The 288,358-nt window shown below is 38.0% G+C and overlaps 1 protein-coding gene across 2 annotated transcripts; it reads left to right on the forward strand.

Moving 5' to 3' along the window:
- The first annotated feature begins 95,703 nt into the window (after nt 1-95,703).
- LOC131030607 (zeaxanthin epoxidase, chloroplastic) lies at nt 95,704-234,282 on the forward strand. 2 transcript variants are annotated; one of them, XM_057961491.1, is made up of 16 exons: nt 95,704-96,423; nt 150,512-150,674; nt 150,873-150,947; nt 151,065-151,165; nt 151,296-151,411; nt 180,658-180,869; nt 181,186-181,277; nt 181,439-181,553; nt 181,761-181,864; nt 232,580-232,625; nt 232,789-232,853; nt 232,981-233,082; nt 233,195-233,270; nt 233,633-233,721; nt 233,817-233,904; nt 233,996-234,282. In XM_057961491.1, the coding sequence occupies exons 1-16, from the start codon at nt 95,972-95,974 to the stop codon at nt 234,077-234,079; spliced, it is 1,980 nt and encodes a 659-aa protein (XP_057817474.1). In that variant the 5' UTR covers nt 95,704-95,971; the 3' UTR covers nt 234,080-234,282. The 2 variants fall into 2 exon arrangements, with proteins under 2 accessions (XP_057817474.1, XP_057817481.1); XM_057961498.1 differs by having other exon boundaries at nt 233,216-233,270.
- Nucleotides 234,283-288,358: the final 54,076 nt, after the last annotated feature.

Here is a 288,358-nt window from a genome sequence, read left to right on the forward strand (position 1 = left end):
CTCCTACTGATACCCTTACCGATGACCAAAAGAGAGAGATGTAGGAGAATGGGCAAGTCATGGAAGCCCTAATTAGTAGTTTATCTGACATTGAGTTTATTGATGTTCAGGCTAAGGTAAATCCCAAAGAGGTATGGGACACTCTTGAAAATATCTATGGCGGTGATGAGCATGTTAAACAGGCTAAGGAAGAAAGCCTTAGAGGGAAGTTTGAAGATATGCAGATGGTTGAAGGTGAGACCATTTAACAGTATGGAATAAGGATCAAAACTACTGTTGGAGATATCAAGAGTGCAGGTGGTAAAATAGAAGATGCCACTATTGTAAGCAAAGTCCTGAGATCCCTATTGTCGGTCTATGCAATAAGGGTTGCTGCTATTCAAGAGCTGAGATCAATAGACAAGACTAAGGTATCCTTAGACTCCATCATAGCAAAGTTGACAGCCTATGAGCTAAATAGTTTTGATGGCAGTGTTCAAAAGACTGAATCAGCTTTTAAAGCTTCTGCTATACCATCCAGAAAAGGAAAAGAAGCTAGCACTAGTGGTGAACCAAGACAGAGCAAAGAAATGGATGATGAGGAGATTTTGATGGCATTTGAAGCGCTCCTTGCCAGGAAACTTCCTAAATGAACCAGCAAATACAAAGGTAAGCTACCTTTGAAATGCTTTTCTTGCAACTGGATAGGACATATTGCTGTAAATTGTCCTAATGGCGACAACAAGGACAAACTGGAAAGGTTCAAGAAATTCAAAGGAGGAAACCGAAGAAACTATTTTGTGGCAGTTGATGAAGGTGTAATAGATGAAGAATCAGAGGATGAAGAAAATGAAGATATTGTGTTTTTTGTTGTCAAGGAAGATGTGTCAGACAAGAAGGCTCTTGTCTCCCGGTTTGATAATTCCAATGAGTGGATCATTGACAATGGTTGTTCTCACCATATGACCGGTGACCGGAGCAAGTTTCTATCCTTGGAGGAGTATGATGGTGGTGTGGTTCACTTTGGCAATGATGCACCATGCATGGTCAAAGGCAGAGGGACCATCTCTTTGAATGGAAAGAGTAGTGTTGACAATGTGTATTAGGTTGATGGTCTCAGACACAACCTTCTAAGTGTTACCTAGCTGAATGACAGTGGCCTCACTCTAAAATTCAAGAATGGAATTTGCAAAATCAAAGGAAAGAATGGTGAATTGGTGGCCACCGACATGCAAACCAAAGGTAACCTATTTCATCTGAATGCGAATATAAGTACATGTCTTATGGCAAAATTTGATGATAGCTGGATATGGCATAGGAGACTCTGCCATGTAAACTTTGATAACATTGTGAAAGCTAGTAAGATCAAGGCAGTTAGAGGATTGCTGGTGCTAAGCAAACTAGTTAATACCTTGTGTAGAGAGTGTCAATTGCATAAAATGTCTTCCTCAACCTTTAAAGGTAAATCTTTCACTGCTGACAACTTGCTTTATCTTGTGCATACTGATTTGTGTGGTCCCATGAAAACTAGAAGTGTGCAGGGTGATAGGTACTTCATGATTCTCATTGATGACTGCTCAAGAATGATGTGGGTCACATTCTTGAAAGACAAGTCTGAAGCCTTTGTAAAGTTCAAAGCTTTCAAAGCTTTAGTGGAGAAGAAAAGTGGTAAAAGGATCAAGTGCCTGAGAACTAATCAAGGAGGGAATTCACTTCCGGTGAATTCAATAAGTACTGTAAAGAACATGGCATCAAGAGGCAATTGTCTACCCCCCGGACTCCATAGCAGAATGGCCTAGCAAAAAGGAATAACCAGACTGTGGTTGAAGCAGCTAGAACCATGTTGATTCAAGGAAAGGTAGCTCACACCTTTTGGAGAGAAGCGGTGAGCATTGCAGTCTACACAATGAACCGGGTACTCATTAAGAAAGGTAAGGAGAAAACTCCTTATGAGTATTGGACTGGTAAGACACCTGTGGTTAGCTACTTTAGAGTATTTGGTAGCAAATGTAACATCAAGAGGAGTGAACACCAGAGCAAATTTGATGCGAAATGTGATGAGGGAGTATTCCTTGCTTATTCCACCAAGAGAAAAGCTCTCAAGTGTTTCAACAATAGGACTCAGAGAATTATGGAAAGTATCAATGTAAGAGTTGATGAAACCTCTGAGAAAACTAAGGAAATCGGCAGTGAGCAAGTGGTAAATGAACCGGTTGCAACCTTCTGGGAAGTGGTTGTTAGTCAACCGAGTACCAGTAACAGTGTTCCTACACCAGCAAATGTAGATGCTGATACTGATGGAGATGAGGATGAAGAAGAAAAGCAAGAGGAATCCATCAAGACCATTCCTCAGTATGTCAAGCTAAATCATGATCCTAATCATATCATAGGAGATAAGGATGCAGGAATCCTTACAAGAAGAAAGGTCAGAGAAAACTCATGTATGATCTCTGAACTTGAGCCTAAATCATTTAGAGAGGCACATAAAGATGAAGACTAGATCAAGACAATGGAAGAAGAACTTGACCAGATAGAGAAAAATGGTACATGGTCTTTGGTACCCAGATCGGAGCATAAAAATGTCATTGGTACCAAATGAGTCTTCAGAAATAAGCTGAATGAGGATGGCACAGTGATTAGAAACAAAGCCAGATTGGTATGCAAAGGATATGCTCAAGAAGAAGGAGAAGACTATGGAGAAACCTTTGCTCCTATAGCCAGATTGGAAGGAGTTCGTATGCTTCTTGCATATGCAACTTTTAAAAGCTTCAAAGTATATCAAATGGATGTAAAATTTGCATTCCTAAATGGTGTACTTGAAGAGGAGGTGTATATAGAGCAACCAGATGGGTTTGCCCTATCTGAAGACAGTGATATGGTATGTAGGCTACATAAAGCCTTATATGGGCTAAAGCAGGCACCTAGAGCATGGTATCAACACCTGCATTCCCATCTTATGAAGATTGGATTTGAGAGAATAAGTGAAGATGGCAATATCTACTTGAAGTCTAAAGGAGATCAGATACTGATCTATGAGGTATTTGTTGATGACATTATCTTTGGTGGAGATGACAAGATGAGTCATGAATTTGTAGATGAGATGAAGAAAGAGTTTGAGATGTCACTCATAGGGGAGATTAAGCTCTTCATTGGACTACAAATCCAACAGATGAAGGATGGAATCTTTATCACTCAGTCCAAGTATGTCAAAGAGGTGTTGAAGACCTTTGGCATGGAAGATAGAAAACTGGTTGGTACACCAATGGTGACTGGTTGTAAACTATCCAAAGAGGATGACTCTGCATTGGTTGATGAGAAGGAATACCGATCAATGATTGGTAAGTTGCATTATGTAGTGCATAGCATACTAGATATTGCACATACAATTGGCATTACTGCAAGATTCCAGAAAAGTCCAAGAGAATCCCACTTGGTTGCAGTCAAGCGGATTCTTAGGTATCTGAAAGGAACTATTGATTATGTGTTATGGTATCCATACAATAATGATTTTAACCTGAAAGTGTTCATAGATGCTGATTGAGCTGGTAATGTAGATGATCGGAAGAGCACAACCGATGGTGCATTCTTCCTTGGTGGTAGACTGGTCTCATGCATGAGTAAAAAGTAGAGTTGTATCTCTTAGTCTACAGTGGAAGCGAAGTATGTTGCATCTTTCATGAACTGCACTCAGACAATTTGGATGAAGTGTGTATTGAATGGCTTCAAAGTTCCTGTATCTAAACTGGTAAGTATATTTTGTGACAACACTAGTGCAATTAATATCTCCAAGAATCCAGTTTTACATTCTAGAACCAAGCACTTTGAGCTTAAGTATCATTTCTTGAGGGAAAAGGTTCAGAACAAAGAGATTGCACTAGAGCATGTTTCCAATAGGGAGTAGTTAGCAGACATATTCACCAAGCATCTCCCAAAGACTACATTCATATACTTAAGAAGTGAATTAGGGGTACTACCCCGGTGAACTAAAAGCATATACTCCACATCAGTCAGGTATTGCATAGTCAAATTTATTTTGGATTGATGTGTTGAAGGATGCTACTCCTCAGGGGGAGCACCATAATGGAACAAGGTAGCTTGTGCCTCCACTTTGGCATTGTTGTCAAAGGGGGAGAAGATGTGAAGCAGAGAGATATCTTTGTATATTTCCATCAATTCCAAAGAGGGAGATTATTGGCATTATGTGAACTGGTATGAGGACATAATGACATTGTATGTTGTCATTGATGTCAATATGATGAAGAGGTGTGAACCGGCATATGTGAGAACCGGTATAACATTGTGAACCGGCATTTGTACCAAAGTGGAGCGGTGTGCTTGTTCATGATGAACCGGAATATAGTTATGGGAACCGGCATATGGAAGTATTGTATGACTACCGGTTGGTAGTCTCAACATTAGGGTTTCTAGTTGATGTGCTTCAAGCCTATGTGGCTCAACCGATGATATTGTGTGATGAGTTAGCATTGTAAAGAAGAATAGATTGTGTTGTCATGCAAGCCTATGTGCATGAAGGATTTTGCATGAGGGAGATTGTTCCTATCTACCTCAGGAATGTGTGAAGTCTGTAAAACGGTGATAACATGTGATGGGTTATCAGCCGCCATAAAATCGGTGGAAATGGACGATGGAGAATGTCTTGAGTGTGGATCAAGATCTGCTACATTTAATGCAGTGTACTCAATGGTTAGGATTGAACTGTTTGAATTCCTTGACCTAATAGGTTTAGGGTTTAGGGTTTATGCTACTGACCTATTTGTTTTCCTATAAAGTCGATGTTGTGTCTCTTTCTGAGGTTGTTGGAAAAAGTTGTGTGTTTATCCAAGAGAACGAATACATGATTCTTGCCAGACCAAAAGGAGAGAAGTGATACCTGTAGAGTGTAAGTGCAGAAGGTGAAGAGGAGCCTAAGTGGATCTGCATTGGCATTGAGTGTTGTTACCAGATCATTGTAATACCTGTTGATCTCTAACCACCTCAATAGTTGGAAAATCCCTTAACAAGGTAGCCTTAACCGACTTGTTGAAAATCCTTTAACAGGGTAACTCAGAGCTACTGAGTTTGGAATCCTTTAGCTACTGTGTTCTTGAAATCCTTTAACAAGGTAACCTTTAACAGGGTTTAACCCTTAACCAGGTATTGTAGCCATCCCTTAACCAGGTGATCTCTAACGAGATCAGCTCCTAGTAGAACCTTTTGTACTGTCTCTAACTGGACAAGGCTCCTAACAGAGCGGACTTCTAAAGAGTTCAAAAATAGCTTGTGGGTATTCATCCCCACCATGGTTTTTCCCAGTTGGGTTTCCACATGAAAAATATGCATATCATGTGTGATTCTTTTATCTTGTGATTCTTTGCTATTGTTTGTCAAGCATATGATGGTTCTGTGTTTTATGCCTGTCAATAAAACATGTTGAACTAGCTGTTATTATGATCTAATGATAGATTACTTGTTTATGCATAAGGGTGAAATGGTAGTGTAGTCTTGAGTTGAGTGAAAAGCTAAGTAAGTAACCAGTTAATGCTTGTCTCAGAAATTCTTAGCTTTACCGGTTGCACTTTGTTTCAAACCAGTGTCATTGTCTACCAGCCATTTGAAGTGTCTGTTGTCAAACAGGTTTTGGACTGTATTTTTGTCTGTACTGACTCACCCCCCCTCTCAGTACCGGTTTGGTACTATTCATTCATCATTAAGTTATCAATTGCCATCAATGCCAAAGGGGGATATTGTTGGAAATTTGGAGGAACTGATTATGTGTTGCATTGATGTTTTGTCATTGATGGCAACACTGGTTGTTTTGGTTGTTTATCAATTTTTGGTTGGTTCCCATAGAGTGGTTGGATTATGATATTGATTTGGTATGCTCTGGTATGCTTTGGTTTGTGGAATTGATTTAGATCTATCATTCATGCTATTTAGATGTGTATCACAATTAGTTGGTTTGGGATTTGATGACTCGGATACTATCATTTATTCTAGTAAGCCTTTTGGTCACCGGTAAGGGTTTTACCGATAGAGCTTTGTTGAAGATCTTTTGAGGTGTTAGTGTAGCTTCTAGATGGATTTTGAGATGCTATTGATTATCTTGTTCATGTTCCTATTGATCGATGGTGTTGCATTTAGGACCGGACCTAATGATGTCTTATTCTGCTAGGTTATGGACCGGTTTATGTAATTGATGGGTGATCTTGATGTGTTACTGGATGGATTCATTAATTGGATTATGTTGTTTTGGTCTTAGGCTGATTTGGTTGATCATTGGATTGCGGGTTTATGTTATGAATTTATTGTATTATCTTTTAGGTGGCCAACCTAATTATTTAGGTCTCAAATTGGTATAAATATGATGTAAGATCTCTTTGTAGATCATGGGCATATGGGATTATGGTTATGGGATGGTTATGCAATTATCTGTGTGTGAATAATGTTGTAACCATATGCAGGAGTTTTGGTCGATCATAGGTGATTGAATTGGGTTGATAAGAGAGGTTTACGACCTTCGGTACTGAGATTAACCGAAACTATACTTAGGCATAGGATATGTTATCTTTGTAGTTCACTCTTCTTTCCAGATTGTAGTCTGGATTTATTTTTTAGTCAATGAGGTTCCTTTTGTGATGAGTAGTACACTCTAGGTTGTTGGCCTCCCTATATGTGCAAGCCCCTCATTTTGTAATCACATACTTACTACAAAAGTATTATCTGACTGTGGGTGGGCTTCCCACCATGGTTTTTCCCTTTACCGGGTTTTCCACGTACAAATCTTGGTGTCATGTGTTCTAGATGGATGGTAACTATTCTGTGATTTATGTTTACACTTAATTGCTATATTAGTTATTCTGGTATTTGGTTTATGCATTTCAATATTGGAGTTATGTGTACCGATAATAAGGATTTGAATGTTTAAAGTTTTGTAATATGTTGAAAACTTATTCACCACCCCCCTCTCAGTTGTCCTCTATTTATCTGAGTTGTCTAACATGTTGTTCCTTGAGTTGATTCGTAGTCAAAGTACTGGTAGGAGGTGAGTATTTATTAACCACATGCTCCCAAAACTGTGGCCCCAAACCTTTGATGTAGATCTTCATTTTGTCATTCCAGATTCTGTAGTCATCCTTTGTGAACTTAGAACCCTCCTTCTGCATCATCTTAGATCTTTACCTCAAGCTATTAAGCTTCTGCACAAGAAAGACCTAGTGCTCTGATACCAATTGTTATTATGAGGATCTGGTTACTACTGAGAGGGGGAGTGAATCAGTAGTAAAACAATTCTACAATACTTCAAAAAATTGTATCGATAATGAAACAAACAATCTTCATAAGCAGATCTACCAAACCATTCACTCAAGTGTCCATCATTATGCAAACTATTTAAAGATATCAAAAGCGCACATCAACAATGCAACCACCATATGAACATAGAGATTTTTCACATAGAAACCCAAATGGGAAAAACTACGGTGGGAATTAGCACCCACAAAATATTTGCACTCTTTTAGAATGCACCTGGTTAAAGGCCTAGCTCGGTTAGGAGCTTACAATGTGCCCGGTTAAGAGAAGACCTTGTTAGGAGTCACCCAGTTAAGGGTTTTTACCTTAGCCTTGTTAGGAGCTCTACCTTGTCAGGAGTAACCTTGTTAGAGGATTTTAAACTCAAGTCAATGAGCCATGTGGTGAAGGGATTTAGAAAAAAGACCTGTTAGGATCTACATGGTTAAGGGATTTCAAATTGTTGTAATTGTTAGGGAACAACAGGGAAAATAATCTAATCATAACACTTCCTTGCTTGCTAGTAAAGATCCTTTTCATCTCAACTCTACTACACACATGCAGTCACTTCACTATGGTTTGACTACGCCTTCTCTCAAATCACCAACACACAATCTCTTCTCCAACTAGCCCTAAATACAATTTTTAGTTAGATCGACTACATAACCCTAACTACATTCAAAATACAATAAATTTACATTTGCAGGTCATTGCAAAAAATTTCTAGATAATTTCCACCATTGAATGATCACTGCATATCACCGCACATTGATTTGATAAGCAATCAAACCCTTGTCCCATTCTACTAAGCACTTTGTTATTTCCCAAGAAATCTGATCCTTGTACATGCTCAAACACCATATTATCATTACACATGGATTCTGACACATCATCACTAAGTTATGAACATGATAAGATTCACCGCCAAACCATAAATCATTATCAGCTAAAGATCTAATACCGGTATACATTCTTCTTCACAGAGTTCATGATAGACAATCATAACTTGCTTAATACACCAAATCTATTGATGTGGATTCAATCACAGACTCATGCCAATGTCATAAACATATTTTCCAAACCACAACACCTAACTCTTCACCAATCATCCATATCGGTCACTTGATCATTGCACTATTCTTGCTTACCGGCTTACAGCAACTTAGCAGTTTTGTTGTCTAACACATTCCTCTACCATTTAGGCTATACCGGTAGGCCTAGATGACTTAGATGACTCAACAAACATGGTTGCCATCAATGACAACACAAATAAAGTCATCAAACAACTTACAACTATATCATCATCATCTAGACAACAATCTCCATCAACTTTACCAGTCATCTTCATCTCATCAACATCTCCATGTGCCAACAATATCCCCATCATTATCTTCATCAGTTATACAAACAATGCATCCATAACCGATAAAACCCTCAAAGAGAATCAACTAGCTTATGCAACAAGAGAAACACAACAAAAGAAACAAGAAAACATAGCAAGATTATCGAAACAAATCATATTATTGCCTTAGAAATTTTCGCAACCAATCGGTTATCATCATACAATCATCATAGAACATCTGGCAGTTAACTGGTTACATGCAGGCTTCAAGCTAGATACAATCCAACCAGGACTCTGGGAATCAATGAGATCACTAAATGTCAATCTGAATCCTTCTTCTCAATTGTACTTTCTTTTCCCCTACAAATGATTACATAGTGCCATATATATACCACCAGAACATATCCGGGTCAGCCTCATAAGATTATATTTACCAATGCAGGAAAATGAAATGTGTAACTAGGTCGGCTTTAAGAATTAAGGAAATCCTTCCAGAAAATAACAACTAAGAAGTGTGGTTCAGTAGGAAGGTCTGCCACATGCCAAAGAACATTGTACAAGACCCAAAATAGATCCACATGCCACGAACAGCTCTAGTAATAAAGGAAAGTAAACCGATAAGCACAAGAACTATCTCGGAACCTAGAAAAAATCAATCGGGAGCAATAACTGACCAAAAATGAATCCAAATTGACTGAAAATTTGGAAATAAGTATATGAACCAGTTTGGAAACTGAAAAATAGGATCTGCAAATAAAAGCAAGTAACTACCAGTACCAATTGGTAAGAACACATAAAATTGCACACTGAACTAAACAAGAACTAAACTGAAAGGAAATAGTTTTGGTTGATGCTAGATTGATCAGAGACCGGGGATGGTCCTGCATCAGACACCCTAGGTAGGAAAGATGTTCCATGAGAGGAAAATCATGAACATCTAAAAGGATTCGGGATAAATACCCCATGCTCATTTCTGATCCAAACATCTTCCTTATCTGCCAACCTCTTCTTTAGCTCCTCTAGTGCCTCAAGCGGCTTCTCTAACCCCTGAATTTCTTTGTTTCTCTTCCTTTTCTTCAAATCTCCACATTGTCTCTGTTTACTGCTTTCTTTCTTATGCAATTCTAATTTGTTTATGCCACAAGACTTCATCTGTTTTGTCACCATAAGCTCTTTGTCATCTAGTTCTATCTATCCATCAAGTTTATTTATTAAATCTTTCTACAAACTCATGTCACCTTCCAGTATCACCTCTGCAACCAGTTTCTTAGTACTGCAAATTTTCTCAGGACTTAGATTCTTCACCTCCTTCTCTTTCTCCTTCAAAGAAGTCCATGTGGACTTTTGCCTATCTTTCTCAATAGTGACTAGGTTTCTTCTATAGTTATAAATAGATCCTCTATCAAAATGCCAAGGTCTTCCCAACAAGACATGATAAACACTCATATACAACATCACACAAAAATTCATCCCTAAAAGGCCCAACATTGAAATTCACCAAACACTATTCCCATATTTCTATCTTTTGATCATCTTGTAACCAACTTACCTCATAAGGACAAGGATGCTCAAGCCTCTTCAATCCAATCTTTACAACCATCTCCTCAAATACCAAATTGTCAATACTTCCACTATCCACAATAACCTTATAGCACTTACCACATGATTTGCACATAGTCTGGAAAAGACTCTTTCTCTGAGTAGGTCTGGTATTCTCACTGCTCTGTTCCATCATGACTCTTCTGAACATAAGGGATTCACCTTTCTCCAGTATACAGTCAAGTCTGGTAAATTCACTTTTCGGTTCCTCATTTGCCACACAACTTCTTTCCAATCCCTTATTACATTCATAAAATCTATGTTTGGTTTCTCCACACTTGAAATATTTGCCAGGAAATTCTCTATCGGTACTGATAGTGCCTTTCCTCTGTATTTTATGTTCTGGTTCTTTACTCCACTTAGGTTTTGATTTCTCTCAACATTCTACTTCTTTGTACTCGTCTATCCCTTGAATCTCTCTTTCCCTCTATTGGGTTGTCGTCTTCTCATTTTCTCCTCAACCTTCAAAGCATACTGGTAAGCTTCTTCAACTGTGGAAACCCTCAACATACTCATTTCATCGTGAATGTTAAATGCAAGTCCATTTTTGTACCTGACCACCTTTTCTCTATCCATATCTTTATGTCCAGATCTAATCATCACCTTGTAGAATTTCTCAGTGTACTCTTTCACAGTCATGTTTCTTTGTTTCAGGTTCTGCAACTTCTTGAGCAATTCCAACTCATAGTCTCCTAATATGAACTTGGCCTTTAATCTTGCAACCATGTGTCTCCACCAGGTGATCTTAATTTCACCATTCTCCACTCTTTCTTTCTACAATTCTTTCCACCATAAATCAGCATGTCCTTTCAACTTAGTCTGTCCCAACTGAACTCTCTACGAGTCCTTGACATCCTCAAACTCAAAGTAGTCCTCCAACTCTCCAATCCAATCAATCAGATCCTCTGGGTTCAGCATTCCGAAAAAGGTTTAAAAATTCCACTTTATGAATTTTACTTGCTTGCACCACTGCTCTCAGGAATCTTTCTTCTCTTCAACCTTCGAGTCCTTCAGCTTTTCTGCTTCAAGCTCTTGACCGACTTCTTCATATTCATCCTCAGATTCAGGGTTTCTCCACAAACCAGCCAATGTGTTTCGGATTTTGTTCCTTACTTTGTGCTTGAAGTCTTCCATCATCTGCTCTACCCTCCAGGGGTTTATCCTTCTAGGCTTCATCTCCTCTTCCATTTTGGTGAATTGCCTCAACTCGGCAATCTGACTACCAATTTTAATCACCTCTCCTCGATGATCTATTGAACACATGTGCAACCTGCCTCCAATTGGCAATATGTCCACCCAAAGGAATGCCTCAATGTTCGCAAACAACTCTTCCACTAACCAGTTCATACCCAGCTCTGATACCACTTGATGCAGCCATAACCGATAAAACCCTCAAAGATAATCAACCGGCTTATGCAGTAAGAGAAACACAATGAAAGTAACAAGAAAACATAGCAATATTATCGAAATAGATCATATTATTGCCTTAGAACTTCTAGCAACCAACCAGTTATCATCATACAATCATCATAGAATATCTAGTAGTTAACCGGTTACATGCAGGCTTCAAGCCAAATACAATCCAACCAGGACTCTAGGAATCAACCGGATCACTAAACGTGAATCTCAATCCTTATTCTCAATTCTACTTTATCTACCCCTACAAATGATTACATAGTGCCATATATATACCCACCGGAACATATCCGGGTCCACCTCATAAGACTACATTTACCAATAAAGGAAAATGAAACATGTAACTAGGTTGGCCCTAAGAATTAAATAAATTCTTCCAGAAAATAACAACCAAGAAGTGCAGTTCAGCGGGAAGGTCGGCCACATGCCAAAGAACATCGGACAAGACCCAAAATCGATCCACAGACCAAGAACAGCTCCGATAATGAAGAAAAGTCAACCGGTAAGCATAAGAACTATCCCTGAACCCAAAAATAGTCAACCAAGAGCGATAACTAACCGGAAAAGAATCCAAATGGACTGAAAATCTGGAATTAAGCACATGAACCAGCCTGGAAACCAAAAATAGGATCTACAAAGAAAAGAAAGCAACTACCAATACCAACCGATAAGAACATAGAAAACTGCACACTTAAGTAAACAAGAACTAAACTAAAAGAAAATATTTTTGGTTGATACAAGATTTCTCAAAGACCCGGGATGCTCATGCATCACCATGCTTTGCAACTCATTAATAGCCAACAAAAGTTAAATCAGAGGCATGCCAAATGGGTTGAGCATCTTCAAAGTTTAAATTTTGTTTTGAAACATAAGAGTGGTCAAATGAATAAAGTTTTTGATGCTTTAAGTAGGAATAATTTGTTGCAATGTGAGATACAAACCAATAGTGTGGGTTTTGAAGGTTTAAAGGAATTGTATGTAGAGGATGTCGTTTTAAGGAAGCATATGAAGCTTTCCTTGATCCTATTTGTAGGAATAGAGAACCTTGGATGGACTTCATTATTCAAGAAGGTTTTCTATTCAAGGGGAAAAAGTTATGTATCCCTCGAGGCTTCATGAGGAATAATTTGTTGAAGGAAAAACATAGTAGTAGTCTTGTTGGTCACTTGGATAGGACAAGACTTATATGCAATTGAGCACTCGTTACTATTGGCCAAGGATGCATACAGATGTGAGAATATATGTGGAAAGGTGTAGTATTTGTTGGTCATTTGCTGGAAAGGTGTTGCATTGATGTTTTTTCATTGATGCCAACACTAGCTATTTGGATGCTTTATCGGCACCCTTTTGGTTCTAGTAGGTTGAGTGGTTTCTGGTTGATTTGGATCCGACATGATCCGGTAGGCTTCGATATGATTTGGTGATGGAATTGGCTTTTCCATGATACTCATGCTCATATTCAGTCAGTTGGTTTTGGTCTAGTGATCAGATGCTATCCTATTTACTTAGAAGCTTGGTTTTTGGTTCTGATGAGGGTTTCACCGACAGAGCTTTTTGATGAAGATCTTTGATGAATTGCATAAGTGGTATTGGTATAGCTTCTAGTGGAGTTTCAGGATGCTGATGGTGATCATTTTCAAGACTTGGTGGATGGAGATCATTGATATAGCGTGTGGACCTATACTGGGTCCCGGTTAGTCTAGGTTTATTATCTGGTGGCTGACCTAATTGTTTATGGTCGATGGTTTGTATATATAGATGTAAGATTTCATTGTAGATCATCATGGTTATGTTAGAGGTCATGGTCAAGGAATGTAATGTGCGAATAATGTAATATCATTGGAGATTGAATTGGGTTTATATAAGAGGATTTAGTCCTCCAATATTGAGATTAACTGAAACTATACTCAAGCATAGGAGTTGGTATCTTTTGTAGTTCAACAATTCTTTGGATTGTAGTCTACATTTCTATGTAGTCAATGAGACTCCTTTTGTGATGAGCAATGTGCTCTAGGTTTTTGGCCTTCGTGCAAGTGTAGACTCCTCAATTATAATTCACATACTTACTATAGAAGTATTATTTGACTGTGGGTAGGCTTCCCACTATTGTTTTTCCCTTTACCGGGTTTTCCATGTACAAATTTTGCTGTCATGTGGATGGTACTTATTATGTGATTATCGTTTATGTTTAATTGGTTTAACTGCTATTCCAGTATTAATGTTTTGGGTTTCGGTATTAATGTTTCAATTGCTACTATTTTTGGTAATGTGTGACAATTGATTCACACCCCCCCCCCCTCTCAGTTGTCTTTCAGTTATTTGAACTATCTAACAGTATTTGCCAACATGCAAAAAGGAGAAGCCAGAATGTGGGGCTCTATCAACCACTTCCAATTCCAACTCGGCCTTGGGACTCTATGAGTATGGATTTTGTATTGGGTTTGCCTCGCACTCAAAGGGGTAATGATTCTATATTTTTTTTTGGAGATAGATTTTCAAAAATGGTGCATTTGATACCATGTAAGAAGACTAGTGATGCCACTAACATTGCTAATTTGTTCTTTAAAGAAGATGTAAGGTTACATATAATTCCAAGGAGTATAATTTCTGATAGGGATACTAAGTTTGTGAGTCATTTTTGGAGGACCCTATGGAAGAAATTAGGGATAAATTTGAGTTTTAGTTCCGCTTACCATCCCAAAATGGATGGTCAAACAGAGGTTGTTAATTGAAGTCTTGGTAATATATTGAGATGTATTGTTGGCAAAACATTGGGTACATGGGATTTATCTTTGGCTCAAGCTGAGTTTGCATTTAATGATTTTCCTAATCCTGGTACTGGTTTTAGTCCATTTTATCTCGTTTATGGTATGCATCCAAGGGGGGTGTTTGAATTGAGAGATCTTGGTGGTTTGGAAAGGCGTAGTGCAACAAGTAAAGATTTTTCTAAACTCATACATGATCTCCATGAAGAGGTAAACATGAATATTGAATCTAGCAATCAACAGTATAAACAACATGCTGATAAAAAGTGAAGGGAACTTCATTTTCAAGTTGGAGAACTTGTCTTGGCTCATCTAAGGAATCCTAAAGGTTTCCTGGTGGTGCCTACAACAAAATTTAGATGAAGAAAGCGGGTCCTTGTAATATTCTTAGAAAATTTTCTGCCAATGCATATGAAATAGCTCTACCTATAGATTTGGGCATCTCTCCTATCTTTAATGTGGTATATCTCTATTCATATAGAGGTGATGTACAAGAAGATGACGCGGAGACAAAGATATCAGTTAATCTAGAACAGTAAGGAACCCCTTCCACTCCATCCATGATAGAATGCATTCTTGATACACAATTAATGAAGAAGACCCAGGGCAAGGAATACTTCAAATATTTGGTTAAGTGGTAGCATCGACCAGTAGAGGATTCTTCTTGGCTCATTGAACCAGAGATCATTAAATTGGGTCATAATATTGTTGATCTCATGAGCAGGAGCTCGTGATATTTTCTCTACCTAGGGAGCCTAATGCAGGGGCATTTACTCCTTTCACGGGTTTTTGTTTGATGTTTCATTTTTCTAGTTATGCTTTTAGTTGCTTTCTAGTTTTCCTTTCTACTTCCTATCGCAAGTTTGTGGAAGTTGGCCCTTGTTTTTGTTCCTATCTTAACTATGATAGGAATATGTTTTCACTTCAGAATTCTAAGTTCTCAATACCAAATAATAGTTGCACATCAAGGGCAGTCAATTACAATGGTTTGTGGTGGTAGTTGGTTATCAATGCCATGTTGGTAGCCATTAACCAACCAATCCTAATGCCTCTCTATTTATCAAGCGACAACAGGTGTATTGGGGTTGGATTGGTCGAGTAGGGAATTAGTCTAAAAGGAGAATAACATGACAAGTACAAATCGACTGGGATCCTAATCTGAAGAATTATTGGGCTTCTAAAGGGATCAACCAGATAGTCTGTAGAGAGTTTATTTTTATAGATGTGAGACCGACCGATTTCATTAAGAATTGACAAAACTTATAATGAGTGGGAATGAAATAAGAATCTAATTCTCTATTGTTCTGTTGTGAATATGATGAATGCCTAAATAGGCATGATTGACTCTCTGTCATATTTTTAGCAGACTGATGATGCTATTTCTTCTTTTCTAATACTTGACTTCTTATCTTTAATTCCCTATCAATTGCCTATAAGTTTCTATGTTTCTTATATTGAATTGGTGATTAGCAAGGCATGCCATCATTTGCGGGTAAGTATTTCATTAGTAAAAATATTAATATCATGTTTAAATATATAAAAATTATGCAAATCAATAATATATGTGAGCTCATATTCATTACAGGTATAATTCTCCTTGGCCATTGAATTTGGGGGGATCTAGATTATATGAAGACATAGAAACACGAGACAAAAAAATTGAACTTGCAAGAAATGATCAAAGATTCAATACACATAATCTCTACATATTGTAATTATGGAGAGAAAATATAGATTGGCAATGTGTTCTTTCCAAACATGTAGTAATAAAATATATTGCAAAGTATGTAGTAAAAGCCAAGAAAAGATCAGAAACATACAACCAAATGTTGATGCCCTTGTCAAACATGGAAAATCCTGATGATTTGGCTACATGAGCATATAAAAGACTTCTAATAGAGATAGTTATAGAAAGAGACATTTGAGCTCAAAAAACATGTCACATGTTGCTAGAACTTCCATTAGTAGAGAGTAGTAGAGCATTTGTTAATCTAAATGTTTCATGTGAGGTATTCAAACCTGTAGCTATACATACTAAAGAGAATAATGAAGAACAAATGATATCACTTGTTGATGGATATAAAACAAGGCCTCCTTCTATGTAAATGTCTCATTGATTGATATGGCCATATCATGGATATATAATCCTAAACAAAGAAGAGACAATGAATGGGAACCAAGACAATATCCATCTATTGTCAGAGTTTTCCCTAGGTTGTATCCATTCCTCCACATGACAAATAAATGGATTGAATTTTGTCTGTCAGAGTTATTATTGTACAAACCATTATGTGACATAGAAAGAGATATTGGTCATGATAATTATGTAATATAAAAAATTACACCTTGTATAATTCAATGCAATAGATGGCGCTTTCCTCCACATCATCGAAGGTTGTGCACCGCCATCTTTGTCCTTCTGTCCACTCGGGATCGCTTTGTCAGCTTCAAACTGGCATTTAACCAACTCTGTTGACCTGTCACCTTCGAGACTATAGCACGGTGTAGAGACATCCACGCAGTGCACTAGCATCCCGCAAATATGACATTCTGTAGGTGGTCATTTAAGCATTATGTCTGTGCCTAGAAGGAATCGTAATGCCCTTGCATGTTCCCATCGACATCGATTTTTGTCCAGAGCCTATATCTCTCTGGTTTCAAGGCATTTTTGGGATTCTTGTATGTTTTCTTGTAGGTTGGAGCTCTTGGTGATCTTCTTGAGAAATATTCAAAGATTTTCCACAATTCTATAGTCTAACATTATTGCGGTCTTTCGAACAATTTATGGTGCCATTGCCATGAATCATAGAAGGGGATTTTACTCACCTTTACTCAATTTTTTACACATTTACATTTCTTCATTTTGAATCTATTATCATATCTATATTGTCTTAATCATTTTATCTCTATCATTTTATCTTTCTCATGGCTATTCTCTGGGTTGTCCATGTAATACCCTAAAAAGGGTCACCTAAACCATGGGCCCCTAATCTCAACAACATCACCAAGGTCCTAACCAAAGGCAATTAAATCAATCTTGAGCACATTATTAATTCTTTAATCACCAAATGTCACATGGAAAATCAATAACTCAATATTAATTAAATATTTATTTAATTAATTAAATCATTCCAAGAAAATCATTTTGATCAATTATCCTAGTTAATTTATTAAATATCCTAGCATATTTAATTAATTAATAAATTTGCCATTTAATCATGCAAAAAATGAATTAGTTTATCACAAAAGAGGAATCAATATGCAAAGCAAGAGTTAAATTGAAAATAAACTAAAAGAATTGAATTGAAAGAGAAATCAAAGTTGAGATATTATTTCTTTCTTCTAAATTGAGAACTTGAAATCAGAAAAGCAATTAAAGGAATTTAATCATTCTCTAAAATTGGAACTTAAAGCTTTTGAGAAAAAGAAGTGCAGTTGCATTGAAAAGACTCTTTTATTGAATAAATCAAAGAATTGCATGGAATCGCCTATTTTTATCATAAGTGCATGGAATTAATTAATTCTTCTCTAATGCAAACTCAAACTTCTTTTCTGAATGCATTTCAATTAAACTATAATTGGAATCTATCTCAAGGTTAACTGAATCTGATTTCTCAATTATTTCAATTATCCTAAATTGTTCTTTTTCTTGATCTCTCTTGTGATTCTCTATAAATTCAACCTTCATCTCTCATTCAAAACACCCTGGAGATTTATTATTATACACTTTTTGCTCTGGAGTCATTGAACATATTGTGCTTGCTTTTTGAGATTATTGCATCTTAGTTTAGCTTTTCCATATTTAGTTTACTCCATATTGCTTGAATCTTTCATCCATCTAGTATAATCTTGCATCCATTTAGCTTAATATCATGCTCATATAGATTAAATCCTTCGTCTTGGTGTAGTCTAGTCATTGGTATTGCTTATACAAATCTAAGAGCAATCTTATACTCGCATCTTTTAGAAGGCAATTGGTCGATTTGTTATGGTTCTATTATTCATGATTATATATGTCTAACCATACATGTAATGCCTTAATTGAAGTGTTGTGTCTTGCATCTTACACATACTTATTTCACTTTTTCACACACACGTTTCGGGCACCCACCAGGGACAGAAGACTACTTTTTTTTTGGCCTCCAAGACTAACTTTTTATTTTTATTTTTTTTGGATTTTTTACTTTTTGGATTTTTTGCCGTACAGTTGTAGAAAAATATCATACGACATCTCTCACATTCCAGAATGACAAACTACAGGTATCGTACAACTAGGTAAAAATTGTGGTACGGATCTATATTTTTTGGTTAAAAAAAAAATCAGATTTCATTCTTTAGGTTCTCTATTCAAGTTTGATTATACTGACGCTGACCTTGGCTTGTTATCTGTCTATCTGAGAAATTTTTACAACCTAATCAAATTTTTGCAGAACGCCTGTCAAAGAATATGCTTGTCGCACAAAGACAATATGACTATTGATTCATATTCTTTGCAGGTTGCCTGACGAGAATCGACTAAACATCGTGTATTCTTTAAATTCCTTTTTAGGAACCTAAATTGCTATCTGCTTAAAGAACAAATCTGTATTTTGTGTTTTAAGAAAATTTTGAGAGGTAGGAGAGTATACTCTTGTCTTTATAGACAATAAGAAATCCAGACCCTTGAGGCATTCTTTTTAAGTTTGAGATTTGTATATCTTTAGCGGGCCTGCCCTCCTGAGGAGCTAATAACTCTATAGCCATTACGACCGGTGAGAGGGGAATGACCCAAGTGGGAATAGCTAAATGCCAAGTACTCCAACCCACTATAAAACAAACATAATTTGATGAAAATCAAGTCAATGACAGTGCTCGGGAATAGCTCTCCTTTGAACCTTCGGGTATATTAAACCTTGGTTTTCAAGGCTGTGAGACCTCTCAATTGAGTTTATACCCCGACGCATCGAACCGATCCCTTACTAGTTCCAATTAAAATTAGAAGCTACCCAGTTCACCTCCAAAAGGAGGGATAATCTTTGTGCAAGAGAGATAGTAACTCTCCTAAGACACTTGCCATATCGTGCCCCCATTAGCATTTGGAGTTGGCTAATATGGCATTGAGAATCCATTGTGTGAGACTCAGCGGTTGTATTATAATTAGCTATTGGGTGTGTACCTAAGTCAGCAAGCAAAGGTTTTCTTCTCTCACCAATTTCTATAGGGTTTGCATGTTATGATCAGAGTTCTTATTCATATTACGTGTTTTCTGTGTTTTCATCCCTAAAATTAAAACTGGAATACCAAAACTGGAGAAAACAAGAAAAAACTCAGTGATCAAAACTTTGCCTGTGTCACAAACTAGTATACCTTAGCTGTCAAAAACTCAGTCCACCTCTAAACTGATCATCGTCAGTTAGTGAAAACTCAATCCGCCTCAAAACTGGTCATACTCGGCCATTGAAAACTTAGAATTTAGCCTATGTCTAGTAAATTGTTGTGTGAATCTTTTGATTTATCATCCCGCTTCATATGTATTTTTGTACGAGATTCCATCAATCCTAACAGTCTATTGTTTGAGCTTGCATTTTGTGTTGTACGATACCTAATTATCTGTCATCTTGTTTAGGGAACTGTCGTTTGAGCCTGCATTCTATATCGTACGATAAATTATTGCATTGATCAGTTTGTCATTTCAGACTTACCCATCTGTCATACGGTACTAGGTAGTAACTCGTATGAAATATTATTGTCATCATCCTGAAACCATTACACTGTCGTCTGGTCCTGTAAAACCTGTCATACAAATCTCTGATTTTGTTAGTCTTGAATAACCAAACTTTCCTGAAACAAGTCTACAGTGAACATAAAACTGGTTATCATCATCCTGAACATAAACAAATCAAAATAGTGTACCTTTTCCATTTGTGTGGCATGATTTTGTCGATCATCTTCCAGCTAGTTCAATCAACTACTTATCAAATTTAAGTATCTTAGATAATGTCTTACACGGGATAGATCATTCCTGAAACCAGACTAAGTCTTAGTCACTTCTCTTAAATCAAACTAGGTAACTTAGATAAACATCTTACATAGGATAGATCTTTCCCAAAACCAGACTAAATCTTAGTTGCTTCTCTCAATCGGTACGTTAAACAAACAACTAGCTCCAAATTTGATCTTGACTTATGTATCATAAACAACTTTAGGTCACATAAATCAATAAAAATGCCTATTCAAACCAGAAGTTCTCTTAAGAAGGCTACCAAGGGCAAAGGACAATCCTTTTCATATCAAAATAATCCATTTTATGTAAAGGATCCTCTAACTGATAAACCTTCAACATCAGATTTACCAGTTTATGATCAGTCCTTGTCTCCCACTATATCTAGAACAAAACAAGAAAGACAAGCTGCTAAACATAAAACTTATGACGATATCAGTATCCATGATACCGATACTAATTCCTCATCAAGTGAATCTGAAGCCTCTGAACCTCCAGAAACTGATATACATAAATGTCAAAAGGATAAAGATTTCCAAAAAATGATGAAGGTTATCATGGCTGGAGAAAAAGAAGACTATTTTCTAGAACTAGCAAAACAAGGCACTAAACTTCCTACTAGTTGTGACGTTGAGACCCTCATCACTAAAGAGGAAGAGACACCATTGGCAATGGTAAACAAACAATTACAAGCGTTACGAACTGAGATCACAGAACTAAAAAACAACGATAAATCACCAAAACAATATTCTTTGGACACAATATGCCCATTTCCATTTGATAAAAATGAAATTTGACAAATATGATGGTAACTCAAATATCCAAGACCATATCAGAGAATTGTGTGCTTTATGTATGGAGTTCATGCACGACCAAACATATCTCATGTGCCTTTTCCCGAGAAGTTTAGGGGGGCAAGTTATGGAATGGTTCTCAAGCCTACCTATGGGAATAAAAACTTTTCAAGAATTAATCCAATCATTCCTACAACAATACTCCTATAACATTTGACACCCCGTTACTATGATCGAGCTTTGCAATACTAAACAGAAAACAAGGGAGCCTTTTCTCACTTTTCTCCAACGATGGAGAAAGATGTTCTCTAGATATTCATGGCCAATTCCAGATTCTGAGAAGATGGATATCTTTGTCAACAACTTAATCCCTTAATTGAAATATAATTTCTAGATGCAAGTGCATCCTTCATTCAACAAAATGGTAGATAATGCCCTCAGGATGGAAGATGTGCTTATAAAGAAGGGAGATATCTCACTTTGGAGAGAAACACAACCAGGATCTAATTCCAAAGAAAAGAACAAGTATTGGAAATATGGAAAAGAGAAATAAAAACATTGTTAATGATGGAGTGGTAGACACTGTTAAAGCAAAAACAAAATCCACAATATTTAACTTGGCTAGTGGCACTCAAAGCAGTTGAAACCGCAACAGAAAATCCCCCAAAGAAAGTAAAAGAGTGGTTCAAAGAGAAACCTTGGCTTTCAAAACCTAGACGTGAATTCACTCCTCTAGAAGAATCATACGAATCCACTTTCAAAACTTTATTGGCAAACAATCTGATAACCTTACCAGACAATTCTAGGCCATATGATCCCAAAGTCAAACCAAAATGGTGGAGAGAAAATGAATACTACGACAACCATTGAAACAAAGGTCATAACACAAACAACTACATGAAGCTCAAGCATGAGATTCAAGATCTCATAGATGCTGGTAAAATTGTTGTCAGGAATCACCTGACAAATGTTGATCACAAAGCTTTTAAGGACCCTTTACCTGTTTACGAACAAGGTGATTCCTCAAAGACAAAAGGAGGTGTCAAAGTAAATTACACTTATACTTGCAATGAAAATGTGATCAACATGATTGAGTCTTCCCAACCTAATTATTGCAATGTGATTATAATCAAAGACAAACAACATGAATCACAACATGCAAATTCTATGACCCGTTCTCAAAAGAAAGTCACTCTTCGAGGAGCTAGTTCTTCAACTCCAGCTCAAACAACATCAAACCTACCAACCTCATCAAACAAACAAAAAGATACAAAATTTGATAAATTTAAACAACTAACTTCATCATCATCCTCTAGATATAGCATTGTCGAACAACTGAAAAGAACGAATGCTCAAATCTCTATCTTTGAATTGCTCAAAATCTCTTCTGCTCATAAAGATATCTTGGACAAATCATTGCTCACAACTAATGTTCCAAAAGATTTAGATATTGATCGGTTTCAGGCTATGGTGGGTCATCTGACTTCACCTCACTATCCGACCTTCTCTGAAGAAGATGACAACTCACTAAATCATCCACATAACCAATCATTACACATTGAAGCTATGATCCATAAACATCGAGTTAAACATGTTTTGATAGATGGAGGCGCAGGGTTGAATATTTGTACTTACAGTCTGCTTACACAACTAGGATTTTCTGAAAATGTCATTGATCCAGCCAAGAAAATAATAATTAAATCCTATGATGAAGAAGAAAGGACCTCTAAAGGTCTGGTATTATTACCAATCAGGATGGGACCTGTAGAAAGAGATGTCATTTTCCAAGTACTTGATCTTCCTCTATCATACAATATCTTACTAGGCAAGTCATGGATTCATGAAATGAAGGTAGTTCCATCTACATACCATCAATGCTTAAAAAAAATTATAACGGAGTTGAAGTCAGTATTCATGCTGATACAAATGTCCCCTGTAATGCTTTGACAAAAGATGTTGATACCTTTGTGCCTCATAATAGATCAGCCTCTACAAATGAAAGTCCAGAAGCTCTAATGAAGGACTTAGAAAAGAAATTGAAGATTACAAATGCTGGCATGGATGACTACAAGATAGAACCGGTACTTTCATTAGTCTCTCTCCCTCCATCACCGAAACAGTTGGGCAAACCATCAAAGGCTATGAGAACATAGACTTTAACTCCGAATATCATATCTGATGGTCTTTTTGTATAGTCTTCTACTTCTCTGGTAGATGAAATAGAAGAGGATGTTGTTCTTAAGTGGCTTTTCAAGGAAGATAGTCAAAATGAGGAAGTATGGCATTGTGAGATTTTCCCAACCCAATATGGTTCTGGCTACAAAATGATCCAACGCATGGGAAATTCAGGTACTGGTCCCTTGGGAAAACATCAAGAGGGTATTATTGAACCGATTCAACTACAAATAAAATCTACAAATGATAAGGTTGGACTAGGATACAATCCAAAAAAGACATCAAACCAAAAACATGCTTCTAAGTCTAAGTGGAAGAAAAGGATGTTGCTTTCAATATCACAGGAAGTCGACACTCAACAAACTCAAGTAGAGTGTGGAAAAGAAAAAGAGAAACTATCAATCAAGAGAGAAGAATCAGTCAATACTCAAGTTATGATGGTGTCAGCTACAACAATACAAGGAGTTGAAGTTCCAGAAGATGTGAGAGACGAAGTAGAAAGAATCAGAGAATTGTTTGCACCAGTGAAAGTTCCAATCACATACACTGGTAGGCAACAAGTAGATGATTCAAAAACTGACTCAAATGAGTATGAATGGGGTCAAGACCACCTCTCTGATACATCCATTACAAAAACTCCAGAAGAGTCCAATGATATCACATATGACACTCAAGAGCTGATGCGCTTAAAGCTAGAAAAGGAGATACAGGAAATCAGACTAAAAAGACAAGAAGACTATGAACAAAGGCTGAAAGAAGGAAGAATACCAGAAAATATTTCATCTATTATATACCCCTCTAATAAGACAAATTAAATCAGGTATGGGACTACACAAGAAGAATTGGAAGCTACAGAAGCAGAACTGGTCATTAGTCCAGAGGAAGTTGAATGGAGTAGACGACAGGGACTCATAGAACCATCAAGGTTATGTCAATAGGTATGTCAGATACAAATGATAAATGAGCCAAATCTCGAAGGAACTTGCAGCATTAAAGATGTAGGTGTTGATACCATACATACATTCACTCAATCACTTGAAGAAGACTTGGAAACTTCATCCGATGACTCTGATGACTCTGACAATAGTCCTATTTAGGACAATATTTACTCAGCATCAAACTCTAAATCATCTAATGTAAATGATGAGAATCTGTCTACTGATCTTGTTATTATCAAACCATGATATGAAGTCCAGTCTGGCGTAGAGAATGATGCTATGAGTAGGTCTATTGGATTAGGTCAACTAAATATTAACGTGCACTTTAATAATCATGTTTTGACTCTTCTTGGTCTCGAGACATTTACGCAAGGTAGTCTTCTAGAACTCAACTTTTTGATTTGCAGTGGTGATGACAATACCGTGAAATCACTCAAACCTATCCACACTCTATCCTTGGTACATCCTGAATTAATTGACTGTAGTCTACAAGACCAACCCATGAATGTACCTACTTTTGCCAATGACTACACGCTAGCCTATTACCTCAATGTAGTTGAACCCATGGACTCTTCTACCAGTGAATAGAGTGAGAACGTGACTGAAACAGATATCAAGTATCTTAGTCGCAAAAATCAGAAAAATAAAAATAAAATATCTGATGGTGAAAACCAAATTGTGGCGGTGTTAGAATCTAAAAAAGAGAAAATAAAGGACATACCTAAGGGTGAAAACCTCTCTTAGGCGCCTGAAGGTGAGATACTTGATATACTGCCAAGTCATTTTCAGGAAAGGTCTTCTATATTGATTGAGCCAACTCAACCAGTGAACAATGGGAGTTAAGAGACACCACACATCATTCACTTAGCTCAATCACTATGAGCAGAAGAATTGAAAGATTTCACTCATCTCTTTTCAGAAAAGAAGATCAATTTTGCATGGACGTACTCTAATATGCTAGGCCTGGATCCTGATCTTATCATGCACCATCTTTCTATCACACCAAGAGTTAAACCAGTCAAGCAAAAACTCTGTAAGATACACCCTCACGTGGCACTCCTAGTCAAGGTTGAGATAGAAAAATTGCTAAAAGCTGGATTTATCAGAGCTATAGACTATGCGGAATGGATTTCAAACATAGTACATGTGTCAAAGGCAGACAAATCTATTAGGGTTTGCATAGACTTCAGAGATCTCAACAAAGCTTGTCTGAAGGACAACTTTCCATTGCCAAACATTGATATGATAGTCGATATGACTACTGGGTATGAGATGTACTCACTAATGGATGGATTCTCTGGCTATAATCAAGTCAAAATATCTCTTGGGGATCAAGAAAAGACAGCATTCACCTGTGCATGGGGAACCTTTTGCTGGAATGTCATGTCATTTGGGCTAAAGAACGTAGGAGCAACTTACCAAAGAGTGGTAACTACTATCTTTCATGATATGATTCATAAGAATATGGAAGACTATGTTGATGACACTTTAGTGAAGACTATGAAGAGATCCACACATATTCAAGAGCTAGGCCCTATACTAGATAGAATGGAAAAAATTAAACTCCGGCTAAATCCAAAAAAGTGTGCATTCAGAGTAAAATCAGGGAAAATACTTGGCTACATCATTTCAAAGAAGGGAATCGAGGTTGATCCTAAGAAGGTCCAAGCTATAATGGAAATGTCGCCTCTGAAGAACATCAGTCAAATGAGAAGTTTACAAGGATGTCTCCAATCAATCAGACGCTTTATTTTTCAGCTGGCAGACAAAGCTCAACCTTTCACAAAAGTATTGAGGAAAGGAGTAATATACAACTGGGATCGAGAATGTGAACAACACCTTCAGCAAATCAAAGAATACCCATCCAATCCACCAATATTGTTGCCACCAATTCAGGGTAAACATTGATCTTATACATATCAACTACTGATTCATCATTGGGGGCACTTCTAGCACAACAAGATGAAAATAAAAAAGACAGAGTTATATATTACATCAGTAGAATATTGGTGTCTTATGAAATGAACTATACTATAATAGAAAAAGCATGCTTGGCATTGGTCTTTGCATCACAAAAATTGAGACACTACATGTTAGCACATTCCATCAAGCTAGTAGCTAAGATTTATCCACTCAAATATCTTCTCAACAAAGCAACACTTACAGGAAGATTGGCTAAAGGGGTCATGGTTCTTATAGAGTTTTATATTGAATATGTAGACCACAAAGCCATCAAAGGACAAGTGATTGCAGATCAACTTGTTGATGCTCCAATTAAAGACACTCAACCGTTGCATATAGAATTTCCAGATGAATCAATAATGCACCTTACTCAACAATCATGGAAGATGTTCTTTGATGGATCTTTCACTCAAAATGGTTCTGGTGCTAGAATACTTTTTATTACTCCTCAAAAGTATTCAATCCCAAAGGCTTATAAAATTCTTTTCCCTTGCACAAACAACATTGGTAAATGGGATCAAGCTAGCTATCGAATGGAAGGTTCTGGAATTACACATCTATGGAGATTCTCAGCTAATCATCAATAAAATAAATGATACATATCAGACTCAAGATGAGAAATTGATGCCTTATAAGAGAATGGTGGATGATCTCAAGAAATATTTTATTTTTGTGTTATTTCAGCAGATTCCCAGATCCGCAAACAAAGCAGCAAATGCTATGGCCACCTTAGCATCCATACCAGAGTTACAAGAGTCTAATTTTCACTTTGAATTACTGGTGGAAGAGTTACATTACCCTTCCTATGATTCTCCTAAGTCCCAGATGGTTTGTTCTATTATTGGACATGACTCATCTTGCTACAGCCACATTTACTCTTATCTACGAGATCAAATTATCCCAGAAAATCTTACCCGTAATGAGAAAAGGAACCTAACCCAAAACACTTCATGGTACGTCATCATCGCTAATGATCTATTTAGGCAAGGGTTGGATAGTACTTTTCTTAGGTGTCTAGAAATTGAAGAGTCCCAACGTGCATTATCGGAAGTCCATGAAGGTATTTGTGGATCTTATTCAAATGGTCTTACTTTAGCTCAGAAACTACTAAGGGTTGGATACTACTGGCCAGACATGGAGAAAGATGCTATATTTTTTTCTAAAACTTGTGAGAAGTGTCAGATACATGGGAATCTCATACATGCTCCAGCAAGGGATCTCATACCCTTCATTACACATTGGCCTTTTCAACAATGGGTGTTTAATCTCATTGTCCAAATATATCTTGCATCATCTAACTGACACAAGTTTATCATAACTACCACTGAGTACTTCACTAAGTGGGTAGAAGTGGTTCCGCTCATCAAAGCAATCGATAAACAAGTAGCTCTGTTCATCCTAAACCATATCATTTGTAGGTATGGGATACCTTTGTCCATCGTGGCTGACAATGGAGGATAATTCAAGAATAAAGATCTAGATAAGCTGTGTGAAAAATTCAAAATAAATTAGCACTGGTCATCTATATATTACCCTCAAGGTAATGGACAAGCTGAGGCATCTAACAAAAACCTGTTGACTATCTTACACAGAACAGTAAACAAATCTGGGAAGGATTGGCATCTGCAGCTCAATCCTACATTATGGGCTTATAGAACAAGTATTAGAATACCTATTGGGGCTACACCTTTTTCTTTGGTGTATGGATTCAAAGAAATATTACCTATTGAAGTGGAAATGCCATCTTTAAGAGTTTCTTTGCAAGGTCTTGTTACTGATGAAGACTATAGAACATCTAGATTGCAAGAACTCGAATTGTTGGATGAACGTCCACAAGTGGCATTTGATCATCTGAGAGTGTATCAAAAGAGAATGTCCAAAGGTTATAACAAGAAGGTTTGACAACAACAATTTCAGGTTGGTGACCTTGTTCTAAGATAAAATCCTAAAAAATCAATAGTTTCGAGACAACAAAGGGAAGTTTGAACCCAACTGGTTGGGTCCCTATATCGTTATTGCGGTCTTTGGCTCTAGTCCCTATCAGCTCTCAACATCGAAAGGAGAACAACTCCATGAACTGATTAACACCATCCACTTGAAAAAGTTCTTCACTTAGTATTCTCTTCTCCAGCAACCTGTACAGCTGAAAAAAGTCCTGAAAAAAAATCTAAAAATCATTAAAAGTCTTGGAAAAAAAAAATGAAAAAAAAAAATCTTTGCCAAGCAGGTGAAAACCTGGCAAACAGGTGCCTCTTATACTCAAACGCTCCATCTATCAATGCAACGTTGGCATTCCTGCTTTCATGCATCTTTGATTTCATTTGTACATATATTTTAGTCACTTTTGTGACATCCTTCTTCTTTTAGAACCCTCATGGCTTGAAACTGATCAATGTCCTAGTCGTAGGGTAATCGACTGAGCAATTTATGTGTCCTAAGAAGTATCCTCCAAGTCATCATTCTGTCAATGATACCCGGTCATCCAATCTAAGTCAGTCACCTGTCTCCTAACTACTGAAGAGTTTTATCACTTAGTACACAAGCAAAACAACATTACTAAAAACAATCACTAAACAGTTTGAGATGTGAATGAAAATTTTCTTTGTGTGTTGTCTTTTATATTGGTTTTTGATTATTATCCCTCTGAGTAACTCGAGGAAGTCTATCTTGACTAAGAGGAGCAAGGATTGGGGGCATAATATTTTCTTTGTCTTCTGCTTGTAGGAATGATTCCAATGATCTGGAAACATCTAATCAGCTAGGTATTTGTGATAAGAGCCTTCACATCAAGGTGAAATCACCACACATACCTCGACTTCGCTTATCTGTATGCTACAGGGAGGTTCTTATCATTTCTTTGTCTGTTTTGAGGAAATTTCTTTAAATGTGCAATCCGGGTCCATGCGTAATCTATCCAAGGATATGAATGAAAGAAGGGTCATTGTAGACAAGATAATTAATATTGCTCATGAAAAGGAAGGAACTCTAATCTACCTGCTATTTTTGTAAATGCTCAGTGATGAACATTAAGCATTTCAAATCCAGTGACTAGTTTTAGTTTGTATTCATTCTGCATTTTCTACGTTTAGAGTGATTTTTGCATGATAACAATGATCTATTTATCTTCTGAATGAGAGTTGGAAGCATCATCATTTCTAAGCTAAGTAGTCTCTCTTTTTAATCACTTCTTCGATCGAGTACTTATGTATTAAGATGTTAGCTGCATACATAAGCATCTTATATAGATTTATACATTCATTTACATTCATCTTATTTCATAGAAAAATGAAAAACAATTTGCATTACTCATTACTCATTTTCATTCATTTATTTGCATACATAAAGAAATAAAAACAAACATTCATATTCATTTGCATTACATACATCTATACTGAAAAGATATGCATACATATAGAAAAAAGCATATAGAAGAAAGCATCTCATAAATCAATCTCTGCCTCTCCCTCATCGCCAAGTGGTGGAGGAGGTGGAGCTTGCTGACTAGGGTCCTAACAAGCTTCTCAAGCTCCCTCAGACCATGCCATGTACTGCGAGTAGGGTACATTCTATTGCACTACATGAACTGCTATGCTATAAGCCGCAACGCAATAAGTCACCTAACTAGTCTGGTGTAAGACCTCCTGCTAAATAGCATCTCGCTCTGCCCTCATCTCTGTGACCTAACGATCGCACTTTGCTCTGAGCTCCACCAGCTAATGATTGTGCTCTTCTCTGACCTCAGCTAACTGATGATCTCTCTCTTCTCTAAGGTCTACCATCTGTCGGTCTCACTCTGCCAGTTGTGTTTGTGCCATTGTCAACTGTGACTATAGACCTACCAAACATGCTCTAATTGACTGTGCTGGATCCGTCCCCTGCTCCCTCGCAGGATCTTTGCCTCCATCGCCGCCTCCATCTCCACCTCTGACTCCCCCTACTCATCTCTCCTCAGTCTCACCTTCCTGGGAGCTACTTGCTCCTCCTCTCCTCCAACCTCTGGTACCCTAGCTCCACTCAGTCTGACACCAATAGCCCCTAGGGATCCACCCTCTCCTTTATGTTGTTGCCTACCACCAACTGGTACCCTACTACTGCTAGCACTAGGATCACCACCTGCCTGCCTCGGAGCCTCAGCTCTCTGTCCCTATGCCTGCATAGGGGAATCATCCTCAATCTCCTCTATCAGAGGTGCCTACTCTACTGGATTTGTGAATCTAGGGAATGGATGTTGTTGGAACCAATCTTTGTACTGGGGCAGTACCCACGCATCTGCAATATCCTCTAAATAGTCCCACCTGAGCCGCTGCAACCCAGTCAACTCCTGCATGCCCAGGGCATATGATAACCTAGGTCCCCACCCCCATCTCTCCTCCTCTGCATAACGTGTGTATGCAATAAACTCCTGCAAGATCCCCTGAGGTCTACCATACTACCTCATCACTTGAGTAACCACAAACCGCTCGACCACTCTCACTGATCTACTAATGAGAGGCCGAGTCATAAATAGGTCTCTATGCACAGCTCTCCAGTCATCCCAAGGCTCAAGACCCTTGTAAGGTCTACATATAACAGTTATAAGATCATCTAGCTGTTGTCTCCAATAATCTATCTTGCCCAGATGGGGATGAGTAATGTATCTAGATTATCTGTAAACAATAGGCTGATGTGGATCTCTGGCATCATTCACAATCGGTCTGCAAACTGGGAGGTGCTCCCAGGCCCATACCTATAATATCAAAACCCCTGCAACCATACTCTTCCCCTCCCGGTAAACCACCGCATGCATCTCACGATACATGTGCACCAGAATACAAGAACCCCATCCTAATCTCTAAGGGTGCTCCACAAGCCTCTCTAGCGTCTTGCCCCAGCCACATAAGAAACCATGTTGTCCCTTGTCTCGCATAAGGAAACAACCGATGAATCCTGCTAAGACACAAGCCAATGGAAACTGCTCACTGTACGTGGCCATCATGTCATCCCAACTGATAGACCATGACAGAATGTCTACATCATGAAATACCTGCCTCAGAGCTAGTAGGCCAGGATGTTGTGTTGAATCATAATCCACCTTATCCCCAGTGAATGGAATTTGGAGAATCCTATGTACATCCTTGGGAGTGATAGTCATCTCCACAACTGGAAAATGAAATGTGTTATGCTCAGAAAGAAATCTCTCTACAAGTGCAGTGAGCATCCCATGATTTACAAGGATATCAGGCATGTCAAGAAGATGCGTAAACCTACATAAATCGATATGTGCCCTTTCCATATCAGAAAACTCGTGAACTAATGTCCTAGTCGGTGGATAGACACGTTTGAAAAGAACATGAGGTAGTCGAACCTACAAGAATCAAACAAAAGATCATCAGAAAACATTTCAAATTATGCTATAAGACAAGTAAAACATCACGCAAATCCAAAACAATCAATTGCAAAATCAAATATTCAAGTTTGCACCCTTAAAAATACTCACTATTTTTCAAATGACATAACACAGTAGAGGTAGAAACTCGGACAAGTCAGGACTGGGTATAGGATGACAAAAGACTCTGATACGACACAAAACAAGCCTTCAAACGACAAAATGGTCTCTTTTGAACAAGCTCATACGATACAAGGGTAGGTGTGAAATGACAAAACTAATGGACTTAAACGACAAAAGAATACAAAACAGTTTGTCATACGACACAGGATGTCATCTCGCATGACAAATCAACAAAGCCTGACTTTTACAAAGCTCAAAATTGAAAAAAATCAACAAAAAAATTCAAAATTGATGAAATTTAAGGCTTAAGATCGATCACTTACCGCTGGCTCATAGTTTCGAGGTTGATTATGTCATCTCTGGTGCTCAAATCGATGCTCCTGTGTGGGAATCACCTTTTTTCTATACAGAAGGCTTTTTGAATTTTCAAACTTGGAGAGTTTAAATGAATTGAAAATGACACTTTGACCCCTTATATAGCCAAAACCCTAATTTTTCAACTTGCTCCGATGGACATGAAAATTGTAACCTTAGCTAATTTGCCCATCCTAATTCCATTTTCGGGATCGAAATCAAAATCCAAGATCATTCTTGTACTCAATTTCAATACAATTTGGACCACTTAACGTTGAATCTCAATTTTATTCTACAAATCAACTTTGCGCTCAATTTCTCATTAATCAATGCCAAATTTTCAAAAATTCCTCTGAATCATTTGTGCTCAAGTCATTATCATCACCAACAATTGCCTAAAATCATATACCCTCACTATCTTTCAATTTTGCTCCTGACGGGGCATACTCGTGACCTCATGACCTCACATCTTCAATGTCGAGAAAGTTTTCAAATCTTTATCAAAAGATGAGCAAAAATATTTTCAAATAAAGAAAATCAAATTCTTATTGCTAAGGGGCATCTTAGCGTCATCACTTCATATCAGTTTGAGATCTCTCGATCATCTGAATCAAATCAATCGCTAGGGGCATATCAGTTCCATTGCTTTAAATCAAGCTGATATTGCCTTCATCTGAATCAGTCTCTTAACGTTAATCAGTTTCATCGCTTTTCATCAAGCTGATTATTCATTCAAACTCAATCAAAATTTTAAAGAGTATCTTTGATCACACGCTCAATCTAAGTAGGTGTTCAGTTTCATCGCATCAAATCAAGCTATACAGTTTATCTTCGCTCATCGTGTCTTGATCCATCAAGCTCAAGATCAATTTTATCTTCGCTCACTATGTCTAGTTTAATCAAGTTCTAGATCAGTAAGATCTGCTTCTTGATCAATCAAATTCAAGATCAATATCTTTGCTCTCTATCATTCCTAGTTCAATCAAGTTTGGGATTGGTTTCGCTTTAATCAACTCTGTTCAGCTTCATCGCTTCAAATCAAGATAAACACCTCGCTCTTCATCTGGTTCATGATCAATCAAGTTCAGAACTGGTATCTCCTAGAAATCAACATATTCTTTGAACCAACGCGTTGCTCGCACATTAATTCAAAGAGGGGCAAATGTAATACCCTAAAAAGGGTCACCTAAACTATGGGCCCCTAATCTTGACAACATCAGCAAAGTCCTAACCAAAGGCAATTAAATCAATCTTGAGCACATTATTAATTCTTTAATCAATAAATTTGCCATTTAATCATGCAAAAAAGGAATTAGTTTATCGCAAAAGAGGAATCAATATGCAAAGCAAGAGTTAAATTGAAAATAAAATAAAATAATTGAATTGGAAGAGAAATCAAAGTTGAGATATTATTTCTTTCTTCTAAATTGAGAACTTGAAATCAGAAAAGCAATTAAAGGAGTTTAATCATTCTCTAAAATTGGAACTCAAAGCTTTTGAGAAAAATAAGTTTAGTTGCATTGAAAAGACTCTTTTCTTGAATAAATCAAAGAATTGCATGGAATCGCCTATTTTTATCATAAGTGCATGGAATTAATTAATTCTTATCTCTAATGCAAACTCAAACTTTTTTTCTGAATGCATTTCAATTAAACTATAATTGGAATCTATCTCAAGGTTAACTGAATCTGATTTCTCAATTATTTCAATTATCCTAAATTGTTCTTTTTCTTGATCTCTCTTGTGATTCTCTATAAATTCAACCTTCATCTCTCATTCAAAACACCCTAGAGATTTATTGTTATACTTTTTTCTCTGGAGTCATAAAATATATTCTGCTTGCTTTTTGAAATTATTGCATCTTAGTTTAGCTTTTGCATATTTAGTTTACTCCATATTGCTTTAATCTTTCATCCATCTAGCATAATCTTGCATCCATTTAGCTTAATATCATGCTCATATAGATTAAATCCTTCGTCTTGGTGTAGTCTAGTCACTGGTATTGCTTTTACAAATTTGAGAGCAATCTTATACTCACATATTTTAGAAGGCAATTGGTCGATTTATTATGGTTTTATTATTCATGCTTATATCTATCTAACCATACATGTAATGACTTAATTTAAGTGTTGTGTCTTGCATCTTACACATACTTATTTCACTTTTTCACACACACAGTCCATGGCAGTGGAAACACAAAAACGGGGGTCTAACTGAGGTAGACTCCAAAACACAACCCCCAACATTTTCCTCCTTTCCATGTATGTAGGTTCATGTCCTTAAGGAGCTTATTTAATGGGAGGCTTCATAGCTTGGACCTCTTGTACATTCATCCTTTTACCTTGTGTTTTTCTCTTTCATTTTATTTTTGTTTCCTACACTTTTCACGTCTTTGAGTTATTTTGGTTTTTGCATATCCATACCAATGTTTTGCATCCTTTGTACGGATCTTTGTTTCTATCTGTATAGGACAACAGTGCAATGTGTTGTAGTCTCGGATACGCATTCTTGTCCTATCCACAGAAGTTGGTCGGGGTTGTTTGGGGACCTCATCTGCCTTGCATTAGCTTAGTTCTATCATTTAGCATCCCTTAGATCACCCTTAGTACCAATATAGGTGAGGTACTAGAGGGTTCATTTCTTCTCTTGGGTTTATCATCCTTGTGGTAGCAAATTTCCTCCACTACATTTTGGTGAACTCAAAGTGAAGCCAGTTTTCTTTTTGCTTCATGTTTTTATCATATAGTTTCATTTAAAATCTAAAACATAGTTTGCACCTTTGTTCTATAATTTGCATTAGCCTCTTCATCTTTTTTATTAGCAAGCTTTTATAGAAGACAAAACCCTTTGTGTCCCTATAGTGTGGTCTCAACATCGCAAGGCTTGTCTATGAGCTTTACGACCAAAACTGCCATGGGAGGTGTAGTCAAGAGCATGTCTAGACAAAGTTTCCCTCCTAATCGATGACAGTCCTCCTCTATCCAACATGATGATAAAAAAACCTTTGCCCGAATCAAGTGATCCTTTCCCCTCTTATACTCTCCAGATACATTTCGTGGGAGGCTCGTCGGCTACTAGTTCTCAGGACAACTCCTCGACGAACTCTTTGTCACTTTCTCCTCTTATTGTTTATCACGATTGGCTTTGACCAGATTTAGTCTCTAGAGGAGAACTTAAGAGATTTCAAAGGGTTCCTTAATCAAGAGAATGTCCTCCCTCAAGTTGGCAATGTAGTTAATACTTTAAGAGACATTCTTATCTTGGACAAGAAAGGTTTAGATATGCTGAGGGCATTATCTATCATTCTCAAAAACCATGTACGCTTGGCAGATGCACCTCCACTGGATGACAAGTCTGACATTTGTGGTTCTTAGTTGGGTGTTGACATACCTAGTTTGACAGTACACATGGTTGACCCCAAGCCTACCATTCCTAGCATCAATGCCTCAACCACTCCCTTGGGGTATATGGGTATGTCTAGTAGTTTGACCTCTGCCTCTGCTACAACTCATACATCTACGATCAACACCAGTACTAACTTTACTGGTGGCACTAGTTCTCTTGGTGGTTTTGGTGGAGGTGGTGGTGGTGGTTCTCTTGGAGGTGTCAGTGGAGGTGGTGGCACATCTGGCCCACCTCCACCTCCTTCACCTACTAATCCATTCTTGAACACCATCTTAAAGAACATGGGGTAGTTACAATAACAACTCACAAACTTGGCCTTCACTTTTGGTCAATCATCTATGCCTACATATTATAGGAAGAGCTCCCTTGATATCACTATTCTGAACATTATCCTTCCTCCTATGACTAAATTATTGAAGTTAGATAGGTTCATTGGTGATGGGGATCCTAATGTGCACATTGATTCTTTCATGACCATGTGTAGCGATTACCATAGCTTGGACTATGTGTCTTAAACTATTATCACGGTCCCTTAAGGGAACCACATTAGAGTGCTATAGCTCCTTACCAAATCATTTTATTTGTACCATTGATTAGCTCATGGATCTATTTCTTAGATGGTTTCAAGCTAACATTGGTAGCAGGGTCACTATCGCTGACCTTGTTCACTATAAGCAAAAGCCCAATGAAAATAACATGGATTTTATCTCAAGGTATCAGGCATTCTCTACTAGAATCCCCTTTTCTCTTCCAGATAGCGATTTGTAGAGGATGTTAATTGGCAATCTGCAGTCAGCATTGAGGGAGAAGTTATCTCTTAATTTCTATCAAAAATTTTCCAATATGTGTTTCGCACTTACAAACTACCAGCACACCATGACGCAGTTCAGAGATTCTACTTTGAACTCTTGCGATGGGTCTTTCGTAGGCACATCCATCGAAGGGTCTAGAAAGAACAAGGCTATGGCTAATATTGTGGTTGTCCCACAAGGATTACAATAGAAGAGAGCCTTCACTATTTTGAATGATTCTTATCTAAGCATAATGCAATGATTACTAAAAGATAATCCAATTACCCTTCCCAAGGTTCGATCGCTACCTATAATAGACCCTATCCACACTTGTATGATGGGTCAAATTTTTTTCACTACCACCGTGTGCCTGGTCATGACACTAAATGATATTATCGTCTGAATATTGTACAAGACCACATTAACACTGGCACAATTAAAGTTGATGCACGAAAAACATAAGTCAAATAAGTTTGTTGATAAGACTAACAGGGATTTGCAAATCTACATTGATTTGTTTCCCCCACATTCAACAAATTTCATTTCTGTATCAGATCCTTCCTCAGATGATGGTCCATTTCTGAACATGGTCACCATCACCCCTATTTGTTTGCCTCCTAGATAGAAGGATAAGGTGTTTGACATGTCATTATCATTCACCCCTCTGGATGCCCTATATTTTGCAGTGCTTGCTCCTTTGTACATCCCTGCTAAGTTGAATGATCAAACTGTCACAGGTGTGATGGTTGACCCATCATGCAGAGTCGATGTCATCACATAGGAGACTGTATTCATGAATTAATGGCATAGGCTTGGATATGATGAATGTTGGGAAACCCTAAGAACACATGATGGTTTCTCCATCCCTCCTTTGGGTAGCATCGTGTTGATGGTCCTCGTGGGACCCAAGCCTGTGTCTTTCACATTTATGATCATCCCTAAATCAAACCTATTTTGGGTTAAAATGGGCATTCCTTGGTTGATTTCTATGGACAGGGTTCCTTTAGTGATTCATAAATGTCTCAAGTTTCCCCATGAGGGTTCGGTGCATGTCATCCAGGATACTAGATATTGACCCTTGGTAGCCCATGGGGATTTTTCACTGCATAATTTTGGCCTACTCCATTGGGACCCATGCTTCCCTGTGGTGAATTGATGTATTGTGCATATTATCAGTATAAGATGGGGGAGTTGGATCCTAAGTCAACTCACCCTAGCTATTTGTTGTCTCTTCATGGATCAACCTCTCCTCCATCTATTCCTATCTTGGACCGGGTGGTACCCCATGTCCCTTCATTAACAAGGATGGAGGCTAAGCATGTCACTCCGAATAGACCTCCCCATATGCCCCAAACTGCATATCCTTTGGTGGTGTCTTATTTTCCTGCGACTACACCCATGCCGACAAGGGAAAGACATCTACATTGTCAAAGTTTGTGGTCCACCCTCCCTTTGAACTCTCGATCATGACCAATATCCCTTGGCCCTCTTGATATGAAAGAGGGAGGCATTCTTCTCATGTTAATTTATCACTACATGCTCCTACTTCATAGCATGTGTCAGCACCCTCCATCCCTCCAACTACTCCTTGAGAAAAGTGAGGTAGGGTGCCTATTATTGTGCATGTAGTACCTATCCCAAATGCACCTCTTATTCCATCAGTTGGGTCTTCTCTTGTCCTTGACATGGTTCAAGTGCCCTCTCCTATGGAGCATTTTGTCAATAAGTCATCTTAGGCTTCATTCGGTGGCCCTCATCTTCATTATAATTAGTGTGCGCTTGAGCATAAGCGCAATCGATGGGCCATGGCTCATCAGCGTGAGGCTGCCTTACAATCTACTGGTGCAGCTTCAACACCTAGTTTTGTTGCATCAGATCTTGTTTCGTCTATTGCTCTTGTTTCTACATCATCTTTGGTTTTGCTTCCCACTGCTTTGGGACCTTTTAATGAGCCTCCCACTAAGCAGGAGCAGAGTCTCATTGCTCCTTCATTGGAGCCACCCCTCATCACCTCCTTGTGAGACATACCATCATTGTCTCAGCCCATTGATATGTTGTATATGCAAGTGGTGTCTAGCACAACTTTATTTTCTCCCCCTATTTAGTGGTCGTTTGAGCATCAGAGCTTTCCTAGAGTCCTTCAGCCTATTATGGTTGATAGGAGACCCACTTCTCCTATCCAACCCAAATAAAAGCTTGAATAGGGCCCCATTCCAAAGTTCTAGTGATGGAAATCCTCATAAGTATGTTCCTCATCCTTTTCTCTGCCTATGTCAGTGCCTACTACTTTTCATGTCTCTATGTGTGTGATTGAGAAGGATCTACCTTCTCCTAAGTTTGTTACTGCCCCTCTCTCAGAGGTGGTCAGTCTTGTTGTTATTTCATCTTCTTTGAGTGAGTCACCTACTTCCTCTATGGAGGCTTGCTTGTTCAACTCCTTGGATGACATCCCAACCTTGTCTACGATCTTAACACGATCATTGACCCTTACCTCCTCTGACACTGTGGATGCAAACATTGTTGCTACTTCATCCCTTCCCCTTGCTATCTATGAGGTCGCGTGAGCATAAGTGCTATCGACGGGCCATGGCTAGTAGGCGCAAGGCTGCCTTGCAATTTGTTGGTGCATCTTCAATACCTAATTTTGTTGCATTAGATCTTGTTTCGTCTGTTGCTCGTATTTTTAGCATCATCTTTGGTTTTGCTTCCCATTGCTTTGGGTCCTATTGATGAGCCTCCCCCTAAGCGGGTGTAGGTTTTCATTGCTCCTTCATTGGAGCCACCCCTCATCACCTCCTTTTCGGACGTACCTTCATTGTGTCAGCCCATTGATATGTTCCATAGGCAGGTGGTGTCTAGTACAGCTGATGAAAGAACAAGGATCTGGTCAACTACTGAGAGGGGGGGTGAATTTGTAGATGGAAAAATTGATAATAACTTTCACCAATCTCATAATCAACCTCTCAAAGTTAACTTTAAACTGACAAGTTAAACCACTGAACTATAAATGCAATATCACTTTTAGAATAAACCAGTTAACTATTAGAACAAATTAACAATAAACAACTTGAAACTCACAAACATCCAAATAGTTTACTAACATAAGTGAAACTTCATTTCATATTGTTGTCGGTTATCATGACTTATCAAAGTGGATTAAGTAGTTAAGTAATTCAACCATAGTAAACATAACCACAAAAACATTCACCACTTGACACGATATTTTAATGTGGAAACCCAAATGGGAAAAACCACAGTGAGATGAGACTCACAAGATAACTATCTAAACTCTTCAGAAGTTTGACCTGTTAGGAGCCAAGCCTATTAAAGATTTTACAAAAAGTCTTATTAAGAACATATCTTGTTAGGGACCACCCAATTAAGGGATTGACTATAATGCCCTATTAGAAGCAATACCCTGTGAGGAGTAACCTCAATAGAGGATTTGAAATCCAAACCAATGGACCACCTGGTTAGAGGATTTGAATAACACTAAGATTGTTAGAGCTTACCCAGTTAGGAGATTTAACTGTTGTAATTGTTAGAAAACAACAGGGGTTTGCTGATCTGTTAGAATAGCACTACACTTTCTTGTTCAAATCATTTTCATGCTCATATCTTCCTTTACACAAACTGCAGATACATCATCTGGTTCGGCAACCACACATTCAACTAAAACTTTTCCAACTCTTAAACAAAACAAATCATTGACCTTATAAATAAATCAATAGGTCAGTAACACAACAAAAACCTAATTCTCTTATAGAGATTGCAAACAATTCAGTTGAAGTATGACCATTGGATTGCATAACAATCTTTGCACATCATTTAAGAAAGCCTCAACCGCTCCTTGATCATCGCTTCATCAAACTCGGTAACTCATCACGGATTATGCATTACATGCAATATACTTACTCATTCCCTAGATAAAAATCATTATCTCAACGTGCCAAAAACACTCTGAAACTCTCTTCATACAATATGCATACATGTCATAATCATTACCGCTCATCATCAGATCATAAACCAATATAACCAATTCACCAAACTTAATCAGTTAGGGTTTATCAAATCAAAAGGTAGGTTTTACTGGTTCAACTCGCCAATACTTAGCAATATCGGTTCACTCCACAAACTTACCTATCGGTTACAGTTTCCTTCATTAGCTCTTCCTGCCGGTTATAAAACAACATTATAATAATATCATTACCAGTTAATTCACATCGATGATAACTTAACATATCATTAATGCAATCTTCATGCAAATGCCAACAATCTTCTCCCCCTATTTTGCAGTCATTCTAGCATTAGAGCTTTCCTGGAGTCCTTCAGCCTACTATGGTTGATAGAAGACTCGCTTCTCCTATCCAACCCAAATGCAAGCTTGAGTAGGGCTCCATTCCAAAGTTTCGATGATGGAAATCCTCATAGGTATGTTCCTCATCCTTTTCTCTACCTATGTCAATGCATGTTTCTTTTCATGTCTCTATGTCTGTGATTGGGAAGGCTTCGCCTTCTCCTGAGTTTGTCACTGCCCCTCTCTCGAAGGTGGGCAGTCCTATTGTTATTTCATCTTCTTTGAGTGAGTCACCTACTCCCTCTATGGAGGCTTGCTTTTTCAACTCCTTGGAGGACATCTTGACCTTGTCTACAATCTTCACACGATCATTGACCCTTGTCTCCTCTAAGCCTGTGGATGCAGACATTGTTGTTGCTTTGTCCCTTCCCCTCACTGTCGGTGAGGTGCCTATTGAAGATCTTGTAGTGGTCCCTCTCTGGGCTTGTCCCCCTTCTCCCTATAATCTATATTGGGAGGACAATGATCTCCTACGAGATGACCTTTAGGATATTTATTCTTTACCTCCATCTTTTTTTGTGTGCATTTTATTGTGTTTCCCTATGCTTGCTTTATATGTTTGTTCCCTCCCAAAGGACCTAGGTTACATTGTAGGTACTTGGATATGGGAGGTTGACTATCTTTATTTGTTGTACTCTCCTAGAGGACCCGAGTTACTCTATAGGTGCTCAAATATGGGAGATTTTCTGTCATACATATTCTTCTATTTGTCCCTCTACTTCTTCTATTTGTCGTATCTTTCTTTTTGATATTCGAGAATGATGCAAAGCGTTGGGGGCATTTTGGGCCTTCTTCCATGTTGACCCAAATTTTTATTTTAACTTTGTCTTCATGTGCTCTTCTTCAAATCCAAGAACTTTGGCGCTATGACGATATACCCATCTCACAGTTATATTATAAATGTTTTCTCACTACTATGGGTTTTGATGCCAAACTATCGGATCCCCCTATCCTCTTGCATTCATCATTGATGTTGTGGACATTTATGTGACACTCACTACTCGTGGAATTCCACAAAAACATCTTGCTATGTTGACATGCCACAACTGCTCTTCTCCTTAGAATAACATGTCTTTCATGCATATCATTCTAAGGGGGGGCCACCATATTTGCATTTCTAAATCTTCTGCATTTGTTATTTATCCTCTTGCATTTATTTAACTTGTCAATCACTTTTCCATGTTTTCCTAGGTGGGGGCCAAACCACTTGATCTTTTTCTTTTTCATGCTCACCTAGGTAGGGGCCAAGACACTTGATCTTTCCCTTTATCATATTTGCCTAGATGGGGGCCAAACCATTTGATCCTTTTCTTTTTTATGTTTGCCTTTGTAGGGGACAATCTACTTCTTATCAAATCTATCTTTAATCTTGCCCAATCGCATGAATTTCTAATGTATCACTACCCATGCTAGCAAAATCTTGCCCTATCATATGGTTATCCATACTAGCATAAATCATCACCTTATTGCATTGCTATCTAGCATATCGCTACCCATGCTATCACAATCTCTCCCTATCATATGGCTATCTAGCATAACACACTTATCTATCCATACCGACATATCTCATATCACACCAGTCATTTATCTCATATCTTTTCATGATAAGGGGCTTTCCTCCAAATGAGGTTTGTTTCTATTACACTATCTTATCTATCATCCATCTTAATATATCCTTTATCTTATCATTCGACATGTTAGTCTACTATTTTCAGGGTTAAAATTAATAATAAAATAATTAGACATAAAAGAGTGAATCACAAGCTCTAAATCTAATTCAATTAAATCCTAAATAACAATGAAATAATATCAAATCAATTGAATACAAAAGAAAGCATAAAACTCCCTCAATTGATCCTAAAAGGCTTCCATTGCTCTTCTCCAATTTGTGTGGTAGGTGGCTCTCAAGTGTTGCATTGGGATTTCATGCATAAGATTGACACAAATATTTTGAAGACTGTGATTCTAGATTGAATTGAGAAAATGGTCTTGCATTTATAGATTTTCAGGTGAGATGGGCTGAGAAATTAAACTGAAATGTTGATTGATAGTTCACTGATGTTGATTGATCAATTAAGTGAATTGATTGGTCTATTAGCAAGATAAATTGATTTGTTAACTCATTTGATTGATCAATAAACTAAATAGATTAGGGAGATGACTGAATAGATTAGCCAGTTGACTAGATTGATTGATTAGTCAAAAAAGGTGATTTGGAGTGAAAAGGGGAGATTGGAGAGTTAACTAATTTGATGAACTAGTCATGATTTTCAACATGTGCTATAGGAGATTAAATTAAAATTCATTTTCATTTTTATTTGAATTTGAATTTGGATTTTCGAATTCTGAAATGCAGATTTGGTGAAATGTGAATTTGGGAAAATGAAATTAGATGGAATTAGTTGAAATTCGAATTTGGGGGATTAGAGGAATAAGTTAATTAATTAAATAATTTAAATGAAATTATTTAATCATTAGAAATAGAATTAATTAAATAATAAATATTATTTAATTAGGGGAATTAATCATAATTAATTAAATAATTAATATTTGAGAAGGGGGGTTAATGATGAATAGATAGAAATTGGATAATTAGTAATGAGAAAGTTGATGATTTGAATTAATAAGAAGAATTGATTAGCTTAATTAAATAATTAAAGAATTATTCAATTAATTAGGACAAATAATTAGTGTGTGATTAATGAGACATTTTTAGGTGTCTACATTTGCCCCTCTATGAGACAATGTTGAAATGATGTTGTTTCAAGGAAAACAAAAAACGTATGCCCCAGTATGCCCCGGTGACGCTTTAGGGTGTAAATGTGCCCCCTCGGAAAAAGTGGTTGAATTATTTTGAAATTGAGACCATTTTTTCGATAACATGGTAGTGAGCAATTGTTTCAAGTTTCGCGCAATTTTGAATCCGTTTAATCTGTCTACAACTGTGTTGAAGTTCAGGGGGACCACGACCGTTGGAGTGGTAAAAACCCTAATTTTGAGCTATAAACAATGATTTTAAAATTTCATTTTCTCATTTGCATTCTTTTGAGTTCTTGGAGTTCATATTGATTTTCGAGCATTTCATGCAACTTTGCCAGCATCATGGTCAACTTCAGAGCACGACAATGCTTATCTAATCGAGTCCAATCATACCAGAGACCACCTGGGACTAGAGGCATGGTACGTACTCCAAAACAATTCTCGTTTTTGCCTATTTGTGCTAGATTTTCTAAATTTTGTTCAGAGCATAAAATTTTAAGAAATTTGCATTTGTATATCGATATATGTGCAATTGTCTTTATTTATTCACACTAGTACTTATTGATGCACATTCATTATTTTAATTCGCATTTGTTTCTATCAATTCATATTCATCCATGTTGATGCGCATTTTCTCATAGTAATGCACAATTGATCTTAATGGTTCGCATTTGTTATAAATGATGCTCATTTGTAACAATTAATTTGCATTTGTTGTTGTTGGTTCCCCCAAAAAAAAGAGGTTTACACTGCAACGAGGCAGAGACCAAGCTGATTCTTATAACTATTTGTGAAGAAGCCAACTTCGACTGTTAAAATCCTCAAGAGCTTGGACCAACTGACAAGGATCTGCAAACCCTTCTACACTTTGGGCTCTACAAAACCTAGGAGGATGATCCCTTAATGTATTTGTGACCTTTGCACCATTCTAGCAAATGACATTAAAACAAAGAAGATAAACGCATTTAAAAGGGCTCAATAAAGAGGGAGAACTCTACAAAATTTCTAGTTCTCAGTGATCCTCAACCGTATTTCGAGCATGAGATGTCTTTAGTAAATAGTAATCTACATAAAAATGAAAAGATATTCTGATATTCAACAAATTAACAGCAAGTTGTCGGTGAGTTTTGAGCACAAAACTGGCATAAAAGACAATTACAAACTATGATAAGTGCTTTATCCATTGGGCACCTAAATTTACAAGACATAAAATGAAAATATAACAAAATTTTATCTAATAGCATGAGATCTAAGAAAATATTGCCTTACAATATTTCTCATATGCATATCCCAACCCAAACTGCTTATTTGAACCCCTGCATAAACCCTACCACTTTGCAAATCCACTCAAACACTTAATTGACCCCTTAGATCAAATCATGAACAGAAAATACATAAATCACAATAGTGCAATGAATGAGAAAACCCTTGATTCTACTCACTCAAAACATGATAGAATTACACACTGGAGAAATGAGGTTGAAACATGTTTTTATTTACTTAATCTGCTACTCTTTGTTACAAAACATTTTACATATAACTCCTTCAAGAACCTGCAAGAAAATAGACACAAGACTCTTATCTATTGCTCTGTAAATGACTTTTACAGCTTGCTCATTTCACCTAGACTCACTATACATGACCAAGGATTTGGAACCAAGTTTTGGACCAAATTTCTCAACCCCTGTCTCATGGCCTTGAATTCCCTTTTATAGAAACAAGGGAGAAAACAAGCTTTGGGCCAAAGGAGACACCTATCACAAGCCCATAAGATCGCTTGTGATTCTGTTACAAATTATTCTTTATGATTTCCCAAAAATTGTCCACACTAGCATTGATGATGAGGTAGAACCAAAATTCCTAACTACATTTTTGTAGAAACAAAACATCTTGAGTCATTCCACTATCACCCTTGATGCCTCCAGATGGACTGTGAGATGCATTGTTTTGTCCTACAGAGTATTTCCCTTCCCAGAAGGGAAATTAGATCCTGATAAGAAGTAAAGTTGCCCCTAAACTAGAGGAGGAGCTTCAACCTTCATGCCCAAGAGTAGATAAAATGGAAAGAGGAGCTCACAAAGGAACATAATAAGAAGGGAGGGCATCGCAGCTTCCATGTCATTGCAAAGATGACTAGTTGTTGCCTCCACCCCAACCTTGTTCCGCTCCTGTCCCATTGTGAGACCCTTTCTAAAATCCCCTACCAACCAGTGGCAGAGGAGAAGCATAGGATGTGTTGTGCAGGGATTTTTCAGATGAAAAATGAACTTTAAGCCTCCACTGACTATCCTCCCTATTTTCAAGGCTCCACTAACTATAAGCATACTCACTCAAAAAGGATTTCCATCCAATATCATAGAGCTCATTGTATCTCCCTGCACGATACTGCTCAAAAATCATCCTTGTCATTTTGAAACCTTTTTAGAAGATAATGAGGTTTATGTTCTTGATGAATAATGATGAACAGCAGATACCCTAACTGGTATTGAGAGGGGGGGGGTGAATCAGTACAGGCAAAAAAATTCTCCGTAACTTATCAAGTTAAAACAATACCAACTGATTATCATCATTACTGAACTTAACCATGGCAATATCGGTTACACACAGTAAGACATCAAACAACATAAACTGATAAGTCTAAACACTTCAACTACATTCAATACTTGATAACAACTTCACCCATAAACATATGCATGTGGTATACCAGTAATACCATAACCTAACAATTCTGCATGCATAATCTTTCAACCAAATAATACATACACATCACATGAAAAATGCATAACACATAACACATAGATTTTTCACGTGGAAACCCAAATGGGAAAAACCACGGTGGGGATGAATACCCACAAGCTTGTTTTGAACTCTTTTGAAGATCGCTCTGTTAGGAGCCTAGTCCAGTTAAAGACTTTACAATAAGGTTCTGCTAGGAACTGATCCTGTTAAAGATCACCCGGTTAAGGGATGGCTATATACCTTGTTAAAGGTTGAAACCCTATTAGAGGTTACCTCGCTAAAGGATTTGAAGAACTCAATGATCTTGAGTCACCTGGTTAAAGGTTTTACAATAAGCATGTTAAAGCTACCCGGTAATGGGATTTTCCAACTGTTGAAATGATTAGAAGACAACAGGTAAAACTCATGATCTGATAATAGCACTACATGCCAAGGCAGATCCTTTTTAGTTCCTCTACTCTGCAATCACACTTTGTAGTTCTCCTCTTACTGGTCTCGCAAGTATCTCATCATTTGGATACACACACACAACTTTTGCCAACAATTTTTAAATAACAAATATCATCAAACTTATAGACAACAGTTAGGTCGATAGCATAAACCCTAAACCCTAAGTATCTTAAGTTTACAACACAGGTGGTCCAATCCTAACTGTCCAAACATATTGCATAGAGTATTACGTTTTCAAACAGATCACAAGACAATCTGCATCGTTTATTCTTCACCGCACATGGGAATCAGTAACCCATCACGCTCTCTTCTCATACCGCCAAGAAGAATGATCATTCCTGAGGTAGACTTCAAATGCAGTCAATCTTCTCATGCAAGATCCTCAAGGAAATCCTTCATGCACACAAGGCTGACGTGGCACCTCGATCTCACTCATATCTCTTAGCTAACTCATCATAGAGTATCACCGGTTGCATCGCACAAACTGGATCACCAAACTGATAACCCTAGAGCTAAGACTATCAACCGATAGTCACACTTAGTGAAACTCTGACACCGATTCACTGCATCTCCTCATACCTCTTCATACCGATTCACTTGAACTTATTGACATCAATGACAACATATATTATCATCATATCAACATGTCGGTTCATCAAATGTCAATAATATCCAACAATCTCCCCCTTTGGCATTGATGGCAATACTCAATGTAGCATTGCAACTGTAAACATCATAGACTAATATATCTGCATTATCAGATATCTTCTCCCTATACATCAGATATCTTCTCCCCCATACATCAGATATCTTATCCCCCTTTGACAACAATGCCAAAGTGGAAGCACAAGCTTCCATAATCTACTCTGTTGCTCCCCCTATGGAGTAGCATCCTTCAACAAATCAATCCTGAAAGATTTGACATTGTAGTTCCTAACTGATGCGGAGCATACAACTTTTAGTTGACTTCATGAAGGGGCAGAACCCCTAATTCACCTCTCAAATAGGTAAATGTAGTCTTTGGTAAGGGCTTAGTGAATATATTTGCTAGTTGCTCCTTACTGGAAACATGTTGTAGTACAACCTCCTTATTCTAAACTTTCTCTCTCAAGAAGTGATATTTAAGATCAATGTGCTTAGTTCTAGAATGCAAAACCAGATTCTTGGAAATATTTATTGCACTTGTGTTGTCACAAAATATATTCACCGGTTCAGATATAGGTACTTTGAAACCTTCCAATACATGTTTCATCCAGATTGCTTGAGTGCAGTTCATAAATGCTGCCACATATTGTGCTTCAGCTATAGACTGGGAAATACAACTCTACTTTTTACTTGTCCATGATACTAATCTTCCACTGAGAAAGAACGCTCCACCGGTTGTTCTCTTTCGGTCGTCCCCATTACCTGCCCAATCGGCATCAGTATATACTTTGAGATTATAGTCACCATTATATGGATACCACAATCTATAATCAATTGTTCCTTTCAGATATCTAAGAATCCTCTTGATAGTTACCAAGTGGGATTCTCTTGGACTCTTCTAAAAATGAGCTACTATGCTCACTGCATGGGCAATATCTGGTTTGTTGTGCACCACATAGTGCAACTTACCGATCATTGATCAGTACTCCTTTTCATTCACCAACGCTGAATCATCTTCTTTAGTCAGTTTATAGCCAGTCACCATCGGTGTACCAACCAGTTTGCTTTCCTCCATGCCAAAAGTCTTCAATACCTCTTTGACATACTTGGACTGGGTAATAAAGATACCCTCTTTCATTTGTTGAATCTGTAAACCAATGAAGAACTTTATCTCTCCTATCAGAGACATCTCAAATTATTTCTTCATTTCATCTGCAAATGCATGACTCATTTTATCATCCCCTCCAAAGATTATGTCATCCACAAACACTTCATAGATCAGAATCTGATCACCTTCTGATTTCAAGTAGATGTTGTTATCTTCACTTTTTCTCTGAAATCCAATCTTCACAAGATGAGAGTGTAATCTTTCATACCATGCCCTAGGTGCTTGTTTCAGTCCATGCAAGGTTTTGTGTAATCTACATACCATGTCACTATCTTCTGATAAGGCAAACTCTTTTGGTTGCTCTATATACACTTCCTCTTCTAGGGTTCCATTCAGAAAAGAAGACTTCACATCCATCTGATAAACCTTAAATCCCTTAAATGATGCAAATGCAAGTACCATATGAACACCTTCTAGTCTAGCCATAGGAGCAAAGATTTCTCCATAGTCTTCTCCCTCCTCCTGAGCGTATCCCTTGCATAACAGCCTAGTCTTGTTCCTTACAACTGAGCCTTCTTCATTTAGTTTATTCCTGAAGACCCATTTGGTACCTATGACATTTTTATGTTCTAGTCTAGTTACCAAATACCATGTTGCATTATTTTCTATCTGGTCTAGCTCCTCTTCCATTTCTTTAATCCAATCTTCATCTGTAAGAGCTTCTCTAGAAGTCTTGGGTTCAAATTCAAAAATCATGCAAGAGTTCTCCTTCACTTTTCTTCTTGTGAGTATCCCTGCATCTTTATCTCCTATAATTTTCTTCGGATCATGATGTAGCTTCACATATATAGGAATGACTCTAGCTAGTTCTTCTTCTTCACTTACTTCTTCTTCTTCTTCTCTTACTGCAGCTTCTACCAGTACAAGAACACTGAGATCTTTACAAGTTTCTTTCTTAATTGGTTCGCAGAAGGCTATACCCGGTTCATCTTCCACTTCTTTGTTACATGTTTCCTCAGGTTCCTCAGGGGATTCACCAACCCTGATATTGATACTTTCAACAATTTTCTAAGTTCTATTGTTGTAGCACTTGAGAGCTTTTCTCTTAGTGGAATATCCCAAAAATATTCCTTCATCACATTTTGCATCAAATTTTCTCAAATGCTCACCTCTCTTGATATAACACTTACTACCAAACACTTTAAAGTAACTCACAATGGGAGTTTTCCTAGTCCAATACTCATAAGGGGTTTTATCTTTGCCTTTCTTGATGAGTACCCAATTCATAGTATAGACTGCAGTGCTCACCACTTCTCTCCAAAAAGTGTGAGCAACCTTTCCTTCGATCAACATTGTTCTAGCCGCTTCGACTATAGTCCTGTTATTTATTTTTGCTATGCCATTCTGTTATGGTGTCCTTGGGGTAGACAACTGCCTCTTGATACTGTTATCTTCACAGTACTTTTTGAATTCGTCTGAAGTGAATTCTCCTCCTTGATCAGTTCTTAGGCATTTTATCTTTTTACCACTTTCTTTCTCTACCAATGCTCTAAAAGCTTTGAACTTTCCAAATGCTTCAAATTTGTCTTTCAAGAATGTGACCCACATCATTCTTGAGCAGTCATCAGTAAGAATCATAAAATACCTATCTCCCTGAATACTTCTAGTTTTCATAGGACCACACAAATTGATATGCACAAGATCAAGTAAATTTTCTGCTAAAAAAGACTTGCCTTTAAAATTTTAGGAAGACATCTTCCCAAGTTGACATTCTCTGCACAAAGAATTCTCAGGTTTGTTCAGCAAAGGTAATCCTCTTACCGCCTTGATCTTATCATCTTTAACAATGTTGTCAAATTTCATATGACAGAGTCTCCTATGCCATATCCAACTATCATCAAACTTAGCCATTAGACATCGACTTATCTTTGCATTTAACTGAAATAGGTTACCTCTGGTTTGCTTACCAGTGGCAATAAGTTCACCACTCTTCCCAATTATACTGCAGTTTCCACCTTTGAACTTCAGAGTGATTCTTTTGTCATTCAGCTGAGCAATACTCAATAGGTTATTCTTAAGACCTTCTACCCAGTAGACATCATCTGCACTGCTCTTTCCATTCAGTGAGATGGATCCTTTACCTTTTACCAAGCATGGTGCATCATTGCCAAATCTGACAACACCTCCATCATATTCCTCTAGAGACAAAAAATTTCTCCGGTCACCAATCATGTGGTGAGAACAACCACTATCAATTATCCACTCATTAGAGTTGTCAATGCGAGAGACAAGAACTTTCTTGTCAGACACTTCTTCCTTTACAGCTACAAATACTATATCTTCATTTTCTTCATCCTCTGATTCTTCATCGGTGACACCTTCATCCACAACAATGAGACAATTTCTTTTGTTTCCTCCTTTATACTTTATAAACCTCTCTGGTTTATCCTTATTGTCATTGTTAGGCCAATTAACATCTATATGTCCTATCTTGTTACTAGAAAAAAATTTCAAAGGAAGTTTACCTCTATATTTTCCAGTTCCCTTTGGAAGTCTTTTAGCAAGAAGAGCTTCAAACTCCATCAGAATATCTTCATCGTCCATATCTATGCATTGTCTAGACTCATAACTGGTATTAGTTTCTTTTCCTTTTCTGGATGGTGCAGCAGATGCTCTAAAGGCTAACTCAGTCTTCTGAACAGTGTCATCGTAGCTATTCAACTCATATGCAGTCAACTTTGCAATGATAGAGTCTAAGGATACCTTGGTTTTATCAATAGACCTTAGTTCCTCGATAGCAACAACTCTAATTGCATAGATTGGTAACAATGATCTCAAGACTTTACTAACAAAAGTGGTATCATCAATAGTTCCACCAAAGCTTTTGATATCTCCCACCACAGACTTAATCCTAATGTCATATTGTTGAATGGTCTCACCTTCAACCATCCTCATATCCTCAAATTTACCTCTAAGGCTCTCTTCCTTAGCTTGCTTTACATGCTCATCACCACCATAAATGTTTTCTAGTGCATCCCATACATCCTTAGGTGTGTCCTTGTCTTGTACATCAATAAACTCAATATCTGACAAGTTGTTTTTAAGAGCTTCCATGACTTACCCATTTTCCTGGATCTCTCTCTTCTAATCATCAGTCAGAGTGCCAGTGGGAGTCACATAGGCATTCTCAACATAGTTCCAGTATTGAGCACCCATACTCTTGATGTAAATCTTCATTCTGTCCTTCCATATCTTAAAGTTGTCTCTATTAAACTTAGGACCTTCCCTCTTCATCATTACAGTAGGATCTTTTACCTCAAGCGGTTAAGCTTATATCACTGAGGACCTAGAGATGCTCTGATACCAATTGATGAATAATGATGAACATCAGATACCCAAACTGGTACTGAGAGGGGGGGTGAATTAGTACAGGCAAAAACTTTCTCTGCAACTTATCAAGTTAAAACAATACCAACTGATTGTCATCATTGCTCAACTTAACCATAGCAATACCAATTAAACATAGTAAGACATTAGACAACATAAACTAATAAGTCTGAACACTTCAACTACATTCAATACTTGATAACAACTTCACCCATAAACATATGCATGTGGTATACTAGTAATACCATAACCTAACAATTCTGCATGCATAATCTTTCAACCAAATAATACATACACATCACATGACAAATGCATAACACATAACACATAGATTTTTCACGTGGAAACCCAACTGGGAAAAACCACGGTGGGGATGAATACCCACAAGCTTCTTTTGAACTCTTTTGAAGCTCTCTCTGTTAGGAGCCTAGTCCAATTAAAGACTTTACAATAAGGTTTTGCTAGGAACCGATCCTGTTAAAGATCACCCGGATAAGGGATGGATATATACCCTGTTAAAGGTTGAAACCCTATTAGAGGTTACCTCACTAGAGGATTTGAAGAACTCAATGATCTTGAGTCACCTGGTTAAAGGTTTTGCAATAAGCCTATTGAAGCTACTCGGTAAAGGGATTTTCCAACTATTGAAATGATTAGAAGACAACACGTAAAACTCCTTATCTGATAACAGCACTACATGCCAAGGCAGATCCTTTTCAGTTCCTCTACTCTACAATCACACTTTGCATTTCTCCTCTCACTAGTCTAGCAAGTATCTCATCACTTGAAGACAATAGTTAGGTCGGTAGCATAAACCCTAAACCCTAAGCATCTTAGGTTTATAACACAAGCGGTCCAATCCTAACCATCCAAACATATTGCATAGAGTATTATGATTTCAAACAGATCACAAGACAATCTGCATCATTCATTCTTCACCACACACGGGAATCAGTAACCCATCACGCTCTCTTCTCATACTGCCAAGAAGAATGATCATTCCCGAGGTAGACTTCAAACGCAGTCAATCTTCTCATGCAAGATCCTCAAGGAAATCCTTCACATGCACAAGGCTGACGTGGCACCTCGATCTCACTCATATCTCTAAGCTAACTCATCACAGAGTATCATCGGTTGCATCGCACAAGCTAGATTGCCAAACCGATAACCCTAGAGCTGAGACTGCCAACCGATAGTCACACTTAGTGAAACCCTGACACTGGTTCACTGCATCTCCTCATACCTCTTCATACCCGTTCACTTGAACTTATTGACATCAATGACAACATATATTATCATCATATCAACATGTCAGTTCATCAAATGCCAATAATATCCAGCAGTTCTTTCTACCAACTGAAAACACCACCTCGCTGCATTTATCATAAAAAATAATTCGCTTGGCGGTGCTCATGCATGTGAAAAATTGTTATTTCAATGCTTTCTATTCATCCTGCCAGCTATAGACTTAGGAAATCATGCCTATCAAACCTAGGATATTGTCATCTTCAAGCTAGCAATCCACTGCTTTCTAACAAGGCTCACCTTACGTGAATGATTTTGTTCTGATTTTTTTGTTCCTTGACTGCAAACTTTCAGCTTCAGAATCCCTTTCAGGACACTGAATCACTATCTTTTTAATTATTCTCAGAGATAGTTCCTTGATTTACCTTACTGAGAATCCCTTACAATATGCATCCTCTACTCCTATTGAGGGGCCCTTTATTACTCTATTTCCAACTTAGAAATCATCTTTATCCCTTTATGCCTCTAAAATCTTAACTTCTTGTTGTCATGGCAATAAGATTTGTTGAGACGACTCCCTAGGAACTGCCAGCTCTACTTGCCAATTCACCTCGACCCGTCAAATGACCTTTTGAATAGGTCTTCTAAAAATTAGTTGGCCTCCATGTGTCCCAACTTGTCTTCCTTTATCCCATGTCGACAAGCTTAGTTCTTTCTTCCTTTATTTTCCCGTGCGAGTGATAAGCAAGCAACATTAATTACTTTTTTAAAAATACGTTCTGAATTTACACTGTAGATCTTATCTGGCCTCTCACATCATATGATCACCATCGGTCAATCTGATATTGACCTTCCAATGTGGCAAGTGGGTCCGTCGAAATCCTAACTAAGCATCCTCAAATCACCTTCCAACTCAACTTTGTCAACGGCCCCACTGTTGGTCTTTCTTGGTCTGCCTGGGACACATGACATCATCTCGTGATGTCATGATCCTTAACTTCCCTGCATCTTCCTTCGTGGTCCTGTGAGGGCCATCAGATCTGTTCACTTTTTACATGTAGGCCACAATGATTTCTTAAAATTAGTCGCTAACCTTCAAGCATCTTTTTGCTTGGGTTAAAACATCATCATCCACTTGATGCACGTGCAAATTTATGGAACTTTTAGTTGCCCAATTATTAATCATAGAGATATCGGTTGAAATACTAAGGTTGGAATTAGGAAATTTATCGATGCTTACAAAAATATCAAAGGGGCCCGACCATAGGAAAAAGAACGCAGACTTAGGAAAAATTAAGAGGCTGACTTAGGGGATAACACCTAGGAAAGGAAACATGGTCCATTCGATGATGAAAATGACCCTCACTTTTAAGTGACAAAGGTAATGAAGAAACATAATGAGCTTTGGGTTTTTAATAAAAGATTTTCCCGGATATACATAAACCTCAAACCCTAAACCTTGAGGGCAAGAATCAAAGATCAATAGTAATTCAAATTGGCTTAAACTTTGACAGGGAGACTAAAATTTTGCATACTCATTTTCAGGACTATCAGTGGCTCTGGTTGGGGACAATCATCACTCAGGGATGATATGAGGATCCAAAATCTCAAGTGGAGAAGACCAAAAGGAAAGTTGCCTAGACAGGGCAACTAGACATATTAGGAAACCTACTCTAATATGTGTGAGATTTTGCCAAGATCAAGAGCTCAATGAAAAGTACAATAGAGACAAAATATAGGACAAGAATAAACTGTATTCTCATCAATAGAAAATGATCAATAAAATCAATTACATACAATGTAGATGAGCCTTCTTATATAGGCAAGGCTAGGGATATGTGAGCACACAAACATGACATGTGGCTCAATAAGAAACAAGGGTAGGTAGGAAATAGGTGTGGGTAGGTAGGAGAAATAATATAATAGTCTACATGAGGTGGATCACCCACTGAATGTGGAGTGTAACAACAAGATCAACACCATAAAAGGTGGAATCTCTCCTCCACACACTATCCCAATGCGGCACAAACACCCAAGTGTTTCATACCCAAACTACTATGAAATGCATGTACCTAAGTAAACTTAAGTCAGTGTAATAATATCCAAGATGAATAATTATTTACACCAACACCCCCCCTTAAGTGCAACTTAGGGGAATGCACTTAAGTCTACAATGCAACTAAGCAATGCAAGATGGGTCTCGGCTACTAGGCCATGTTAGGTACCCATGTACAAATGCAAGCAAACCAATGCAATCAAATCTCTCACAAAGTGGGGAAAGAGAGAAAAACCCAATGGGAAAAAACTCTCCCCCAAAAGAGAGATGAAAAACTAGATACAAAGAACTCTCATAGAAGTATGTGAAGGATAAAACCCCATGTGAGGAAAAAGTCCCCCCCATATGAGAGAAGAAGAGAAGCTAGGAAGCCCCCCCTCAATGTGGAATCTGCACCATGATAGAAGCTCGATGTATGAAGAAACTTCTCCACAAATGTCGAACAACATTCCTCCCCTTAGGAAGAAACAAAACAAAAGGTGTATCCATGAAGTCTCCCCAATCATGAAGGGAAGATGTATGAAGAAAACTCATGATGAAAGGAATCTCTGAAAACTGATCAAGTGTCCCCATGTCGATGCTGAAAGATACCCCCTCCAAAGGTAGTAAACTGTGCCACACTACTGAAAAAGGCACTCCAAGATCTAGTGGAGATGGATGTAGAACATGTCCCAAAGACTCACATGTCTCCTCAAAAGATAAAGAGACCTCCTCCAACTGTTGTACATAAGTATCCACAATCATGTCAACCTCAAAAGAATGATCATGTAGAGAATGAACAAGAGGGTCAGAGTGTTCCCTCGCAAAAATCGAAGAAGGATCGTCAAAGATAAGATAAATGTCATCAATGATGTCTCCCAAATCTGCAATGTAGGATTCCACAAACAAACCTGCAATGTCTGTCAAGTAATCATCCCATGAATCTGAAGCTGGAAGACAATGAATATCCTGCTGCACTGAATCACATGAAGGCAAAACTATCGCACTATCTGCATCATCAGGTGCAATAGGGGATGTGATATCAATATGATGAGATGAAATACAAGACTCAAGAATGGGGTCACATGTGAGAATCCCCATGTTCAAGTGTCCAAAGTTCTCCTCAAAAATTGAACCATCACAAGAAGTGTGATCATCATGTGTAGAATCATCAAATGTGAAATCATCATCATCAACAAAATCTGAAAAGGAGTATAACCAAGATGCATGATCAACCACCCCAGTCGCAATGATAGCTCTAGTCTCCAAGTCTCTAATGAAAACTGATCCAGGTGTGAACTCCACAACTCTCTTAGTTGCGCCATGTGTGATTTGATAGATAGAAAGGAGATTGTTTGTCAAGTGGGGTACACACAACACATTATTGAAGGAGTTATCCCCAATGTCAATAGATCCTTTCCCAATCACATCCATGTATGTATGATTTCCCATCAATATTTGCGGCATGGGGCAAGGCTCAATTGTAAAAAACATAGACTGTGAAGATGCCATATGATGAGAAGCCCCTGAATCTAGAAGCCATCTCTCTGAATCATGACTGATAGTAGCACATAGAGCTTTTCCTTTTCTTGTCCCAAAAGAGTGTTTCTTCCCACTTGTAGAATCCATGAATGCTTTCCCTTTTCCTTTTGAATGTGAGGAAGTGGAAGTTGATGAATCATCCTTCTTGTAGACATTAGGCAAATCAATGTTATGCTTTTTGAGGATATGTGTGAGCTCATCAATCTTCTTAGAATGGCAACGACGCTCCTCATGACCAACCTTTTTACAATAGGCACAAGTAGGTCTCTCCCTCTTTGGTGAGTTATCACTCTTGGAAGAGGATGAATCTCCTTGTTGTGGAGAAGATGGTGCTTTGTCCTTAGGCTTTGATTGCCATTTCTTCTTGTTTGAGTTGTCCTTTCCTTGATTTCCTTTGTTCCCTTGATTTGCCACTAATGCTTGAGACTTAGAAGCCTTAAGAATGCCCATGCTTATCAACTTAGTTTGTTCCATCATCAACATTTCATTGAAAGCATCAAATGTAGGCATTGTGTAGCTTGAACCCATTGTCATCCTATGGGTTTGGAAACTAGAAACAAATGCTGCATATTCTTGTGGAAGCTTGCCTATCAAGTTGAATATCAATTGAGTATCCTTCTTATCAATGCCACAATATTTGAGTTGTTCCCTCAACTCATCTGCCTTAGTGACATAATATTGTATAGTATCAAAGTTATTGGGATCTAACATGGCGAGATCACTATCAATTTGATATCCCCTAATCTCATCAACTTGACCATACAAGTCTTGAAACTTTTGCCAAGCATCCTTGATTAGAGTACACTTCTCAATATGAAAAATGAGATCCTTTGATACATACTTTCTTAAGGTACCAATTGCCATGATATTTTTAGTGAGCCAATCCAAGTGACCAACTGGATCAACCTTAGGATCAGCGAGAGCAACAATAGTTCCATCAATGTAATGAGTTAGTCCTTTTTCCATAAGTTTACTCCACACGTCAATTTTCCAAGTAGCATAATTATGAGGAGTTAATAGAGGAAACTTAGAAGAACCCACAACAGTAGAAAGGAAGGAACACAAGAGCACAAAAGCACAAGATACACCCCCCCAAATTCACTCAATCAAGAAACCCCCCAAAATGGTGATTTTGGCACTTTATACTTAGTGGATTCCCCTAAGTTGCACTTAAGGGGGGGTCTTGAACCTAGGACCTTCCATACGCTACTGGAGTGCTCTACCACTGAGCTACTAGCCCCTCTTGGACCAGTTCATCGTCGGTCCAGGTTTGGCTTATTTCCAACACCAACACCCCCCCTTACGCTACACCTCCCGTGTACTTGGGGCTCCTAGCCTGGACCTGGCTTTGATACCATGTGAGATTTTGCCAAGATCAAGAGCTCAATGAAAAGTACAATAGAGACAAAATATAGGACAAGAATAAATTGTATTCTCATCAATACAAAATTATCAATAAAATCAATTACATACAATGTAGATGAGCCTTCTTATAAGGTCTTGTAACAGGTTCCTAATTTTGTAACAACTTGTTATTTTGTGGCCTTTGGAATGGTGGTATTCATAGAAATCATTGGCATTCCACCAAGCAGGCTTGAATGGACCAAGTTCATATGGTTGAGCCTCTAGCAAAGTTATGGCATTATTTTGTATCAACTTCTTGAGAGCTGACTCAATTGGTTTGTCAAGGGGTGTATAGTTCCTTTTAGGTGTACTAATCCTTGGGGGTCTTGGATTGCTTGACTAAACCATATTGGCATTTGCATTGTTGGTTTGATTTTTATTCCTATTGAAAGAATCAAATGGTCCTTGAAGTGATACCAATGGTTGAGCTCTATTGACAACACATGCATCTACAACCCCATCATTTGTGACATTATTGTTGTTAGACCAAAACTTTGGCTTTTCATTGCTTGTATTTATGGCTTGTCCATTACCCTTGTGGCGTGTCAATATTCCTTGTTCTAACAAGCCTTTTTCACACTTTATGCCTTTTTTTTGTGATTTTTTTGAAAGTTCTTAAACATTGCATTTACAATGGATATTTGACTTGGGGAACAAGGTTCTCAGTAAAAATGTCTACTTGGTCAACTTCGGGAATGTGACTGAGTCATCTGTGGTATAGAGCTCTCCATCTTTGCAAGAATGTAGCAAACACTTCACCTACCTTTTGTTTAGTTGTACACAGATCCATTAGTATAACTGTATTGACTATGTTGTGGGAAAAGTTTGTGATGAATGGCTCAACCAACTCACCCCATGAAGCATATTAGGTGGTAGATGTGAAAACCATTCTAATGTTATCCCTCCAAGACTTTTGGGAAATAGGCGCATCAAGTATGTGTGTTCATGGGCCACTTCGATACATGTTGTGAAGAATTCTTTGACATGATCTCGGGGATCACATTTCCCTCTATACTTGTCAAACCTCTATGTCTCAAAATGTGGTGGAAAAGGTGGCATATACAAAGTCCTATCAAAAGGATAAGGACCGAGATCCTCAATAGTATAGCTCTTATCATTCACTATTTGCATGCTAGTCATCTAATTTTGGAGGTTCTCTACTTATTGAGCCAAGATCTTTGTTTGGGCCAAAGGCGCATGACCCTATAAGTATTTCCCATAAAAGGAATAACGTTTCAGTATCCTAGATCTTGTTGAAATGTTGACTGGCCATGTACTTGCATGCTATGAGTTCCACTTGGTGGTGTGAAATATGTGAATTGTGCATTGACATTTGGTTGAGTCAAGCTATTCATTCCTGTTGATCCTTGGTTCACATTTTGACCACTGTATGTAGATCTGATGGCAACTGATACTGTAGGTTGAGATGTACTTCCAGAAATATTGTTTTGAGCCATGGTTGTTGTAGCTTGGGCTGAAGTATTCAACATGCTTGACATTGTTTGAGAGGTAACATTAGTTCTTGAAGATGTAGTTGTTGATTGAGCTAAAGTGGTTGTAGCATGGGTTGTTGATGCTTGTGTTTGTGCTACACTAGGTGCTTGAGTTACATTTTGGATCAATGTCACTACTGGCAGCAAGATTGCCAAAATGTCAACACCTGGAGACAACTTGGCCCTGTTTTGAACTAAAAGTGCGAGATGTCGATCTCTATCATTATAGATGAGTGCATTTAAAACCATGACAAGTGTCGAATCTTGTTGGGCTACCTCCAATTCCTCTTGTGTTATATTATGTTGTATTTAATTTGTGGAAGGCATCCTATTGGTGTTTGTTGGCAACATTGTAGGTCTTCTACCTTGTGGTTGTTGAAATGTAGATAGATCCATAATCCAAGTGGGATTGAAAAAGGGGTCGTTGTTCATATCCATCTTAGCTTTTTTCAATCTTGTTAATGGTATCAATGTATCTTCAAAGTGATCTTGACTCTCTATGACTTACTTTGATTCTCTAAAATACAAATAGTAGACTAAGATGAATGCAAGACTTATGCAAGGACTAGCTATGTATGTATGAACTCTATAGATGATGACACTCTATTAAGGTCTTCGGCGAGGAATTGGGCTATTTGTCATATGTTTTTCAAGAAATTGTTGTAATTCTTCTTGTTCCTTAATTTCTTTTTCCAGTTTTATATCAAGGCAAACAAATTTTTGAATTTCATCATCTATAACAACTTTGACTTCCTCGTATTGGGGAAGATCAATTCTCACTTCCCAAGCAAGATTATCCAAACCATCAATTATTTCTAATTGATCATTGTCTGGGCCAAGATTGGGTTGTTCAAATGGGAAATCACCATCGCCCTTTAAATCCATGCACAACATATACTCTTAAGACTTCTCTTGAGTGATGAACTGAAATGCAGACTATGCAAGGGTTAATGTTGAAACTAAGATTGTAGATGTGGGTTCTAATGCAATCTATTGTGGTATGCATGACCAAAGTGGATCTTAAGATGAACTTAGATGATGATAATGCAATGACTAAACAAATGCAATTTTGACATATTGAAACTATTTCTACGTGAAGTGAGGACTTGTGTAAGGACTTTGTGCAATATGAGGATACTAAAGATACTATGCATGGACTAAATGACTTGGCCCCAAGATCACAAAAGGTATAATATTCTCCATTATTATGAATGTGACAATGTTTGATTTTGATTTTGATTTTGATGTTGATACTTGATTTTGTTGTAGGTGTTTGGTCTTTTTGAAGATTTTGCAAAGGCACGATAGCAGAGCAAGAAAACAATCTTGACATAATCATAGAGAGCACTGTTTAAAGGATCTTTTCAAACCCTTGTGGATGTTGGGATCTTTTTCAAACCCCATTTTATTTTTGATAAATGTTGGCCAAATGAGAACACATCAAGTAGACTCTCCTAAGGTCAAAAGGTCACGAATACTACCACAACTCACCTCTTGATACTCCATTAGCTCAAACAACCCTATCACACCCTAGGGTGCGCCCGATTTTTTTTCTTTTGTCAGAAATTAAACCAAAGAGGATTGATCCTCAATTGGCTCATTATCCTGGGAGATATATGGTGAGTGTCTTGGGGGTGGATTCTTCACCACCCTTGCACTGTGCTAGTATAAGTGTCTGGTTATTGACTCAGCTTGGCCACTAATTTCTAGAGCTTTTAATAAGGTTTCTATTTGGTGCATCAAAGATAAACTCCCTAAGGAGGCTTCCCAACCTTTAGAACAAAGACTTTTCACATCTTAAAGATACAGGGGGAAGGCTATCAATGCAAAACTACCATTGGACATGATTTTCATCACAACCACATTTAATTATAGTGGGTTGGATTATTTGGCTTTAGCCGTTGCCCACTTAGGTCATTCCCCTCTCACCTGGCCTTATGGGCTTCTCGGGAGGGCATGCCTTCTAAGGGCTTTATCTTATTGCAAAAATTGACTAAAAGCATGAAGGGTGAGTTTGGCTTTTTGCTCACCCAGTTAAGGGGAGAGCATATGCCTATCACCTTGAAAACACGGAAAACAAATTGTTCTTTTTATCCCTTCATTATAAAATTTTCTAAACTATTGGAGATGTTGCTCCAACAAAAGCATGAGGTTCATTTTAACCAACAAAGAAATGATGAGATAATGAAAAATAGCTTTGTGTTGTTCTTTTTAAAGAGCACCAAAATAAATGTTAGCTAAACTAAGTCCACCTATCCCTGTAGAAATCCATGAAAATGTTAGCACATTGTGGGCTCACAAGCCTAATTTTTCTCTCCAGTTACAGATTTGGCTTCACTATCTGTTGAGATGAAACATATTGATAGCAGAGAAATGAGAATATATAGAGCAGTGATCTTCTTCAGTCTTCTGACAAATGTGAATTAGGATCAACACAAATGTGAACTAGCTTCTACACAATTGTGAATTTATGTGCAGACAAATACGAATTTTTGTACTCGCAAATGCGAACTGCAGTCTTCACAAATGTGAATTACATAAACAGAGACAAAAGTTATGTTTCAAATGCTTCGTCCATGATGATGTTCACCATGATTTCAATGTCATTGTAAATGTGGTATTTTTGTATGTACTTATGGACAATGTGGTGATATCTAGATAGAGCTTTCTCATCCTCTAGGTTTTGAAGTCTCTTTTCTACTTTCAGGACCCGTTGATAAGCTTTGTGATGTCTTTTGTGTTCTTTTCTCTTCCTGGCACTTAAAATTCTGAAATTTACCCTTCCTGCCATGGGGTTAGACATATTTTATGAATAAAAAAGAAATTTTCCAGAATTGAAAAATATTTATGGGTTAGCTTCGTAAACGATCAAAAAATAGAAACAAGAAGTAAAATCAAAATTTAGAATCATCCCTGCAAATGCGAATTAGTTTAGACAAATGTGAATTGTTGTGTGGACAATTGCAAACTGTCATTTGCACGAATTTGAATTCTTATGAGCAAATGTGAATTTCTGCACCTACAAATGCGTAGCACTATTTCCTGAGTCTGTACAGAACCTGCAAATCACGCAAAAAGACATCAAAAGGTTAGTTTCACACCAGGTTCACCATTTGTTTTCAAGGTTAAAATTAATCATAGAAATAATTAGACATAAAAGAGTGAATCACAAAATCTAAATATAATTCAATTAACTCCTAAATAACAATGAAATAATATCAAATCAATTCAACACAAAAGAAAGCATAAAACTCCCTCAATTGATCTAAAAAGGCTTCCATTGCTCTTCTCCAATTTGTGTGGTAGGTGGCTCTCAGATGTTGCACTGGTATTTCTTGCATAAGATTGACACAAATATTTTGAAGACTGTGATTCTAGATTGAATTTAGAAAATGATCTTGTATTTATAGATTTTTAGGTGAGATGGGGTGAGAAATTGAACTGAAGTGTTGATTGATAGTTCACTGATTTTGATTGATCAGTTAAGTGAATTGATTGATCTGTTAACATGATAGATTGATTTGTTAACTCATTTGATTGATCAGTAGACTAAATAGATTAGGGAGATGACTAAATAGATTATCTAGTTGACTAGATTGATTGCGGAGAAGACTGAATTGATTGATTAGTTAGAAAAGGTGATTTGGAGTGAAAAGGGGAGATTGGAGAGTTAACTAATTAGTTAATTGATTTGATGAACCAGTCATGAATTTCAACATGTGTTGTAGGAGATTAAATTAAAATTCATTTTCATTTTTATTTTTATTTTTATTTGGATTTTTCGAATGTTGAAATGCACATGAGATTTATTGAGATTTATTGAAATGCAGATTTGGTGAAATGTGAATTTGGGAAAATGAAATTAGATGGAATTAGTTAAAATTTGAATTTGAGGAATTGGAGGAATAAGTTAATTAATTAAATAATTTAAATGAAATTATTTAATCATTATAAATAGAATTAATTAAATAATTAAGATTATTTAATTAAGAGAATTAATCATAATTAATTAAATAATTAATATTTGAGAAGGGGGGTTAATTATGAATAGATAGAAACTGGATAATTAGTAATGAGAAAGGTGATGATTTGAATTAATAAGAAGAATTAATTAGCTTAATTAAATAGTTAAATAATTATTTATTTAATTAGGATGAATAATTAGTGTGAGATTAATGAGACATTTCTAGGTGTCTACATCTGCAACTAATGTGTTTGCGATGTATCAGTTAGCAATATCTCTTTCAATCTTTAGTTTCATCTCGTTGGGGGCAACCTCGTCTGATCAACAAAAATTATGCCTCCCTATCATGACTCTTTTCTTTATCTTCCTCTACTTTAGCTTCGCAACTCTCAGGAAATACATGCTTGCTTAAGTGGGGGAAAACATAATATCAAAAATTACACCTTGTACAATTCAACACAACAGATGGCGCTTTCCTCCACATCATCAAAGGTCATGCAACTGCCATCTTTGTCCTTTTGTCCACTTGGGATCACTTTGTCAGCTTCAAATTGTTATTTCACTAACTCTATCGATTTGTCACCTTCGGGACTATAGCGCGGCACAGAGACATCTGCACGATGCGTTAGCATCCCACAAATCTGATAGTCCATAGGTAGTTTTTTGAGAATTATGCCTGTGCTTGGAAGGAATTGTAACGCCCCTGCATGTGCCCACCGACATCAGGTTTTGGTCCAGAGCCTATATCTCTCTGGTTTGAAGGTATTTTTGGGATTCTTGGATGTTTTCTTGCAAGTTGGAGCTCTTGGTGATCTTCTTGAGCAATATTCACAGATTTTCTAGTTTTCTACAGTCCACCATTGTTGTGGTCTTTCAAACAATTCATAGTGCCATCGCCACAAATTGTAGAAGGGGATTTTACTCACCTTTACTCGATTTGTTTACACATTTCCATTTCTTCATTTCAAATCTATTATCATATCTATATTATCTTTCCCGTGGCTATTCTCTAGGTTATCCATGGCAGTAGAAATACCAAAATGGGGGTTTGACTGAGGCAAAATCCAAAACACAATCCCCAACATTTTCTTCCTTTGCATGTGTGCAGGTTTGTGTCTGTGAGGAGCTTATTTAATAGGAGGCTTCATAGCTTGGACCTCTTGTACGTTCATCCTTTAACCTTGTTTTATACTCTTTCATTTTATTTATAGTTCATGCACTTTTCACGTCTTTGAGTTATTTTATTTTTTGCATAGCCGTACAGACGTTTTGCATCCTTCTGTACGATTCTCTATTTCTGTCCGTACAGGACAACAACGTGTCATGCTATAGTCTCAGACACACACACTCATCCTGTCGACATAAGTTGTTCAGGGTTGTCTGGGGACTTCGTTTGTCTTTCATTAGCTTAGTTCTATCATTTAGCATCCCCCAGGTCACCCTTAGTGCCAATATAAGTGAGGTACTGGAGGGTCGATTTGTTTTCTTGGGTTTATCACCCTTGAGGTAGAAAATTTCCTCCACTACAAATCACTCCATAATAGAAAAGTGGAATAATTCAACTACAATCCTTGGCATGTGGAACAAACAACAACTATAGAAAATTTTGAAAATACTGAGGATTGTGAAATTGAATGTGATGAACTTGTTCAAAGAAATACCATAGAGCATGAATGGGAGACTATATCTAGACTACATCATGGTCAAAATATACAAGTTTCTGAAATATATATGTTGGGTAGAAGAGACATTGATAGACATACAAATTGGTCTCATGAATATCAATGTGAAGAGTACACAGTTAGAGAAATTAATTTCATAACCAACATGAGAGATCATGGATGTCTCAAAAATGACAATGTACCACAATCCATCAACTACACAAAACTCAGTTCTAAACAAAGAAAAGCGATCAACATAAGTATGACATACTACCAGACAAATAAAAATTGGAGAGCCACTATTTATGATAATACAAGGAACAACAGGAACATGAAAGTCATATTTGTAGCGTAGAAATTAGGAATCATCATAAGCATGTAGATCAATCAATCAAAACACAAGACATGCTAGCTCAATCAAAAGAACTCTCATTGAAATGAACCTAATTCCAAAGCACATTCAATAGAGGCACCAAAAACAAAGCATTTAAAAGAAAATGTCATGCAAACCATATAACAATTCGGATGCTTCTTCCATGCGGCTCCATTGTTGTTCTTTCCTCTTCAATGGGTTTGTGGATCTCACCTACAAGTGCTCACACAATTGAAAGCAAAAAGCTCAAGAGTACTAGAAGTGAAAGTTCGGTAGTTTGATAGAAATTCGAGATTAAGGATTCGAAGAATCAAGGGGTTTGATTGAAGAAATTCATCCAATTTATAGAGAAATTGGAGAAAAAGATCAAATTAGCATGACATGGATATTAGAGGCAATTGATTTCAAAATGGGAAAATTGAGTGGAAAGAAGAAGGTTATGACACCTTCTATGTCATGAATTATGACATATTGCCAATGCAAAGCTTAGAGGACTAGAACCTTATGACATCTTGCTATGCCAAGAGTATGACGCATGAAGCACAAAAATAGGGAGCACTAAAGACAAGTTAATTAGGTGGAAATTAAAATTAGGAAATTAGAAAATAGGTGGAAATTAGGAATTAGGTAAATTAATTAATAATTTGTCATTTATTAATTAATTCACAAAGAGGAATAATTAGCCAATTAAATAAACATTTAATTGTGACAAGAAGAATTAGGATAAATAAATAATTTATTAATCCTAGAGGAAGAAATGACAAACAAGGTTAAATGATTAAATCACAAAACCTTGGAAGATGAATTAGAAATACAAGGACGACAATTAGGTCTTGACAAAGGATCGTTGATATTGATTCGATCATGATTTTGAATTGATAAATGATTTGATTGATAAATGATTTGATTGAGATTGGTTGACAAAAATCAATGACAAATTGACCAAATTGACATGATTGAAAAGGACAAGGATCGATGACGAATCGATCGCAATATGACAAGATTGACAAGGACAAAGATCGACCCAAAATCATGATTGAAGATTGTTGTCGACAAGACCAAATTCGAGAGCGAGATGAATGAAGAATGTAGAAGAATGACTCAATGTTCACAAATGATAAAAACCAAGTGCGTGACATAGGAGAAATGTTAATGCGACGCAAAAACCTAAAATGAGGCAATGCGCAAATGTTAAAGTATGACTTCGCAAGCGTTGACCATTTTTGGGTGTCTACAATATTTAATTGGTTCCATTAGTCAAGCTCTTCAAAATGTAGCAATCCCATGTTGTTCTCCCCTTCTATTACTTGCACCAACAAGAGTTGTAGCATTCGATATAGGAGCCTATACAGTTCATTCAAAATTGAAAATCCCAATATGAGAATTTGCTTAGTTAGAAGAAACAAGACTTACAAGTTTTCAAGAAGAGATAGCACATATCAAATATATTTTGATTGATGAAATGAACTTCATTGGTTAAAACACGCTGGAAAACATAGATCCTTGACTTCGACAAGCATTCCCACAAAATACACATAGAAGTTTCACAGGTACACCTTTCATTATAACTAATGAAAACAACTATTTTATATAATATCTAATATAATTCATGTCTAAGAAAATTCTGTAATATTACTATATAGTTTTTGAAAATATTTTTTGACAATTATCTTTCAAGAATATCTATGATTTTGGTTGGAGATTTGGGCCAGCTGCCTCTAGTTAATGATAGAAAACATATGACAACAACAAATGGGCAAAGTTACTCTGGGTGGAATTCAAAACCATGATTAGATTAGATCAAATTATTAGACAAGATGGAGAAAACATACAACAACAAATATTTCATCAACTTTTGACAAATCTAAGAGATGCAAACCCAAACATTGATGACTGGAGGTTGCTTATGAAAAGAACCCCTTCTAGCATAGATGCTGCAAGTAATGTTGAGTTTAACAATACTATCCATTTGTTTTCCATAAATGAAAATATTCATAATCATAATAAGAAAAAAAATATATTCATTGAAGTATCATGTTGCATGCAGTGTTGCAACAAAAGTAGCAAGTGCACATCTAGCAAAAGATTGCTCAAATGATGAACTTGATTTAGAGAGATCAATAAGAATTCGAGGGTCATGTTGACTTCAAATCTTTGGATAAAAGCAAGACTTGTAAATGGAGCTCTCAGATATATTTGAAATATTGTCTACAAACTAGGTAGTTCCCCACCTGAACCACCAACATATGTGATGGTTGATTTTGACACACGTTACACACAATTAAGGTTTGCTCAGAAGAATACGTAAAAGAACAAAACATGAGTCCTTAAGATCTTCAGGATCTTATGCCTCAATCACATGCATAAAAAAGGAGGACAAGCATACAACATAAGGTTGATACACCTCACACCAACTAAGGGCACAAACGACACCAGAGATCCCAGTGTTTGCAACATGGGCTTTGATACCAAATGTAATGCCCCGCCAGGAAACCCTGAAGGGATTAATCTAAAACACAAGAATAGAGTGCAAACAATTTTTTTTGAAATTAAACACAACACAATGATACAACGAGTTATCAAAAGCTCAGATACCACAGCAGAAGACTTTAATAACACCTAAAGAGTTTCCCAACATGATTACTTAATTTAACACTTAACTCAACTCACGCTAAATAATCCAATTAAGTTGATTAACTTAATGGCAAGATAATACTTAAACAAGGATACACTCTTTTGGTAAGATAAAAATATAGATAACATGATAAGGTTCATCCATTGAGGTAAAAAGTATGGGTGACATGATTAGGTTCATCCAATAAAATTTAACGAACCATTATGCTCAAACTTTTCATTAAAACATAAGTCATGCATCTAATTTCATAACGTACTTTAATTTCATCATAAACTAATGAGTTCTTTCCATGCATACTTAATTGCACTATCAATAACTAAATATATTCCATTACTCTAATCTACAATCTTTCATGATCCAAATTACTGCATTTAAAAAGCTGACTAGATACATGCATTTAAGATTAATTTCATCTAATCCACTTTATATATTCTAACATAATGCCATCCATACATGCTAAACTAAAAAGGAAACATAAGGACATAAGCATCACATAACACCAAATTGATATCGGAGTTCACCCCTAATGGGCTACATCTCTGGGTCTACTCAACTGCAAGACCCCTCTGATAATTAAATAATAGAGAAGAATACATAAGGTCACATCATTTACAATCCTGTCGTCAAGGCGAACATAAATAAATAATACATACGACCACATCAGTCAAATAAATACATGAATGATCCCTGAATTAGAAAGGATCCAACTGAACATAATAAGAAACAATACTAAAGATCAACTGGAGCATCCGCGGAACTAAGTCTTCACAACCCAAAGTCTAACATGAATATTAGGTTCTCACAAGGGCATAAGCATCAAGATGACTCCACAATAGTTCACCTATCAAGACAACACAATAAAACACTAGTGAACATAAGGGACAAGTGTCATCACATAACCTAATATGGTTACCATGGCAGGTCTTTGTAGGCTCTTGTCCCATCCACCGGGTTACCCAAGCAACCTATTTCGAACCTCCAGCCCATCCAAGCCTCATGTGGACCCCACACATCCTTTCATGAAGACAAGGTTGATGGTTTTCCATTTCAGGCCTTCCCACCACATGTCGAGTTTGTACTAGCACTCAATCCATGCATGAGGTACAATTATCTTACTTAGTGTTTTCAATATCTAAAATCTCTAATATGTTATTAGGTTATCACTTATTTAAACACACTTTCGATGGGTTACCCAGCAACCACTTTGGGCGCGACCCCCAATCGAAAGCCACTTTCCCAAATGACACTAGACTACACTCAAATGAACTCTTAAACCAAGGAATACACAAGGTCAAGCAAGCAGAGTTCAATACGGTAGGAACACCCACTTGGTCAAACAAGACTTCATAAGAGGTGCACTGACTGACGATACTCTAACTAGAGACCTGACCAGCTATGGTCAACCATGAATCCACATTCAATGCCCGCATAAAGGACATGACCAGTTACAACACCATCACAAAATAATAGTCAAGACTCAAGATCAAGGACATAAGCAGGTACCCAAATTAATCATATGATAGGGTCCAACAAACAAAATCAAAGACTTACCATTACTTAAGCAAATGCGAATACATAAAATTAAACTTGCATAGGCATAGATCGGAAAAAAGGACAATTGTCTTGCATATTGTTTACACACAATAAATGATTCCAGTTTTCTAATAGATCTAAATAGATTGCAATTTTGTCTATCTTGCCTAGGTATAGGTCGTTCATGGTTTTCTAACTCACTAAGTTCATTTGCATCATAGCATTAATATAAATAATTCCTCATGAGTTCTCAACCAAAATCACATTAATATAATTATTCTATATGCTGAACACCCAATGATATAAAATCAAATATTCAAATTAATCAACTAACAAATGATATTTATTATTCAAAATAACACATCATTCTGATTCTTTCTTGACACAGTTTATCTAAACCTATTTTCGGTTTGAAGCCAAGATATACTTTCCAGAAAACAGAAATATATATCTAAGGAACCCTAAACCAGACAATCATTTCCCAATGGAATTACAATTCCCTTGCATATATATTGAAAACAAATAAACGCACTAAAGATGTTAATTAGTATATATATCTCCATATATATACCTTAATTCCAAGAATTCATAATTAACAACAATTAGTATATAAAAAAAATATACATTAATTAATAACAACTTAATCATAAATTATTATTTAATGACAAATTAAATAATAATTAAAACTTTATTTAAAAATACTATTATAATATTATTATATTTTTTTTTAACAATAAAAAAAATTACAAAGTCCAAAATGGGGGGGGGTACCCACATGGGCCCCTTGGTAGCCCACGCTTGTTGGGACCCGGAGGCAACAGAGGGGGGAGGGGGGGGGGGGGGGGGGGGGGCGTGAATCAGTTGTCTATTTATTTCCACCCAAATATAACCTAATCAAACTTGATACATAATACTGGTAAACCAAACTTAATGTCGGTTAACAGATTAACAGTTAATATCAATACCAGTGAAACTTAATGCATGAAACTGAAAGAGAAACAACATCCACAACACATAACACAAAGATTTGTACATGGAAACCCTATAAGGGGAAAAACCACGATGGGAAACCTTACCCACAATCAGATGATACTAGTACAGATAGTATGTGTATACAAATAGGGTCTGCACATGTAGAAAGGCCAACCGCCTATAGTTCACTGCTCAATCACAAAATAGGAGTCACACTGACTACAATTGGATGATTGAATCCAATGATAATGTACTACTCAAAGTAGCACCTTCAATGCTGGATTCAGTACCGATTAAGCTCTGATTATATCCTTCTCTATGGTCTACTCATATGATCTTCAATATTCGCACATACCATGTTACAATACCATAACCATATACCTTTTCTTCTTTCAACCTTCTTGCTTCTTTCTTTCATTATCTCACAAATGAGATCTTACATATATACCAAAACCTAAGACCAAATGTGTAGGTCGGCTAATTAAGAATATTACAATAAAATCAATTATAACAAGTAAGTCAAGATGCGATCCATCATGTCGACTCAACAACAATACCAATTGATTAAATCATCTCCATAACATGCCTTGCTGATCTGGAATAGATAACGCATGCTGGTCCATAACCTAGACCAATTTGTCGGTTACAACAAATATGTCAACCCGATTAGACCAATTACCAAATCACCAAAACCAAGTGTCCAAACCATGTCTTTGACATAACCAAGTGATCTCTAGATGATAACAAGTCATCCTCAGTGCCGGTGAACAATATAACCTGTCGGTGAACCAAATACTGATGATTGTGCATAAGTCACTGAACTTGCTGGTGAACATAACCAAAGACCTCCAGAAGGATAAGTGTTGATAAGTGTTGACATCAATGAAAAAACCAATGCAACACATCCATAATACCAACAATCTCCCCCTTTGGCATTGATGGCAACACAAAGATGGAAAAACATCTAAGTGCCAAAACAGAATGCCAAAAAACAAAACACCAACAATCTCCAGAATAGATATGAAAATAAATGCAGAGAGTATGTGTCTCTCCCCCAATGAATAATCTCTCCCTAAAGGATAATGTTTGTTTTTCCATAGATATCTCTCCCCCTTTGACATCAAATGCCAAAGCAATACAAATACGAGATATAACAAGTTCATATAACCAATTACAAATACCAACTGTTATAACCAACTACTCCAACTACCCCCCCTAAGAAGTAGCTCTCCTCCATCAAAGTCAGAAAAAGGTTTCTCTATAAATTTTGTCGGTTTGATGCCAAGGATCAACTGTCTAAGTCTCTACCGGTGAGGATATAAACCCAAGTTTCTCTCTGAGATATTCAAAAGTTTCCTTAGGCAAAGGCTTAGTAAAGATATCTGCAATCTGCTCTTTAGTATTCACATAAACCAATCTCACTTCTTTTGTTTCAACATTCTCTTTCAGAAAATTGTATTTGATAGAAACATGTTTAGTTTTAGAGTGAAATACTGGATTCTTAGATATATCAATTGTTGTTGAATTATCACAATAGATGATTATAGGTTCTTTGCATTTTACCTTTATGTCCTTCAACATTTGCTTAATCCATAATACCTGAGTACAATTAGTTGCTGCTGCAACATATTCTGATTTTGCTGTTGATAATGATGTACAACTCTGTTTCTTGCTCAACCATGAAATAAATCTGCTACCAAGATAGAATGCCCCGTCGGTGGTGTTCTTTCTGTCATCTACATCTACTGCCCAATTTGCATCGGTGTATGCACATAAATCAAAATTTTCATCTTTAGGATACCATAAACCAAGATTTGTTGTGCCTTGTAAATACCGTAAAATCCTTTTCACTGCTGATTCATGATTTTCTCTAGGATTACTCTAAAATATTGAAACAATACACACTGCATTCATTATATCAGGTCTTGTTTGTGTCAAATACAGTAAACCTCCAATCATAGATTTGTATCTTGTCGGATTAACAGGAGTTGAATCATCCTTCAATGATAGTTTATCAGTTGTAGTCATAGGAGTACTTACCGGTTTAGAGTTTTCCATACCAAATTTCTTCAGTAATTCCTTCAAGTAATTTGATTGACATATGAATATACCTTTATCAGTCTTGGAAGTCTGCAATCCTAAAAATAATTTTATCTCCCCAATCATAGACATTTCAAATTCTTCTTGCATCTTATTAGATAAGTCTTTACACAATCCATCTTCTCCTCCAAAAATGATGTCATCAACAAAAAAATCAATAACCAAGATATCTTCATTAGTCACTTTGAAATATAAGTTGTTGTCAACATTACCTTTAGTGTAACCAAGCTTCAAAAGATATTTGTCCAATCTAGCATACCAAGCTCTAGGAGCTTGCTTCAATCCATATAAAGCTTTCCTTAATCTGCAAACCATATCTTTATCATTTGTCAATGAAAATCCATCAGGTTGTTCAATGTAAACTTCTTCTTCAAGATCACCATTCAGAAATACACATTTTACATCCATTTGATATACTTTATAGTTCTTGTGTGCTGCAAATGCAAGAAATAATCTGACTGCCTCAATTCTAGCTATCGGTGCAAAGGTTTCATTGTAATCAATTCCCTCTTTCTGTGAATAGCCTTTACACACTAATCTTGCTTTGTTTCTGATTACCTTACCATCTTCATTAAGTTTATTTCTGAATACCCATTTAGTTCCAATTACATTTTTGTTTTTAGGTCGGGGAACCAATGTCCATGTATTGTTCTTTTCAATTTGTTCCAATCCATCTTCCATAGCTTTAATCCAATATTTATCTTCACATACCTCAATGACAGATGCTAGTTCAATTTGAGAAATTAAACATACCTCTTCATTTTCCAGTCTTCCTCTTGTCATAACTCCTTGATACTTATTCCCAATTATTTGACTTTCAGAGTGATTCAGTCTTACATACCTGGGCGTGTTCACTTGCTGTTGTTCTTCAGTCACTGTGGAATTCTCTGATGAAGCCGGTGCGACTGGATCAATATTCTATACTGGTTCACTCTGTATAGGTTCATTTGTGATTATCTCAACTACCGGTTCAGAATCCATAGACCTTGAATTTCTTCTAAAGTGTTCATCTATCTTCACATTTGCACTCTCAATGATTTTCTGCAATCTTTTATTAAAACATCTATATGCTTTTCTCTTAGATGAATAACCAAGAAATATTCTTTCATCACTTCTAGGATCAAATTTACCAATATACTCATCTCTCCTAATGTAACATTTCCTTCCAAATATTCTGAAGTACTTAAGAGTAGGAATATTTCCAAACCATAATTCATAGGGTCTTACCGGTTTTACCTTTGTTGTGAACTCTGTTAAAAGTGTAAATTGTTGTATTCACTACTTCTCTCCAATACACATGAGGTAGATTTTCTTCTGATATCATGCTTCTAGCTGCATCTAGAATAGTTCTATTCTTCCTTTCCACAACTCCATTTTGCTGAGGTGTCCGGGGTGCTGATAGTTGTCTTCTAATTCCATTCACTTCACAAAATGTATTGAACTCTTTAGATGTAAATTCACCTCCTTGATCTGATCTTAAACATTTGATTTTGTTACCAGTTTCATTCTCTACAAGTGCCTTGAATAATTTGAATTTCCCAAAAGCTTTTGATTTTTCCTTGAGAAAGGTAGCCCAACACATTCTAGAATAATCATCAATGATTAACATAAAGTATATATCACCCTGTAGACTTCTTGTTCTTGCCGGACCACATAAGTCAGTATGAATTAAATCAAGAACATCATTGGTTTTCTCATAAATACTCTTGAAAGTTGTTTTAACTTGCTTTCCCATTTGACATTCCTTACATACCAGATTATGAGGTTTTACAATCTTAGGTAAATCCCTTACTGCCTTAGATGAGCTAATCTTTACAATGCAATCAAAATTCACATGATAGAGTATTTTATGCCATAACCAACTTTCATCAATATGTGCAATCAAGCATGTCTTTTCATTGTTATTCAAATGAAAGATATTACCTCTAGTCTGATTGTCGGTTGCAATCTCCAAACCAGTTCTATTCATGATTTTGCATTTACCATTCTTGAACTGCAACTGAAATCCTTTTTCAACTAATTGACCAACACTCAAAAGATTATGCTTCAAACCTTCAACATAATAAACATTGTCAGTATTGTGCTTACCATAAAAAGATATAGTGCCTTTTCCTTTGATCAAACAAGCTTTGTCATCTCCAAATCTTACTAGACCTCTATTGTATTCCTGAAAAGATAAGAATTTACTTTTATCACCAGTCATATGATGTGAACATCCAGAATCTATAATCTATTCATCCTTTTCTTCAATTTTAGCTGTCAGGGCCTACTCTACCGGTGAAACAATAGGTGTCGGTTGATCTTCTGTTATTGCAACAAAAGCCCATCCATTGTCTACCAGTTCTTCATCAGAATCATCAGTAACTCCTTCATCAACATAGTAACATGATTTGTCTCTATTCTTCTTAAATCTGTATCTCTGATATTCAGGGTTAGGCTTATATGTTCTTTTAGCTTCTCTCAATCTTGCAAGTTTGTTGGGACATCTAGATGCCATATGACCAACTTTATTGTAGTTAAAAAATTTAAAGGGTGTTTTACCTTCATACTTACTTCCAATAGGACCTTTAGGCATTTTCCTTGCAAATAGTGCTTCAAGTTCTTCCAGTTCTTTATTTTCCCTCCTGATGTCTTCAAGTTCTCTTGCATAAAGTACTTTCCAATCAGATTTATCAGCTGATGATGAATATGCTGCAGATGATGATGCTTTGAAGGCTAAATCTGTCTTAATTGTAGCAATAGGACCAAATTCCTCAAGCTCAAATGTTGAAAGTTTTCCAACCAAGGTATCTCTAGATATTGATGTATTAGGCATAGTTCTCAACTCATTAATAGCGGTTACTTTCATTTTGTATGCCGATGGGAATGCTCTTAAAACTTTAGAAACAATTTCATCTTCACTTAAGGAACCTCCACAACATTGTATTCCTAAAACAATTTCATTAACCCTTTCCATAAAAGCAAAAATTCTTTCATCTTCTTCCATTTTCAGATTTTCATACCTGACCCAGAAGCATTCCAGTTTTGCAATTTTGACAGTGGTATCTCCTTCATTCAATGTTTCCAATTTATCCCAAATAGCTTTAGTAGTAGATCGGTTTGATAATCCCACGATTTTCTAACCAGACAAGGCGCTCAAAAGTGCTTCTCTTGCTTTGCAATCATTCTCTTGATCCTTACTAAATGTAGGTGGATTAGGTTGATTCGGTGTAGGACCAACATAGTCATTATGTGTAACATCCCATATGTATTTTCCAATGCAATTCAAAGGTGTCTCCATTCTGATCTTCCAGATACCATAGTTAGTTCCATCAAGTTTCAGACTATCCTTCCTGAAAAAGTTAGTTGTCATAGAATCTCCTCAAGTTGTTAAACTTCTGCAAAAAGAGAACTTAGCTCTAATACCAATTGTTAGGACCCAGAGGCAACTACGAGGGGGGGGGTGAATCAGTTGTCTATTTATTTCCACCCAAATAAAACTTAATCAAACTTGATACATAATATCGATAAACCAAACTTAATGCCAGTTAACAGATTAACATTTAATATCAATACCGGTGAAACTTAATGCATGAAACAAAAAGAGAAACAACATCCACAACACATAACACAAAGATTTGTACGTGGAAACCCTGTAAGGGGAAAAACCACGATGGGAAACCTTACCCACAATCAGATGATACTACAGCAGATAGTATGTGTATACAAATGGGGTCTGCACATGCAGAAAGGCCAACTACCTAGAGCTCACTGCTCAATCACAAAAATAGGAGTCACACTGACTACAATTGGATGATTAAATCCAATGATAATGTACTACTCAAAGTAGCATCTCCAATGCTAGATTCAGTACCAGTTAAGTTCCAATTATCTCCTTCTCTATGGTCTTCTCATATGATCTTCAATATTCGCACATACCATGTTACAATACCATAACCATATACATTTTCTTCCTTCTACCTTCTTGCTTCTTTCTTTCATTATCTCACAAATGAGAGCTTACATATATACCAAAACCTAAGACCAAATGTGTAGGTCGGCTAATTAAGAATATTATAATAAAATCAATTATAACAAGTAAGTCAAGATGTGATGCATCATGTCGGCTCAACAAAATACCAATTGATTAAATCATCTCCATAACGTGTCGTGCTGATCTGGAATAGATAACACATGTCGGTCCATAACCTAGACCAATTTGCCGGTAACAACAAATATGTCAACCCGATTAGACCAATTACCAAATCACCAAAACCAAGTGTCCAAACCATGTCTTCGACATAACCAAGTGATCTCTAGATGATAACAAGTCATCCTCAGTGTTGGTGAACAATATAACCTGCTGGTGAACCAAATACTGGTGACTGTGCATAAGTCACTGATCTTGCCAGTGAACATAACCAAAGACCTCCAGAAGGATAAGTGTTGATAAGTGTTGACATCAATGACAAAACCAATGCAACACATCCATAATACCAACAACGCTACCATTGGTAGCACTTCTACCAAATGGTAGCAGACTGCTACCATTGGTAGCGCTGCTACCACTTGGTAGCAGACCACTACCTTTGGTAGTGCTGCTACGAACTGGTAGCAGCTGCTACCTTTGGTAGCCTGCTACCTCCCCGCGTGGTGAGGGTTTTCCCTGCCACGTGGGGTTAAATTCATTTTTATTTTATCTTTTTAATTTTAATATTATTTTTTTTTTAACTTCTTAAAAAAAATACCAAACCCCCATTAATAAACAAACAGTCTTAGACTCAAGATTTTTCTGAGAACAAATCTTCATTTTCAAATCCTCGGACACATATATAAGCATTTTTTTTTGATAATCTCAACCAAAACCCCCAAATAAAACAAACTCAGAAATTTTCTGAGACAAAACAGAGAATGGATTCAGCCAATTTTAAAACACCATTTCTTTTCCAAAATGAAGAAATGGATTTGCATCCATGAACAAAGGGTTCAAAGTTAAATTAATTTCTCACTTCATAACCAAAATGAAAGAGTTTTCTGAAATAAAAAGGCAAGCACACACACACAGGAAGCTCCTTAAATTCAGAGAAATTTCAACAAAAACAAAAGGAATAACCAAAATGCCAACCTTGAATGCTATCTTGGAGGTGTTGAAGATGAGCTCCACCTGTAAAATACCCCAAACTCCTTCCACCAAAATGCCCCAAATTCTTCCACAAAATTTTCTATAAAAAATAACTCTCCAAAAATAATCCTCCCAAATTTTTCCAAAACCTAGGTTAAATGGAAAATTGTTGACCAAAATTTCTTTTTTCGATTTAAAATATTTTTATTTAAAATTAATTCCCAAAAATCATTCTTTCAAACTATATCAAATATATATTTAAACTTGCTTTTCACATTAAAATTGATTTTCCCAAATAACTGAAATTACCCTTACTATTTCCAAAATGCCAAAGAAATTAAATCATTTCTATTTCGAATAAATTTAAATCTTTCCTTTTAAAAAGCATAACTGAAGATATTTATCATTAAAATTAACCATTTAAACGAACTTGCTACCAACCTGAATTGAGCAATTCTAATTAACGATTAATCGCATAAAAAGGGAACCTATTTAATTTAGGCCCTAAAATACTATACGTAAACACACATTTAATTAAATTAAATACTAAGGATTAAATACTCGATTTCACTACACACAAAACACGCAACCCAAGAAAGCCAAACAGACAAACGACCTACATACCCAACCAAAGGGGATACCGATAGACAACTGGCGACGCTCACTTGAGCACTACTATGGTCAAACGAGGGTCTTGCGAGCACCTAACCCAAATTCTAAGGACCAAAGAGGTACACTCAAACCTACGAATCCAGGCAGAGACGAACCTCGCACCCATGTGGTACTATACCTGAAATCTCCCGCAACTAAGAGTCATACATGCATACATATATATACTTAATGAAAGTGTTAGCCTAAGATTAATAACATGAAATAGGAGAACTAATAAACTTGCATACGAATTGGTGCGAAAACCACATTAACAGGTACGCACAAAAATCAAAACATCTGACTATAACATTATAACATGATAAACTAACCAAAGTCAAACCGAGATTAGAAATTGATTAGGGTAGGGGTACTACAATGAAACAAATTATCATTAATAAATGCCTTTTTTTATCACAATACTAATTTCTAGCTTTGAATATACTATCATATGCTTTCACAATGTCTATGAAAGAAACTTACATCATTTTATTAATAAAATTCATGCAACCTATTTCCTATTTAATTGCATAAATGTTATAAATTTATCTTTTATATTAAGTTTAAAATATCTTCTACTATTCAATATTGATTTAAAAGCTAAAAAGAATTCCAAATATGTACCATTTTCTAAAGATACTTCATGTAACCTTGTATCATTGTTTTTGTTATGATACAAAGAAATGCTACATATATGTTGCTCTTTTCTATTTCCATGCAGGTGAACAAGATGTCACGTAATGCACGTGTATGGGTGTCCAGTTGGTTGACAAAGTACCACTACTGTCTTCCAATCAATGTCATCCTTCATATAGAGGCATTAAGTGTTCACTTCTGGTTGAGACAAAAAATGGTCAATGGAATTGACAAAAATGGACCAAAGAATAGTCAAAGAAAATTTGAAAATTATGCTTTATACTTTAACTTCCTCTATGGTTCCGAGATCAAAATGAACATAGATGTAAAATTTTATAATCTACAAATTGACATTATAAATTTATGTGATTGGTCAATTTCTCAATACCATGAGCTTTGAGATCTTTACCTTGCTAGATATATTTGGAAGGTCACTATTAGGCCAATAGTGACAATAAAAAAACACAACCTATTCGAACAACTTAGTATGAAGTTCATGAGTTTTCTTAAGGAGCAATCGCATATAAGTTACCACACAAGACCACTTGAAGAATGGTTGCTTGCTACTTTTAAATTTAATTATTCAATTAGATTCACAGTGCATTAGGTCATGCCGTCATTCGGATTGTTACATGCACACTATGGGATACCTACAATATATGTTGTGAAATCCAACATACCAATCAAAGTTCAGACCCTTCTTGATGATATTGAAAATGAAGAGATATTACTAGTGCATAAATGGTTAACAAAGTGAAAATTTACTACAAATTGTCAAAAACTATTTACACATTGTATCTTTGACTAAATTCAATGCTTACAATATAGTATAGATGTTGTTTTGACAATTATTACTACTGCATGAATGATTAACAAAGTAATTTTAATTCCTTTTTACAATATCATTTTGATAAATCATTCCAAATTTTTAATTTGCAAACCATTTTACAAATGTTATTGTCATAACTCCAAAAAGTATCTCATTTTGATTATCAATAATTCAAATATAACCAAAATTAAATTAAAACATCATCTATCATTGACTTAATTTGCACCTCATACTTTATCATTGAATATATAAATATTACATATTTCCAAACTTGATATCTCTCGACGTACTTTACTTAAGTTTTTTAAAATATAGGTATGCTAGTAATAATTTAGTATTGATTACAATATCATAATATAATAATAAGACAATATTAATGATAATATAATAATATAATAATTTTTAAGTGGAATAATGAACGAATATGATATCTTTTGACGTACTTTATCTATATTTCTCTAAAAATAGGTATACTAGTAATTAGTATACTAATATTATATAAAATAAATTTTATAGTTTTTCAAATAAAAATAAAATAAATAATACAAATAAATAATCAATTTGATTTTGTTGGACCATCCAGCTTCAACATTGTATTTATATAACATTATGATTAGTATACATGTAATTTAATAAATATATTAAATTAACTCAACTTCATAATACTTCTCTCAATCTAACTATCCAACTTAAAATCAACTAATCAATCAAATAGTTGAAATTATCAGGTTTCGCATTTTCAAAAACTTAACTTTGATTACACTGTAATCAAACTTAAAACCAACTAATCAATCTATTGATTATTTTAAGGATCTCATCGTATCACCTTCTTACCTCCAAACCATTATCATGTCAACTCATCTATCAAAGCAGAAGAAGAAAGAATTTTAACGTCCACGAGGCTAAGAATAGCCTATGGGACAATCTAATCAAGCTGAATCAGTTTTTTAAGGTCTGATCTCTGCTTATTCGGGCTGATGATGAGAGCACCCATCTTCACGATATGCTCCTCGCTGAACAGGTTATACCATGTGCTGGCAGTTAGGAAATTGGCAAACTTCTCCCGGCTGACTTTAAGTGCTTCACACTCCAAGATAAAATGTTTTTCAGTTTCCACACTCCCGCTGATGCAAAACGGGCAAACTCTTTCTACCCAAATCTCTTTTGGCCTTTTCCACGCTCGGTCTCACACCGAAGTTGGTGAGGGTTGGTTCTAAGCTATGCGATTAGAATTTTAGCCTTCCATGATATATTAGCCCCTATATAGACTTTTTGAAGATGATCATAATTGGGGTTGAATTCATTAATATAGTATTGTTTCTTCCTTCCTAACCCAATACTCCAATTTTTCTTATAAAACTTTTCCATAACGAAGACCTTTATCTTCTTGCTGTTTGTGGGGCATGAGTTCAAATAAATATCCCATTTTTTCAACCATTTGATGTTTTGTTTCATCCACGTCTTCTTCCTTTTGCACAAAGTGTCATTGACAACAACCTTAGGCCATCTATCTTCTCCCATTTGCTCGGTTCTTTTTAAATAGCTAATGAGATGCACCATAGCAGCTACCTCAATAGGGGCAACACCCATTTCACTTAACATGATATCATATGGGACCGTGCTTTTAATTTTGAACTTGCTTGTGATCAAACGTTTTTGAATTCTCTCAATTTGCTTCCATTGAGAATCTAAGGTACTGCTGGCCCAAACTTCACAACCATATAGAATAACCGGCAACACCAAAAGCCTAAAAAGTGTTTGGATGGTTTTCCAATCCCAAAGCTCAGCCTCTCTGCATCTATTTTGAAGTGCATAGAGTGCCTTCCAGCCGCCTAAAGTTCTCTTCTTCCTGCAACCTTCCCAACTAAGACTCTTGTTGAAATCAATTCCAAGGTATTTGTAATCTGCAACTTCTTCAAGAATGCTACCTTCAAAGTAAAACTTATGTTGCTCTTGTTTCCTTCTACTTGAGAAAACCATGATTTTCGTCTTGCTGATATTAACTTGCATTCCCACAATATTGCAAAAGCGCTCAAGGGCAAATAAGTGCTCTTGCAAACCAAGGGCGGAATTAGCAAGCAAAATGAGGTCATCAGCATAAAGGAGCAGCCTTATCACAAATTCACCCAATTGAATACCATCACCATTCTGCATGTTTAACCATTCTTCAAGTTTGTCAATGTATAAGCCAAACAAGGTAGGGGAAAGAGGACACCCTTGTTTGACACCAATATCACTCCTAAAACTAGTTGAAATGCCATCAGGAGTTCTGATTTTCACTTTAACCTCCTCATAAAGCCTATGAACAACAGCCCTAAGATGAGCTGGGATACCAAGCTCTTCCATTCTGTGCCACAGTTTGTCACGTGGGACTGTGTCAAAAGCTTTTTTGAAATCAACAAAGCAACAGAAGACATCTTCCTTTTTCTCCTAGGTTTTTTTGATGATGTGTCTCAAAGTAATACCATGATCAATTGTGGAATGTTTAGGTCTGAAACCAGCTTGGCCTTTTGCACATTTATGATTTTCTTTTGCCCATTTGCTGATTCTATTTTCTATCATGCTGCCAAATAACTTAGCAAATAAAGGATTGATCATTATAGTCCTATAGTTGGAGGGGTTATAGGGTGAACTCACAATAATGGTTCCCACTTTTTTGCCACTTTTGACATTGAGATGTACATTTTTAAAATAATCTTCAACTTCCGAAAACTATAACTTTTAAAATATTAAAAATTTGAAGATGATGTAAATTAGTGATTTCTAGCATTTTGTTTGTAGATTCTATATACATTTTTTTCAAATTTTTTTGAAGGATTTTTTAAAACAAATTCCATCTCCCTCGAAAAGTAGTTTTTTACAACAAACTACATTTTTTAAGAGTGAAGTGCCTCCCGAAACGCATAACTTTTTTTCTATAAATGATAAAAACTCAGTTCTTTTGAATTTTGGTTTGTAACATCAATATCCAGGGCTTGCATTTGGTTTTATAGTGATATGTTCAATATTTTTCATTTTATAAAGTTTTGAAGTCCAACTAGTCATAATTCAAACATAGGTTTACATTTGAATACATAACTTGTTCTATATAAATCGAAATTCAATTTATTTTTTTTTGTTAGAAAGAAGACATCAATACCAAGGGCTTAGATATTTTTCAGAATTTTTTTGAATTAGTTTCTTATTTTTCCCAAGGCGTTGAACAGAGAAGTTCATATTCGATGAAAAACCAATTTTCCATAAAATTAAAAAAACAAGAACATAATAAATTCAAAATATAACAAAATTATACTTGTTAGAAAGCTTGCTTCGAGTACTACTATCTAATATTTTTGGGTTATCAAGATTATTTCATTCGTGTATTGATCCAGAGCTCCGAAGTCATTAATTCTTCATAACTCTGAAATTTTTTGGGAGAAACCCCTAGTTTGCGGTTTCAAACGAACACAAGTTCGAGCGAATTGGGTTCGCTCGAACCCAAAATGGTTCGAGCGAACCCCCATTCACTCGAACCAATGAGCTCGATTTTGGCATGCACATTTTTGTAACTGCCATGTTCGAGCGAACCCAACAATTTTTAACTGTCGGCTTTCGTTCGAACTCTGGCCGACGCATTTTTCATTTTTTTTTTCATTTGTGGAATCGTATAAATATCCATAATTTTTTTTCATTTTTTATCACCCAAATGATTAAAATAATTCGCATTTTTGGATGAAAGAAGACATTTGAAAATTATTTTGAAGGCAATAATTTGAAGGTTTTTTGTAAAAGCATGGGAAACAAGAAGAGAAGGCAAAATAAGACTTCAAGGAATTATTCTCTCGAAACGGAAGAAAGATATCGAGAACAAAGAAGACAAAGATATCATGATGCAAGTATGTATTTTTAATTTAATATGTATTACGTATCAATTAATTAGAATTCAATATTTTTTATCTAATATTTTTAATAGGATTAAAAATAATTTTGTTTTAATTGGAAAGCATAATTAATTTGAGATAATACATGTGTATTTGCAAATTTCAAATTCCATCAACTTGCTTGTTGTGTAATTGTATTTTTCTCCTATTTAATTAAGTTCATTTATAATAGATAAGACCTATTAAGTCATAAAATTCATAAGACAGGTATTATGTCATAATTTCTAGGTTCTAAATTATATATATTGAATATTTAATCTACATGTACAAGTAATTTCATGTGATAGGTCCTTTAATATCACATAATATATATCTGTCTTAAGGGTAGTTAAGTATATTAATTGTGAAATGTTTTTTCAAATGTGGTCATATTGATTTTAATAATAAGGCCTATTAGGACTATTACATTGATTATAGGTCTTAAATGTGACATAACTTTATAACCTATTAAACATGTTGAATAATTTAGGTGAACTATTTATATTCAACTTCACGTACATGCAAAAACATTTCAGATTAGGAGGTCTATTATGCAATAATAGGTCTTAAATATAAGCACATGTGACAAATTATAGTGCACTTACATTATGGTCCATAACAAATTAATATGAGGTCACCTAAGTTATCATATGCATGCATCAAAATATTTGTACTTTTAATTTTCAAAATTGGAATTTCTAATTTATCAAAATTTTATTTTATGTGTTAAATTAGTGCTCAAAATTAGAGATTGAACTTTAATCCTAACTTGAGAACAAATTGAACTTTAAACCTAAACATGTAATTTAATTAGAGTTATAAGTTCAATAAGGTTCTGAAAGTAATTAAATTTAATAAACCAAATTGAATCCAGGCTAATTTTAACATGTAAAGCTTTAAGCCAAATTCATCCCTATTCTTAATCCTAATTGAATAATCTCTGATTAATTCAAGAACCTTACACAAACTCTTAAATTATCTGCAGAACGGGCAAACGAACCTGTTGAAGAACACAATATAGTTGATGAACATAGGGAGGAGATTGTCCAAGTTGAACCAATGGAGACCTTTGAAGGAGAGGGGTCAGGCTCCTTACCTCCTACCACTGATATGGATGAGCATATTGTGGATCTAGCTAAACAGGGGAAGAGAAATATTTCTTATAAAAATTTAGATCATTTACTTGAAATGGATGTGGATGAGTTGAAACGTCTCAGTGAAGAACCTAGACATACTAAAAGGAGGTCAATGAATAAAAGTGGAAAAGAAATAATGTCGCATTTCAACAATCTTGATACTACACTAGAAAAAGCTCAATTGTTATCAATTGTACTTACTCATAAAGACTTAATAGATCCAATGAAATTGTTGGGTATAGATACAACAAGTCAAAATAGGAAATCTTCTCAGCTACAAAAATCTATTGTTGATAATGTTAAGAAAGGTTTGGTGAACATTGGTAAAAAATCTCGAAAACTAGATAAGACCATTTCAAGAAGAGTGATGTTGACATCTTTAGTAAATGAAAGATTGCCTCAAAAAAGACAAATCTCTTCACTGTCATCTGAGTTTGGTTTTAGTAGAAGGACAATATCTAAATATGTTAAAAGGAGAAAGATTTTGGATGATACTACCTTAGAAGGGAATTGGGCAATTATGTGTAGAGCTCCTCGTTCTGATAGAATTGAAGATGTTGTTAGGAACTTTGTGACAAGTTTTTGGAATGATAATACTCGCCCTTCATCAAATAGTAGAGATGTTATCAAGCAAAGGATTGGTCCTGATCGTTATGATCTCCATGTAAAACATTGGATAGACACAACAAAACATGAATTGTATGTATTGTTTACTAAAACAAACCCTCATATAAAGATTGGACAAACCATGTTTGAACGGTTAAGGCCATATTATGTGAAGTTAAACAAAGTTTTCGAAACTTGTTGTTGTCGTTATCACATCGAATTTGACTTGTACTATCAGGTGTTTCGAAAGATTAGAGAAGATAATGATGGTTATGAAAATGCTCCTCCTAAATGAACAAGTCAATTCATAGCATCCATCTTATGTGATAAATCAGATGATAATGCAACCGGTCAAATAAATTGCATAAGAGGAATTTGTGGAACATGTGGGGACTTGGCTAAATTGCCTTTGAGAGATGAAGATACTGACATGAGGAAGATGGTAAATTGCAAGAGTTACAAGTACCAAAAATTTGAAACAAAATTTGGAAAGGAATCTACAAGACTAGATTATGTAGAAGAGGAAATACCTATTGGAACATTTATGGAAAATTTTCGTAAGTTGATAAAACCATACATATGCCATGGTTTTTTTGCCAAGTGGCAAGCAGGACAATTTAAAAGATTAAGAGACACTTTCCCACTTGGAACTATTCTATCTGTAGTTGACTTCGCAGAGAATTACTCTTTTGCACATCAAAAAGAGATTCAATCAGAGTATTACTTTTCAAAGCAAATCACTATTTTCGTGCATGTGTGTTATCGACATGCACAGATGAATTTGGATGGTGTTGATAGTACATTTGAAAATCGTGTCATTAAGAAAGAGTACCACTTCTATATCAGTGATGATAAGGAGCATGACACACTTTTTGTACAACATTGCTTTAAGAAGTTTTTTGAATATTTGAAAGATAGAGGCATAACAATAGTTAAACATTTTGTTTGGTCTGATGGATGTGCGACACAATTTAAATCTTCGAGGCCATTTTATGCACTATGTAGATATCATCGAAATGACAAAATACCACATGTTTGGAGTTTTTTTGAGAGTGGTCATGGAAAGGGTGAACATGATGGTGCAGGAGCTTGTATCAAACGTGCTCTAAGAAAGCATCAAATAAAGTACACAGGAGAACGTATAGAAAATGCACATGATGTTGTTGAATGGTGTAAGAAACACTTTGAGCAACCGAATTATCTTGGGGAATCATCATCGAGAACATATAAGCCCATTCCATATAGAGTGTTTTGGGAGATAACTGGTACGTGTTCTCTTTTAGTATTTTATTTAATTTAACAACTTGATCTACATGTACATTCTTGTACACATGTACATTTTGCAGATGTAGATAGAAAATCAATGCATGGATGCAAGAGTGTGGAGAGGACAAGATCTTTGCATTGTGTCATGAGTACAGATAATCGCCCATGGACATTATACACTAGGGATTATTCATGTTTTTGTTCTGAATGCATTTTCGAAAACTATGTTGATTGCAAGAACCAAGAGCTTGGATATGTTAGTGAATGGAAAATGGTGCCACTAGATGTTTCTGACACATACGAGGATTCAAATGAGGATGAAAACTTTGAAGACATTCCTTTGATTTCTGTTGATTACGATCATATTTTAGGATTGATTAAAAAAGGTACATACATGACGTACACATGTAAACATTTCCTTAAAAATGACATATAACTTAGAATTTATTTAACTTGTGTCAAATTGCAGGAGATATTTTTGCAGTCATAGCAGAAGATGGAAATATAGAAGGTGTTAGTTATTATTTATTGCGTTGCACAGAAGAGAGAAAGAAGTTATCAAAATCTGAGATGAGTGATGGAATGTCATTTCCCACAGGTTTGAGTTCTGATTTGAATATGTACATGTACATGTACAAATCGCTTATGTGAAATTTTTTAATTTCTTGAATGTTTCTTATATACATGTACATGCAGGATCAGTTGTAGTGCAAGGGACATATTTCAAACAAGTTAAAATTGTTCAACATGGGATTCATTTCATTGAATACCAAATTGACAACAAGGTATATCAGTATAGTCACTTGGTCATTGCTGTTGGCCTAATTCTTCAAACAATTCCACATCGAGGGCGGTCTCAAAAGTGGAGACTAGATAGTGAAGATCATGACAAAATATTAAGTGTTATTGAAGAGCGTTGTGAACCACTTGATGTGGTATGAACTATATATACATTTAGTAATCCACATGAATTGAATTTTAATGTAAGTTCAAGATAAATTCTAGATCTCAAGTAACTTGTTTTGAAACTAAAGGATAAATATTTTTTAAGTTTATTTATACATTATATCAAATTATGATGTATTTAAATGTGCATGTTTAATTGTATGTAATTGTATTTGTATTTAATTAAAAAATGCATATTATTTAAATTAGAATGTAATATGTACATTTGTAAAATTGATATTTAATATGGAATTAGGACATGCACATGTTGTGAACTATTTAACTACAATATACATACCTAGAAGCTCACATACCTACAATATACATACCTAGATGTAATATACATGTACTGGATGTGAACTATTCAATACATGACCTATTTAATATGGAATTAGGACATGCGCAGGTGGATCCTGATGTGGAGCCTGCGCAGGTGGATCCTGATCAGGAGCCTGCGCAGGTGGATCCTGATCAAGAGCCTGCGAAGGTATATCCTGGGATGCCATCTATCTAGGTACATGTCATAAAGTTAAAATAAATACGTAAGCAGAGAGAGAGAGATCATTTTCATGTGAGAGAGAGAGAGAGATCATTTTCATTTTCAAAAAATACATGTAAAAATTTCAAATATTTCAGTGAGAGAGAGAGAGAACATATATTTCAGATCTAGAGATAACATATATTTCAGAGAGATAGAGAGATCTAACATGTGTATATATTTAAATCTTTGACATACATAAAAAATTCAAGAATAGAGAGATCTAACACGTCATATGTTAGGACACTATATGATCCTAAGGACAACATACGACCCCTTAAGACACTATGTGATGGACTAAGGGGTATGTCGTTCACACTAGGATTTTATAAGGGGTCATATGTGGTTCTAACCACATATGACCCCTTAGGACACTATATGATCCTAAGGGGAATGTCATATGTATAGTAGGATGTTATAAGGGGTCATATGTGACCTACTAAGGGGTCACACATGTGTTAATGCATGTGTGACCCCTTAGGACACTATATGATCCTAAGGGGAATGTCATATGTACAGTAGGATGTTATAAGGGGTCATATGTGACCTACTAAGGGGTCACACATGTGTCAATGCATGCGTGACCCCTTAGGACCACATACGACCCCTTAAGACACTATGTGATGAACTAAGGGGTATGTCGTTCACACTAGGATTTTATAAGGGGTCATATGTGGTTCTAACCACATATGACCCCTTAGGACACTATATGATCCTAAGGGGAATGTCATATGTACAACAGGATGTTATAAGGGGTCATATGTGACCTACTAAGGGGTCACGCATGTGTTAATGCATGCGTGACCCCTTAGGACCACATATGACCCCTTAAGACACTATGTGATGGACTAAGGGGTATGTCGTTCACACTAGGAATCTATAAGGGGTCATATGTGGTTCTAACCACATATGACCCCTTAGGACACTATATGATCCTAAGGGGAATGTCATATGTACAGTAGGATGTTATAAGGGGTCATATGTGACCTACTAAGGGGTCACGCATGTGTTAATGTATGCGTGAGCCCTTAGGACCACATATTCAACCCCTTAGGACACATAGGAAATGTCATATGTACAGTAGGATGTTATAAGGGGTCATGTGTGACCTTCTAAGGGGTCACACACGTGTCAATGCATGCGTGACCCCTTAGGACCACATACGACCCCTTAAGACACTATGTGATGAACTAAGGGGTATGTTGTTCACACTAGGATTTTATAAGGGGTCATATGTGGTTCTAACCACATATGACCGCTTAGGACACTATATGATCCTAAGGGGAATGTCATATGTACAACAGGATGTTATAAGGGGTCATATGTGACCTACTAAGGGGTCACACATGTGTTAATGCATGCGTGACCCCTTAGGACCACATACGACCCCTTAAGACACTATGTGATGGACTAAGGGGTATGTCGTTCACAGTATGATTCTATAAGGGGTCATATGCAGTTCTAAGGGGTCATGCATATGTTATAACACATGCATGACCCCTTAGGACCACATATGACCCCTTATGACACTATGTGATCCTAAGGGGAATGTCATATGTATAGTAGGATGTTATAAGGGGTCATATGTGACCTACTAAGGGGTCATGCATGTGTTAATGCATGCGTGAGCCCTTAGGACCACATATTCAACCCCTTAGGACACAAAGGAAATGTCATATGTACAGTAGGATGTTATAAGGGGTCATATGTGACCTACTAAGGGGTCACGCATGTGTCAATGCATGCGTGACCCCTTAGGACCACATACGACCCCTTAAGACACTATGTGATGAACTAAGGGGTATGTCGTTCACACTAGGATTTTATAAGGGGTCATATGTGGTTCTAACCACATATGACCCCTTAGGACACTATATGATCCTAAGGGGAATGTCATATGTACAATAGGATGTTATAAGGGGTCATATGTGACCTACTAAGGGGTCATGCATGTGTTAATGCATGCGTGACCCCTTAGGACAACATACGACCCCTTAAGACACTATGTGATGAATTAAGGGGTATGTCGTTCACACTAGGATTTTATAAGGTGTCATATGCGGTTCTAAGGGTTCATGCATGTGTTATAACACATGCATGACCCCTCAGGACCACATATGACCCCTTATGACACTATGTGATCCTAAGGGGAATGTCATATGTATAGTAGGATGTTATAAGGGGTCCTATGTGACCTACTAAGGGGTCACGCATGTGTTAATGCATGCGTGACCCCTTAGGACCACATACGACCCCTTAAGACGCTATGTGATGGACTAAGGGGTATGTCGTTCATACTAGGATTTTATAAAGGGTCATATGTGGTTGTAATGGGTCACACATGTGTTAAGACACTATTTGATGGACTAAGGGGTATGTCGTTCACACTACAATTTTATAAGAGGTCATATGCGGTTCTAAGGGGTCACGCATGTGTTATAACACATGTGTGACCCCTTAGAACCGCGTATGACCCCTTAGGACACTAGATGTGATCCTAAAGGGAATGTCATACATGTACACTACTATGTTATATGTGATCTTCTATGACCTCCTAAGGGAACGTATAGTGTCATATGTGGTCTTAAGGGGTCATGTTGTGCGTGTAATAGGATGTGAAAATGGGTCACATTGTAGAGGAAATTTAATTTGTTTAAATTTGTTATCTAAATTTTCTAATGTTTATTTAAATTAATTTTTCTAACGTTTTTCTTTTTTTGCTAATGTTTTTCTAAGTTCTAATTTACTACAGGTTAGTTTTCTATGTTTTTCATAACAATTTTTTAAAATGTCGAAAAAAATATACATCTATACAATTATGTAATTTTAAAAACAAATTGACACATTTCAATCAAAACATTAAATTATCAAACATTTTTCTAAAATAATGAAAAATAATAAATTATCAAACATTTTTCTAAAATGTTGAAAAACAATAACTATATACAATTATTTAATTAAAAAAATAAATTAACAAACAAATTATTTACAAATTTAATAAAAAAAAACATTATTAAACCAAACAAAGGGTTATTTTGTGCACCTGATATAACAAAGGTCGAAAACTGAAATAGGAAAGATGCTAACTGCTGCAGACAAAGTTTGGTGACGTGATGCTGACGACTGGTTCGATCCAACCCCCACCAGACAGAAAAAGTCAAATTTGATAATGACCTTTTAACTGTCATTTTTGATATTTATAAATTTAAAAAAAAAACCCTAACCGAAAAGGGTTCGAGCGAATGGGGGGTTCGAGCGAACAAATTAAAATATTAATATTTTAATGGGTTCGCTCAAACCCAAAAGTTGCGCAATGTTCGAGCGAACCCAAGTCAGAAGGTTGGTTCGCTCGGACTGCCAGGGGTAGTTCGAGCGAACATTCCTATTTCGCTCGAACATGGGCAAATCCGAAATTCCCACTTTCGCCAAATTCCTTCGTTGGCAAAAGTGGGAACCAGCTTTGTGAATTCACCCGTTATTGACATCTCCACTTTTGAAAAGAGGTATAGCAAGACTTGTAGTCCAATCTTTAGGAAACCCATGAGGAATGATGTTATTGAATATTTTTGCAATATGAGGGGCAAGGACTTTCATACCCCACTTGAGAAACTCTGCTTGAAGTTCACCTAAGTCTTTAGCTTTACCAACACCCAATTTCTTAATACCCAATTCAATTTCTTGCATGGTGAAAAGATTAGTAGAAATGTTGACCAAGGGTGGGGGAGCCACCTCCAAATCATGTTCATAAAGTTGCCTAGCATAATCAAACCATTGAGTGGTTGTGATACTATTATCAATTTGTTTCTTTTTTGATTGCAGCTCTTTCCAAAACAGTTTGGGATTATATTTGCTAAGAAAAATTAACTCTTCCCTCCTAGTACACATAAAATCAACTTTCTTTTTCTTTAAAATCTGTTTGTAAGCTTTGATGTGAGTCTCTTTATTATTTGACTTTCTTAAACCTCTTCTAGCCATTTTGCATTCCTCATCAAACCAAGCATTCACCGGGAAACAATTTGTCTCAGATTTTTTGTTTTTTGTTCTTTTGCATTTTGAGAGGGCCACATGGATCAGATTTGTTAACTTATGACTGTTGAGATCATGAAATGTCTTTTTCTCCCATTTAAGAAGTCTCTCCAAAGCAGCCTGGAAGATACAAGCATTTTCTTGCGTCAAAAGAATTTTGCCCTTTGAATGTTGTTGTAGGGAAGGTTGATTTTTTTCCACATAATACCTCTTTTTTGCCCAAACAATACTTAAATAGATCGGTTTGTGATCTGATTTGAGGTCCCATAAATGTTCACCAATCACCATATCTTCGATTTTTTCACATAGGCTATGCGAACAAACAACGTAGTCAACCACACTCACCCCATCGTAAGTGTTGCAAGTGAAATTGCTAGAATTTGTCCATCTAATCAGACCATTACAGATAATTAAGTCAAACATGCCACAGAGAGTAAGCAACTCTTCCCCAAATTGGTTGCAATCTTTGGTGTCTTCTGACACTCTCTCCCATTGATGATTTTCTTCTTCTAGGAGCCAAATAGGATTACAATCATCTTTACAGCTAAAGATGCAACCCTGTTCACTTGCAGTTCTAGCATTGAAATCCCCCACAAGGAGGACCTCACCAAGCTGAGAGAACACATCAATATCTTTTTTTAGGGCAGCAAAGGGGTCTTTGCTGTCAAGACCACATTTCTTGTAAGTTTTGGAGACCTGCGGAGCAAAATAACATGTTGTAATCCTAATAAAATTGTAATTTTCTGAGATCTTAAACCATAAAAATTGTTTATTGGAGTCCTCTTTTTCAAGCTGAATGAGATGCCCTTCTTTTTCTTTCACTAACACCAATATCCCACCATGACCCTTGCCATTGCTAGCTGCTTTGTTCCACACTGTCATTTTTGAATAACCTTCGAACGTGGGAGTTTTACAACCTTCGTGTTCATGAGTCTCAACAAGACAAATAACGTCTCTACCTTCCGCAATAGGCCCTAACCCAGGCCCACGTCTCCAAGGGTAGCCTCTACAGTTCCAACAAACTAGACTCAAAGAGGCCTAGGTAGATCTTGATTGCTATTTGCCTTGGGATGCAAGGTTCGGTGCTAAGTCTTCATCTCTATGTGGCTGAAAGGTTTTTGTTGCAATGTACCCAGCTCCATTTATTGTTGTTGTTTTGCTGCTCTCTTGTTGCTCTGTCCTATTTTGGGGACCAAAATATGCAATTACTGCTTTGCCATTGAACAACCACACTCTTTTTCCTTCATCTCTATCTGCCTTAATCTTTGCCATTTCAGCCCTTCTTTCTTCTAGTTGTCTCATAGTTAGATCTTCATCCAAGAAAAAATGAGTACCCTTTAGAAGTTGCTTCTTACTTAACAAATTTTGCTTGTCGCGAACACTTGGTAAGATAACCTTTATAAGCCTATTTTTCCCATCACATAATTTGCCAACTCTCCAAGATTTAGTGATTTGCCCTTGCCAAAGTAGCATATCTCTTAAGAAGTCTCTTGCAAGGTCAAGAGTGTGTTCATTTTTCCCATAATCCCTCACTCCCTTGATGATTACATTTGTTGCTCTTCTTTGCCTTTCTTTGAGCTCTTTATCTTGTGTTTCGTCTACCCGAATTTTTTTTTCCTTACCCATGTTTGTAGTCTCTTTGTTGATGTTGGCCCAAGTTTTGGTAACTTCTGAGAAACTGCTTTTACCTTCTATGCTTTCTACCTTCTTATTTAGGCGTGTTTGATCCAAAGATTCCTCCATCCCACCATGGAATGCCTTGGCATTAAGCCCCTCACTATGTGCTGCTACTGAAACCTTTAAAATTTGCCATTCATCTTTCACATTTTGCCATCCATCCTTTATGTTTTGCCACTCAGATTTCCCAACAGCAAGCGCATCCTGCAGAAATGATATTTGTTCTTTTAATGCTTTATTGTTGTCTGCTAGGGACTTATAAGCTGCTGTCAACACCTGTATTTTAATCTCTTTTTGTTGTTCTTTAGCCTCCAAAGCCTCCAACATCCTTTTGGCATTTAATAGTTCTTGCACATATAATTCAGATGACCAAGTTAGAGGAGTGGAAATAGGGCTATAAACGTCAGAGTCGCCAGGGTCGCTGCTGCGAAAGGGCATGTAATTCCCTCTACCTAACCAAGGGGATTTCTTGGTGTGACCTTTGCAACTAAGACTCTGATTACTATTCTTATGATATTGTTTTTTTCTCTCCTGTGCATATCTTAACCGAGCACGTCTACGTTTCAAGATACCCCTAAACTATTTGGCATTAACCCAGATCCATTTACCAGTTTTAGTAGTTGAGGCAATTTTCACTTGCCCCAAATGATTTGTTTCAAAAAGTTCTGGAAGTTCAAGAATATTCTCCGAAATTGGAGGAGTTTGTTTTTCCATTGCCAGGAAAGAGACAGAAAAGGCAGCAAAAACAATTCAGAAAAGACAAAGAAGAATCTAACCTGATGGGATGCAGTCCAAATGGGACCCAGAACCAACACAATCTTGTACAAATCCCACAAAATGATCAGAGCCGACAAAAGCCCTTATTTGCGTGCTTGTACCGGTCCCACAAAGCCTCTGTTGCATTCACGTGACCTGCTTATACTTGCTCCCTGCGTATTCCATGGATGAGGTCGAAAAACTCCCTTGTCTATACCCAGAAGTGTAGGATCACAAAAGCTTGAGGTTTGTTGAGCTTCTCTCTTCTGGTAGAGAAATTTTTTACATACATCTAAGTTAAAAAAAAAATTATTATAAAACTACAAGACCAAATACACACCAATATTTTTACATACATCTAAGTAAAAAAAAAAAATTATTATAAAACTACAAGACCAAATACACACCAATATTTTTACATACATCTAAGTTAAAAAAAAAATTTATTATAAAACTACAAGACCAAATACTAAGCACTATGTGATACTTGTTTTATTACTAATGACTATATGACACATGTTTAAAATTGACTTTACCACTACATGACACTTGTTCTTCTGAATGATTTACTCACTGATTTATGACAGGACACTTGTTCTCAATGATTTACTCACCCACTATATGAATTCGCTATACCGACAGATTAATTTATTTCAATGTACTCCCACTAAAAAATAAGTGCGGTTAGATATTTCATTGATTAATCCCATTTTGATTTGACGTGGCATTTTGCTGGTTATGGTGGTGGGTCCCACTTTCCTGATTTATCGCGTATCACGTGGCTCGCAATTAAAATTCTTTTATTCATTGAATGGCTGATACACTTTCAGAAAAAAATGAGAAAAAACAAAAGTAGGAGAGACCCTCAACCAATAACTGCCACATCAAATTGTCATTGTCTTTTCTTATCTGTTAAACCAAGTTTCATTCTAAGCCAGTTAATCCCAAATCTCTTTCACAGTGACCCAGTTTCCTCCACGTACACCATTATATGTGATCTGCCATTTTCTAAGAGGAAAATGAATTTCTTTATTCCTCCATCATAATGCCTTAAATTATACATCGATCATAAATTATAAATTGGGCAATCCTATAAAATTGATTGGTAGCCAAGAGCCGCCTTCCATACAAGCAGCCTGCTCAACTCTTGACCTCGCTTGTTATGAGTTTTTAATGAAGTTTTAGTATTACTGGATAGTTGAATTCTCTTCCTGAAGAAAAAAGTCGACAATGGCAAATTCATTGGTAAGTGGGGTTGGAGTGGGGCATGTGAATATAGGCAATTTTTCAGGTGAAGGGAGGGCGGTCCATTTGCAGAAGAGAATGAGTTTGGTGAGGTGGGCGCCCAGGGGAGGAGCTTTCAAGTCCACCGCCTGTGCAACAGCTTGCTTGGCAAGTGGAGAGGAGAAGAAGAACTTGAGGATTCTCATTGCAGGTGGGGGGATTGGGGGACTGTCTCTGGCTCTTGCTATGAAAAATAAAGGCTTTAATGTTAAAGTATTTGAGAAGGATTTGAGCGCTGTGAGAGGAGAGGGTCAGTACCGAGGTCCAATTCAAATCCAAAGCAATGCATTGGCTGCTCTTGAAGCAATTGATGCTGATGTTGCAGAGGAGATCATGGCCAATGGCTGCATAACTGGTGATCGAATCAATGGCCTTGTCGACGGCCTAACTGGTAACTGGTTAGTTTTTTTAGCTTTTCTGCTTCTGTCCATAACTCTAAATCAGCCATCTTCCTGCTTCTTCTTGATTATTGATGTGGGAGCTTTGGTGTACAAGTGGAATTTCTGTATGAATGAATACTAAAACCTTACATAGTGTGCTAGGATGAGAGCTTCATACTTTTGTTGCTTTCAGCTCTTCAAGTTTACTTGACATAGCTATTTTATACCAAGTTTCAACACAGGGCATACCCAGCTGACAATAGAGTCTGATTTCTTTTGTCTCTAAACTTGTATACCATGTTATATATACAGTTGTCTGGTGCCGTTTTCTCCTATTTTGAAAACATAATTCCTAATAAGTGAAAACACTGGGACATCAATCAAGAACCTTTTTTCAGCCGATTACAATTCACAATCTCATTGTAGGCAGATAGACTACATTAACCTTGTTATCTCCTCAATAGATATTGTCGCTGGCTTCTTAACAATTTCAGAGAAATAAAATTTCATTGAAGGTGGTGCATATTGGAAATTTACTTAAGATGGTGAAAGACAGTTTCAGACCGGGAACATGCACTTTCAGTTCTTACAATTACAAATTTCGCCATGTTTTAAACAACCTTGTCTCTGAGACATTGATTCCAACATTCTTTCTAATACTTTGGGCTTGCATCCTTTGTTTACACTAAAACAGTGCAATAACGATGCTTCATAGAGGATCTGGATCATATCCCCATGTATGCTTCAAACCTCTGTTTGACAGACCTTGCTTTACGTGCATTAGGGTGTACTCCCCGTAGATTTAAACGTTTTAAATTGGGCAATGTGCTATGTAGCTTTCCAATCAAGTAGAGTGTTAATGCAGTATATTACATCCAACTCCTCTCTAAAATGTATCAGCTTCCACTCATTTTGGTTGTACTTATAAGAAAGATATGGAGATAGCGTAAGAAAGCTAAATGTTGGAGAAGTATCGGGTGGATCTTTCAAAAATCTGGTGGTTGTATCTTCTTCCCAATCTTAAGAAGAGATGACAATACGTTGTGATCCATTGAAGAAAACTAATACCTTTAAGTTGTTAATTAGTTTTAAGCCTTCTCTTTCTAAATATTTACCTCATTTCCACCTGCCAAAATTCCTTTCTATTACTTAAGATATGATATAGCAGGAAAAATTAAGTTTGTTTTAGCATTTTGAAACTGCAATAGCCTCAAGTTCTTACTAGTTCTGTTTCTGATCTGTATATCTCATATTGGTTGTGATTCCATCTGATTCAGTCTTGCTAGAGCAGCATGCCAGCTAGAGATCAACAAACACAACAATGCTCAAGACCATAATATTTTTAGGCTTTGCAAGTTTGAAGTTAGTGAGAAGAACATTTTACATTTTGAGATCTTGTTGAATTGTGAGATAAAAGTAGATATTATTGTATGTTCAAAGGCTTTGGAACTCATCATATTCTTTCAGTGGTTAATATGACAAGTGTTGCATGATTGTGTGGTCCTTGCAAGGAAGAAACTAACGTGAGTGCCTGCAAGGTTAAACCTGTCTGGTGCTTTGTATAAGAAAACCCATATCACAAGCATTTTTCACAGCAGCTTGTTATCTTTTTTAAGCATTTTGAATCCCTGAAAGCTTCCTCAAACTGCCCACAGATTTCTAGAGGAATTATCACTCTGTTTTTACACTTTAGAACTATCTCATCGAGACTATACAAATGATTCTCAAAACTCCATTTGTTAGTTGGTCCCCAAGATTCAGTCATTATCAGTCCCAACTGCTCTGTTTCTAACCTAGGGTACTGGCACAATAGGTTTGGGAGCTTTACGCAGTTCAACTGATACTTGATGACATTTTAGTGGAAAGGGAGTGAGAAAGATGTACAAAGACAGAGAGACGACAGAGCCAAGGAGTGTTTCATGTGTAAAAATATAGTCATGTCACTATTTTCAGAGGAGGGGGTTATTTTCCTAAGGAATCCACACGATGAGGCCTCCTGGACTCTTCTTAGCCACAACCACAACCACAGACGAGAAGTTATTCAAAATTTTCCAAAAAACTGTCTTGTCAGTTTGGCATGGTTAGTTATGTAAAAGGCTTTTGGGCTTCAGAAACTACCAAATGGTAGCAATCATCTAGGCTTTTATTTCTTCCAAGTTTTTTGTTACATTTTCTTTCCCTTGCTTCACTCTTCCTAAGATTTACCAAGCCCTACCTTTGCAACTCTTCACTGTAGAAATGTACAATAGGAAGAAGGGGAAGCATGAAACTGTGAGAGCTTACAATCATAGTCTCAAAGAACTCCTGGTAAAATTGGAAAACTAACCAGCCAACATTCTAAAAAAGCAATTTTTCATTGAAGGGCAACTTCCTTAACTAAGGAAAAAACTAAAAAGATGAAAGTAGTGTCACCATCCTTTTATGCCGATTATTATAATTGAGCAATGAACATAGAGAGCAAGGATAGAACATCCTCTTGAGGAAAAAGGAAAACTTAAGAAGATGAGAGTTTAGATGACAATAGCAATAGTGAATCTAAAACTATTCTAGCCCCAAGGAAGGACAAGATGAGAATGATGAAAGAATTGAAGGTTGAAAAAGAAGCCACTAAGGAAAATAAAGAGCTATGGTGCATGGAATGCAAAAATGAGGGTCATATCAAAACATAAGTGTCCTCAGAAGTTATTTTGTGAATATGCCAAGTTCTGGGACATTCCACAAGGAATGTAAAATGCACCCTGGTTTGCTACCCATTTTTTTTTCTTCAAATTTTGGACCCTTTTTACCACAGACAATTTGACAAACAGTTTGGTAATGTCCCTCAACAAGTTTCTAATATTTTTTCACTGTTCTTCCTTTGCACTGAAAAGATATTTGGTTGTTTTGCATGCATGAATTGATTTTGGGTTTGCAAGTTTGTGTGATTTTTGTATTTCAGGGTTTTTAGATTACACCAAACTTGCACAGAACATTCAAATCATTGCAATAATACTAATAATTGACATTACAAGAGTGAGATTGCTACAAGAATAGCACTGAAAAATCACTGAGATTATTAATGAGTTTCTGACCTCATCTCTGTTAATAGCAATTCACATTAAAGTTCAGAGATTTGTAGCAGACTTAGCGGATTGTATAATGCAGTTTTTATTCCACACAGAATAGCAAATAGTTAGCCTCATTTGCTTATTTCCTCTTTCATCTCCAGAATAAAAGATTTTAGCTTACAATATTGGGTAGAGCGTTCAAAGAAAATACTATTGTCATATACTGAAGCTGAATACACCCTTATTTCCCATGTGAGACCTCTGCAAGGTTCCATGCCACTGTTTGGTTTATTCTCACATTTGCTACAGCCTCCATGTTTTGACTTGGAGTCTAATTGACCCCTCTACACAACAACAAATACACAACAAGAGGGCGGTCTCACTAAGGCACAGAGTCTATCCTAGAAAAAAGCCCTTATCACGCCTAGATTATTGCAAATAATCTCCATGCCCTACCATTTATATCATGAACTGCTCCAGAATTCCAGGCCTGGCAAGTATTGATTTTTTTTTGAGGGATTTGATCCTTTAAATGGACAAAGTTGTTATGAAATTAGGCACCCAGCTGAGAACAAAATGTGTTCACGCATGTAATGTCCCCTTCCTAAGTGCAATCGTCTCTAGTAGGGATCAGCCTATCATCAGGGTTCCCATAGGCTTATACATTGGATAGGTAGCCCATTCAGGGAGTCAGGTGACTTTGGGGAGGCTTGTGAGGAGTTTTAGGAGCTTAGAGCCAGTCTCCTATTTTGTAGGAGGAGAATGGTAATTAACCTATTGACCACCTCGAGCTTGTGGCGCGTAGTAGGAGGCCTTATGAGCATTTTTTAGATGATCAGAGACAGTCTCCTATTTTTAAGGAGGATCCCTATATTTTAGGAGACTGGTAGTTGGCCTGCTTAATTCACCCTAGTGTATCAGTTTTCAGTTGGAGAGGGTGGATGATGTGTTCGAAATAAAAATTGAAATATTAAAGTAATGACTTTAATATTTTAATTAAATTAATAAAGTGTTTATTTAAATAAAGTTACTTTATAAAAATTAATAAATTAACTAATAAGAGGGGCCACCATGAAGGGGGTACGGTCCTAGTAGGCATAAAGTTTAAAAAAAAAAAAAAATAACTTAAAGGATTTAATAAAGGCTACATGAAATGGTACGACTAGCCTTAGGAGGGTATTAAAGTTTAATAAATTAAAATCTTGTAACCCTAAAAGAGTTCGATTAGGGTTGAGGCTAATAAAGTAACATTTGGAGTCTTCTTTTTGGCATTCATGAATTCATATTTAGAGCAGCAACTTGGATTTGGAGCTTTGGAGCAAGGGTTTCAGCAAGAAATTAGACTTTGAGAACGAAAACTCTCAGAGGATTGAGAGCCTGCAGGTGTGGAAGATCACCCAAGGTAATTCTCATAGGTTATTATTCTATTTTCAGATTTATTGGTGAAAGAATCGGAGTAAGGGTGGAAGGCAAGTTTGGGGAAGTAATTTCCAGATTTGAGCCAATATCCACCATATATCAGCAAATCATTGGTCTCTATAGCTAGCCGTACCTTCTTGGGAGCATTTGCAGCCAATCCCTAGCTGGGACGTGGGGTTTCAGACCTTTATTGGAGTTGATCAAACTTTATATGAGCTTGATAATATGGATTAGACCCATGGACGATGTTCTTGGGTGAAATATCAACTCATCAAGGCAAGTTTGCTATTCCAGATTTTGTATCAGACCTGTACATGCTGATTAGAGGTATGTAGCCAGCAAATCACTCAATAAAGGCTCATAAAAAAATTATCTATTGTATGTGTTTATTTGCTGTACCATTTCCTTTCAGCATTCTTGATTTTGTATTGCATTTTTTCTTAGTGAAAACCAAGCAAAAAACACAATAAAATCAGAAAAACTACACAAAACACAAAAAAATCAGAAAATTTTCAAACAAAAATTAGACTTGCATTAAAGATCTAGGGCCGGATCATTTCAGTGGTATCAGAGCATATAACTTCCTGCCATCTTGTTGAATAGGGGTTTGGATGTGTGACAAAGAGTTGTGTACTTATACTAGAGAAGAGTATCACATCCAGTGGCAACCACCATAGGTTCCAGAGGGTGAGACAACTGGTATCATTGGAATTCATAGGACAAATTCTAGTGGCAGTGAGGACAGTGAAAGTACTATGGCTGAGAAGGAAAAGGAAAGGGTTAGGTCAATCAGCCCTAACAGCAGGATTGAGAGAAAATTTGACACGATGATGGATATGATGTCTCAGTTGTTTGGACAAATGTCCAAGCATTATCCTTCATAGTGGGACCAGCCTCAACACACCACCTATACTGGTGAGAATAGTAGGACATAGGGTGAAAGTGGATAGAATAGTGACTTCAGAGAATGCACTACCTTGACAGGGTCAATCCTGAGACCTCTACAACTTGTTTTCAAACAACGTGAGGAGTCACCCAATTGGCAAGGCCGAGGGCATGAACCATAGTTCAGCAGAAGAGATCTGACAACATTATATGGAGTACATGACCTTGCCATTAGAGGTCCAAGAGTTATTGACCCTTGATTAGTTCATAAGTCAGAAGAGACTCAGAGCAGGCTTAGTTGGCAGAATAGATCATAGGGCTCCACATGGTCACATGGATTTTTAGCAGGTTGTGGGCAAGTTGACCTTGCCACATTATGATGGGGGAGACCAGTGTATAGCTCGGGCTTGGGTGCAGAAGCTCTACAATTATCTGTCTTTGAGACCCGTGACAAATGAGGAGGTGATTAAGTTTGCTACTTTGCACCTAGATGGCATGGCTCATAAGTGGTGGTACCATGGTTTGGTCACTTTGGGTCATCGCTCGATCACCTCCTACGATGCGTTCACTAATAAACTCATCGATCGTTTTGATCGGAAGGATCTTGAGATGTATTTTAGGGAGCTTTCCTAGCACAAGCAGTATGGATCTTTGGATGTTTACATTGCTGATTTTCAGAGGTTGTCGGTCATGGTATTTGACATTTCAAAGAGGTAATTGATAGTTCTCTTCACTGAGGGGCTTTTATAGCCTCTACGTGGTTGGCTTAAGGCCTTTGATCCACCGACCTTACAGGAAGCTATGAAGAAGGGCAGGAGTATGGAACTTGTTGCCCCTAAGAGCGAGTTCTCCTCCAGGACATTCACAAGTAATAAGGATAAGAAACATTTTCACAAAGGGTCTGACCAGCAAAAGAAACCCTTCCAAAAATCTGATGATGAGACACTAAATGACTTGAGATGCAAGAATTCAAGTGCAAGGAGCCACGGGATCCTAAACACAAGTGTCCTTTAAAAGGGAAAGCAAACAAGATGGTGTACTATTCAGCTGATGAAATTAATTTTGAAAATTCTGATCAACGAATTGAAATAAGTGAAAGTGAAGTAGAAAGTGCTTTCGAGGAGTTAGGGAGGTAATAGGAGGATGATAGACCCATTGCAATTCTCTCTAGCATTCAGTGAGAGGGATCTTCTAGGATTTGGGGAGTTCTTGGTGGCCAGCGTGTAATCACTTTGTGGGTGCTACACAATTTCATCGATGAGGGGTTACTGGCCCCAAAGGGGCTTAAGACTGAAGAATTTGATGGTTTTAAAGTGAAAGTTGCAGATGGTGCAATAGAATGACTCCCAACTTGACTCTCCAGTTAAATGACTGTGTTCCAGGTTGACTACTATGTGGTGAGTATGGGAGAGATGGACATTGTGTTGGGTATGAAGTGGTTTCACATGATTGAGGAGTTTTACCTCGACATGCACACTATGGAGATGAGGTTTGAGATAAATAGTAGGAAATACGTGTTGAGAGGGATGACAGATGGGAGTCTTCGTATGGTTTCTTTGAGGAGGATGGAGAGGTTGATCAGACATGATCAGGTAGAGTGGGCTACAGGGTGTGTTTTGATGCCTACAACAGTGGAGCAACCAAAGTGGGATTATCCTCTGGACATCAAGAGAATCTTAACTAAACATAGTAAAGTGTTTAGTGACATGCCACTTGGTAGACTTCCAGATAGGGGCATAGAGCATATTATTGAGTTGGAGGAGAGTGCCAAATTGGTCATCATTATCTCATACAAGCACCCTAAGCAACTCAAAGACGAAATAGAGAAAACAATTAAGGACTTGCTCGAGATGGGTCACATCCGGCCTAATAAGAGCCCATTTGCATCAGCAGTTGTATTGGTTAAGAAGAAGGATGGGACTCTTTGCATGTGTGTTGACTACCGTGCCTTGAACAAGAAGACAATTAAGAACCAATCCCCCATACCTCGTATTGATGAGCTGATTGATGAGTTACACGAAGCATGTTACTTCTCCAAGATTGATTTAAGATCCAACTATCATCAAATCCGGATGCGAGAGGAGGATGTGGAGAAGACAACTTTCAGATGCCATCGTGGACACTTCGAGTTCTTGGTTATGCCCTTTGGCTTAAATGCACCAGCCACATTCCAGTCTTGCATGAACAGAGTTTTACAACACCAGTTGAGGAGGTTCGTTTTGATCTTCTTCAATGACATTTTGGTATTCAGTCAGAATTGGGTCGAGCATTTGGACACCTAGAGGAGGTGCTAGGCACTTTGAAGAGGGAGTCCTTTTATGCCAAGGAGTCTTAATTGCGCATTTGGGATGACTGAGTTGCTCTACTTGGGGCATTTTATCAGCTCAGAGGGAGTCAAGGTTGATCTGGATAAGATTCAGGCTATCGTTGTGTAATGACTCGTTCTAATTCTACCCTTAAAATTTTCAGTTTATTGGGTCTGACATTTCGTCAAACACTTTGCATGAATGGTTTAGCTGTCTAGTTTCTTATTTGTTGTTTGAGTCTGAGGGTTTCTATTTGATGCCAACCACATGATAATGCATGGAAATGGTGACTGAAACTTGCAAATGATTTTGGACAATAAAACTTAAGTAATTTGCATCATGGAGAAGTATAAATCAGAGCTTAATGTTTACTAAATTATAACTTTTACCCTTTGTTTCAAACTGTAACTTTATGCAAAAGAGAACTCCTCATGCATCAATATAACTTCTGATTCCAACCTTTCATCACAAGCACTAGAATTCTGGGCATACATTTAATCAAACACTTGTCTGGTCATAATTGTCAGGATTGAACATCGATTCCCTCAGAGGCATTACTCCAAACACTTTGCACACAAACATAGTCTATGGATAGTTTACTGTTCTAACTGAGATTATATGCCTTGCTGCTACAGAACTGAAATAAACATATAATCATTCCTTACATACCCGAGACTTGCTTCAAAGCATACCATGGAAGATTTGGCCCATACAAGGAGAGATGGTATCCAAGATGCCTTTGACTTCAGCCTTCAATACCGAACTCTAGAAGAGATAATGAATATTGCCCAGCTGTGTGATAGTTCTGGAAGGCCACGTATATATACTTGGTGATTGTTGTTGTGAGCAAATAAGGAACTTGCGCTGTATACTGAGAGATGTCTTCAAGAAGTCCATGACAACAGTCTACACAAGGCTTTCAAATGCTGTTAAGCGAGTCGCCACTATGGCCGCTGGTTGGGAGCTCAGGATAGGCACAATTTGGAAAGATATCACCTATGAGTGCCTCGAGTTTTCGTCTAGGACGAAGCTCTAGGGTTTGAGCTACAATGATGTCGCTCAGGAGAAACTTTGTCGTAAAGAGAATACCGTGAATAATACCTCCTCCAAACTCCACGATACTTTAAATATTTACCTTTGAGATACTTCATGAAATAATAATAATATTTCCTTTGCATAAGTTGCTCCATTATTAAAAAAATCAATTCCCAACAAAATATTAGCTTTTAGGAATACCACGGTTTCACTTGGCACATAAATATGGAAATTGCCTTCATTAAAACAAAACCTCCCGTCCATAATTATTTCCTAGACATAAGCGACATAGCCACGAATTATAATTTGCATTTTAAAATTTAATCGACCCATGTAAGAGTTGCTCTCAAATAAAGTAATGCATTAGCTTAGGAGCTCATAATAATATCAAGGGGCCCCACCATGTTAATTAAATATGAACAAGTTATAGTTTGAGCATAGGTATAACGTTATATTTAATTAATCAATTAATTCCCTTGAAATTTAGTTTTGCTCTAGCTTTTGGGAATTAAATAAGGCTAGCAATTTAATATTAAGTTGTGCGCTAGACAATGGGGGACGTTACAGTCCTCCCTTCCCGGGATTGTTGGTCCTCTAGCAATCGCGAATTAGGATGCTGTAAAATTTGCTCTCCTTCCCAAGTAGCATCTTCAACCAGTAAATCTCTCCACTGGACAAGATATTCTCAGATCATTCTGTTCCTCAATTTCCTCTCCCTCGTATCAACAATACTGTCAGGTACTAAAACCAAGTGTCCTTCCTCATCGAGGGGTGGTAGCTCAGGAGATGAAGGTGTATGCTGGCCCAATGCTTTCTTGAGGCATGAAACATGGAACACATTGTGTATTTTATTGCCTTCTGGAAGCTCCAATTCATAAACAACCTCTCCAATTCTCCTCAGTATCCTGTAAGGCCCATAAAAACGTGGCTTAAGTTTTTCCGCACCACTCTTCTTCAAGGTGGATTGCCTATATGGCTGTAGGTGCAATACAACTAGGTCCCCAACCTCAAAAGATCTTTCAACACGATGTTTATCTACATACATTTTCTGTTGGTTTTGTGCATGTAGGAGGTTATCCCTTAAAGCCTTGAGGATATCTTGATAGCTCTGCAACGTTTCCTTTTCTCATGGGACTTTACTATCATCGAAGGCCAAATCCTTGAATTATAGTGCATCATATCCATATAATGCTCTGAAGGGAGACATGCCAACAGACGTATGGTAGGTGGTATTGTAGCAGTACTCACCTAAATATAGCCATTTAATTCAGGCACGTTGCTGCCCTGTGACAAAATTCCGTAACCCTCAATCCATTTATTCACTATCTTTGTCTGTCCATCGGTTTGAGGATGGTAGCTTGTACTCAGTGTCAACTCTGTACCTACTAATTGAAACAACTCTTGCCAAAATATACTGAGAAACCTACTGTCTCGATCACTAACAATGGTTTTGGGAAGCCCATGCAACCTGGACACCTCTCTGAAGAATAATTCTGCTACCTGAGATGTTGAGAAGCTAGTAGGGACAACAAAGAATGTGCATATTTTGTGAGTCTATCAACAACTACAAATATGCAGTCTTTGCCCTGAACACAAGGAAACCCTGTCATAAAATCCATTGATATCCCCTCCCACTTCTGTTTGGGAATCGAAAGTGGTTGTAGGAGGCTTGCAGGGAATGTCTTGTTGGTTGAAAATTTTGTACACCTCACCAGCTGTACAAAATTGTGGATTTCAGCCACAGCGTGTGAGTAAATACTCTCCTAATTCTAAGGGAAGGGCCACCCTATATAAACTAATTTAATACGGATGGGACAACAGTTTTCCTTCTTCTTTCAAGAAAAACTATATTCTTTCCTCTTCACAAAAAAGAATAACAATTAAAAGCAAATATTAGTAATAACTTGTACCATAAAATGAAAAAGAGGAAATGAAGTTTCCTGAAAACCCAAAGATTTCCGTCATTTCCTCTGGGACAGGAAAACAATATCAAGCTCAAAGTCTTGAATATCTGCAATCCTATCAACCTTTTGTAATAATAACTTTTCAGAACCAAATGCAATATATAACAGCATAAAGTCTGCAAATAGAATGCACTCTAAAACTAATCTATATGAGAATCTATCACAAACACAAAGTCTTGAGATACTTCTCAACTCCAATTGTAATTCTTAAACTAATTTCACTCCCAATAGCTGCAACACAAAGTCTGCAATTAGATGAAGTGAAGCTCTCTTTAGCATCCTTCTACAATCTTCAAAGTAAGCACAAAGATATACCCCAAAATGATATAAGAACACAAAGGAATAAAGCAAGACTTCAACACAAAGTCTAAAATTCCTCACTTCTTTTATAGTACTCAAAGATGGCAAATTTGCAACTATAAAGCTCAAAGTCTTTATGAGTAGAAAATCCTACAGAGTTTTCTTGCTTTTCAAAAAGATAAAAGATACAATAGACCCCCTCAAGTATTTATAAGAAAGTAGCCTTGAGAAAAAGGTGGAAGGATCCCAACTAACTTGAGAAATTCTCTCAACCACCATGACTTATTCCAACTACTAACTAAGACTTACTCAAAGTTACAAGTCCTATTCTAAATTGACTTGTAATCAACTTGCTTGTAATTACAAAAGTGCAAGTGACAAACTTGCAATTACAAAATTGTTTTTATAAGTAAACTTGTAGAAAGGAAAACTATAATTCTGAAATATAAACTAAGTGTGGAAAACACTTATACGGTAGCATGTTTGGCCATGTATCCCTCAAACTTCTGGGTAATTCCTTGTAGCTCATCAGGATTTGGCTCATGGGTATTCTTAGCAACAATCACTGTTTTAACAATGGTATCACTGCAACTAAGAATCGTAGGATTATGCTTCTCGAGAGTAGCATTTCCTGTAGAAAGATTTGATACTTCACCAAGGCTTGAATTGATGTTACTGAAAATTGTTCATGCTTCCATTCCTGCTGAATCTTCTTTCTCAAATCTGAGAGAACATCTTCTCTTGGCAACAACTCCCCATTCTAATTTACAAATTTACAACAAACTTTCTCACAACGAGAAACAATATCTTGCAGCACTTCCATGCACAATCCCAGAGCATCATCAATTTCTTCAATAAGTGCCTTCAGAACAAGGGATTTATTTTCTAGAAGTTCTCCAAATTCTAGATACATAGTTCTAGTAAGAAGGATGCCATTCTCTTGTAGAACATTCAACTTTTCTTGTGGCATCCTATGCCAGGTTCTCAAGTTACTTTCAACCTTTTCCAGATTCTGTTTGAAAGTTGGAGAAGTCTGGTTCAATTTTTCTTTGATCATTTCCAGCTTGACCATTACCTGGAAAACTTCCTCCAAGACCTTAATACATAGACTAGAAATCTGATCTACCCAAGAATCTAGTGCTTGCACTTTCTGAGCAACTCTTTCAATTTCACGAACCGATTCTTTGGCATTGAAAGAAGTTTATGGATTGGTCCCTTCTTCAGAAGACTTGGTGATTCTCTGAATGACTGAGATAAGCTGCAAATTTTCTTCTTCCAGCTTGTCTTTCTTCGTCAGGAGTTCATCATACCGTTGCACCAATGAAGTCATTGAATGCTGAGCATCATGCATGACGACTGCATGTGTTTGTTTACCCAGCTCCACCCTTGTGACTCAGTAGTCACAAGCTTGCATCTCTTCATGTGGTTTATCTACAATTAGTTCAACAATTTCTGCAATTTTCAGCTTGTTGCTGTCAACTGTCACTCTCGAGACTGTCTTAGCTTTTTTAGCAGCCTTGGGTTTAATTGTTTGAGCTGCTGAAAATCAAAGATATCAGGAGAAATTTCTTGCTTCTTTCTTTTAGGAGTGAAAGAGCTTAGCCATGGAGGTAAAGCCATTGAATTTGCCTCAGAAGTAGTTGGAGGTGAGGAAGAAGCAGTTTTTGTTTGAACTATAGTGGTCACCTTGGGAGAAGTTTTTGTTTGAACAACAACCATGGCCTGTTCAGTCACCGAAGAATGTGATGCTTGCAACATGAATTTGTCAAAACCGGATGTAGAAGTATCAATCTCTGATAATGACAAGCCAGGCAAGGGGACATGGGTAGGATTATCCTCAAAGATATTCAACAAATCCTCCTGTATGATCAAGAGATGGTTCTGCTGCTGAAATTAGAATGACACTCTGTGCATTCACACTCAATGGAACATGATCAATGTGGATGGTGGAAAAAGAATCCACATCTGTGTCAAAAGGAGACATAGGCAAATCCAAAGGGATTTGAGGAGGAACTTCATGAGGTGATTCTGAAGTTGTGGACCTAGGAGCATCAGCCTCTTGCTGTTCTTCTTTTGGATCTTCAGGATCAATGATGTGAATATGAAGCTGTGGTTTCTCTTTCCATTTCATTGTCACTTCTTCGGGAGGAATTACCATCACTCTGCTGACTCTCAATTTGATCCTTGTAGAAGAGGGAGCACCTTCCTTGTTATCGACTCTAATTTCAGACTTCTGTCCGATAGGCCCCGTAGAATCATCTTCTTTTCCAATCTTGATTTTGATGAGTCTAACGCCATTACTTTGGAGCCAAGCATTGGTGTTTGCCAAGATAGGCTGAAATCTATCAAGAATGGAAGTGCATTCCTTCTGTGGCCATTGAATCGATGGAAGTGGTGCTTCATCGACTCTTTTCTCAACATACTTGGAATCGAGTACATTCCCATCATCAACCATTCCTTTAGGAATGCTTGCCAGGTTCAAATCAACAGTCTGCTCAAGTGTGAGCTTGCAATAGTCCATCCTACGAATCTCCTCTTCTGTGTGAAGATCAATCCAGATGTCCTCTATGCGATGCACATGTATGAAGGATCTTTTAATCCTTTCTTTCATGCCCCTGTAATCAAAATCTGCCCTTGCTTTGAACCTCTTGAGTTTGATCTCCTACATCTCAGTCTCCATTGCTCTGGCCTTCATGGATGTCATGGGAGAATATTGACCAATCTACAATGGGTTATTAGAAGATATCCCCATTCCAGCCTTATGTCGAATTGATTGCTGTGCATGAACTGCCATGAGTTGTCTACCCAATTCCATAAGAATGATTTTGTTGGTTGGATATCTTGGAAGCGTGTATGGTTGGCCATTGTAGCATCCAACTCTCAAGTAAGTAAATGTTGGAAATTGAAGGAAAAGACACCCATATTTATTCACTCTTTCCCACGCAGCTTCTGATACTCTTCTGTTCTTCAATGTTCAGTTAAATAGACACATGTAGTGGCCATAGGAAGCATCCTGGACTCTCCTGTAATGCAACTTGCTAGGTCTCAAGGGCAGCTGATTATAGTAATTGTTGTCGGGAATAATCATTATGTTATGTTGTCGTCGGTAATTATGGGTTACGACAGTCAGTTAGTCTTCCCAAAGGGCAGTTGGACGCGACGGTTGGTTGCACCCCTTCGGGTATTATATATTGCATACCTTTCCTTCGTAGTAGCATCATGATAGTCACATTTGGGTGTGATGTTATAAGCACTTGATGTACATGGACTGTTGAATTAATACAGGGACTGGTTCTTTAATATATTCTCATTATGTTCTGTGCATTTACTTTCTGCATTTAATCGTTTACCTGTATGTGGCAAACATCTGGCGCCGTTGCCTAGACATACTCGGGAAAGGAAGGAGTGGATGGCGTACGGACACAATGGGCCTACCCGTTGGAGAGATTAACCCAGAGGCCGATGACGCACAAACGGAGCTCTACGACGGAGGAGACATTGCAACGAGGGAATTTTCAATCTTGCTTCAGGTGGCGATCGAGACCTACGTTCGAAGAGAGGCCACAGAGGTTGAAGTCCCAACAAGCGCCGTGTGTACCGCACTGGAAGTTAGCCCCGCAGGGAATCAGTTGATGAACCACCTCCCTCGGTTGCTTGCATAGGCATCACTGGCACAACGAACCCGCCTGGAGGAGATTGCCCGTGAGGAGCGACGCCAATAGGTCTTCCGACAGCACGAAGAAAACAATCGTCGCTGGGAAGCAGAGCGTGATGGCAAGAGGCGAAGGGGAGATTGAACCCTGAACTTCCAAGAGGAATAAAGAACATTCTACACTTTAATAATGGTGTCGTACTACTGACGTAAATTGTATCTGACGGGATGAATTAATAAAGAAGTGTTCTATTTTTTGCGCTGTTGCTATTTATGAAGATGTACGGGAATTAATGCCCAACTTATTAAATAAGGATAGAAATAAGCAGGCACAAAGTGAGGAGTGGGAGGCTGCACGAAGGGCCTTGATTCTGGAACAACAAGTAGAACGTAGACGGAGGCTGAGACAACTTGCCGAAGGATGACCTGCCGAAGGGTTACCTGAAGGGATCGAAGGAGGTGTCACGAGGGGTGTAGAAGCCGAAGGAGATTTCTACACATTGCCAGAACATCGTAGAGTGAGAAGCCACGAAGAGTTTTTGGAGGAAACTAGGCTACGAAGAAATCTGGTCGAAGAGACCTGGGATCAGTTTAGGAACTTATCCCTTATGCCGCGCACGGAGGACCACCGAAGGGAGCGAATAGAGAACGAGGGTGAGAACGGAGGAGAGGGCAACTGTACGACCGTAGGTGCAGAGGAGGCACAGGCACATGGCAGACATGGCCCCCTCTGGGAACCCATCACACCAAGCATGCAGGTACAAAACACCGTACCTCCATTCACTCAAACAGGAAACACCACCGGCGCCGGAGGGAGTGGCGCGGGTGCACGACAGAAACAGCCACCTCTAGGGACACGACCACCATCAATGGCCAATAGGCAGAAGTTGCCCAAATTCACCGACGATGGGAAGGAGGATCTCGTGAGGAACTGTAGAACTTGCGAAACCATATGGACGGCCAATGGTGTCACGAACTAGGACGAATGGACGATGCAATTTCCAGTGACATTATGGGAGTTGCCATCGATTGGTACTCGGATATTGATAAAACTGCAGTGGCCACATGGGACACGCTGCGGAAAGCCTTCGAGAAGGAGTTCCGCCTACTCCGGGATGATAATGAAATAGTGGCAGAGATATACAGTACGAAACAAGGACAAAAGGAATCAGTTCGTGCCTACGGAAGGCACCTGAAGGAGCTAATTGGGAAGATGGAGAGTCAGCTGACCGACGGACTCAAGAAGAGGTGGTTTGTAGAAGGCCTAAAACCCAGTTTGAAGAAGAAAATGAAGATAGTCCCTCCTTCGTCCTACGATGATGCATACAACAGGGCTATGGACTTAGAAAGTGAATACAAAACTTCCAAGAAAAAGGGAAAGTCCTCCGAGGAAAATGACTCTTTCTCTGATGAGAGTGGTAATGAGGGGTCGAAAAAGAAAGTGACGGCCCTGCAGAGGGACATGGAGCGTATGATGAGGGAATTTAAAGCGATGAAAGGCTCTACTAGCTGGACCGAAGGAGACGTGCGGTGCACAGAGTGCAAGGAGGAAGGACATACGAAGGGTACATGCCCGAAGAAGGCCCAAGTAATGGGACACTCCATCAAGGAGTGCCCATACAATATGAAGACCCGAAATATGTAAGTGCTGTTCATTGAGCAGGCCACAACATCTGCACCAGCGGGTATGGCCCAGCAAACCAACACAACGGCATCATCTGGAGGTTACCGGGACAACAGACGCGGCGGTGGAAGGAATAACAATGACAATAACAATACCCGAAGCCGTGTCCAGTATGACGCCAAGGGCTGACCAATGATCCAATGTAGGGCCTGCAATCAGTGGGGGCACTTCGCCCAGGATTGCACGAAGGAAGCCACCCCTCAGCACCTCTGCCGCTGGTGTGGGCCAAGCGACCATGAGGATGCAAATTGCTGGAAGCCAGGAGTAAACCTTTTGAACATCGAACCCACGAAGGCAGAAGTGTTGGCAATCACAAGGGCACAGGCCAAAAAGGCCACATACCCTGATCCTCGCACGGAGACTGAGAGAGTGCAGGAAGCAAGGGTCGAGATCACAAAGGAAATGGCTGCACAAGGACAAAGTAGCCACAAGGCCACAAGCCCGTCATAGACGAAGGGAGAAGAGAGAATCCTACGGCAAATATTGCAAATAGAGGTACCCGTGAAGATTCAAGAGCTCCTTGAAACCATGTCGTAGTTGAAAACGACTATCTTAAACTCCGTACCCACACAAGCTAAAACGAGGGAGGTCGTAAGCCCCACGGTCGACCCTATGCCGTTAGTAGTCAACAGCGGACGCCAATCGGCGGTGGTAGAAATGGGCATCCTGGGAACTACCTTGACGGACACCATTGTGTACGGAGGGTCAGGAGTACATGTGCTCCCAGAAGAGACATGGAAAAAATGGGGAAAGCCTACGTTGTGGCCCCCCACGTTCAACTTGCTAGGGGCAAATCAACACGGGATTAAACCCCTCGGTACCCTCATGGGCCAGCGGGTGATGATTGGCACACAGCCATTCATGCTAGATTTTGTAGTGATTCCACTGAAGCAGAAAGGGTACAACGCCATTCTCGGACGTGGGTGGCTCATTGCAGCAAAGGCGAAGCATAACTGGAAGCGGAATATGCTCTCCTTGGAAAGCGCAGGGAGGAAGTACGTGATCGATCTACGTACGCAGATTGTAAGCGAGGAGTTGGCATCCTCCTCCGACTCGGAATCTGAGGGAGACCAGTTGGGTGAGGATGGAGACGGATGCCGTATGGAGCCCAGTGATGGAGGGGTGTTAGAATTGGAAGCATGCTCGGGGGATGACGGGGTCTCCATGAATGGCCTCTTCCATTGGTAGATGGAGGATTACGAAATGTTCCAGAGCTATAGGCTCGAAGTGGAGGAACAAGAGCAAGTAACAGAGGAGGTGTACCTGCCGGAATACAGAGAATATTGGAAGGGAGATGCCCGTGTGAGTGACACCACTGCACACCAGTTCCCGAAGGAAGAACCCATCAAGTATCAAGAGGTAAAATTGAAGGAGACAAATCTGGGTGATGTAGATAATCCTAAGATCATTCGTGTTGGCAACAATTGGAACCCTGTGTGGAAGGCCGCAACCTTCAAAATATTTCTTCTTCTTCTTCTTCTTTTGTACGGGGAAGGAGACCGTGGTCCCTGTAGAATTTATGGTTCCAGGTCTTCGGATGGCCATTGAAAATAGACTTGCCATCAACGGGTCCAAATTGAAACCCTACCACGAGAAGTGCACAGGGGACCCGAGAGGTCGGAAGGACACCCGAGAGTCCGAAGGGGGACCCGAGAGGCCGGAAGGGGACTCGAGAGGCCGGGCAGGCGACTCGAGACGCACGGGACCAAAGCGGGAGACTCTCGGGCGAGGCAAACCGAGAAGGATGAAGGGCGATCCCAGAGGCATGGGACCCGAGCCGAAGACTCCCTGGACAATTAGATTAGGAAATTAAATTAAAAAAAAAAAATAAAAAAATCGATGGCCACGTTGGAACCGCCGTGCGGTGGAACCACCGTTGGGGGGTCCCCGTACGATGGAACCACCATTGGGGCCACCGTACGGTGGAACCACCGTGCGGTGGGATACCACCGTAGGCTTGAAGGAGCACGGCGACGGCGGCAGCGGTTTTTAAAAAAAAAAAAAGGGTGAAAGGAAAAATACCACGGCACGGCAGGGATAAATGGTGGTGATGGCATGTGAAAAGAAAAAATGCGCCGACAGCTCCTCACCCTATTCTGCTTTTGTCGAAGTCGATGTAATCTGTTGTGCATTCATTATCAATATAATTGCTTTTTACAAGTGTGAATCCACAGGTTATTTCTTTGGCAAGTAAAATCTCCTTCTGTCACTTGCGTTGGGCAAAGTATAATTATTTCCCCTTTCTCTGTGCAACACCGAACTGTCACTTGCGTTGGGCATACGGAAGGAGGACCGTATGGTGTGTATGGTGGACAGTTGGTCATGTTGTCCGTACGGGGTGGTCCGTATGGTGGAGGGGTGTCCGTACGGTAAGGAGGGTGTTGACCATATGGGAAGGTGGCCGTACGATTGGAGGTGTCAAGGGTCAATTTCAGTGCTGTTGTTGACCGTACGGGGAGGTTGTTGTATGGCTGGGGTACCATCGGGTACATTACAGTGAAAAAAAAAACGACGACCAGATTGAAAAATCATTCGATGGAGTCTGGAGCCAGGACGCTGAAAAATTTAGAGTGGAGAAGAAGGTTTTTGGCATCTTAAAAAAAAAAAAAATGCTGACAAAAACGATGTGTGCCATGGACTTCCGTGTGGTTCTGAAGGTTGTAAATTGGTGTACCCCGGACCTCGCGAGGGGCGTTGCTCCTCGACCCTGCTAGGGGCACTGCCCCCAAACCCCAGTTTATTTTTGAGCTACAATACACTTTTGAGTTGGGCGAAGGGCATCAGAGAAGTCATGGTAAGTGTTGGGGTTGTTCCGTACTGTGAGAAAGAAGCCTGAAGCTAAGCATTGGCGGGGAAGCCATAAGCCGTAGAGGGAGACAGATTTGGAGGTTGCAAACAAACAGAGTTTGAGGGAAGGCATTGCAAGAACGCGAAGTCGTATGACACCAGGGAGTTATTCAGTTCAGTTATCAGCCTTTGGGGAGTGTGATGGAGGATTTGAGGCGTCTCCTAGCCTTTGTGCCAGAAGGTTGTGGCCACTTCCAGGCATGAATGGTACGCTTTGAGGAACTCGGAGTATGTCTCGGCTGGATGTGAGGTTGCCTTGGTGGATGCACAGAGGGCTCGGGAGGAGTTGACCACCAGGTTGGAGGCAGTAGTAGCGGAGACTTAGCTCAGCGTACCCAGGAGTTGGATGCCGAGAGGGCAGCGCGGGTGGCTATCGAGGACAAATTGGCTAGGGAGACAGTATCATTTGAGTAGCAGTTGGTGGAGGCTGAGATTGAAAAGCGTGTTTTGCAGACAAGTTTGGTTTAGGCACCGGAGGACTGTGATGTCAAGGAAAAAAAGAACTCCTTGCAGAAGCAATCATGGTGACATCCGCACTTGAGCATCAGATGGTAGCAGAAAAGGGTTTTCAGGCGAGGACGCAGCAGGTGTATGAGTTCCGGGCTCGACTGGCGTTAGCAGTTCCTGCATCTTCTTCATCGGCGGTGCAACTACCTGCTGCTTCAGAGACGCCCCCTCCGCCCCCTTCTTCTTCTATACCTTGATTCTGTTTAATGTATGAACATCATCTCTATTTTGTATTAAGTCGTCCGGAGATGACTTCTTTTCTTTGGGGGGATGATGTTGTCGGGAATAATTATTATGTTATGTTGTCGTATTATGTTATGTTGTCGTTGGTAATTATGGGTTAGGACAGTCAGTTAGTCTTCCCGAAGGGTAGTTGGACGCGACGGTTGGTCGCACCCCTTCGGGTATTATATATTGCATACCTTTCTTCGTAGTAGCATCATGATAGTCATATCTGGGTGTGATGTTATAAGCACTTGATGTACATGGACTGTTGAATTAATACAAGGACTGGTTCTTTAATATATTCTCATTATGTTCTGTGCATTTACTTTCTGCATTTAATCGTTTACCCGTATGTGGCAAACAGTAATCCCGCACAGGCACGAGCGAGCGATCACCCTTGGTAGAAAGACCAGGGAAGTGTCTGAGTGATCCTGTTATATACACGAAGTATGAGTTCATGTAGAAGGTCAAAGTGGTGGGAACTTTGGCAAGCTGCTCACACAAAGTGTCGCTAATGATTTCACCCCAAAAGATGTGCTGGGATTGTCTGATGAGTACAATGAACTAGTACATCCATGGTTCAAAGATGTTGGAATGCTCTAAACCCATGATTCTGCTCAAAAGGGTGATTGTGTCACCAATTTCTCCTTTGAAATCATACTGAAACAACTTCGCCCATCGGGTAAGACAGGTTCTTGGTTCTTGAATCCACTTGTTGATATGACACTTACATTCCTTCTCCCTCTTCATGTAGTATTATGTTGCACTTTCCTTTGAAATCTCTACATAAACAGGAGCTGTGGGTATTTTGAAAATCTTTTCAATAGTTTCAGCATCAAGATGGATAACTACCTCACCCTCATCATCCCTAATAGTTCTGGTTTCCTGATCAAAGTGAGCGACACAAGAAAGAACAAACTCTAGCTCTAGGGCACCCACTATGAAGGAAGAGGCAAGATGGAGATGGCTATCTAGCAAGCGTTGGATGTTATGATCCATAGGGTTTTTAACCCTCTTGAGAAAGTCTGACATATCCACATGTTCGATCTCTGTATCCTTAATCTCATCCAATGAAGAAGAGACTTGAGAAGGAGAGATATCATTCTGATACTTGTCGTATTTGTACTTAATCTTCTTTTGGGAAGATGATGCTGGCAAATCAATCATTGAACAAGAACTTGTAACGTTGTGATGAAAATCCAGAATTGTTAATGCAACATCACGATCCATTGAAAGAGCCATATGATCTTCTTGAAAGGGGAAAAACTCAACCCTAGACCTAAAACTCTTGGAGATGGAATGATGAATAGACGAGGTTTTAAGGACTGAGTTTTTGACCAATTTCGAATCTTGGGAGACGTATTGCAAGTATGAAAAAGGAAAAAACTTGTGGAAAGACATAACTGCAATCGGGTTTCTAAATCCCGATTGCAAGTAGACTTGAAATGAGAAAAATGAGTGAATATGTGATAAATGGTAAAAATATGGTTTTGACATGAGGGAAAATGAAGCTTATGACCAAGGATAGTAAACATGGATGACTATGAATGGGAATTTGAAGAATATTTTCATCTTGACCACATGTAAAATGGAAAAAACTTTTACTTGTAATTAGGTTTATGAAACCCGATTTTTAATGGGTAAGTTTTAAAACAACTTTACATATTGCAATTTTGGCAAAAGAATGTTAACTCCTTTCAACCAAAGGGGAAGACCAACATCTCACTTATACTTGTAATTGGATTTTAAAAACCCGATTTCAAGTAAAGAAGAAAACTTGAAAGGTGGGAAAAACAATGCAATTTGCAAATTACATTCAAGAAGCTAGGAATTTGGGAAGATCTTATGCAAATCTGAATTCAAGCAAGAACAAGATATATACAAAGCATAAGCAAAATAGAAAAACAAAAAACAAAACTGAAAATCACATACCTTGCTTGAAGAATGTATTAGATCAAAGCAAATAGACTCGAGAGAAACCGAAATGCTCTTATAAATAGGTAAGGAAGCCACCACGTTGTGATTGCAATTAGCAAACAAATCGATTTTGCCTTTAAAGCTCTCCACAAAAAACGGTTTGGAAAGAGAAGTATATTTGACTTCAAACACTCTACAATGGAGGAAAAATGCAAGACATGTTTGTAATGTGGCAACAAGGGTGAACTTCAAGCTCCAAAACGTGGCAAAAACTTCAGCAAAAATGGATTGAAAAACGTCTCCATGAATGCAAGACGTGTTTGCCAAAACCGTTTTCTCTAAAAACGTGGCAACTACCAACGATTACCAGCAGCATAGCAAGAATGTGGGACGGATTCAAGGGAAGAATGCCACAAAAATCGGATTTGCGAGAGCAAGAATGTAGATCGGGTTCTTCCTCTCCAACTTCAAGCAAAACGTGTCTTCCAAAGATGCAATCGGGTTTCTAAAACCCCTTTGCAAGTTTTAAATTGCATCACTTTTTCCTTCACTTAGCAAATTTGGGTTTCTAGGGAACAAAAGCACAAAAATAAAGAGCAAAACGAGTTGTAATAGGGAAATAAAATCCCTATTACAATTTAAAAGCACAAAGTAGGAACTTTTATGAGAACTTACAAGTTTTCATTAAACTTGTATTTTTAATTTAACTTTTAATTTGTCTAAAAAGTTCCTACAAACAACTTAAAAGACAAAAGGGGAAAAGGGAAAATAAAAAACAAGTTACAAGTTACAAGTTTTAAATAAAGTGCACTTGTAATTGCTAGAAAAAACCCCTACAACACTAAACATAAAGGAAAACTCAACATGCAAAGAAAGGAATATTTTCCACTTGCAGTCCAGAGAATAAAACCCGATTTTGAAGGAAAGCATAGAAAACGAATTCGAAACGCGATGAAATTTGAAACGCGGATCGAGGATGAACTGAAGAACAGCCCAATTCAACAAGAAGCGAAAATTGTGCCTCGAGAAGTGTGCCTTAGACTAAAAATTTTCATTTTTGAACAAAATTTTTAAAGGGGGTTGTCCAATTTTGTGAATGCAAAAATACAAACAACATGTCTGTTCTGACTTGTTCTATTGGCAAGTCAAGCATTCTCTAACATGCTACAATACATCATCTTTCAATCCCTTCCAAGTGAACCTCTCACAGATTTGCGATAGGTTTTAAAGAACCCTGGATGTCCTACTAGAGGTGCATCATGTAACGCTCTTAGAATTTTGGTCTTCAATCTCGATCCTAGTACCAGATAAATTCTGCTCTTGTAATAAATGATGCCATCAGCCACAAAGTATTTGTCATATTCTGTTAGCAATTGAGATTTCCAATCAGCTGAAATCTCAGTGAGTGAACATAGTGTTGGTTTCTTGGATAGAGCATCAACAACTATATTTTTCTTCCCCTTAACATACTCCACATCAAAGTCATAAGCCTGAATCTTGCTCACCCACTTTTGCTGCCGCTCATTTAAATCCTTCTACTCCAGAAAGTATTTGAGACTATTGTGATCAGTTCTGACCACAAATTTAGTTCCCACCAGATATTACCTGAACTTAGCTAGTGCGTGCATAATCGCTAGCATCTCCTTATCGTATGTGGAATACAACCTTTTTGTGTCCCTTAGATTCCTACTCTCATACGCAATTGGATGTCGATTTTGCATTAGGACTGCACCTATTCCTTGACCTGATGCATCACATTCCAAGACAAATGGCTGGGTAAAGTCAGGTAGTGCCAACACTGGGCATAAGCTCATAACTTCTTTGAGTTTGTCGAATGTCACCTGTGCCTCATTAGACCAATGAAATGCACCCGTTTTTGTGAGCTCTGTAAGTGGTGATGCCAATTGCGAGAAACCTTTCACAAACCTTCGGTAATAGCAACATAGGCCCAAGAAGCCTCTTAATTCTGAAATATTTTTAGGTGGCGGCCAGTTCTGAATAGCTTGAATCTCTCTTGGTGTACCTTAACACCGTCAGCTCTAATCACATGTCCGAGGTAAAGAATCTCTGTCATCTCGAACTCACATTTAGAAGCCTTTGCATACAATGATTGAGTCTCCATAATACCCAGTACCACATCCAAATGTTGAAGATGGTCATTCCAAGACTTACTATATATCAGAATGTCATCAAAGAAAACCAATATGAATTTACGTAACTAATCCCGAAAGGTATGGTTCATGCAAGACTGAAATGTTGCCGGTGCATTAGTGAGTCCAAATGGCATGACAAGGAACTCAAAGTGTCCATAGTTGCAGCGGAAAGCAGTCTTGTGTATGTCTTCTTCTTGGACTCGAATCTGATGGTGGCCTGAACGAAGGTCAATCTTAGAGAAATACATGGCCCCATGCAATTCATCAAGTAACTCATCGATCCTAGGAATGGAGTGCTTGTTCTTAATGGTCTTCTTATTCAAGGCTCTATAATCTATGCACATGCGCATAGTGCTATCCTTCTTTTTAACTAGAACAACCGATGAAGCAAATGGACAGGAACTAGGTCGGATGTGACCCATGCTCAGTAGCTCTTTGATTGTTTTCTCAATCTCTTCTTTAAAATGGCATGGGTGTTTGTAGGGCGTTGTGATAACTGGCTTGGCGCCCTCTTCAAGCTCTATAACATGCTCAAATCCACGTTCAGGTGGTCTTCCTGGGGGAATTTCCCCAAATACCTTACTATGTTTATCCAACACTATTTGGATATTTGCATGATATTGTGGCTCATTGTTGGGAGTAGTCTTGGAGGATACAAAACACTGAATTGCCCAATCCATATCTCCATGCCTGAATAGAGCCTCCATCCTCCTTGCTGAAACCATTCGAGAACCATCATCAGGCATAGCCTTAAGAACCATCTTCTTACCGTCCACCATAAATTCAAGTTGCATATGGCGAAAGTCCTGTACATAACGCTCAAGTGACTCTAACCATTGGAGTCCCAAGGCAACATCAATATTGCCAAGTCCAAGGACATAAAAATCATCTGTTAAAGTGTAATCTCCCAATTGGATGCTAAGTTGGGGTACCGCCCTGGTACAACTTAATTGGAATCCATCTGTAATAGTCACACTAAACCCTGGAAAATCGTCAACATGTAGCCCACGCTTCACCACTAAACCCTCATCGATGAAATTATGTGTGGCTTCGCTGTCTACTAAAAAAACCATCCGTTGCCTCTTAACAACACTTCTCAACCTAAAAGGGCGAGTACGGGGAACTTCTGACAAAGTGGCAATGGTGCTACGAGGAGTTTCCTTGGTTGCAGTATCTCCCAGTTCCACCTGTGCTGGCTGATCCTCATGATCACTATGATCTTCCACACTAGCCTCTTGCTCCTCATGCTCTTCATCATCGGACATGACCTCGATTAGATGAACTTTGCCTTTTCCCAGGCAACGATGTCCAGGTTCCCATTACATAAGAAACATAGCTTCTTCCTCCTCAACTCATTCCGGGATTCTTGATCTGCCTCTGGTGGAGTTTTTTTTTCTGATTAAAACCCTTTTTGTTTGGTTTCCAAGAACTGAAATTCTTCTTTTGTGGCTGAAAGGACGGGGTAGTCTCAAGGTCAAGAGCTAACCCAATGCCATCATGCAAGGTATTAGGATTGTGTGCCTTGACCAATCCCCTTAATCTGTCGCTTAGTCCTTCCACGAACAACATGGTGACCCTTCTTTCTGACATGTCGGGGACCATGACCGCGATCTTTTGAAACTCATTAATATATGCTTCTACATGCCCAACCTGTTTAAGCTGAGCCAAGTCCCGGTAGTAAACCTCAATATCCTTCCGATCAAAGCGGGCAATCAACTTACTGACAAATTCCTCATAGGAATGTATGATGGCATGATCTTGTGATACTAAACCATGGTGTCACCAATCATATGCTACTCCCTTTAAGTGCATTGTGGCAAATTGTATAGCCTTATCCTCATCCATGGGTTTAAAAAGAGAGAAATGTATCAAGCTTGTGTACCCATGATCTAGCACTAGTTTTCCCACTTCCATCGAAGGTAGGTAACGAGACCTTGTTTAATGCATCCTTATACTCTGTAGGTTGAGTACCTTTCCCAATTTGCTAGGCCCTCGGTCTTGCCTTTCTAATTTGAATCTGGCCTTATCTTTTTGTTGATTCATGAACTGATTCAAGTTAATTAATGTCCTTACTTGCTCCAGAAGTGCCATGTAGTCGTCATAGGCAGCCATTTTTCATCTGTAATATGGGTTTCTTAAACCTCATCCTGAGGAACCTCTTCTACATCATTTCTTCTTGGTAGAAACGTAGGTCTAAGTGGCCTATCAGACCTTGTATTTGCTGTTCAGACAGCATTAGAGGCTGCTCCAGCATGGTTTTCTCGACCCATCTCACTGCCTTCACCATTACGATTTTGTCCCTGCGGTTGCACCCTCAAATTACCAATTTGTTCAACAGCTGCTGCTGAGACTGCATGAAAGTTTGCATCATTTGTTGTTGTTGTTGTGCCAACTGACCCAATACATCTTGTATGTTGGGTCGACCATTTCCACCCTCATTCCGTTGTTCCGCCATAGTCAAGGGGTCATGTTCTTCCACTACTTGGTCTTGCTGCTCTGCTCTACGTCTAGTGTAATATCTGTGTGGGCCAAGTTCCCGTGTGTTCATAGAATCAATTCACTTCAATGTCTTACCCCTGATTTGCACTTTAAATTTTTCCACCTTTCCCTTACAGACAGCAGAAATTTCATCAAACAGTTTGCATACGTTTGAGAAAGAGGTTTAATTTGCAGATCTGTTTATGATTGGTTATGAGTTTGGTTTCTTTGCTGAATACTCGACAGGCTGGCAAGATCATCGGCTCTGATACCTTTGTAATGACTCGTTCTAATTCTACCCTTATAATTTTCAGTTTATTGGGTCTGATATTTCGTCAAACACTTTGCATGAATGGTTTAGTTGTCTAGTTTCTTATTTACTGTTTGAGTCTGAGGGTTTCTATTTGATGCCAACCACATGATAATGCGTGGAAATGGTGACTGAAACTTGCAAATGATTTTGGACAATAAAACTTAAGTAAATTGCATCATGGAGAAGTATAAATCAGAGCTTAATGTTTACTAAATTATAACTGTTACCCTTTGTTTCAAACTGTAACTTTATGCAAAAGAGAACTCATTATGCATCAATATAACTTCTGATTCCAACCTTTCATCACAAGCACTAGAATTCTGGGCATACATTTAATAAAACACTTGTCTGGTCATAATTGTCAGGATTGAACATCGATTCCCTCAGAGGCATTACTCCAAATACTTTGCACACAAACTTAGTCTATGGACAATTTACTGTTCTAACTGAGATTATATGCCTTGCTGCTACAGAACTGAAATAAATATAATCATTCCTTACATACCCGGGACTTGCTTCAAAGCATATCATGGAAGATTTGGCCCATACAAGGAGAGATGGTATCCAAGATGCCTTTGACTTCAGCCTTCAATACCGAACTCTAGAAGAGATAATGAATATTGCCCAGCTGTGTTATAGTTCTGGAAGGCCACATATATATGCTTGGTGATTGTTGTTGTGAGTAAATAAGGAACCTGCACTATATACTAAGAGACGTCTTCAAGAAGTCCACAATGGCAATCTACACAAGGCTTTCAGATGCTGTTAAGGGAGTCGTCACTATGGCCATTGGTTGAGAGCTCAGGATAGGCACAATTTGGAAAGATATCACCTACGAGTGCCCTGGGTTTTCCTCCAGAATGAAGCTCTAGGGTTTGAGCTATAGTGATGTCGCCTAGGAGAAACTTTGCCATAAAGAGAATACCGTGAATAATACCTCCTCCAAACTCCACGATACTTTAAATATTTGCCTTTGAGATACTTCATGAAATAATAATAATATTTCCTTTGCATAAGTCGCTCCATTATTAAAAATTTCGTTTCCCAACAAAATATTAGCTTTTAGGAATACCACGTTTTCACTTGGCACATAAATATGGAAATCGCCTTCATTGAAACAAAACCTCCAGTCCATAATTATTTCCTAGGCATAAGTGACATGGCCACCAATTATAATTCGCATTATAAAATTTAATCGACCCATGTAAGAGTTGCTCTCAAATAAAGTAATGCATTAGCTTAGGAGCTCATAATAATATTAAGGGGCTCCACCATGTTAATTAAACATGAACAAGTTATAATTTGAGCATAGGTATAACATCATATTTAATTAATCAATTAATATCCTTGAAATTTAGTTTCTCTCTAGCCTTCGGGAATTAAATAAGGCTAGCAATTTAATATTAAGTTGTGCGCTAGACAATGGGGGACATTACAGATAGCAAGGCCACCACTACGCCAAAAACTTGGACTGGTGGTGTATGGCACCCAATGGCGTTAAGAGTGGGGTTTCCGTCCCACCAGAGTGCCAGCGCAGGTCAGCCCCCTCGTGGACACGTGGTTGCCCGATCGTGGGTAGGTCCCAGCCCTGGGTACACACCTAGCGGGAATTCGCACCACCGGAGCATTTCGGCTGGGACATCACAGCCCACCATGCTCCGTGGGGCTCGACCTCGAGACCTCGGCTCTGATACCAAGCAAGGCCACCACTACGCCAAAAGCCCAGACTGGTGGTGTATGGCACCCAGTGGTGTTAAGAGTGGGGTTTCCGTCCCACTAGAGTGCCAGCGCAGACCATCCCCCTCGTGGACATGTGGCTGCCCAATCGTGGGTGGGTCCCAGCCCTAGGTACATGCCCAACAGGAATCCGCACCACCGCAACATTTAGGCTGGGACATCACACGTTGATTGGCCTCTACCCAAGAATCTCACCCAACTTAGGGGATTCTTTGGGCTGTGTGGTTTCTACAAGTGCTTCGTCAAGGGATTCTCACAGTGGATGGCACCTCTCATAGACTTGACGAAGAATGGGCCCTTCGTTTGGATGGAGCAGGCACAATAGTGTTCTGATTAGTTTAAACAATTGATGAGCTCGTGTCCAATTCTTGCTTTACTCGATTTCATGAGACCATTTGAGCTACAATGTGATGCCTTAGGAGAGGGGATTGGTGCAGTATTAATGTAGGACAATCACCCTATAGCATTTGAGAGTCGGAAATTGAGGGGGCTAGAGTGGAGTTATAGCATATTCGATAAGTAGATGTTAGCCATTATGCATGCATTGGCTAAATTCAGACAATACTTGGTGGGGAGCAAATTTGCAATTAAAATGGATCATAACAACCTAAAACATTTCCTTAGTTAATGAGACCTCAATGACTGTCAACAGAAGTGGGTAAGCTACAAGCTTATGATTTTGACATTGCTTATATGAAGGGCAAGAAAAACATTGTAGTTGATGCCCTTCCGAGGAGAACCCATTTATGCTTTATTGGGGAGATTACAGATGATTGGCGAGGGACATGTGGGCCGCGAGTATTATTGATGAGATGATATAGGATGATAGATACACAATTGTAAATGAGCTCATCATTTACAAGGGGTGGATCTTCTTAGTCCCAAGATTAGAGATGAAGAGGCGGATATTGAGAGCTTTCTATGATGCACCTATGGCTAGATATCCAAGGTACTTTAAGACATATCGGCAGAGGTTCACTTGGAAGGGTTTCAAATCAGAGGTCCTTAAATATGTGCATGAGTATCTTACCTGCCAGCAGAATAAGTGGGAGCACACTTTTCCAGCAGGTTTATTGCAGCCCCTACCCATTATGACTAGGAAGTGGGAGTGTATGTCGATGGATTTTATGACAAGCTTGCCCAAAGCCCAAGAGAGAGATTGCATCTATGTTGTGGTGGATAGGCTTACGAAATTTTCACACTTTTTTCCGATCATCACTACGTATACAACAGTATAGGTAGCAGATTTGTTCTTCAGGGAGGTATTTAGACTTCATGGGTTGCCGAGGAGCATAGTTAGTGACTGGGATATCAAGTTCATGAGTCATTCTTGGTAGGTTTTTTTAAGACTTAGTGGCATTGAGCTTACCCTGAGCACCAGTTACCACCCCCAGACTGACGGGCAGATAGGGATAGTCAATAAGTGGGTGGAGGGATACCTTCAGAATTATATATCAGGGCACCAAAAGGCATGGCCTAGATGGCTCTATTGTGCGAGTGTTGCTACAATATGACCTACCACATGTCCATCTAGATGTCACCATTCATGATAGTAGAATGCCTAGTGCCAAGGACCTATTGTAGGACAACCATGATGTCATGAGGTCCTTGAAGGAGAACATCTAGATTGCGCAAAATTAGCATATATAGTATGCAGATCAATGCACAGTTGAGTGTTCATTCCAGGTTGGTGATATGGTATACCTTATGTTGCAGCCTTACCAATAGTCCACTCTCAGAAAGAGTGGAGTAGAGAAATTCAAGCCATGATACTAAGTGTTGTGTGTATTGCACCACATCCCCGTCCTTTTGACAAGGGACCCTCGATTTTTGCTTTGCCTGATTGAAAGAAGAAAGAGAGAGAAAGGTCTGAGCTTTTTATCAGAATCCTTGCGTCTTCTTTGGCCAAAAATGTGAAAGTACTCAAATTTATGTTCAAAAGTGGAATGTTACGGATTTTGTCTTTCTTTTAATTCCTCAGACAATATTCAATGCTATTAATGTATGCTCTCTAGTTATTTCTGATTATGAACTGAAACTTCTTTGTTTGCAGGTGGCTGTAGATAATATTTATTGATTTCAATATCTCTCCAGCATTCTTCACGGCACATATATATAGGCATTGCCTTGTAAGATCAAGGCATGCCTTGACCGGACATGTCTTATGACATGTTTGATCAAGACATGTCTTGATCAAGGGTGGTGCCTCTTCATAATGCAAACCGATAACTATTTGTTAATATAAATGCCGATACATAACAAATGATAATTGATGCCAATCGGTTTGTGATTTAATGCGTTTTGATTATCATTGTAACCGATAATGAATCGGTTAGTTTCTAATGCAATTTTAGTTATCATTAATCGATCACTAAACGGTTTATTCTTAATGCTATTTCATGGTAATCGATGGTAAATGCAACCCGATTATGGATCGGTATAAGAGCAAAAATATGTTAATACGATAACTAGTGTAGTTTTAGTGTTGTCATATGATAACTACAATAGATATGCAGAACTGATTACAATCACAGCATATAAATGAAATCACTGCATAGCAAATACGATCATATCTCGATCGATGATAGAAATGCTTATAAAGATGATTATGATGTCTACCATTAACATGTAGATTTATCGATAGGATAGATGATTGAATGAGAGACTTCATTAATCTTTCATTCAATCATTTATCTTACCGAAGCTACATTGTTTCAACAAAAAATAACCCAAAAACCATCGCTTAGGGCAGGAAAAGAAATTATTAGGCTTTCTTGCTTCAGAAGGTAAGATCGTAAGTCTCTTTTGGCTTTCATTTTCCCTACAAAGTCACCAAAGAAACCTCAAAAAGGTCATGGGTATCACATAGAGAAGAGGGGGTGAAGTCATTCTTTTTGCTACCACAACCCTTCTGCAATCACCGGAGAAAATCCCGAACAAGGGGGGTCCAAGTTTTTTATTTAAGGCATAGTATGAAATTCGCGTGGCTTGTAAAGCCCCTATTTTTGCCAATGAAATATCGAAATTGAAGAAGCTAGCTAACGAGCTGATAAATTTGGGATTCATGCCACGATTTTGAGTCGCCATCCCTTCTGTATTCGCTAGTAAATCCCCCTGAAAAATCCTGAGGGCAGGATAATAACAAGGGAGGGGTCAATTATTATAAAGTTTGTATTCTAAAGTATCAAAGCGCAAGATGAAGTCGCATTTTCCTCTCAAATGTCAAGAACAATACCCAAATTCGGCCTAGGAGATCAAACGCGAAGTGAAGAGGGCGAAATTTCGTTGTCCCAAACCCTCTGTAGTCGTCGAGAAATCTCCTTGAGCCAAGGCAAAGGCAAGAAAGATTAAGCATCGACCATTTACTTTTATTTCATTTTTTGCAAATGATCCAAAATCGCCGATAAATTCCCTGATGAATATGCTGAGCCTTCAAGAACAAAGGCAACACATAAAATTTGAGTGCAAAACGATAAAGTTCAACACTTTTTATTTAGTCTTATGTCTTTCCCATAACCGCAATTTCAATTGGAGGATCTAAAACATTGACAAAATGCCGAGAAGAATGCCCCCACACAAAGGCTCATGTTTGCATTTCTCCTCTAAATGCCGAGTTTCTCCCCTTAATGACTAAATCGCTAGTGCTAGGGAGATAACAAAGGAAAAGGGGGGTCATTTAAAATAAATTTGAAATGTCTAAATCGCCCTCTTGCAATTCACTTAAAATTGCCAAAATTTTTCCAATGCCATGAAAATATTGATGAAGAAAAGAAGTTTGGCTTTTTTTCCAAATTTGTGAGTTTTGCAAACAAAGAACAAGGTGTGTGATTTGCATTCCTCCCCAAAGGGCCTATTTTCGCAAACGAAGGTAGAGGGGTGAAAAAAACTGAAGGGGGCATTTTAGGTGAAAATCACTTTATGCTGCCGTGTCTCACATTTCTCCTCTAAAAGCCGAATTTCTCTCTTAATCGCCCAAATGAATGAAAAGATAAAGAAAAGAAGGGTGGGTGCATTTCAAAATGTCAAGCAAAATGAAAGCTTGCACTTTGCCTCTCAAGGCCGAAATTTTCCCTTATTTGGCAAACTGAAGAATTAAAATGCAAGGCAAAACTTTTTCGTATTTTGCCTCTAATCGCCTAAAATACCTTGAAAGGAAAACATTTAGCAAAATTATCAAGGGAACTTTTTCGCATTTTGCCTCTAATTGCCTAAGTTTTCCCTTTAAGTGGCACGATTTTAAATCAAAAGTGAAATAAGGAAAAAGAGGGATTCAAATTGTTTTAAAATAAAACATCTTTCATTTTCAAAGCCCAACGTCACCTTGAAAACATTTAATATTTGTTAAAATTACTTAAGTTTTCAAGGGGATTAATTCAAGTTAAACTCGCTTTTGTAGATCAACGTTGTTGGAAGGAGTCAAAGGAAAAACTTAAAGCTCAGATTGAAGACATTATCGCGATTGAAGCCAGGAAGCGAAGATGGAGTGCAAGATCGAAACGACAATCCTAGATTGTTGCTAATGAAAAACGCGTTGCATAGCTATAGGCAAAGCACGGAGATACGTGCCACCACCAGACAACAAGTTGAAGTCCACCAGCAAGAATGAAGACAAAAGAACATGCAAAATGCCACAAATGTATGCTTACTCAGATATACACAACTAGAATTGATTCCGGAAAATCAGTTTGTAAAATTGAATTGTTTTTATGTAAACAACTACATGTGGGCCCCTTATTAATGCAAAATAAAACAAGGGTACATAGGTCAATTACTCCTCAGCTACTTGATTGACCAAATTGATGTCAAATAGTGGTTGGTAGCTGAGGAGGTGGTTGGGAGGACAACTTAAAGTTAATAGGCATGGGTTAAAGCTAGCAAGCTTCTAGAAGGCAGATTGCAGCCTTTTGATGCAGTCAATCCTAGCCTTTCATTCAAATTGTAAAATCTATAAGAAGGGCATTGCCTCTAATTGTAAAGGGTTAGAAATTTGGAAGGCAGATAATTAGATTATTTTTTAGGAGTTAGAATTAGAAGTAGCTGTAGGTAGAATAGAATTGCTGGTCAGAATTTGTTGTAATGGCAGTTCAAATCAATATATGAACATTGAAGTATGGTGTTGGTTATTTTGGTTTTCTTCTATTTGCATGGTTTCCCTTCAGTTGGTTAGAATTAGAGTTCCGTGGTTTTAATGGTGAAGTGTGGGGGGTATTTGATGATGTTTCTAGTTCATACCATTGGGGGCCTTCTGATTGTAGGTCACCATGTATGGTTACTTAGAACCCAAAACTATGCTTAGTTCAATTGTGGGTATTTGTCTCAGGCTGTGCCAGAATTGGTTGCTTGGATGAATACCTGTACTCTGAAAATACATTTATCCTTTGGAGCTTGCACTATTCTTGTCGAGTTGTGAGGGTGTCTCTGGCGAAACAAGGATTAGTTATTTGAAATCTATCTACCCGTAGCACCAGCTGTTACCATCACTGTACTTAGGATCCATAAACCCTTCTCTTTTGTTATTTATTTCCCAGTCCGAGAATCGTAGCATCATCATATGCAGACCAACTTGTTGTAAACGTAAGCCCCTTGTGTTACCAACAAAACACATCAAATTGTTGAGTTATCCTGCAGTCAAGACTTGACATTCGGAACCTTGAGGTTGTCCCCTTTGATCATCTAAAACAACATTAGGGATTTCATTATTCAAGAGAGAATAGGATACTTAGCATTCTATTCTGTGTTAACCGGAGGGAGTTGGTAATCTGACTTTAGCCACGTCAATAGAATTGGTGCTAGGAGTGTCGTTAGGTTTTTCTTGCAGCAAGCCGAGTCTATGTGCCCTTTTAATGTTATATTTGGGATATGTTAGATCCCTTTTAAACCAAAAAATACCAAAAAATGTGAAAAATCTGAAAAAAAAAGAAAAGAAAAAAGGGATTTCTGAGTCAAGATGTGGGAGAAGCCGCTTCCTAGAGACAGTTCTTGGGCTCACATTTCCCAGATGCATGAGAGATTGAGTGCACAACTGTATCCTAGGAGGTTATCCAAATTTGCATCTATAGGTCACTGCAGAATTCACAACACAGTTGAGCACGATGAGATGAATTGCTTGACATTTCTGTCAAGAGTCGAGCTAGCGCTGCAGGGACATCTTTTTCTGGGATATCCCCAAGTCAGAAGAGCTCATATAGCCGGATATCCCCAATCTTCCATCAAGCACAAATGAGTTTACCAGATTCAAAGGTCTGATTGAGAACTAGTTTGGTCTCAATGAAGAGATAAGCATGGAAGATGTGTTGTCTCCTTGGTGGTGCAAAATTCATCGCACCCCTCATTCAGAATTCACCTGCTCATTCTGTAAAGAGGCAGTAAATCACGTCAAAGCCCAATACAAACTTCCTGGATCATCGGATGAGTGCATCACAAGCAAAGTGTGGAGTGCATACCTCGCCATTGATGAAAATAGAAGAATGCAAAACCACCACAGCGCCACACTTTCTGAGAATGAAAAGGAGTTGTCAAGTGCTGACCAGGATGAACCTGTCAATTAGACTATGGCAGCGGATGATTTTGCTGTCCCTGCACTCGAGGAAGAAAGGGCTAAAGAAAGGGATGAGCAAATGAGCCTTGTAGAGCAGCCTAAAGCCGGAAGATAGTCCATGGAGGCCCCACCAATGGAGGATACAATCCAAGAGCTAGTTGAGGATGCTTTTGAAGACCAAGCCATCGAAGAGTCCTTGCTGTTCAAGGATATGCTGACTGAAACCCACAAGGATGCATGGTTTATGCAACCTGAAGATGCACCGATGGACAAGCTTCCCCACTTTCTTGAGTTCGAATTCGAGATTGCTTTTTAGCGTGTGCAACCTGCTGTAGAATTAGATGCCGATTTGCATACGTCGGAAGCGAGTGGGATGTTGCACCACCAGTTGCGACCTCCTGAAGTTGCTGAAGCTCTCCTATTGCATGACCCCCCGCATGACTCAGAAACTCGCCAGGTTGTTTCTTTCCTTTTTGCTGTTAATCTTGAAAATTTTCAATTTGATTTTGAATATTGTGAGGAAACAACTTGTAAATGGATTAACCATGGACCTAATGAACTTCCCCAACTGTTAATATTGCTCGATGTCCTGGTTAAACCCGAGAGTGGCCCACTGAAAATTATCTTTTCGGAATACAAAGACAAATCAACCAAACTTAGGACTGTCCCTGCTGCCTTGTTACTGCTGCACGTGCTAAGGAATCTTCTTGGATCAGGGACGCATGCATATAGTCCGCATTTTGTATAGTCGGTCTCTCCTTGTATATAGTCACTTTAGGTTTTCTTTTTGTTTTAGAGTAGTTTGCTTTCTGTTTTTAGTTTAGATTTTTTGTTTTCCGCTTTAGAGTAGTTTTCTTTGTTGCTTTAGTGTAGGTTTCTTTTCAGGGGCTGTTAGCCTGTCGTTTTTGTAGGGGGTATGTTTGCTTTGCTCAGCTTTGGTGTATGAAGTCAGGATGTTTTCCGGTCTGCTTGTTGGATGTCGACTTTGGTAGAGCACCTAATCGACGGCTGGTCCCATAGTCAGCTCATTTGGTTTAAAGCTTAGTCATTCCAAAAATTTAGTTGCTTACTGTGTCTTGTCATCAACATTGCGATCACTGCACATTGAACACTTAATATTGCCATTGTTTTGTCAAAGGGAAGCCATTGCAAGTGAAAATTCTAAGGCTTTGCTTCAGCGACCACTGTAACGCTCAATCCCACGTAGGCTTCATTGCTTACAAGCCAAAGTGAAAAGTGAAAAGAGAAAACAAAAAATCAAAAGAAAAGAAAATGAAAATCAAAGAAACATCAAAAAGGTTTGGCTTTGGGAGTCTAGACACCTCTACTGGTATCCAAAAAGGAAAATTTATTGGAAATAGAGCAATCTCTGTGAGCTTACAGGCGATAACCTCGTTGGGGCTATAGATGCTCGTTGGCAACGAGGCAATATCCAGGTTGCTTTTGGAGCTAGAGTCGCCCTACATAACTTGTCATGACTGAACAATGATGTTTCAACTTTCTTTAAGTTGGAATGAACTTCACTGCACACACTTGATTCTCAAGATCGATGACTTGACTCAGTTTGCGACCTCATTTTTACTTTGAATCTGTCTTTTATCATTTTGATTGGTCTGTGGGGTATATGCCAGAGATTTTGGGTTCGATCTGGATAGTCATCCTTGAAATGGTCAAGAACATTTACTAGCCAAGTCGCCATTTATTGTGTGTATTGCACCACATCCCCGTCCTTTTGACAAGGGACCCTCGATTTTTGCTTTGCCTGGTTGAAAGAAGAAAGAGAGAGAAAGGTCTAAGCTTTTTATTAGAATCCTCATGTCTTCTTTGGCCGAAAATAACCCAAAAACCATCGCTTAGGGCAGGAAAGGAAATGATCAGGCTTTCTTGCTTCAGAAGGTTAGATCGTAAATCTCTTTTGGATTTCATTTTCCTTTCAAAGTCGCCAAAGAAACACCGAAAAGGTCGAGGGTATCACATAGAGAAGAGGGGGCGAATTCATTCTTTTTGCTACCACAACCCATCTGCAGTCACCAAAGAAAATCCTGAACAAGGGGGGTCCAAGTTTTTTATTTAAGGCACAGTATGAAATTCGCGTGGCTTGTAAAGCCCCTTTTTTTGCCGATGAAATCCTGAAACTGAAGAAGCTAGCTAACGAGCTGATAAATTGGGGATTCATGCCACGATTTTGAGTGGCCATCCCCTCTGTATTTGCCGGTAAATCCCCTTGAAAAAGCCGAGAAAAGACTCGATAAAAGGGCAGGATAATAACAAGGGAGGGGTCGATTAATATAAAGTTTGTATTCTAAAGTATCAAAACGCAAAATGAAGTCGCATTTTCCTCTCAAATGCTGAGAAGAATACCCGAATTTTTGGCCTAGAAGATCAAACGCGAAGTGAAGAGGATGGAATTTCGTTGTCCCAAACCCTCTGAAGTCGCCGAGAAATCTCACCGAGCCAGGGCAAAGGCAAGAAAGATTAAGCATCGGGCATTTACTTTTATTTCATTTTTCGCAAATGATCCAAAATCGCCGATAAATTCCCCCCTTCAAGAACAAAGCCAACACATAAAATCTGAGTGCAAAATGATAAAGTTCGATACTTTTTATTTAGTCTTATGTCTTTCCCATAACAGCAATTTTAATTGGAGGATCTACAAAACCAACAAAATGCCAAGAAGAATGCCCCCACGCAAAGGCTCATGTTTGCATTTCTCCTCTAAATGTTGAGATTCTCCCCGTAATGACTAAATCACTAGTGCTAGGGAGATAACAAAGGAAAAGGCGGGTCATTTAAAATAAATTTGAAATGTCTAAATCACCCTCTTGCAATTCACTTAAAATTGCTGAAAATTTTCCAATGCCATGAAAATATTGATGAGGAAAAGAAATTTGGCTTTTTTTACAAATTTGTGAGTTTCGCAAACAAAGAACAAGGCGTGCGATTTGCATTCCTCCCCAAAGGGCCGAGTTTTGCAAATGAAGTTAGACGGGCAAAAAAAATTGAAGTGGGCATTTTAGGTGAAAATCACTTTACACGGGTGTCTCACATTTCTCCTCTAAAAGCCAAATTTCTCCCTTAATCGCCCAAATGAATTGAAAGATAAAGAAAAGAAGGGGGGGCGTTTCAAAATGTCAAGCAAAATGAAAGCTTGCACTTTGCCTCTCAAGGCCGAAATTTCCCCTTACTAGGCAAAATGAAGAATTAAAATGCAAGGCAAAATTTTTTCGCATTTTTGCCTCTAATCACCTAAAATACCTTGAAAGGAAAACATTTAGTTAAATTATAAAGGGAACTTTTTCACATTTTGCCTCTAATTGCCTAAGTTTTCCCTTTAAGTGGCGCGATTTTAAATCAAAAGTGAAATAAGGAAAAAGGGGGATTCAAATTGTTTTAAAAGAAAACATCTTTCATTTTCAAAGCCCAGCGTCGCCTTGAAAACATTTAATATTTGTTAAAATTACCTAAATTTTCAAGGTGCTTAATTCAAGTTAAACTCGCTTTTGTAGATCAATGCCGTTGGAAGGAGTCAAAGGAAAAACTTAAAGCTCAGATTGAAGACATGATCGTGATCGAAGTCGGGAAGCGAAGATGGAGCACAAGATCAAAACGACAATCCCAGATCGCTGCCAATGAAAAACGGGTTGTAGAGCTAAAGGCAAAGCACGAAGATACATGCTACCACCGGACAACAAGTTGAAGTCCACCAACAAGAATGAAGACAAAAGAACACAGAATGCCACAAATGTATGCATACTCAGAAATACACAGCTGGAATTGATTTCAGAAAATCCGTTTGTAAAACTGAATTGTTTTAATGTAAACAACTACCCGTGGGCCCCTTATTAATGCAAAATAAAACAAGGGTACACAGGTCATTTGCTCCTCAGCTACTTGATCGACCAATTTGATGTCAAATATTGGTCGGTAGCTGAGGAGGTGGTTGGGAGGACAGCTGAAAGTTAATAGGCATGGTTAAAGCTGCCAAGCTTCTAGAAGGCAGATTGCAGCCTTTGGATGCTGTCAATCCTAGCCTTTCATTCAAATTGTAAAATCTATAAAAAGGGCATTGCCTCTCATTGTAAAGGGTAAGAAATTTGGAAGGCAGATAATTAGATTATTTTTTAGAAGTTAGAATTAGAAGTAGATGTAGGTAGAATAGAGTTGCTGGACAAAAATTGTTGTAATGTCAGTTGAAACTTGAAATCAATATATGAACATTGAAGTATGGTGTTGGTTATTTTGGTTTTCTTTTGTTTGCATGGTTTCCCTTCAGCTGCTTAGAATTAGAGTTTAGTGGTTTTAATGGTGAAGTATGGGGGGTATTTGATGAGGTTTCTGGTTCATACCATTGGGGGCCTGCTGATTGCAGGTCACCATGTATGGTTAGTCTGAACCCAAAATTGTGTTTAGTTCAATTGTGGGTATTTGTCTCAGGCTACGCCAGAATTGGGTGCCTGGATGAATCCCCGTAGTCTAAAAATTCATTTATCCTTTGGAGCTTGCATTGTTCATGTGGAGTTGTGAGGGTGTCTCTAGCGAAACAAGGATTAGTTATTTGAAATTTGTCTACCCGTAGCGCTAGCTATACCATCACCGTGCTTAGGATCCCTAAACCCTTCTCTTTTGTTATTTATTTCCTAGTTCGAGAATTGCAATATTGTCATATGCAGACCAACTTGTTGTAAATGTAAGCCTCTTGTGTTTCTAGCAAAACACATCAAACCATTGAGTTATCTCGTAGTCAAGACCTGACATGCAGAACCTTGAGGTTGTCCCCTTTGATCATCTAAAACAGCAGTAGGGATTTCCTTATTCAAGAGAGAATAGGATACTCAACATTCTATTATGTGTTGATCGGAGGGAATTGGTAATCCGACTTTAGCCACGTCAACACTAAGGACTGTTCAAGATCATTAGTTGCATTGGTGATGTGGCTTACGAGTTAGAGTTATCAGTAGGTAGTCGGGTATGTAATGTCTTCCATGTGTCTTGCCTCATGAAGGCGATTGGACATAATGTAATCTTTTCTACTATGCTACCACCCTTTGATGAGGAAGGGAAATTGATTCTTGTTCCTAAGGCCATTATTGATACCTGAGAGAGAAGATTAAGGAGGGTGGTTATCAAGGAATATTTGGTGAAGTGGAAGGATTGCCAATGGAGGATGCGACATGGGAGAGTGAGCAGATTCTACAGCACTCGGAATTGAGGTTGATTGAGGACAAGCAATCTTGGGGAGGGCAGACTGTAATGTCCCCTTAGTGCAGTTGTCTCTAGCAGGGATTAGCCTATCATTACGGTTCTTGTAGGCTAATACATTGGATAGGGAGCCCATACAAGGACTTTGGGGAGGCTTGTGAGGAGTTTTAGGAACTTAGAGCTAGTTTTCTATTTTTTAGGAGGGGCTCCTAATTTTTTAGGAGATTGGTAGTTAACCTGTTGACCACTTGGAGCTTGTGGAGCGTAGCAATAGGCCTAATGAACATTTTTAGATGATCAGAGACAATATCTTATTTTTTAGGAGGATCCCTAATTTTTAGGATACTGGCAGTTGGCTTGCTTCATTCAGTAATCACCCTAGGACCATTTGCAGCATTAGTTTTCAATTGGAGAGGGTGGATGATGTGTTCGGAATAAAAATTGAAATGTTAAAGTAATAACTTCAATATTTTAATCAAAATAATAAAGTTCTTATTTAAATAAAGTTACTTTATAAAAATTAATAAATTAACTAATAAGAGAGGCCACAATGAAGGGGGTATGGTCCTAGTAGGCATAAAGTAGTTTTAAAAAAATGATTTAATAAAGGCTACATGAAATGGTATGACCAACTTCAGGAGCCTATTAAAATTTAATAAATTAAAATCTTGCAACCCTAAAAGAGTTATCACAAAAGCTTGCACCCTTGCTGAGCTATCCACTCAACAACCTTGTGAAACATGGAAACAACCCCGAAGTGTGGGACCTTATGCAAGGGGGTTGAATCTCTGGAGAAGGCCGACTTCCTTCTCAATCCAAGTGCAGGTGTTGAACCAACTCAACACTCCAAATCTTACTTCTAAACCTATCCTAACATCTTGCAGAGGAAAAGAGAAGAGAGAAATGTTTAAAATGAAAGGAGGTGATGCACCAAGATAAGAGATGTTTCTCTCCCCACCCGAAATAGCACAAAGAATCAACTGAAATACCTAGGAGATACACAAACTTCAGTTGCATGAATGACCTCAACGCACGTATGGAGGTTAGAACTTGCTAAATGTCAAGAGGGGAGAAGGTTTCCCACAAGTTACACCTAGAAACAGGTTAACACAACATATATGTAAAAGAAAGCCACAAACATACACTTATAATGAAGGTAAGAATACATACACAACATTCATAAGTTGAAGTAAGGTAAGAATGATGATTTCAATTCATTATAAGGCCAATGGCCAAACATATAGTTGCATAAATGCAAGATAAATACAAGTCTTTAAGAGAAGTGAAAGAGCATAGAATAGCTCAAGCCAGCAGGGAGAGAACCCTTTACAATGAGGCATAACAACCTTATATAAAAAACTGGTCGCTAAGGAGAGACCACTGGTCAAGGGAGAGAAGCCTTGACCCTTGTGTGTGCAGGGAAATGTCAGTCAGGGAATGCAGGGAAGTGCATGCACCTGACATTGTGTACATGCAAGCAACCTGGCCATACCTTGAAAATGCAATCCCAAGAAGAAAGGTACTTCTAGAAGGTGGATTGACTGACATTCCAAAGTTAGAGCATGCAAGCATGACATAAGTAACCACAAATAAGCATGGTCCTGTACTTCTCTTGATGGAAATCCTACAAAAATCATTAAATGCGCCACTGTAGCTCCACAAAAGGTGTACAAGTCGCAAGAGTTGTTGGAGCATTAAGAGCCTTGAGTGTTGATCACGCCATCTGGAAGTGTTGCAAGCGGAAAGGAAGTTGGGAAGACTTCGGAAACACAGGTTACCGAAGTTGGGAAGACTTAGGCTTGGGATTTTGGGATTCCGGAGTTCCGGGGTTGAGGACTTAGGAACTTGGGAACCTGGGGGTTCCGGAGTTCCGGGGTTGAGGACTTAGGAACTTGGGGGTTCCGGAGTTCCGGGATAGAAGACCTAGGAACTTGGGAACCTGGGGGTTCTAGAGTTCCGGTAAGACAACACTTCATACTTCATGATTCTATTGTTTTCTCTTTGATCAACTGAGGCAGCGCTGGTCCATAGAACATATCTCTGATCAGTTCTCACTAATGGACCAAGGGTGTCATAAAATTACAACAAGTTCCATTAGGGTTGAGGTCAATATAGTAACATATGGAGTCTTCTTTTTGGCAATCTTGAATTCATTTTTACAGAAGCAAATTGGACTTGGAGCTCTGGAGCAAGGGTTTCAGCAGGAAATTAGACTTTGAGAACGAAAACTCTCAAAGGATTGAGAGCCTAAAAGTGTGGAAGATCACCCAAGGGAAGTCTCATAGGTTATTATTCTATTTTCAGATTTATTGGTGAAAGAATCAGAGATTAGTTTGTGTGGAGGGCAAGCTTGGAGAAGGAATTTGCATATCTGAGCCAAATTCCCACCATATATCAACAAATCATTGGTCCCTACAACTAGCTGTACCTTCTTCGGAGCATTTGAAGATGATCCCTAGTTGGGACGTGGGGTTTCAGACCTTTATTGGAGCTGATCAGACCTTATATGGGCCTGATAATGTGGATCAGACCCATGGACAACATTCTTGGGTGAAATATCTAACTCATCAAGGCAAGATTGCTGTTCCAGATTATGTATCAGACCTATACATTCTGATCAGGGGTATGTAACCAGCAAATCACTCAATAAAGGCTCAAAAAAATTTATCTATTGTATGTGTTTATTTGCTGTAACATTTCCTTTCAACATTAATTATTTTGTATTGCATTTCTTCTTAGTCAAAACCAAGCAAAAAACTCAATAAAATAAAAAAAAACTACACAAAACACAAAAATGTCAAAAAATCAGAAAATTTTCAAACAAAAAATCAGACTCACATTAAAGATCCAGGGGTGGATCATTTCAATGCATGTATAAGGATACTCCTTTCAGCTACACAAAAAGATGAATGCCCAGTGATGAAGTTGATTTTCATCTCATTAACTTGTTGACTGCCCACATACCTTCCCACCATAGCATGAAGCCCCTTTGAAACTCTGTTTCAGAACTTGTTGGCCAACCTAACAATTTGACGCTATACATCCTTCAAGTCGATTTTCTTTGAATGATTAATTGGTTGAGAACTACAGCAGGATTGAGAATCCCATTCTTGTCTTTTAGTGGTGCTAAGGTAGTTGACCTCTTAAATTTTTTAGCTATGTTTAGCACTATCATTCATGTGGATTAATCTACTGATTTCCACATTATTTCTTCTCATATCCTTATGCCTCCTTGAAATCCTCACACCTTACAAGACTTAGTGCCTAGTATGCAAACCATTACCCACCTTAATATATCCTTTGACCACCTTGGAATTTGCTAGCCAGTGAAATGGATCCCATGAACCCCTCTTTTAAAGTCTTACACTTACCCTTGCATCAATCAAAGAAATCTACCGAGTAGAAAATCATACTCTGAAATTACAATGCCAAGTTTAAACCCTTTTTGTTGATAAAATTTACTTTCCAAAGTATTTCATTAGGAAAAACCCTGTATTTTCTAGTGAACTTCACAATGCGCCACCGATTGTAATTTGATTACCAAATTTCAACAAGCTTATTTATGAAACAAAAATTTAACTTGGGAATTCTGTAGAATAACTGTGTGATGCTTCAAGTTAGGGGATCAGAAAAGTACTTATGCAAAGTAGGCACCCTATTGCCTATGAGAGTAGAAAGCTTTGTCATGTAGAGAGATTGTATTCCATATATGATAAGTAGATGCTTGCCATTATGCATGCGTTGGCAAGATTCAGGCAATATATTGTAGGTGGAAAATTTGTGGTTAGAATAGAACATAATAGTTTGAAGTACTTCTTGGAGGACTTGAATAAGAGGCAACAAAAGTGCGTTAGGAAAATTTAGGCATATGATTTTGACATCTATATGTGAAAGGGACGAGGAATATTGTAGCAGATGCCCTTTCTAGTAAACGCACTATTTGCTTCTTGGCAAAGATTTTAGCTGATTGGAAGGATCATCTTTTAGTTGATTATTTCAAAAATACTTTTGCATGCGAATTGATGGATGGAAGGATTCAGAATGATAGGTACATGTAATGTCCCCATTTTTCCTGTGATCACTCAGTTGCATAGCTTTGCCTGTTAGCCACCTCCACAGGCAAATTAATTGGTTAGGAGGTGATATTTTCCATCTTTGGGGGCTTATACTTAGTCATTTATTTGACTTGGATGGATAAATACATGTACTTTATAATATTTTATTATAAAGTAATGATAAAGTTACTTTTCCTTAAATTAGAAAAATAAACTAATAAAGTAACTTTATAAAAGCACTTTACATTAAGTTTTTGATTAAGTGAGCACTTGGGCCCACCTTGCATGTCCCCCAAGAGGCATATAACATTTTAAAATATTTTAAAATATCATAAAGTGCAAAGCCAAGGTTGGGCGTGGCTTTTGGAAGAAAAGAAAAAGTTAACTTAAAGGTGTTTTAATAACATTTTATGAATAATACCCCATGGCACATATTCCTAAGCATCAAATTATTAAAAGTGGCCCCACTTTAATGATTAATGGACCCCTCATGTTGTACGTACCCTTGGAGGAATTAAAGATTCCATTAGGATCTCAAAAGATGCTATGAGGGTTCAAATTAGGGCAATTGGGAGACATAAGGACTTGTACGTGGAATTCTTTGGCATCATGTATTGGAGATTTTTTTATTCTTTGCTCTGCAATTTGTTGCCATAGCATGTACAGCAGGTTTGAAGTCAAAATTGGAGACGAAATCCTTCAATTTTAGGGAGGTTGGATGAAACCCCAGCCATTTCTATCAAGTCAGCACTCGGGGAAACCCTCAAATCAGGTCTAGAGGGCCATATTCAGAGGTTATATGTGATTATTCTGCAATTTCAGAACTTAATTCTCAGATCTGAGCACTTGGAGTGGTTTAACAGCAAGAAATAACACATTTATGCCAGCCGTACTGTTTTTAGGGCCAGCCGTACCGTTTCTCCTTGCTTGGAATTCATTAAAAATAAATTGAAGGGTTTACCTTTGGATTTGTTGTACAAATCTCATTGTTAGCAGTAGGAATAATGTAATGTCCCCTTCTCATTGATGACCTTCCAGTGGTCCATTAGCCTATTCCTGAGACCCGTAGGCTAGGTGGAATGAAGAATGAGGGTCCAACATTGATGAGGCAAGAACTTACTATTTTTAGTAAGTCAGGGAATGGCTATTTTGGTGATATTGTCCTACTGAGCTCTCCATGCTCTGTCACTGGGCACAAAGATCATGCTTTTCGGAGCATTAGTTCATGACTTACTATTTTTAGTAAGTGGCAGTATGGCATAATTCTATTTCTGGTAGTGGACAGGGTCCTGATCCTGTAGCAGTTCAGTGGTCTTCCTGGCTCAGTTTTATCCTGGTTTTGACAGTAATCAGTACGGGAGTCATATGTGACACAATTAAATATTATTTCCTTATCCTAAGGTTTAATATTTAATTAATTTAATCAATTACTACTGATTTATTGAATTTGGGATTAATGCCTAATATCTCCTAAGTGCTAGGCGAAATTTATGACTAAGAAGGTGGCGTCAAAATTATTAGGGGAGATATTATTTTATTTTCATCTCTAATGTTTGCCAAGTGAAATATCGTGGTCCTTGCTTTTTGGTGTGAGGATTGACTTGTGGGATGGCGCCACTCTTGGGGTCCACGTGAGATGAAATGAAATGCAAATGGAGAAAGTTGAGTTTGAAGCAATTTGCATTTGGATTTGGTGGTGTGAAGTTATAAATAAGAGCCTTGGGCTCCCATTCTGGTTATCTTGAAAATTTGCAATGTTATGTTGCCGGTTTGGCGACAGAACTTTTGAGGCTTCGGAGTGCGTCTCCCTAGTGCTTCCCGATTTCGTACTTGAAACATAGTACCTAGCTGTGTGATGTAATCTACTATATTCTCAAAGCATGTCTTAGTCATTTTTGGTGTTGGAACGCTTTTGGGAACTTGCTGGTTTGCCTGTGGCTGAAGTGCATTTTCGATCACACCTCTCTGCTGAAGCGACTGACGGTTATGGGTATTGGCTCTTTCATCCTTCCCGGTACTAGCGATATACACTGTAATTTTGTGGCATCTTTAGTTAAGCTTTGAATTTTCTAGACCAAATCGAAAATCCTAAGCTAGGCATGGGTTTCTGAATTGCATTGGGATGCATGCAAAATTAATAAGGGAGTGATGGTATCATATCTTTGGTTGGTTGTCATTGCAGTTAGCCTAGTGTGGGTTTGGGACTGATTTTGGGTGATTTGGATGTGTATTGAGAGAGTTGTGAAGTTTTTAGAGTTTTCTTAGGCTGCTGGTTTTGCAATTCCAGCCTGCAGTTGTGATTTTAGCAGAAATTCATGTTCTTATTGGGATAATCAGCATTACTCTCTTCTCATATCTTCTATTTTTGTAAGGTTCAGTAGTAGTACTACTGCCTAGTTCTATTTTGTAATTCTCATCCCGCTGAAAAGTGGAAGAGGCCGGCTTGCCGCCTATTATCAAGCAAATTGTAATTTCAGTCCTCCCACTGCATAAGTGGTCGAGTGATATCTAAGTGTAATGGTCCTCCCGCTGCATAAGCGGTCGAGTTGAGATTGTTATTTAATTGCAGTCCTCCCGCTGAAATATTGCGGTTGAGTGATTTGTGTTTTTGTGTATCTCACTTGGCTGGTTCACTGCCAAGTTTTCTTGCTTTCCCGCTGGATAAGCGGAAGGGGCTGGCTTGCCACCCAAGCATTGCATTGCTTTCAGTTAATTAAGCTAATGATCCCCTCAACACCATATGCTCTCACCTTCCCACATTGGGCACTTGGTGATCAGAAAGTGGAGGGTTACTTTCCCAGCATGTTTCAGTTTATGATTTCTAACCTTAATGGGTTATCTTCTTGTTGATGGCTATTGTTGGCCTTAAAAATAAAAATAAAAATAACTCGGATATTCCAAATAAAGATTGGAATCATTCTTTCAGGCTTATGAAGCCCTTGGAGAGAGATATGAGCAAATCAGTGTGGAAAATTGTCCATTTTCAGTGAAGTCTCCTGGGGGTTTGAAGGAATCAGCAGCAGTTTGGTCTATTTCTGTTAGATTTGTTTTTGGTAATTATTATTTAGAGGAATAAAACTCATTGGAGCAGTTAGGGCACATTGGTAGATCCTGTAGCAGCATCTGGACTCATTTAAGCTAATAAAGCAGCCCTCCAGGCAAGGAGTTGGACTCCTGGTAGGCCAATTTTGGCATGTCATTGGTGAATTCCATTATTTATTGTCATTTGTTAATTGCTGTTATAAAATCAGAGATCTGAAAATTCATTTCAGAATATTATTCTTTCCTATATTGCATTTGTTTTCTATTCATTATTGGCAAACTCTCAAGCAAAAACCATAACAACTTCAAAACCGCAAAGTACACCAAAAACTTGAAGCGATTCACGTTGGTCAACGATTAATCAGTCAAACCAAACCTATCAGATTGGGCAAAGATTCAGTTGGGATCTTTTAGTACAGGATGGTAGATGAATTCATTTACTACAAGGACAAAATTTATTTGGTGCCTGAATTGAAGTTGAAGGACTAAATTTAGTGGACCATTCATGGCACTTCCCTTGTAGGTTATTCAATTTATTTCCAAACCCACTTGTAGATCATAGAGATTCTCATGGAAGGGTCTCAAGGATGATGTCTTGCGACATGTTCGTGAGTGTATGACTTGTTAGAAAAACAAGTCAGAAAATACTTTCCAAGTGGGTCTATTCCAGCCTTAATCTATTCCTAAGCAAAAGTGGGAAAGTATATCCATGGATTTTATAATTGGTCTTCCTAGAGTGCAGGGCAAAGATTGCATATATGTGGTAATTGACAAGTTGACCAAATATTCGCATTTCTTTGCCATATCATCTAAGTACAAGGCACCTCAGGTTGCAGAGTTTTTCTTTAAAGAGGTGTTCCAATTTTATGGGTTGTCGAAGAACATTGTCAGTGATTGGGATAGCAGGTTTCTCAGTTTCTTTTGGTAGGATCTATTTAGTTCGGTTGACATAGAGGTGACCTCGAGCACCAATTATCACCCGCAAACAGATGGATAGCTGGAGATTGTGAACAACTGGGTGGAAGAGTATTTACACAATTATGTTGTGGGCCAGGAAAAGGCTTGGATTAGGTGATTGCATTTGGGCGAGCATTGCTACAATACCACCTATCATATGTCGATTGGGATGAATCCTTTCCAAGCGTTGCATGGATATAATGCTATGTCCTTTGTAATTAGGCATTTGGGGACAACAAAGCTCCTAAGTCAAAGGATCGGATTCAAGAGAGTCTAAACATCCTTAAGCCACTTGAGGATAATCTTCAGAGTGCACAAAATTAGCAGAATATTGATGTAGATAGGTACAGAGTTGAGAGAAGTTTTGAGGTGGGTGATTTAGTCTTCTTGCACCTACAACCTTATAGATAGCCATCTTTGATGAAGAGTAGTGCTGAGTTCATTGGCCCTTATAGGATTGCATAGAGGGTTGGCGAAATAGCCTATGAGTTGGAGTTGCCTGAAAATATTCACAATGTGTTCCACATTTCTTGCCTTAAAAAGGCACTTGGACAACATATCACTTCATCACCAAAGCTTAAACCAGTGGATGAGGAGGGCAGATTGGTTTTGGTTCCTAATGTTTTTCTGGATGTGAAAGAGAGGAGGTTTAGTAGAGTGATTAAGAAATATCTCATCAAATGGAAGTATTTTCCCTTAGAGGATGCTAAAGTGAAACAAATCTTGCAGTAGAGGACAAGTAATTTTGGAAAGGGAGGACTGTAGTGTCCCCTTTTGTCCCCTTTCAAGGAGTAGTGGGAATGATCCGTCCTATTTAATTCCTATAGGTTAATTTTGGGATATTAGGGGATAAATTAAATTAATAAATTGAAGTTGTCAAATAAAGTAAATTTTATAGATAACTTTAATTAATTTGATAAAGTGACTTAAGTGAAATTAAAAAGAAAATATTAAAAGTCACTTTATCAATGTTCTAAGTGAATTTTAAAAAGAGGATTTGAGAGCTCATTTGGTATGCTTGCTTTTTTTTTCTATTGTGAAGTTTGTTGCTTCTTGTTGGGAAAACCCTAAGAGAAATTGGTTTCAATAGTGAAAGATCTACCCTAGCTAGTTGTAGGTGGAATGATATAGGTTTCATGCTTGGATTGGACAATTTGTGAAGTTTTGCAGGCAAGACAAATTATTAGTCTATTTGCACAAATTTACAAGAAGAATTTTGGAATGCCTTATTTTAAAGATCATAGGAGAAATAAAGAGCAAAAAGTTTGTTGGGCGATTGCATATCGTTAGCTGATGTTTTATGTTTGACGCTATGAAATGAGGATTATGTAGGCATGGGTGTTTGTATTTGGTTGGGCATGAGGAAAGCTATGTGCTGGACGTGGATTTGAGCAGGGATTTGTGAGCAGTTTTAGTCACCAATCACATGAAGGGCTGGGCATGAGTCTTCATCGCAGATCATGGGCTTCTTTGACATTATGTCCCACCACTTTCGATGGAGTTTGGGGTTTCAGCAGGGGTAATTCACTTGGGAGTAGCCTACATCCATTTATAGAGCAGAGATTTGGGAATTCCAGTTTGTAAATGCTGGTCAAACGGTCCCAGCAAAGGGATGTGAGAGCATTTCAGTGTCAGAACTGCCTTTGGAAGCTCATTGGAGCTTGGGTAACCTTTACTATTGCTGGCACAAATGTATAGTGGTCTTTTAGTGGAGTTTGGAGCCTTCATACATTCAGAACGCTTGCTTTTATTGATTATTTGAGTAGAACAGGTGCAAAAATTTGTGTTGAAATTAGAAAAGGGTCTTAACATAGATCTCCCCTTAGTGAATCTTGTATAGTCTGCATATTTGTAATCTTGTGTATGTGTAGTCTATGGTTAGTTTAGCTTAGCTTTATGTATAGTTCAGATTTGAGAGGGCTTCCTCGTTGAATTTGGAGAGAGTTTTAACTCACTTGTCTTGCAAAAGACAAATATAAACATTTAACAACCATGTAATCAAGCCTTTTTAAGAAACTAGTGTTGCTCATATGTCATCATTTGATAGGTCAATGGAAGAGAAAGCACAAAAATCACAATTGATCAAATTGTGATGGATGGCAAAGTCACACAAATTTGGATCGGCCAGATGTTTGAGTAGGGGTTTTGTAGTATAGAGGAGGCTTGTAAATTTGAACAAATTGGGGTCAGTTAGGGATGTGATCAGCAAGCAAGAACACCAGATGTTGGATGACATTATGACCAACACCAATTTTGTGTTGGATCTTCAAGATGTTTAAAGTATGGATACACAAGCACTAATCAAATTGGGCATATTTAATGATGAAAAAGAGAAGTGCATTTTAAATGGATGGAAACACTTAAGTTTGCTATCAAAATTCATAAGCAAGTGTGAAAACCTTGAGATAATAGAAAGATCAAATTTTGATGCCCAAAATGATATCATTCTATTCATTCAGTCCATACCATGCTCCTGCTATGTAAGAACCCGGGTGGCTCTAACTCTCCTAAAATACTATTGCTGATTTGTTTTTGGATTTTCAAGGGTTTTGAACAATTTTTAAATAAAAATAACAAGTGCTCCAAGCAAGAATTGCGCATATAACTGAATTGATACCAAATATGGAACAATTGAATCTATATTATGCATTAAGTAATTGCTGCAAATGAAACTAAAACATAAAACATACCTGTAGGTCCTCAACTTATTTTAAATAAAGAATTTTGGAGTTTGCTAGCCAAAATTGGGAAACTAACCAAAGTGAAGTACAAGTCCAGAATCCAATTTCTCCAGGCCAAAAATGGGATGAATCCACCTGATTATGCTGTGTGCTGGGAATGGTGCAACTAGATTGCAAATTAGAAAGGCGTTTCAGCCTCCCAGTCAAAATGTCCCTTTCTTGGACCCCACATGCCAAGCTTGAATTGTACGGCCAACAACTGGAAACCGTATGGCTGCTTATTGAAATGAAATATGCTGCTAAAAGGGGTGTCTAACCTGATTTGCCCTTTCCTTACTGCAAAATCTGCAATATTTGAAATAAAGAATCTTTCAAAGAATCTTTGCTGAAGCACAATAAGACTCTTGAATGAAGCCTTCACAATTGCAATAATTCAGCTGATCTTCCACAGCCTCACAATCACAGATCCACGAAGAATTTTTGTTCTCCAATGGCTAAACCTCTGAAACCCTTATCAAAGAATTCCACAGAGGAAAATAACAAGCAATGTCAAATAATCAATAATGAGTTTTAATCATAGTTACGAGACTCTGTGAGTCTTGGCAAGACTCGCTGAGTCCCGAGGCGGGTTGCCCTTTCCGAGGCTAGGTGCCTTTGGACTCGGACTCGGCCGAGTCTTGGCAGACTTGCTGAGTCCCAAGGCTTGGACTCTGCCGCCAAGGCAACATAAAAAAAGACAAAAAAAAATTGAATTCTTTGTTTTAAGTGGAATAAACGGTGAATGTGTCCAAGGATGATGCAGATGTTAGGAATTGCATGTAGAAAATATCAATTAAATGCAGATAAATATTAAACAGAGGAATGAAATAAAAGTCGTTTGAGCTTTCGGGGGCGCTGCCTCTCGGCCCCGCCTTGTACCGTGACAAGGAACACACTAGGGGTGCTGCCCCCAAACCCTCGTTAAATAATTTGGGGGGAAATTTCACCAATAAAAGGCGGGGAAATTTAACCTCCGAGTCTGATTAGGCTTCATATAACAACAATGGATGAGGATGTTGATGTCATTGAGGCTAAGGCTAAGCCCGAGCCTAAGACAGGCAGATATCATGGCTGCAGGATGTTCCAGGACCTATCTTAGGCGCACATGTAGGACGGTTGCGAGGTCGAGTGATCAATGATCACTGATATTGGTTCCTCTGAGCCTTAGACTTATAGGCTCTAGCTTTTATGTTGAACTTGATATATGTTTTGAACTTTTGATGACATGGATTTCATATTCCATGAATTTTGTAGACATTTGACACTATCTATATTTCTAATGTGTTATTTAGTTTAGCTTATTTCCTTCAGCGCAAGCCTAAAATTTGCATTTATACTTATGTGATCAATGTAAACTTGTGTATGTGCTTCTATTTGATGAGATTACTGTGTCTTTAATGTTTATTTATTAAAAAATGTATGAAAGAAGTTTAAAATCATTAAAAATATTTGAATTTCTTGGGTTTTTCAATTTGCCGAGTCTCGGCCGAGTCTCGACCGAGTTTGGGCGCCGAGTCCGAGTCTGAGTAAAAGATTAGTTTGCCAAGTCTGAGGCGAGTCCGAGTCTTGTAACTATGGTTTTAATTGCCTTTTTCTCCTTATAATCCCAAAAGCACAAATTCCAATAAAGTACGCCCAAATGCAATTTTAAATACATTAAATGTATTTAAATCACTTTTCAATAGTTTAAATTCATCTTGAACGCACTTTACATTTAAATGATTTAAAATCACTTTTAATATTTAAAGTGACCTTTTAATGTTTTATAAAGTCACTTTATAATATTTAAGTGGGTTATAGTTTTAATAAAGTCACTTTATGACTTTATAATATCCATATAAGTTAATTAAATAACTTAACCACTAAAATATTAATTTCTCCCTCAATATTCAGTCTTTTTACGTGTCGTCAGAAGCTGGGGTCAACACTGAATAACCCCCATGTGTCCAAGTGGCCTGACTAAAAATATCACAACTGCCAGATTGACGTACTATAAATAGTAAGTTGCTCAACTAAGTCCATACATTGATTGCAAAGGCCCTAGAACTGAAACCAAGACTAAACTGAAGAAGTGGAACTGCCACTGAGACTCTCTATCCCGAATGTTAGCATACGAGAGTCCAAATAATAGGCTAATCCCTCAAACTTTGATGCTCACGAAAACAGGGACATTACATGCTATGACGATGACATGAAGGAAAGGATGTATCTGTAGGTTAGAGAAGAATTTGACAATTTATCCAAGTGAGAATTAGGCATAGCCACTAGCATCAACAATGAAAAAATGGACAAAGAGAAATGCTCTCTAGCCTAGGAGAAAGAGATCTTTCAGAAAGGTGATTGTATAGAGCAAAGACATTTTGAATATTAAAGAGGTGAGAAAAAAAATCAATCAAGTTGCCATATGCAAAAGAGCTAATATCTATTTTTGGTCACAGCTGGATATTTAAGATACTTAATTGAGTCTCTCTTTGTAAATAAATAAATGCATGCTCATGCACTTTTAGGAGAGAGTTATAAATAACTAATAAGTACAGTGGCACTAGAAATTTATCATTCAAATTGTAAACTCTTTTGTGGTGAAAATTCCAAGGCTGCGAAAGCATTTTGTTTGCTAGAATTTTGTCTCCCAGATATGGTTTATAAGTTTATTGAATGGTATTTGGTCTTACCTTTCCATTCTCCTCTCTTTTATTTGGAATCTAATCAGTTAAAATTTTCTTTTCCCATGCATGTTCTTGTAGAACTCTGATTTAACTAAAAGGTGCATGCATATGTGTTGTAACAAATACTAAAAAAATGTCAACAAATAATTTGCATGACAGATTAAAATGCTATATCAGTTAGATCTGCTTGCATAATCATTTTTATTTCCCGAACGCTTTCTTTTTACAGCATGCATAGAAAGCTGATACCAATTCTGTATAAATTCTAAATAAGTTTTCATTTTAATCAAATAAAGGGAACTACTCTTATAATAGACGAGCTTTTTCCTTCATTGGCTGTATGTTTTATCTTGTCTAAGTTTGTCATTTATTTGCAGAAGAATGAACTCAAAGAACTTGCTTGCAACTCTGACTTAAAAGAGTTTTTTTGTTAGCAACCTTACTTTTCCATAGCTTTCAGGTACATCAAGTTTGATACATATACACCAGCTATAGAAAGGGGGCTTCCAGTTACACGAGTAATTAGTCGAATGACTTTACAACAAATTTTAGCACGTGCTGTTGGTTCAGAGATCATTGAAAATAGCAGCAATGTGGTGGACTATAAAGATGATGGGAAAAAGGTATATGCATTTTTGGTCTCAGTATTTCTTGTTAATTTTTGACATTTTTTTATATACAGATTTGTTGAGAAAAGTCAACGGGTTTCTGTAGATACCTATGACATGTAAATAGGCCAAATGCTATAATGACTTTATACTTTGAAAATTCAGTTACTCCTTGGTATTTTGGACCATGTTTTTAGATGTAATATGGAACAGGTAGCAGTAATACTTGGGGATGGTCGAGAATATGAGGGTGATCTTTTGGTTGGTGCAGATGGGATATGGTCAAAGGTAATGATTGGAATTTTCTTCTAAATTTATAAATCACATTGAATGCAGGAAATGCACTCTACAAATTTCAGGTGTTTTGCAAAACTAACAATCCCTTTGATAACTTATCTGATCTAGGTACGCAGAAAATTATTTGGTCTGAAAGAAGCGACATACTCAGATTATACATGCTATACTGGCATTGCAGAGTTTGTACCACCTGATATTGAAAATGTGGGGTATGTTCTTTTTTAACTTAATGGTTTTAAATTGAATTTACCAATCGATTAATTTTTTTCACACAACTATATGACACTTGAGAGTGTTTGTCTGAAAAGTAGTCTCTCATTACTTATTGTATCCTTCAAGGTATCGAGTATTTTTGGGTTACAAGCAGTACTTTGTTTCTTCTGACGTTGGAGGTGGAAGGATGCAGTGGTATGCATTCCATAATGAACCTGCTGGGAATGATGATCCTCATAACTGTGAGTTACCTTTTGTCTTACTGACAAACTTTGTATTTGAAGATAATGACTGTTTGGAGGATTATTTATCTGTGTAAGGACATTTCCAAAAAGTTACTTTTGTAGAATTAAAATACAATGTTGATGTAGACCTGAACCTGATGTGAATACTCATAATTTAGCTCAAACCTCACACCCTTCAAATAGTTTCTTCATATTTCATTATTGGTCATATGGAAACTTTTTTTGTCATCTAATTAGCAAATCACAGTTTAATTTCATTGGCTCCCATTAAATTTATGTGGAAGTCAAAGGCAGATGAAATATCCCCTTACTTTTTTTTCAATTATTTCCAGTTACAAACATCACAAAGCACCCGTTAGGGGTAGAAAATATAATCACAACATTGCTGAAAGGTAACCCTTCCACTTTCTGATCACCAAGAACCCAGTGTGGGAAGGTGAGAGCATACGGTGATAAGGGGATCGTTAGCTTCAATAATCCACTAGAAATTACAATGCTCGGTGGCAAGCCAACCCCTTCCGTTTGTCTAGCAAGTAATAGAAATTTTAACAACAATTTGGCGGTGTAACCAACCAATTACAATCCAAAGAGTCTAAAGTAAACAACGATCACTCAACCACTTATTCAGTGGGAGGACTGAAAATGATAATAACAATCTACTCAACCGCTTATTCAGCGAGAGGACAACATTACAATAAAATAAGATAGGCAGCAAAGCTAGCCTGTTCCACTTATTTAGTGGGTCTTGTGATACAATTCAGAATAAGATTGCTGTTAGTTCTACCAATCAGCTTTACATTACATAGCATGAATTTAGGATTAGAGAATATCACTGTCCATCGCTGCAAATGATGTGTTATGCACTTCCAAAGCTACGAAGACTAACTACTCTCAAAGAACACTACACACTTCAATTTTCAGAATCTGATATGCAAGAACAGCAAGCTGGAAAACGCAGACCAGCAACACTAAACCGCCTTAAAATGCTCACAACTCAATCAATACTCCACGGAATGACTCAAAATTGATTGCAAATGAAAGCTAGGAGGTAGGCGATCATGCTAAAACCAACAAAATGCAACATACTCACCCAAACATATTTTGCACTGTAAATGATATTCAAATTTATGTTCAAGTCTGGAGTTATATATATTATTATTTTTCTTAACTGATATTTTATGTTTCTTATGTCACAGGTTGCTGAAGATAACATTAATTATTTCGATGCTTCTTCAGCACTTCATTTGCTTATACTTATAGTCTATGCTTCACCGATCAAGGCATGCCTTGATCGGTCATGTCTTTTAGACATGCCCGATCAAGACATGTCTTGATCGGTGCATAGGCACCGCTTCAGTTAATATAACCACATTAACATGTGTTATGCCGATAACTATCGGTCATGTCATTTCTTCTTTATCATGTGTTATACCGATAACTGTCAGTCATGTCATTTAACATGCTTATGTCGATAACCATTAATAATCGGGGCAATGTGAAGTAATATAGTTATCCGATAAATGATCGGCATAAGTCAATTATAATCAACAAATAAATGATCGGTATTAACATGCGTTTTAGGATGATAACTATTATAGTTATCATATGATAGCGTCAATCGATGCTATCATATGATAGCTATGATAGTTATAATTCTGGTCTAATCACAGCATGAGTAATATTATCGATTATGCATATAAGATGATTATAACAAGTTCATTTTTTTAATCATGAGGTCTATATTTATATTGTAGTTATATCGATAAGGTAGATGATTGAATGAGAGATAAATGATGTCTCTCATTCAATCATTTATCTTACCGAAACTACTAAGTTTCAATACTCCCTCTTAGCTAGGGAAGATAACTAGAGACCTATGAAAATAAGCATCATATTTCTCATAATAAAATGTATTACACGACTACATAATACAAAGGATCATATCACATATGCTCGTGACATGATGCATCTCGTAATGAGTGACACAGTAATATATCACATCATCTCGTGATATAGATATCACATAACACGCGATATCAGTATCACATAACACGTGATACCTTGGATATAAAATACTTAAGAATGTTGAAATTCCGTTATATCCAGGTTATGGCATGTGCACTGACATTACGTCATATAATGTCTACCATAACATATCATGGCACATCCATGAGTCAGAGTGATATCAAGTTAGCATGATATCAACATTACAAGATCATCACCTCATAATATTTAATACAAGTGTTCATAGTCTAAAAGATCGTCACCTTTTAGAATTGTACACAGGGGGTGGAGCCCATAAAGTCATAACACGACAAAAGAAGTTTACACATTAAACATCTCATATATTAGTACAGATTACAAAAACTGATTATAACTCAATCATACCAAGACCTTTTCTGAAGTGTTCAACTTTTACTCTGGCTAGAGGTTTGGTCAGTATGTCTGTTGTTTGGTCTCCTATACTGATATATTGTAACTGAATCACATTTCTATCCACCATATCTCTCACATAGTGATAAGGGATCTCAATTTGTTTGGATCTATCATGAAATACAGGGTTTACGAAGAGTTTTATACAACTCTGATTGTCACAATGAATTATAGTAGGCTTCATTGGTCCTCCGAATAATCCCACAAGTAACTTCCGTAGCCATACAACTTCTCGTGCAGCCATGGAAGTTGCGATATATTCAGCCTTTGTAGAGCTCTGAGCTACTAAAGACTATTTTCTGCTAATCCAAGATATCATGGCTGAACCCAAGTTGAAGCAGCACCTTGAGGTGCTTTTCCTGTCAGTCACACTTCCAACCCAATCTGAATCAGTGAACTTGTGTAGATTCAAATCAATATTCTCATACTTGAGTCCATAGTTGAGAGTGCCTTGAAGGTATCTCATTATATGTTTCACTGCCATAAGATGAATCTCCTTAGGTTCACACATGAATTGACTCAAGGCATTTACTGGATAACAGATATCAGGTCTAGTATTGACTAGATACATTAATGATCCAATCATCTGTCTGTAGAGCGTAGGATCTATCAATGGGGAATCTACTGCTGCCTCCTTCAGTTTGTGAAGATTAGTTTCCATGGGAGAAGTCATCAGTCTGCAGTTCATCATGCCAAATCTCTTCAATATGTCTAAGGCGTATTTCCCTTGATTAAGTACAATATTGTCAGAGTTTTGCCAAACTTCCAATCCAAGGAAGTAATGTAGAAGGCCTAAACCCTTCATATCAAACTCCTTCTCTAGGTCTTTCTTACATTGATCAATAAGGTGACCTTCTCCTGTAATTAAAAGATCATCAACATACAAGATCAATATCAACATATCACCTTTGATTTGTTTGAAGTATAGATTTGGATCTTCGTCATTCTTTGAGAATCCCAATCCCATGAGGTAGTTGTCAATTCTTTCATACTAGGCCCTGGGGGCTTGTTTCAGTCCATATAGTGCTTTCTTTAATTTGCACACATGAGATTCTGCATTGTGGATCTCAAACCCTTCTGGCTGCTCTAAGTAGACTTCCTCCTCAATTTTCCCATTCAGGAAAGCAGTCTTTACATCCATCTGATGGACTTTCCATCCTTTGGCTGCTGCAATGGCTAGTACTGCTCTGACTGAGGTGTATCTAGCAACTGGAGCGAAAGTCTCATCATAGTCTATTCCCTCCTTTTGTGAGAACCCTCTGGCTACAAATCTGGCTTTATGTTTCTCTATGCTACCATTTGCAACATGTTTGATTTTGAATAGCCACTTGGATGAAACAACAGATTTTCTTTTTGGTCTAGGAGCAATTTCCGAAACATCATTGTTTAAGATGGATTGATATTCCTCTAACATGGCATCTTTCCATACTTGATGTTTAAGTGCTTTTGATACATTAGAAGGTTCTGATTTGGAGAGATCATTCATTAAGGCTACATAGCTAGTGAATCTTTGGGGCCTCTTACTTTCTCTAAAGGTCCCTGAAGGAGCTACGAAATTCCTTGCATCTTCCACTATTTTGTGAACCCATAGTGGTCTTTTCTTAGGGTTTTCTTGGTGTGGAATCTGAACTTCATTATCATTCTCTTCTGAATACTCCCTTTGAACCTCAGGAACAGGATCCTTTTCTAGGTCTGAAGATGGAGCATAACTTTCTGACTCAATAGAGTATCTAGTCTTTTTGAAGGCTATGTCTTCTTCAAATATTACATCTCTACCGAGTTCAATATTACTATGTCCAGGTACAAATATCCTATAGGCTTTAGAAGTTTCACTGTACCCAACAAAGATTCCTTTTCTTCCAGAAGGTTCTAGTTTTGTTCTTTTCTCTTTAGGTATATGAATATAAACAGGGCATCCGAATATCCTAGAGTGAGTGATATCAGGTTTTATACCTGTGAAAACTTCTTCAGAGGTTTTATCTTCAATGTGGGAGTGAGGGCATCTATTTTGTATGTATACAACAGTGTTGGAGGCTTCTACCCAAAGATGAGTTTCTAAGTTTTGGTCAAGAAGCATGGCTTTGGCTGCCTCTACAATGGTTCTATTTTTTCTCTCAGCCACCCCATTTTGTTGGGGGTTGTAGGGGACAGTGAACTCCCTCTTAATCCCAACATCTTTACAAAATTCTCTAAAGATGTCTGAGGTGTATTGCCTCCCATTATCAGTCCTTAAGGTTTTTATTTTCCTTTCGGAAGAGTTTTCAGAGAGAGATTTGAATTCCTTAAATCTCTTGAGAATCTCTTCCGATTCTTTACGTTTAAAAAAATAGATCCAGGTCTTCCTGGAGAAGTCATCAATGAATATTACATAGGAAAGGAACCCCCCTAATGATGGTATAGACATTGGCCCACATAGGTCAGAGTGAACTAGCTCTAAAACATTGCTTGTTTTTCTAGAACTATTCTGAAAGGAACTCTTAGTATTTTTGCCTAGGGCACACCCCTTACATGTACCAGAATGGTATTGTTTTAACTTAGGCAAACCAATTACTAATTTTTCCATTGAACATAAAGCACAAAAGTTTAAATGACCTAATCTTCTATGCCAAATTTCATCTGAATCTGTAATCTCATGAAGTAGGGTGTAGTATCCCAGTTTTTTTTTTTTTGATTTTTAAGGCCAACAATAAACACCAACAAGAAATTAACCGCTAAGGTTAGAAATCATAAATTGAAACATGCTGGGAAAGTAACCCTTTCACTTTCTGATCACCAAGTGCCCAATGTGGGAAGGTGAGAGCATACGGTGTTGAGGGGATCATTAGCTTAAGAAACTAAAATACAATGCAATGCTTGGGCGGCAAGCCAGCCCCCTTCCGCTTAACTAGCGGGAAAACAAGGAAACTTGGCGGTGAACCAGCCAAGTGAGATACACAAAATAAAAATCACTCAATTGCAATATTTCAGCGGGAGGACTGCAATTACATAACAACCTCAACTCGACCGCTTATGCAGCGGGAGGACCATTACACATAACTATCACTCGACCACTTATGCAGTGGGAGGATTGAAATTACAAATTTGTTTGATAGTAGGCGGCAAGCTAGCCTCTTCCACTTTTTCAGTGGGATGAGAATTAGGAAGCAGAACTGGTTAGTAGTACTACTGCTTAACCGTACAAAAATAGAGATAAGAGAAGGAGAGTAATGCAGATTATCACAATAGGAACATGAATTTCTGCTAAAACCAATCTGTAGGCTGGAATTACAAATCAACAGCCTATGAAAATGCTAAAAAGCTCATAACTCCCTCAATATACATCCAAATCACTTCAAACCAGTCGCAAACCCACAATATATCAAGTGCAACAACAACTAACCAAAACCATGTTTTCCCTCATTAATTTGGCACACATCCCAATGCAAACAGAAAACCACGCTAAGCCTGAGAATTTCGATTTAGCTTAGAAAATTCAAAACTCAAACAAACATGCTATAAACTCACAAAGTATATCGCCAGTGCTGGGAAGGAAGAAAGAGATGATACCCATAACCGTCAGTCGCTTCAGCAGAGAGGTATGATCAAAAAGGTACTTCAGTCACAGGCAAACCAGCAAGTCTCCAGAATCACTTCAACACCAAAAATGTCTAAGGTAAGCTCTGAGAATGTAGTAGAATACAGCACGCAGCTAGGTACTATGTTTCAAGTACGAAACTGGGAAGCACTAGGGAGACGCACTTCGAAGCCTCAAGTTCTGTCGCCAAACCGACAGCATAACATTACAAATTTTCAAGATGCTTGAAATGGGAGCCCAAGGCTCTTATTTATAACTTCTCACCATCAAAATTCAAATGTAAATTCCTCCAAACTCCACTTCCTTCATTTGCATTTCATTTCACCTTCATGTGGACCCAAGTGTACCGCCAGTTTCAAGAGTTAAACTTCACGCCAAAGGTATGGACCCACGTTAACCACTTTGGCGAATATTAGAGATGCAATATAAAAATAATACTCTAAATAATTTTGACATCCCTTAATACACATGAATTTCGCCAAACTTAGGAGATAATAGACATTAATCCCAAATCCCATAAATTAGTAACAATTAATCAAATTAATTAAATATTAAACCTAATTGTGTCACATATGACTCCCGTACTGATTACTGTCAGAACCAAGATGAAACTGAGCCAGGAAGACCACTGAATTGCTGCAGGATCAGGACCCTGTCCACTGCCAGAAATAGAATTATGCCATATTGCCACTTACTAAAAATAGTAAGTCAAGAACTAATGCCCCAAAAAGCATGATCTTCGCTCCCAGTGACAGAGTATGGAGAGCTCAGTAGGACAGTATCACCAGAATAGCCATTCCCTGAATTACTAAAAATAGTAAGTCCTCGTTTCATCAATGCTGGATCCTCATTCTTCATTCCACCTAGCCTACGGGTCTTAGGAATAGGCTAATGGACCACTGGAAGGTCATCAATGAGAAGGGGACATTACAGTCCGCCCCCCCCCAAATTGCTTGTCCTCAAGCAATTGTAAGGTTGGATGCAGTAAAATCTCCTCATTTTCCCACGTAGCATCCTTTGCTGGTAGATTCTTCCATTTGATCAAGTATTCCCTGATCACTCTTCTCCTCAAAGATCGTTCCCTGATTTCAAGGATAGCTTCAGGAACCAAAACTAACTCTCCCTCCTCATCAAGCGGAGGTAACTCAGCTGAAGCAACAACATTATGTCCCAGAACCTTCTTAAGGCATGACACATGAAATACATTATGGATCCTGCTGCTTGCTGGCAATTCTAACTCATACGCCACTTCTCCAACCCTTTTGTTGACTCTGAAAGGCCCATAGAATCGTGGCTTCAATTTTTCAACCCCACTCTTCTTGAGAGTAGACTGTCTGTAGGGTTGGAGCCTCAAATAAACCATGTTGCCCACCTCAAAGGTGCGCTCACTTCACTGCTGATCAACATACAACTTCTGCTGATTCCGTGCATGCTGGAGATTGTCCCTCAGAATCCTTAGAATATCTTGACTTTGCTGCATCATATCTTTTGCCTTAGGGGTTCTGCTATCACCAAATACCAAGTCCGCGAAGCTAGGAGCTTCATAACCATATAGTGCCATGAATGGTGACATCCGGATGGACATGTGATAGGAGGAATTGTAACAATATTCCCCTAGGTGAAGCCATCTCACCCATGTATTCTGCTGCTCCGAGACATAGTTTCTAAGATAACCTTCCAACCACTTATTCACTATCTCGGTCTGCCCATCAGTTTGAGGGTGATAACTGGTGCTTGGGGTGAGCACAGTACCACACAATCTGAAAATCTCCTGCCAAAAAGCACTTAGGAACTTGTTGTCCCTATTACTCACAATGTTCTTTGGTAACCCATGTAATTTGAACACCTCCCGGAAGAACACTTCAGCAACTTGTGCTGCTGTAAAAGAGCTGGTGATGGCGAAGAAATGAGCAAACTTTGTAAGTTTGTCCACCACCACATAGATACTATCCCTCCCTTGAGCCCAAGGCAACCCCGTGATGAAATCCATGGAAATACTTTCCCATTTTTAACCGGGAATAGGCAACGGTTGTAACAAACTAGTTGGTAGAGTGTGCTCATCTTTGTTCCTCTGACATGTATGACACTCCCTGATGTACTTCAAAACATCACTTTTAAGTCCCTTCCAAGAGAATCTCTCCCGGATCTGCCTGTATGTTTTGAAATAACCTTGGTGACCAACGAGGGGATGTCATGGAAAGTCTTCAAATCTTCTCTTTTAATTTAGATTCAGCCACTATGAAGATTCTTCCCTTGTATAGTATCAATCCCTCAACCAATTTGTACCTTTCATCATAAAAAGTACCTTCTATAAGGCTAGTTGCAAACTGATTTTCGGCATAATCAGCAAGCAACATCTCTCTCCAATCAGCAGTAAGCTCGCATAGTGAGCTTAAATGGGGTCTTCTGGATAAGGCATCTGCCACAACATTGTTTTTACCCTTAACATACTCTATATTGAAATCGTAAGCCTACAACTTACTCACCCACTTCTGCTGTCTCTCATTCAAATCTTTCTGATGCATGAAGTGTTTAAGACAATTGTGATCAATCTTAACAATGAATTTACTCCCCACCAGATACTGCCTGAACTTCGCAAGGGCATGCATTATAGCAAGCATTTCCTTGTCATAAATTGAATACAGCCTCTCAACTTCCTGCTCTCAAAGACTATAGGATGCTTATCCTGCATGAGGACTGCACCAACACCTTCTCCAGATGCATCACACTGTAGCTCAAACGACTTGGTGAAATCAGGGAATGCTAAAACAAGGCAGGAACTCATGATCCTTTGAAACTGCTCAAATACTGTCTGTGCCTTTTCGGACCATTCAAAAGCTCCTTTCTTTGTAAGATCCGTGAGGGGGGCAGCCAATTGAGAATATCCCTTCACAAACCTCCTATAAAATCCACACAATCCCCAAAATCCCCTCAAATGTGTTATGTTCTCGGGAGTAGGCCAATCAATGATGGCTCTAATCTTTTCAGGATCCACCTTCACACCTCCTGCACTGATGATGTGACCAAGGTAGAGCAACTCTTCCATTCCAAACTCACATTTGGACCCTTGGCAAACAGGGATTCGGATTCCAATGTGCTTAACACTTCATCCAACTGCTATAAATGTTCTTTCCAAGATTTGCTGAATATGAGTATGTCATCAAAGAATATCAAAACAAACTTCCTTAGCTGTTCTTGGAAGATTCTGTTCATGCATGATTGAAATGTAGCGGGTGCATCAGTCAAGCCAAAGGGCATGACTAGGAACTCAAAATGCCCAAAGTGGCATCTGAAAGCGGTCTTTTCCACATCTGATGCTCTCATTCTAATCTGATGATACCTTGACCTGAGGTCAATCTTGGAAAAGAACACTGCCCCATGTAGCTTGTCAATGAGCTCATCAATCCTCGGAATAGGATACCGATTCTTGATGGTTTTCTGATTCAGGGCTCTGTAATCCACACACATGCACATGGTCCCATCCTTCTTTCTCACCAAAACAACAGCCGAAGCAAAGGGGCTTTTGCTAGGCCGTACCTATGTCAAGCAATTCCTGAATTGCTTTCTCAATCTCATCCTTCTGTTTCTTAGGATATCGGTAAGGAGTAGTCATGATTGGCTTAGCTCCTTCTTCAAGCTCAATAATGTGTTTGGCACCTCTTTCAGGGGGCCTGCCAGGAGGTGGGTTTTCAAACACCTACCTTTTCTTGGTTATCAAAGCTTGAATGTCTTCAGGATAGTTCCTATTCTCTTTTTGTGGGTCTGAGGGCATGACCATGATCTTACTTCTATCCGTGATCATTGCTTGAATATCTGAGGAATAGCTGCCCTTGTCTACCAATGGATTTGAAGGCATTATCAAACACTTTGCTGCCCACTCCACCTGATTATGGCGGATCAGCCTTTCCATTCTTTTCAAGGATACCACTTTAAGTCCACCATGTGACATTCCTCTCAATACTACCTTCTTCCCTTCAGACATGAATTTTAGCTCCATGATTTGTAAGTTTAGTGTGATCTCACCAAGAGATCTCAGCGATTGAATCCCGAGGACTGCATCATCAGTCCCACCAATGCTCACCACAAAGAGATCATCTTTGATTTCATGATTCCCCAACTTCAGAGACATGTTGGAAATCATTCGGTTATAGGATATAGTGGAGCCATCTGCTACCATGACTTTGAAGCCCTCAACTTCCTCTGCCACTAGTCCCTTTTTTGCAACAATCCTCTCATCAATGAAGTTGTGTTGCACCTGTGTCAATGAGAGCAATGACACGATGCTCTCCAATCACACCCCGAACTCTAAAGGATTCATTTTTGTGAATGCTCGAGAGTTGAGCAACCACTCCTCTATCTTTTGATCCAAATTCAGGCCCTTTAGGAGCCTCTTCATACTCGCTGTCCTCAACTTCAGTTTGCTGTTCTGAAATTTCAGAATCTGATCCATTAGCAAAATAGCACTCCATTTGATGCAAATTCCCCTTTCCATGACACTTATGTCTGGGGGCCCAAGGTTCTCTGCAAGAGTAACAAAGATTCTTCCTCCGGAGCTCTTGACGGAGCTCATCATCCATACGAGGAGGGAATCTCTTGGTCTTATTCGTGAACTTCTTCTTATCCTTTTTGAAAGGGAAAGGCTTGGACTGAATTTCACTCCTTGGGGCAGCCAACTCCATGCCTCGAGATTTTTTAATAGCTTCTGCTAGGGTGGGCGGATCAAAAGCTTTGACCCAACCTCTCAAAGGTTCCTCAAGTCCTTCAGTGAAAAGGACAACCAACCGCTTCTCTGAGATGCTACTCACCATGACTAACAGGTTTTGGAATTCAATCACGTAAGTGTCCAATGAACCTTGCTGCCTGAGTTGTGCAAGTTCTCTAAACTTCACCTCTGGATCCCTGGTGTCGAATCTCTCAATCAGCTTGTTGGTGAAATCTGCATAGGTGGTGATTAAGTTATGACCAAAGGTGACCAACCCAGGGTACCATCATTCATGGGCCACTCCATCCAAATGCAAGGTAGCAAACTTGATGGCATCCTCCTCCATCATAGGCCTCAAGGACAAGTAATTGTCCAACTTCTGTACCCATGCTCTAGTTGTACTCTTAGCGCTTCCATCAAAGTGTGCTAAGGTAACTCTTCCAAGAGCTTGCTGATAATCTCTTGGGGCAGCAGTTTTATAGTCATTCCTCCTTCCTCTCTTCATTTTCTGATTCATAAACTGATCCAGAGTTAGGATATCTCAGATTTCACCAGGAAGCGAAGCATACTCCATGTAGCTGTTTCTTATTTCATCAGTTGTGGGTACCTCTGTTTCAGCTTGTTGTACTTCTCTTGGCAGAAATACAGGTTGTAAAGGCCTTGGAGCTGAACCTCCATTGTTACTCCCGTTTCCATTGCCTACAGGAGTGTTAGAAGTGCTGGCTTCCGGTCCATTGTTGGGTTGATTAGGGACTCCAACAACGTTCTGGTTAAGCTTGGCCAACAGTAGAGACATCATGTCCATCATGGCATTGAATTGTCTCTCTGCCTTCTTATCAGGTGTCTCATTCGGTTTTGTAGTCTTATCTGCCATTGAATCCACTGAATCTGAAGTATCTAGATCCTTCCCTCTGTTTCTCAGTACTTTTGAGAAAGTGTCCTCTTTTGGCACTATTGGAATCTAAAACTGTTGTATCTTCTGCTCTCTGTTGTATTGTTGTCCTCATTTTTGGAACAAAAATGAAGGACCACTACATGAAATTTTTGTAAAAAAGTGAAAATTTTTATTCTATGGCAAGCTTCCCAAGGCAGAATTTTGACTAATCCTTGGACTGGCTTAATCCTCAGTCCATCCTCGAACTACGTTTTGAATTTTGTCAAATTCTGGGTTCGTTTGCTATGTCTTTCCTTCATTTTTGGGTTTTAAAATCCCGACTATAGGTGGAGAATTTTCTTCAAACTGCAAGTTTTAATGATATTCATTGTTTTGGTTGTTGTAGGGGAATTTTTAGCGTATTACATGTGCACTTTTATTAAAAGATGTTACTTGCAATTTGTTTTAAATTTCTCTTTCTTGATTTTGTTATTTTTAATTGTTTTTTGGTCTTGTTTAGTTAAAATAGGGATTTTTTGGCTCAATTACAAGTAAACTTGCAGTTTGGTCTAAAAACCCCTACTTTAGTGGTTTTTACATGTAATAGGGATTTTAAATCCCCATTACATATGTGCAAGCATTTCTAACTTGTTGTAGGGATTTTATTTCCCTTTTACAAGTAATTAAAACTTGCATTTCTCTCCAAAAAACCCGTTTTTATGCATAAAATGCATTTTTGACTCTTTTTAAAACTTGCTATTTGGTTCAAAAAACCCGAATTTGTCTTGTAAGTGAAAAAGTCAAAATTAAAACTTGCTATTTGGTTTAAAAAACCCGATTTTGGCCTAGTGAGTGAAAAAGTGAATTTTAGAACTTGTCATTTGTTCTAAATAACCCGATTTTCATTCCCTTATGCATTTCGAACTTGTTCTTCTCTCCAAAAAACCCGATTTTCAGTTGGAAGCGAATTTGTTGAAGTTTTCAATCGATTTTTGTGGAGATTTTCAAGGAAGGAGAGGCGTTTTGGTTTCTACCCTATTCTTATGCATTTGAAACCATTTGTCACGCCATTTGGGGGTTGTATTGACTGGTTTTTCACACTAAATCAGCAATCACGTTTTTCTTTAATGCCACATTTTGGTTGATCAAACCTCCAACAAGCTGCAATCTCCTAAATCGATTTGACCTCTCTCACCTAGGCGTGGAGTTTGGGAAGAGTTTCGAGCTATTTAATGATGCCATTTAAGATGCATTTGGTGGCCACGTTTTTCTCCACGTGATTCCTTTGGCTGCGTTTTGTAAGGACTTGACACCATTTCTTCTTCTCCTCCTTAGGCGTTTTGTTATAACTCTCTTGGGTGTGCTCTCTCATTGGCATTTTGACCCTCCAAATTTGGAATTGCTGCCACGTTTTTCAGTTTGGGGCATTTTTGCAAAAACCTGATAAGGGTTTGGCATTGCGGATTGCTTCTATTTATTGGCTTTCTTCTTCTTTCCAAAGATTGTTGCATTTTTGGAGAAGCATTTTCAGTTTCAAGGAAGGTATGTTCTCTTTCCTTCTTTTTGTTATTTTTTTGCTTTCTTAGTTTTCTTTCTTAGCTGCATTTTTTGGATATATGTTGTTCTTCCCCCAAAATCGGTTTTTGTGAGAGAAATCTTCCCCTTAGTATGCAATTTTCGAATTGCATTGTTCTTCCCAAAATTCCCTCTTTACTTGTATTCGGGATTTTTAATCTTGATTACAAGTTCACTGGAAATTCTCGTTCTTCCCCTACGGTTAAGGAATTTAACCATTTTTGGTTAAAATTCCAAGTTGAAAAGTGTGAAATACCCCTCCATTTCAAATTCGGGTTTTAAAAACCGGATTACATCTCGAAGAGTTCTTCCCATTTTCATGAAAATGACATTCTCGGATTTTCCCATTTCTATCCATTCATTTTTCCTATATCCGTACTTTCCATTTCCATCCTTTTCCGCAAGTCAAATTCTCATTTTTCGTCCATTTCTCCATTTGCAAATTTACAAGTGTACTTGTATTCGGGTTTTAAAACCCCAATTGCATGTATGTTCTTTCCAACTTGTATACTTGCGAAAATTCCCCCAAGATCCAAAATTGGTCAAAGTCAAGATTTTCCCATATATTTCCCCTTTTCCTCTCACAAAATTGTGAAATTCAAGAAACAAAGTTTTTCCCATTTGGAGAAGGAAGAATGATATTTGTAGCTGACTATGATGTTGCCTTAACTCTTTTAAGTCTTTATCACAGCATTCCAGGTTCACAATCAATGTCAGATTTGCCGTCATCTCCAACTCCAAAGAAGATGAAATACAAATATGACAAATATCAGAACGAGGTTGCACCTTCCCAGGTTTCTTCTCCTTTGGATCGTATCAGAGACACAGAAATAGGGCACGTTGATATGTCAGAATTCGTCAAAAGGGTAGAATCCACAGGATAATAACTTGTAGCGGCTGTTGGACAGTCATATTCACCATGCATCATCTTTTCCGGTGGCTGCCCTAGAGCCTGAATTTGTTCTTGCCTGTGCCCATCATTTTGACAAAGAGTCAAAGGTCATCAGAAATGATGATGGAGAAGCTATAATCTGTCTTGATGCAGATATGATCGAGAAGGTTTTCAAAATATCTCTTGCACCTGTTTATATGGAAATCTCCAAAGAAAGTGCAGTGGAGTATTATGTGAAGAGGGAAAAAGATTGCAAGCGACACATCAATAGGTGGATCCAAGAGCCACGAGCCTCCTTCTCAAGGTGGGCGAAGTTGTACCGCTGCGATTTCAAATGGGAGATTTTAGACACCATAACCCTCCTCAACAAGATGATGGGCCTTGAGCATTCCAATGTCTTTGAGCCATGGATGTACCAGTTTATCATGTTCATACGACAGTCTCATCACATTTCATGGGGAGAAGTCATCAGCGATGCCTTGTGAGAACAACTTGCAGCAGTTCCTACCACCATGACCTTCTTCATGAATTCATATTTGGTATACTTAGCAGCATCACTTAGACACTTTCCGGGTCTTTCTACCAAGGGTGATCGCTCACTTATACCAGTTTGGGAGTATTATGACCAGTTGCTGTTGAGACCTAGCAGACTGCATTTCAGAAGTATCCAAGATGCATTCTTCGGGTATTTCATGTGTCAGTTTGACAGAAATCTTAGGAACAAGAGAGTATCAGATGAGGCATGGGACAAGGTGTGTGAGTATGGATGTTTGTTTCTGCAGTTTCCCACCTTCACCTATATGAGGATCGGATGCTATGATGGTCAGCCATACATGCTTCCCAGATACTCAACTGATAAGATCATTCTTATGGAGTTGGGAAGACAGATCATGGCTGTCCACACTTTTCAGTCTGCTAAGCACAAGGTTGGAATGGGGATCTCTACCTCAAACCCATTGAAAATTGGCCAGTATTCCCTTGTCACATCTGTGAAGGCTAAGGCCGGAGACTGAATTGCAGGAAATCAAGCTCAAAAGGTTTAAACCTAGAGCCGATTTTGATTATAGGGGTATGAAGGAGAAGATCAAGAAATCCTTTGTGCATGTACATCGCATTGAAGACATCTGGGTAGATCTCCGCACGGAAGCCGAAGTTCTGAAGATGGATTACTGCAGACTCATTGTTGAGCAAATTGTTGATTTGAACTTGGCGGATATCCCACAAGGAATGATTGATGACGGGCATATACTTGATCCTGAATACATTTCACAGAGGGTTGAGGAAGCTCCACTTCCTTTGATCCAATGGTCGCACAAAGAGTGCATATCCATCCTTGACAGATTTCAGCCTATCTTGGCCAACACCAACGCATGGCTGAAAAGTAATGCTGTTAGACTTATAAAAATCAAGGTTGGTAAAGAAGATGATTCTACCGGGCCTCTTGGATGTAAGTCTGAGATTCAGGTTGACAACAAGGAGGGTGCATCATCTTCGGGCACAAGGATCAAGTTGCGAGTCAGTCATGCAATAGTGCTTCCTCCTGAGGAGACAACAGTTCGTGGGAAGGAAAATTCACGATTCCATGTTCAGGTAATTGATCTGGATAATCTAGAAGAGGGGTAGCAATCTGATGATGCTCCCAAATCTCCAGTTTCAAACTCGCCTCATGAGATCATTCCACCAGTTTCCATTGAGACGCCTCTTTCTCCTCTTGATTTGCTTGTGGATGAATCTCCTCAGAATGCAATTCCCATTTTAGCATACGAGCCATCTCCTGATCATCAACAAGAGAGTGTTTTGAAAGTTCGTGAGAATATTCCTACTTGCATCCAGTTATCAGAAATTGATACTTCCACTTCTAGTTTTTAAGAATTCATGAGGCAATCTTCATGCCCATTGGTAACTGAGCAAACCGTGGTCGCTGTCCAAACAGATATTCCTCCCAGGATGACCACGGTGATTCAAACAGAAACTGCTTCTCCTTTGCCTACGGCTGCTACTGGAGGGGAGTTGATGACTTTGCCTCCATGGCTTAGTTCTTTTACCCCAAAAAAGAAGAAGCAAGAAATTTCACCTGATGCCTTTGATTACCAGCAACTCAAACAGTCCAGATCCAAAGTTGCTAAGAAGGCCAAGACTATCTCCAAAGTAACTGTTGACAGTAACAAGATGAAGGTAGCTGAAATTGTGGAACCTATTGCAGATAAGCCACTTGAAGAAATGTCAGTTGCCGATTATAAGGTTACAAGGATAGAGTTGGGAAAACAGACACATGAGGTCATTAAAAATGATGCTCAGTTTTCTGTTGCTTCATTGGTGCAAAGGTGTGATGATCTTCTAGCAAAGAAAGACAAGCTAGAAGAGGAAAACCGACAGCTTATGACAGCCATTCATAAAATTACAAAACCTGTTGCTGAAGGGAATAACTCCATAGGTTCTTCTGGTTCCCAAGAATTAATTCATGGAGTGGAAAGGGCTGCTCAGAAGGTACAAGCACTGGATTCCTGGGTTGATCAACTTCATGATCTATGTGCACAGGTAATGAAAGACATTTTTCAAATAATGTCTAAGTTGGAGACCATTGAAGAGAAACTGGATCAGACTTCTAATACTTTCAAAAAGAATCTGGAAAGTGTTGAAGGAAGTTTGACAATCTGGCGTACCATGCCCCAACAACAGCTGAGTGTTCTACAGGAGCATGCCATCATCTCTTCCAGGGTCATGTACTTGGAATTTGAAGAACTCCTGGAAAACAAGACCCTTGTTCTTAAATCCCTCATTAAGGAGATCGGTGATGTAAAAAGATTTCGGGGCGAAGTTTATTGAGATATTGTCTCACATTGTGAAAAAGCCTCTTGTAACGTAGTAAGTCAGGATGGAGAGTTGATTCTAGAAGAAGAAGTTCTTGCTGATTTACAAATGAGGATTTATAATGAATGGAGGAGCGAACAATTCACGGCTGCTTCAATTCAGACATTGATGAAACACCAAACCTTTCTGCATGAAATCCAGTCTATCCTGGATAAAAACAATTCTGCGCTCCTCCGCTGTCATGACACTATTGTGAAGACCATGGTTGTTGCCAAGAACACCCATGAACCAAATCCCGAGGAACTACAAGCGAGCATTCGGAAATTTCAAGGATTTGTGTCTTCACGTGCTTCAACTTAAGTGTTTTTCAACACTTAGTTGAATTTCCCTCCCTTTTGTATGCATTTGTAATTTTGTTTTGACAAGTTACATGTAAAAGTATTTTTTGTAAAAAGCAAGTTACACATTACTTGCACTTTTGTAATTACATGTAAGGCAACTACAAGTTGTGTCCGATTAGGCCTATAGTTGGAATAAGTCTTAGTTAGTTGGAATAACTCTTAGTTAGTTAATGAAGTCTCAGTTAGTTATTGAATGAGTCTTGGTGGTTGAGAGAATCTCTCAAATTAGTTAGGATCCTCCCACCTTTTTCTCAAGGCTCCTCTTCTATAAATACTTGAGGAGTCTATTGTAATTATCATCTTTTGGGAAAGCAAGCAAAAACTCTGCTAAATTTACAACAAGAAGTTTTGAGCTTATGTATGTGAATTGAAGGTTTTGAAGAATAATAAAGAAAGATCACTCAAGTTTTGAGTCTTTAAGCTACATGTTTGAGTTTGAATCTTTTTATTTCTTCTATGCAAAGTATTTCTAAAGGAGCTTAGTCCAATCTGATTTGAAGTCCTTGAGCTGCAAGTAGAGAAGATTAATTAAAATAGGAAAATCTCTAGAAGGAGCAGCAAGTCTTTGAGCTTGTGTCTATTCTTGAGGAAGAATTATTGTTTGATAAGAAATAGCAGCAAGTCTTTGAGTTTGCATTAGTTCTTGTCTTTGTGTTGAAATAATAGATTATTCTAGTCTTTGAGTTGTTATCTTTTATTCGTTGTAAAATTTAGTATAGCAAAGGGTAGATAGGACTTCACATAATCAAGTCTTTGAGCTTGATATTGTTGTCCCGTCCCGAAGGAAGTGACGGAAGTCTTTGCGCTTTCAAGAAACTTCATTTCCTTTCTCTCATTTCACTTGAAAGAGGTTACTGTTGTTCATATTCAATCGCTATCCTTTTCTGTGAAGAGAAAAGGATATTGTCTTTCTTGAAAAAAGAAGAAAGATTGCTGTCCTATCCTATTTTATTTCCAAAGTTGTAGTTAGATAAGTGTAGCCTTCCCTTAATTAGGAGACTTTTTACTCGTGTGCTATGGTTGAAACCACAATTTTGTATCTTTCCCCAAGTGTACAAAATTTTCAACCAACATGTATTATCTAACGTCTCTGTCACTCATAGAGACTTCTGAACCCATTGAAACTCATAAGCTGGCAGGAAAACCAGCTCTGATACCACTGTAGTATCCCAGTAAATTTCTTATGATTTTTAAGGCCAACAATAAACATCAACAAGAAATTAACCCGTTAAGGTTAGAAATCATAAACTGAAACATGCTGGGAAATTAACCCTTCCACTTTCTGATCACCAAGTGCCCAATTTGGGAAGGTGTGAGCATATGGTGTTGAGGGGATCATTAGCTTAAGAAACTGAAATACAATGCAATGCTTGGGCGGCAAGCCAACCCCTTTCGCTTAACCAGCGGGAAAACAAGGAAACTTGGCGGTGAACCAACCAAGTGAGATACACAAAAGAAGAATCACTCAACCGCAATATTTCAGCGGGAGGACTGCAATTACATAACAACCTCAACTCGATCGCTTATGCAGCGGGAAAACCATTATACATAACTATCACTCGACCACTTATGCAGTGGGAGGACGGAAATTACAAATTTGCTTGATAGTAGGCGGCAAGCCAGCCTCTTCCACTTTTTCAGTGGGATGAGAATTACAAAGCAGAACTGGTTAGTAGTACTACTACTTAACCTTACAAAAATAGAGATAAGAGAAGGAGAGTAATGCAGATTATCACAATAAGAACATGAATTTCTGCTAAAACCAATCTGCAGGCTAGAATTACAAATCAACAACCTATGAAAATGCTAAAAAGCTCATAACTCCCTCAATATACATCCAAATCACTTCAAACCAGTCCCAAACCCACAATATATCAAGTGCAACAACAACTAACCAAAACCATGTTACCAAAAACCCCTCATTAATTTGACACGCATCCCAATGCAAACAGAAAACCACGCTAAGCCTGGGAATTCGATTTAGCTTAGAAAATTCAAAACTCAAACAAACATGCTATAAACTCACAAAGTATATCGCCAGTGCTGGGAAGGAAGAAAGAGATGATACCCATAACCGTCAGTCGCTTCAGCAGAGAGGTATGATCGAAAAGGTACTTCAGCCACAGGCAAACCATCAAGTCTCCAGAATCACTTCAACACCAAAAATGTCTAAGGCAAGCTCTGAAAATGTAGTAGAATACAACACGCAACTAGGTACTATGTTTCAAGTACAAAACTGGGAAGCACTAGGGAGACGCACTCCGAAGCCTCAAGTTTTGTTGCCAAACCGGCAGCATAACATTACAAATTTTCAAGATGCCTGAAATGGGAGCCCAAGGCTCTTATTTATAACTTCTCACCATCAAAATTCAAGTGCAAATTCCTCCAAACTCCACTTCCTTGATTTGCATTTCATTTCACCTTCATGTGGACCCAAGTGTAGCGCCATTTTCAAGAGTCAAACTTCACGCCAAAGGTATGGACCCACGTTAACCACTTTGGCGAATATTAGAGATGCAATATAAAAATAATACTCTAAATAATTTCGACATCCCTTAATACACATGAATTTCGCCAAACTTAGGAGATAATAGACATTAATCCCAAATCCCATAAATCAGTAGCAATTAATCAGATTAATTAAATATTAAACCTTAGGATAAGGAAATAATATTGCGTCACATATGACTCCCGTACTGATTACTGTCAGAACCAGGATGAAACTGAGCCAGGAAGACCACTGAATTGCTGCAGGATCAGAACCCTGTCCACTGCCAGAAATAGAATTATGCCATACTGCCACTTACTAAAAATAGTAAGTCAAGAACTAATGCCCCAAAAAGCATGATCTTCGCGCCCAGTGATAGAGCATGGAGAGCTCAGTAGGACAGTATCACTAGAATAGCCATTCCCTGACTTACTAAAAATATTCCTTGACTTACTAAAAATAGTAAGTCCTCGCTTCATCAATGTTGGACCCTCAATCTTCATTCCACCTAGCCTACGGGTCTCAGGAATAGGCTAATGGACCACTGGAAGGTCATCAATGAGAAGGGGACATTACATAGGGCTAGGTTAGATTCAGTACATACCTCGTATAAATAGCCTTTTCTATGTCCTAGGGTTGTAGCCTTCTTGATGGAAGAGTTTTGTGGCCATACTAGAACTTTACCATTCATGAATGTTATTCTGTACCCATCATCTTCAAGTGCAGATATGGAGATTAAGTTCCTCTTGATGCCAGGAATGAATAGGACTCTAGTGAGTTGAAGAGACATGCCTATCTTGAGCTTAATGATGCAGGTACCGACGCCTTTCACTGGATGTGCAGAGTCATCACCAATGGTTACTTCCTCATCGGTTTCTTCTACCATGGAATCTAGTAATTCTCTATACCCAGTGATGTGTCTTGAAGACCCATTGTCAATGATCCAGGTGTTAGATTTATTGGATACTTGACTGGAGAGAGCAGAGTAGAATACATGCTTCTCGGAGTCATATTCTTCCCTTTTTAACTTTTGCAAATGTAGATTGTTGTTTGATTCTATCTGGACACCTTGCTGCATAGTGTCCATATTGATCACACCTAAAGCATTGAATGTGAGAGTTGTCTCTTTTAGATGACTTTTTGTCATGTCGGTTCTTTCTCTTCTTGAAGTGTTTCTTCTTGTTTTTCTCGTTGGAGTTGGTATTTAACAGTGTTCCACAGGCGTTGGGGACGGGGGGACGCGTTTCCGGGACGACAAGGGGATGACGGGGGGGGTGGGGGAGTGGCGGGGCGGTGGTGCTGATATAGTTATACATATACATATAGTACTTGAAAAACTAGTTTTGAAAAGATGTATGACAGTATTACAGTATAAGAATTACATTTCGAATGAGACTATAGGAAATTTGAAATACTAAATTAGTAAATCTAAATACCAAGATTTCTTCAATGTTAATTGTGTTGTTATATGGAGCCTAATCAGACTCGGAGGTTAAATTTTCCCTACTTCTATCGGTGCGGTTTCCCCCTATATTTTTCAACGGGGGCTTGAGGGCATAGCCCCCAAGTTGGGGTCAAGGGGCATCGCCCCTTCCGAGGTCAAGGGGCGGGGTCGAGGGGCAGCTCTCCGCGAGGCCAAAAATACTTTTATTATTTTCTAAAGGCATCATGTGTTATTTTTCTATTGGCCATGTGCAATTAGGGCTACCCCTTAACCGCCAAAAAACTTAAAAAGACACTTTTTAAAAAAATTTTATTTTTAAACATTGCATATACGTGGGGGCGACGAGAGACGTTTGGGCGTCTCCTTGCCCCTCGAGAGACGTTTGCACATCTCTCGAAGGATGGGGAGACGCCCAGATGTTTCCCAAGGAGATGTCTCCACGTCTCCCTAGGAGACGCTAAGACGCGGAGACGTCTTCGGTGGCGATTGGGTGGTGGTGGCGGGACGGCGAGGGACGTCACATCCCCGTCCCCCCGTCCCGGAGACGTCCCCCTCAGGGAGACGTGGCCAAAAAGGGGGGGGACGCGTCCCCGTGGAACACTGGTATTTAAAACATGGAGATCTTCATCTATATTCTTTTGTTTGATCCCCTTGTTATTTAGCCTTGACTCCTCTTGAAGACAATCTGCTCTTAGCCTATCAAATTTTGGATATTTAGCTCTTGCACTGATGCGTTGGACGAATGTCTCCCATGTACTAGGCAACCCATCTAGAGCAATGAGCGTTAGCTCTTTGCTCTGGATCTCATATCCAAGCGTTGCCAGTTCATCCCTTAGGGTTGATATCCGCATAAAGTATGCATTGATTGACTCCCCTTTGTTCATACTTATATGATTTATTTCCCTTTTTAGAGCTAGGGTTTTACTTGCATTATTTATCTCAAATGCACTTTCGAGTGGTTTGAACATATGATAGGCAGTTTCATGTTTTGTTATTATTGGCATGATGTGATTTCTTACTCCATCGACTATGATCTTCATAGCTTTTTCATTTCCCTCGATCTATGTTGATTTGTCAGGTTCATCCTCTGGTTCTTTAGATTCAACTTTTTTTAAATGATTCAACCTTGTTTATTTTTAGAATCATTAAAATTCTGAACTTCCATGCTGAGAAATTTTCGCCTCCTTCAAGTCTGTCCTCAAATTTGATAGCATTAGCCATGGGAAATATGATGTTTATATCTTCGGTTTGAACTTCTCAAATTTGAATGCCTCAGGTTCGATCAGCGTGGCTCTGATACCATGTAAATGATATTCAAATTTATGTTCAAGTCTGGAGTTATATATATTATTATTTTTCTTTACTGATATTTTTTGTTTCTTATGTCACAGGTTGCTAAAGATAACATTAATTATTTCGATGCTTCTTCAGCACTTCATTTGCATATACTTATAGTCTATGCTTCACCGATCAAGACATGCCTTGATCGGTCATGTCTTTTAGACATGCCCAATCAAGACATGTCTTGATCGGTGCATAGGCACTGCTTCAGTTAATATAACCACATTAACATGTGTTATACCGATAACTATTGGTCACGTCATTTAACATGCTTATGCTGATAACCATTAATAATCGGGGCAACGTGAAGTAATATAGTTATCCGATAAATGATCGGGATAAGTCAATTATAATCAACAAATAAATGATCAGTATTAACATGCGTTTTAAGATGATAACTATTATAGTTATCATATGATAGCTATGATGGTTATAATTCTGGTCTGATCACAACATGAGTAATATTATCGATTATGCATATAAGATGATTATAACAAGTTCATTTATTTAATCATGAGGTCTATATTTATATTGTAGTTATATCGATAAGGTAGATGATTGAATGAGAGATAAATAAAGTCTCTCATTCAATCATTTATCTTACCGAGGCTACTAAGTTTCAACATGCACGCATCCCAAGACAACTCCAACATGGTACAGCTAGGGCAGAAAGTTCAATTTGCAATATAAAAATCAAGACTTCGAATTAAGTGCTGAAAACTGACATGAAGAATCGCCTAGGGCTTATGGAAAGGATGAGCAAATACCCAGAGCCAACAGGGATCCATGCAAAGACTTATGAATTAAACACACCTACAGCCACACTGAAAACCAGCAACCTACAACTCACACACTTCACACCAAAAATCAGAAAACATCAAACATAAACTCCTCAATGAACTCCATCTATTCTCTTGAGTGAAGAATAGTCTCACAGTCTTAACTAGTCGCTATCTTTCAAGCGAGAAGCTAAACATTCAACTAGGAGGTAAGCATTCCTCGAAGCATTCAATTAAAATTCCAGCAGCACTTTGTTGCAATATTCATGGATACCAAAAACTAGAGCCCAACACTCTTATTTATAGACTCCGTGTCTCCAAATTCAATTCCCTCCAGATGGACGCGAAACCCAAATGCACATTCACTTCACATTATTTTGAAATTACATTTTATTTCCCTTCCTTTCCAAGTCGACCTTCACATAGAAGCAAATATACTTTATAAAAATGACAATAAAATAATAATGTGGCACCCAAGGTACATAAGTGAAATATATTTATAAATTAACTTGTTTCTCCATAAGGCGTCCATCTTGCCTTATTAATATTTCACTTTATAAAATATTTTCCCTCAACAATAAATCACCCAAACCTTATGATATAAAATAATACTTTATCACCTCAAGTCGTCCCCTTAAGTCATAACCAGAAATACATAAGTCATACGCCTAGGCCAAGGGGGGGCATTAAAAAATATTAAAAATACTTTTTCCATGTGTTGAACAACTGCCAAAGTGAGCTGAAGGCCCAAAAATACTGAAACCTGCACTACCAAAAATAGCCTCTGAACTGGACCACCGAAACCTACCAAAAATAGTACTTACTAAAAATAGCATATTGCTAAAAATAGTGTGCGTGTCCAAATGCATTTTAACCACATTTTGAGCAGCCGTCACAACTTACTAAAAATAGTAAGTTTGGAAAAGTCTTCGAATTCATTTGCATGTCACACCATCACGAGGCTCTTTGAAAACCCAGAAAAACCCAGAAAAATAAGTTGTCCTCGCCCCACTTACTAAAAATAGTAAGTTTGGAAAAGTCCTCAGATTCAATTGCATGTCACACCATTGTGAAGCTCTCTAAAAGCCCAGAAGAAATCCAAAATCAGAACTGTAAAATTCCAACATGCAAGCCACCAAAACTACCAAAGCATCCTCCTAGAAAAAAAGAAACCCTAATTTCTACCTCTGACTGACCAATGGGTCTCGAAATTCGTCAACAGTCCCCAAAACAAACTAGAGTGGAAAAGGGGACACTACAACAGATTTAGGGGTTGAGAAGTTTGAGGCAAAATCCAAGTCTTCTTGTCAAAGCAAAGATTACATGTTTCCACAAAGGTATCATCTTAGCGTGCAAGTTTAGATGTTAGTTTTTGTGGCACTAGCACATAATAATGTTGTAGTGATAGTACCATAGCAAATTGAAAACTAGAAAAAAAATTGCAATCTTCTTTCCAAAATTGTGATTTTTGGGTGAAACCACCTCAAGGGACAAGAGTGTTTTTCGCCATTTGCTCCTACCTTGAAACCAAGAGATTTTTTACCCTTTGAATCTGTGCACTCTTGGTCATTTTCATCCTCAAGTGCAATAGTTGAACAAAGGTATTCAAACTATGAAAGAAAGGATTTGATTTCATAAAAAATGTATAATCTCTTTGTGAGTGATTTGCTCTCTTTTAGAGACTCCTTTTTGGTGCCAATATTTTATATTCCCTTTTTTGTTCCAAAGTGTTCATAGAAAAATATTTGAATAAAATATTACAAAAGGCCTTATGTTCTATTTAGACAAACTAATGTATCTAACTAATAATAATATTTAAGTTGTTCTTTAACAATTATTTTTAAAATAATATTACTAGGACTAATTTAAACTTTATTATTAAATTTTTTCCCTAACTTTATCCCTTAGCCTATGAGAATTGAAGAAATGGGTCTCCAATTAATTTAACTAGAAAAGGGGATGGGACAAATTCGATGAATGCTTGAGCCTGTACTAGTGAATATACCTAATATGACATCAAGTGAAAAGATTTGGTCTTGGAAAAAATTACTAATTGGGTATGAATGTAAATATTGATAAGATAATCCCAGTCAATGTCTTTTCCCTTTTCAAATAAAGCTAATTACGTAGAATATACTATTTTTGAAAGTTGCAATGCAACTCACCCTATCTTCTATTCAATATTGTGTTTTTTAAATAGAGATCCTTAAAATAATTTTAGTAGTAGAACTTAGGCAATCATGAAGGTCCTCAGTATTCAATTCTTCATTTCCTAGAAATTTCCATTTTGATAGTCTTGCAAGTTATTATTTTATTGTTCACATTCCTCTAAATTGATCAATTGGGTCTCTTCAAAAGGTTACAAACCTAACACCACCTGATTATTTGCATACATGATTTGCCTAGTACTTGATTCATAATGCTAAGCACATGGGATCACCAATTTCAAGTAGTGGAGGGTGATTAGAAATGAAGCCTCTTGAATCAAATCACTATTGACCAATTGGCTAGCCAAATCACTTGCTTTTATTTTTTTTTCCCAATTTCAAATCAATGATGTTAATATGTCCAAGAAGGGTATCTACTTATGTGATGTATTTCACATCTTGACTATCTTGGCTCCAACACACCTTCATGTACTTGTACGATTTTCACAACATGGTTCTTTGGATTGTTGGGGAATATTTTCTTCTTTTTTTGGTGTGAACATGTTTGGTCCGTTTAAATATGCTATTGTACAAATTCAAGTCTTGTACAACATGACAAACAATAATCACCCTAAAGTCTTAGAAATCCGATTTATGCTAAGAGACTTAATGGTGAGGTACAATTACAAAAAGGACTTATAAGTAGAATAGAAGTCCCACACAAATGGAAATGAGATTTTATCAGACCATACTTCACAAATTCGGACTCAAAGAGTACTCGGCAAATACTTGACAAAAACTTGGCAACTTAGAGAGTACTTAAATTTAAAATTTATTTAAAAAATATATATTTTTTGCAAAATTCATTTACAAAATGTATTAAACTAAAAATTGACATCTCAAAAGAGAAAATGCATGGTTTTATAGCCAAAAATTGGGAAAAATGCATTTTAACCAGCATTTTACCCATGGCGTTTTTATCCATATTTTTCCCATGTCTATAAAAACTTACAGAGAAAAAAAAATAGAGTACTTGACAACTCGAAGAGTACTTGCAGAGTTTGCAAACTATGGATTAGACATGTTGCCCTAGGATGAAAGCAAAAACTAAGCCTATAAAAAGAATAGAAAAATCTTCTATTGATGTACTTTAGAGGAGTTCATCCCCAAATTATACCAATCTAACATCCTGTGTAATGTTCCTACTATGGTGGTAGAGATTCCTACTAGGTTTGTACCAAGGGCTCCACAATTGGGTAACTATGTGTCTACTACAAGTCTAGACTCTAGGCCATTTGGTGGGATGAAAACCTCAACCTTAATGCCAATGGGTGCCATTCACTAACAGTATTAGATTTTTGTATAGTGGTCGCTTACAATAGTATTAGAGCTCATGGCCTTGCCAGCCTGTTAGAAGTTAAAATTTTGTTGCAAATATTTAGTTGCATATCAATGTACAGTTCTTTTTGATAGAAAAATGAAGCCATTTCAAGATTCTTTGTCAAAAATGTTACAGAAGAATGAGTTGCATTAGTCTATTATTCCGGCTAAGCAAAAGGACAAAAGCGTTGAAGAAGAAATATCATTAACAAATATTGAATAAGGGATCAGTTCCATTCTTAATCTCTTTTAGCCAAGGTTCTTACAAAAAGAATAGCTTGAGATTAGAGTGCAAAGTAAAATAGTTGAGGGCATCAAAGCCTATAAAAAGTATAAAAATCTTGATCCTAATATTTAGAAACATATTTCTTTCGTAGGATTCTACAACTTCAAAATAAGATATCCATCAAGAACATTTCAACAGAACCGACCTCACAAAGATCTCCAAATATTCAACTAAGAATTGGTACAACAAAAGAAATAACAGTTAATATCAAAGCCCTAGGAAGCCATCAAAAGAGCTACAACACTAGAGGAATCAGCCTGTGGAGCTAGAACTGGCTGCTATCATCATCCTATGTCAACAAGTTCAATAAACAACCCATCCAAAATGAATGAAACAAAAAAATATATATACAACTTAACTCATTTTATAAAAATTAAGCATATACATAGATTCATAAGAGTAAAAACAAAACAAGAATTAAAATAAAAAAGAGAGTTTATCTGTAAATAAAAATTCAAGACAAAAAAGAAACCAAAAACTTGAAAAATTCTTACTCATGCAAAAATCTTCCTCTACAATCTCCTTGGCAATGCGTAGGCTCTTGCATATGTGTAAGACTAGCAAACCAACCACTCTGGAACCTTCATTTGATCAGTCTTCAACTTTATTCGTGCATTGGCAAGAAAGAATAAAAGTTCAACAAGGATAAATGATACTTTTGTTTTGCGTCCAGAATGAGGGAATCAGTTTGATTTTGTCTTTAAAATGCTTTGGAATCCAAATTTTAGGGAGCAGTTTTAGGCATACGAGTCAAAGTCAAATGCCAAAACAGAAAAAAATAAAAAATAAAAAAAAAAAACAAACAAGAAGGCAACAGGTTTGTCTCAGCAGCACTGAATGGATGCTGATGGGTTCGTCCCAGATGAACCCACAAAGATTTTCCACTACCTTGGACGGAATCCCCTCTGAACTGAACCCAGATCTGCATCTGGGCTAGATTGAACCTGAATTGGCAGGTCTAGGGTGCCAAATTGGTTGCTCAGCTATTTATGAATTAGCACATGGAGATAACCTCTACCTTGTGGAACAAAGGATAGACACAACTGCCAGAAGTTAGGGGCACATGCCCGAAAAAGAAGTTTATATGTGGTATATGAAATTAATTTTATATAGTAGTTTTTGGGGCATACTGTACTTTACTGAAATGAATTTCTGACAAGTTTATTTTAGGTAGTTAGTGATATTGAGGGGATAGGAACTGGGGGAGGAAAACAAAGGTTACTGCTGGTAGTCTGTATTTGTTGGGAACTCTGTCTGAATTGAGTGCGGTTCTAATGAGTTTGCTACTTTCTTACTGGAATTTAATCTATTGGTTTGTGCTGATCTTAAGCTTTGCAAATACTCTTCTATTTATGAATGATTGCAAGGAGCAATTTCCCTAATTTATCTGTGCTCAGCTTTCTTTGGTTCAAACTTAAAACTCACAACTTGATAGACCCAATTTTAACTTGGTCTCAGCAACTAGTGAATAAAAAACTAAAATTTATAAACTTGTCAAAACTCATCATCAGGCAAGTTTTCAGCATGGACTGACCGAGTACTCACTGCAAGTTCTAACCTGTAATTCATCAAAACTCACCTGTGAGTAACTTGGCAGTACTTGCAGGTTGTGTTTTAAAATTATGGTTCAGAGAGATAGCTATATATATCATGTTTCAATTTACCTTCCTACAATTTTTTGAGCAATTGGTTAAGGTCAGCAATTGGGTATCTTTTTAACATTTTTCATTTTTGTATGCACACATGGAAATTCAACCTATAATCTACTCTTCATGCTGATAAAAGTGATAGAATTAGGCGTCTATTTCTCTTGCTTGCTTTGTAAGTTTGAGTTAACATTTGATGGAGGATAAATTTCTCTGAAGAACTTTTTACTTTTTAGACAGTGACAAACTTTTTTTCATACTTTCATGTTCTGGAAACATTCTGAATGATATGGTCTTTGTCCTGCTAAATCTGGATATATTTCTTCTTGTATTCTTTGCCAAATAAATATAAACAGTAATACTGCAAGCATATACAGGAAAATAGATCCTGGAACTTCTGACTCTATAAATCAATGAACAAGATCTATTCAGTGGCAACTGAGGAAGCTGTGGGTCATTTTGCTTTCCAGGTAAAAAGAAGAGGCTGTTGGAACTATTTGGAAGTTGGTGTGAGGAAGTAGTAGACTTACTCTTAGCAACACCAGAAGACATGATTTTGCGTCGAGACATTTATGATAGGGAACCAATTTTTACTTGGAGCAAGGGGCTTGTGACACTACTTGGCGATTCTGCCCATGCCATGCAGCCTAACATGGGTCAAGGTGGTTGCATGGCAATTGAGGTAAATTCTGTAATGCTTGAAATAAGATGGATAATAGATGAAGTGCTTCTGGAAAGACTGTGTATGTTTAGTTTTCATCAACATTTCTGATCACACTCTGATCCATTGTCAAGATTAGAGCTAAATGATAGCAGGATTGCAGGAGTTGCCTGTTATAAAGTTTTTGGTTTTTGTCTGTTTTTATCAGTTTACTGATAATGAAATTTACATCTTAACTTCTTTGTATGCTATTTGCAACTTTAGTTTTCAATGTTATACTGTGGACCGAAATAAACAGTTAAGAAATCCTAACATCATATTTTGTGTTTTCATACAGGATAGCTATCAACTCACCCTTGAAATTGACAAAGCTTACAAAGCAAGCCGTGAGACTGGAAAATCCGTTGACATTACTTCTGTATTGAAAATGTGTGTACTTGCATTCCAGTTAATGGCTACAAGGATCATAGCTTCTAACAACCTTTAAATACACAGAGTTACATATGCATCAAAAATGAAATGATAAGCCAGTTGCACTCAGATTCATTACATGTATCATACCTTACAATTATAATGTTCTTTGCACTCAGATATGAAAAAGAAAGGATATTACGTGCTGGTGCAATACATGGAATGGCAAGAATGGCAGCAATAATGGCATCTACTTACAAGCCCTACTTGGGTGTTGGACTTGGGCCTCTATCGGTAACATTTCTATATGTTTTTACTTAAACTTTGTTTTCCTAGTTTAACACATCGATTCAATATTTAATATGATTATTGGGGTCCTTCAAGTTCCTCCAATCAAAAGTAAAATGACACTCTGGTTTCCTGTCATATTTAACTTTATGATAGTTGTAATCAGTATACTTGTTTCTTTGTTTCTGATCGTTTTACACATATACTTTGCAGTTTTTAACAAAGCTGCGAATACCACATCCAGGTAGAGTTGGTGGAAGAGTTATACTCCAAACCTTTATGCCCATCATGCTGAGCTGGGTGCTAGGAGGCAACAGGTATGATAACAATTTAAATCTTTTCCATAGTCCAACTGTCAAAATTTGCTTTTCATATGGAATTTGCATGGGGTGCTTCTCCTTTGTAACTGCTAAAGAAATATCACTTAATTCATTTGCCTGCTTCAGTGCAGTAAGAGAAGTAATGAAATAATGTGATAATGAATTTCCATTATAAATCAGTCACATGTTATTAGAGGGCTTGGCAATGTACATTTTACAACTTTCAGGGATAACTCAAAGGTTGCTTCATCCATCCTATAAATATGCTCTTTGAAGAATCTTTGACTATATGGCCAGGAGTTACTTAGGAGCAAGGGAGTATGAGACCAAGGGCTGCTGGAGAAACTTGTAGGAGATTATATCTGAAATAAAGTACATGTCAGTAATAAGAAAAATAGATTGAACGTTGATAAAGTTTTTTATGGGACATCTAGGATGAAGTTGTTGAAGATGTAATCATTAAAACCCAATGTACTGCTATTATAATCTTCAAATTCTAATGCATCACTTATGTCATAGGGGGAAACAGAATTGTAACCTGCAAGAAAACATTTGAACTTTTACCTTCTTTAGTTTTAAACACATCAATGTCTGATCCTTGTGTTAACAGATCATCTGGCTTATGTTCTTTTTTAATGTAGCATTCAAAATGAATGATTCTAATCAAATTACATTAATGCTTTCACATCTTCCAGATAACGTTGGAGGCATTTCAAATAGTTCAGATTTAAAACTGCCTTTGACCATTAAGTCAAGGGCGTGGCATTCGAATTAGGGAGTCTCTCGGGAGGCCGAGCCGAGCCCACCATGAATTCAGTATGATTTACTTATCTTGGTTTCCATATTATCACATCTCTGGTGTAATAATTCTAGAAATTATTGAAATCAATCACCTGCTATTGTTTATTATAGTTTCTTGTTGGGGTTGATCCCATCGAAGTAACCTAGTATGAATCACTTCATCGAGGCCTTGGGATGCTGCCCTTGAATCTTGTCCCCAAAATTTACATCATCCTCAATCTCTCACCTTCATCTTTTTTACCATATGAACAGGTGGTTTGTGTTGGCGGCAATATTGTACATGAATAAAACTAGTTCATTAAGTTGTAATTGTCTTTGTTATTTCGGTAACCAAGGGATGGTAGTTACGGGTGCGACGGTTGGCCCTCGCACCCCCTCAGTACCTTTATATACCTTAGAAGGTAACTTGTAAGACACATGATTATGAGTGGAATAACATCTCTTATATTTTATCTGATATCTATGGCATTATTATTCTGCATTACGTGTTTTATCTGTATGTTTTAACCGATTCACCCAAGAGGGTAAACATTTGGCACCGCTGCCAGGGACATACTCGGGAAAGGAAGGAGCGGATGGCGCATGGACACGATGGGCCTACCCGTTGGTGAGATAGACCCAGAGGCCGACGACACGCAAACAAAACTCTACCATGGAGAAGACACTGCAACAAGGGAATTCTCAATCCTCCTTCAGGTGGCCATCAAGACCTACGTCCGAAGAGAGGCCACGGAGGCTGAAGTCCCAACAAGTGTCGTGTGGACCGCATTGGAAGTTAGCCCCGCAGTAAATCTATTGATGAACCACCTCCCCTGGTTGCTTGCACAGGCATCACTGGCACAATGAAGTCGCTTGGAGGAGATTGCCCGTGAGGAGCGACACCAACAAGTCCTCCAACAGTACGAAGAAAACAGTCGTGGCTGGGAGGCTAAGCCTGATGGCACGAGGCCAAGGGGAAATTGAACCCTGAACCCCCACGAGGAATAAAGAACATTCTATATTATAATAATGGTGTCATATTATTGACACAAATTGTATCCGACCGGATGAATTAATAAAGAAGTGTTCTATTTTCATGTGTTGTTGCTATTTATGGGGATGTAGGGGAATTAATGCCCAACCTATTAAACAAAGATAGAAATAAGAAAGCACAAACAGAGGAGTGGGAGGCCGCACAAAGGGCCTTGATTCTAGAGCAACAAGTAAAACGTAGATGGAGGCTGAGGCAACTTGCTGAAGGATGACCTGCCAAAGGGTTGCTCGAAGGGAACCAAGGAGGTGTCATGGAGGGTGTAGAAGCTGAGGAAAATTTCTACGCGTCGCCAGAACACCGTAGGGTGAGAAGCCACAAAGAGTTTTTGGAGGAAACAAGGCTACAAAGGAATCTGGTCAAAGAGACCCGAGATCAGTTCAGGAACTTATCCCTTACGCTGCGCAGTGAGGACCACGGAAGGGAGTCGGACGTGGGTGAGAACGGAGGTGAGGGCAACCGTACGACCGTAGGCGCCGAGGAGCCGCAGACACATGGCAGACAAAACATCGTACCCCCAGTCACTCAAGCAGGAAACACCACCGGCGCCGGAGGGAGTGGCGCGGGTGCACGATAGATACAGCCACAGCCACCTCTGGGGACACGACCCCCATCAATGGCCAGTAAATAGAAGTTGTTGAAGTTCAACGGCGACGGGAAGGAAGATCCCGTCCGCCATTGCCGCACTTGCGAAACCATATGGTCAACAAACGGTGTTACCGACCAGGACGAATGGGTAACACAATTTCCAGCAACCTTAAGGGGAGTGGTCATCGACTGGTACTCAGATATGGATAAGGCCAAAGTCGGCACATGGCTCGACTTGAAGGAGTTCGGGATAGAGTTGCCTCTTCAGAGACAACAATGAAATAGTAGCCGAAATCTATGGCACAAAGCAGAACAAGAACGAGACTGTCCGAGCCTATAGTCGGCAGCTCAAGGAACTGTTGGCGAAAATGGAGAGTCAACCAGCGGATGGGTTGAAAAAGAGATGGTTCGTGGAGGGACTAAAACACTCCCTCCGGAAGAAGATGAAAATTGTTCCACCAACCTCGTACAAAGATGCATATAATAGAGCGATGGATCTCGAGAGCAAGACCAAGACATCCAAGAAAAAAAAGAAGGATAGCTCGTCCGAGGAGGATGACTCTTCCGAGGGAAGCAACAACGATGGCAAGGCAGGCAAAAAGGTGCAAGTGCTCCAGAAAGACATGGAGCGAATGAGGAGAGAATTTAAAACAATGAGAAGCACGGGTCGGACCGAAGGGGACGTATGGTGCACGGAGTGCAAAGAGGAGGGACATACGAAGGGTACTTGCCCGAAGAAGGCCTTTTGTGAGATTTGCCAAGTGATGGGACACTCCATCAAGGAGTGCCCATACAACATGAAGACCTGAAGTATGCAAATGAACCAAGTGCTGTTCACTGAGCAGGCCACAACATCTACACCAGCGGGTATGGCCCAGCAAACCAACACAACATCATCTGGAGGTTACCGGGACAACAGACGCGGCGGCGGAAGGAATAACAACAATAACAATAACAATAACAGAAGTCGTATCTAGTATGATGCCAAGGGCCGACCAATGATCTAGTGTAGGGCCTGCAATTAGTGGGGGCACTTCGCCCGGGATTGCACGAAGGAAGCCACCCTTCAGCACCTCTATCGATGGTGTGGGCCAGGCGACCATGAGGACGCAAATTGCCCAAAGCCAGGGGTTAACCTCCTCAACATTGAGAAGACTGGTGAGAAAGAAGTACTGGCGATCACCCGTGCTTAGACGAAAAAGCCCACTTATCCGAACCCTCGTACGGAGAAGGAGAGATTACGGGAGGCAAAAGCCAATATTGAACGTGAGATGACGGCCGAAAGACGGAACAACGAGGTGGTGAGTACATCATCCCATACGGAAGCTAAAAATAACATCATTGGGCAAGTACTGCAGATGGAAGTGCCTATAAGGGTAAGGGACCTTCTGGAAACAATGCCACAGTTGAGAACCACTATTTTTAGTTCCATACAAACCACTGCGCAGGCACCTTTGCGTACCACACGGGCGGAAGTTCCGGTCAGCCCCTCGGCTGACCCAATGTTGGCCTTAAATAGTGGTCGGCATCCTGCTGTAGTAGAGATGGGAATTCTCGGGGCTATCCTCAAAGACACCATCATGGACGGAGGTTCGGGGGTGAATGTATTGCCAGAGGATACGTGGAAGAAGCTCGGGAAGCCAACACTATGGCCACCCACGTTCAACTTGGTAGGTGCAGACCAGCACGACATCAAGCCACTTGGCACCCTGATGGCCCAGCCGGTCACCATCGGCATGCAACCCTTCATACTAGATTTTGTGGTAATCCCACTCAAGAAGAAGGGGTACGACGCCATCTTAGGCAGAGGGTGGTTGGTTACAGCAAAGGTGAACCACGATTGGAAAAAGAACACCCTTTCTATGGAGAAAGGGGGGCGTGAGTACACCATTGATCTGAGGACCCAGGTTGTCGGCGAGGAACTAGCGTCATCTGACTTGGATTCGGAGGATTCAAATAGATGGGAGTGGGACTCCTATGAAGGTAAAGACGAGAGGGAACCAAACGAGGAAGGAGTGCTGGAACTTGGCGGATGTTCAGAAGATGACACTTCCTCATTAAATGGACTCTTCCACTGGCAAATGGAAGACTATGAAGTGTTTCATCTGGCTTGTCACATGCTACAGATAGAGGACGAGCCAGGTGAGGAGGAGTTTCCGCCAGAATACACGGAGTACAAGGAGGGAGACGCCAAAGTAAATGATGTCTCGGCATACGAATTTTCGAAAGATAGGCCAATGCAGTACGAAGACCACACTGTGAAGGTGACAAACCTGGGAGACACTGCCAATCCCTGAAATATCTGGGTAGGCGACGATTGGAGCCCAGTGCTGGAGGTTGCAGCATTCAAAATCTTCCTGGAATACAAGGACGTATTCACGTGGTCCTACAAGGATCTGAAGGGGGTTCCGCTAGAAATGTGTCCATCGGATACCATTGGTCCCAGGAGCTCAACTGGTACGGAAGAGGCCGTATCGAATGAACAAAAACTATGCTACCAAGGTGAACGAGGAGATCGAACGGATGCTGGAGGCCGGCATCATATTTTGAGTGGAGACAAGTGAGTGGGTCTCGCCGATTGTGATTTCACTAAAGGAGGCCAATGAGATCCGCATCTGCGTGGATTTTCGGTGCCTCAATGCAGTCACCATCAAGGACCCGTTTCCCATACCCTTCACAGACAGTATCCTGGAGGAGGTGGCTGGCCATGAAATGTACTCATTTCTCGACGGCTTCTCAGGGTACAACCAGATTTCGATAGCTGAGGAGGACAAGCTGAAGACCACCTTTGTGGTGGAAGATGGAGTCTATGTGTACAACCGGATGCCTTTCGGGTTGTGCAACGCTCCCGCAACCTTCCAGAGGACAGTTCTTCACATCTTTGATAAGATGTCGGTGGGAAATTTTAAAGCCTTTTTGGATGACTGGTCGATTTTCAGTAGTAAAGACACTCACTTGGTGGCGCTCAGAGAGTGCATGGAGCGATGTCGAAGGGCCAGGCTCGCCTTAAATCCATGGAAATGCCGGTTTATGGTACCACAGGGGAAGTTGCTGGGCCATATTGTTTGTAAAGTTGGACTGAAAACTGACCCAGATAAGGTACGGGTAATTGTGGAAATGGAGTTGCCCATTGATGTGATAGGAGTCAAGTCCTTTTTGGGACACATTGGATACTATCAGAAGTTCATCAAGAACTTTGCCCACTTTCATTTCCACTCAACAAACTAACTTGAAAGGGCGAACCATACATATGGGAATTGGCACAAAGGGAAGCATTCCAGGAACTCAAGACGAGACTGGTGGCAACACCCATTCTGGCCTATCCAAACTGGGACCGAGAGTTCCACGTACACGTGGATGCCTCGAACTATGCCATTGGTGCTACGCTAGCACAGGAAGGGGCACACGGGTTGGATCACCCCATCTATTTTGCGAGTAGGTTGATGTCGAAAGCCGAGAGGAACTATAGTACCACCGAGAGGGAGGCCTTCGGGATGGTCTATGCCATACAAAAATTTCGACACTACCTGCTAGCGACACCCTTCACCTTCTATGGGGACCATCAGGCCTTGATGTACCTGGTAAACAAACCCATCATCCAAGGCAGGATAAGTAGGTGGCTACTGCTGCTTCAGGAGTTTACGTTCACAATAATTGTACGGCCAGGCAAAAGCCATGTCATTGCTAACCAATTGTCCCAAATCAGGTCCGGAGAACCGCAAGAAGGGGTAAATGACGACTTTCCAGAGGCCCACCTATTCAAGATCGCAGTACTACCACCATGGTATACTGCCATCGGGGAATATCTCTCCACCTCTGTATTTCCCCAAGGCATGCCATCGGGAGAACGACGAAAACTTGTGTTGAGAAGCCGCACGTTCCAGCTGATTAATGGTTTACTGTATAAAATGGGGCCCGACGAGGTGTTACGTCGGTGTGTGATGGAGGAAGAGGTGCCAAGCATCATGAGGGAAGCACATGAGGGGCTCGCAGGAGGCCATATGGGACCGGACACTATGGCAAGGAAGGTATTGCTAGTAGGCCTCTGGTGGCCCACATTGTATAATGATGCGAGAGAATGGGTAGTAGGTTGTGATACCTGCTAGAGAGCGGGAAGGCCGCTAAAAAGGGATTTCATGCCCCTCAACCCTTCGCATGCTCAAGAACTATTTGAGCGCTGGGAGCTGGATTTTATCGGGCCACTCAAGGTGAGCCGCACTAGGAGGTGTCGCTACATTGTGGTAGCCACGGAATATTTAACCAAGTGGGTTGAAGCGCGGGCCCTACTTGACAACTCGACCGTAAGTACAGCAAGATTCATCTACGAGCAAATTATTACACGGTATGGGATCCCTATGCAGTTGACAAGCGACAGGGGTGGAAATTTTGTGAATCACGTTATTAAACTCCTTACTACAGAATTCAAGATTTTCCATTCATTGTCTAGCCCCTATTACCTACGAGCCAATGGGCAGGCCGAGGCTACCAACATGATTCTCGTGGCTGTGATTTACAAGTCGTGCGGTGTCGAGGGAGAAGATTGGGAAGAAAAATTGCCTTTAGTCTTGTGGGCCTACTGCACAACCTACAAGGTGACCATCGGCCAGACTCCGTTCCAACTCATGTACAGGCAAGAAGCTGTGGTGCCAGCGGAGTTCATGGTGCCAAGCCTTCGCATTGCAGTGGAGAACAGACTCGGGGATATGGAGAGCTTGAGGGAGAGACTGTATGCCTTAAGCAAGCTGAACGAAAAAAGAATGATGGCACAATGGGCTATAGAGGCAGCCCAACAAAGACGGAAGGTCTGGCACGACAAGCATCTTTGGCGAATGAAGTTTACTCCGGGGCAATTAGTGTTGAAATTCAATGGGAGGAACGAAATCAAACCAGGAAAATTTAAAGTGCGATGGCTAGGCCCCTTCAAGGTACACGAGGTCAATGCCAATGGGGCGATTAAGTTGTGGACGTTCGACGGGAAGGAGATACTAGATGCCGTCAATGGGTCAAAATTAAAACAGTAGCACGAATAGAGACAGGCGACTGATCTCGGACCCTCTAGAAGAAATAACAATTAAAAAAAAAAAACCGTACAGTCGTACGACAGTTGACCATACGACCGAATTTAAAAAAAAAAAAAAAAACGTGCGGAGACACCGTACGGTGGGGGCCACGCCAGTGGCACCGCGGGGTCACCATGCAGTGGCACCGCGTCTCCACTATAAATAAACCGACCGCAGCGCCAAAGGGAGAAAACAAAAACGCAGACCCATGGGAAAAATTAAAACGCAAGCCCAGCTAACGGTAAGAGGAAAAAATATCCCGGAGGAAGGAGAGCCCCAATCGTACTACCGACAAGGGCAGAGAGTGGCAGCTGGCAGTTGGAAGGAGAAAGTGGCAGAAAGTGGCAACTGGCAATTGGAAGGAGAAAGTGGCAGGCTGGCTTTTAAAGCTATAAAAGCAGATGAAAGAAACTAATCCGGGACCAATGGACACAAACAAGAACAAGGCGGATTGGCGAAAACGGTTATAGCCGTTAGAAGACAAGTTACAGGGAGGGCGAAGAAGTTCAGAATCAAGTGTAGACACAGGCAAACGAGTTTTGCCATCTGGTGTGCGTATTGCAGGTAGTCTCGGGATGAGCAGCAGTCAGAAAAGCAAGAAGCATCGTCCAAAACCCCTCTTGACAAAGGACAGAGAAGAGGTAACAGTAGATAATATTGTGTTCGAAGGTCTTAATGGAATAGACTGTAGGAACTGGTGGGCGAAGACACCTCACGATGACTCGATAAAGAAAAAACCTTCGCCAGGCACAGGTACACTGGGCCGTCCAGATGCCAGTTTTTTGCATAAAGGATTTTGAGGTGGTTTTGCGTGCCATGATTGGCAGTTATGATAGACACAACCACCAGTTTGTATTTGACTATTAGCACCAGCGGATAACCATTTCTTTCACGGCAAGTGAGTTCAACAGGGTGTTTGGCATACCGGGGTTGAAAGGGAAAAAAATCGACACTTCATAGAAAATCTCTCCGGAAAACCATGATGCATTGCTCCAGTTGATGTTGCGCGATAACCTCACCCAGGGAGAAAAAGATAACCTCAAAAGTGCAGTCAAGAGTCGGGGGGTAAAGAAAACATTTTTGGCCAAGGGAGTATGGCGATGCTTGTTGTCCGTGGTGAAGAGTCGCCTCACAGGTGCCAGCCGCGCGTCTGACATAGCTATCGCACAGATAGTGTTGATGAATGGGTTGCACAATGGGGTGGTGTATGATTGGGCATCACTGTTGGCGGATAGGATGGACGAGTTCATGACGCTACAATACAAGAAATTTTACATGCCGCATCACGCCATTGGGTTATTCCTCGATGCAGTCCGCACACAGATCACCCCAGGCTCACAGCCATTGGAGCCACAAGGTCGTGTTGCAACGGACCAACCGCCCATATTCTACTGGTCGCACTTGGATGTCTTGGCACATGGCGCGGAGGCACGACTCGGCACAAAAAGGAAGAAGCCCGCCATGTCAGAAACAGAGTCCGACACAAAGGAAGATGCTAATAGCGGTAGGGAGGAATTCGCAAACACCTCCCAGGTGAGCGGAGGGAGCTTTCGGTTGGCCGGAAGAGGGAGTGACCAGTTGCCTAAAGAAGAGGTAGTGGAATCGGCAGGTGCAGAAGGGTCCGTTTTAGCATCGCACCAGGTCCACTTTACACCAGCACGCCTATCGCAGACTTGTCAGTTGGCGGTGCCGCAGTCATTCGGGACGGTCAGCGTAGTCACCATGGTGCGAGTACCTAGCTTTGGGCAGCCTTGCGTGACGATAGCTATGACACCACCCACAGCAAGGATAGACTCTGGAGCGGCGACCGTTCAAGATGGGTTGGGTATCTTGGCAAGTGCAGGGGCTCCCATGGAGCAGGTTGTGCATGAAGTGTCGGATGTGCCAGGTCAGGACGTGCCGGGTGTGCCTGGTTATATGCAGGAAGCAATGATGGAAGCAAGCGCTCTCCATGATGACCTCAGTGTCTGGTTGAGCCGTTACCAGCTTGCACCCGTGGCACTGGTGGGGGAGGCCGCTCTATCTCCAAGTAGGGCCATGCATTCCTTGGATATCATTGATCTTGAGGAGGGGAGTTCTCCGAGTAGTAGGGCACTTCAGAGGGCTATGTCACCCCCTAAGGATGTAGTAACCAGTCCTTATAGAGAGGAGGGGGTGCCTGTGGGAGTAAGTAGTTCATTGCCGAGATGACTCTGGGAGCACAGCTGCTTGTGTCATTTGCCACACTCCAGGCGGATGCCACCATGGCTGAGCGGATGGAGAGGTTGTTGACCTTTGCCCGCATCGGATGCAGAGAGGATTTTGCGAGGTGTTTTGAGTGTGTCGGGTGCCCTGAGATGGAGAACCTGGCAATGCTGGAGGCTTGGCGCCTCACTGAGGGGGGTGGCGAGACCCGGATGCAGTCGTTGTTGAGAGAGGTGGAGCAGGCCTTCCGCGAAGGTTATTTTGAGCTTCAAAAGACACAACCGACGACATCCACAGTTGAGGCCTTGCGTGTAGCAGCAGTGACAGTTCAAGAGGAGTTGACTGCCAGGTTTCGCGAGCTGGAGGCTACCGTGGCACAAACTCAGATAGCAATGGACACTTTAGTAGTAGAGAAGTCTGCCTTGCTGATACAACTGGAAGAGGAAAGGACATCCAGAGCGTAGTTGGAGACTCGATTGGTCAGTGCACTGGAGAGCGTGGACAAGAAGAATAAGGAGGTGTTGGAGGCAGCCTATATGGTAAAGACTGCCATGGAGCGGCAGATGGTGGCGGAACGGGACCTGAAGCGGAGGACGAAGCAAGTGTACGAACTCCGTGGGCGATGGGCGTCCACCGCTACACCACCACTGGTGCCTTCTTCCTCAGGGATGCCCTCTGCACCCCCTTAGCTTTTGATTTTGGGTTCTGTAGTCACCATGTATTCTCCATTTTGTTGTAAGTCGCCTGGAGACGACTTTTTCTTTTTTGGGGGGATGATGTTGGTGGCAATATTGTACACGAATAAAACTACTTCATTAAGTTGCAATTGTCTTTGTTAGTTCAGTAACCGAGGGATAGTAGTTACGGGTGCGACGGTTGGCCCTCGCACCCCCTCAGTACCTTTATATACCTTAGAAGGTAACTTGTAAGACACATGATTATGAGTGGAATAACATTTCTTATATTTTATCTGATATCTATGGCATTATTGTTCTGCATTACGTGTTTTATCTATATGTTTTAAGCGATTCACCCAAGAGGGTAAACAGTTTGATGAGGAATGCAAATTTCTCCATTAAAGGCTCTATTTTTCACTAACACAACCCTGCCTGTATGCCCTCCATTTGTAGAGAATATGAAGGTGCTCTATATTCATAGTTACAAGACTCAGAGTCGCCTCAGACTCAGCAAGCTGATTTTTTATTCAAACTCAGACTCGGCGCTAAGACTTGACAAATTGAAAAACCATGAAATATAAAGATTTTTAAGGATTTAAAACCTTTTTCATGCACCCTTTACTAAATAAACTTTAAAAAATATAAGAAGTTATTCAAATAAAAGATACTTTGATCATATACGCAAGTATACATTGATCACACAAGTATAAAAACTAAAAGTAAAAATGAATTTTAATTTTTAGCTGAACAAAGCAACATTGTTAGATTTATAAAGTTATAAATATTGTCAAATGTATAAAAATCTCATGGATTTTGATATCCATGGCATCAAAACAAATAGAAAAATAGAAAATTAATTCTATGGCTCAGAGGAGCTTGCCTCACTCGTCCTATGTCCAACATCATGACAAGTCCCATGTGGGTATTTAAGATAAGTCCTGGATGATGTTGCAGCGATGATATCTGCCTATGTCTTAGTGACACCAAGTCCAACATCCAAGGAATATCCTTGTGCTTTTTCCTCCTCTGTTGGCTACTGCCTTTGCCTCTCAATCCACTTGATCAACCCATGCCAAGTCATCATCATTGAAGACATGATTGTTAACCTTAGTGATCCAATTTAACTATGGACCAACCTCCTCTAAAGTGATAGGAGACAAGTCAACACCCAAGATTTGTTTGTGATGAAGGTGAAGGTTGTAATGAACATGCACAAGATCATCCAACCTTTGCACTAACAACCTATTGCAATTTTGGAGTGTATGTGCTCAAAAATACTCCAATTGTGCTCACATCCTAAAGTACTACATGCCTGGCTCAAGACACAAATCACAATCTTCTAAAGGTTTGGCACCTTAGCACTGAACATCTCCCACAATGCATCTGAAATGAGAAAAAACAAAAATCAATGCTATTCTGTAACTTTGAGTTTCATAGTTCTCTTTCAATATAAGTTATTAACGTAAAACAGTAAAAAAGAGAAAATATTAGTTTTTAAATCTAAATTATGCCTTCAATAGATTTTTCCCTGGCTGCAATGTTGTCCAGCTTTCCTTGCATCTCTTGTGCAAAGAGGTCTCCTTGTGGAAGCGTGTCTCTATCTAATTAATTATCTTCACTCCAATTAATGAAATAGGTTCCATTCTCTCTACAATTATGTAGAGCCCACTCAACATCTCCTCATCAACCATGAAATCTAGGCAAAATTGGAATGCTGGATTGAGGAAGTAGGCAGCTACATGTAAAGGCTTGTGAAGTTGAAAGTGCCATCATCGATCAACTCAACTCCTGAATAAACAAATCTAATGGCCTTCTTCACCCTATCCTTGCCCTTATATATGTAGCCCATTGCAAGCTTCTCTCTCAACAACTTGTAGGGGAACAACTAAAGGCTCTATGAACTGCAATCATTGTGAAACATTAACATAAATAAGTGTGAGCAAAAATACAAAAATGAAATGGAAACACAAACAAAAACGTAATAGAAAGTTACCTCTACAATCTCCTTGGTTGGTTGCCAAAAAATATGCTCATCAAAGATCCAATCAATCACATAAACCCTTGGATTGGTCTTCGCATATGATGATGTAGACCACTCCTCACTTACAAACATGTGCCTCAAAGTGGCTTTTGACTGAAGCAAGGATTGCAATGCGATAAAATTGGTTGCAAAGCTCATTATTCTAGAATGAGCCAACTCTTTATTTACAAGTTTTTTTTTTGCATACTCTATACATATTTCCATCTAGGGAAGTTTGCCAAGATCCTCTAGCATGAAGTCAAGAAAATCAGCAGCACAAGGAGTCCAAATGAGGGGTGCCTATCCATAATAAATCTACTTTCAACAACATAATTTGCTGCATTATCTATAACTATTTGTACTATGTTCTCCCCTCCCAACTTGGCCAAGACTCCCTCCAAGGCCTCACAAAGGAACTCAGCATTTTTTGTGTTTCTTGAAGCATCAATCAACTTCAAGAACACTGTCCCACTTGAGAAAGAAAAAAATCAGCAATTTGGTAAATTAGAAATTAAAAATCTTAATCACTAAATCAGTGGATTTCAAAAAGTACAATTACCTGAGGAAGAAACAAGAAAATTCAACAATGTTCTACTTCTTCTATCACTCCAACCATCAATCATGATGGTGCAACCCTTCTTCCTCAATGTGTCATGCTCCTCATCAATTTTGGCTTTCACATTAGCCACCTTTTGACTCAAAACGGGGCCTTTTTATCTCCTTGCCATTAGGGTATTTGAGCCCTGTACCACAAATAGTAATGGCATCGATCATATTTTGTCACAAACTATTAAAAGAAAAAAATCAATCAACGTAGAAATCAAACTGTGTATTTAAAAAAAAATAATAATAATTATCTGGTTGCATGAAATGGAATGGAGTAATAGAACTAGAAGTCTTCAATTGCACTTATTGCAGCCTCATGCTTGTCTTTGTTCCAACCCATGCTCTCAAGTGATGGTTGGGAACCTAGAGTAGTGCGTGGAACAAATATAAATTTAAATTGGATGAAGTTTATGAATTCAAGGCCCAATACTTACATTACCAATACTCAGATCTAGGAAATGGAGAAATTGAAGAATTCTCTCCACCAATGGCTGTCATTTCTTCTCTTAGCCTCTTATTTAATTCTTTTTGCTGTTAAAAAATTTCTAGTTGACTTTGCACTTCACATATAACTTTAGGGGGCACTTCTTTGCATGGTTTAGCATCATGGCATGGTATGTGTGCAAGGTGATGCTTCAACCAATTAATGCCTCCCCAATTTTCGTTTTGCAATGGCTACATGTTACTTCCTCTTTTTTTCCCTAGGGATGCCATGTTTTCAACAATGATCCTTTCTAGCTGGGGCAGATATTGTGCTTGAAAATTTTAATCAAATTATAAATGAATAATAGGCTGCAATAAATTATAAATGGAAAAAAATAACATTTACATTTTATAATTAAATTAAAATAAAAAATAAGAAAAAAACTAAGAACAATAAGGGTTTGCAGCTAAAAAATTAAGAAAAAACAGGTAGAATTTGATTATTTGATAGCTAGGATTTTGTTTTTTCCATTAACCTAAAATAAATTAAAATAAAACTAATGTAGAACACAATGGAAATTTGAAAAAAATAAAAATAAAAAAAATATGAATTTGCTCCAAAATGAAGAAATGTAGCTCCAAATGAGTGGTGGCCTCTTCCAAATCCTTCTTAAGCTCTTTTGGATACGTGGATACGTGAATAGCAACTACAAACCTGCCCAAATGATCTTCAATCACTATTTTGTCCTCAATCAATCTGCTAGTTTCTCTCCAGTCACAAAATTTTTGCTCAAAAGTAGTTTTCCTCTTCTTGTGTTTAAAAACAAAATGAATGGCTTTTTAGGGTGGAGGAGATTATTTTATGCATTTTTGTTTTAAGTTTTATTGTTTTTTTGTTGGCTTTTTCACCTTGCTGCAGCAATTGAGTTTTGCAAGTGGGACTCGTCGGGGCTGGCTAGTCTGCAAGACTTGGATCTCAAGTCCCTAGGACTTGTTTGACTTGGCTTGCCTTGAGACTTAGCGAGTCTGGGTGAGTCTTGTAAATTTGTTCTATATTGCGAGAAGTTGGAGTTCTCCCAAACACTTCTGACACGCTTTTCTATATTGCAGGGGCTAAATAATAGAATGATTGTATGAGTTCTCTCATACAATTTTGGCACACTTTTCCCCTGAGGAAACCAATGAATGTAGTCTCTAACAATTTCTCTAATATGTGGGTTTCCTATGCTAGATCTCTTTACAATGTGCCCAACTGACTTGTCATGGTCTCCACTTCATTGCTAAATTTTGCCATTTTCTCCACATGTAATGTTTGGAGAGCTATTATGAAGTTATGTACTAGTAGGGTAGTAGATTGCAAAGGCCTCCGAGTTGAATTGATCAAATATGGTGTGAATTCCTTTGCCTCCCCTTTGGAAAATCTTTTTCAGTGAGGTTGTTTGTTTAGGTTTTCCTCAATCTTAGTCTTAGCATATAATTCATCCTATTCATAAGTTTGAGGATCTCTCTAATCTTGGCAACCACAAGACTATCATGATCGTGTCATGCCCCCTTCTTCCGTAATCTATGTTGTGATCCAAAACAAAGTTTGAGGTCTTGGCGAGTACTTGGTAGTCTTGGCCCAACTCACGAGTCATGAGGGCAGCTAATTCTAGTCGACGAGGACTCACAAGCCAAGTCTTGGCAAGTCTTGTTGAGTACTCAGTTGAGTCTCAAGCTCGGATTCTTGAGTCCACTTGTAGCCACGCTTAAAACAATCTCATCAATTTCACAGAGATGAATAACAAGATAGCAAGGTAAGGAATGGAGAAGACAAGCATTTTAGATAGAAATACTTACAAGTAATTTTTATTATCTTTTTCTTTTGTTTTCTTGATTTGAAAACCAAAAAAAATTGGAAAACTAGGTTCATTTTTTTTCCATGTCCCTTATTCCTTATTTCCTAACATTTTTAGCTTATTTTTGGATTCTATTTTTTAAAACTAAATGCTTATCATTTTTCTTGTTGATAATTTTTTGCAAAACCATATTGGTTTTTTTTTCATGTTAAAAGAACAATGTTAACTTCAAGTTCAACAGAAATGAGTGGTAGAAAAGATCATGCATGGAAGTATGGGATGCTAGGACTTGTCAAGGGCCACATCATTTGTACAAAGTGCAAGCAATGGATGATAGGTAAAATTAATAGATTTAAATACCACCTTGCTAAAATACCCAGACAAAATGTGAGGATATGCAATAAGGCGCCCAAAGAGATTTCTAGAGAGATGAATGCCCTACTTGCTGAGTACAAAATGGAAAAAGAAGAAAAGGAAAAGGTAAAGGAAGAAATAGAAGTAGTGACGAGTCATAATTTATCTAGTTCTACACCTATAGATTCCTTTGTTGGCCCAAGTCCAAGCTTTCGTCATCCACACTCATCTATTGGTGAGAGTCTCAAGGGTTCTTTTTCTACTTCTAGCCAGATTCCTTCATCATCATCGAGTTTATTTGTTCCACGCAAGGTTCCAGGAGCACAACCTTCACTTGAAGGTACCACTCGGAATAAAGAAAAACACCATGAGGATAGGATGGCAGCAGCAAATTTTTGGTGCTATAATAATTTACCCTTCAATGTGGAGAATAACCCATATTGGGAAGGTTTGGTGAATACATTGACAATAGTAGGTAAGGGGTTTAAGACTCCAATAGCTAAAGATTTGAGTGGGCCATTGCTATAGGAAGTCTTAAAAAATACACGGCTTGTGGTTGATGATCAAAAGAAAGTACGGCAGAGAAAAGGATGCAACATCTTATTAGATGGATGGACAAATGGACGGAATAGAACTCTCCTTAATTTTTAAGTGGCTTCTAATGGCGCATTGGTGTTCTTGAAGTCTATAGATGCCTCACATGAAGTCAAAAATGTCGAGACTTTGTGCAATCTATTAGATGGGGTGATCCAAGAGGTTGGGGTTAAGAATGTTGTCCAAATTATCATGGACAACGCAACTGCATATGTAGCCACTGGCAAACTACTTATGGAGAGGCATCCTACTATTTCATGGATTTCTTGTCTTGCACATTGCTTGGATTTTTGTTAGAGGAAATTGGGAAGATTGGATGGGTCAAAAGTATGGTTGAAGATGCCAAATAGACTACCAAATTTATCTATAACCATACTAGGGTTCTTTTTTTATGAGAAAACACACAAATGGTAAGGACCTTGTGTGATCGGGAGCAACATCGTTTGCTAGCCACTTCTTCACTTTGCCCCACATTCTTGCCACAACTCCTCATCTCAAGCAAATATTTGTGTTTGATGTTTGGTTGGAGTCTCCATTTTCCAAAAAAATTGAAGGGGAGAAGATTTCAAGAACAATTTCTTATGACACATTCATAAAAAATGGAGAAGAGTTAATTAGGCTAAGTAACAAATACAAACACAAACTTTATACAAAACAATCTATTTGCTGTTTATTTTTTGAGGGGTTAATTTTGTAATAATTTAAAATTTGTTTTCATTTTTTAGGCTATAAAACAATTGGTCGGGGTTCTTTGTATGGTGGATGGAGAGGGCATGCCAATGGGTTTCGTTTATGAGGCCATGGATAAGGTCAAAGGCCATATTGCATTACTTAGGTGGAAACAGAAAAAATATGAAATCATTTGGCACATCATTGATCATAGATGGACAAACCAACTCCACTAGCCGATACATGCCTTGGCCTACTACTTGAACCTAAAATTCTCATTCTCTGATATATTTAAGGCTGATGAGTAGGTCATGGCAGGTGTTATTACATGCATGGATAAGATGGTGCTAGATCGTGAGATGAGAGACAAAGTTCTTAATGAGTTGGACGTGAGATTTACTATATCTTATTTATAAATTTGGCAATGTTGACTCTCTAGAAACATCCATTTTACATACATAAAAATAATTTATATAGTTGATCTATCTATTCAAGGTTTACAAGGGTGCAGAGGGGAGACTTGTTTCTTCAACTCAAGCAATTCAAAGGAGAGAAAAACAACTAGGTAAAAATTTTAGTTCAATACTACAAGCAAAAATTAGAAACTTGATTATTATATTTTTTTACTTAATTCTTATATATTTAAATATATTTTTGTAGATTTATGGTGGGAGAATTGTGGTGCTGGAACACCAAATCTTCAAAAGCTAGCCATCCATATTTTGTCCCAACCATGTAGTGCTTCTAGGTGTGAATGCAATTGGAGCTTATTTGTAAACATTCACATAAGATATACCTCCACCTTTGAACTTGAAAGGTGGAGGGCATTTCACATGAATCCATTGATTTGGATGATATTGATCCTTATGGTGAATGGACTGATGATGAACAAGATGATGTCCTCCTTACCATTGAAGATCTTGTAGAATTGGAGAGAGGAGCAGTAGAAGAAGCAGAACGAAAAGAAACAATCCATCATCATTTTGATACTATAGAACCTTCTAGTTTGAGGCTTGAAAAACTATTACATTAGGAGGGAAAAGAGGAAGATGTAGATTGTATTTGGTTGGTTTTCTCATTTTGACATATTATCATATGTAAACTTTTATAAATTTGTGATGTTATACATTTGAAAGTTTAAAACTGTGAAATTTCAAATATTGAGTTTGAAGATCATATGACACATGTTAGTGTAATGTTTGAACTATGACAATTGATAGCCAAATTATGCTTTTATGTCCTCTAAATGCATTAATTTCTTTTTTTTTGAGTAATTATAAGTTAACTTTTTTTTGAGCCCTTGTCGAGTTTTTTGTCGAGTCTGTGCCGAGTCCCAAGTCAAAGTCAAAATTTTGGGTTGTCAAGTTGAGTCTAAGTCTGAGTCCTCAAACTTTGATCCAAAATGCCAATTTACTACTAGCAATCCCTTTATCCAAATTTGTGTATAATTTCTTCCCCTTCATCCCCCAATCATCTACATAAGATCCCAAAAAAAATTTATTATGGAGGCATGGCCAAATTTATAATTCTATGCATGTTGTCGAGGTTTTAGAGTTTCCCCGACATGAATTTTTTCCCAAGTCCGTTTTCTTCTATCTTCCATTGGGGTTTTGGGTTTCTCCATTTAGGCATACCTCACGACCATCCCTTGCCTTCATTCCCTTCTCTTGTCAAGATATTGAATTTTTCCATCTCGTCGTACCTCTCCACCAAACTTTGCTCATTCACAATTTTTTTTTTATAGAGTTGGACTTCCTCTCACTAGCATGCCTCCCTTTTGAACCCTAGTCCTTGACTTATGGTATGAGACATAGGGTATCCCTAATGCCCCAAATCTTGACCACTCCCACCATTTCTCAACTATTCATCTCATGTTTCGCCCAACACATTAGTGCATCATAGTTCTTATTCTCGAGATGTGGCTCCAATTGTGGTCCTATATCACCAATGACATTAGTTATTTGGAGGACATGGCTCCATGTGTTTTTTCAAGCATGCCTCACGACCATCTTCACCTTCATTTCCTTCTCTTGTTGAGATTTTGAATTTGTCTAGCTCGTTATAACTCTCCACCAAACCTTGCTCCTTCATAAGTCTTTGTCAAAGAGTTAGACTTTCTCTCACTAGCATGCCTTCCTTCCAAACCTTGATCCTTGACTTGTGGTATGAGATGTAGGGTATCCTTGACACACCAACTTTGACCACTCCCACCATTTCTCACCATTCATCCCATGTACTACCTAATACGATAGTGTGTTGTAATGCTTATTCTTGACATGTGGCTCCAAATGTGATACTATATCGCCAATGACATTATTTACTTGGAGGACATGGCTCCATGTGTATTTCTAGTCATAGGAGTTAAGTATACTACCCTAACTACCATTAATGTGGTAGTTACGGTTTGTGGATGTAGATCTTCATACCATAAAATTTGCAAGTTATAGGTTTTGAGTATCTTCCTCCATACCTCCTTAATACCTTTGCGTGCACGTGGATGTGGATTTTGGGTGTGATTCAAAGGAAAACAACATCGGCAGGTATGGGCATCCCCCATATGTACATGTTTAGTACCTAACAATCTTCAAGTTGGTTTTGAGCCTCCTTGTAGATGTTATTTTGGGTTGGAAGCTTGAGAATGAAAACAACTTTTAGACATACACCAAACACTAAGTGGAATTGTTTCAAGCACTCATGTTCAAACTAACAAATTTCAAGAGAAAAACATAGATCATTTTTGAATTTGTGATGATCAAAGGACGAAAACCTTGTTGGTTTGTGAGCAATAGGGAATGAAATCCCTTTGGCTGGAGGATGAGCTCATCCAAAGTTCGTATTTGAACTTCGGGATTGTGAACCTTATAGGTAATGACTAATGAGTTTACATGCCACCACAATTGTTTTGGGTGTAAGAATTTGTGTTCTAGTTTTTAATGGCTGCTATAGTTGCATAATGTAATGTTTATGTAGACCCTTTTATACCATATATGTTCCACAATGTTCTATGCATTTGTGAACTTGATTATTGCAGGTGAAGCATTGTAAATTAGGTGTAATCTCAGCCATAGTTGCAAAACAAGTCAAGTATTCACGAAAATTATGAGCCAGATTGCTAGGCAAGTTACTTGTCGATGAGTTTTTATAAAACTCGTGGTGATTTTTTCATGTAAAACTCGCAAATTAATGCAAAGAATGTGATTTTCATGTTAATAACTTATCCAACTCGTCACGATCAGTGACTTAGGGCACACAATGACATGGCGGTCGATGGTGAAGGTTTGTGTGGTTTCAAAGGCCTTAATTTGGGCTTGGTGGAGGGGGCAGATACCCTATATTGATAGGGAATGTGCAAGGGATGCCACCTCCGGATCTTGCAAGGAGCATTGCCCCTTGATCTCGTTGGTAGTGTAGCCCCCAAACCCCCACAAGGGACACTACCCATTGACCTCATTGGCGGTGTTGCTGCCAAACTCCCACAAGGGGTGTTGTCCCTTGACCCTATTAGGGGCCTTATCCCTAGACCTCCATGAGGGGCATTGCCCCTCAACCTTGTCTCTCTACTCCCTAATCCCCATTAGTTATTGGGATTTCTTGTCAAATAAAAATCTTGATTACAATGAGGGGGTGACTAATAATTGGGATGTAACTCTTGAGTGTGCTAACTTAGATGTTTTTATTACACAACTTGCCAAAATATCTTTAGATGAGGCAAATTCACCATATGATATGGCTAGTGGAAGTGGCATTGTAATTCATTTAGAGGTTGAACTCATTTTTTTTGTCTATGATATGTATTTAGCTCTAATTTTGATTTATATATGATATAAATCACTAATATGCTCTACAAATTTAGTAATATGTGTGTTTTTGAAGAATATTTTAAAAAATATATGTATTCTAAAATGTTCAATAAAATTCTAGAGTAGTTGCCGAGTTTTTCCCCAAGTTTTTGTCGATTCCCTAGTTTTTAAAAATCTTACGCTCGAGTTATTGTGAAGTTTGAGTTTTTCAACTATGATCTCAGCTATTGTTTATGGCATTGTATTTATTGTTGTTCTGACATTTTGTAAATTGTTTACAAACTCGTGTAATAGGGGAAAGCTCTACAATTTTTTTAGCAATCTTTTGGAACCAATTTGCAAATCGGGTGTTCATTGTTAATGCAAGAAATTTCATCTTGTGATCTAGGTTTAGTAGATTAGGGAAAAATATAGCAGAATTGCAAGCAGTTAACTATGATAGTGTTGACGGGTCTGAAATCGCATTGCTGCAAACTCCATACGGCCAACGCAGAATAGAATAGCCGATTGATTATCCTACTCTCTCTTGAGATAAGGAAGTCTCTAATGCTGTTTTCTAAGTTTGATCAAAGGAGACTACCTCAAGGTTTCTTTTGTCAGGTCTTGACTGTGGGATCTCTCAGTGGCTTGATGTGTTTTTGCTAGAAACACAAGGGGACTTACGATTTGCAACAAGCTAGTCTGCTGTGATTCTCGAATTACGCAATAAAGAGCAAAAGGAAAGGGTTAGGAGATCTAAAAATAACAACACGGGTATGCGGGTAGACGGATTCCACATGACCAATTCCTGCTTGGCCAGAATAGCTCACAACCTTGCAGGAACGGTGCAATCTTCAAAGGGACTTGGAAGATTTTCAGACTGGAGACGCACGGCTAAGCACCCAATTCTGGCGCAGCTCAGATGAACACCTGCAATTGAACTAAGCACAATCGAAGGCTCAGGTTAACCACACAAAAGGATACACAATCAGCATATCCTCAGTGGTATGAGCCCGAATCTATCAAATACCTACACACCCAAAATAGAAAGATCTATCTAAAATACTAAAAGAAACCATGCAAACAAGATGAAAACAAGACAATAAACACCAAATCAATGTTTATATATTGATTTCAACTGCCTATTACAACAATTTCTGCAGCATCTCTATGCTACTGCTAAGATCTAACCTATTCTAACTCTAAAATCTAACTATCTAACCATCTCACTATCTAACAATCTAACCCTTTACAAAAGAAAGGCCTCTACCTTTTATAGATATTACAATTTTGAATCAGAGGCCAGGATGGACTGCATCCAAGGGTCCTGATTTGTCTTCCAGAAGCTGGCAGCTTTAACCCATGCCCATTAAATTCTCAGTTATCCAACCAACAATTATCTCAACTACCTGCCACTATTTGGCTTTAATTCAGGTCCATCCAATCTTCTTGGTGGTTGGGAATAGTTATCCACAAAAATATCTTGCACAGGACCCATAGGCAGTTTACAATAAAGCAATTTCAGCTTTTAGGAATTGAATTCCTTGAATTAAATCCAGCTGTGCACTTTCTTGATAATGCATAAACTTGTAGCATTCAGAGTGTTCTTTGGTCTGTGGTCCCGGTGGTGGACTTCATCTTTGTTCAGTGGCACGGTTCCCAATGTTAGGTTGCTCTTGCGCTCCTGTATCTTTTCTTTTCCAATCTTCAGTGCCTGGCCTTGATTGCGATCCTTCCTTGATTTGCGTTTCAAGTTTTTCTCCTGGTTCTCCAATGATGTCCTGCGATCAACCAATTTCATTCATTAAATCAATTTGAAAAATTAAATAATTTAATTTTAACAAACATTAAATTTAATTACGACGTCTGGCTTGAGAAGCTCTTTGTGAGATGTATCTTGAAAATGCTTCTCTTTCTCTTCGATTGTGAATTCTGATCCTTGGTCTTTTACTTCTACGTGATTTTACCTTTGGAGTCTTGGGTGTTTTAAATGGGTTTATGGCGCGATTCTGGAGGTTTGAAGAACTTCTGCAGATTTTAAAACTCTAACTCTCATGCCTTTCTGGTAAATTTCGGAGAACTTAGACGTTTTTGAAATTTCATCATATTCTCCAATTTAGCCCCCCAGGGTCCGAAATTGGCATTTTAAGTGAAATTTCGGACCATTTGGGGATTTTGCGAATCTTTGAAGTGAAGTTCGGATTTTTTGGAGGTTTTAACGTTTTGGTGCCCAAAGGTATTTTTCGCGATTTTAACCTTTTATCCGAAGTTTCGGACCTTGAAACACTTTTGCCAATTTAAGAAGACTTCGGACCATTTGGACGTTTTTTGCGAAATCGATGCACTTCCAAATTTCGGAGCAGGGGTCCGAATTTGGGGTTATAAAGCGAACTTCGGAGCTGGAGGAGTTTTTCGAAACATTTCGCACTATTTCACATTTTCTAATTTTTGTCCTAGGGTCCGAAAATGGACACTTAAGTGATTTTCGGGGGCTTGAAGCGCTTTTGGCGAATTTCGGATCTGAAACGCGTTTTTTCTTTTTTGTTTCCTAAACTCGATGCACTTTCCATTTACCTCCGAGGGTCCGAAAATGAGGACGCTTAAGTGGTTTTCGGACCTTGTAACATATTTTGCAAAATCGCGTTTTTAAACATTTCGCCCCAGGGTCCGAAAATGGACATTTAAAGTGATTTTCGGGGCGTGAGGGTCTTTTGGCAACTTAAGGTAAATTTCGGACGTAAAGGGCCTTTTGGCAAGTTTTCACTTTTTCAACTTTTTTGGCTTCTGGGTCCGAAATTGAGCATATTCTCCTTTCTTATACTTTAAGTTATATTCCATATGTACTTTCAGGATGTTTGAGAGTGGTTTCAGACCTCCAGGAGTTATATTGCAAATTCTAGTTTTTGGAGGTTTCCTTAGTTTTCAGAGTTAGCCAAATTTCAGGATCAGGAAATTCCAGACTTAGCCAAATTTCAGGATCAGGAAATTCCAGACTTAGCCAAATTTCAGGGCAGGACAGAAAGGCACAAACTGGGGGGGGTCCCTGTCTAAGACGGGGATGGGTGTGCGATTCGCACAACAGATAGTTATCTACTACCATTTATTTCAAATAAAAGAATTGTAACTAAAAATTGAACCATGCAATTAGAAAAACTTATGATGACTAGGTCAAAAAATGGATGACTCAATCAATTTCCATTTTAATAGTGATAGATAAATGACACACACATCTATTGCAAATGCATATCCAATTTTTGCACAGCAAGGTTATGAGAATCCTCAAGGAGCAACTAGGCATATTTTATGTGCCAATTGTCATTTGGCTAAAAAATTACCACAACTTAACCATCACATTATGCCAATATTGACGTATTAGAGTTTATTGTTATTTGTGTAAATGTAAAAGAATTTTTTTGGGTTTACTAATTTTTGGTAGAGTTGATTAGGGTTTGTTAATTTTGGGTAAAAGACAAAGTTTGAAGTATAATGATAAGTTGTGAATGTTGCTATGTAATATTAATGCATTTGGAATTTGAAGTATGTTGCTGGGTCATTTGTGCAACTATGTAAACATTAATATAATCTAGGGTTTTATATGGTTCTAGTTTTAATTTTTTGAATCTGAATTTTAAATTTCTAAAATATTTTTTGTAATATTTAGCATGGGGCATTATAGTTGTATAAGAGTATATCACTTAAAACATATATTTGCAAGGGACTTGAGGAATATTAGCATTAGTATCCATTAGGGACATTACAAACTAGGCATAGATTTGCCAAATTTTATGCCATAGCATTGAAAGGTTACAATGATAACTTGATGCCGTTGCTTTCTTTTGTCATTTGTGAATATGTTAGCTTGTGGTCAATCGTGATTTTCAAACATCTCCAAATTTCTTCTTTTTAGATTCCAATTCTTTAACAAGGGGGCAACCTTGGAGATCACATCTACATATACATACTTGGGGGTCCAATTTTTTGGTCCCTCTTTTAGCATGAAGCTTGCCTCACATTCACATCTTTGCAAAGGATATAATTACACATCTTGGAACGTTAGTGTCCAAATCCACTTCCAAGATATCCCTTTAAAGATGTGTTTTTGCTACTTGTATCCTATGATGAAAAAATTGGCCAAAAATTGTCCAAATTGTGATCTATCAGGAGTCGTTTGTCTCACCGATTTAATCTGCCAAAATCGCGAATTTTTCGTAGGGAAAAAATCATGAGTAAAATTTTACAAATCGTCGTGGGCCATGTGGGGAATGAGCGTCAATTTATGGGGATGCAACTGACGTGTTAGGGTTTTATTATATGTTTGATGAGACGGAACTGGGACCCGCCCATGTGTGCATGATTAGGTTTCGCGCAATTCAATGCTGCCAAAGTGGTCAGGAAGGTGGTAACTTTGCATTCAGTGCATTTTGATCTGAGTTGTTAGCGTTTAAGTACGCACTATAAATTAATTAATAATTTACTCTTGCCTTTTACTATTTCAAAATTATATAATATCAGGTGTCAGGTATAAAATTTAATTATAATATATTTGGGAAATGGGAAATGGAATTTTTTTATAATTTTAATTATTCTAAAGTTATATCAGGTGTCAGGTATAAATTTAACTATAATATATTTTGGGAAATGTTAAATTGTTATATACTTTGTCTATCTATATTATTAGGGGTGTTGTGCTAAAAAATATGTAAGTTGATTCTTAGGGTTAGTTCAGTCGGTCTCAATTGTCGCTTTAGATAGTCTAAGTTGTGGGTTCAACTCTTGATTTGTGTGTGGTGGGGATGAGGGTGTGTTGCACATTGCTCGAGAGGTTATACGGGAGATTTTCTCTATAAAGATGTAAGCTTTGGTTGCTCGATTAAACTCCCGATATATATATATATATATATTCTTAATAGGTTCTCTCTTAGTCTTATATTGTTATATTGATTTAAACACATTTAAACTCATCTGTTACTAGATCAAATCTTGGCAATACTGGTTTATGATACACTACAAATATAATAGCTGGTTGGAATGTAATGTTGCTAATATTTTAAGAAATTATATATTTTCAAATGTTCGATAATTTTGCCAATTTATTGTTGATTTTTTCCTGATTTTTTGCCAAGTCCCAATTTTTAAATAATTTTGGACCAAAAGATTTATTGCCGAGTAAGAGTTTTTCATCTTTGCCTTTATCAAGCTGTCATAACCCCTCTTTGGGCATAGGATTAAATAAAGACGATAATTAAAACATTTATTAATTAACATTTAATAATATTGAAAAATTGTCTCATTTATGAGACTTCACGATTTTCCTTTAATATACAATTATTAATATTTATTATTTATGATGATTATTATTTATTATTATCGTTTTACTTTAATAGAACGTTCATATTTCAATTACTAATATTATATTAACTATTAAAAGGAGTTTTACCATTAAACACATAAAATAGATATATTGAAAATATGATATAATATTACACTTACCATATAAAATAAATATAAAATATAACAAATATTGTCAAAATACATTATATTTATTATTTGGACTAATATCGTATTAATACGATATCATTGATAGAAACCTATCTACAAAATAAACAATTTATGACTACAAACTAAATGCTCTCCTTAACCACACTAAGGTTATATTTAAGTATTGCATTATTTATTACTTTTTTTATTATTGCAAATTACACAAACGATAAATTATATCATTCCTTTATAATTGAAGGAAGCAGGTTAAGTTGAAAAATAACAATTAATTCAATTAAAAGAAGCAAGCATCGATGGCCAAGGGACTTATGGTAAACATCGATTAGTTTGTTTAAGACATAAGCCCAATCTATTAAGGCAATGAATGACGAATATGGTTTACACAACGGGAATAATGATTAGTTGGTGATCTAATATAAAAAAGAAAGAGATATAATCTTATATCAAGGTATTGGATATGATCACGAGAATTGATTTAAGAGAGCGATGAAGAACTGGAGTAATGTCGACTAAGTTTAAGAGAAGTTACATCGATCTAAGTGATAGCCATCACAGAAAGATAAGGATTGCGAGATCGGCTAAGAATAGATAGCAATAGAAGTCATCGACTAATGTTATACTCAATCATATCGGTGGGGATTGGATAGATATCTAAAATTAACGCAAACTAAATAGTGGTAATATTGGTTACAATTTAAAGATTAATTATCATGGAATGGTGTGATTAGAAAGTAATTATGAAGACATGAGTTGCGCCTCTACATTGTGACTTATCTTTTCAAATGTAAGTGTATAATAAGGCATTTCTAACAATTCACCAAGGGGGAGCTGAGAGCAGGTAGTTCTCATTGGAGTCTTTGAACAATAAAGCGGAGATGGTATATGTTCTGCCATATGCAAGGCTAAGATACACACACACATGGAGTCTACTAATCAGGACTTACGTCAAATGAACCCAGGATTATAAAGCACATATACAGAATGAGCGAACAAAAAGAAAAGATCTTATGGTCTTCATATATATAATCAAATCCCGTTTGGAACAGCAACGCGACACTGCAAGAGGATACGAACATTTACATTTGTACGCCCATATTAGCACAACAGACAACACAGGCTTACACAACTTACAACTATCGCCATAAGGAGGAAATCAAATTGTATACATATACCTTGCAGATCTAGCACAGTATCGGACAAATAACCAGATCGCGTGAACATATAGATTCAATCGAGAATAATTAGATCATGACCATCGAACAACTCTATTTCTATTTCATATCCGTTATGGAGTGATCTAGTTGAGCAGCAGCCTCATTGGCTTGAACGCATATATACATGTACTATAATTCATCTAAATGCCACCATATGGAATAACTGTTATCTTCAGACATACCGAGCAAGCATTCAAATTAGAAGGTCTTATAGAATCGCATTTATAAATAGGGATATGGCCAGCATACGTACAAGTCGGAAGGTTTCGGCAGTCCCAAACAAGTTCATCTTTCAATATCGATAAAGCTATACAATACACAACAGTTAATATTGAACAACCAATAAGTAGTATAATGCAATTTCACAAGACATATCATATTATAAGTAATCAGGTTGATGAAAGGGAGCCATCTACATATTTATACAGCGCTATTAGGAGCAGCATTACTCTTAAATCAGATAAGGACCAGTATATCTCAGAGATATCATTCATATATTTTGACTCGAGTCTATATCGGATCGATATATGGTTATCAATGTAATCCCTTAACACCGCATAGTCAAAATTCATATAGAGAAATTGAATTCTTATACCTCTGACTTTTGAACATAGAATTCATCATCATTACACAAGTCAGTTAACATTATAATTCTCACATAAATTAAGGTAATTCAAATGTGTAGACAAAGGTTTAAGGGGAAGAAGTCTCTTGTAATTAAATTATAAGGAGATTGTCCCATATCACAATAGTTTAAATAAGGGGACATTACACAAGCCTATGGTTTTGTATAACTTTCAAGTTTGGGCCCTTGCCTCATATTAATTCATTGGGACTATATTGAGAGGATCCAAACTCTCATGTTGCAATGCATTATCAAGTGCAAGCAAATTGATCCTTAGAGCATTGTGCAGATTGAGTTTGTTGCCCAATCACTATGTCTCAAGTGTATCTTCCATGGGAGTTATAATTCTTCTCGTGATAGATATTTGTATTTATCTCTTTGTTCTTTGGAGAGGATTTATTTATCAAGCCTAGTTTGGCACCATAATTGTTGGTACTTTGAGGCTTGCTCTTTCATTCTATTGACATCTCTTTTGATAAACTACCTCCATTCATGTATTCCTTGGATGCTCCTCCTTGACTACTTCCTTTCAAATAGACTATCACCATAGCTGCTAGAAGGGACATCTACAAATTGTACATCTAGGTGACCTAGACCTCCTCCCCAATGCCACTTTGCTTGAAGCTTGCTTTCTAAGTTGAACATTTCTTATAGGTGGAGGATGGTATATTACACTACTCTCACTATCTCAAACATCATTGATCACATAGTTTGAGGTTTCCCCTTAGCCAAATGAGTGTGTGCTTCCACCAACTATGGATCAAGGCGAACCATCATATCTTTTGCCTTGATTGGATTTTTTTTTTTTGATCCCTCTAGGAGGAGGTTGAGGAGCATTTCGTTTTAGAGGCTCCATTTACTATGAGACTTGAGGGAAATATCACTGTCTCTATAGGGACTTAGGTAACATACCTTATAATAGTCCTTATTTTTTTAGTTTTCTATTTTCATACATTACATATTTGGGTATTTACATATCATTTTAGTTGTATTCATATATTTATTAATATAGTTATTGTAGATTGTAGCATTTCACAAATATTATCCTATACTTATACATACTTCTAAAATATACCAATGTTTTTTATAGATACATATTTGCATATAATCTATTATCAATTAGGCAGACATAGTTCTTAACATTTCAAGTATATTAATAATTAATAATTCAACCATATTTATACTTACCAATATACATGCTCTCTTAAACACAAAAGCTCACATATTCATCTAGTTAATCAATTTCATTATAAGGTAAGGTTGTTTCCTAGTATCCTCTTTTCTCTTTGGTGTTCCTTATTATTCTTGGAGTTACTTTTCCTAACTAGCTCTATCTCTCTGTAGTTGTCTTCCCCTATTCTTATTTCTCCTTTCTTCTCCTTTTTTGAATCTCAAAATCTTGTTGACCCTACCATTTAATTGCCTTGGTTCTTGAGCCACCCCTCCCCTCATCTATTTAGCCAACTGGTCCACTACACAACTATCTATTCTCCTCTTGCTTATCATCCTATGATGGATCATGTAGTGTAATCCAAAACACTTTTTTTTAGATGAAAAACTACTCACATAGTTTAAAACTTTAATCCAAAAATCTGCAAGCTATCATTATGGACTATGGAAATTTCATGCCTTTTAACAATCTCTCTACTTTCTTTAGTGATATCTGAACCATTGGTGTTTGGTTGTTTATCTTTGAGAAGCCATCACCCTTCAACATAGATCCTTATATAAGGTCTTCTAGGATTTTAGATTCCCTAGGTTGATCACCTTCCTCTTCTAGCACATCCAAGAGTTCAACAACTCTAAACGAGTTGTAGAAACCACAACTTCTTTTATAGATGTCAATGGACCAATGGGATGGTGTCTCTCGCAAGGTTTTCCTAAACATGTTCCCCATTAGTGTTGTGGTCGTGTTTCTTCTCGACAACACGGTTTGACTTCTCATCAGCATAGTTCTACTCCTCTCTAGCCAATTCCTCAGCCAAAGGGGTAGATGCAATTTCACTAATATAGGCATTACTTCAGCCATGGATGTTAACTACAATCCTAAGGGGGTATCTTGCTTAAATCTCCCAGCCCTCAGCACTCCTTAATGAGTGTTAGTAGATCTTGTATTGGTCCCTTCATAGTGATCAATGATGGCACTTGTGACTTCACCATTTCAATTCCAACTTGTGAGACTTGATGATCTCCAATTATTTGCATCATTTTCTATCTAGGGTTCTCATTCCACCTTCTTGGCTATGTACCAGGTTATTGACCACTTGTGTTGGTGGCCTATAATATCCTCAATTTTTTTTTTGAAATTTAGCGATTTACAACACAACAAACACCCATTAGGGTTAGAAATGAAAATACAATAATTTAGAAAACTGCAACCCTTCAACTTTTTGATCACCAAGTGCCCAATTTGGGAAGGTGAGAGCATACAATGTTGAAGGGATCGTTAGTTGCAAAATGCTAAGAATTATTACAATACTCAGGGCAGCAAGCTAACCCCTCCTGCTTATATAGTGGGTGATGGAAATTCTGAAACTTCCTAGCGGTAAACCAGCCAGAAACAAACCAAACATCTGAAACAATAATCACTCTACCGCTTATGTAGCGGGAGGACTAGAAATGAAAATTACTATCAACTCCACCGCTTATTCAACGGGAGGACAACATTACAATCAACCCAACCGCTTATGCAGCGGGAGGACAACATTACAAACAGAGATAGGTGGCATGGCCAGCCTCTTCCACTTATGCAGTGGGAAGTACAAGTAAATTGCAGCAAAGGGATTGATCAGTATTACTGAAACAATCTTACAATAATGAATTCTACAACTACTGTCAAAACAAGAGATTTATCAACTCTAATAGAAGGAAAGTTTTACTAGAGATTACAATGGAAAACACTGAAATTGCAACCCAAACACACATTTAATCAAAACTGAAATGAAACTATCAAACACACCAAAAACGAACCAGCAACAATGAATTGCACACAACTCACTCAAAACTCCACCAAACAGCTCCAAACTGGCAGCAAATGAATTCTAGAGGATAGGCGATCAGACCCCCAGCTCAACAACCCCATCAAATCACCACTGAACATGTTGCACGTTGCCCTAGGGTTGGCTGGAAATGTACGACGAGAAGGGAAGCTCGATCAACAAGAGAAAAATGCACACCAAACCACCTGACACGAGCCTCCAGATGATGAATCATCCAGCAGAGAGGCTTCCAACGAGCTATTACCCAAAACAAACAGTCACTCGAGCAGAAAGACATGACTGAAAATCACCTACAACCACTTCAAAAACCAACAAACTGGAAACACACCCAACACACCAAAACTGAAAATCTCTCAATCTCTTCAATCAACACAATCCATCTCTCTAGATGAAAGATAGTCACAAATAATCAGCTAGGTACTGTCTTTTAAGTACGAAACTGATGGTTGCTAGGAAGCTCTCAACTTCGAAGCTCAATTCTAGCACCATTCTGGCAGCATAACATTATCATTCATCAAGCATCCCAAATGAGACCTCAACACTCTTATTTATAGATTTTGGAGGCTCAAATTCAAATTCAAATTTCACTCGCATGGCACCCAAATTCAATTAGCACTTCATTTCACCTTCTTAGCATAATTCACCCAACTCACATCCACCCTTAATCGCCACTTTTGATAAATATAATGCTTATAAAATAACATTGATGAAATTGCACTTTGGTGTCTCAATATGAAGGTGGAATATTTCACCAAATTGACATAGGATAAAAAATAATATTTCCCTTCTCTAAGTCATCCAAGATCATAGCAGGGTCATCTTATTAGAATTGCCAATAATGTGTAAAGTGGGCGCTCAACAATGACTTTTTTAAAAATAATAATATAACTTAGGCAATCTTACTTAGAAAATCGTCCACTTGCCTTAAGTTATAATTTAATTAAAAAACACCGCGTCGACCCTTGAAGTCATAACACAAATTACGCTTAGGCCATTGGGAATAATAAAGTATTAAAAAATACTTATGCTTCCAAATATTGAATACTGCCAAAATGAGCTGAGGCCAAGTTACTAAACTGCATTGTAGAAAATAGTCATCTGAGTTCGAACACAAGATCCTGCCAAAAATAATATTGGCAGAAATAGCCACTGAGCTGAGTTGCAAAACCCTTGCCAAAAATAGCACTACTAAAAATAGTACTTAATAGCTTATTGCTAAAAATAGTAAGTGTTTTCAAAGTGATTTTAACCCCAATTTGAGCAACTGACGTACTTACTAAAAATAGCAAGTCCAGAAAATGTCTTCAAATTGATTTGCATGGTATACCATTGCGAAGCTCTTAGAAAACCCCGAAAAACCCAGAGAATTTAGCTGCTTCCGCCACCATTTACTAAAAATAGTAATCCGGTCAAACTCCATTGCTTGCTATGCATGTACCCTCATTGCGAAGCTTTCTGAATACCCAGAAGGAATCCAGAATCAGAACTATAAAATTCCAACATGCAAGCCACCAAAACTACCAAAGCATCCTCCTAGAGAATAGGAAACCCTAATTTATGCCTCTGATTGACCAACTGGTCTCAAAATTGGCCAACGGTCTCCAAAACCAACTAGAGCAGAAAAGGGGACATTACAGTCACCCTTCCCAAAATTGCTTGTCCTTGAGCAATGCCACCACAACTCCAGAAATTTTTAAACTGAGCCTCACCAAAGCAAGTACGATCCCAGGGTCCCATGTCCGCCTGAGGAAGAACCCACCATGCCGATGCTGCACCACTCTGATCATATCAGTGAAAACATTAAGCCAAAACTGCACTAACCTCCCTTGTAACTCCAAAATGTTACCATCCATGATACCCAAACTGAAAAATCTTGAAGGACTGAAATCAATATTATGCAGCATCTCATGCCCATTAAGCTCTGAGTAATCAATATCAACAATGCCACTGTCTATCACAAGCTCGGGCAATAGGAAATAAAGTTTGCTCAACTCACAATCAAACTCAATAACATGTCTCCCCAAGGTGTCAAGCATAGCCATGACTGTAAATGTGACTTCTCCAAATCTTCCTGCAAAGAGGAAAACAATCCTTTCCAGGAGCTCAACAAACCAATTCTCATAACTCCACATGAATCTACTAGGCCTCAATTGAATTATTCTGATACAACCATGGAGACTTCTTAAATGTCTTATAGTTCCCACTCCAAGCACCTCAGAATGATGAACCATAGAAAGCAAAGGTTCGATGTCCCAATCATAAGGAGAAGAGAGGGCATAAGAACAACCACTAGTTAGAGCTTGAACACTTCCCATACATAGATACCGATTGCCCCAACTCGCCATACCTCTCATCTGAGACCATAAACCCGTCCTGCCAGGAGATTGTGAAGTCTAAAAAAGAGTACACCAGCAGACCACCAAGTCTGAAATGATTGACCTGAGATCTGATTTTAGGAGAATCAACATCCAAGAAGATGAACAACTGCTGCAACACAGGAAATCGTCACTCAAGGCAACAAATCTGCTCACGTCCAAGGCTGGAAATTCCCTCTCTAGTGACTCCAACTCTGCATGGAACCATCCTTTGCTCAGAATATCTTCCCAATCCACTAGTTGATGAGCAAAAGGAACCATCAAATGGCTGGTAAAGAAGGGAACAACACCATCAAGTTTGAAAATTTGTTCCTTATCCCTCCAAAGATCCTTCTTTCCACATGTAGTAAGCTCCTTCAGTGCATGTTGATGATCTCAAGCTTGGATTCCCAACCAAAAGTGATTTCCAACACACTAAAAAAGAAACTCAACACATCCCCAAGTGCTAGTGAGGACCAAGTGCATACTTAAGAAATCAATGTCTCCTCTAGTGAACCCTTGAAGCCTAACCATGAAAGCTTCAACAACATTGGAGTATGGAACAAATGTTGTCCTCAAATCCAACTCCCAAAATGGACTAGTATGAGCCTCATTATCATTCAACCCAAGGAATAGGTTAACAAGCATGCAATCACCACGTTTTGGTTCTTCTTTCTCCCCTACTCCATGAGTAACAATTCTGAAATCTTCACTCCTTGTTGCTGCAATGAAACCATAGATGGCTACTAAACAGTGTATAGACAACACCTTGATGCCAAAGATGTTGAAATCATCTTGATACATCACTTCCCAAGTGGAGTCTTCATCCACAACCCCACTTATGCATTCAGTACCAAGCAGCCTCAGAAGATTACTATTCACAAAATGTGGCACATCCTCATGATTTGACATCCCTACACTGGAAACCATACTCAGTCTCAAGTTTGATCACTTCGCCACATGTTTTATCATCCATCACGAAGAGTGGGTTTTCATAACCTTTCTCGATACCCACTTTAGAGAGAGGGTTATCAAGAACTTGGAAGCCATCCCTTTTCTCTTGCTCACTTCCATCTTGCTGATTCGAATCTACACATGCAACTTTTGTTTTTATTTTGAAGTTCTCAAGATCAAACTCTTCTTGAAGACTATCAAGCTCACCAATTACTTGCTCGATTTTTTCAGCTCTTAGTGCATTCTCTTGCTCTCTAAAAAGTTTGAAATCAACAAATTGACCCTCTACCTCCATTAGAGCCAACTGAATGTTTTCTAACATGTCCTTTGTTAATTCAAGCTCAAGAGTAAGCTCATTAACCTTTCTCTCTTTTCCTTGGAATGCACTAGTGGTCTTCCTTGCAAGTTCGAAGGCATAATCTTGATCTTCAATCAAGTGTATGTAATCTGATTTCAATATATCCAAAGAGTCTTTGATAAGTTGCAGATTAGGGAGAGTAACTTCATCCTTAACCCCTTCCTGTCTCTCATCCATTTGAGCCTTCCAATAGAGTTCTTCAATCAAACTATGTGTGTGATCAAATTGGGATAGAGCTTGCATTTCTTTTTCAACGGACACCTTGAATTGACCATCCCACTCATAAGAATGCAGAGATGGTGTACTGTTGATAGGCAGCAAGAAAAAATCAGAACTTTGTTTCTTGCAATCGCTACCCCCATAGCTGCTCCAAGACTCTTATCTAACTCCACCAACTAGCTGAAAATGCTCAATATCATAAATAGGATTAGACTCCACTAATTCTTCGAGCCTTTGATTACAATCAAAATTCCCATTCTTGTTTTCAAGTTTTCAACGACTCCTTGGTTGTCCCTAGTCTCACACCCCACATCATCCACGTGATGACATTGCTCAACACCAAGATGATGATAAGCTTTGTGCACTAATAAATCTGATTTATGTTCAAGAACACCAACAAACCCTTCAATATCAGGAGCCTTATAGACTTTTAAATCTGCTTCCACCTCATTGTCACTTTGATCAAACGAGAAGGCAGCCCCAAGATCAAGTGTAACATCACCATTGTTTGCTGATATAGTATCCTCATCAAGTTCCATTTCATCATCCGGATCAAAGGGAAATTCATCCCACACAGGTTCCTTGTCATCGCTAGGTGCCATCTCACCTGGATCCCAAGTGTTAAGGGGCTGATTGTTCTGATCAAAAGGAAAGTGCTCATCATACTCTTGGAGTCTTGACTCATTGAATAAGTCACCTCCCAATTCACTTAAACTGATATCTTCATAAGTATCTCTCTCCAAAAGTTTAGATTGATAATCAAACCCAAGACCACCCATGTCACCAACACTATAATGAAGCAAAGAGTCATCAATGCTAGCTGTTTTAAATATTTTTTCCGTTTTGCCTTCAATGAGCCCACCGATTGTAGGTGTATCTTTGATCTCATATTTAGTAGTCACATGCTAACCAAAGAGGCCTTCTTGTGAAAACTCTTGGGAAGTTGGGGCAGTAACGAGAGGAGAACCATTTATCACCAAATCTTCAACATGATTATGTACAAGCACATTGGAATCATCACCAACATCATCACTTTGGTACTGGTCAAAAGTTGGTTCAATGACGTCGCCCAAATCATCTTAACATGCTCTTCTTTAGCAAACTCAACCCACACAATAGTTCTACTCACATCTTCTGTGAAGTCATTAGTCTCAAGACCTTCATTGGATAATTCCAAATGAGGTTTCTAGACTGTTGTTTTGTTCTTATTGCCAAACTGATATTTATCACTACCAACCACATGCAAGTTTAGAGGAGTATTTTGGAGCTCTAAAACACACTCCTCATGTGTCAAGGTTTCTCCTTCAAACTCATGGTCATCTTGATGTGTCATGTGCACTTCTCCATCATTTGTCTTTGTGTTAAAGATATTATTTATAGACTCTTCCTTATGTTTGGATTTTGCAAGAACCTTTGCCAACCCCCTTTTAATATCTGGATCCTTCATCAAATTAATCAATCCTTGCATTAACTCACACATAGACTTATCTGTGGTGGACATTCTTCCAAACTCTGATATGCAACCAAAAAACCACGACCCAACAGGATGGCAAGGAGAACTTGTGCTCTGATCAACTGAACACACAAGCTGGCAGGAAAACCAGCTCCGATACCACCGTAATATCCTCACAATTGTTTTTTTGAAATTTAGCGGTTTACAACATAACAAAGACCCGTTAGGGTTAGTAATGAAAATACAATAATTCAAAAAAGTGCAACCCTTCCACTTTCTGATCACCAAGTGCCCAATCTGGGAAGGTGAGAGCAAACAGTGTTGAGGGGATCGTTAGATGCAAAATACTGAGAATTATTACAATACTTGGGCGACAAGCCAACCCCTTCCGCTTATATAGCGGGTGATGAAAATTATAAAACTTCTTGGCGGTAAACCAACCAAGAACAAACCAAATAACTGAAACAACAATCACTCTACCGCTTATGCAGCGAGAAGACTAGAAATGAAAATTACTATCAACTCCACCGCTTATTCAGCGAGAGGACAACATTACAATCAACCCAACCGTTTATGCAGCAGGAAGACAACATTACAAATAGAGATAGACAGCATGGCTAGCCTCTTCCACTTATGCAGTGGGAAGTACAAGTAAATTGCAGCAAAGGGATTGATCAATACTACTGAAACAATCTTACAATGATGAATTCTACAACTACTATTAGAACAAGAGATTTATCAACTCTAATAGAAGGAAATTTCTACTGGAGATTACAATGGAAAACACTGAAATTGCAACCCAATCACACACTTAATCAAAACTGAAATGAAACTATCAGCAATACCAAAAACGTACCAGCAACAATGAAATGCACACAACTCACTCAAAACTCCACCAAACAACTCCAAACTGGCGGCAAATGAATGTTAGAGGATAGGCGGTCAGACCCCTAGCTTAACAACCCCATCAAATCACCACTGAAAATGTTGCACGCTGCCCTAGGGTTGGCTGGAAATGTACGGCCAGCAGGGAAGTTCGGTCAGCAAGAGAAAAATGCACACTAAACCACTTGACACGAGCCTCCAGATGATGAATCATCCAGCAGAGAGGCTTCCAACGGGCTAATTACCCAGAACAAACAGTCACTCGAGCAGGAAGATATGACTGAAAATCACCTACAGCCACTTCAAAAGCCAGCAAGCTAGAAACACACCCAACACACTGTTGTCCTCATTTTTGGATTCTCTAAAATGTGACAACCCCTACAAATTTTTGCCTAAAAAGTGTCATTTTTGTCTCCAAGGCACGTTTTACGAGGTACAAAACTCACATTTGATAGTTTCAAATCATTGGGGGGTGTCTTTGCCATCATTGTCCAAGTTTTGGTGAGTTTTGGTCTTCCTTTTCCTAGCATTCTGTGCAATTTCGGGTTTCAAAACAGTCACTGCAGGTTGAAGATTTTACTCTGTGGCACGCTTCTCGAGGCAGAATTTTGCTTCTCTCTTGGACTGGCTTAATCCTCAATCCATCCTCGAACCACGTTTCAAATTTCATCGCATTTTGGGTTCGTTTGCTATGTCTTTCCTTCAATTTCGAGTTTTTTCTCCCTGACTGCAAGTGGGAAATTTTCCTTGAATTGCAAGTTTTAATGATTTTCTTTGTTTTAGTCTTTGTAGGGAAATTTTTGCTAATTACAAGTGCACTTTATTGAAAAAAGAACTTGTAACTTACTTTTTATTTCCCCCTTGATGCTTTTTGGCTTTTTAAGTCATAATAGGGATTTTTTGGATAAGTTACAAGTTAATTTTAAACTGCATATTTAAAAGTCACTTGTAATATTTTTCTAAAACCCCTATTTTAATGTCTTTTGCTTGTAATAGGGATTTTAAACCCCTATTACATATGTTAAGTTATTAAAACTTGTAGGGATTTTATTTTCCCTTTACAAGTTATTTATAACTTGCATATCTCTCTCCAAAACCCGATTTTGCTTAGAAATGGAATAAAGTGACAATTTTAAACTTGCTATTGTGCCCAAAAAACTCGATTTTCTCCATAAAGTGTAAATTGAGGAATTTTAAACTTGCAATTGGATTTCTAAAACCCGATTTTACATTGTTGAGAGAAAAGTAACATTTTAAACTTGTAATATGAGAATTAAAACCCGATTTTCACTATTACATGTAAAATGAAACTTCTTGTTCTTTCCCAAAAACCTAACCAGCAATATTGGAGGATTTTGTTGACAATTTCCACCGATTTTTGTGGAGAAATCTTAGGAGGAAGGCGTTTTGGATTCCTTTCTATTTACATGCATTTTCCAACTCTCTTCATGCCATTTGGAAGACATTATCGCTGGTTTTATGGTGTTTTAACAGAAAACGTTTTTGAAAAATGCCACAATTTGCCTCATTCAAGTGCCACGAATCTTGTCTTAAATCGTTTTGGCTTGTCTTGCCTAGGCATGGAGGTTGGGTGCTCTACTTGACCGATTCTTCATGCTTTTAATGAGCATTTTGATACATATGGCGTTTTTTCAAAAACGTGGCTAGGGTTTGAATCTTCTTCTTTTGTCTATAAGAGATTCTTTCTCTTCATGATAGTTATATGTTTTGTTTTGTTCTTGCCTAAAATTGGTTTTGTGAGAGATTTTCCCCTTTGTTCCAAGTTTGCAAAGTAATTTGTGAATTGCATTGATCTTCCCCATTTTCCCTCTTTACTTGTATTCGGGATTTTAAATCCCGATTACAAGTAGGATGAAAATAACTGATCTTCCCTTATGGTTGTAATATCTTAACCATCTTTTGGTGAAACTCCAAGTTTCTAAATTGGAAAATACCCATTCTTTCAAAATTGGGTTTTTAGAACCGGATTACAAGTAAAAGTTCTTCCCATTTTTCATGTGATCAACATGGAAGAGTTCTTCAAAAATCCATTCATAACCATCTGCACTTGTTGTTTTTGGTCATAAGCTTCATTTCCCTCATATCGATATCCCTATTCCCACCATTTCATCCACTTATCTCACACCTTCATTCATTTTCTCCATTTAAAGTCTACCTACAGTCAGCCATCCAGAACCCGAAATTGGTCCAAAATGCACTCAAAAAACACTTGAAAATGAGTTTTAAAGGTCCAATTACAAGTGCAAACTTGTAGTTACCCATTACACATATGAAGTTGCATTTTTGTTCCCCGCAATTGCAAGTTAATGCTCTTGTTTTCCCCACACATGTAATGCAACTTCCAAAACCCGAAATTCACTTGTGAGCCCATTTTTGCATCAATTTATCTCTTCCCTTGTCAGTCTGGTTTGCACACACGATCTACCAAATCAATGGATTAAGGCATGGGCCTTATTGTGCAAGCAGATTTCAAGATTGGAGGATGATACAAAGAAGAGATACAACAACAATTCATGGTTGATAGCATAAAATGCTTTCAAGACAAAGATGGTCATGACATGAAAAGAGGAAGGCAACCCTTTCCCTCCTGAAAAGATAGTACCTACCCCAAGCAAGAAGACATGGATGCAAGTTCCCGTTCCAGTTCAAAATGTCTTTACCAATCCAGAATACTTCAAGTTCTAGCATCCTGAAGCGACATGAAGATCATCACAGACAAAGAATGATGCAGTTAGAGTCGCGTCTTTAGACACATGGAATAGTTTTAGTTATGTATTTGTAATTTTGTTTTGACAAATTACATTTAAAGCAACTACAAGTTGTGTTCAATTAGGACTGTAGTTGGAATAAGTCATAGTTAGTTATTGAATAAGTCTTAGTGGTTGAGAAAATCTCTCAAGTTAGTTAGGATCCTCCCACCTTTTTCTCAAGGCTCCTCTTCTATAAATACTCGAGGGGTTTATTGTAATCTTTATCTTTTGGAAAGCAAGAAAAAACTCTGCCAAATTTACAGCAAAGAAGTCTTTGAGCTTTCATGTGTGAATTCAAGAATTGAAAGGAATAGAAGGAAATTGCTCAAGCTTTGAGTCTTTGTGCTACATACTTGAGTTTGTGTTCTATATTATCTTTCTTGCAAGTTTTTCTTTAAAGAACTTAATCGAATCTGATTTGCAATCTTTGTGCTACAAGTATTTGAGGTTAATATAGATTAAAATAAATACTCTGTTAAGAGAAGTTGTAAGTCTTTGTGCTTTCACTTGTTCTTAAGAGAATTTAGGAGCAGTTTTTGTGAGAAATAGCTGTGAGTCTTTGAGCTTATACTACTTCCCATTGTTTTATGTAGAAAAGAATAAGATATTGCAATCTTTGAGCTATTATAATTTGTTCTTGATAGCATTAGTATAGAAAAGGGTAGATAGGACTTCACATAATCAAGTCTTTGAGTTTGATATTGTTGTCCCGTCCTGAAGGAAGTGACGGAAGTCTTTGAGCTTTCAGGAAACTTTATTTCCTTTCTCTCATTTCATTTCGAAAGTTGTTACTGTTGTTTTATATCAAATCGCTATCACTTTTCTGTGAAGAGAAAAGGATATTGTCTTTCTTGAAAGAAGAAGAAAGACTGTTGTCCCATCCTATTTTATTTTCAAAGTTGTAGTTAGATAGGGGGAGCCTTCCCTTAATTAGGAGAGTTTTACTCACATGCTGTGGTTGAACCCACAATTTTGTATATTTACCCAAGTGTATAAAATTTCCAACCAACACACCAAAACTGAAAATCTCTCAATCTCTTCAATCAACACAATCTATCTCTCTAGATGAAAAATAGTCACAAATAATCAGCTAGGTATTGTCTTTCAAGTATGAAACTGATGGTTGCTAGGAAGCTCTCAACTTCGAAGCTCAATTCTGGCACCATTCTGACAGCATAACATTATCATTCATCAAGCATCCCAAATGAGAGCTCAACACTCTTATTTACAGATTTTGGAGGCTCAAATTCAAATTCAAATTCCACTCACATGGCGCCCAAATTCAATTAGCACTTCATTTCACCTCCTTAGCATAATTCGCCCAACTCACATCCACCCTTAATCGCCACTTTTGATAAATACAATGCTTATAAAATAACATTGATGAAATTGCACTTTGGCGTCTCAATATGAAGGTGGAATATTTCGCCAAATTGACTTAGGTATAAAAATAATATTTCCCTTCTCTAAGTCGTCCAAGATCATAGCAGGGTCATCTTATTAAAATTGCCAATAATGTGTAAAGTGAGCGCTCAACAATGACTTTTTTTTAAAATAATAATATAACTTAGGCAATCCTACTTAGAAAATCGTCCACTTGCCTTAAGTTATAATTTAATTAAAAAACACCATGTTGACCCCTTGAAGTCATAACACAAATTACGCCTAGGCCATGGGGAATAATAAAGTATTAAAAAATACTTCTGCTTCCAAATATTGAATACTGAAAATGAGGTGAGACCAAGGTACTAAATTGCTTTGCAAGAAATAGTCATCTAAGTTTGAACACAGGATCCTGCCAAAAATAATATTGTCAGAAATAGCCACTGAGCTGAGTTACAGAACCCCTGTCAAAAATAGCACTGCTAAAAATAGTATTTACTATAAATAGCATACTGCTAAAAATAGTAAGTGTTTTCAAAGTGATTTTAACCCCAATCTGAGCAATTGTCGTACTTACTAAAAATAGTAAGTATAGAAAAGGTCTTCAGATTTGATTTGCATGTTTTACCATCGCAAAGCTCTCAGAAAACCAAAAAAACCCAGAGAATTTAGCTGCTTCCACCACCACTTACTAAAAATAGTAAGTCGGTCAAACTCTATTGCTTGCTATGCATGTACCCTCATTGCGAAGCTTTCTGAATACCCGAAAGGAATCCAGAATCGGAACTGTAAAATTCCAACATGCAAGCCACCAAAACTGCCTAAGCATCCTCCTAGAGAATAGGAAACCCTAATTTTTGCCTTTGATTGACCAACAGGTCTCAGAATTGGCCAACAGTCCCCAAAACCAACTAGAACGGAAAAGGGGACATTACATGGCCCCTTGTTTTGCATTTCTTTTCTTTTGTTCTTTTTCCCTTGAGGGGCCTTTCTATGTTTCTCTTCCTCAAACTTTCTATCGTAAACTGCTGTTCTCGAGTCCCGTTGACCTACTTTTGGTCATCCGTGGACATTAATATAACTTCTTTCTTTCTTTGTTATGGTATTTACACCAAAGTATGAAAATTTTGTGTCTAATAAATATGGTTTCCTATTATATCAACTCTAGTATTCTGAAGTGTTTGAAAGATGAAATACCATACCATGGACTGGGTTGTCAGATGGGCAGATTGTGAAATTGGTAAAAGATGCCGCACCATCTGATAAAGGATCCATTTCCAATTAATCTAAAGAGATAGAGGAGATTTGGGAATCTTCCATTGCTAGTTATTATGTTATGACCACCTTGACTAGCAAGAGATAACATTTGAATTTTGAACAATCTTATAGTTTTCTTCATGTAGCTTCCATCTAAAACATAGTCGTGTTACATGATATATGGAAGTTGTCAATAACCATTTAAAAATATATGAGAAACTGTGCTTATATTCCTGATTAAAAAATTCTATTAGACTTGTGCTAAATCAATTGACAACCAAGGACATACAAGTATACTTAAATATGAATGTTTATTACTCTTAATATGATCTCTATGAGAAGTGGCTTGGAGGACAATTTTTTTTATTGTAACATGTAATGTCCACTTTCACTGGGTAGCCGGAAGTGTTCCTTTTAGCCTATTTAATTTGGGTAGGCTAGTTTTGGGCCTTATTAGAGAATAATTAATTTATTAAATTTTAAATATTCCTAAGCTTCTCGAGATTATTTATATTTAATTAATTAACAGTTGAGCCTTGGTTATTTTAATAAAGTGACTTTATTTTTTGTCAATGAAGAATTTATAAAGGGGGCCATTTCATGAGCAGGAAAATGAAGTTAAATAAAAGAAAATCAAATAATTATCTTAAAGATAAATATAAAAGAGTCGAGAGCCAAAAATCAATTCATTTTTGGCTTGTTATTTTCTAGGAGAGCTTTGAGAGCTTCTACTTTCAGTCTACCAAATTCTAAAACAAAAACGCTTGGGTTCTTTCTTGGTTAATTAGACAAAAACCCATTTCAGCCAACCTTGGTGGATTCATAGGCACATCTAGTGGATTGATAATTGGAGTATGAAGTTTCAGTTGTGCTAAATAATATATCATTATCACAGGTTTTGGGAACTTGTTCTATAGGGAAGATTTCAGTGATAAATTTGTGGGATTTGTATACAAATACAAATTTATGAGATTTACAGGCAAGATTGTGAGATGTCATTTTCTAAAGATTATTGCTTCTCCGATTTCTACAATTGAAGGGAAGAATTTGTTGGATAATTATCAAGTGTGCTATCAATAAGGAAAAAATCAACTATTTAGAATGGGATGCCACATAGAAGGAATTCATTGAAGGTAATATTATAATTTGATAGGCATTTATCTTCTTTTTATGGCTGTTGCTATCATTGACCTTGCTGGGCATAGGAACCACTAAATGCTAAGCATAATGTTTAATTATGGTGGGGGTGAGTATTAGACTTTCTTGGCATTCAAACACACATTGACAGGCATGTAGTATGGGACAAATTTAAGACGAATGAAGGCCACTGCAGGTGGCAAGTGATTTGCAAGAGTTTAACAAGAATTTGGGAGGTCATGGGGGTCTTTGGAGCACCTTATATTGCTGGCACAAATCTGTTGGAAATCCCAAGCAGGTTGAAGGGAGTGGCGTTGAACATTTGGAAGATCAAATGCCTTGTGTGTTGGGTGATTAGCAGCAATTGTGCATAAGTGTGATCCTTGACATTTCTAAGAGGTTAGGGTATAAAATAATATATTTTTATTCCTTGTCATTTATAACAACAATTGTTCACATTTCCTTCTTTCCCACGTACATTGAATGTATTGCAACTATTTGATTTAATGTTCATATGATCAATGAATGTTGATTGTGTTTGGGTTATTAAATCATGTTCCAAAACTTCCAATAAAACATTCCCGGTAATAGAAAACAAAACTACATATTCTTGTGCAAACAAAGTGTTTGACAAAATGCCTATGAGTTCAAATTAAAAATTGTGAAATTTCAAGTTTGTTAAGGAATATCCTTGTAGGGTTCTTATAGTGGTATGAGAGCAGTGCATCCTGCTAGCCTGAGCGGTTAACAGTGCAAGGATCTTTTTCAGGTTGCTTTCAGTAAGTGATCAGCACTAATACATATTAGTTTCAGTAGATTGTTGATCTTTTTCAAAGATGAGGAAAAATCAGGAACTCATAACATAATATTTGCATGTTTTTCAAGAATATCAGCAGAATCTAACATTTCTAGAGCATCCAAATATGCTAAAGCCTTACTTATCAGTTGGAAAGAAAGAAGGAACAAAAAAATGAGTTTTTCCATTGTGGGGAAGGATAAGGACAGCAAGAATGAACTCAAAAGAAGAAATTTTTGCTTCTCATGCAAAGGAACCTGGGAGCCTAACCATCTATGCAAGGATAATGAAGTGAAGTTGTTAGAGGAAGAATCAAAATTCATAGGAGAGGCTGAAAAAGAGCAGAAGAAACAAGAATATTGTCAAACTACCTTTTCAGACATTTCAGTAGAGAAGCATGATAATGTTGAGCCTATTGAAATTTTCAGTGCTTTCATGCCATCTCTTCAGGATGTTTGCAAGGAAATATTGAAAGAGGAATCTGATCCTGAAGGTCATTTTGCTTCTAAAAATGAGGATGAAGCTAATTTTGCAAGTGCTCTTGCAAGTAAGGAGGAATACATGAGTCTTTATGATAGTGCTGAGATCAAAGGATACCCTGATTTAGAGTTTGCTAAATCAGCAATTAATGAAGTTATGAATGTATTTGATAACTCATTGCTTGAGCAAAGAGCTGTCTTAACTTCAATGCAAGAATTTGGCAAAGGTTATGATAGAGAGGTAGCTGATTTTGAAAACTGTGCTAATGAAGACAATTTAGAAATATGGTTGTGTGAAGAGCCAATTCGCTTGGTTGAGTTTGATCAAAGGCCTAGTGCATTGCAAGTTTTGAAGAATCAATTGTTGGACACTGAAAAAAAGGTTATTCAAGCCTTTAACATTTTTTGATAGTGCACACAAGTTCATTGAATACCTCCTTTGGATGGCTCAACTTGAAGAGAGACAAAAGGGTTTAATGGTGGGAGCCATTGTATCAAATCTGCAAACTATCAAACATGCTTTAGAAATAATGAAATCAGATTACCTGCATTTTCAGATAGAGACCACGCCATCAAGTTTCCAGAGAAGACTTATAAAGCATTCACAAAAAAGGAGAAAGAAGTTGATGAGCTTAACTTCGAGTTAAGTTTAGCTGACTTTTCTTTATATAAAACTGAAAATCAGTCCCTTGTTGCAGCCACATCGAAGGGATAAGAATGTGTTACAGGGACTATGGAGGTTGTTTACTGTCAAACAAATGATTGAAGGAATTGATGAGCTAGGGAGTGATGAAGAATTTCTCGATGACTACAACAGCTCTACTATCTCTAAGATTTAATATGATGATATGTAATGTCCCCTTCTCAGGCGTGATGTTTCAGTTGACCGATGGCTACTCAATGGGTGAAATTAGGGTTTCCAGTTTTGGAGGTTGTTGTTGGTCGTGAATTAGAGTTTGGATCGTGGATTCTTTCTGGGTTTTCAGAGGGCTTCACAGTGGTATGTCCGGCTTTGCGTTCCGAGCACTTTTTGGAATTTACTATTTTTAGCAAATTCTATTTCTAGCAGTGGTCCTGATTATTTCAGCATAGTTGGTTCTCTTCTTCAGTTGGTTCAGTTGGCTTTCGTCACTTTTGGCCTTGGGATGTTTTTGGAGAGATAAGTTCATTTCATTTAAATAATGTTATGTTTTAATGTTATATTTTAAATTTGACCCCTTGGCCTAGCTTCATCACTTCAAGTTGTTTTAAAAGGTGGTCTTCAAGGGTGGACGCATCATGGAAGGGATTTAATATTTCCTAAGGTCTAAAATCTTGCATATGAAAAGGGGTGCCAACTTTATGAAGAGAAGTGAATTAAAATAAAGGTTAATTAAAGCTTTTAAAAGTGGTGCCATCTCTTGGAGGAAAATTCAAATGTGAAATTAGGGTGCACTTTCTAGAAGCCTCTAGAGATTCCTTGTTAAGCTTATAAATGGAGGCCTCTTCCCTTCATTTTGGTAGCTCATGTCTATTGAAGTGTTACTCTACCGGAATGGTATTGGGGTTGCTTCGAGGAATGAATGCCTCCTAGCCTTGGCATTGCTTCTTGCTTGAAAGATAGCAACTAGTGGTGATTTAGTGTAGTTGTGAGAGTTTGTAGTGAGGATTGCATTGTAGCTTGATGTGTGCTGGAAGTTCAGTTATTTGCATTTCATTTCATTTTCGGGAGTCGCGGTTAGCAGGGCAGATTCGTAGTTTCACTCATATAATTCAAAATAAAAACATATTCATTCTGGGTATTGCATATTTCCTCTTGTTTTGGCTGGGCGCTCCTTTGTGCAAATTTGCAGATTCTAATATGAAGTGTTTTATTTTATAGAGAAGAATCGCCATTCTTGTCTGGTGTCATTGCTGGGAATTGCCTTGGGGTTTGTGTTAAATAATCTGTTGGGTTAATTTCTGATGTCTTGGTATTGGTTTGTTCGCCTCCTTCATAGGAAGCCATTGCTTTTGGTTTTGGGTCATTCGGACTAGTATTGAGAGAGTAATGAGCATTTTAGTGATTCCATGTGTTGCTGATCAAGCATTTCCTATGCAGGTCTGTCGTAAATCAGAATCTTAAGATTGATCCTTGAGCAGAATTTCTTGGACTAATCATTTTTGTTAAGCCCGGGAGAGTCTTCTATATTGTTGCAGCATTGTATAGTCTTAATCTTATGATCTTGGCAAGCATTCACTATCATATTGTAAGTTGAACAGTAGTACTGGCAGCATTTCTTCTATCTTCATTTCACGCTTGTTATTTACATTTAATTCCATTTCTAAGTTCTTAGCATCTCCGCCATATGGTAGCTCCATTTCCACCCTGGGTTTGAAAGCACATGCTTGGTGTCAAGTTTTCCATCCAGCAGTTGTAATTGTAAAGATCCTCTGACCATATGTTAGTCCATCTTGGGCACATTCTTGGTTAGAGTTGCTTTCAGCATGCACTAAGATCCTCTGACCATATGTTAGTCCATTTTGGGCACATTCTTGGTTAGAGTTACTTTTAGAATGCTTCGAGACCCTCTGACCATATGCTCACGCCTTGCCCAACCCGGGATCCTGGTGTACATTCTTGGTTAGAGTTGTCTTCCGCATCGTTTTGGTTTAAGTGCTAACCCTAACAGATGTGTGTTGCATTACTTTTTGTAATTGAAACATTGAAAAAAATTGGTCTGGGATATTTCATGATAACACTTGGGGAAGAGCATCATGAGTGTAATTCCATTTGGCTTGATAAGAAAAATTTGCATGATAACACATCTTCCATTTCTATTGCAAAATTATCTCTTAATTATCTGATTTGTGGGACATCTCTTTATTCATGCAATGAGAATGGCAATATATGGAATCCAAGTGATTGTTCAAGATTCCCAATGGAGCAAGCTGGTGAATTTCCCATTGATGGCATTGTGAGGTATGCTCATCATTTTTCTTTCAGCCCGGCACATACAAATTATTTGGCCATGTTTCTGATGACACATATGAATGGGATAGATAAGAGATTACATAGAACACTCTAGTCTGAGGTGCTCCCTTCTACGGAAGAAGAATCCTAATCTTGCAGGTCTCCTAGTTTGTTTCTATAGGATGGATATTATGTTGGGATACGGGATAAGGCACATTGATTCTTCAGTTGTAATTAGAGTGGAGTCGTTAAATATTGGGAATGGCAGACTACCAATTTGGCTTTGGGATCCAAGGATCTATATGATTGGTAGATTGCTCCAAATTATAACAAAGATTGACAGAGTTGTTAAGTTGCATCAGGTACATACAGTAAAGATACAGTGGAGCAGCATTTTGTAGGTTCATTTGGGATCCTGTTATTGGTATATAAGTCCAGATTGCTTGGGACAGGCAACCTTTGGGAAGGGAGGACTATAATGTCCCCTTTTGTTGGGTAACTGAAAATGTCCCTTTTAGCTTATTTAATTCCCATAGGCTGATTTGGGCTTTATTGGAGAATAATTAATTAATTAGTTTTTAAAGAGTCCTATGCTTCTCAGGATTATTTATATTTTTTAATTAAAACCTGAGCCTTGGTTATTTTAATAAAGCGACTTTGTTTTATGTCTATGGAGAATTTATAAGGTGGGTCACTTTATGAGTGGGAAAATGAAATTAAATAAAAGAAAATTAACTAATTTTCTCAAAGATGGATGTAAAAGAGTTGAGAGCCAAAAAGTAATTCATTCTTGGCTTGTTATTTTCTTGGGAAGCTTAACCCTAGGACAAAAACCCTCGGGTTCTTTCAATCCTTGTTGGATTAACTCAAGATTCACAAATGCATCTATTGGATTGGAGTTAGAAGGTTTTGTTGTGCTAAATGATACATCATTTTCACAGGTTTTGGGAAATTGTTCTACAGGGAAGGTTTCATTGATAAATTTGTGGGAGTTGTATACAAATACAAATCAGGCAAGATTTTGGGACACCATTTTTGATGATTATTGTTTTCCTGATTTCTACAATTGAATATAAGAATTTGTTGGATAATTATGAGTGCTATCAATAAGGAAATATCAAATATTTAGAATGGGACGCAACATAGAAGGAATTCATTGAAGGTAATACTACAATTTGCTGGGCGTTTATCTTCTCCTTTATCATTGACCTTGCTGGGCATAGGAACCACCAAATGCCTGGTGCAATGTTTAATTATGGTGGGCATGAGTATTAGACTTTGCTGGTGTTCAAACACATATTGCCAGGCGTGTAGCATGGGACATATTTAAAGCTAATGGAGGATTGTTGAGCTGGCCACTGCCATACCTGGAGGTGGCGTGTGATTTGCAAGAGTTTTAACAGGAATTTGGGAAGTCATGACTCGTGAGGGTCTTTGGAGCACCTTATATTGCTGGTGTAGATCTGTTGAAAATCCCAGGCAGGCTGAAGGGAGTGGCATTTAACATTTGGATTCTGGAAGACCAAATGCCTTGTGTGTTGGGCAATTAGCAGCAGCTGTGCATGAGTGTGATCCTTAGCATTTCTAAGAGGTCAGGCAATAAAAGAATATATTTTTGTTCCTTGTCATTTATAACAGCACTTGTATCGTTCACATTTCCTTCTTTCTCATGTACATTGAATTTAATGCAACTATTTGATGTAATGTTCATATGATCAAAAAATGTTGATTGTGTTTGGGTTATGAAATCATGTTCCAAATCTTCTAATAAAATATTCCCAGCAATAGCAAAAAAAAGTGTTTGGCAAAATGCCTGGGTTAAAAATTGTGAAATTTCGAGTTTGGTAAGAGATATCCTGGTAGCGTTTGAACAATTTTTTTATTATAATGATACAACAATCATGAATCTTAGTGAAATTTATTTATTTTTCCAAGGAAACTGCCTTATAGATTGTTTCTCATACTGACATCTTAGAAAGGGAAATGAAAAATTTCCTTCAGCAGAATAGCCAGACAGCAATGATCAAAATTTCCACCAGATTTGCATCTGCAGTATATCTTTTAAAAGAACTTGGTAATTGGGTGGTAAACAAGCACTAACTTTTAGACTCCATGGATCATGGAGAAAAATGACAAGGGAAACTTGTACATTTTCTCATCATTAAACTAGAATATGAAAGGAACTGTCCTCTGAATCATTTTCCATTCTTGAATCATAAGAGCTTAAATTTCCTTAAACAAAATAGCCAGACAGAAGCGAACAATTTCTACCAGATTTGCATTTGCAGTGTATCTTGTACAAAAATATGGCTCTTGTGGTAACCAAAGACACATTTGGAATTTACGGATTTTCAAGAAAACTGAAAGGGATATTTGCAGTTAAATTTCTCATTAGACTAAGATTGTGAAAAGAACCATTTCCTATTAATGACCACAATATTTGATATTTTTCTTTACATGTTAATCAACTATTTAAGTTTGTGCTAAAAGGCATACAAATCCCATATAGGCCAACAATCACTTATCCCCAAGAAAATCATGTACTTGAAAACCTAGATTTCATATCCTAAATGAGGCTTGTTTCTCTTTTTCGGTTCCAAAAATCAAAATATTGATGAAATATTAGTGCTACAGTTTTAGATCATTTCGACTTTTGCTCATAGGTAAGTCTTGGTGATTGAAAGTCTATTAAATCCTTATTCAAACCACTTGTGGGCATACAAAACACAACTTAAATGGCATTCCTTTCATGTAACCACATGTTTTTAATGCAGATCAAAGCTAGAAGGGTGGACACCAAGGTGTAGACTTTCTGATAAAGTAAGTTGTTAGCAGGCTGCTTCTCCATTGCTTTTGAAATTTCAACTCGAATATCTGCATCAAATTGTATAAATTGTTTTTGGATGGACTATTTGATTTCTTCTCTTCATTCAATGAGCTTGCCACTCCATTTTTTATAGGTCTTTCTTGTTTTGGTTTCCAGGCAAGCAGCGAACTACAGCGATGGTTTGTAGATGATGATGCAATGGAGCGAGCTATTGATGCAGAGTACGTCTCCTTAATTTGTTATATAATGTAACGTGATTAGAAGGCATAAATGCAAGTTAAGTCTTTTGAGTTTAATCATTTTTATTTTACCTTTTATCTACTGACTTGTTGGGTTCAATTATTCTAGCTGGTGTCTTGTACATGCAGACGACAAAATGCCTTCCCGAATATCAAGTGCTTCTGGAGTTGTTCGTTTGAGCAGAGATGAGGATAAGCCTACTTTCATTGGGTGTGCTCAAACTCCATTCTAGAAACAAAGTGTTTAATTATTTTTGAAAAGTATTTTATCACAATGAAGAAGAAATGTTTGAAGTTTCCTCGTTTTCTAAATAAATAAATAGGAGTTACGTTTCTCTTGTCAGGAGCACTATGTGTACATACTCAGAAGGTGTGCCAGCAGTACTACCATATCCACAGGTCAGTTCATGGTGCCTTGCTGAGAATTAAACCAAATCCTTTAAAACCAGCAAAACAGTTAGAAAAAAAAGTTCTGCACAAAACACAACTGCATAATACCTTCTCTGTTTTCGTGTATATTTTCCTTTTGAAATAGTGTTTGCTTCTTGTTTAAGTTCTATATAGCAATGTTATTTCATTGTCAATACCGTGATTCTAATTTTCTTGTCATGTTCACTTTCATTCCTAACTAAATGGATGTTTCAAAGCACAATGTTGGTACCAGGAGATTCCCAGTATTATTATTATTGCACAGATGTTTTTCATCAACTGAGGGATATAATATTATGACTGGCTGATTAGTTAGTTGATGGACTGAACAGGTTTCTGAAAGGCATGCATCTATTACATGCAAAGAAAATGCATTCTTCCTGACTGATTTAGGCAGTCAACATGGCACCTGGATCACCGAGTAAGTTCGAAACATAGATGATACTAGATAGTATGCCCAATCGAGGCACACAATTTTTACAGTGGCATACTCTAATTGGCATCGTTATGTTTCAGTGAGGAGGGTAGAAGATACCGTGTTCCTCCAAAATTGCCTGTCAGGATACACCCTGGTAATGTAATAGAGCTTGGAAGAGACAAGCAGGTACTTAATCCTTCATTGCCTTAACCAGTTTCCTATTATTTAGATTCCATTAAGGATGGATTGAATTTTCCTGTTCTCCTTAATTGTGCAGGCTGCATTAAGAGTGAAGCTATACAAAACCTTACCCGAGGAGAAGTATGTTGAACAAAATGTGCCAGTTTTGGGTGCTGTATAGGATATGATTAGCACAGAGTATCTAAATGTATCAAGGATCCTACGTTGAATATAAATTATTTCTGCCGAATATCAAGTTTCTTAACCATGTATAGCCCACCACCCATTTAAACATTGGAAAACATTATTGTTGCACAGAAGCTTAGTTGACGACTGAGGAAGAATGTATGGATCAAATATATAGAATAAAAGTTGTTTCTTGAAGCATTGTGTATATATACGGAATGAAATCAAGATATTCCCATGCAATTTAATTATGTGATTAAGTAATGTTCATATGTTTCACCGACTTAAATTACCTCTGCAGGTGTATATGAGTATTACAATGCTCAAGGTCCCTGCAATTTGCTGTTGAGAAAGACACAGTTTTCTTCTGCTTGCAAGGAATTCAGAACTGGCAAAGCAAACCTATATTATAATTAATTTTAAGAATTATTACAAAGTGTGTTCTTCTGTATAGTCAAAATTATATTCATTTTAAAAATAATAGTTAAAGAGCTTTCACCCCCAAACTTGTTATGTATTGCCATAGCTTTTACCGTACGTAGTGCCTGTATAAGCTTCCATTGTCTCACGATTATCTTATATATCTGCGTGCGTGTACTATAAGTATGCTGAACAATTTCTACGAGCAGTCATTTTTCTAGTGATCTTTCTTTACTAATAATTGAAGGTAAGGAACCAACAAAACACACAAGATATAATAGAAGAAAGACATTAACACATCAATTTAGACACTGTAACATCTCCCACTGATTTTTTTTTCTGGATTTTGCGATTTCACAATCATTAAACATGCAACATTAAAATTAACTGCATTAGATTTTGACAGTTCATGATAATTAATGTGAGATAATTCTGGATTTAATCAAGGTTTTGGACCACACTCGTGATCCATCGTCAGGATGAAAAAGAGCTGCAAAAACAATGGTCAAACAGTTGAATTCAGAAGTATCGTAAATAACATTAAAATAAATTCATCAAGAAGATCCCAATGTGGCTAAGGTGACATCAATGGGAGAGAGGTTACATTGATTATTTAAAAAAAAAATTACTTATTTGAATAAAATTGAATCTTTGCAATGGCGGCCAAGGAAAATGAGGTTGTGGCCTCTGCAAACAGTACCAAATATGCATGACAGCACTTCATAAAATACAATAGTAATTAAGTAGTACAGCTGGGTTAGGAACAACTAGCCGATGAATGAATGAATGAGTGAGTTTTAATGATGTTCACGAGACCCACGGTCTAAGGGCCTCAGAAGTTTCAAATTATTCCAGTTTCAAGTTCTTTTTCATGCTGGATCTTCTGTTGTGAATCTTGATTAAGAGGCTCACTGTTTTGTGAAGTCTTGACTTTTCAAAAAGCTCACTCAGACTGTCCACTTTTAATGCATTATCAAACTGGCTGTGAATGTCTTCATACGCTATACATTCCATAATGAAATGTCATTATGTTTCTACTGTCCTCTTGCTGCAAAACAGGCATGTTCTTTCTTCCCACTCTTCTTTTGGCACCTTCCATCTACCAGTTCCAATCTCAAATAGTGGGATCCATAATTGTGCAATTAGAATTTTGGCCTTATTGTTGATCGTGGATCTCAAGTATTATTTTTCATCATGTGCCCAAGTAGGATTGAATTCTTTAATATGGTACTCTTTTTTCCTGCCTGATTGGTTTATCCACATGGCATTCCTAAATTTTTTTAAGACCCACTTTTTTATCTCCTCTTTATTACAGGGTCAGTCATGCAATTTATGTCCCACTTGTTCATCCACTTGTTATTTTGTTTCTTCCAAGTTTTCTTCCTATGACTTAAGTTCTCTTCAACAATCAAATTGGGCCAACATTGCTTATCTATACTTCCTACCTTTTTTAAGTAGCATAACAACCGAATGACCGTTGAAGCTTCAATTGGGTACATACCAGCGTCAGCCAAAAGAATCTCATACGGTATTGTTGATTAGACTTTGAGGCTGCTAGTGATTAGATGTTTTTGTATTATTTCTATTTGTCTTCATTTGTGGTTTGACATGCTATTCCTCCAAACTTCACATCCATAAAGGATAACTGAAACCACTAACAAACCGAAAAGAGTTTTCTTAGTCTTCCAATCTTACAACTTTGTTTTCCTACATCTGTTTTGAAGAAGGTATAAAGCTCTCCAACCCCCTTGGATCCTCTTTGATCTATATGTTTCCTAGCTGAGCCTATTGTGAAAGTCAATTCCTAAGTTGTATTCAACCACTACCTCCAAGGGGCTGCCCTCGATTATAACATCAAATTGCTACTGTTGCTTTTTCAAAGAAAAGATTATGACCTTGGTCTTGCTAGTATTCACTTGCATCCCAACTTCCTGACAAAATAACTCAAGAGCCTTCAAATGTTCTCTCAAACCCTGTGCAGATTTTGCAATAAGAATAAGATCATCAGCATACAAAAGCAATTTCACCACATATCCTACCAATTGGATACCTTCCCCATTTGTAGTGTTTAACCACTCTCCAAGTTTATCAATATATAAGCCAAACAATGTGGGAGATAAAGGACACCCTTGTTTGACCCCGATGTTGCTGCCGAAACATTCAGACATCCCATCTTTAGTTCTGATTTTAGCTGTAACCTACTCATACAGTTTGTGGACAGCAGCCCTAACTTCTTTTGGAACCCCAAGTTCTTCCATTCTACACCAATTGCAAACCAATAAAATATGCATAATTTCAATCATTGAGATTTTAATCCATCATAGATATAAAAAATCATTAGAATAATAATATTTGACACATCAAAGAGGTGACTGCACACTAAGTTGAAATATATGTTGAAAAATCCATACAAGAAGTGATTGGAACTGTGCATTTGATCAGCATCTTGATAACTTCAAGACAGAATTAAATAGGAATTTTTTTCCAAAAAATAATGAACAATGTTTATTTATAAGAGAAATGCACTTGAAATATGCAAAATGACCACCCTCTTCATTCCTTAACTCCTTTTTCAAGCAAAAATAATTACTATTAATTTCTTTTGTCTTTTTTCTTTGCAATTTTTTGTAATTGACTTTGGAATTCATTTTTAGCATCATATTTGGTCCTCTTTTTAAAACAAATTTTATTATAAATAGGACTTACACTTAAAAAGGGGACACGATCGTCATCCATCCTTAGAATTGTTGGCCATCAAACAATTACAAATTTGAATGTTTTAAAAATTGCTCTTCTTCTTAAATAGCATTCTCTTTTAGAAGATCCCTCCATCGAACTAGAAATTTTGAATTGTTTCTCAAAAAAAAATTATGCATATCTATGATAGTTTTGAGTACCACAACCAATTTGCTTTTGTCATTGAGCTAAGGTAATTGTATTGAAGGTGCAATACAATACCTTTTTCAAGCATTAAACATGAAAGCTATTATGAATTTTACTTTGTTCTAGTATCTCTAATTTATGAGCAACCTATTCAATTCTTTTCAAGATCTTTTATGGTCCATAGAAGTGCAACTTAATTTTTTCAACTCCATTTCTCTTGAGTGATTATTATAGATAAAGTTGTAACCTTAAGAAAATCATAATTGCCAACTTTAAAATCTCTCCAATTAATCCCAACTAACAATATATTTTTTTTCGATTTTGAGTTATTAGAGATTACATTTAGTCTCTTGTGCTTTGTTGAATTAATTTTTTTGTTCTTGACATTCTGTTGTTAGTGATGATCAAATCTAAAAAAGATAAAGCATCATATCCATACAAAACTTTGAAACGAGTCATACTAATGGAGATGAGATGTGTAATATTAGAGTAATGCTTTGGAGAGCCATTAAAAGTGAACCACTATGATAAGTGGGTGAACTATCGGGGACTCACTAATCAACCTCTCCACTTGGGATGTGGTACAAAGTGTAAAACTGTTAGGTACCCCTTAGATGGCATTGAGCATGTCATGGAGGCCCTCTAGCGTGACTCAATGACACTCTATCTGAGGACGCATGTGCGGGTCTAAGACGACAGTGCGACACGTTGGCACCTTGTACAGATGGAGTCACAGAGTCTGCACAGAGAATGAACTGTTATGGAAACATGCTCAAACAACATAAACTTAAGCAAATAATGATACGAAAAGAAAATACGATTGTCTATGAAATAATGAAATGAAAAAAGGGAAGAGATGCTCTCACAATTGGTCCATGCTTGAAGTCTCCAACAAACTTTTCAAATCTACTTGGTAACTTTCGCACAAGATGAACAAGGGCGAAAAGGTCATGGTTGTGTTTTTAGAGGCCTGCCACAGTCAAACCTCTACTTTGGTGTTTCCACCTCCACGAACAACCAAGATAGATAGATGAAATAATAGATAAAAGATACAACAATAATGTCGTAACGAACATGCTATGGAGATAACAAAAGAAAGAGGAAGAAGAAGACTCCCCTTTCACACCCAAAGCGAGAAGCCTGCTAGATGAAGAAGAAGAAGAAGAAGAAGTTAGTCTTCCTCAAAGCATGACAATAGTAGCAATATGTGAGAGCCAAGGACATAGTCAGATAGAGAGCTTCGAAATAAGACAATGAACAAGTGTAAATCCAATAGAATTTCAGGGAAAGAGTTAGATAAGCAACTACTGAGACAAAATGAGCTCCAAAAAAGAAGATAAACATGTTGGGATGAAAACAGACGTCGATGGTCGCAGAGAGGAGTTACAGGCATCTTCCAGGAACAGGTGTAATGCTTAAACGACCACCTTCAAACTGTCAAATTTGTGGGACGCTAGCACAGTGTGCAGATGTCTTCGCGAGCATGCTAGTGTCTACGAGTCAAACAATTAGCAGGGTTAGAAAATGACAAGGTGGAGGCTGACAAGACAAGTGAGATGGACAAAGGACAAGGCAATGAAAAAGATCTCCAATCAACATAAAGCAGAATTACAGAGGGTGTAATTTACGACACTACATTTTGCAGCCACTTTACCAAGCATATTATATTATAAAGATGTAAACTAAAGCAGAGATTATCGAGATATGAAGGGGAAGCAGAATCCTCGACCTGTGTAGAGATGCCACCAGGGAAGAGTCTTGAATCTTTGAAAAGATATTGCCAGGTTGTTTCATAAAAAAACATGCTAGTTGTAGACAAACATGTTAGATAAAAAGTGAATAACATGATACGAAAGACATTGAGATAACATATAACAATAAAATGATAAATAGATTCATTCTATTTGAGGACGCATGCGCGGGTCTAAGACGATAGTGCAACACGTTGGCACCCTATACAGATAGAGACACAGAGTCTGTACAGAGAATGAACTATTATGGAAACATGCCCAAATACCATAAACTTAAGCAAATAATGATACGAAAAGAAAATACGATTGTCTATGAAATAATGAAACGAAAAAAGGGAAGAGATACTCTCACAATTGGTCCACGCTTGAAGTCTCTAGCAAGATTTTCAAATCTACTTGGCAACTTTCACACAAGACGAACAAGGATGAAAAGGTTGTGGCTGTGTTTTTAGAGGCTTGCCACAGTCAAACCTTTGCTTTGGTGTTTCCACCTCCATGAACAACCAAGATAGATAGATGAAAAGATAGATGAAATAATAGATAAAAGGTACAACAATAATGTCGTAATGAACATGCTATGGAGATAACAAAAGAAAGAGGAAGAATAAGACTCCCCTTTCACACCCAAAGCAAGAAACCTACTAGATGAAGAAGAAGAAGTCAGTCTTCCTCAAAGCATGACAATACTGGCAATATGTGAGAGCCAAGGACATAGTCAGAGAGAGAGATTTGAAATAAGACAATGAACAAGTGTAAATCCAATACAATTCCAGGGAAAGAGTTAGAAAAGCAACTAGCAAGACAAAATGAGCTCCAAAAGGGAAGATAAACATGCTGGGATGAAAAAAGACTTTGGTGGTCGCAGAGAGGAGTTATAAGCATCTTCCAGGAGCAGGTGTAATGTTGAAATGACCACCTTCAAACTGTCAAATTCATGGGATGCTAGCACAATGTGCAAACGTCTCCGCGAGCATGCTAGTGTCGACGAGTCAAAGGCTAACAAGACAAGTGAGATGGACAAAGGACAAGGCGATGAAGAAGATCTCCAATCAACATAAAGCATAATTATAGAGGGTGTAATTTACGACACTGCATTTTGTGGCCACGTTACCAAGCATATTATATTATCAAGATGCGAACTAAACTAGGGACTATCGAGATATGAAGGGGAAGCAAAATCCTCGAGCCATGTAGAGATGCCCCCAGGGAAGAGTCTTGAATCTTCGAAAAGATGTTGCTAGGTTGTTTCATAAAAGAACATGTTAGCTATAGACAAACATGTTAGATAAAAAGAGAATAACATGATACAATAGACACTAAGATAACAGATAACAATAAAATGATAAATAGATTTCGTCGATATGGGTAGAAAGCTATGCTAGATAGCCATACAATAGGGCAACCTTAGATAAAGTAGACTGGCCCCCACAAAAGGCGATAAGATCTAGTGGTTTGCCCCCCCTAATAGGCAAATGAGATAATAGATTTCAGCAGTATGGGTACCAAGTTATGCTATATAGCCATACGATAGGGCGACCATAGATAGAGTGGATTGGCCCCCACAAAGGGCGACACGATCCAATGGTTTGGCCCCGACCAAGGCAAATGGGATAATAGATCAAATGGCTTGGCCCCTATAAAGACAAACAAGATTATGCAAAATGCAGATATGTTAATGCAGAAATGCAAAGATATGAAAGCATGGGAGGCCCTCCCTTGAAATGGTATATGTAAAACACATGTTATTCTAAGGAGAAGGAATGCTATGTCATGTCAACATAACGAGATCTTTTCATGGAATGTCACCTTGCAAAAGATGACACATAACACCCACAACTCAAAAACAGCACAAAAGCACAAGGAGATTTGTTGCTTTAGTGTCAAAACCCATAGCATTCAAATGAGATAATATATAGCTACATATGGGTGTTTCATTATGGTACCAAACTTTACAAATCATAGGAAGAAGGCACATAAAAACAAGGAGAAGAAAAAATCGGGTCAACATGAAAGAGAGCCTAAATGCCCCCAACACTTTGCATCATCCCCAATATCGAAAATCAATATACGATAGATGGAAGAAGGGAGATTAACAAATAGAAGAATATTACGACAAAAAACCCCTATTTCTAAGCACCTGTCAAGTGACTTGGGTCCTTCAAGAGAGCACATAACACATAAAGATAGATAACCTCCTATTTCCAAGTACCAATGGGGTGACTTGGGTCCTTCGAGAGGGAATAAACATATAAAGAAACCATGGGGGAACACAAGCAGGCATGCTCTAATCTACAAGATAAAGAAAAGAGACACCATCCTACAGGTCATCCACAAATAGGTCACCATCCTCCCAATATTGATCATACAGGGAGGGAGGTAAAGACTGAAGGAGAACAATTGTGAGGGCAGCACTAGATGCAACACCAGCAACAAGATCTAGGGATGAGGCAACTTCCACATTTTCGTCCAAGAGCCCATGAGAGGAGAAATTCAATGATCACGTAAGATTGTCGATAGCATCAGGGTATCCTCTAAAGAGTCAAACAAACACTTCACATTAGAAGAGGCGGGTGACTCGAACTGAGGTGGCAGAACAGGAGCTGCACTGCGAACCTTCGAAAGAGGATAAAAGCCAAACTCCAAAGGACGCAAAACCTCCTCAACAAACCAAATAGAAGTAGACAATGAAGACAAAGAAACCAAAATCGAAGGCACAAGAGCTGACTTCAGATGACAACACTCAAGCACGAGCCCTATTTGAACTTCCGCTTTGGTTTTTGTGAAGGTGAAGGCCTCCAATCAACTGTATCGGGTTTCAATACCTCAAGAAAACTCTGATGCAAAGGCAGCTATGAAGTAGGCAGAGAAACATAGCTACACTAGGCACTACCTGTGTAAGAAGCATATCCACGAGCTGTAAAAATGGAGGAACATTTGGAAAGGAGGTGATCAAGGGAGGCTCCAAAGAAGGGGCAATGGAACCTTGTACATGTTTAGGGTAAGGCTTGTCAACAGTCCCTAGAGTGGGTGGCAACAATACAGAGGACAAAGCAGGAGCAAGATCAGTAGGCTTAGAAGTAGGCACAAAAGCATCAAGGATGGACACCATCAGTTCACTTGCAATCCTCAAAGCGACCTCACTCTCACAAGAACAAAATCCTAGGGAGGTTCAACAACATCATGCTCTCTGGGAGAGGCCTCTGGAGCTAGAATCAGCAAGTGAGAAGGCCAAACCAATGAAGCAAGAGGTGTAGCTAACACAGGTCTCACATCCACATGAGTTACAGGCACCCTTCCTTTTTTTGTTTGAGGAGAAATCAGAGGAACAAAGAACACCCTTGGAGGCTGTGATGTGGGAGCTAGTGGAGACGAGCAAACATGAGGTGAACTCCTACCCTTACCATACCAGGCAGGACAAGGGATATCAATAAGGATGGGAAGTTCAAAGGGAGGGTAGGATGCAGAACATTGCAACATGGATGTCTTTCCTTTGTCTGTATCAGGTACAGACATAGGAACAAAAAATACCACTGGAGGTTGTGTGGTCCTAGATGAACAAGGAGGTCTACTCTGAGGAATAGGTTTAACTTCAACCCCCAATGAGGAAGGGGTAGAAGGTACTACCCATTGTAGCACAAGAATAGATTGAGTGGAAACAAGTGTAGGTGGTAAGGAGATTGTAGGCTGAGTTGATGAAGAAGATAACTCTCTTGTCTTATACTTGTAATATGCTTTGTATAGCGGATCTCCACAGTGAGTCATGGGCCCAACCAGAGAAGGCCAAAAATTATCTAATGAAAATCCCCCACATGTAGTCAGTGGGAGAAATCCAATGTCCTAGATAGTGTGATCAAGGGGATTTCTTCTATGGCGATTAGCTAGGGGATACCTAGCTTAACCCGAAATAGGTTTGATTCAGGAATAACAACAAAGGTGGTCGAGACCGTTTTGGGTCCCACAATGACCGTCAAAGTGGTATTACCAGAGGTGGAATGAAAAGTCTTTCATGAGTACAGACAAAGGAATGACACTCATTGTATCTCGCCCTATGCTAGCCATTAATGAATAAGGCCTCCTCCGTCATAACATCAACTCGACATGTGGGATCTATCATCACACTTGTGACAGTGTAATTGTTGATCTTATCCAGGATATATAATGGAGAAGGCTCCCTACTATAAGTAGCGCCCAAAGGTGTGAATGATATTTCTTTGTTACTTTATATCTTTTGGCTAAGGGGCGAGATAGGAGTGATAGTGACCATGTTGACGAAGGGGCCACCACCTCGCTTGGGGTTTGATGATGTCGAAATTAATTTAGATGAATGAGGCGGAAAAGGATGTGTAAATCTATAATTCACTATTCATCTTATCCACAAACCTCGCTACCCTGATGGCACCGTTGTCTATATGGTCTTGGACCAAATGCCTAAGGTGAATACAACACTCATTATCATGTCTAGGAACACGATGGTACTAACAAAATTTTGAGCCATCATACCAACTAGGATATGGTTTGCTATTGAAAAATGGTCAGATCTTAAGAAGAGTTATGAGATTGTCTTTCAATAGTTTATGCATGATGCTTAAATAGCAATCAAACAACTTTGTAAAAATGTGATTTTGTGGTAGCTCCTACACAGATCTCTCAGTAACCTAAGGGACTGAGAATACATTTCCACCTTGTTCTTTTTAGATCATCTTGCAAAAGAGTCTCCATGAGAGCTTAAGAAAGGTTCCCCAAACCAAGTCATCATGTGTTGATAGTTAGTGAGTGCAGTGCATAAATTGGTGAAATTTGAAAAACAATTTAAATCCAATTTCTCCCTTAGTCTTGGCTGCAAATTCTCGATAAACATTTTTTGTAAATCACTATCTAGTAAGGCAAAATAGATCTTGGTGGAGATGGATTGATATCAGGGATAAACTCCATAACCTTTTCCTTGGGCTTTTTCTTACAATGAACTAGGTTTGTTATGGTGACTTGGCTTCTAATGTTTTCTTGAAACCTCATATGAAAAGCATCCATAAGTTGATCAAATGAATGAATGGAATAATCAGGCAGCAAACTATACCATTCTAATATGGTTCAATTGAGGGACCGAGAGAACAACCTAAGTAGCACAAAATCTAAATTATAGTATTCACTACAAACAGTCATAAAAGTGTTTATGTGTCAATTTGGATCTCCTTCTCTATATCGATTGAATTTTAGAGATTCAGCTCCTTACGATGTGATTGTATTGAGAATACTCACGTCAAGAGGCCTGCAATGATAATAAGCAGGATGCGATGACTAATTAGAAGAAGATGCCAAGTTAGTAAGTTGCCATTGTAACTATCCCATATTTTGCAATATGGTGTTAAGCATAGGATTATACGACAGACGAGGTGGAGGTACAACAATACTAGAACTATGATCACCACCAGCACTAACAGTAGGTCCAGAAGTAGTAGAGGTCATTTCTATCCCAGTATATGCAAAGGACATGTGTGAGACATTAACTTTAGGTATCGTATATCCACCGACAAGCGGATCAGTAATGTACAATATTGACCATATGGATCATTTCTTGAGGGATATTTACACCAATCTATGGGCCAATGGTGTAGGATTGATTGTCTTAAATATCAACATCAACAAGTGGTACATGATTTTTAATGATCATAGAGATAGCCCTTAACACTTCTAGGCCCTTCTTATCTAAGATTAGCATATCTCTTAGATTATGAATAATAGAATCGGCCTAAGGAAAGACGTTTTCTCATTCAAGGAAACCTTCAAAGTCATCCAAGTTTCTCTCCAAAGAATAAACATTATCGAATGGAACCTCAAGAGTACATTCATGATTGACAATAGGTGGAGATTATGGAGGACTATTCATAGGAGTGTTGGTTTGTGAATTATGTGTAGAAGATACCTTAGTCATGATGTTTTTAAGAGGTGTTGAAGGGAAGAGATCATTAAGGTTTGGTAAATCAGTGACCATTGGTCATGGTTGAGTCAGACTATAACGATATGGAGGGATGCTCTTTCTAAAAGTTCTACAACAACTCCAGTAGTTGTCAGGGTTGTGAAGCTCATAGACAAGCTTCACATCAACAAGTCAAAAGGAGTGAAGAAGAAATATAAAATATCTTTCACGTCAGGTTCACCAAAATGTAGAGGAGAAAAAGTGAACCACTTCGACAGGCGGGTGAGCACCTATCATGGAATCACTAATCAACCTCTCCACTCAGGATGCGGTTAAAGTGTAAAACTATTAGGTACCCCTTAGGCGACACCGAATGTGTCACAGAGTCCCTCTAATCTAACTCGTTGACACTTTGTCTAAGGACACACATGCAGGTCTAAGATGACAATGTGGCATGCTAGCATCCTGTATGAATAGAGTCACAGAGTTTGTACAGAGCATGGACTATGATGAAAACGTTCCCAAATGACAGAAACTCACTAGTACATTTGGCCTAAAATTCCGACGGAGAAGGTATATTGATTTTTGTTTTGAAAAAATGCTCGAATTCGTCGGAATTCCGACAATGATTTCATATTTGGTTTTGACGGAGAAGGCATTAGTAATGAAATTTGTTTTTTTTGAAAAAAAGTGCCCGTGTTCATCAAAATTCTGATGACCACGGGCATTACTTAAAAAAAAAAAAGAGTGCAAGTCATTTGCTCAATCAATCTCGTGCAAGCTTCGTCGACCTCTAGCAACCCTGCGTGCAAGCTTCGTCGACCTCGGCAACCCTGCGTGCAATCTCCTAAAAGGTTAGGGTCTTTTGCATATGAATTTTCATTTTAAATTTAATCTTCTTAAGTCTTAAGGATTCTATCTTGAATATACCCTAGTGCCCAATTTCTCCTTGATCTAGCTACATCCACCTACCATGGCTTCCTCCGATACGCCCACCTTAATAGATGCCTCCACCAATATAGTGGATTGAAATCAATGAAAGAGGGGAAGAGTGGATAGAGATATTGTTGGAGGACATCGGGTTGTGCGTGATCATTTAATGAAAGAGGGAAGAGGAGAAGAGGGCACACTTGATGGAGGAGGTCGACAAGTGTCCCAACTAATTTTTGACCATGGAGGCCAATATCCTTTATGCCAGTGTCAAAATGTGGGGTTTGTAATAGGATGCGACATCCATCAAAGCATAATAGAGCGGTCATTCTAACAAGATGGCAGATTAAACAATGTAGAAAAGCGTCAATTAAAAATAAATACAACATTGCATTTTATAATGGTAAAATTAAAAGGGGCAATGAACAAACATAACACTACTTTGGAAGGCTGCAAAGACAGTGCGTGGCACAATATAGAGATAGGCTATGCAAGAGACAAGAATAGAAAAGATGCAAGGTTGAGTCATAGAGTAGGGTATGATATCCATCAAAGCGTAAAGGCTTTTGAAACTCTACCATAAATATAATTGCCATGTGTTTGATCAAATCAATAACTATCTAAAAAAATGAAATGCTAGGGAGAGACATTAAATGCGAAGACAAAAAGCAACTGAAAAGGCATCGAAGGTGAAATGAACCACTAGAGAAATTATTGTAATTCAAAACATGAAAGGGTATCAAATTGGAGAAGATACAATATAAGAAGTATCGACCAAGGATGTGGAGGTGTGTGGGCATCAGCCAAGATTGGCCAAGAGAGATAGAGGTATTGTAGAGAGGATTGATTGGAGATTGTTAATTGCATATTTGAATAAATATTTTGTTGTAATCTTTATGTCAATTCAATTTGTGTTCAAAGAATCTATACATTTGTGCTAACTATTATTTAGTTTCTAAGTTAGGTAGAGGAATATTTATGTGCTTGCATCAAATGGTATAAGAGATTAGAAAGTACTATCTATAATTCAAATGCAAATGTATACTATCTATAATTCATAAGATGGCATACTTTAGTACTTATAAAATAGTCTTATCGGTTAGAAAGTATCATGGTTTTAGAGCGTAACATGTCTACCCAATTAAAACTGAGGAGAGATTGATCTGCAGCAACAAGAGATCGATTTACAATAGCAAGAGATTGATCTGCAGTAGCAAGAGATTAATCTGCATAACTTTTGTGCTTTGGATTGATCTGCAGCAGAATGTCAGAGATCGATATGCAAATTTTTTTGTGCTTCGGATCGATCTCTACCTTTCACAGCCAGTTCTTGATGAACAAAAAAGTGAGGACTTAGGAGAAATATAACCCCCCAACAGCTATCTCCTAACTATAGTACCCGGAACAATTCAATACAGTAACTAGAGTATAAAATTCTATCAAGTCAAATAAAAGAGTCATTAAAATGGGCTCATAAGATTGATCATGTGTTTCTCTATATGATTGCCATTGAAATGTGGTGTTATATTGCAGAGTCAATATGTCAAACAATGGTATGCTTGGGATGGACACACTAACTAATTTTTTTTGGCTAGATGTACTAAAATATATGAGATCTTGTTCCTTGTGGATAGGGAGAGTAAAACTAGAGGTAATTTGTCACCCTTGGTAAGTAGAGACTGAAGATAATAATTAGGATTTGAATCAAGGACCATTTTAATTACTTGCATCTCTTTAGTATATTGTACAAATTCATATATGTCTTCCAATATAGCAACTTGATGAAGATCTTTTATCAGCACCTTTGAAGATGAAAACAAAATATTTTGAGATTCCTTTAGAGATAGTAAATGTGAAGGCATTCCACACTTAAATTCCCCTTGACTTACCTCCAAGTTTTTCTTATGTTTTAATTGTGTGGTTGTCAAGTATAAATTTCAAGTTTGCAAGTTTGAAGTTTGTTTCCAAGTGTCGTTTCAAGTCTAGTTTGTCCAAAGGTTTTCTATTTTATTGGTGTGAAGTCATGATTGTGTGTCTGATTTGGAAGTTTTCTAAAAAAGAATGATATTGAACAAAAGCACAACTAGATTGTACAAAAGTGTAGAAAAATAGTGTAAAAGCCTCATTCAAGGTTACAAATGCGTAAAAGAATTGGACAAAGGAGCAATTATAGGTTACATATGTGCTCCTTCCCTTGAGAAATTGAGCTTAAAATGCAATTAACTACCCTCTTAGATGTGCCATCAAACGTTAACATTAAATTATCCATTTGAGAAGGAATTCACTTGACCCTATTCTCGCTTTTGGATCACTAGTGTCTTAGTCACCAAGCTCAAGAGATTCAATCAATTGTTGAGAATATCATCTTAATGGCAGTTATAGACAAGAGTTATGGCCTTGACAAATGGGGGTGCCAAATAAATAATTATTCAACAAACATTTTTAGTTTTCCATTAGGTTTGTCCTTATTTGAATGCTCATTTCAACTTCCAAGGACACTAGTTAGTACTAGGTGATGATTCTTTGGTTCCACCAAGATCCCTAATATACTACTTTTAGTAAGTTTTCATTTTTTTGAAAGCTATACAGTGGCCGAATTTGAATCATGTAACAAGAATAGAAGGAATTCATCTCTACTACAAAGTTTACCCATTTTGTAAACACACTCAATTAAAATAAAGATTATTTTGTTCACTTATATTTTAATTATCAATTTTGTGTTTTATTTTGTTCAATTTTTACTTTTGGTACAATAAATTTCTCAACTAGTGTATTGTTCCCCAAATTACTAGCCTAATTTAGATAAGTGTTATCACAACCTAGTTTCTCTTGCATGTACCATAAAATGCAGTCAGATATTGGATATTTGAATTAAAGATGGGATTCAATGATATTGAAGAACTAGCTACTAACTCCTCAAATTCCTTCAAGTTGTTGATCTAGGTGGCTTGAGGAAAACAAAGATCAAGGATGATGAACTGATTTGTGTTGATGCTCCGAAGTAACCAAAATAAGTAGTGAGCCCCATTGGAAAGGTCATTTGGCAATTGGACTCCCTTTAAAGCCTAGGTAAGTTGTGACATCCACAAGTTTGACGAGAAAATTGATGTAGATGTTGTTGATGATTATATTTCTAAATTGGAGATGTATTTCTTTGTAATTTCTTAGATTAGAGAAAATTAGTAGAGCCCTACTTAAATTAGAATTCCAAATCAACAATGTTGGATTGCTAGCTTGCTAGCCAAGGAGGAGTTGAAGGAACTCCACTTGATTTAGTGATGGAGGTGAATTTCAATTTGGGTGGTTTTATGGAGGTGAATTTCAGTTTGGGTGAATTATTAGAACTGAAGAAGAATGGAAAGTTGCAATAGATACATGTGCTCAAACACCAACAATAACTACACAATAGAAGTAGATGGAGCGTATGCTCTCAAGGTACAATGGCATGTTGATTTTGTTGATGGGTGCACCTTTGCATTGTTAGGTAAATATTTCAATTGATAATGTCCTTGACACACCACTACTAAATTGGCCACCATATAAATGACCATTTTTGGACAATGTTGATTTCTAACATAGTGTGTAGGCACCTAAAATATGATAGAGAGTTATGCTATTGTTCAGGTCTCCATACAATGAAAGGTCTACATATGGGAAGGAGACAATCATCCACACTTATCACAAGCTTCTACAACTCATGTAGACTCAAGGTGAGTTGAAATGACCATCAAAGGTGCTCCATGTACCTACAATGGTGAGCCATTTCTAACATAGTGTCACCTGAGACTTTTTCTATTTACCATAACAAGATGTTTTATAACATAGTGGGTAAGTACCTAAAATATAACAAAGAGATATATGCTATCACTTAGGTTTGCATGCAATGAAAGGATTACATTTTGGGTAAGGAGATAGTCATGCATACTTATTACAAGCCTCTGCAATTCATGTAGACTTGAGGTGAGTTTTAAAATTACCATCATCAAAGGTGCTCCATGTACCTACAACATTTTTTTTCAATTGAACATTTGACACAAGAATGGGAGTATTGATAAGGTTGTTGTCTGCTTCACTTATCTTTCATCTGCAGCTTTGATAACAACACTTGGTTCTTGCAAGCATGAAACATTATAATGACCTTAACTTAACATTAGAGATCTTGAATTCTTTGACATATACCAAAAATTCATAGTTAGGTGGTAGGTCCTTGATTTTCACATAGAAAATGAGCTCCTATGCTACATGAGACACATTTTTATTCCCACTAAGGAACCACCAAAGATGATTTGGGACTTTCCCTATAGTTGGGTGAAAATATAGTGCTACTGCTAATTTTACAAAATTATTCCTATTATCTGCAACAGGGTCATAGAAGTGTAGTTTCAAGTGACATGTGCAAAACAAGCAATTGTAGATAAAGAGCACAACAAATGACTAGGGCTAACCTCCTCCTCTTAGTTGTCCTATTATAATTGTTCTTTTTTTTTAGCTATTGTCTTGTTTGGACTTTTGGATGTGACTCTTTCCACTTACCTTTCTTTTTGTGAATATGCATAACACTATTTTGGAAATGATAATATAGATCCTCATCCATTAAAAAATAATTATAATGGTAAAATTCATAGACCTTGTGTAGGGTCCTCCAAGCCTAGAGTAAGGAGTTTGAAGCCTAGATACACTGATTTGGCCTTGTGGCCATCAATGAGTGTTGACCCAATAGGAGATGTCTTGAGACTAACAATTTTGGAAGTGTGGCATTGTTGAGATCCAACACTTAGGTGTGAACCCTGTCTTCACAAATTATAATCAGCTGCCATGATACTTGACCATGTCCTCATGGTGTTGGCTCAATTCATATTAGTTTTCCCAAGCCTAGAAGCCAAGTAATGTATCCAAGGGTGTCTAGAAGAATGGAGTGTATGATCATTGACTTTGTATGTTGAAACCATTATACATGCCCCTCCATTGAGGGTATTGAGGAAGATTGAGAATAGTGTGTTTTGGTGAAGAAACATGATGTGAGAAGTTTGATGCAGAGGCAAGAGTAGATCTCAGTATTTCATATTAGGACAGCAACCACATTGATTAGGACAACAACCACATTGATTAGTCAAGTCAAATAAGGTCTCTCCAATGTTTAGGATACACAAGGGCAACATTAGTCATGTAAGTATGCATGAGCATGGGAATGGATAGTTACTTTTCTTTTAGACTAACTTGGGTCTATGACTCTCAATGGTGTTCATACCAAAAGTATATTTAATATCATTCACTTGCACCCAAGGTGTGACTGAGAATTTTGTCTTACTTGTCACTGATTTGGACAGTATTGAGAGGATCCTATAAGGATGACTATCACCATACTCTCGATGACTTCACAACATTGATAATGAATTCACATTAGACACTCATGGATTAGCCTAATTAGACATTAGTCAACTTAAGATATGATACAAGTATTGCATACCACAAAGCCATTAGCATATCACCTACTCTAAATCATCACAAAGCCATTAGATATGTTTTGAGATGAAAAAGAAGAGTTAAATGGCTTTGGTTCCATTTGCATTATTTCTGTGTTGAATTAATTTAATTTGGTATATTATACTAAAACGTGATTTCATAACTAACATTTCAACTTCTATATAACTAGTTCTATAGCCCGATTTTTTTGCCTGTGAAGAAAGACCATGTCAGACAATATCAACGAACAACAAAATAAGGATACAATTGCTAGATTGTGGTCTAATTTGAAAAGAAAAGGTGATGGAAAATGTTATTGTCCCTACAAAATTTGTAAGGGGGTTAAAGACTAGAATACTTCTAATCAAAAGAGCTAAGAAACATTGTAGGCTACATGGTCACATTGAAGGGGGACATGATTATCATCCATTCGTAAGTTTTTCATTATATCGTTTTAACAATTTATATACATAAGAAATCACTTGATGATGAGATCATGATCATGGTTTATTTATGTTTATCATTTTTATATAGGTCGAACACCCCGGAGCACATGATATGGATCAACACAACCCGAAGAATATGGTTTTCGAAGTGGAGGAACATGGAGGTGTGAATATCGAAGCTAAAGATAATCATCCCATGGAAGATGATAATCATGAGCCACAAAACACAATTGAAGATGATGGTACAAATACATTGATCCATGACACATTTAGTACTACCGCAGCTGATCATGATGACGAAGATGACCTTGATGTTGTTCATGATTTACCTCTACTTGAGAAGGCACATGAGGTGCCCAGACAACTCTTCTCTCCGATGTATTGTTGTTGGTGAACTTGAAGGTTATGAATGGTTTATACAACATAAAAATCTCATGTATGTTAAGGTATGTCATATATGTCATTATAGTTAATAAATGGTGAATCACGTACCATTAGTATTCTTTATATTAACAAATTATATTTTTTTGTTGTATATTGATAGGTGAGTTTTTGTTACCACTATCAAATATTCTACCTCGCTCATACCGAGAATTATCTTCCATTATGAAAGATATTGGAATGGAGTATCAAGCAATAGATGCTTGTCCCAATGATGATATTATATATCACAAACAACATGAATTTTGAAATGAATGCCCTGAATGTCATATCAGTAGATATCGAACAGATCAAATAACAAAAAAGGTGCACTAGTTTGGCACAATTTATGGATTACCATTATTATTCCACGTATGCAACGATTATTCAAGTGCACTAGTTTGGCACAATTTATGGATTACCATGCACGTAATAGAAGTAGAGATGACATTATTTGAATGCATGTGGATGATTCATCATTATGGACATAGAGGAAAAGTGGCCACACTTTAAAGAAGAACCTCGTATTCTCAGGCTTTCATTGGCAGCAGACGATGTCAATCCATTTGGAGAGCTGAGATCTGTTTACTTAGTGTGGCATGTTTTTGTTATCAACAATAACATTCCTCCATGGATGTCAATAAAGAGGGAGCACATAATGTTGGCAATGATTGTTCCAGGTATTTTATCATTTAATAGTCGTCAACATTTAATTATAAATATTGCAGTAAAATGGTCATAATAATTATGTAATGTTTTTGTTCATTCGATTAGGTATGTACCAAGTTAAAGATATGATTGTATATATTGAGCCTCTTATCAACAAGTTGTTGGAGTTATGGAATGGTTTCACTATGTATGACATCTCTAGACCAATAGGACAAAGACAATTTCAATTCCATGCGATGCTTGTATGGACAATACATGATGCCCCAGGGCTAACACATTTATGTGGTATGTTATAGTGTTCAAGTTGCGCATGATAGTTATAATTAAAAAAATTAACATATTTAATCCAATTATACATTATCTTGAAGGTCTTCAAACAAAGGGAAAATTTGCATGTCCAGTTTGTGGTCCAAAGATAAAATCTCGTCATTCAAAAATTTTAGGAAAGCAGGTGTTTGATGAGTATAGGCACTTTCTCCACAAAAATCATGTATTGAAATACTGAAAAACATATTTTCAATGGGAAAGAAAATAATACATCAAAGCCACAAAGAATGACACCTCACCTATGGAAGTTGGAATATAATAGAATTAATCATCAAGGTAATGACATTCCATCTAATGGTTTATGTCATAAAACATCTTTTCTATTGTGTTTTGTTTACTGATGATGTGATTGATGATCATGAAGGTCGTCAAGGCATTAATGACCACCTTCCTAAGGGACTAAAAAGTTATCCACGACAATTTAGTAGGTTGCCCTACTACGAGTAGTTACAAACTGTGCATTTGTTTGATACTATGCATATTGGAAAGAATATAATAGAGACATTATGGAAAATATTGGATGGAAGGCCTAACAAAGAAAGAATTGTCAAAATTTGTAGTGACATTCAGGAATACAATCGTGCAATGAAAAATGTCATTCAATCAAATAGCCATGGAGACTAGATTAATATAAGTGACCTTCCTTGGTTATTAACGGACCAGCAAAGCAATGCTATAAAAGAAGTCATATGAAAAATTTGATTTCCCACAAGATTTGTTGCGAACATAAACAATCTCATATCAAAGAAAAGTGAATTTGGGTCAGGGATGAAAACGCATGATTGGCATACCTTCATTAAGGTAATTCATGTTCTTGTGCATTTACTATATATTTGTATATTGCGCATGTGCTTTTCATTGTATTATGTTTTAAAAAAATGAAAAGATAATTTTATAATTGTTGCAGTACATTCTACCTCTATCTCTCTCAGACCACTTCGACAATAATGCCAAGCAAGTCATATATGATCTTGGAAAATACATGAGTTAAGTAGTGATATTTGTTCAATTCGTTGTATAGATATTATATTTGCAATTTGTTTTACTTGTTATGTAATATATATTTTTGCATCTTGAATATCTTGTAGGTGGTTGTCATGTAAAGAAATCCATAAAGAAGATACAAAATATTGGAAGAGAAAAATTTCTCATCTAATGTGTGAAATGCAAAAGTGTCTACCTTCATCTTTTTTCAATGCACAATAACGCTACCTCATACACCAAGTTGAGGAGATTGAATTATGTAGACCTGTACACACTAGGTCAATGTGGATGGTTGAGAGGCACTTGAAATTTTTGAAGGCTTTGGTTCGACAAAGAGAACATCCTAAGGGTTCTATGGTGGAGGGATATATGGTATACCAGACTATGGTATATGTTTCTGAATATCTTCCTAAGTTAGCAAAAAAGATCCGCATGGATCGCATTTGGGATCCCAACCCCATTAACAAATTCAAAGGGGATTACTTGACGGGGAAAGGTAGATTGAGGAACGTGAGAGGTAATTATAATATGTTATTGTAGTTAATTAATTCTTAATCTTCAAAATAAATCAGTTGTAAGACGTCTATTTATATTTTGTACAGTTGGTCGAGAGTGGGATGCACTACATTTGTATATTGCAAATAATCTTGATTGGATGACGGTATGGATTGAACATTGTCAACATTTTGGTCGCACATTAACATGGGAAGGTGTGGCTTCATTGGTTAAATAATCTCATCATAATGGAGATTCTATTGTTACCTCAAGGGAAATTGATTTAGCATATGGTTTAAGAGATAAACAAGTACGTATAAATTTATTAATCACCCATATGTTTATCAACTCACAATGCAATAATTTTTACATGTTTGACATATTGTAGGTCAAACACCACAATGCTATGTGCTGCAATGGTCATAAATTTTGCATCAAAAGGTTGAATGACACGAAGAAAACTTGTGATTCTGGGATAACTGCAATCTTTGAGGTGACAGATATTTCATCGAGAAACAACATACATCCTCAAGTGTCTGAAAATCAATACTATGGAATTTTGGATGATATACTTGAGTGTGACTTTAATTCCTTCAAATTAGTTTTGTTCATCATCAAATGGTACAGGCTACGACTGAATAAAAATGATCCTGATAGAATTGTTATTGAACATGATAATGATTTTACAATGGTTAATATAAGGTCGTTTGAACCAGTAGGGGATGAGCCCTATGTTCTTCCAAGCCAATGTGAGCAGGTATTTTACTCAGAGGTTCCACATAAACTGGGTTGGACATTTGTTGTTAGACATGATCCAAGAGGAAGGCCAATAAACTATAATATGATGGAAGAATAAGATACCGAAGAAGTAGAAGATGATGTAGATGGTGATAACGATCGACAATTACTCGATGATGATGAAGAAGAAGAAGCTGATGGTGATGGTGATGGTGATGGTGGTGGTGATGGTGGTGGTGGTGGTGGTGGTGGTGGTCGTGGTCGTGGTGATGATGAGTTGGATGAAGAAGAAGATCAATGACATGAATGAAATGTATGAGGTATGCGATTAGTATACTATCTATTTAATATTGATTTCTTGATAGAAATTTATTTGACTTATATGGTTACATAATTAATTCATTATGTTTTGAATTCTAATGTCATTACATAAATAATTCATGATGCACCTTTTAATGTTTTTAATTCATGTTCTGCCTCTAACAAGTCCTAATAGTAGAACTATGCCACCCCGATGAGATAGAGATAGGGAGAGTGACTATTTATGTGACATTTTTAAACTTTGTGTTTATTTATGGAATTTGGATTGTTTATTAGCTATGTGATGGATGTTGATTTAAAATACATATGTGATGGATTACATGTTTATGATGATACATGTGACATTTTTTGAACTTTGTGTTTATTTATAGAATGTGGATTGTTTATTACCTATGTGATGGATGGTGATTTATGATACATATGTGATGGATTGCATGTTTATGATGACACATATGTGATGCTTATGATGCTCAATTACATATATGATGATACATATGTGATGCTTATGATGCTTATGATAGATATGTATTTATTGTTTATCAACTTACAAATGTAATGCTTATGATGCTCAATTGATGGTGTTGATTTCATGTATATATTTTGTGTGATGTTGTCACCCTTGGTGGAAACAAGTAATTGACTACAGACATTGTCAACCCTTTAGTTGAGGATCCTGCATAGTCTACTTAAAGTAAATGTAAGGAATTAAAAAACTTACAATGATTATGATAACATTTTTTTTTAAATACTCTTTTTGTCTACAAAGTTCATGTTGTTCATGTTGTGTACTATGTAATTTTTAGCTAACAAAAGATAATTGAATTACATGTGTAGGAACCTGAACCCCTTTGACGAGGATCCTGCACAGTCTCATGGATCGACAGGTATAAGTTAGTACACCCTATATAAACAGTTTATATTTTAAAAATAACTTGGAAAAAAAACTTCCTCAGTTTTTCAAACCTCGACATTAGCAACAAATCTAATACAGTTATCAGCACTTGAGGTCCCAGTTGGACTTATTCAAATTTTAATCTCAACATCAACTTTAGGGCCGACTTCTTCATCAACATTATCCTCATTTGAAAAATATCTCTCATTACCAACTAACTCTCTCATTTGATGGAGTGCAGGTACCACCAAATAGGTATTTGTCAGATGTGTCTTCCTCGAGTGAGGGAAATGCAGGAATAGAAAACAAAAGTGAGACATGTAGTAGGTCTACAATAGGGAGATCAACTAGAGGTCAAAAGATTAGAAGAAAATTTAATAAACGCATGGAATTTTTCCTTGCTCAAGGGGGGTCATGTTCTTATGATGATGAGACCAAAGGCAACATTGAGGTGCCCTTGAGGTACAAACATCTATAGAAATAATGGGTACCCAAGGAACTTCCTCCAATAAACACCGATTTTTGTGTTAACAATAGGATATATCGCATAGCACCTTCATCATTACATGGTTTGGGCCTATTTTCTATGGACGGCATAAAGGTATGTTATAACAAAGTTGTTGAATTGGTGGAGTTTGTCAGACCTTGTTACAATTACAATAATTGGATGCAGATTTTTTGATATAAAAAAAGTATGCGTAGGTATGCACTGTCAACAAATTATATACAACAAAAAGATAATGATCAAAGTAAATGAGTGGCTATATACATTGATGGAAGGCCAAAAGAAATAGGGAATATTATAGGTTTTATAAATAGTACACGACCTGGGTCAACTAATAAACAACCCAATTGCATATTTGAGGCGTGCGAGGGAAATCATGTATTCGTATGTGCGATAAAATCAATAAGTGCAGGGGAAGAGCTGCTAACCGATTATAATTTGAATCGTATAGATACAAACAAAGTTACTATCATGGGGGTGGTACGCACTATATACCATTTAAATTAACCAACCTCCAATTAATGACTCCAATATACCATTTTATTGTGAAGTTTTTTTGCTAAGTCTATTGGTTTCAGTTTGCTAACATTTTTATATTTTTTATTTGTCATAGGGCGACATGGATCCATCACATAGCACAAACAAGGATGTAGGTCGCGACACTTCTACTGAGTAGGTAAACCTCATTGTAATTGTACAAATTGGATAGAAGCAAACTGTTACATTATTATGTTCTTTTCTTGAGTGTTTTGGAGTAATTTTGATAGTGTTAATGATATTCTGGTCACAGACAAATGTTTGGGGAAAGGGAAAGGGAGATGTAGTACCTGAGCACCTATCTAGAGATGTGGACTCAATAGGATTAAGTGATGATGACATCACAAATTCCACAAACCCTATAGAATCGATAAAAAAGTCTATTAGAAAAAATTAGTAAAGAGATTGTTGCTTTGGCATCCGTGGAGCCTCAGGCTGATGAGATACAAGAGAGGGTGCAAAAATTGATGCGGACAACAGAGAACTTGCAAGTAAGTAGTAATGAAAGCTTTAATTATAACAAAAGTTCAATAATGGTTTATATTTTATACTATTTTATGTCATTAACTAAAATATGTACTTGTTGTTTTTACAGAAATTTATGCGTCCTCATCAACCCGGTGGCCATGATCAGGGTATTGCAGGTAGTTCAGGTGATGACGATTTTCTTAGCTTATCACTTGCTTTTCTTATCACTTTGAGTACCCAAAATACATCATACTTGATACTGTCAATGTTCATAATAAAGGTCCATCCTTGTTTACAATTCTTACAGTTTTCATATATTTAATATTTTATATATTTAATGTATTATTCTTCAGGTGCTGACAATGTTCCTGTGCAAATGTCGCCTCATCAGAGGTTAGCCCCATTTGTATTGCCGATTGCAATGTTGGCAACACGCAGCATGCATACATCCTCTACTGCACGTCATGTTGGCCCGCCCACTATTGGTAGATCCCTCTTTTGCTCTATCTTCTGTTATGTGTTTATTTCCCTTGAAGTGTTCTTTCTTGGGGGAATTTCGTAGTGGATTCATTTTCTGCAGTGGGAGATGCACATGAGGATGTGCCAGAGGCGACTACTACTGATAACATACCATTATTTCCTAGAGCTTCTCGTATTGCTAGTACGGGAATGTTGTAGGCCACATTGGTGGTGAGAGACGAAGAATTGATTCCCTTAAAGATACAAAAGGTTCCAGGTACTTTAAAATTATTATTATATGTAGTCTAGTTGTAATTTACTTTCTGATCACTCTTTTAAGACTAATGATCCCTTGAATTTTTTGCAAGAAATGATATTTTTTATAAAAATCTTAATTACATTGCATTGTAGATATTTGGGCCCACCATACGTAAAAGGTGGAACATCATATGTGAACTAACCCTAATCCACTATTTTGATTTCATATCATTGCTAGAATAGTTTTCCTTTGGTCCATTTCTTGAACTAAAGGTTTGTTTTTTCTTTAAAAGGTGGAATGACCAAGAAAAAAGGTTAAAAGATGAATTGACAAACCATATGGTTGAGCTGTTTGGAAATGACACATTCGACAAAACCAAGCTCCTTGAAAAAGCTAGCACATATCTAAAGTATGTGAGGGACCAATACAGGACCCATTTAGAGAAGAACGTAAAGTACGAGCATCCCCCCATGATTCCAGAGAGGGAGTGGAAGGACCTGATTTTGGATGCCAAGGAGAGAATTGAAAGGAAAAAAGGAAATACACCAGCAGATGCCAAAAGAAGGTATGAGATACTATTAAGAATGTAATTATGTACTAATTAATTACTCTTTATATTTATATAATCTAACATATTTCAAACTTTTTAGACTGAGTGACACGTCAAAGGCAACCAAGGCAAGACAAGAAAAGCACAGGAAACACAAACTCGGCTCTAGTGGTTATATGAAACTCGCCGCACGAATTGTAAGTATCAGTAAATGAAATATCGCATCAAAATTTTATAAATTGCAAATGATTTTTTTTTATCAAACAATGCAAGCAAAATTCACAATACCAAGCAAAAATTAAGGGCTCTCAATTCAATAGAGCGCCCATAGAAGATGACAAGAGAATTTCCTACCAGCAAGGCTATACAATCGTAGCTGAATGGCTACAAGAATTGAGTGGACAAACACAAGATTCTGGTGTATCTGTCACACAGGTAAATAAGCTAAATGAAAATTGTTTCAAATTGAATACTTTACCAATAATCTAATTGATGTTGAGTTCCAACATAAAGTGAATATATTTGTTTTAAATAAGCAAGCAATGATAACAATGTGCATGACATTGGAATGCAGCCTACTAATCATGACACACGGCCTGCACATGAAGGTCCAGATGTGCATCCCAGTAGTGGAGGTATTCATTTGCTATTCAAATTTATTTATGTAATTATTAATACAATTAAACATCTTAAATTGTAATTAGTGTAGTAATTAATGTAACCTTTTTTGTTAATATTTTAGAGCATGTAGTCGGTGGTGACCAAGTGGAGCATGATCCGGGTACACAACATCAGGAACATGATGTTCCCCAATCAGGTAAAGAGGACCATTGTTATTCCTTTAAATAAATTTAATTGCAATTGGTGTTCAACATTAATGTAACCTTTAGTATTTCAACTCTAGAGGATCTAGAGGGTGTTCAACATGTTGAGGTTGAGGCTAGACAAAATGATGTGGCCCCATCATGTAAAGAGCACCACAGTTATTTTCTCTAAATTAATGAAATACGTGTAACAATAAAAATAAAAAATTGAATTTAACCGATTTCTTTGTTATTGCAGAGGACCCCCCTTCGCTTCAGTGTCCTTGTCCTTAGTATAGGACTAGGCATACATCGAGATCATGAGCAGAGGGTAGAACAATTGAAGAAGGGGGAAATGATGAAGAAAACGATGCTCCGCTTATTCTTTTCATAGCTTCAAAGAAAAAATAAAAAAAGAAATGATTGTAATCTACCTTATTTGATAATGACTGATTTTTATGTGTTAATGAATGTAATTATGTGCTAATGAATGGTTATGAATGATATGTGTTAATTAATATTGATGAATGTTGTGTGTTAATTAATGTTAATTAATATTGATGAATGTTGTGTGTTAATGATGTGTTAATGAACATTATGTGATATTAATGAATGAATGTTATATTTTATTAATGGTAGAAAGAATGAATGAAGGTTAGATGTTAACGGAGAATTTAGAGTGATGTTAGGGGGGGAGGGGAGGGGCCAAATGAGCTTTCACCTTCACGTGGTTGGCCCTGTTAAGTAGAGAATATTAAACTATTCTCGAAACCAAGCGAATCTCAATAAGATAACACACTTTTCAATATTTCATTATGTTGCACAGTTAATCTTATTGAATAGTGTATATTGAATCTTAATTGTAGGGTCCAACAGAGCCAACACGAACAACAACACCACAAGTTGTTGGTTATAATGAACTCCCATATTGTCTTGTATGTACACTAACAGTATGAGTTGCTTCTAGTGTTGATATTCATGGTGGGACTGCAAAAGTTATGAATATGCCTCATCCTTGTAATTTTTTTTATTAGTTGACATTTTCTTTAGCATTTTTAAATTTTCCTTATCATTTTAAGTCTAACCACTTTTATATGGAATTTATTGTTCTAATTTTTTACTATCTATCAGACATTATCGATACAAGGACTTGCATTGCATCCATTTTTTCAATTAGGTATTATAAAGGGTAGGTTGTATTTGTAAATGTCTCTTTGAGTTCATCCAAATTTTATAATTGTTACCTCACATCTCGTTATTGCTTCATATCTCGATGTTCTATGAGGAGAACACCTATGTTTTTCTTTGCCAATCCTCTAAGACAGTTTATGATTGCTAATAACTGTATATTTTGATCATTTTATATTGTCTCAGACCCATGATAATAGTGATCTTTTTTGCCCTTATCAGTGTATTTTCTATAAGGCTATGGACTTTCCATGAAGTATTGTTCTAGCAGTATTTCATTATTCACTATATTGGAATTTGAACCATTTATAAATTTCATGGTTGCAAACTGTCCTTAGACTGCTAGTCCTATGTTGAAGTTGCTCCTTTGAAGGCATTTGGATTGAAATTATAATCATGATCATTGTTCTACTACAATAAAACATTGTGACAAACTCTTTGATGACTATCAATACATTATTCATTCTTGTTATATCATATGACTGTGAAGGATACCTCCATTATGGTGACTTTTGATCAGTTATAGTGCTATAAATTCCAATGTTATCAAGATTCCTTTCTAAGACTATATTTTTCATTGTATTTACTTTGATGCCAGTGTCTTGATGAATGGAAGACTGTGCTTTGCATCTTAAGTCATTGTTTCTCTCTTGGTTATTTTCCAGTGAATGGATTGTGACCTTTTGTGTATTGTCATTGTTCTCTGCTAAAGTTATAGCAGTCATAGAGACTGTAATCTCTCTAGACAGTGATCATGATAATGGTGTTTGAACCTGATCCTCTATACATTACTGATCTCCTATTTTTGGGACCCTTAGCCACTGTAACTGTTGCTTTTATGCTTTTGATGTACCTGACTTTGGGACTGTCCTTTAACTATTAAGTGTGGGACTTTGTTTTCACCGTTGACTATCAAATGATCTAGACAACATTGTGCTTGTGATACTGCCATGACTAGGCTCTAACCCTGTCTTTTCAAAAAAAATGCCTTCATGATTGTATTCTACCTCCAATCTATGGCTTTTATGCTGCTCTACAATCTGGATGACCTTTTTTTTTGTGTTTTCTCACTCTCCAAGGCACTTATTGTGACTCATAACATTGTATTTTTCTTGTGACTTCTAATGCTTGTGACAAATATACGTTGTGCAATGCTCTTCCTTTGTGTTTGGGCTTATACTATCTATATACACCTAAAATTGTCATGTCTAATTAAAAATATATATTTAATTATTTTTAGCCTAATTCTTCTATTAATTAAATAAATCTTTATTTATTTAATTAATTCATTTATCTTCTTCTATCCTTATTTCTCATTTCAATAAATACATTTATTTATTTAAATTATCCTTTTCCTAAATTAAATAAATATCTTAATTATTTAATTGATCCCACTTCTTCTATTAATTAAATGAATATTTATTTATTTAATTAATTCATTAACCTTTTCTACCCATGACACATGTCATTCATCTCTTAATTCCTACACAACCTACCCTCTCATTATTTTAGTATTTCTTCTACCTACCCTCTAATCATAGCCGACCATTTATCTTTTACACCTCGCAATCTTATCCTTCCATTTCTTATAGTGTCTTCTATATAAGGAGATGCTTCCTTCATTATCAACCCCCGCTGACTACCCAACTACATTAGCATTCGAACTTTCATATGTGATCAAGCCTACTTGCAACCACATTTCCGTTCTTTGTTGAGCTCTTGTGCACACATAAAATCTGAGAGCAAATATATTAAGCAAGATTAATGGAGATAGGAAGAATGGAGATCCAAACCCTATTGGACATGTGATGGTATAATCTTTGTGATTTAATTTGATTTGCATTGTCTTAGGTAATCTTCATATGTTATGGTGGATCTTTGTTGTTGTTAGGCTAAGGTTTTGTGGTTGAATCTATTTAATCTTTCAAAATTGTTGTATCCATTTTCACCATATACATTTTGGCATGTTCAATGGCACTCTTGTCCTTTTTTGCATTTAACATCTTTTGTTGCAGATTTTGTATTTTTGAAGTTGCAGATCGAACATTTACGACAACATTTCGACATTTCCGTGTCTAGGCATTTTGAGATCGCATTTTTTATTTTTTGCCACGTCTGTGAACCTCTTAATTGTGTCTATGTTGCCGATAGTATTTTCATTTTCCAGATTGCAGGTTTTCATTTCAGGCGCGTCTATGGGCAGTTTAACTGCGTCTATGAGATATAATCGTGTTTGTGGTCATTTTAATCGCGTCTGTGTCTTGCAGATTTTTTGTTTTGCATTTTTTTTTGCAGAAACACGTCTATGAGGTGTTAAAGAGCATCTGTGTTGGATAATCGCATCTGTGTAGGGTACAATCGCGTCTGTGTTCAGTTGTTTGTATTTCAATTTTTTTAATCCAGTTTTAGGGTTTTATTTCGTTATTCAGATTTCAGATCTGGTTTATTTTGAGCTAACGTCTTCAGATCTGGCTAACAAAATTGGTGCAGCTTGTCTTGAAAGCAAAATCATTTTGTCGAAGGCCCCTATTTCATAAAGTCTTTTGGATCTAAAAATTTACCTAACTTGTGTGCTTGCAGGAAGGGGTGATCATTTGAAACAATCCAAACTACTAACAAATCTTTGTTGCAGGACCTTGGCAAGATTTTTTTGATCTTTATTTTGTGCCTTGTTTTCATAGATTATCAAACAATTCAATTGGTGCACTAAAATTGAACCAGTGTCTTTTGTGTCTTGAGCAATAGGCTCTTTTTGTTTAATCTTTAGAGGGCCTATCTCCCCGTGTGGTCATTAGGACTACTAGTGAGGAGAGAACGACCCAAGTGGTAGCGAGGAAAACCCACCTCTTCCGAACCACTATAAACAACTGTATCCATGGTGAAAACTATGGATAACGTGTGTTGATTAGTTCATACCGACACTATGTCTCCCCATAAACCCGTTTGATCAAATTTATTTGACCAGTTGTAGGGCATAACCCCTACCAGCTGGGAGCCTTCTGTATTTACAGAGTTGAAAGTGTTGCATGTATGGCCACACGAATGGATGCCCTTCCTAGCACCTTTTTTTTTAGAAGCCAAAATTCTTCTAGTTGTTGGGGCAGGAGGTCGGACCTCTAGAGTGGCCCACACACATACGGTTCTTAGTAGAGATACAAAGCTCGCCATGGGGAGTTTTCGTGGGGACTGATGCTTGGCTGCCCCGAGAAGTGAGTGTCGAGGGTGGAGCCAGTGGGGTCAAGCATCTAAGTATCTGCTTTGAATAACGTAGCCTCATGTGGGATCAACAACTATTGTCTTGGCAAAACATAAGAATTGTGCGTGTCTTATTTTGAACAATCAAACATTCAAGACCAAACATCAAAACATTGTGTCTTTTGTGTCTGCAAGTGTATGCAAAACATTTTTACATCAAACAACACACTTTTATTTGATTCATTTTGTCTAAACGCTTGCAAACATTGAGGCTTCATCAACATTGTGTCCTCTTGTCACGAAAAAAAAAAAATCAGTCAAAAATTTAGATTGGGTCACAACAAAACAACTTCACAAATTGGAAAAATTGCACTCAGTTTTCAGAAACGCGTCTGTGTTGGATAGAACTGCTTCTATGTCATCTAACTGCGTCTATGAAGGGAAGAAATGCGTCTATGTTCTCTTGAACAATATTGCATTTACAAAATCTTTGAAACACGTCTATGTAATTTAAGCGCGTCTGTGAAGTATACAGGCACGTCTGTGTTCAGAATTAAAAAAATTTACAGTCCAGCAAACAAGAACTTCCTAGGTTATCTCTCTAGGTGTTCATCTAGCATTCGGCTTATTTTTGGGTCTCACAAAGTTCATCATTTCTTTACATCTTGCATTACATTCACATTTGTCTAAACTTGAGTCAAAAGGTCACTTGCTTGTCCTCATCTTGCTTTGTCAACACACTACATACAACAAAAATTATCTAAGTGGTCCCTCATCAAGGTCTATCACCTTTGGGTCTCATTTGGTCTTACTTAGAGTCAAGGTCAACTTACCTCATCAAGAGAAACTATTATCTCTTTGGAAGCCACACCTACTCTACTACATACATACTTGGTCTTACACTATGGACATTGCAAGTAAACCTTAGATTCATTTACATTCCATCCAAACTCTTTTCCATTTTCATCTAGTCTCACACATCTTGGTCAATACCTAGTTCAAGGTTGAAACCCGTTCCCAAAAATCTAGGAGAGAAGCTAAAGAGGCTCAAGAGTCTGCAAACATGAGTTCCTATGAGTATGATAATGATGTCTTTTTCAATTCTGATCATACTACATTACCTAACATGGACACCTATAGAAACATTCCAAATGTTGAGAACATGGACAACACAAATAACAATGATACACACAATGACAATATGGACAACATTTCAGTACATTTAAAAGAAGTGGAAGACTCCATTATGGATCCTCGTTTCAATCGATTGGTTGAGGAAATAATGAGGAGAGATAGACAATACTTCTTACAAGTGATGGCACAAAGTGGAGCCAAGATCCCTCATGATTTTGACATGTCTCAAATAATGGAAAATCAACCTTTGCAACAACCTCACCCCAACATGGATCAAAGGAGGCCTAATAGTGGAGGCAATAAAGGACCACATATGGTGCCTGAATCACCATCATCTTTGTTTCAAAAACCAGAGGTCCCACATACACATGGTCAAGCATATGATACTCACCTTCGTAGACCATTATGGAAGTCTTATGCAAAAAATATATCCAAAGGCATGTTCAAAATTTGGACACAAGGAAACCCTATGTCAAATTTGGGGGCAACACATTAGAACAAACTCATGACATTCCTATAGAGTATGGTATACATGGACAAAGTAGATATTCCATTCCTCACCATGACTATATACCAAGTGGTCCATATACGCAGCATCATTATAGACCTCCTTCATATGAACATGTGTATGATCAATATCATCCATATATGCAACATGCTCCTCCTCCACCTGGTGCCTCAGGCATGGGGTATGGTCCAAGAAGTCAATCTCCACCTAAGAACAATTTGGAACAGCAAATTAAGGACTTGCAAAAGAAAATGGAAGAAATAAATACACCAAAGCCAGCTTACACAATGAGAGACATATGTCCCTATCCATTTGACAAAAGCATTCCAATGCCTCCATTTCCTACACACTTTGTGACACCTAAGTTTGATAAGTACAGAGGAAAAGGGGATCCTAAGGCACATATAAGATAATTTTTCACAGCTTGCATTGAGGTAGCAGCAGAAGAGACATGTTTGATGAGATTATTCCCACAGAGCTTAGGTGATCAAGCTATTGAATGGTTCTCCCAACTTCCACTTAGAATTAAGTCATGGGGTGATGTAGTAGAGGAATTTATCCAACATTTCTCATACAACATAGAGACAGACATATCAGTCACTACTTTGTGCAACACCAAGCAAAAGGATGGAGAGTCTTTTTCATCATTTTTACAAAGATGGAGGAATTTAGTCAACAGACGGTCTTGTGAAATTCCACAAAAACAAATGGTAGAGATGTTCACCCAAAATGTTAAGAAAGACATTGATTATGATCTAAGAAAAGCTTGTTTGTCCACCTTCAAGGACGTCATTGAAAAAGGCTTAGCGACAAAGAAGGTCCAAATTGAACAAGGAGTCATTAAGATATTCAAAGAAACCAAAGAGGACTATAAAGGAAAAGACAAGCCAAGATTTTGGAATAAAAACAAGAACACAGTCAATGATGGTGTTGTTGATGCCAATACAGTATGACCCAAAATCATTTTTTCAGGATCAAGCTCTACAAACAATCAGGTGAATACTCAAACAACTTCCAAATCATGAAGGAAGTACACCCCATTGGGAGAACCACTTGAGTCAGTTTTCAAGAAGTTAGTGGCAAACAAAATAATAACAATTCCATATTTGCCTCCATATGAGCCAAAGGTTAAACCAAATTGGTGGAATGATGATGAATATTGTGAATTTCATAAGAGCAAAGGCCATAAGACAGGAAATTGTCATCAACTTAAGAACATCATACAAGATCTCATTGATAGAGGTGACATTGAGATTGAGGGACACTCATCCAACCAAGAACATGAGATGTTTAAGGAACCATTCCCAAAACATGACAAGGGAAAATCCAAAGCCACGGATGAGTAGACCAATTATACCAAAGCATCCTACAACTATTATTCAACTGTGAATCACATTTTAATGGATAATTATGTCTCTACCATTATCATAAAGAAAAAAACACCTGAGAATTCTACCCAAAGACCCAAGATTGTCCTAAAAGGCATTGGATCTTCTTCCAAACCTACCTCTGAATGTAATGTCACAACTCATCAAGGTAAATTCACCTTGCAAGGTGCTCTAGCTAAAAACATTGCTTCCTCATTAACCAAACCTAAGTATGACCTTGTAGAACAATTAGGGAAGACACTCGCGCTTATCTCAATCCTTGAGCTTTTACACATATCCCCCGCACATAAAGCCATTCTTGACAAAATATTGAGAGACACTTCTATCCCCACTGATCTGAACGTGGACTAGTTTCAAGCCATGGTGGGATACCTTTCCGTTCTCCTCTCCCTCACATTTACAGAAGCTGACAATGCCTCTATGAGCCAACCACATAATGCACCTTTACACATTGAAGCCTTCCTACACAAACATCGAATAAAACGAGTCCTAATAGATGGAGGAGCAGGTCTAAACATTTGTACATTAAGCACTATTAAACAATTGGGATATTCGGATAAAGCTATGCATTCTACAAACAAAATTACTATCAATGCATATGATGATGAAGAGTGCTCATCCAAAGGCACAGTCACCTTGCCTCTCAGAGTTGGACCAGTTACAAAAGATGTGGTTTGTCAAGTTCTTGACCTTGATCTCACATACAATATATTGCTAGGATGTCCTTGGATTCATGAGATGAGGGCAGTCCCATCTACATAACACCAATGCATTAAGTTTCCTCACAATGGAGTTGAAATAATAGTTAATGGTGATCCTAATCCATTTATACACTGCAATAACTTGAGACCAAAAACTGAGACGATCATTCCAAGTAATAGAGAATTTGTCCCTTCTTCTGCATACATTGATCTTGAATCATTAAAACCTTCAACATCAAAACAAGGTGAGCTTAAAGGGAAATTTAAAGACAAGGACATGGGTGAATACACTTTGAATCAAACCATGTGCTTACAACAAGTTATGAGTTCACCAAAAGAATATGGACGACCACATCCTTCTAAACGGGTATCTATCATAAAACTCAAATGGGATCCTACTATCTTCCAAATATGGGGTGGAAGAAGAAGACTTATACAGAATGCTTTACAAAGACCCTGAAAATGGCACACAAGACCACATCAGCATACCATGTGAAAAATATGGCAAAGGATTCAAGATCCTACAAAAATTTGGGTATGATGGCAAAATTGCTCTTGGCTTAAGAAAGGAAGGTATCATTCAACCTTTACAACCTGAATTGACATTTAAAAAGGAGCGCTCAAAAGGACTTTGTTTCATGTCTTCCAAGGTAAATACTCAAAAGGCAGGAGAAGCATTACAAATCAAAGTTGTCAAAGATCAACAAGAGAATCGTTACTCCACTAACTCCAATGAATGGGAATGCAGTTCGGACAAATCCTTCAGTGACTTTGAACTCACCAAGACATTCAGAGAACTAGGTGAACCCATAGAAGAAGAGGAATTTTATAAAAAAATTCAAAACTGGTCAAGAAACAACCCCTGAGGATCCCACACAGTCCTTGCCTCTAGGTTCTAGGTTGAAATCGCAAAGAATGAGGACACCCATCCCAGAATGCACTACTAGTGATGACAATTTGGATTCATTCATGATTGAGACAGATGAGGAGAGTGCCAATGATGACCTAGACAATTACCTCGACATACCTGAATATAACTGCATCTTTACCCTTAGTCTTGTTGACTTTGAAAACATTGAAGGTCTTCCCCTTGTCCATCACCAACATATTGACTGGGACCATGAAGGACCTATACAGCTTGACACATTCCAAAATGATGAAGCCTTTATTGACTTTCTAGGCATACGAGATGATCTTCCCCCTGGGGACCATAAGGAAGGATATACTATAGAACTCAACATCGTGGCATATTTTGGTGAGGGTGTTGGGCCTTCCAGCCGCAAAAATATAAAAATAAAAACAAATAAAGGGTCTTATGGTGAAAACCACGTTGTGGTGTTGTCTGACCCCAAAAAGGTAAAAATAAAGGGCGTATCTGAGGGCGAAAACCTCTCTGAGGCACCCGAAGATGGAAGGCTCGACATTCTCTTGGCATCATATGAAGAAAAATCATCTATGTTGGTAGAGGAGACCATCAAAACAAACATTCGTAGAGAAGAAATTCCACATAACATATTCCTAGCACATTCTCTGACAGATACAGAAAGATCAAAGTTCATAAGTTTCTTCACAGATCGACAAATCAATTTTGCATGGTCATACGCTGATATGCCTGGACTAGATCCGGATTTGGTAATGCATCATTTGACAGTCAAACCGGGGGCAAAATTAGTGAAATGGAAATTAAGAAAGATGCATCCACAAGTGGCATTATTAGTCAAAGCAGAGCTTGAAAAACTATTGGATGTCGGATTCATACGTCCAATTGACTATCCTGAATGGATCTCCAACTTAGTGCTTGTCAGCAAACCAGATCGTAGCATCAGAATATGCACAGATTTCAGAGACATCAACAAAGCTTTTCCTAAGGATGATTTTCCATTACCAAATATTGACCTGGTCGTAGATCTCACAGTAGGTCATGTGATGTTATCTTTGATGGATGGATTCTCTGGCTATAATCAAATAAAAATCGCATCCGAGGATCAGCACAAAACAACATTTACTTGTCCTTGGGGAACTTTCTGCTGGAACGTCATGCCCTTTGGGCTAAAGAATGCAGTTGCTACATATCAAAGAGCCATGACTACCATCTTTCATGATCTTATGCACATTACTATGGAAGATTATGTTGATGACCTCTTGGAAAAATCAATAGATAGAGATACACATTTGGACATACTTTCAATCGTTTTTGATCGGTTGGAAAAATACAAAGTAAGATTAAACCCCAAGAAATGTGTCTTTGGAGTAACCTATGGGAAGCTTCTGGGATTCATTGTCTGAAAAAGAGGAATTGAAGCCGATCCAGCAAAAGTCAAGGCCATCCTAGAGATGAAACCACCAAGAAATATCAGTCAACTTTGATCTTTGCAAGGGAGACTCCAGTCTATACGAAGATTCATAGCACAACTTGCGGATAAATGTCATCCTTTTTAGCACTTGCTACACAAAAACATCAAATTCAAATGGGATTATAACTGTCATCAGGCTTTCTAGATACTCAAATATTATCTTCTGAATCCACCAGTCTTGATGCCACCGGTTCCGGATCAACCCCTATTACTATACATATCCACTACTTCAACAGCACTGGGGGCACTCTTAGCACAACAAGATGTTGAGGGCAAAGAAAAGGCAGTCTACTACATCATTCGCACTTTGGTGGGATATGGGCTAAACTACACACCAATTGAGCATGCATGTCTTGTTGTGGTCTTTGCTTTGCATAAATTATGACAATACATGCTAACTCATAAAACTAAGTTGGTCGCGAGGATAGATCCATTGAAATACCTTCTCAATAAAGCAACGCTTATTAGTCAACTAGTCAAATGGGTGATGCTCCTAAGTGAATTTGACATTGAATATGTGGACAGAAAAGCAATAAAAGGACAAGCTATCATAGATCAATTAGCAGATGCTCCTATGATAGATGACGCTCCTCTAACTTCAAAATTTCCAGATGAATCCATCTTGATAGTATCACACGCAAAGCCTTGGTAGCTATATTTTGATGGCTCATACAAACAGCATGGTGTAGGAGCTGGCATCCTCTTCATCACACCTCAAGGGGATTCCATACAAAATCATATCAACTATCATTTCCTTGCACTAATAACATAGCAGAATACGAGGCATTAACAATAGGATTACAGATTGCAGTTCAGTGGAAGATACAAGAACTTCATGTTTTTTGGGACTCTCAACTTGTAATTCGTCAAGCAACTGATGACTACCAAACAAAGGATGAAAAATCAATGCCTTACAAAAGAATGGTGGATGACCTGAAACAACATTTTGTGAAGTTAAACTTTGAACAGATACCAAGAGAGCAGAATCGAGCCGTAGATGCTATGGCTACTATTGCTTCACTGATCTATCTACCATAGATTGAAACCCAGTATGAGTTCTTAGTGGATAACCTTTTGGTTCCCTCATATGAGATCACTCCTACCAAGATGATATGTGTCTTTGGTCCTGATTCCCAGTTATATGGTTCCATTTTTACATACCTTCACAATAATACCCTTCCTCCTGACTTATCCAATAGCCAACGTCGCACTTTCATTCGCCAATGCTCTCGATGCGTCATTTTAGCCGACATCCTATACCGTCGAGGTCTAGATGGCACTCTTCTTAGATGTTTAGAAAGGGAAGAAGCTCATATTGCGTTACGCGAAGTTCATGAAGGGATATGTGGTCCATATTCTAGTGGTCCTACCTTAGCCAAGAAACTCATCAAGACTGGATATTACTAGCCCAATATGGAAAAAGACTCATATCAGTTTGTCAAGAAGTGTAAGCAATGTCAACTTCATGGAGACCTCATTCATGCACCAACACAAGAACTTCAACCAATTGCGACTCCTTCACCCTTTTGTCAATAGGGACTCGATCTCATAGGCAAGATTCACCCTCCTTCCTCCAATGGCCACAAATTCATCATCACCGCCATAGAATATTTCACAAAATGGATCGAATCCGTGCCTCTTACACAAGTCACTGGGAAACAAATTGCTATATTCTTTCTCAACTACATCATTTGTCGATACGGTATTCCTATCTCCATCATCACCGATAACGGGCACCCCTTCAAAAATCAGGATGTTCATGAACTTTGTGATTGCTTCCATATTACCCACCATTTCTCCACACCTTATTACCCCCAAGGCAATGTTCAAGCTGAGGCGTCTAATAAAACCATTCTTAAAATCCTAAAAAAATAGTCGATGATGTTGGTTGCAATTGGCATATCCAACTTAATCCCGCACTTTGGGCTTACTACACAAGTTTCTGCACACCTACAGGAGCTACACCTTATTCACTTGTCTACGGTGTTGAAGCTATCTTGCCTATTGAGGTCGAGTTACCCTCTTTACGAGTCTCTTTGCAAAACATTATCAGTGATGAAGACTACAGGGTCTCTCGCTTACAGGAACTTGAGCTATTGGATGAACGAAGACAAACTACTTTTAATCATCTTAAGGCTTATCAACAACGAATGAGTCATAGCTACAATCATAAAGTCAAGCCTCACACATTTGAGGTAGGTGACTTAGTTCTCAGAGAAAATCCTAAAAATCAGCAAGACAAAGAGAAGAAGGGCAAGTTCGAACCAAATTGGCTTGGTCCTTACATCATCATAGCGGCCTATGGATCCGATGCATATCAGCTCTCAACCATAGAGGGCGAACCTTTGGAGGATCCCATCAACAGCATGCACCTTCACAGGTTTTACACATAGCTCTTTAGAGTATCCTAATTCAAAAATACAAAAAAAAACCAAAAAAATCATAAAAATAAAAAATCATTACTTGGTGAAAACCTGGCAAACAGGCACCTTGTGATACAAAAAAAATTGAAAAATCAAAAAAGTAAAGAAAAACATTTCATCCAATGGTGAAAACCACTTTGGTGGCGCCCTAGGCAAGTACCATGGTGAAAACTAGGTCACCGGCACCATGTGTAGAGACATTGCTCCTCCCTCCTTCAGGATTCACTTTCATCCCGTCACTTTGCACACACTCACAACCTGTCTGTTCATGATAAACTTACCCATTCCCATCATGGCTTGTTATTGATCTACTGAAGATTGGCTAACCATTCATAATAACTCCCTTTTCACCCCTTCTCATCTATAATAAATTAGCTCCTATCTGTGGCTAAGGAAAATCCTACATCTAGTGATGGGTGTGGAACTAAGAACATCACACGTTTCGAGGAGTACAGTTTCTTCCAGCTTTCTTTAGTCCATCCACGCACAATCCACAATAAAGAAACACTTGCATCGCCAATCCGCAATAAAGTTCCACATTCTCTGCAATAAAGTATCAGTTTCATGGATTCAGTCAGTTTCAAATGAGACACAGCAGCAACAATGGGCTTCAACAAAATCAAATCTTTCAACAGACTCAGACAACATTATGGTTCAATGCTATCTATCTTTTTTGTGAAAGTAAAGATTGTGACCACAATCAAATAAGACTTATACAAGTGACAAGAGACACTAAACTTGAGGACTACAGTGGATGTTGGTGTCGAGTCTTGGTTTTCTTTTGATTTTATCTTTTGGTGACATGTCTTTTAGCTTTTTCGGGATGTCTCTGACTAGAGATTCTATCTCCAGGATGTCTTTGACTAGAAAGGCAAGGATGGGGTATCGTCATCTATTTTTCTTTGTTGTCTGTGGATTGTCTCTTAGTAATGCTATGACTTGTCCAAGGATATGAGGACACTATGAGTCTAGTATGAACTGGGGCATTCCTTGTTTGTGACTATCTTATCTCCATGCAAACGGGTACAATGACTTTCCGGGTCGAACATATGCCTCGATTGTCATAACCTATTTGCCATAATAAAGCTCAATGATGATAACACACAAAAATATCTTTCACTTTCATATCTTCTATCTTCCATCCCCCTTTTTTGATTGACTTCCATCATCCTTCTTGAGTCTGTGTAGCCTGCTAGCACATGACTAAGTATAATGACACACCAAAAATATTTGCATTTCATGTAGTTTGCACCTGCATTACCACATATTAGCATATCATTCATACATATAGATATCACAATCGCATCACATCCTGCACACAACACATGTTAGCACATTTTATATTTTCATCATGTAAATAGTTATTTGCATTATCATATTCATCTGCATTTCATACATTCACATTTGCATTTGCATAACATATTTAAAAACATAAAAAATCAAAAAATATTGCACATTTCATTATGTACATATTTGCATCCATATCATAACCATCACATAGAAACAAACATCACATACGTACACATGCATATAGCTTCCGCAAGGATGAATCTCATATATATATATATAAGTGTCATGATACAATGATGTCAAAATCATATGGCTACAATCACCCGAAGGTGTCTACATCATCACACAAAATGGTACAAACTGGGGTGGGTCCTTCCAGGGTTCAAACTCTGTTGAGGCCAGTCGGCTCCAAGGGAGGGAATTCATCATAGCCTCAGAGGGCTCCCTTTGTGTCAGTACCTGTGGCACCTCCTCCTCCTCTCCCCCCTCACCCTGTCCCTATACCTGTGGCTGCTCCTGTGGCTGCCCCTGTCCCTATCCTTGTCCCTGTACATGTCTGGGAACCTATGCTACTGGCACCTGTAAAGGTAATCCACCTCTGCCTCTCACCATGTGAGCCTACCGAGCCTGACTCTCCTCTCTACCCTCTCTTCGCAAAGCCACTCTCCTCTCTCCTACTGCACCCTGCCTCCTTCTTTGGCCTCTACCTTTGCCATCTCCATCTATCGGCTCCCCTAGATCCGTCAACCGTGGAAATGGATGCTCTACCCAATATGCAGTATACTCTGCATCCATCCCTGCATCCTCTATCTCTGGCCACATATCCCAAGACAAATGAATCATCTCTACCAGATGCATCACTGCTTGATCATAAGACAACAATGGCCCGAAGTGCGCCTGATCTCTCACTATCCGCACATACATCCCGAAACCCGTGGCATCCATTGTATCCTACCAAACTGCCTGCCCACCCTATCCACCATCTGCCTCTCAAGAACATATGGCATCTGCCCAATCAGATATCTACTCCTAAACACATATGGCAGCTCCACTGCGTCATCCTCCCACTCCTCACACTCTCGGTACGACCTCCATACTACATTGTTGAGCTCATCAATGACCCTGCGCCATTACTCTAATCTCCTAATCTACAACTGAGATGTAATCATATCATACAGATGTACAAAACTGCACCCATGGCCCTTGCCTCTAAAATGAATCGGTCGTGTCACCGACAGATGCTCATATGCCCGCACCTGCAACAATGTAACTCTGTAGCCCAATCCTGTTGATCCATGGTATACAAACTGATGTAACTCATAGTACAAGTGTGCCAGTAGACACGGTCCCCATGCAAACTTGGTGTGCTCTGTCACCAATGTCTCCAGTGTAATCCCCCATCCCACAACAAATCCTCGTGTTGCCCTATCTAGACAGAGGAACCCACTGATCACTCCTGCCAGTACTGTTGGTAGTGCTAAACCTATCTGTGTCATGGTATCCCAAGCCACGTGTCCAGCCCTCATCTCCAGTCCCGGATCCTAAAACACTCATCTCAGTGCATCCCTTTCTCCGTCTCGATCGTATGGTACTAACTCCCCATCGATCGGTATCCTTAATATCCTATATACATCCTCTAAGGTGACTGTCATCTCACCCATAGCCAAATGAAAAGTACATGTCTATGAGTGCCATCTCTCAACTAATGTAGTCAACAAACCCATGTTCGCCCAAAACTCAGGCACATACAAAATATGTCGTGGGCCCATAGCCTGAACCGCTACTCTCTCCTCGACTGTCAGCTCTACTCGCAAACTCTGAGTCGACGGGAATCTCTCTCGTGACTCTATCATAGGTAGGTCCTCCTGCAGTCAAGCAAATCAACTGTGTCAATCATAGTGGCATTCCTTGTTCATCACAAAATGTTGTTTTTTATCCTGGTACTTATGGTACTCTATCCTAGCGACACTCCTTGTTCATCACAAAGTGTTGCCGTTTATCCTAGTGGTATTCCCTGTTCATCACAAAGTGTTGTTGTTTATCATAGTGGTACTCCCTGGTCATCACAAAGTACTCCATTTTTTTTGCACTCCATGTTCATCACAAAGTGTTGGTCTTTTTAGTACTCCCTGTTCATCACAAAGTACTATGTTTTGGCATTCCCTGTTCATCACAAAGTGTCTCGCTCTATCCTATCCTAGGGCTCTGCTTGAGTGTATCCTCTTGAGTAGTTTCCTAATTGGCAACGTATGTTCTATCACAAAATTGTCAATCCTAGCCCTATCTGCTATCCTAGTCTTCCTTAGAGGATCTACTTGAGTGTATCCTCTCAGCAGCTTATCCAATCGACAGCGTATGTTCATCACAAAACTGCCCATTCGACCTAGATGATGCAAACGCACCTTTATGACATAAACATGCTTACATACTGTACATACGCGTGTGCTCTACACAGATGTGCCTAACATACATAGACATGCCTCTGCTTTGCATAGACGTGCCCATACAGCACAAACGTGCCTTCACAACATAGACGCACTCACATTTGACATAAATGCCTTTGCATTCACAGACACCCCTGGCACAAACACAGACGCACCTGGCACCAGCACAGACGCGCCTTAGCATTTTTTGACCCCACTTGACATATTCTAAAAAGAATTTATTACACTGCTTGGCATGCATTTATGACAACATTTCATGCGACAAAGTACAAGGAGGTTTTGCAGTACTCACCGGCTCTCCTGCATCTGCTGGCCTCTGAAATCAGCGAACGCAATCAAATCTATGAACCAATGCCATTGTTGCTGACTGTTGCTGCTCTATTCTCTCTCTGCACTCTGATCTCTTGGATGTGTGGATGAAAATGAGGATATTTTCCCCTCGTGGTCTATCTTATAGACTGCCCTAGCCCTAGCCCTAGCCCTAGTCTCTCATGTCAGTCTTCGTTATCCCGTGACTCTGTCACTCTATCCTATCCAGTCAGTCCATTCTACCCTTTATTTCTTATCGAGAGATTGTCTGTGATCTTTTTTAGACATTTTCATCCAATCTATCGAGGGGGCATATCATTCCCATCTTGGGGCAACTTTGTATCAGTTCATCTTATCTTCTTTGAAACAATGCAACAAGTTGCATTGTCTCAAAGAGGGGCAAAATGTAGACACCTAAAATTGTCATGTCTAATTAAATAAATATCTTTATTTATTTAATTATTTTTAGCCTAATTCTTCTATTAATTAAATAAATCTTTATTTATTTAATTAATTCATTTATCCTTTTCTATCCTTATTTCTCATTTCAATAAATACATTTATTTATTTAAATTATCCTTTTCCTAAATTAAATAAATATCTTATTTATTTAATTGATCCCACTTCTTCTATTATTTAAATGAATCTTTATTTATTTAATTAATTCATTAACCTTTTCTACCCATGACACATGTCATTCATCTCTTAATTCCTACACAACCTACCCTCTCATTATTTTATTATTTCTTCTACCTACCCTCTAATCATAGCCAACCATTTATCTTTTACACCTCTCAATCTTATCCCTCCATTTCTTATAGTGTCTTCTATATAAGGAGATGCTTCCTTCATTATCAATCCCCGCTGACAACCCGACTACATTAGCATTTGAACTTTCATATGCGATCAAGCCTACTTGCAACCACATTTCCATTCTTTGTTGAGCTCTTGTGCACACATAAAATATGAGAGAAAATATATCAAGCAAGATCAATGGAGATAGGAAGAATGGAGATCCAAACCCTATTGGACATGTGATGGTATAATCTTTATGATTTCATTTGATTTGCATTGTCTTAGGTAATCTTCATATGTTATGGTGGATCTTTGTTGTTGTTGGGCTAGGGTTTTGTGGTTGAATCTATTTAGTCTTTCAACATTGTTGTATCCATTTTCACCATATACACTATCCTTTGTGCCATTGATTGCTATGAATGCTCCTCATGCATGATCTTTTCATTGGCACTGTGCTGATACTGGTACATTCACTATTGCATGCTCTTAATCCAGTATGATTTCCCTATGGCATCATTGGGAATGTTATAGCTATTTATATCCTGTAATATTATATCAATAGAATAGATGGATATAAATTTCTTATCCTGCTATAACTGTACATTGGACAGTGTTCTTTGACTCCGTGGTTTCTCTGTGTGAGGATTATTATGACTATATGTTGCTATTACTTGGTGATTCATATGGACTATTATTTAGGAATTCTCCTTATCATTGTGTATGATCCGCATGGTTTCTATCTTATATTTATCAACCAATCTTAGATTTTCCCTCGTTGATCATGTATTTTCTCTCATGGAGGCTTTTACAGGACTGCAATTTTATAATTATTACCTCACATCTCGTTATTATTGCAACAAGGATTATGGCCAACATAGGCTACGATTGCAATCTCTCGGTGTCATAGAATCTCTTTGTTCTTAAAATTGTAGTGAACTGTCAAGTACATTCCCTCTTTTGCATTCCAAATTGTAGCAGTCAATGCACATGACCAAATTTTGTTTGACATCTAGAGCATAGTATTAACTTTTAATTAATAGGGGGAGGAACCAAGTATTCAAATTGGTACCAAGTGATATAATATTACTACTGCTTCTATCTTTATTTTTTGCTTCATGGTTTAAACTATTCATTTGTTCTTTTTTGCTTCATGTTTTGAACTATTCATTCAACAACTTATTGTCTTTTTCTTTAGTTCTATATACCTTTTTTATGCATCTTGGATTTGCAAGTGCATCATAACTCACATCCTCTAATGAATTTTGCTACTACTTGCATCCTTGAAAGTGCATGCAACTTTGCAAATGAGTCACTATTTTTCCACCACCAAATTGAATTGCCACATTGGAGTTATGTGCCTCCAAAAGTAGAAACTGTGCCTTGGACACATTCAATTTTTATCACCTATATAGTACTACTTTCTTGCTATTTGTATTCCCCATAATTTGAGTCTTTCTCATACTATTTTTTATACGCTTTCTCATCGCCTAGACTAATGCATAAAGTTCTATCATAATCTAGATAGTCCCTCATTGTTGAAAACAAAACCTTTGAATAGTAGTATATTATTTTACCATCTTATAAGAAGATGCCTCCCATGACATCCTCAGTAGCATTTGTGTAAGCTTCTATCAGAAACAAAGAATTAGATAAGTTCAACATTGGAGCATTGTGATGCAGAGCATCCACCAATCTCAATCAATTAGGGAGATCTTTCTCCCAACTCACCTATTCAATAGGGAACAAACCCCAAGCCCTCACTAGGATACTAGCCCCTCAAGTTGCTTCAATGCCCCAAAGACTCACTCCTACTCCCTAGTCTCATACAACCATTGACATACATCACATAGGGAATTCTCACCTTGCCCAAATCTATCTTGAGGTCTTCCAACCCTTGAATCACACCAACTCACAAAATCTTACTCCCTCAAGCCCTTCTCCAATTAGGACTCCTAATGGATTTTGGACACAACTCCTAATGCCAAGTAGGCACACATCAACCCAAGGGTACTCAAATACATCCCCTCTATTTTGTCTTTGGTTTCATCCAATTTGATTTTATTTTGAAAAAGAGATTCCAATTTTTTTAAAGCACTGCCAAAACCCTTCCTAGGGTTAACAGTGACCATAAATAATGTAATGCATCATTTGTAGCCACAGGAAAACCACCAAAACTGGTGGGAACTTATAAAATATCATGCCTTTTCATATTTTGGTGTTTGTAGGGGCTCATGAGTAATTTTGGCACATGCTAGTTGAATGCAAGGGACTGATTTCGGACTCACAGTCTAAAACACGGTGATTTTATAGAGTTTGAAGTGGTGTGAATGCATCAATGGTTCTTGGGGAGTCTAGTGAAGGGAAAGAGGAATGTGTGAGGGATTCATTGAAAAGGGAAAGGGTCACCAAGTTTAAGAACAAATAGCTAAGCAAACCTTTGGCTGTCCTAAGTTAACAGTGACTGTGACTGTCTTAGCAAAACCAGTGAGACAACAATTTCTTGTTTGCCAATTAGGGTGTGATGGGAAGTTCAGTGGTTGGAGTTTTGGGAAGGTTAGTACATGGACCCTATAAAGTCCTAGAATCCTTCTGGAGGCATTGAGGAAAGGGAAGGAAGGCCATGTTTATTATTGTCCCAAGCCTACATGACTGGCACAAAAGGACAGTGGTGTAATAGTAAGACTTCCTTTGTACTTTGGTTGCTTGGTGGAGTAGAGACCCCTTTTTTATGTTGAGAATACTTCTTGGGATGCCTATAAAGTATATGTGTTGGGGTTATTCATTGTATTCTTTGAATGGGGATTGGAAGTCCTAATTGAGCATGTACTAGGGTGAGTGACTAGTGGAAGGTCTTATGGTGTTGGAGTGTTAGAGGACATGGGGTTTGGATTCATACATGTTGGAGAGCTCTATGTGAGCATATTAAAATGAGTGAAAGAGGGCTAATAAGCATGAGTGTGGTTTTGAATGTATTGTACTTTGTGAGTATTATCACTACCTCTTATCTTCATCTCAAATAATAGAAGGAATACAATGAAAAACACAATAAAGGGGTTATTAGAAATAGGGTATGTTCAACCTATATTTATCCCTTTTTCTTCCTTGGTGGTCTTGGTAAGAAAGAAGCATGACACAATGAGAGTGTGCATTAAATACAAAATACTAAATAGGTATCTACAATAATAAATTGGTACCTAATCCCTAGGATTGATAAGCTAATAAACAAATTCCATGGAGTAATCTATTCCTAAAAAATAGTCCTTGAATTAGGTCACCATAAAACCCATATCTGAGAGGAGGATATATATAAGACAACTTTAGATGCAACTATATGCACTATGAATATTTATCATTTTATTTTGCTTGAAAAATGTGCCTACAACATTCTACTCTTGTATGGATTGTAAAGTATTTGAGGAAATTTGTCCACATTTTCTTTGATGGCATTCTCATTTATAGAGAGACATTAGAAGTGCACCTAACGTACATATATGAAGTGTTGGGGTTTTTGGATTCCTAGACTATTTTTGATAAAGAGTCTAAATATGGAGTTTTTATGGCATAAATTGCATATTTAGAGCACATCATCAGTGTAAAGGGAGTGCAAGTAGACTGAGAAAAGATCAAGGTGGTTGTGGGTTGTGGGTTTGCCTCTACCCCTTGGCCTATAGAGCTACTATAAAATATTTTATAAAGGTTTATCATATCTAACCACTCCCTTAACCAACCTAACAAAGGAAGGAGCCTTCAAGTGGATGAAAGTGAAACAATAGAATTTTTGTTGGCATTATGTGAACTGGTATGAAGACATAATGATATTGTATGTTGTCATTGATGTCAATATGTGACATGATGTGAACCAACACATGTGATAGGTGAGAAGAGAGAACTGGCATATGTATGAGCCTGTATATATGCCAAAGTGAAGTGGCATATTTGTTCAAGATGAATCGACATGTAGTTATGGGAATCGGCACATGGAAGCATTGTGTGACTACCGGTTGGTAGGTAGTTTCCACTTCAGGATTTCCAGTTGGAGTACCTCAAGCCTGTGTGACTCAATCGTTGATCTTTGTGTGATGATTTAACAGTATAATGGAGAATAGGTCGTGTTGCCATGTAAGCTCTGTGCGCGTGAAGGATCTTGCATGAAGAAGACTATTCCTATCTACCTCAGGAATGTGCGAAGTTTGTCAAACGGTGATAACACATGATGCGTTATCAGCCGCCATGAAATCGGTGGATAATGGATGATGGAGAATGTCTTGAGATCGATTCAAGATTGTTGCATTTAATGCAGTATGATTCAATGGTCAGGATTGAACCGCTTAAATTGCTTAACCTAACAGGTTTAGGGTTTAGGGTTTTTGCTACCGACCTGTCTATTTCCTATAAGGTCAATGTTGTGTTTCTTTCTAAGGTTGTTGGCAAAAGTTGTGAGTGTGTATCCAAGGGAAGTGATAAGTGATTCTTGCCAGACCAAAGGAGAGAAGAGATACCTACAAAGTGAATGTGCAGAAGGTGAAAAGGAGCCAAAATTGATCTGCATTAGCATTGAGTGTTGTTACCAGATCATTGTAATTCCTATTGATCTTTAACCACTTCAACAATTGCCAAATCCCTTAACAGGGTAGCCTTAACCGGCTTGATACAAATCCATTAACAGGGTAGCTTTAATCGGCTTGATTCAAATCCCTTAACAGGGTAACTTGAAGTTAATGAGTTCTGAGAAGCTACAGAGCTCTTGAGATCCGTTAGCTATTGAGTTCTTGAAATCCTCTAACAAGGTAACCCTAACCGGGTATTATAGCCATCCCTTAACCGGGTGATCCCTAACAGGATCGGTTCCTAGCAGAACCTATTTGTAATGACTTTAACTGGACAAGGCTCCTAACAGAGAGAACTTCTAAAGAGTTCAAAAGCAACTTGTGGGTATTCATCCCCACCATGGTTTTTCCCAGTTGGGTTTCCACGTGAAAAATATGTGTGTCATGTGTAATGCTTTTATCTTGTGATGCTTTGTTATTACCTGTTGAGCATATGATGGTTCTGTGTTTTATGCCTGTCTATAAAACATATTGAAGTAACTATTATGAAGATCTGATGATAGTTTACCTGTTCATGCATGAGAGTGTAATGGTACTATAGTATTGAGCCAAGAGGAAAGCTTAGTGAGTGACCGGCTTATGATTTTTTTAGTTGTTCTGGGTGTTACCGGTTGCACTCTGTTTCAACCAGTATCCCTGTTTGCCAGTCATTTGGAGTATTTTTTGTCAAACCAATTTTGGACTATATTTGTGTTTGTACTGATTCTCCCCCCCCTCTCAGTACCGATTTGGTACTATTCATTCATCATTGAGTTATCAATTGGTATCAGAGCGCTCTAGGTCCTCTGTGTTGTAAGCTCAATCGCTTGAGGTAAAGATCCCAGTCAAATGATCAAGAGGGAAGGTCCAAAGTTTAAAGGGAAAATTTCACTAAATGGAAAGCTAGGATGAAGATATTCATCAGAAGCATGGGTTGTCAACACTGGAGTTATGTTGAAAATGTATATGTTGTCCCTACCGGTACTCTCACCGATGACCAAAAGAGAGAGATACAAGAAAATGGGCAAGTCATGGAAGCCTTCATTAGTAGTCTATCTGACATTGAGTTTATTGATGTTCAGGACAAGGAAAATCCCAAAGAGGTATGGGATGCTCTTGAAAATATCTATGGTGGTGATGAACATGTAAAATAGGCTAAGGAAGAAAGCTTGAGAGGGAAGTTTGAAGATATGCGGATGGTTGAAGGTGAGACCATTCAGCAGTATGGAATAAGAATCAAAACAGTTGTTGGAGAAATCAAGAGTGCAGGTGGTAAAATAGAAGATTCCAATGTGGTAAGTAAAGTCCTGAGATCCCTGTTGCCGGTCTATGCAATAAGGGTTGTTGCTATTCAGGAGCTGAGATCAATAGACAAGTCTAAAGTATCCTTGGACTCCATCATAGCCAAGTTAATAGCCTATGAGCTAAATATTTTTGATGGCAGTGTTCAAAAGACTGAATCAGCTTTTAAAGCCTCTGCTATACCATCCAGAAAAGGAAAAGAAGCTAGCACTAGTGGGGAACCTAGTCAGAGTAGAGAAATGAATGATGAGGAGATTCTTATGGCATTTGAAGCTCTCCTTGCCAGGAAGCTTCTAAAGGAACCGGTAAATACAAAGGTAAGCTACCTTTGAAATGCTTTTCTTGTAACCGGATGGGACATATTGCTATAAACTATCCTAATGGCGATAACAAGGACAAACCATAAAGGTTTAGGAAATTCAAAGGAGGAAACCAGAGAAACTATTTTGTGGTAGTTGATGAAGATGTCACAGATGAGGAATCAGAAGATGAAGAGAATGAAGACATTCTGTTTGTTGTTGTAAAGGAAGATGTGGAAGACAAGAAGGCTCTTGTCTCCCGGTTTGATAATTCCATTGAGTGGATCATTGACAGTGGTTGTTCTCACCATATGACAGGTGACCGGAGCAAGTTTCTATCCTTGGAGGAGTATGATGGTGGTGTGGTTCCCTTTGGCAATGATGCACCATGCATGGTCAAAGGCAAAGGGTCCATCTCTCTGGATGAAAAGAGCAATGCTGACAATGTGTACAGGGTTGATGGTCTCAGACACAACCTTCTGAGTGTTGCCCAGCTGAATGACAGTGGCCTCACTCTGGAATTCAAGAATGGAGTTTGCAGAATCAAAGGAAAAGATGGTAAATTGGTTGCCATCGGCATGCAGACCAAAGGTAACCTATTTCATCTAAATGCAAATATAAGTACATGTCTTATGGCTAAGCTTGATGATAGCTGGATATGGCATAGGAGACTCTGCCATGTAAACTTTGATAACATTGTGAAGGCTAGTAAGATCAAGGCAGTTAGAGGGTTGCCGATGCTAAGCAAACCAGATAATACCTTGTGTAGAGAGTGTCAATTGGGGAAAATGTCTTCCTCAACCTTTAAAGGTAAATATTTCACTGCTGACAACTTGCTTGATCTTGTGCATACTGATTTGTGTGGTCCTATGAAAACTAGAAGTGTGCAGGGTGACAGGTACTTCATGATTCTCACTTATGACTGCTCAAGAATGATGTGGGTCACATTCTTGAAAGACAAATCTGAAGCTTTTGTGAAATTCAAAGCTTTCAGAGCATTAGTGGAGAAGGAAAGTGGTAAAAGGATCAAGTGTCTCAAAACTGATCAAGGAGGGGAATTCACTTCTGGTGAATTCAACAAGTATTGCGAAGAATTTGGCATCAAGAGACAGCTATCTGCCCCCCAGGCTCCACATCAGAATGGCCTAGCAGAGAGGAATAATCGGACTGTGGTTGAAGCAGCTAGAACCATGTTGATTCAAGGAAAGGTAGCTCACACCTTTTGGAGAGAAGCGGTGAGCACTGCAGTCTACACTATGAACCAGGTACTCATCAAGAAAGGTAAGGACAAAACTCCTTATGAGTATTGGACTGGTAAGACACCTATGGTTAGCTACTTTAGGGTATTTGGTAGCAAATGTTACATCAAGAGGAGTGAACATTAGGGCAAATTTGAAGCCAAATGTGATGAGGGAATATTCCTAGGATATTCCACCAAGAGTAAAGCTTTCAAGTGTTACAACAATAGGACTCAGAGAATTATGGAAAGTATCAATGTAATAATTGATGAATCCTCTGAGAAAACTGAGGAAACTGACAGTGAGAAAGCTGTAGATGAACCGGTTGCAACCTTCTAGGAACTGGTTGTCAGTCAACCAAGTACCAATAACAGTGTTCCTGAATCGGTGAATGTTGATACTGATGAAGATGAGGATGAAGAGGAAAAGCAAGAAGAACCAGTTAAGACCATTCCTCGGTATGTCAAGCTGAATCAAGATCCTAAGCAAATCATAGGAGATAAGGATGCAGGAATCCTTACAAGAAGAAAGATCAGAGAAAACTCATGTATGATCTCTGAATTTGAGCCTAAATCATTCAAAGAGGCTCATAAAGATGAAGACTGGATCAAGGCAATGGAAGAGGAACTTGACCAGATAGAGAATAATGGTACATGGTCCTTGGTACCCAGGTCGGAGCATAAAAATGTCATTAGCACCAAATGGGTGTTCAGAAACAAGCTGAATGAGAATGGCACAGTGATTAAGAATAAATCCAGATTGGTGTGCAAAGGATATGCTCAAGAAGAAGTAGAAGACTATGGAGAAACCTTTGCTCCTATAGCCAGATTGGGAGGAGTTCGTATGCTTCTTGCATATGCAGCTTTTAAAGGGTTCAAAGTATATCAAATGGATGTAAAATCTACATTCCCAAATGGTGTACTTGAAGAGGAGGTATATATAGAGCAAGACAGTGTTATGGTGTGCAAGCTACATAAAGCCTTATATGGTCTAAAGCAAGCACCTAGGGCATGGTATGAGCACCTACATTCCCATCTTGTGAAGATTGGATTTGAGAGAACAAGTGAAGATAGCAATATATACTTGAAGTCTGAAGGAGATCAGATCCTGATCTGTGAGGTTTTTGTTGATGACATTATCTTTGGAGGAGATGACAAGATGAGTCATGAGTTTGCTGATGAGATGAAGAAAGAGTTTGAAATGTCACTCATAAGGGAGATTAAGTTCTTCATTGGACTGCAGATCCGACAGATGAAAGATGGAATCTTTATCACTCAGTCAAATATGTCAAAGAGGTGTTGAAGACCTTTGGCATGGAAGATAGCAAACCGGTTGGTACACCGATGGTGACCGGTTGCAAATTGACAAAAGAGGATGATTCTGCACTGGTTGATGAGAAGGAATACCGATCAATGATTGGTAAGTTGCATTATGTAGTGCATAGCAGACCGGATATTGCACATGCAGTTGGCATTACTGCAAGGTTCCGGAAAAGTCCAAGAGAATCCCACTTGATTGCAGTCAAGCGGATTCTTAGGTATCTAAAGGGAACAGTTGACTATGGATTGTGGTACCCATACAACAATGATTTCAATCTGAAAGTGTTCACAGATGCTGATTGGGTAGGTAATGTGGATGACCGGAAAAGCATAACCGGTGGTGCATTCTTTCTCGGTGGTAGACTGGTCTCATGGATGAGTAAAAAGCAGAGTTGTATCTCTTAGTCTACAGCAAAAGCGGAGTATGTTGCAGCTTTCATGAACTTCACTTAGACAATCTGGATGAAGCATGTTTTAAATGACTTCAGAATCCCTGTATCTGAACCGGTAAGTATATTCTGTGATCACACAAGTGCTATCAATATCTCAAAGAATCCGGTTTTACATTCTAGAACCAAGCATTTTGAGCTTAAGTATCATTTCTTGAGGGAAAAGGTTCAAAATAAAGAGATTGCACTGGAACATGTTTCCATTAAGGAGCAGTTAGCAGACATATTCACCAAGCCTCTCCCAAAGACTACATTTGTGCATTTAAGAGGTGAATTGGGGGTACTGCCGCTTCAGGAGGTGAACTAAAAGTATTTGTTCCACATCAGTCAGGTATTGCATAGTCAAATTTTATGTTGATTGATGTGTTGAAGGATGCTACTCCTCAGGGGGAGCAGCATAACGAAACAGAGATCCTTGTGCCTCCACTTTGGCATTGTTGTCAAAGGGGGAGAAGGAGTGAAGCGAAAAAGATATCTGTAGCAAATGGGGGAGAAGATGTGAAGCGGAGAGATATATTTGTATATTTCCATCAATGCCAAAGGGGGAGATTGTTGGCATTATGTGAACCGCTATGAAGACATAATGATATTGTATGTTGTCATTGATGTCAATATGTGACATGATGTGAACTGGCACATGTGATAGGTGAGAAGAGAGAACCGGCATATGTATGAACCGGTATATATGCCAAAGTGAAGTAGTATATTTGTTAAAGATGAACCGGCATGTAGTTATGGGAACCGGCACATGGAAGCATTGTGTGACTACTGGTTGGTAGGTAGTTTCCACTTCAGGATTTCTGGTTGGAGTACCTCAAGCCTATGTGACTCAATCGGTGATCTTTGTGTGATGAGTTAACAGTATAACGGAGAATAGGTCATGTTGCCACGCAAGCTCTCTGTGTGTGAAAGATCTTGCATGAAGAAGACTATTCCTATCTACCTCGGGAATGTGCAAAGTTTGTCAAACGGTGATAACGCGTGATGGGTTATCAGTCGCCATGAAATCGATGGATAATGGACGATGGAGAATGTCTTGAGATCGATTCAAGATTGTTGCATTTAATGCAGTATGATTCAACAGTCAGGATTGAACCGCTTGAATTGCTTAACCTAAC

The sequence above is a fragment of the Cryptomeria japonica genome, chromosome 4, assembly GCF_030272615.1.
Source record: "Cryptomeria japonica chromosome 4, Sugi_1.0, whole genome shotgun sequence".
Lineage (NCBI taxonomy): Eukaryota > Viridiplantae > Streptophyta > Pinopsida > Cupressales > Cupressaceae > Cryptomeria > Cryptomeria japonica.

Excerpts from the sequence above, each read along its gene's own strand:
- LOC131030607 (XM_057961491.1), top strand. The coding sequence starts at position 95,972 with ATGGCAAATTCATTGGTAAGTGGGGTTGGAGTGGGGCATGTGAATATA. Across the intron at positions 150,948-151,064 it reads CAGATGGGATATGGTCAAAG|GTACGCAGAAAATTATTTGG; the intron begins GTAATGATTGGA and ends TATCTGATCTAG. Across the intron at positions 151,166-151,295 it reads CCTGATATTGAAAATGTGGG|GTATCGAGTATTTTTGGGTT; the intron begins GTATGTTCTTTT and ends GTATCCTTCAAG.